We start from the raw sequence: 288,358 nt of genomic DNA, 5'->3' as shown, positions 1-288,358 counted from the left end.
AAAAACAGGCTGCCTGGCTGAGAAAGACCGCCTTCTACCTTCCGCTACTGTGACGAACGTAGCGTTGGTATGCACGTCCGCTGCCATCGTTAGTCGAATAAAGAAGCGTTACGTTTTTATGTTCGGATTCGTTCTTCGGCAGACACGACATCCCACACGTCTACCTTGCGACATTTGTTTGCTTGAAATTCATGATATTTCCCGCATTTGAGCACCCATGAAACAACCCCGTGCCTTTCTGGTTTTCGCGCGCACGACTATACTGTTCGTTCCACCATGGTACACGCATTTTATTTACAGCATCTATTATGATAGCTGTAATAGATGCAGCAGCGCGATCATTAAAACCATCTATATTCGCGTGATATTTGAGCAAGTTATCAACAAAGTTTCCCACTTCGCTCATGCCAGCTTTCCTCGTGGGACACTAGTTAAGGTGTGTTGGGTGGCATTGTTTCTTTTAAACAAAACTGATATATATGCACACACACATATATATATATATATATATATATATAACCTTATTGAGGAAAAGCAGGGCTATGGGGGCCGGAGGGTTAGTCGTCAGTCCAAGACTCCAGTGGCCAACACCACGCACCGGGCCTGATGGAGGAGGCTCAACTTAGTCTTTAGGTCCGTCCGGAAATGTGGAACTTGTCACTTTCGTAGTGGTCCTAAATGAACGTGCACTTAAGCAGGAAACAGAGCAGCAAAGCGTATGGCTTAATCAATAGGTGAAGCATTTCTGTGGGCTTGGCAAAAATGTGTTGGCTTTTTTGTTTAAAAGGCAATTTGTAGGAGTAACTAAATATTTCTAAATAGCAGATCCATGCGAATTACGGTGTGATAAAACCCAAAGTTGTTGATGTGCATTTGAATATTCCGCAAAATATTATGGTACAGGTAGCTGCATTATGAGTGCTATAAAATCAGTGCTACTGAAACGGCAGTCAAAGGAATTGTAAATTGATCAAACAATAATCAGCCTCTCTAGCATCATCACTCTAGCCGCTTTGAATTCGACAGCATACATTAGTTGTATTTACTTAAATGCAACATACATTTGTAGAATTATTGCCGCAGGGTGGCAGCCTGAGCGCGTATAGTAATTTGTTGACGTCATCCCGGCTTTTCATTAGTCCTCTGCAACTCCAAAATATAACTGTACCTGGCGCCATAATAAGTGGAAGTGCTGAAAGATAAAACGCTTTTTAGTAGTTGAAATATTAAAGTATGACCGACATGCGGATGTGAAGACTTCTAAGCTAGTGACCTATGTTGTAAAGTCGTTGCTTAGAAACAAAGCAGTTACATTTTTCCTTTTCTGGTATGCTCGCGACAGTCTCGACGCTCTCTACGCGACAAAGTCACCGAAGTGCTAGGTCTTATGTCCGCTGCCACACTTGAGGCGCTGGAAGCCCGCTCAGGGAGCACATTAACTCGTGCATCAGCCAGTGCTTCGGCAGCAGGGGGCTTGAATGCCGCAGGTTTGGCTTGCTGCTCATCCTTCTTTGGATTGGAGGGAGCAGCTCCAGGTCCGGTTGCAGAGAGGACAGATTGCGCTACAACCGACGTGCATCGCGTGTACCCAGGGGTGGCGCGGGAAACTATAGTGGCGCGACATTTCGGTACAGCTGACATTGAGCAGGCACGGCACCCGCCTTCGTGTTTTCTAAAATGATTCATTTTCTTTCACCTTATTAGAGATTCTTTCTTCTTTTAACGCGTTATCATTGGGAGTATCAAAGAGGGAACAAAATCAGTTTCATTCCACTCTTTGAAGGTGGATGCTCAGTGAAGCTCTGTGTGTGAGCCCTTCAATGGCGAACTGCACATTGCCGTGCGTCGAAAGTCGTATGCACATAAATGGAAGGTGAGGCGAGACTAGTCGCTCCTCCATGATGTTGAGCCTCGAAAGATGACGAGGCAGTGAAGAGTATACATGCCCATGTATTGTTGCAAAATGCTGCACGGCACCTTTTACTAATGAATCCGGCACCTAGTACAGACACGCACCTGACCGCACTCCAAGGCCACACATTGCTACACCGTAGCCAACGCGAGCATGCGTTGGTCGACGTCCCACAGTGAATTAATGGTTGTGAGGTCCCTCGAAAACCACAAGCCGTCACATACAACACAGGCCACACAAAACTGGTTCCCCACAAACTACCTCTGAATACTGGCCGTTTCTCAGGGGAAACGTTCCAAGTTTGCGTGATCGGGGCCACATCGACGGTTCGCATTTTAAAGCGAAAGCTTTACTGACCGCGAACTTGCGATTTCGCCGTGGCCGTGCTCCGAAGAGGCACATGACGTCACGCCGCGTTCCTCGTCACACCGCGTTCTCCGTCGTTACGCTCGCCTCCGCTCGCTTCGCCAGCTGCGTCGCATGCCTGATAACATGCCGGAAGATTGAAAAGGAGAGCTCGCGTGCGCCGCAACCACAGTTGAGGCGCCAGTATGGACGGTGGCAATTCTGATAAGCAGGAGGAGGCCTGGAATCGACATCGGAACGAGATGAACAGGAAAGGAATTGCCCAGGAAGTAGGCGAACAGCGCGCCGAATGACTGGCTAAACGTCGCAACATGGCTAGACAACCACACTAACCTGGACTTACAATCAAGATTAACTAAGGCTAACCATGCTATGCCTTAGCTTTCGCTACGTATATCCTGCCATAGCCGAGCTAAGCCACTGCGAATTTTTCTATCCGCTTCGTGGCCTTGGCAGACAGCCCACTTACGGGACCACCCCCACGGGAGAGCGGAAGGAAAGCAGATGCGCAAGCGCTTGGAACGCCGACAAAGAGAGGGCGGTGCGAACGTAGACGTGGCCAACGCGGGTCAAAATGTAGTATCTTTTCTTATCAGCTTAATATCTGATACGGTTTTATTCAGACCTAAGATATTAAATTTATTTTTCAAATTGGTGGAGTGCTTAAAGCCTGTTTCAGCTCCGAAAGTTTGCCCGGTATTGCGCTATCTTCGTGTTGGGCCCACGTTCGGGGTGAAATTCTCGAGCTACATAACTCGATAGATACACGCAATTTTCCCAAGAACCTAGCCATACAGAGCTTCGCTGAAAAGGTATATCTGCTCATACGTGCAAGTGAGCAGAGGAACAATCACCTTGACATGTACATATCAGCACTCCCAAAACATATGTTCAAAGCGTACTCGAAATTCAGAAACTTCGTCAGAACTTATCGATTGCAGAACGAATGGCACTCGAAAATCTTCCCAGCGCCCCCAAAATTAAAAGCAAGGCGGCTGGCAAAGGGGCAGGCACACTTATTTTAAGCTCGTCGGAGTAGTGATGGTAGGGTCGCGGGAACTATCGTACACAAAATTCTACAGTGTGCTTCCCAACTATCCCACTTCTGAGTTTGAACATAATGTAAGAGAAACACTGTAAAATCTCTGTCCGGCTGAGCTAATAAACAGGAGACTGCTAAACGCGTTTTTGGCAGCTAATTATGTTCCCGGTCGCTTTTATCTGCTCCCAAAAATTCGTTAACTCGGCTATACAGGCCGTCTGATATTATCCAGCAACGATACTTCTACAGAAGATATACCAGAATTTGTTAAGCACCTGATAGAAGACATCACCATGACATTCCTCTCTTACCTTCGCATCTGACCTCCGCATCTCTGATCTCCGCATCCAAGCCGATAGTTTGCTGGAGACCATGGACGTCTCCTTTTTTGTTTACATAGACATTCCTGAGCGTGATGGAATAGTAGCGGCGGTATCCGCATATGGAAAACCGGCCAGGCGATGGATATAGGTGGCCATGTTTGGCATGCACTTGTGGTTCTCGTACTGAATCATAGTCATATTGAGTTTACTGACAAACACTATTTCCATGTCAGAGGCCTCGTGATATGCACAAGTATGGTCCCGAATTTTGCGAGCACCTTGATGGCCTGCCTCTAAACTCCATTTACTGAAGATCGCACTCTAACCTCCCTATAGTTTAAAAAGTTCCTTGATGATATACTTCTCGTGTGGAACCGCGCTGAAGAAAGCCTCCTTCATTTCACATCGGACTTCAACGCGCTGCGCCCATTGATCAAATTCCCTTATAGCATTTACAAAACTAGTATCGACTTCTTGGGCGTCACTGTTTCGCGGGAAAGCGGCCGCCTGTCGACAAACCTTTACCGAAAACCTACAGCCCGGTAACAATATCTCCACTCTGAAAGCAGCCACCCACGGCATTGTTATACGGCTGCTCTATACTCTCAAGTTTGCAGGTACCCTAGAATTTTTTCCGGCGTCCAGGAATGTCGACAAACATGCCGAACTAAAGCATGCCTTATCGCACCAAAGTTGTCCAAGATGCATCATTGACTACTTCCATAACCAGATCAGTGGCCGATGCTACTTCCCGAAAAACCTTACACTGACCTATTCATTGTCATTGTTATAAGTGAGCGTACTTTCCAGACATTTTAGCATGATTATTCGAAGTACGGACTGATTTCTACCTTCAAAGAACCATCTTCCACGGTGTACAACAGGGATGTAAAACCTGAAGGACCTGCTTGCCAGGCAAAGCACGAGGTCGCAGCATCGAATGCCGGCCATGGAGGCCGCTTTTCGATTGGGGAAAAATGCGAAAGCAGCCGTGTACTTCGATTAAGGTGCACGTTAGAGAACCCCAGGTGGTTCAAATTATTCCGACGTCGTTCAGTACAGCGCACCTCATAATCAAATCGTGGTTATGGTACTTAGAACACCATAATTTATTGAGCTGGGAGCCAGAGCGAAAACGAAAGCCGCCGAAAGTGGGCCAGGATGTCATCGTCTGGAAAAATCTCGTTCCAATGTGTGCCTAGATGTAGTCATAACGCCTTTGCAAAAGCCAAGCTACTCAGACTTCAGATTTAAAATATGCGTGTGAGAGAGCACTATTTATTTGCTTCGCACACTAAAGCCTTGGCCGTCACAATGAAAGCGGCAATGACTTGTCTTCAAAGGTAGTTCGTCTCTACAGTTAAGAAAAGAAGGCCCTTGAAAAAACACACAAAAATATCGTAAAGCGCATGAAACCAACAAGGTGGACTTTTCACAGCGTAACTTGTGCAATCTGATGTCTCTTGTTTCGCCGGTAATTCTTTCTAGCTATATCCTAATGTCTGAAAAATGAACTCGTTGTCTAGTGCAGTATCAATACTTGAAGTTTACAAAGCAAACATTCATGATCGTCGCTATTTAGTTGCCAGTATTTAGAACAACTTCCTATCGTTACACATCGACCACATCTTACGCAATATGTTTTTTTCTTCATTAACTGGTTTTCTTTCTTCTCTTTTTGTTCGTAGGCATTCTTTCCGAGTTCATTCTTTAGGCTCAAGAGGTATCCAACTTCAGGTTTCATTGAACCTCATTTCCAACATACAGTGAAAAACAAGAATACCCGCATTTTGCCGAGAAACGCACGCGTATACAATAAATACTTTTTTTATCGGACCATAAATGAGCGAGCATGTTTATTATCCTAAAGCTGTCGATTAGTCAAGGTATTCTTCCCCTTCGTCAACACAAGGTGTACTAGCCCTGTAGGTACCCTCGTCGGTGAAAGTTTGGCAATCGGGGTTGCTGCTGTTGTTGCTGCTGTTGTTGCTGCTGCTGTGGCATCATAGGTCCATAGCTGCCACCGTAGCCACTACCGTAGCCGCCTCCGACACTACCGTAGCTGCCTCCCAAGCTGCTACCATATCCACTGCCGTAGCCGCCAGCACCACCGCCACTGCCGAAGCTCCCACCTCCGTAGACGCCTCCACCGTAGTTGCTTCCGTAGCCGCCAGAGGGGCCGCCGTGCCACCCTGTGAGCCACAAACGTCTCATAACGTCTATAATTGATCAAGACATCAACGTCTCGAAGTCTGGAACATCAACGTCGCGAAACCGTCGCCCCGTTTGTACATGAAAAGCGTGGCTGTTTATATTACGTACTATCTGCATGATTTTAAGCTCCCGGTTAACGTATTATGGCCGTACGTGGGATATTGTTCAAGCACCACTTGGTAGGCCGAATTTATTGGTGCATAGCGTTAGAACAATATCTAATAAACGTTAAGGTGTCCATATATATACATATGCATCATCAGAGTTCTTAACAACTCTGACAATATTAGAAGAAATATTGCTCTTCGTAAATGCCGGTCTGCAGCAAAAAGTGTCGAAATTGGTTGCTTCTGATATATATATATATATAAACAGTGAAATAGATGCGCCTATGAAGCAATTTATGGACGATATTGACGTATTTGATTGATTTGATCCAGATATGTATCAACTCTTCGTAAGAACAATTGACACACATTGTGTTCGCGCATTTTCTTCGGATTTTCTGTAAATATAGCTTCATACACGCGTCTACTTCACTGTATATGTTTTCACTTCACTTCACTTCACTGTATATATATATATATATATATATATATATATATATATATACAAAGGAAAACGTGCAAAACTGGAGTGTTGGCACCTATTTGAAAAGGCGCCAGCGCAAAATGCAGCAGCGCTCGTACTTGTCTCATCTCCATGCAGGTGTCTCTTGTGATGGCGCCTTTTTAAATATGCAAAAGTGGTTCATAGCCTTATAAAAAAGAGCTGGCATATCCACAATCATACACTATCACGAAAATTTCGCCATAGACAAATAAGATTGCTTACGTGTGGGAATGCGAAAGTATTATAGTCCTTTCGGCGAAATGTTTCCGATTGAAGTTTTTTTTTACATGCATTAATGTTCTTTCCGCTGATTCGGTGTGTGTCCTTGCGTATTCGCTCGCCACAGACCTCAAAGCTTCGCACCATTTCGCTGAGGAACGAGTAATTTTCTTTCGAGCTGTGCGTCCCAGGTGCCGCTAAAGTAGGCGCTTCGGAGTTCATCGCAGTGCAGACAGCACCGTTCAAACCGTTGGCTGCGCCGTCACGTGCCCAATGACACAGGCACTTGGCCGCACCTCTAGTCAACCAGATGGCTGCGAGGTGACGTGTACAATGGCGCACTCCCTACGCCCACCTTTTGTGAGCCAGAACTGCGTAGCCACCGTGGCATCGGGGAAGCGTGCTCTTCTCGCACCTCCATTCCCACCTAGACAGAAATGTACCAAATCTTCCTGTCAGAGCCATTAGTTTACTTTGTTTACAGGAACGCCCCTGAGAAATTTGACGTTAATCCGAGTGTTTTTGACGGGTTTTGACTATGCGCTTTCGCCCATATTTGGTACCAACATTCGCCGACGACGCCGGATTTTCGCGTAAGGGGCCATGCAGTCTGTCCGCTTTAAAAGTGAGGAAGCGTGCGTTATTCAAGCCGCAATCACGTTGCATGATAAAGAGTATGTCTACATTGATAATTAGGTCTTCTTTTCGCATGTTGTTTAGAAGTCACTTTTTGTAATAAGTGGTTACGTTGATTTACCCTGTATCTATGCTCGGCTGCGCACGCGCATGGAAATTGTGTCACTATGCCTATATCCTCATTGTGTTGAATAAAAGTTTACAGTTGTGGGTGAAGCGCCGTCTTGTCTGCCTTCCTGTAAAATTTGAGTTCCGGTGCGCTTCAATATATGCTAAACATTAAATTTAACCATGTAGTACGACTCGCCACCTTGTTGCGCTCATGAAGCCTTCTTTAAAGGGGAAAAGCTACGGGGAGGAGAATATGGATGAGAGGGAGAGAAGCGCATTTCCTTCACTTGTAAAAGATAAGAAATATGGCACATGGTGAATGTTTAATCTTCGTTTAGATAGATATTTCTATGTCGTTTCAATGTGTAACCATGGCAAATACGAGCTTTTTCGCAATTTTTTCTGTGCAGTATGAGTATATCACTTTGTCAGTGCGAAAAGGTTCTCTTTATGAGGACATTTCTTTTGCATATAGGGTTAGCTCATTCAATACAGTTAGCAATGTAGGCATATTTCACGCACTTACCATGGTGTTTCTACGTTTCTATATTTCAGTGTTTCTAACCGACTTTGGCTGCCTATTGGTTGTTCACGTTGTAAAGGGCAGAGCATCAGGCTGCTATGCTGAGATAACCATGTTGAAAACAGCCGTTGGACCATCTTGGGTCACTGAGTATGTGACAATGGCTATGTGCCGCTCATCAATGAACCTGTTTCACGTCCACTTAGGAAACCGAATATGTGCCACTGGGTATGCCCCGGTATTCAGTGATAAAGAAAGGCTTCTAAAATTTATCTGCTGCCGGGCGAAATCAAACAGGCGCCGTATATATTCAGCCAATCTTGTCCGAATCTATATTCACACGCGTACAACGCGCGGACTTTGCGGTGGCGTCTCCAGATGGCGCAGCGAGTTCAACGGGATACGTGATACAGGAGTCCGGCTGCACATAGGCCTCATTCTTGACGCGTATCGGCGGGGGCGGTACGGTGTGTCGTTGAATTGTTTCAATGCTAATCGGATTAACGTCAGTTGTCGTCGTGAGATGCGTTCTGCCGGAATCATTTTAAACACGCACGCGTTTCTGCAGGGAGCATCGGCGTCGGGTTAACGGAGCGAACGAGCACAACGAAGGACAAAAGAGCCAACGCGGAGCGCGACGGGGGATGAAAGGCGTGAGGAAGAAAGCCGAGGAGGAGGGTGTGGCGGAAGCATGAGAAGAAAAGCGTGTTGCGGCGACGATGGCTGTTAGGTGAGAGATGGCGCCAGAGTAGCGCGCGCCGTGACCCACGCGTGGCCTCTCGCAATTTCCAGATTAGCAAGGCAGTCGCGCCGCGCTTCACTCCCTTTGTAGCTTGCCGCACGAGGCAGATTGTCCGTGCCAGCCAGTATATCGCGAAATGAAAACGCACACACAGCTGCACTCAAATTGCGCTTTAGGGCGCATCGTAATTCTAGGTGAACTTTTGTTTCCTACATTACTTCTGAACAAGGAGTACAAGAAGCTGTTAGGTGATCTCTAGCGTTATGGCTTTCGGTAAAATCTACAAGCCTTCATCGATATTCAACAAAAGAAATGTACGCCTAATACGCGGCTAGAAATGACATCACATAAGCCTTAAACAAATAAATCAAGCGTATAGAAACAGCCAACTTCAGCAAAATGCTAAATTTACGCGCGGCAAACAGTTTCAGTAGTTATTTGAATCCACCAGCTTTGCGGGATTGTAAACTCCTCCATACTAAATTAATACTCACGCCCCGGAAACCGCTGCCGCTGCTGCTGTTGTTGTTGCTGCTGGTTGAACGCGGCGTAAGCCACCGATACGGTCAGCATGAAGACGACGAAGAAGCGAGCCATGTTTCCGACTTCGACCAACTTTGGCTAGGAGAAGTCTAGAAAGCACGGACGCCTCTTATACGCAGAATAGCCTCTCCCACTCGCCTATCAATGGTAAGGGGGTTCGCCTTGTGAGTGCTTGTGTAAAGATCTAGCTATTGTAAAGCTCGCACGTCTTGTACAGGTGTTTTGAAGGTGTGCCGCCAAAACTACTGTGACCACGACAGACGGACTTTACTTTTTTATGTTAAACTACTACACCTGTATGAGACAAGAGACACTGAATAGCAAGGAGAGCAAATGTCGCTGTTAGAGGAGAAAATATTCCACATCGCACTGTACGTTATTTCTGCAGCTTAAAAGCAGGAGAGGAATCAGCTGGCAAGAACAATGAACAGTGAAGAGTAATCGGTGAGGGAGATAGCAAGGCTAAAGGAAAGCCTACAAGACATGGTGTAGGATTACGTAAAGGTTATAATTACCTAGAAATAGAATAGTTAATTGTCCGTAAACAAAAGAAAAAGCAGTTCGAGAGTCACCCAAGTAGCTTCAAGAGCCATAATAATATGCTAGCCCGCTGTTGAAGACGAGAACAAAAGCGGCGCAACAACAACAATAGCAGAAGCAACGATGAGTGCAAGATCAATACAGAAGGACAGCATCGAAGATGACGGCCTGCCGAAGGCGACGACAAAAAGAGCGGACATGTTGGAAATATGGTACTGATTTTTGGGTTGGGGCATAGTTTTCTTGTCCAGAGAATTCTACAGCAAAAGAACCATAATATGATAAAGACAGAACAATTGCATCTGCTCAATGACCAAACCTCAAAGATGTGCTCCTGAATATCTAACGCTACATAGTTGGGGTTTTCAAAAAAACGCAACATTTAATTCGCAATGAGTAACAGCTATTGAGGCTTTTGGAAGAAGCACTATTACCACACAACACCTGCAGTTATATGTGCAGTCCGAACGTTCTATTGTGATAATAAGTTCCCTTCCTACAGAAGTAAAACCACAGACATCATCTGCTGTACCTCCGCCTTTAATAACGTTGGAGGATATGGCACTGTATTATATTTGAGCGATGCAACAGCAATGACATCAAATCGCCATGTATGTTTGTTTTTCTTTATGTCTTAAATTAATTTTGACGTTCCGGTCTTTGTTCAGATATTGTCACGTTAAACGAAGTCTCCCTCCCCCCTTTATTTAATCCCTCGGGGCCTTTATGAAAGATACAAATAAGGTAAAATACTTTTAAATAAATTACGTGCAGACTTGTGTAATCTACGAGTCGTCGGCATGTTAGAAAGCTTTGAAGTAACTACGTGTTTCCTTCGCTACCCCAGTTTCATTCACATGATTACCACAGCCATGACGTCAAGTCCAATATCTACTCGGCAGCAAACATTTGCGTGCTCGTTTCATAGACATTTTGTCATCTTCCCAATTCGTATACAGGAAAGAGCTATCTTGAAAAATGAAATTTTTTTTGTTTTTTTTTTTTTTTACACGACGGCATTGTATTTTCTGTGCCAATTCCTGGCAAGACATTTCTTGTCATTTGACTGCCGAAATGACGTCCGGTTTCCTTTCTCTGAGCTCCAAAGTATGGTATTTCAACATACTGCATAAGATCATTGGAACTTACCCTATATGTGATGTACATTTACGCGCGCTCTCTTATCGCGTGCGCGGCACGGACGTGAGGCGAGTGAGAGGGGGCGTTCATCTCTGGCGGCTGCTGCTTATGGCGCGGTCGTGTAGGCGCCGTTTCTTGACAGCGATCTGCGACGTAGCCAAAGTGCGCGTCCGCGCGGGCCTCACCTTCAAAGCGATCTGCGACGTTTGCAAAGTCCGCGTAGTGCCGGTACCTTCGTATGCGCTGTGCTTTCGACGTTTCGTGCAGGTTCAGGCGGGAAATGCACGAAGGTCTATTCGACTGCTGCTGCTGCCACGATTCCTCACCCGTACATTTTGACAGCGAGTTTCCGCGCTCATCGAGCGAGATGCCTTCATCTTTACCTGTGCGCTCGAGAGAACTTGTTTGTTAATTTGATTAAAGCACGTTGGCCGGCTAACTGGTCTCAATCCATGATAGAATATGTAAGAGCGACTGAACGAGGACTTAGAAAGAAACAGGCGCACAGAGACAGCGCTGTCTCTGGGTGTCTGTTTTTCTGCGTTCGAGTTCAATCGCGCTTACTGATCATATCATTGTTAATTTAGTGAGTAAGAGAATCTTTACAGGTTTATACGGCCAATAAAACTACTATCCTTACTTCGTGTAGCTATCTGCTATCGCAATCGGTACTTCGCTTTTGGGGCGAAACTGTGACTTTTCTTGTGCAGAAATTATCGATAAAGCCAAGGAACTCGATATCATGCCACTCATCATTTACGGAGAGGCTCTGTCTATGGGAGACACTAACCCTCATACTCATTCTCTCAACCCTATTCCTGAATATATAGTGGAGTAAGATTGCTCTCTGGACCTGTTTATATGTGATGTTACTACAAATTACGTAGTACTATGCGAAAAAGAAACAACGGAAATAAATAATACTCACATGGCGCTAACTCGCATTTTCTTCGTCAAACACAAGGCCGTTTTACATATTGCAGAGCATGTAGAGCGCACATAAAAAGGTCGAAAACCATACAATTTCCACTTGTGTCTAATCTACTCCACATGTATGTTGTCTCCCAGGAATGTATTGTCCTTTTTGCTGACACAGAAACTTATGCAACAGTAAATTAATTATATGTCGGTAATGTAAGAAATATTTGGATCCTGAATAATTACTCGCGTCGAATTAGTACTTACGTTTGCGCTTAATCTGCAGTGATGGAGCATGGCTGCCTATCCACACTCCTCCCATTTTCTTTTTTACATCCTTAGGACGCTGGCTCAGCGTATCACTTAAGCACGTCCTTGTCTGTCCCACCTAAAGCTATCCACATCTCTAGGGTATAGGCAAATAGTGCCGTCAATATGCTTAACAAACTTAGTACGGTTCCTTTTGTTGAACGATATTTTACCACGCGGGTAGGGTTTCTCATTTCTCGCTACCGCGCAAGTTGGTCAGATGCATAGAATAACAACCTTACCTTTGCACATCCACCCAATTTCTCGAAGTTATTCGATTTAGTGTGAATATATGGGGCGAATATCTTTTTTATTTGTTGGGTATGTGCGTTTCAGGCATTCGCTGCCCGTGATTTCGTTAAGCAGCATTTCGATTAAAGATAGTGAAGGGACACAGATAAAACTGCTAAATCAGTTTACACTGATGAAGTATTTTTCAAAACCACGCTTTCGTTAGTTTCGCTTTAAGAGCTGCATCATCAGAAGGTAAAATCAAGGCCAGACTATCATTTTCCTATTTGCTGCCGAAAGCTTTACGCCTGTACTTAAATGCAACATCACTGATTGCTGAGTATTGTTTTATACCCACGGGGCTGTGGCGCAGTGAAGATCCGTGAAAACTGGTTTCTTCAGTCACGGTTTTTCATAATGCAATGTCGTTCCTCTTTACTAATGAAAATTCAACTGGCCCCGAGAAGAAGAGGTCAAAATTACTGGTGTCATATGGAGCTTCAAGGCAGCGTTGCCACACATATTGCATTTTTGTACCTTCTCTGGCTGACAAAGCCTCTTGTAAAGATAAGAGTAGCTTTTTGCTGAAGGAGGTCTTTTTACTAATATAGACTTAACTAGTTTTCTGCTTAGTGTCCTCTTAATAATTGCTCCGGATTACCAGCCTCGGAAAAAGGAGCATGCCGTTGGCTGATGCAAGTGCCCATCCAGTGAGGACTAGCCCTATCCAATGCGATAGTAAACAAAGCTTCGTTTATATTTCAATTTTTTTCTCTCCCTGTGTCCGTAACGAGCTACATAATATGCACTAGCCCCACATATGTGCCAGCCTGCTTCCTCTAAACAAGCGATGTAATGAATATTCATGCTTCTTGCTATGGTTGCTGTTTCTTAAGCGAGTAGTAAGCCTCATTGCCTGTATGTGTAGGTTCACCTCCTACAAAGGAGGTGCCGATACACAATAGTTAGGCATCTGCTGATCTTGCGAGCTCGTACACGTCTCATACCCATTCTTCTTCAGCCAGCTTCACTGCCCTCCTCGCAAACAACCTCAAAGAGCTCGGAAAAAGACAGGACGGCAGCGAAGAATGAATCGTAAGAATACCTACAAAGTGCTAAAGCGTCTGACAAAACAAAAAGAGCAATGGTCGCCAAACAGTCTTACGTCGTGTATTCCCGTGCTGTGAACCGATAGGTAACAAACTTGGTATACGGTTGTGATTCGATGGGTCTGTTAAAAGATGCATTGAATCACAGCCATATGATAAGTTTCGCGTAATCAATGTGCTTCGATTGGCAGTGGTGATGACATTTATTTTAATCGCCTTGCGCCCTCAAAAATCGCGTGCTTCTCAGTTCACAATAAAAGGCACAGCAGACAGTATAGTACGTGCACACTGCCAGGGCAGACGCTGCTGCATACTCTATTTCACCGCCACAGTTGCATCATAGTGGTGGTTAACCTCTCTGTCGTTTTTGGGCTTAACAAAGGTCATATATACGTACAGAAACAGCAGCCTAGACTTGCTTTCACTGCACTGCTATGATCAAATGCGTGTGTATAATATAAGCTGTCTATAATATAGAGTTATACCTGCCGTGGTGTCCGAGTGGTTAATCGCGTTCTAATGCAGAGCACGAGGTCTCCGGCTCAAGTTTACCCCATGGTAGACGCGTATATATGCGGGCAAGATGGGAGAACGCTTGCGTACTTCGATTTAGGCACGTGTTAAAAGAACTTGGTGGTGATAATTTATCCGCAGTACCCAATACGACCCGCTATCCCGCTATATCCCCGTTATATCCCACTATATATATCCACTATATCCCACCGTACAGTTCCACAACGTTGGAAGCACTTCCTTTTTTAACATATACCTGTATTGAAAATTACCACAATGAAACAAGAAAAGTTATTGTCATCGACACGAGCGTATATCGCACGAATATATATATGCAACGGAAACCACAAAGTAGGCACGGTGGAGTGGCAGACATGCAGTCGCTCAAAAAACCGATCCTGTTTTTTTGTGCAGGTTAGTTAACCTCCCTCTCTCTGCTGTAAGCGGACTAGCAACGTCTGCCTGCTGCTCCTACCGTACCCAAGTGTGTTCTTTGGGTGCTTCGGCGAATGCGTATTTGTTACAAAGCTCTTACTATGTTGCGGAGACATTGAACAAAAGCCTGGTCCTCCTAGCCAAGAAATACTTGTTGCTATCGCTAAAATTTATGAATAGATTGACCACCGTCACCTTGAAGTCATAGAAGTTCTAGGCCACCTAAAGACAAAACAGAGGGCCTCAGAACAAACCGTCGCTGCCTTTAACAGTAGGCTTATCCGCGGTTGAATATTTCGTCGGATCATTCGATGGTTTGGAAGTTCTCAGTGATGCACCGCTTCTAATCACTCAAAACTGTAAGAATGGAAGGCCAGGCACCCAGTTCCCGACTGTACAATCTCGAAGGCAGATCCACACGAGATAACATATTGCTCCTAGGAATACCCGACTGCCCTACTGAGATGGGGGTTCAGTCGGAGGGCCTTGTTCAAGATGTTTTATCCCGTCCCCTTAAACTACAAATTTCTGACTCAGAAATTTCTCGAGCACACAGGTTAGGATCCTAAAAAGATAAAAACACTCGACTAATTATCATCAATTTTTCGTCGTCTAAAGTTAGGAATGCAATCTGGACGCAGAAACATGTGCTCAGGGGGGCTGGTTTATCAGCTAGCGAAGATTTTTGCAGAGCCACGCGAGACTCAAGAGGGAAACTAACGTAATTCGCAAAGGTAGCTGGGAAGCCTTATTCGGTTCGCATGAATAAACTATTCGTGAATAAAAAAACCTATGTTTACTGCGCAGTTACAGACAATGTACGCTAAACTGTTCTACCACAATTGGCAGATACGCTAGACAACGCAACCACTGTATCCGCACGTGCTGTAACTTCTAGTGCATGATATCAGTGTCTGTCTAGATCCTGCGCAAAAAAACTCCTATATTTTCCTTTCAAATCTACGGAGTATCCTGAATAAGCTCGCTGAATTGACTTCCGCTATTGATTTCTCCTCTGCTCATGTTGTTGGCCTGATGGAGACGTGATTTGCTGCAAAAGTTGAACAAATATTGAATTGCGAAAAGTTCTACAAATATTACAGGTGGGATAGTAATTGCTGGTCTGGTGGTGGTGTTCTGTTGGCGGTTGTCAGTACTCTTGCTTCTCATGTCATTCCAATTGCATTCTCACTTAAACTTGTGTGTGCGCGTGCTCATTGATTCTCGCGAAATGATTTTCTGTGTCTGTTATCGGCCACCGACAGCATCCCCGCCCTTCTGTAATGAACTGCCCGATGTGGTCAATCAGCTGTTCGTCACATTGCCAAAATTGCCCCTATTCGTACCTGGGGATTTCAATTTTCCAGACGTCAGGTGGGAACGAGACTCGGTTGCCTTAAAATACAAGTCATCTGAAAGCAAAGAATTTTCACCTTTCTTCCTGACGTCAACTTAACTCAGCTTGTTCACTTTTCCACTCGCATAATTCACACTTTCGCTACTATTCTAGAACTAATAAATGCCACTACACCGCACCTAGCTTCCTGCTTAACTCATGCATCGGGAATGAGTGACCACCCTATAATTCACTTCACTCTACATGGGCATGGGCTTCCAAGAAGAAAAAAAACCAGAGTCATCGAAGACTACAGTAAAGCTGACATTGCTGCAATGAACAGGGAATTGCGGGCCTTTGTTGATCGGTGTATTGCCGGCTTTGCGCAATGATCGGTTGAAGACAACTGGTTGCTTTATAAAAACAAACTCTTGTTTCTAATCGATCGTCTTGCACCTAAAAGAAAAGTTTGATCAAGTCCTCGCTCTCAATTGTTTACCATGTTAAAGCGCATGCGCACCAAAAAGAAGCGGATATGTCGATGCGAAATATTAACGACTATAACAGATCACTGGTCTTGCTATGAAAAATTTAACCGAGAATTCTGTACTGCGCTTTCAAAAGCCGAGAAGGAATTTTTTTCATGAAACTCTTCCTTTTCTACTGCATTCTATGCCCCGTAGATCTTGGAGAGCTCCCCCACGGTATTTTCACATATGCCAAAAACCAACTTCTTACCAAAGGATTCCAGCGCTATTGACGCAGTTAGTGTCAAAAGGCTGACTGTCAATTTAAATGTGTCCTCGTCGGCCGGCCCAGTTGGTCCCTCATCAAAAATACTAAAGTGTACACAAGTTCAATCTTCATGGATATTGTCAAATCTTTTCTGAACCGTCATTACAGATGTCTACACGTCCCTCTGAGTGGAAGAGAGAGAAGGTGGTCGCTGTGCATAAGTCTGGTGATGTACATTCCCCCAATAATTACCGTACGATATCATTAACATCCACTCCAGTAAAAAATTTAAAAAATATAATAGACTAATACCTCACTGAATTCAATGAGTCCAATTCCTTCTTCAAGCATTTATAAAACACTTTCGTGCAAAATGCAATTGCTATGTTTTACTAGCGAATTTTTAATTAACGCGGACCATGACATTGATACTGTTTGCATATGTTCGGATTTTGCTAAAACATAGGGCTCCATCTCACACTATCTGCTTATCTTCAAGCTTAATCAACTCAACATAGACCCCAGTGTACTTGCATGGATCAAAGAATTTCTCTCTAACCGTAGTCTGTATGTGACAGCTAATGACTTTTGTTCACCTAATTCTGCCATAACATCTGGTGTCCCGCAAAGGTCTGTTTTGGGGCCTCTGCTTTTCTTGATTTACATTATTGATATTCTTACTTCCCTTTCTTTGTGAACCGTCCGACTGTTGGCAGATGACTGTGTAGTTCAACAGAAAATTACTAGCCATGCCGGTTATCTCAAACTGCAAGGCCATCTGTATAGGGTATTTGAATGGTGCAGTAAGTCGTTCATGACATTTAATACAACTAAATGTAAAAGCATGCACATTTCTCGCCGCACCACTACTCATTGTCCGCGTAGTTACTCCCTCTGTGTTCCATTACCATCTGTTGATACTTATAAATGCCTTGGTGTTCACATTTATCTGTCCTTTCGGGGAATACGCATATCAAATATGTAATTAAGAACGCGAATCGCATGCAAGGCCATCTGCATCGAAATGTTTTGATGCCTTATCGCCCATAAACTTAACACTTTACAAAACCTTGGTGCGTTCTAAATTAGAGTACGCATGCGCCATATGGGATGCTCACCCTCATTCAAACTCCTGAAGCTATTCATACTCGCGCAGTACCTTTCAGCTTATGGAATTATTCACGCCCATTCCAGTGCTACGTCTCTGAAAAAAAAAATCCTAAAGTTGTATGACCTTTGGTTGCCTCGAAAGTTGCCTCGCCTTAATTTTTTTCACCAAATCTATTCTGATAACAACGACTTGAAGGACGTCCTGTTTCATCCACCTCATTATATATCTTCAGGGTCCGATCATCGCTTCAAGGTGGGTCTACCGTCTTGTCGCTCAAAATTGTGTAATAACTTTCTACGTTCTCTGAACAAGCGTTGCATAGAACCACTTTCCCTTCTTGATCGCAAGCATAACTGATGACGAGTTAAAGATCGCTTAGCAACATGCCTTGTAATATTATGCTGTTAGCTGCACGTCTTGCCATGTTCCTCCACTTCTTTGTTATAAATATCTTGGTGTTCACATTTGTTCTGATCTTTCGTTTAATACCCATATCAAACATGTAACTTTGGACCCTGAAAGTGTTTTCTCCGAACAAAAGATTTGCAACTCAATACTCAGGACAAACACCACTCCGTTCAGTCGCTCTACCGTCTTTATATACCTACCAGGAAACTAGGAGAGCGCTGGATGAGTACGAATTTATCAATACTATAAAGCGAGAGTCCCTGAATATGGCAAATCAGGTATTCAGAAATCTGCAGTTTTATGACCAGTAAGTTTTGTGTTCCAACCAAGAGTAGCATGAAGCCACAAATTTTCAGCCTTCCTGGAAACCTCTTCCGCCTCTCTGCATGATTAATGTCAGAAGAAAAACAAATGACTGTTTCTTGCGTTGGTCGTTTTTCATCAAGTACTTCAACGGAAGCTATATCTGGGTGGTCAAAATATGCGCCGACTTCCATCGCACCCTGCCACCTTACTTATTGTGGGAGAAGCGATTTAGAGTTGTGATAAGTGCCACACTACTAGTGTGACGTGAGACTTGAAGGCGCCACGTGCCGTATACAGCATTCCTCTTACACCACCGCGAACGCCATAATGCCGGCGCAAGCACGCTACAAGACCACAAAAATCAGTTTGCTAGGCTATATTATATTGTGTCAGTTTAGTCTTCCCAACGCATAGCACTCAAGATTTCATTTATCAAACACTCAAAACACTAACCAGCTCTCCCACCGTGCTACAACGCAGCGTCAAAAAAAAGTACTCTTTTTCCGCACACTGTGCTATGTTTCTAAGGCCTTTGGTAGAAGAGTCAAGTTTTCATGGGCCATAGAAGGTGACCAATAGATTCTGAGTCTGCGTAAGACAAAGCAAGCTCTGCACAATGCAGTAGCCTGAAATATCTCGTACGTTAGAAAAACTGTGCAAACACGTTTCTAAAAAGTCTGGTAGAGCAAAAAATATTTAAATTTCAGCCATGCGGCACTTCTCATAGTCATTGAAGTGCTTGAAAACCTGCGGTATATGAGTAATCGTTATGCTTTGTTAACTCCGTTGTACATACGTAATGCCTATTTTCGAGCACTGTGGGATCCAGCTTCTTTCAAATATTATAGTACTCATAGCACTCCTAACCACAGTATTGCTGCCCAAGTTCTCGATTGCAGCTGGTCGCAACAATTGAAAAAGAAATCTAAAGAAATCTGTTCAAAATTCACTTTCTTGTGCAGCTCCTACCTTTTCCTCGGGGTTCTGCGATAACGCTCTCTGGAATTTACAAAGCGCACTCCCCTCAAGTAGAAAGCTGGCTGTGAAATATTTTTATTTCTCCCTCCCCCCTCCATTCCGGGAACACGCAAATACACAATGCATTCGTTATTGCTCAGTAAAACTAACCATTACCCAAACTTCCTTAGTAGTAAAGTCTAATCGATTTGATGTATTGATGGTTATAAAATGACAATTTCCTACAGAAGTCATAGAGGTTGGTATTAACAAGCTGGAGATGTTTGTTTGGCCGAAAATAGACGGAATCAAGCGTAAACAAAACTTTAGAAACAGCACCTACAAAAAGAAAAAGAGAGGCTATTAGTAAAATACTTCAGGTTCAGCTGTGAGTAAGCATGACGATTTCTTAACTATGTGGCCGCTGGGCTCGTATATTAAACATAAAAAAATATATGTATTCATGGGAGCTGTTATCGCGAACAACCAGCCGATGAATTGCAGTGTTAGCAATAAACTGAAGCTGCAGAGTGATAGAAACAAGGCTTCCATTTTCCCCTTTGAACAAAAAAATTGTACGAGCAGTGAGTAACAACATGTGTTGTGAAATTCATTGAGCTGGGTTTTTCGTACGCGGTTCTTTAGCCATTGCACCAAGAGCGCAACAGCAATGGCGGTGTCCGCCATGGTGGCGTAGTAGCTATGGAGTTGCGCCTAAGCGCGAGGACGCAGCACCAAATTCCGGCCGCGGCGGCCCCATTTTAATGAAGGCGAAATTCAAGAACGCTCGTGCACCGGGCATTTGGTGCATGTTAAGGAAGCGCAGTCTCGCACTGCAATTAATTGATTCGGATTCCGAGCACTATGGCCTGCCTCATAATCATATTGGGGTTTTAGTACGTGACACCTCAGAACCTCATTTAGCAGTGGCTGTTAATTCCGCTCACAGCGCTGTCTGGGTACCAGGAGGAAGCAAAGGCTCTTACTGTACTATACTATACGACGAAAAAAAAAATCAAGCGCCATTGCGCTGTCACCAAATATTAATATAGCGCACCAGTCGCCTCTGTCTTAGGCTATGCTCTCACCGTCAAACTTCTTTTGGCGGGGGGAAGCGGGGTTGCTGGCGACTTCCGTTTCCGGGTGTTTGCCGACAAGTCAGACGACATCCACGCGTTCGCTACACCAGCAAAGAAATGGCAGGAGGGAGGACAATAGCGACAGCTGGGAAGATATTCTGTAAGAATATGAAATGTATATGTCCATTTCATCCGTTGCTCAAGTTCCGATTGGCTGTGCTAGGCTGCGCGTCCACAGCAGCCAGGCGTCACAGCGAATGGGAACTTCAACAGCAGGCGAAATAGACCTGTCCACAAGGTGGACTATTGGTTGGATGTCTTGTTTTTCCCTTTATTAATTTCTTCTCTCCACCTTGCGGGTTCCCGCTGAACTATTACGTCAAACTGTTGCCTTTGCTTCGGATGGTTGACAGGTTCGACTTCGCCCTGCCATCTGGTAGCCGTCTTGTTAGCTCAAATAGTAGAGTGGCTGCCCCGGAAAGTCAGTGGTTCCGGGTTCCAGTCCCGGGGAAACCGTATGGGTTTCCTTTGTCGCAGTTGCTACGGTTGAGTGGATGTCTCATTTTTCCCTTTATTCAACGTGGAGTCTTACAGAACACCTCCTCTGCTCAGATGGTATGCTAAGAATACGTGGAGGCGACCTGTTATCGCATTGCAGCATTTTGGGCAATGGCTGCTGCAATGCATAAACAGCATCCTGGCAGCTATTAGGCTTCTCACAACCTTGGCGAAATGAGAAGCACCGTTACCGCGGTTGCAGGTGTCACAAGACAGGGGTGCACATGATGCAACCGATGGAAAATCATCCGTCGTTGCGGCTTTGTTGTCGTGCCTTTTCAACTCGGACCACTGCGCGTACCACTGTGTGGCGTGCGCACAACTGGTCAGCAGGAATTGGACTAACAGCGCCAAAGTAAAGCTTGGAGACCTGAGGATTGAGAAGGAACAAACACGGCGCTGACTTTCAATGGGTTTATTCGTTTAGAAGCGGCTGCTTTTTATGCAAATCGCGGTAATAAACTACACAGGTACGTGTGGCAGTTGAAAATTGTAGCGTGATGACTTTCCGTGCCTTTAGTCTAGATATTCGTTCATATCGTTCTCATTTCTTTTTTTCATGTTCTTGCTACGCGCACATTTTCTTTCCCGTTGTTACACGCATATATTTATTTGTTTCTGTGAATCGAAAGAAAGCGTCCGCTATGAAGAAAAAAATTAGGCCAGTATAAAGGTAGCACCACGTTTGTCCCTATACTCTTCTCTGGTGCCCAAGTTTTACGTTCCCGCAGTTTGTCTAATGAAGCCAAACCAAGTAACCCAAACTTGCACCTTGCTCGATAGGAACGCTAGTGTTTGCGTTCACAGCGCTCACGCCAGAAGTGGGAGGCGTAACGCTGCGCTTGCGCTGTTGCGGAGTCGACTGAGCGGAGCTTGACGGTGAGTTCACTTCGCGTCCTCGTTTTTTTTTCTTTTTTGCAGCCTAACGCACTGCACCTCTTGCGCAGTGCATAAGCACCATGAAGGAAGGAAAAAGTCAGTTGGCGGCATCGTGCTCATGGTGCTCATGGCCATAAGTCCGTATAATTGCTATCGCAATAAATATTTTTCTTCCTCGATACAATAAACCTTGAGCTCTACTGAGTATACAGTTTACGACCTCTTTCTGCAAATAATAAATTATCGCATGACATTCCATAATTATTTTTTTCTATTTTTTTTATATTGGGGCTTCCGCATCGTAGGCCCACTGTGTATATGCCAGTGTGGCCCGAGAGCTATACGGAGCTCCATGTGCCACCAGAGGCCCACCGGTTCTTTGCAGGGGCAGAGATGTACCCCGGCATCGTGCCCTGCGACTCGTCGTGGTTCCCCGTCTCGAAAGGGCGCCCAATAAAAAGGTAATGGGCGTGGTCTCTGGGCTCCACTTTTCCAGCCACAGACGGCCTTGTTGAAAAGTAAAACTGGTACAGCGCAACATATAAAGCAAGGCACTATCCGAGCCGGCCAACTGAAAGCACAGAGCGCTCTGCCCTTTCATCTGGCCGGAAGAAGAAACAGAAAGAACAGGATGAAACAGGAAGAAAAATAAAGGAAGAAACTAGCCGAGCCGGCCAGATGAAACTACGGAGCGCTCTGTGCTTTCATGGGGCCGGCTCGTCTTGTTTCTTCCTTTATATATTGCGCTTTGCCAGTTTTAGAATGCAATACCAACTCGCCCAATCCTCAGCGCTTGTTGAAAAGCGTCCGTCGTGGTTATAGGAGGCAGGATAGAGCTTCCGCCGGATACCTGCTGCTAAAATAGGGGCAATCGCGCTCCTGGTCATTTCCCCGGTCATTGTGGGGCCCCAACGACTGGAAAGATGAGTATGTTACCAGCCAAGAGGAAGTCCCTACCTAATGCAAACACTGGGACCGCACATGAAAAAAGTGACCACCACAGGAGCAAATCAAACTTTCTTCGTATATCTCTACGGCCTCCCTCTTCATATCAGAAACCATAGAAACAACCGAGGAACATCTCTCTGCCCAGTAAAAAAACTGGGGGAAGGGGCAGCTACCGGCAGCACCACACACACACACACACACACACACACACACACACACACACACACATACACACACATACACATATATGTATATATATATATATATATATATATATATATATATATATATGTACATTTCATTCACCTCTCCTCATCATTTTTCTCTTGACGAATATCAAACATTGCTTTTGCCTTGCGACATCGCAGCCAAGATGTCTGACTGTGTGCACCAGCATAAACGGTGGTTTGCATTTAGGGAAATCTTGTGGACCGTATAATGCATCATAAGAAATATTGCTTGAGTATTATAGTTTTTATTATCAAAGGTATTATAGTTTTCATAGTTTAATCTGAGCTGTGCATAAAAAATATTGCATAATATTCCACGTTGCATGCTATGAATATGCTATGCATGCTATAAATGTATGCGTCAGTGCTAGGTGCACCGTATTTATACTCTCTTCACATACGCTTTCCTAAACTTGGATTTCCACATGTGTGTATTTTTCTCTTTTTTTCTTCTTTCTTCATAGTCTGTCCTTCTATCACCGTTTATTCGCTTTACCCCATTACCTGGTGAATACACTGGCAATCTCCCTGTCTCTACCCCTATTCTTTCCACTCTTCCCTCTATAAGGTTGTTCCTTAAGCTCCCTAATTATTCTTTAAATTAAATGTCACTATTTTTTCTCTATTCAGTATAACTGCGCGTAGCTGCTAGAAAACAGAGTACTTGATTTTTTAAGCTTCATATATCTGCTGTTTGGCTTATCAGGCTTATCAGGCACTATAGCAGTTCAAAAAAGGCCTTCATTTTGTGAAGAGACTCAAATTTTTCCATATCAGCCCTCTGATCCTTAGAGAGCCTAGCGGCAGCTAACTCTTCCTGCTGAATTCTCAGTTCCCATCGTCGCCATGTTTCGATTAGAGGTCGATCATCAGGGCTTCAGGATAAAACCACGCAAATAGTTAAAAACGGACTAGTTTCTTTCCGCCTTTAGCGAATGGCTGGACGTGTTTATTGTACAAAAGCATTCTTCTCCGCAGCGGTGTATTCTAGTTCGCCTCTCTTTTTACCAACCAAACGGCTGTTGTTGTAGCTGCAGATTTTGGTGGCCAAGCAATCCATTACCGAAGCTACTGCCGATACCGCCGCCGTATCCATCTTGAAAATGGCGGCAGCCTCGGTGGTGAGTATGGGGGAAGGGGCTGAATTCGAGATTTCCACCGTTGCCACCATCTCCGCTTCCATACACGCTCAGTCCGCCCAGGCCTCCGGTAAAGCCATAGCCACTTTCGTAGCCACTGTTTCCGTAGCCTACGGGTTGACCACTGCCTGTAAACGTAAGGGTGCAGACGTTATTACCAACTTTACTGGACATGCTAAATGCACTGTTAGCTTCCTATCATGGAACTCTTGTTAGCATTGATATTTTTTTACATTGTGTACAACAGCATTCACTGTAGCGATCATAGGAAACATAGCCCAGAAAAGGCTGTGTTCAGAACTTCCTGCACAAGGAATGAAACAAGGACACTTCTCCAAACGTGTGAACCTAGCGAAGTTCGCAGCCTGGGCAAAGTCTGTACGCGACAGCGCATGCTCAGCTGCCGCTGAATTGATTAGCCACCTCCTCAGTGCAGACTAAGAGACGCTTTATTTTAACGTGCTATCGTAGATGGTTGAATTGACTTTCTCTGTAAATATTGTGAACTGTTCGTTTGCTGGCGGGAAACTAACTAATTTGCGGGACCGATCACAGTCACCCACACATCTTTTTGCTTAATTTAAGGCGCCCAAATGTCTTCGCGCGCTTTGTATTGCAGGACATGAACCTTTCTTTTTTTATACCGCCGAGCAGTACCATTTACAAAGCAGTGCGTAGGTATCACACTTCAATGCATCTGACTATCAACGATCTGAAAATATTTATAAACACGCTTTCCGACCTTCTGTCCTAGAATTTCTTGATGCTTCTCTATTAATTTGTAATTGTTGCCATCATGAAGTTCAGTTGTGAGGCTAGTGACCGTGCCGCGATTCCTACGATTTTGCGTGAAGCTTCTAATACACTTGATCCCGATGGGTAGTCGTAAATGTTTGCCCGGAGGAAACTGTTTACTACGTTACTTCCCGCCTTGCAGACAGTTTGTATATTGGGTAAAAGCTGTAGTCTGTTAGTTAGATGATGTAGAAAGCCGTTTTTATGCGGTTTACGACTCTCGCATTATTTGGGTAGTTGCTAGTAGTCTATTAGTAGTATTACTATTAGTAATACTACTATGCTATTAGTAGTATTAGTATATACATATCTTAACTAAACATACCCCCGCCACACGCACACACACACACACACACACACACATATATATATGCAATGTGCTTTTTTCTTCTGAACCTATATATCGAAAATTTCTATTGTGCGGCAATAAATTGCAGACCTCTTAACGGTTCCTCGACATTGATTTCGTATTGATTCACAGCTTTCGCGTACCAATTGGTCATTCCGAACGAAAGAACACAATAGTCTCTTTTTTTAATGGATATCTAAAATTACATCAAACGTAGGCGTGCACAACGTAGTGACTCTTCTCGCCTGATTCAATACCGCTCTTTGTCATCCGCCGTTCATGACCGCTTGGTCGTGTCGATAGTGGGCACGCGGTGCGGCTCAGATTACTGAAAAAAAAAGCGAGAAGGAAAATTTTTTCCGCTATTAACTTATTAACTTATTAACCTATTAATTTATTCCGCTATATTCCGCCACTCTGTTGCTGTGCCAGCTTATATAGGGCAAGCAATGAAGAAGCTCGTCATGATATCTCGATGCATAGGGCATCCACAAAGAATTCTGCGCCCTCGGAATGACTTTTCTGAGGTACTTCAAAGCCAATAAATTGACAATTGTGGCAGTAGCGTAGCTAGGTCGTCTGGAACCCTGGGCCCATAGATCTTTTGTAACACCTCCCCCACCCCCAGGTGTGATCAGGAAGGCAAGCATATTAAAAATTTCCGCGAAGGGGGGTGATGTTTCAGCACCAGCACAGCCGCGTTGGGTACCGCGCATCCTTTTTAATGCATTTTCGAAATTACGTCAGGTATAACTGAGCCCGCAAAATGCAGTCCATCTTCTTGCTCAGTTTAGTTACATTTTGACATCCAGCGTTCAGGACCGGCCTATTTTGGTGCCCACGTGGACGGAGCGCAGCTCGGACCACAGAAGCGCAAAGAAAAACACACAAGCAAAAAATCTTTGCCCAGTTCTTTTTTTTTTCATCGACAACTCAGCAGCACTTGCATGGCGCTCTTTGGTCATATCTGGCCCTTGCGTCGATAACTCTCTGATCATCATCATAATAATCATTAAAATTGTTCCATCATTCAGATCCAGATTTGAAGGAATCATTTATATACCGTAAATCTTCTCAGAAATTTTCGAAGTGCAACCAGTCCGCAAAATTATCCTCCCCAGGGATGTTTTTTTTTTTTTTGAAATCCAAGGAACTCGCGATTCCGAGGCTGGTTACACGTGTTCATATTTGCGGAACACTTAACGGCAGCAAAACAAGCTACGTCCGTAAAGGCATGAAAATATTGTCTTTGATATTTCGTTTAAACACATTAAAAAAACAGGACCTGAAAGCTATACTCACCAAAACCTGAGAGACCGCTACCACTGAGGCCACCACCCCACAGTACGTTCTGCTGGTAGGATACCACGCAGGCCGCTGAAATCGCGAACACAAAGGCTAACAGAAGACCGGCCATGGTTCCTGCTTCGGACTGCTCAATGACTGCATGCAGACTTATTACGCTTTTTATACACAAGAGATGTGAGTGCTGGTTGCCTGTCATCGGCAAGGATGATACAAAATGCCGAAGCTGCAGTTTAAAAAAGCTGCTTGACCGATTGTTTCAATTGTACGTCACCAAAGTCGTTCGGAACACGCTTTGTTGTTTTACTAAAGGTGGCCACGGACAAAAGCATTTTATTTTGCAGAGGCTGTAGGCATTTTGCAACGGCGACAGAACACAAACTCGTTTCATTGACAAACCCTGAGCTAGAAGCTCGCCCTGCGTGATTGATTGATGGACAAGAAATAATAATGCAGCGAAGTCTCTTCTTCGTCTTCCGCACGCGATGCTACACCGGGCCTCTGACGCGAGTCGCTTTATGTTTTTTAGCCTGTAGGACAATAATTTCCAATGTATGTGTCCCCAATACGACGTCGAGCGCGGAGTTCTCCGGACAGCACTGAAATGGCTGGGCTTAACTAGAGCCTAACTCTAGAACCCAATGACTCCCAACAACACACCAATAAACACACACTCATCACATTCCATGAAATTTGCACACATTACAGAAACCAACGCCTAATGTGTCCACCTCTCTCTGTGTCTAGAACACGCCAGAGAGAAATACTGTGGCGACAACTGACTTTTCTTACCCCGCGCACTTTGCACTTATTCTTTCCCGCCACATACCCGACACCCAAGTGTCGTTTTTGCCCTGTCCCAATAGCAGATCTCTCCCATATCATGTGGCAATGCCCCATCAAAACTGCCCCCCGCACGCTCAAACCATTAATTAGTAGCGAGGAGCTGTGGGAGACTGCCCTGCGTAGCTCCAATCCCACCCTACAGGACGGAGTCCTGAGGTGGGCTGAGGAAGTAGCGGAGGCCTACCACGACTGCTAGACGGACTTCTAGCCACATAATGTGGTGATGGACGCCTGCTGGGACTGGAGTACTTAGACCTCCCTCTCTGTTCCCCCCCCGGCCCCTCCCCTTCCTTAAAAGGGGAATAAAGTTCATTCGTTCATTCATTGTAAACTTAGCCCTGAGAAAGAACATTCAATGATGGGGTTTTACGCGCCAAAACCACTTTCTGATTATGAGGCATGCCGTAGTGGAGGACTCCGGAAATTTCGACCACCTGGGATTCTTTAACGTCACCTAAATCTAAGCACACGGGGATTTTCGCCTTTCGCCCCCATCGAAATGTGGCCGCTGCGGCCGGGATGCGATCCCGCGACCTCGTGTTCAGCAGCCCAACACCATAGCCACTGAGCAACCACGGCGGATTTAGCGCTAAGACGTTTACTATAGAGTGGAAAAGACAGGCTAAAGTACAATTCTTGTTAAAGTTTTCCACCGAGAACAAGAACCGGTACATTATTGAGACATCATCGATTTCAATGTATTTTCTCGTATTTGATTGTTGTAGTTCAGTCTTTCGTTTGCACAGCCGTACGCCTGGCAAGTCCCTAAACGTCACCATACTGGACGCCTTCTAACGCTTCACGGGTTGGTGGCGCATGCGCCATGGATACTTTGTGACTGCGATTGTCAGGACAACTAGGACAGCTGTTGCTATCTCAATAAAAATTGGCAAGACCCCAACCAGATGCCGCTAAAATTCGTGAAATCACAACGAGCTGGTTCGGAGACTTCGAGGTGGCGTCGCCACCTAGCTTTCTCGATGTAGCGAAAGTGTTATTTACTAATGCAGGTAAACCTATTTTTCTGTCTTGCGTACCCTGAAGAGCTAGTCGTGATGGGTTAGTACGATGATAGTAGAGGTATGCAAAGGCAGCCTGGAGGATCGCTCTAGAAAGAGGATAGCCTGGAAGATTTAAGAAGACAGCGCCTCATACTTTTTTTCCAGTGGAGTCTCAACAACTTACACACGTAACAAATAAACAGAACCAACTACTGATAAACAAGGCTTATTCTTGCATACCTGCACGTCATTTCAAAAGGTGCTGTAAACAAATATCCCCTCATACTGTCACATATTTCGCGCAAGAAAAATCAACTTTTTAACCTAGACTAAACGTATGAAAACATTTTTGACGGTGGCCAGTGGCGACGGCGTAGAGCTGTTGAGGACGAGGTTACGGGTTAGCTCCCAGCAAGGACGGCCGCATTTCAATGGGGCCTGAGTTCAAAAACGCTAGTGTTCCGTGCCTTGGGTGCAGAATGAAAAGAAAGCACTGGTGGTCAAACTAAATCCGCAGTCCCTCATTGTAGCGTGCCTCGTAACCTCAAGGTTGTTCTGGCGCAGAAACCCCCAGAGTTCAATTTAATTTGATCTCGAGTGGCTCAGTACTTGTTTCTAAATCAGATCTTTTGTTCCTCCCCAAATTCAGAGCTTTCACACCGCCTGCAATGCCTCTCTGTTAATGGAAAATGATAGCTGCCACTGTTATGACACAACTGGATAGTGTGTGTCTGTCAGCCTCTCTGTGCGCGTTTATTCCCAACCAGTCCAGTCGACGTTCCGAAATTTCACGAAAAATCTGTATATCCACCAAAATTATTAGTAATGCAAAATAATTACAATCCGTATTATAAATTTCTTGGAATTTATCATATAATGAGAGGGGGGGGGGCACGACGGGGACGAAATACGAGAAATCCTGCCGCTTTCGCCGATGTTTCTTTACTCTTGGAAACTTAAAATCCACAATGGGGCTGACATTTGGAGTATCACAATTTGGTATAAAGGTTATAAGCAGGAATAAGGTGCCTCAGAAAGGCTGACCAACATTTAGATAGAAGGACCTATCTTCATCAAATGCGGCCTCGTCATCCTAGGCATGTTAGTTTTAACGGGTAAGTAGAGTGACTCCACGTGTAGTTGCTGTCGGTGGTGGCTGGTTGTAAAGGGAGAGCCTTCAAAGAAAACGAGCGCTCTCACCTGATATCTGCAAGAATAGTTTCTAAGACGAGGGGACAAAGGCTGGAGAGTGGGAAGGCGCTGAGAAAAAAAAACCGAGAGAGAAGACTGCTGCAAATGCGCAGTCAGAGTATGCGCAGTCAGTAGTGGACGTCTCCCACACCGACCCGATTTTATCTGCGCTGCTGTCAGTTGCTGAAGATGGCGGTTGTGCTTCACACGTCCCCGGCGATCGAGCAACGAAGTATGGTTCGTTTTCTTTGGAGCAAGGTACGAACGCACATCGAAATTCATTGGAAAATGCAGCCCACGTATGGGGAAGGTATCTCGCTTTGAGAAGTGCGAGGAGGTGGGCAGCGATTCAGGTGCAACGATAAAGCCAAGACTTCAGTCCGGCGGTTGTTCCCCAGTCAGTCGGACGAATTCTACCACGAGGGCATCTCAAATTTAGTGCTGCGATGGCACAAATGTCGGAACCGGTGTGGAAATTGTGTGGGAAAATAGTGCAAGGTACGTAGAATAGTAAGTATATATGTAAGTACTTTTATGTACCTTACTTTGGCTAATAAAAAGAGGGGCAATGACTTTCTGATTTGCCGTCGTAGATAAGGGTGAAATTAAGCAGCTGCCCTTACAAAAGCAAGGCACTCACGTTCTGTAATTGAGTAATTGCGCTCCCATGCGGACAGTAGCCTGCTGGCATAAGCGATGACGCATTTCGTTCCCCGTTCAAGTTTGGCCAAGACAGCGTTTATGCCGTATCACTCGCGTCAGTCTGGACATTGGTTTTAGCTGATGGGTTGAAGCGGGCCAAAAAGGGGGACGTTGTGAGTAGTGTGGTTACTTCGGAGAAATCCGCGGCTTGCGCAGGACCCCAGGTAAAAGAGGCGTCTACATCAAATAGATCTGGGAGCGGTTTCACAATGTCTGCGAAATTCTTCACGAAGTGGCGAAATAGGAGCCGACACCCACAAAATCGCGACGATCTTTGGCAGACTTGGGCACAGGGAAGTCTTTGACGGCTCCATTTTTTTCTGAGTCCGGTTGTACGCCGGCCTCGTTCGCGTTATGGCCAAGGATCACAATGAGGCGACGGCCAGAATGAAACTTCGATAAATTCAGCTGAAGTCCGGCACGGCGGAATACTTCACGAATCGCTGAGAGACGTTCTAGCTGTGTATCAAATGTAGGCGAAATCAGAATCACGTCGTCTAAATAAGACAAGCATGCATACCATTTGAACCCCTAAAACTGAGAGTTCATCATTCGCTCGAATGTGGTTGGGGCATTACACAGACCGAAAGGTATGACCTTTAATTGGTAAAGCATATCAGTAGTTACAAAAGCCGTTTTCACTCGGTCAATTGGGTCCACAGCAGCCTGCCAATATCCAGATCGAAGGACTGTAGAAGAGAAGTAAGTGGCACCATTCCGACAATCAAGAGCGCCATTCATTCGCGGGAATGAGCTAGCGTGTTTCTGCGTAATGCTGTTGAGGTGACAATAGTCCACACAAAAGTGCCACGAACCATCTTCCTTAACCAAAACAACAGGCAAAGTCCGGAGACTAGATGATGGCTCGATAATGTCCTTCACAAGCATCTTGTTGACTTGCTGCGGATGACGCTTCGCTCAGACGCAGACCCGCGATAGGGGCGCCGGTGCACATGGCTGGCATTGCCTGTGTGTATGCGATGCGCGACAACGCACGTCTCGCCCAAAGGCCTATTGCCAAAGTCGTAAATATCTCCATACCACTCACAAACACGTTTGAAGGCGTCATTGTGCTCAGGTGGAAGGTCATAGGCGATCATGCTTCGAAATTCGTGGCTGCCACAATTTGCCAGCATCTGAGTGCTTCGCTGAGGACATGTAGCATCCATTGCAAAAGCTTCTAGCGGAGTCTTGCAGGGGGCAGAGGTGTGCTATCGAAGGCCCCCTGGAAGGACTTACTTGATTAAGCCAAAATTGACAAGTGGAAAGCACATTCTGTTGGCCATAATGCTCAGGACAGTACAGGGGGCAGCGACACCTTGCGTAAGCAGGGCGTCAGTAGAGGCGTCGCGTAGTAGTCGTCATCTGTAACCGCTCTTCAACACGACAATTCCACATAGGTCACGGTTTTAGAGGGTAAATTAACAAAATCGCTGCAATGTAGGCGATACTTTCAAAGTTGTTCACTGGGTTCACAGAGGTGGGGCAGTTCAAAGCCGAGGATACCGGTGGAGCAATCAACCACAGCCGAATTCACAGAAAGAAAATCAAGCCCAAGCATGAGTTCGTGCGGTCGCTCCGCAAGTACCGTAAAAATAACGACCACCTGGTGACCAGCAAAGGTAACCCCAGCTGTGCTCATGCTAACAACAGCGATTGTCGAGTCGTCAGCGACATGTGGGACTCAGATCGTGAGAGGTGTAAGGATCTTCTTCATGCGAAAAAGAAAAGTAGCACTCACGATGCATACGTGCGCCCCGTATCAACCAATGCTCTGAGCTCTCACAGGGACGCCATCGACGTAGGCGCGCAAGTACAGTTGATGATTTGGATCAAGGTCAACCGTGCAGCTTTACCTCCAGAAGCTACGCAGTCTAGTTTCCTGGCGAAAAGCGATGGCTAAAGGACGGCGAAGGAGAGCGGCGGCGAGTTGGAGAACGAGATGTACGACGATGCGGCGGGGGCGACTGGGCGTCGCAGGTAGCTTCCTCGGGGAACAGTGGGTGCAGAGGATTCGGTGTGGGGCGGATAACGACTTGCATTAGGGTAGGGGCCAGAGTAAGTGGACGATGCGCTATGAGACTGAGAGGGCCATTAGCTGCGGCAACAGCGAGTAATGTGTCCAGTGTGGCTGCAGCGGAAGCAGTTTAGGCTTTTCGTTGGCTGTTTTTCGTTCCAACGGGTTTCTCGTACGATGAAAGGCGCACGGTCCGCGACGAGGCCTGTCCGCTGAGACTAGGCCGGCTTCAGGAGTGTTCGTGACGTAGACCGTAGGGAAGAGGCCAAGGTTCACAAATTCCTGGTGAACCTGGAACCTGGGAGCCTGGATCAAGGAAATAACCGGCATCGAGGTTACGGATACCGTAGGTTTATACGAATCTGGATAGGCGGCCTCGACTTCTCGGCGAACGCTGTGCGTCACATCGTCTGACGCGGATGGTTGAGAAGTAGTTGCCTCACAGGATGACGTTGCAGCGGTATTCGGTAGACGCTCGAAATGAGCAATGGGGTTCATAACGCTTGAAAGTACGGACAAGGGCGAGACCACAAAAACGAGTGCTCGTCCTTGTTGTCTCGCTGTTGTCCGCGTCTTCCAGCGCCATGACCCCCAATGCTCTATCTAACCAACTAGCCCGAACAACCATACTTCTAAGCTCGAAACGTCACGAGATGCGCCGGCATTTCACTTGGTCTAGACGGCGGCCCTCTCATTACACTGTCAGACATGGTCATGTTGGTGAAGACGAGCAGATAGAACGCGTCGTCTGCGATACCCTTCAAAATGTGTGCGATCTTGTCAGCCTCGAACATCTTCTGGTCAGCTTGTATAAACAAGGCCAGCACTACCTGTATGTGCGACAAGGCTCAGTGGATGTCTAGGTACGTACCGCCAGTTGTTTCTTGGTGGCAAGCTGTCGACGAAACGCGTTGACAAAACGGTCGCGGAGCTGCTGCTTCAACGTGTCCTAGCTGGGGATATCATTCACGTGGGCTCGAAACCAGACGCGAGGATTTCTGTCGAGGTAAAATACGGCGTTGTCTAGCATTATAGATTTATGCAAGCCATTCTAATTTATGACTCGCTGGCGCATTCTGAGGCACTCATTCACGTCGACGCTGTTTGCCCCAGGAAAGGTCCCGGGATCGCGAGGCTGTGAGAGGGAGATAAACTTGGTAGAGATCGCAGGCGTAGCTGGCACCGACGTGTCATTGCCAGACGGCATGCTGGTAGATTCGAGGTGGCATCCACTGCGAAATAAGTACCCAGCACCTCCACATAGAATCCGTCATTAGATGGGGATGATGATGATGGCCTCATATTATCGCCCATGCCCAAAATGGGGGTTTACGAAACAAATTACGAAAAAACACTCAAAAAGTTATTCGTTTAGCTGATTGTATTTAACCGCAAACGGCATCAAGCACGTCCCTGTGGCTCATCCCTAAAACTGACGCACCGATAGATAGTATTATTTTTGATGATAACATAAACCCTAATTTAGCAAGCGGAATTTCTAGATGTCTTTTTCTTAACAATTTGTATCACCGACATAACAAAACATGGTGATCTAGGGATTGTTTTTCTTGGCAGTAGGGACATAGAGGCGATAGCGTGAGAGCAGTCCTGTGTAAATATAGATTTAATGAAGGGACACGGCAGTGAAATCTCCTGATCACTACTTCTGATTGACTTGATGGACACCACTAGATTTCCCATCAAAATTTTTGGTGCTGAAATTTTGTCCATGTTATTATTGGTTCATTGACATCTCTATGAACTGAATGTTTTCGATACATAATTGCTGTTATGTGCGCCACCACAGGAAGAACCGGCATTATAGGTCGACTCAAGGATGCTCGCGCTAATGAGTCTGCCATTTCATTTGAATGTAATCCACGGTGGCCTGATACCCATAATATTTTTAGAGAATTCAACTGTGGAGGAACTAATGTTGCAAACGTCTTTCAAGTTGGCAAATTGGATGAAGCTGTAAGCGAAGTACCGACCGAAAGGGAATCTGTTATAATAACCGCACAGATTGCGTGTGAAGGGAGTTTTCGAAGTGCTAAAATTATTGCTAAAAGCTTGGCTTCAAAAACGTTAGTGAAATATGGCAGTCTCAAAGAGAATGACCAGCTGAGCGGAAGCGAGAAACTGCCTATGGGCGCCTTTCCATTGTTTACCGAAGCGTCTCTAGTTATTATGTTATTTGTTTGTACGTGTGCAAGGTAATTTCGCAACAGGTTATTTAAAAAGTGGCTGATTTGGGGCAGAAATGTCATCAAATTCTACCTTAATATTCTGATTTCATTTAGTTGATGGAATTATTTCTGGAATGTGCAAATTCAGACTATCTAATTGCTTTTGTATACATACAATCTGTTGAGGGTAAAAATGAGGACAATGAGCAATATAGAAGGAATTTAGGTCATTAATGAAGGCGTATTCAGATCGTCTAAGCGACAAGAGTACAATTTTGGAAATGCTTGAATTTTTGAGATGCGAAATCGGCAGGGCAATGTTGGTAGGCGCGCTTCTTGATGGATTGCAATAATGGCCCTAAACCTGTAGCGTTTCAGACACAGGCGCAGGGCCTCACGCTCCAACATAACTAGAGGCTTTGTTTTATAAGCAGGACCGCCTGAGAACAATAGACACCCAAACTGTCTATGCCGAATCCCAATATGGGACACATATACATTTTATAAATTATTAGAAGTGAATCCCTATGTGTTCCATATTGTCGGTCACTCAGTCTGCGCAGAATACCTAAAGCACGTTGTGCCTTACACGCTACAATTTCTATGTGTGAACTCCAGTTGAGTTTTCTATTATATATGATTTACAAATATTTCAGAGACTCAGCCTGTGGAATGAGTTCTTGCTTATAAGCCATATAAATTGAAATCGAATCCGTGACCAGGAATACTAAGATTGCGTTTTTGCTTACATTTAATGACAAGCAGATTGTCTGAAGCCATATCTCAAGCATACTCATGTATCTTTGTAATTTTTGGTTTAGAGCGTAAATGTCACTATCAGACGCGAAAAATGCTATTCCATCTTCGTACACATAAACTTGCACGTCCTGACAAGTGGGGATGGAGCTCATTACTGCATTAAGTAATATTGGGGACAGGACTGCTCCTTGGGACACACCGCGAGTCTGTCTGTATTTAAACTATGAGCATCCGTCCTTGAAGAAATAAAAGCGACTCTGCACAATATCCAGTAACATTGAATGTTCGACGCTGTCTTAAGCTTTAGCTATATCTAATATCACTAAAGCAGAATATTGTCTCCTTTTATGAACAAGTTGGATTCGGCTCTTTAAATCAGCATGGGCACACCATATTGAGCAACCAGCTCTGAAGCGTATTTGATTTGGACTTAATATTAAATTATGCGTCACCTAGATAGTGATTCTGCAATGTAATACTCTCTCTATGAGCTTGACCACATTAGAGGTAAGAGAAATAGGTCTGATATATTCTATGTTGTAACCTACTCCTTGTTTTTTAGGTATCGGGGCTACTTTGTCCAGGCTTTGTTTAATGAACATCTTGAAAGCGCAGCGCAATAAGACGATCACAAAAGGCTGGAACACACAGGACAGCGCTGTCGTGTGTTTTCCTGCCTTCGGTCACCGTATTATTGCGCTGCCCCTTCAAGATGTTCAACCAGTACCAACTCGCCCAAATGTCGATCCTTCTTTGTTTAATGAACAGTCATAACATTCAGAAGGTCGCTAAGAGATAGATCAAAAGTAAAGTTTTTAACATGTGAACGGTAATTCCATCAGGACCAGCGGCTGACAAGGGTAACTTTTGGATCACTTGAGCTAATTCAGGCACTGTAACTTTAGTAAACACGGATGTTGGGGCTGATTTCCGCAAATTATTGGACATTGATGACATGAATCTACTCTCCAGGCCTTTAGCAATGAGCTCAAGAGATTTTTTCATTTCATCAGGCGATAGATTTACATATTCGATATTAATTGGCGATGGCAGAATTTTGCGATATCTCCTATATCTAAACAACTATTTCTTGTTTTTAGGTTTGGAAAGGACATCGTACTGTTTCCTATCATAATCTTCTTTAGCTTGAGCAACTGTGCGTTTAAATACGGTATTGCGAAATTTGTAGTCAGAGCAATTTTGGGGTGACTGGTTGAAAAGTAGCTGCTTCCAAGCAGTCTGTCGGCGTCGGTGGTCTCGCATGCAGTCTGTAGCTGCTTTCTTTGCAGATGTAACACTAAATTCAGCTCTCTTGTGTGTTCTCTTGATTACAGCGCAAAGTTTCATAGCCTTGGTGTCTTCACGCTCTTCAGAATAGGAAGCAAAATGTACCTTAATGTCGGATTTATATTTATTTTGATTTACAGATATGCCTACTTGAGAGCATGATGGCATTATCAGGCAAGCAATTTCAAACATTATTGGAAAGTGGTCACTGTTGCTGAGAGTCCAATGCATTCCAGGATGAGCTGGTGACGGACTAACTTAGGAAACTTAAATTCAATGCGGAGCAGGACTGTTTACAAATATATGTAGGAACTCTAGAGTTCAGACAAGACAGATTATTATGTATTGTCCAATCCCACAAGCGTTTGCCACATTGGTCAGTTCGAAAGCCCGAGCACCTGTGATGGAAGTTGAAATCTCCAACAAGAATTGTATTTTTGTACCATGAAGTCACTGTTGAATCCAAATATCGAGTGTTCTGTACGCCCGCAGGAATGTATAAATTTACTAACGAGAAAGGTAGGCACCCTGGTATAGTCATATATAATCCAAAAATTTCACTTTGGGGAAACATATGTTTATATGAAATCTTTGCCTTAAGGCTATTTCTGTAAGTTACAAAGAAAGCTAAACCTCCGCCCTTCGATGGGCGGTCCACTCGGAAAGATGGGTAGTTACTTAATTGAAAAGGTTGATGTCCTGAAAGCCATGTTTCTTGCTAAGCAGTAATATGCGGGGAGAATTTTGATGATAGATACAATAAATATGTTGCTGCAGCGTGAATTGATGTGCTATTCTAATGAAGAATTTTGAGGAGTGCTATTGTTGCGAAAGAATAGACTCAGTAACTGCCTTACTGAATATTCTTTCCTTTAAGAAATCTTCCTTGGTAAGGCTGTCTTTCAGATATTTTTTGGCGTTTGAGTAAGTAAGTGTCATGGCTTTTCTGACAAAGGGGATCTACATCGTTTTAACGATCAAGGATCCACGTCCATTTCATATGAGCGCTGTGTGTTATCATTGATGCCTTCGCATTGACTCTGGTTGACATCGACGGATGTGCCTACATTTTGGGCATCTTGGGACGTGGAAGTAGGAGTTACTTTTTCATTTGAATATCATAAGAAGCCAGCAAACACAGACACCAAGGACAACATAGGGGAAATCACTTGTGCCTAATAAGTGAAATAAGGTAACGATAAATTAAGGGAAATCAAAGCGGATGAAGAAACAACTTGCCCCAAATGAAAAACGATCCCACAGCCTTCGTATGCGAAGGTTGTGGGATCTGTACCCATGTGGGCTCTGTACCTATCCCCCCATCGTACATTGTTTTCAAAATAAAGCCAGCGCGGCCGTGCTGCGGAGTCATACGCAGCTGCCGCGGGAGCAGAAAACGTCCCCTCCTTTTTTGGTGGCTATAAATAAAACACAATAAAATCTCTTTCACAGTGAAACTTATTTCTTTTTTCCGCGAGCAATAACGACGGGACACTAATGCACGCAACTGATTGTGCGCATATCTGGCCATCCTCAATAATGTTCCTGACCAGTCGGTCATAAGATTTGATCACAATCGTGGCATTGTCAAAGTAAGGGTGCAACAGAAATCTTTATTGTGCGCAGGTATGAGAATACCACACGCTACAGCCTTCAAAAACGATTAGGACTTCCTGAGTCTGTCGCTCAAACATCGAGCTGTTTGGCAAATGTAAACTTTTCCGCAGCTTTGCAGAATCAAGTAAACCACCTCAGTTGCGCAAGTCACAATAGGCTTTACACATCTGTTAGCACATACATCTTTGTGGCTTTTCTATTTGCTCTGATCACGTGCTAGGGAGCACAACCTATATAGCTTACACAGGGTTTTGAAAATAACGTCCACCTTATGCTTACGTCCGACTTTATGCAGGTCGTGCGAAACTGCGTGTACATATGGCATCACCACAGCCTTTCTGGTCGCTGCTTTTACTGCATGGTTGCTGCGGGTGTCATTTTGTGCTTATTTAAACGTGAACCTTCATCGGCTACCATTAGACTAGGAAGGAAACCCAAGCTTTGCTAACGTGACACGCGCAGTCTAAATATGTGCTGAACCTAGCGCGAACAAGACTTTCTAAATGCCGAATTCCCGCCATACATACATAGACGCAGTTTCGCACAATGTAATGTATATATATATATATATATATATATATATACATACATACATATATATATATATATATATATATATATATATATATATATATATATATATATATATATATATATATATATATATGGCGGCCGTAGTCGTTTGTACTTACGGCCAGTGCATTTTTCATCACGCAGTATCGCTTAATTATTTACTTTTAATTACTTAACTTAGACATTGTTGCTTGAATCGCAAGCATATCACCTACAAAGCTTTAGTGCTCCTCACATAACCTCCGAATCAAGCATTTGTTTAGTGTTTAGCTTTGGATTGCTTGTTTTTCCGAGAAGAAAGAAAAGCGCGCGAAACATCCAAAACACGAAACAGATACGCGCTAGCGCGCCACTACTCAAGCGCTCCCAAGCGAATAGCCACGGATACACGCCTTTACTAGCAGCGGCAGCTCGATACAGGGCTTCACGCCATGTGATGGTCGCGGCATCAAGAAAACACGCCGCTGACGCATTGATAAGCGTAGCGGATCATTGTACGATGCGGCGATAAGAAAATGCAGTCGTATATCTTTCAATGGTCGCTTGTAGCCGCTTGAGTAGCGGCATGTGAGTACGCATCTATTTCGTATTTCGGGTATTTCGCGGGGCTTAGTATTTTTTGGAAAAATACTCTTCAGCACGGTATAAATGCTTGATTCTGAGGTATTTAAGGGGCCCTACAACTATGTAATTAAAATGTTTGCGATTCAAGGAATAATTTAAAAGTGGACTAATTAAAAGCAATTATCGAATTAGTACTGGGGGATGAAAAAAATACTGGCTGTAAGTACATACGACTGTCACTACTATGCAGTCGGTACGATTTCTCTAGCGCTCTTGGTTTTTTTTTTAATGTTGGTCCAAGCTAACTGGGACTCGCTATATATATATATATATATATATATATATATATATATATATATATATATATATTAGACAGGATGGCCCCTAGCCATCCTGTATATACTTCCTTTCTGTGTCCACGCCTTATGTACGCTTCCATCGAATTTCAGATATGAAACATCCACGAAAGTGATTGGGACAGCGGCAGTGCAGTAGTTCTATTCGTAAGAGCATCGCACGCGTAATGCCAAGACGTGGGTTCGCATAACCTGCACGCAGCTGCTTTTTTTCTTGCCCAAATTCATTTTAATTAATGTGTGATTTTAGTTCTTCTACTAGAACTACAAATAATGTGCCTGAAGCTGTCCTTCGTGCCATTGTTGGCTTCTTATGATTTCACTTATAAAGCCGGACCCATTGGTTCCCCTTCGTCACGTTCATTGATGTATATATATATATATATATATATATATATATATATATATATATATATATATATATATATATATTTATATATATATATATCACATCGTAAATTAATTATGCTTTTACTGCTCTTCGTTGCGTGTTTTGTACGGGTACGTTCCTTTCCTTCGATCATGGGCATTACGTTCCACCACAGCTCCTTTCTGGGCACGGAAGCAAGGCGTACATAAGTTATTCCTTCAATTTTCGCGTTCAGCTTTACGCACAAGTAAACTAAGGCACGTGTGTTCTGGTTGGGAGAAGTAGAGCGAAAAACGCCTCCATTGCACTTCTCTCGGCCTGATACCGAAGTTGTTTTATTTTACTGCAGCCAACATCTCGACAGGGTTTCTCTTTTTCTTGCTCTTCACGGTGTTCACATGACAGTACGCTGTTGCATCATTTGTTGGTTCTGGCCACCAAAGCCGCCGAAACTGCCAGAACCTCCTCCAAATCCACTGTAAGAAGGTCCTCCAGTGGACCCAAAGAATCCACTGCTTCCGAAACCCTGTGCGCCGAGGCCGGAACCGGAACCGTAGCCAGAGCCGGAACCGTAGCTGCCACTGCCATAGCTGGAACCACCGAGTCCACCGCCGAGTCCACCGCCGAGTCCACCGCCGAGTCCACTACCGAGTCCACCGCCGAGTCCACCGCCGAGTCCACTACCGAGTCCACCGCCGAGTCCACCGCCGAGTCCACTACCGAGTCCACCGCCCAGTCCACTGCCGAGTCCACCGCCGAGTCCACTGCCAAGTCCACTGCCGAGTCTACCGCCGACTCCACCGCCGAGTCCGCCGAGACCGCTTCCGCTGCCTGAGCCCCCTCCTAATCCACTGTAAGAAGGTCCTCCCTGGGACCCCATGTATCCACCGCTTCCGTAACCCGATGAGCTGAGGCCGCCTCCGGCACCTCCAAAGCTGGAACCGAAGCCACCACTGCCAGAGCCGGAACTGCCCATTCCGCCGGAACCGCCGAGGCCGCCGCCGAAGCCGCCGCCGAGGCCACCGCCGCTGCCTGTAAGTATGTTCATGGGGAGCTCATCAAGCCTTTTGTACATTTCATAATTGTGGTAGCACCAGGATTTTCAGAGGAAAGGAGTTCGTGTGGATCTGTGTGCAGTCTGGGAAGCTAGTCACGCGTTCGTACATATATATATATATATATATATATATATATATATATATATATATATATATATATATATATATATATATATATATATATATATATATATATATATATATATATATATATTGTGTGTGTGTGTGTGTGTGTGTGTGTGTGTGTGTGTCATGAGAAGCCAAGCAACGACGCCAAGGAAGCACAGGGGAATAAAAAAAAAAGTTACTTGTAGCTATTCATTAAATTACAGAAATGTGAGTGGTCACCACCAATCAGACGGGCTTTTGAGTAGTGGCGCTGGCTAACACTCCCAGGGTTAGCTCTAGTAGTGAAACGTAAGTGCCCCAGAAAGGGGACGCGAAAACAGCGCCGCGGTAGCTCAATACGTAAGAGCATTGCACGCGTAGAGCGAAGTCGTGGGCTCGTATCCCACCTGCATCCAATTGTTTTTTCAATCACTTTCATTTCCATCAATTTATCATTTCCTTAATACAATTATTAAGTGCAAGTAATTTCCCCTATGCTGTCATTGGTGTCTATTTGTTGGCTTCTCATAATATGACTGACAAAAGTAGCTCTCCTTAACAACACTTTCTAATGTGGTGAACGCGGTTGTAATCATGTATGCTAACGCAATAAGTAAATACCAGTAAGTGCTTCGGTATTTGCTGCTAAATCGTCGCTAAATTTGTTCTTGCAGTACCACGTTTTCGCTTAGCCAAAAAGCACAAGCGCTATACAGCATGTTTTGCCTTGGCTTTGGTATTATGCACTATTGCTCTAGCAACTAAAGTGCGCAACAGTAACAAGTGTGAGAGTGCTCACTATATATACTGGTCATGGTGAATTAGTGACTAAGGCGTTGCTCTGCTAAGCACGAAGTTCTGGGTTCAACGGGCTGAAATAGTTCTAAAATTGAAAAAACGCTCGCGTACCTCAGAATTATTTTGACCACTCCAGGAGATAAAACTAATCCGGAGTCCACCACGGCGGCGTTTCTCAAAATCAAATCTAGATTCCGACACCAAAAACTCTATTTTTTTGTTAATTTTAATGTGGACAATAAATGGGTGCCTGCGTCACAATTTTCTAGCACAATCAGCACTAAAGTGCACCGCCACCTGCGCTCTATTAGGGCCACATTGCGACAATTAAAGACGTTTTGTCCACTATGCGTGCATACAGTGAACGTGTCCGCGTTGAGTTAGGAATATAAATTTATACGACTACTTGCGTTGCTCGGATTTCAACCAGGGTTTTAGACTGAATTCACTAACGCCCATTACACCTTTATTGAGCCCTCTTCCAACAAGACCTCGGGGAGCACAATGCACGAGACTGACGTAGTGGCCGTGTCGCGGTAAAAGCTTGTCCTCCCTGCGTGGAGGGAGCCTAACCGACTTTGCAGTCATTTTCACTAAATTTGTTCTCTCTCTCTCTCTCTCTCTCCATCTCTCAAGAACTTCGCTAATTTGTTTCGGGTGACTGGTAATTCGCTTCGGGTAATTTTTTTCGGTAATCGGGATTGGAACTGCTGAGGGGTTCTCTTCCTGATAAGTAACTCATTTTGCTCCGGGGCTGCCAATTCAAAATATAATCTAGGAACTTATTCGGAGGGAGAGGTGGGAGGGAGCGGATATTCCTATAGGGCCTTCTTAGGCAGAAATATATCCCCAGATAATTAAACTCTGAACTGTCAAACATTCTTTGATGATACGGAGCTCCTAAGAAGAAACTCTCTACAATGTATACAGCGTAAAGCTGCGCATGGCAGGAAGCGCAGATGAATTTAAAGCAAAGTTCGGCTCACTACGGTTCTTTGTTTTTTTTTCATATGAAATTGAATAAGGTTATTCAAGTATATCGATAACACGGGCATAGCAGGAATAGAAGAGCAACCACTCAACTATATGCTATACTATATGCATATACTATAACTATATATGCACTATAACTATATAACTTATATATAACTTTATATAATACTATATGCAAACGCTGGGATAATTTAAATAAACTTTATAATTTAGGAAAGCGTGGTAATTCTACCTGGAAGTTGGAAGCGGGACATTGCTTTATGATATCAATGATTATAAAACTTGAAAAATAATGTCGTGATAAACGAAACTTCATGTAGTAAATTCAAAACATAGTTATTTTCCAGGATACAGCTATTCCGCTTTTGTTAAATGCACATATTGTATGTACGTAAAAGCAAACTATCCTGATGTGTCAGTTTACAATACGAATATACGTATGCTTATTACATTGCGTGCGTCATAGCATGGTCCTATGCAAACATTACTAGGCATTGATGACTGCCCAGATAATTGCGATCCTGATCAATTTTGCTGTCTACAAGGTATTTCTACTGTAAAGAAGGTCATCCTGAAATATTAGCAGATATGTTTACCAATTCTCATCTCGTATAACTATTCTGGCTGAGATGCGGGCAAACTACATCAATCTTTTCCGCTTTTTACATCTCAATACATTCAATTCACACTATTCAGCGATCGGCGTTCACTTCCAATTACGAAGCCTATGTCGGACTGCACATTTTCCAAGCTTCTAAATTTTGGCAAATTTTTGTTAATAAATGTCCCTCGCTACATAACAGCTTACTCTCTCTCTCTCTCTCTCTCTTTAGCGCCAATGCTCATCAAATTTAGTTGCGCGCTGTTAGCTGTTAAGGCACGTATGACGGGAATCAGACGCATAAAATGCTTCAAGTCTTGGATCACGCATTCTCATTATATAGAAATTGCACAACAAACTCACTTGAACCGAAGCCTCCACCCATCGGTCCGTTCCACTGCACGCTCTGCTGGTAGGAAGCCCCGCAGGCCACGGACGCGGCGAGCACGCAGGCAACAAAGAGACGGGCCATGGTCACGGTCTTGGACTGTAGGAGCCTTGTGAAGACGTAGAAGACAAGTACTCCTTATATACCAAGTTCGCACTGCTGATCGCCTGTCTTCGGGAGGGTTAGGCTACGTGGCATGCTTGAAAAAAAAATAGCTCTTATGAAAGCTCCACGAATTGATGTCAGAGACTTCTATTGTCTTGCAGAGTAAAACCCTTTTTTTCTTTATGTGTTTATAGACATAGCCATGGACAAGTCGGAACGTCGTCTGAAAGTGTGCTCATACTGTTTTTGCAGGCGAGCGACCTTGCTTGCTTGCCGCTGACAGTAGTGACAGGAATTGTCGAAGAGGCTTTTCCCTAGTCAGTGATTGATATAGAATGATACGAATGCCATAAACGTTAGCTTTCTTTACTGACGCTTGCACTTGCCTCACAGCATTCGCCCCAAAGCAGTGACGTCAGCGGCGTAACTTCCAAGAAACTGTCGCAACGCGTTTGCTCTTGTTCCTTCAATTTCAGCCTTAAGTTCAATCCCAATATTACTAGACAGAACTTCTTCTGTATTGATCAAGCACCGAGAGTATTATTAATAAATACATGCCTTTTATTTTCACCTCCACACGGGTGCTTTGAGGAACCATATAGAGAGAGGGAGAGATAGCGATCACATTGAATTCGCTGAATTATCAAAGCTGATGAAAAAAAAGAAAGTAAGTGATATTCGAAATTATAACCTTGGAAAAATTGAGAAAGCTGTAGAAAATGGCCACATCATAATATCAGCAAGATGAAAACTATGCATGGGACAGAGCAATATATATGGAATGAAAGATAAACAGTGTGACGTCTTCGGAAATTTTTATTATATACACAGTAAAAGCGGCAGAAGCGTACCAGGCTAAGCTGCACAGCACCCTGAGCAGGCACGCAAGCTTCATTGAAGTAGTGGCGAAGAGGATGAAGTTATACGGGCATTTCAAGATATGTTCGTGGGAAAAGCAGCAGGTGAAAATGGAATAACAATTGGTTTAATCGAAGATGGAGCGAATATTATATCCCAAAAACTTGAGACCATGTGTACGCAGTGCCTCAGGACCTGAAGTGCACCAGAGAGCTGAAAGAATGTCAACCATATGCAAATCCTTAAGAAGGGAGACATTAAAGTAATGAAGAGTTATCGGTCTATTTGCTTGCTTTCAGTATTGTGTAACATATTCAGAAATTTTCAATCCTATCAGGGCAACACTTTATTCAGCTAAGAATAGTGGCTGGCTTCGGGACGGAATGTTCTACAGTGAATCACGTCTTTGCCATCTATCAGGTAATTCTAATGAGTACACTCAACCTCTCTAAATGGATTTCATAGATTATTAAAAGGCATTCTATTGAGCAGAGATACCAGCACTCATGCAGTTATCCCATAATGAAAGTGTACAGAAGGCATACGTGAATATTTTGTGAGATATATGCAAAGATTCCACAGCTGCCGTGTTTCTCGGCAAGAAAAGTAGAAAATTACCCATTAAGAAAGGGGTCAGGCTAAGAGACGCAGTCTTTCCAATACTGTTCACTGCATGTTTAGAAGTATTCAAACTGTTTGACCAGGAAGGCTTAGGACTAAGGATAGATGGTGAATATCTGAACAGCCTTCGGTTTGGAGGTGACATTGCGCTGTTCAGCAACACTAGGTACGAATTGCAGCATATGATAGATGACCTTAATCAAAAAGGTGTAAGAGTAGAATGGAGTTTATTATGCAGAAGATAAAGGTAATGCACAATAGCCTGGCAAGGAAACAACAATTCATGACCGACAGTCAGTCCCTAGAGTCTGTGGGAAACGAGGTTTATCTAGGTCAATTACTGGCACAAGACCTTAATCATGAGAGAGAAACCTACAGAAGAATAAAAATGGGTTGGAGTGATTACTGCAGGCATTCGCAAATCCTGAGTGGGAGCTTACCACTCCGTTGAAAAGGAAAGTGCGCAGCCATTGCATTGTGCGAGTGAAAACATGTGGCAGGTTATTGGAGGCTAACAAAAAAGCTAGAGAGCAAGTTAAGGACCACGCAAACAGGAATGGGACGACAAAAGTTAGGCGAAGCTTTAAGACACAGGAAGAGAATGGTGATAATCAAAAAGCAAACAGGGATAGCTGGTTAATTACTTCAGATTTAAATTAAATTTTATTTTCTTGAGAGGATGAGCTGGGACAAGAAGCTCCGATGAGCTTCACAAGAGCTGACCGCTCAACAACACTCTGCCGACTGCCTCTCCTGCCCCCTTAATACTGGCCTGCCGTGAAACACTTCGACGGATTTCGTTTTGTTTGGCACCATTCACGCCTTCATCTGCTTTATGCATTTTATGCTTAAAGCATGGAATGCTTTTAGCTCCCGTTGTCGGCGACCTTCGAGAGACATTGAGCCAAAATCCAGAGCCGTAATTCGGACACTCAAGACGAGAATGGGACGAGAATAGGGCGAGAATGAAACGACAACATCCGGGCATCGTTGCAAGAGAAAACGAGATCATCCGGGCGACCATTCAAAACTTAAGTAAGTGCGATCTCTGACCCCGAGCTCTTTGTACATGACCGCATGACATGCACTAGTTACTGCCCAAACAAGTTACAAAAAATATTGCTTCCGATTTCTTTCTAATATTTGTTCACAATATCACTCAAGCTGTAACTTATTGTGCGCATATGTTTATATTGTCATTTCTAATAGCTATGCTCAAAAGGCGGATGCAGTGCACCGTACACATAATTGTCATCTTTTTGCGCTGAGAAATAGTTACTTGTGCTCTTTTCAACGCCAGCGGTCCGTGAGTATCGCGGTGTGGGTTTTGCACCGGCTCCTTCGAGAGACTGCGCCACGCTGCGTTACCAAGCCGGCAGCCTCCGGCGCACCGCGAGTGATAGTGAAATGGGTGTTATTAATCTTCGTAGTTACTCCAACCAGTGTGCTTTGTCGGTAGCCATTTCACGCTTACATCTACTCTATATTACGGGAGAGGATGCATTCTTTTGCCCACCCTCAAACCTCTACTACTTCCACTCGCCGTTCTCGGCGTAGCCGCTGGTAAAACGCTTATGCTAATCTACAACCTGCTCGCACACCCGCTCACTCTTCTTTGCGACGAGACCCTCGGCTTTGTCAATTCCGTAGACATATCTGAGTGTTTGGAAGTTCCTCGTTCCTGTTTTCGTCTTTCGCTCGACACCTTAACATCATTTTTGAAATGTTCACGATTGGCTGCCGAAGTCTTTCATTTGTGTGTTCACGCCAACCTTCCCCTGGAACACCGCAAGCAATCGCTGACCTTCCTAGATACTTTCCGCGCTTCCTTCAACTGCACTGAACACGGCTTGGGACGTGCGGACAGTGTTACTACCACATCGATACCGGATCCGAGCAATATCCCTATCGCGTTTTAGTGGCGGAGCGTAGTGTAATCAATGACAAAGTGGATGACATGCTCGCGCGTAGCGCCATCCAACCACACCAGAGTCCGTGATCCATCTCCAGTTGTAGTACTTCAGAAATAAGATGGTTCTATTCAATTCTGTGTCAGTTACCTACGTCTCAACACGGTGTGACACGGAGGGACGTCTGCCCCTAACCCTGCATGTGCGATGCACACCATTGTCAACAAGGAGCTGAGTACTTCTCGTCATTGGACCTGCGATCTGGCTCCTGGTAGGCCCCCGTGGCCCCGGGAGATCGTCCTAAGACAGCGTTTGGCACCCCTCATGGACTATATGGAATAACGTCATTACATTCGGACTCCACGATGCACCCGCAACTTTCGCGTGCATGATGCGTAACATGCTTCGCGGTCTCACATGCAAAATCTGCTTATCCTACCTTGATGACGTTGTTGTGTTTTCTTCCTATTTTTCGACGGACCTCACTCGTCTTCACGGAGTTTTGAAATGTTTCCAGAACGCTGGTCTTCAGATGAACATAAAAAAATTACTCTAATGGTAGCGAATCCACAGGGAGCGTAGAGAAAACAGTTTATTTAAAGGAGCCCTGTACCACCCCTCGGGCTTGGTGAAACAACATTGTCCGCGGCTAGCATACGCTGCTGTGGACATCTCAGCCATCGTTTTGCCGTCGTACGCGGCGCGTTGGAGCTCGCAAGCGGATCGCGAAGTGCACCTTTCTCTCAAGAGCTCTCTTTCATGAACAGAAGCCAGCCTCCTTACATTCTAAAGGAGGCAGGCTTAAGCTTTATTTCGTATTAAAGCGGATTCACATACGTGGCAGCTATTGGTAGTTGCGGTCGGCTACATAGCCTAGATACTGCGGCTGCCGCGGTGTGCCTCCACGAGTCCACTGGCTAAGCGCACTGGGACTTGCTGAGGAAGAAAGCGTTCGGCTTGTCGTTAGCTCGTCGTAGGTACCAAAATCGGAAGCCGTGGCGTCTACGTTCCCATCACAAATTAAATTTGAACTGGGCACCACGGGGACAATTAGAAGGCGGAGCGTTGTGGCCACTCCCCCACTGCGCCGTAGCCTTCGCAGTGCAAGGCACTGGAGAAAGAACGGGAGCACGGCGGAACCCGTGTCTGATTGTCGATAACCCTGCTTCTGCTGAATGCATTAAAGTACTCACTCTTTGTGGCGAAGTATTTCTGAAAAAGCCTATTTTCATTTCAAATGCATTCTACGCTTCGATGAAAAGTGGTTCAGGGACCCTTGAAATCAAAAGAACGTTTTACGAGGAGCCATGCAAAACGAGACTTCGCTGTCCTTTAAAAAACGGGAGAAATGGGTCATCCCTTCGTAAACAATCCAGGCTGAAATTCGGCGCACTTCCTCCTGAATACCGACAAAGGAGAACGCTAGGAGCAACATAGCCTCTAGCGGCAACGTTTTCATTGCAGAGCCGATAACAGAGATGAAGTGGAAGAAGGTAAACGATACAAGCGGCAAAAAAAAGAAGCAAAAGCACGCACATATAAATGACTAGTAACCAGCATCCTTCCTTTTCTTGAGATTTCACGCACAGCTCCTAATGTTCGCAGTCGTTGTTACGGTTAGACACACTGAATAAACACATGTAATATTGCGCTATAGCTATTGTTGCTTTAAAGCAATACAGAAATTTTTAATGTTAAGCATTCTTTGCCTCAAGCCAGGCACCCTGTGGGAGGTAGACCACTATTACACTTCGCTTCGTGTCTCTTCAGTGAAAACGTATTATGCGTGACAGACGGTGGAATAAAACTTCTGTCTCCCAGCAAGGCAGTCTGATGCTCGCACACTTCTCCAGTGCGAAAGGGACACTAACTCGTTGAGACATACGTCATTTGAGGCATACGTCAGCTCCTCGCATTCTTCCCTTGTGACAGCCAGCTCTTCGAGACGCTGTTAGACGCTGTGTTATCGGTCGACATTCCCCCAGTCATTTACAGGTAACAGCTAACGCTACCCAGAAGCTCTGTGAGCTTTGTGGCATGGGCCTTCTCGATCGTTCAGATAGGTTTTACGCTTGTTCACCGCAGTACGAATGCCATCGCTGTTTAGCTTTACATAGACCAAATGGCATAGAGATAGATATGTAGGACTGTACAACATTTACTCTCTGATGGCGTCAAACTCCGCGCTGCTCTCACTTACGCTCGTCCAATGATCATCCGGAGTCCAACAATCGGCATGTCGTCAATTCATGTCACTTGCTAGTAAACTCGCGTAAACATTATAGCATCCCAAACGATGCTAATAGCCTGCTACCTGCAAAACAATTCGCATATACCTTCAGCTCCCCACATTGCGTGCGATTTTCGTAACTTTCATGCATTGTGTCTTTCGCCTTTTGTTGAGACTCGCTATGGGGGGAGCAATCTTCTTGAAGTATAACAGCAAACTACGCGTCCTAGTATGTTGCATCCACAAGCACGAACAACACTTCTATCTGGGAGTAACGATCCACGAGAGTGTTTTATGGTCTGTGTTCTGTATTCAGGCACTGAAAAGCTGCCAAAATAAAAATGATACCATTCTGACAAAATAATAATCCACAATGAAATGAAACGGTGGAGAAGCGAGCTTTTTATTGAACTAGTAAACCCTTCCCGCCGGCGCATCTCGTTTTGCTCAGCGTGCTGTTTACATCACTGACTTCTGCATTGATCCACTGCTATAGTCGTCACTCCCGAAGCCACTGCCGCCATAGCCGCCGTAGCTGCCACTGCCGTAGCCGCTGCTGCCATGGCCGCCATAGCTGCCACTGCCATATCCGCTGCTGCCAAAGCCAAGACCACCGAGACCACTGCTGCCATAGCCGCCATAGCTGCCACTACCGTAGCCGCTGCTGCCGAAGCCAAGACCGCCGAGGCCGCTGCTGCCATAGCCGCCGTAGCTGCCACTGCCGTATCCGCTGCTGCCGAAGCCAAGGCCACCGAGACCACTGCTGCCATAGCCGCCGTAGCTGCCGCTTCCGTATCCGCTGCCATATCCGCTGCTGCCGAAGCCAAGACGACCGAGACCACTGCTGCCATAGCCGCCGTAGCTTCCACTTCCGTAACCGCTGCTGCCGAAGCCAAGACCGCCGAGACCACTGCTGCCATAGCCGCCGTAGCTGCCGCTTCCGTATCCGCTGCTGCCGAAGCCAAGACCACTGCTGCCATAACCGCCGTAACTGCCGCTGCCGTATCCGCTGCTGCCAAAGCCAAGACCACCGAGGCCACTGCTGCCATAGCCGCCGTAGCTGCCACCGCCGTATCCGCTGCTGCCTAAGCCAAGACCACTGAGACCACTGCTGCCATAGCCACCGTAGCTGCCACTGCCGTATCCGCTGCTACCTAAGCCAAGACCACCGAGACCACTGCTGCCATAGCCGCCGTAGCTGCCACTGCCATATCCACTGCTGCCGAAGCCAAGACCACCGAGACCACTGCTGCCATAGCCGCCGTAGCCGCCACTGCCGTATCCGCTGCTGCCGAAGCCAAGACCACCGAGACCACTGCTGCCATAGCCGCCGTAGCCGCCACTGCCGTATCCGCTGCTGCCGAAGCCAAGACCACCGAGACCACTGCTGCCATAGCCGCCATAGCCGCCATAGCCGCCACTACCGTAGCCACTGCTTCCATAGCCACCGCTGCCGAAGCCTAAACCGCCGAGGCCGCTACCGCCGTAGCTTCCGTAGCCGCCGTAGCTGCCGCTTCCGAGGCCACTGCTGCCAAAGCCAAGACTGCCGAGGCCGCCACCATAGCTGCTGCCGCCGAAGCCACCACTACCAAATCCTAGACCGCTACTACCACCTGCGAATAAACAGGCGAATATTTTAGGTTTTACTACTGTGGCATGATGTGGCGGTCACCTCAGTATATATAGGGCCAGCACGCATATATTGCTGTCTATATCCGCATCTTTCCGTATAAGTTAGGCCGCATCAGATATCTTGAGCATAAGTTCTACACAATGTTTTCTTTTAGTGGAGTAGCGTTTAATTAAATTAGGTGCATCGTGTTGCCGAAGAACCTACGCGAGAAACCTTGTCTTTATTTATGCCATAACGCATGAATACGCGCCTGAAATTTTGAATTCTAGCCAGCAAGAGCATAAGTAGTACTCCGTTTTTATGCAACGTACAAAGCGGAGCGTTTTCCAACGCCTTTTCAATATGACATTTGGACCGCGTATTGAAAACAATCCACCTTTGGCCATCTGCAACTAATCTGTACTTAATGTAATGCATGATAGTCTGTACCTCAATTCCTGTGTCAAACAAAGTCACTTTATTTTATCGCGAGTCCTCTAACATTCAGTGTACTAAAGTTGCTCCTCCTTCTAACGATTACTACTGCTGAGAACGTAGCTGCATATTGCGCTTTCAATCGCCAATATTTTTCACAGTAGCAGCAAATAAAATTGTTCGTAGGTGTAACGGAACCATGCGTAAATGTGCATTGCCTCATTATTTGATAGTCAAAAGCGTGCGTGTTTTCAACCTTGCCTTCTATGACGCGGTCACTCTTTTACTTGTGCCTGTCAACTTGCCTGTGCACGCACATCGCGCTGTTACGAGCGAAATAACCGTTGATGGCAGAGCCATCATCATCATCGTCATCAACATCATGATCAGCCTGGCTACGCCCACTGCAAGGCAAAGGCCTCTCCCATACTTCTCCATCTACACCGGTCATGTGCTAATTGTGGCCATCTTGTCCCTGCAAACTTCTTAATCTCATCCGCTCACCTAACTTTCTGCCGCCTGCTACGCTTCTTTTCTCTTGGAATCCAGTCCGTAACCCTTATTGACCGTCGCTTTGCTTCCCTCCTCATTACATGCCTTGTCCATGCCCATTTCTTTTTCTCGATTTCAGCTAAGATGTCATTAACTCGTGTGTGTTCCTTCACCCAATCCGCTCTTTTCTCATCCCCTTAACGTTACACCCATCATACTTCTGTCCATAACTCGTTGCGTCGTCCTCAATTTAACTAGAACCATTTTCGTAAGCCTCCAGGGTTCTGCCCCGCAGTTGAGTACTGGTAAGACACAGCTGTTATACACTTTGCTTTTGAGCGATAATGGCAACCTGCTGTTCATGATCTGCTGTTCATGATCTGAGCATGGCTGCCAAACGCACCCCAGCCCATTCTTATTCTTCTGATTATTTCAGTCTCATGATCCGGATCCGCGGTCACTACGTGCTTTAGTAGATGTATTCCCTGATCACTTCCATTGCCTCGCTACCTATCATAAACTGCTGTTCTCTTCCAAGACCTGTTAAACATTACTCTAGTTTTCTTCAGATTAATTTTTAGACCCACCCTTCTGCTTTGCCTCTCCAGGTCAGTGAGCATGCATTCCAATTGGTCCCCTGAGTTACTAAGCAAGGAAATTTCATCAGCGAATCGCAACTTACTAAGGTATTCTCCATTAAATGTTATCCACGATTCTTCCCAATCTAGGTCTCTGAGCCACTAGCGATGAAATTGGCATGGTGCGCCGCATGTCGGGGTCGACAAGGCGCTCGCGGTGAAAGTAAGCGGAATGTGTTACTCCTCTGGGGTGGGGTGAGATTGGGGGGGGGGGGGGGGGGAACGTGTCCAATGCATCTCGGAGCTATCCTAGTTGCGCGACCATTCCCCTCCCGGACGTCGCATTGGCTTCCCCGTTAGTGTGTATTTTCTATATACGTACAACACCCCCCCCCCCTTCCGCACCCATGAAAAAGAAAGCCTAAATACAGATATCTGGCTTTAACATCTTCGTTAATGAAAGATTTTGTACAAGCATGGCAAAACATATATGGAAACATCAACATGATTAGCATTTTTATTATGCGTTTGTAGCATTTTCGAGCTTTCAACTTCAATAAAGCGCACTCGAAGTCATTGTATCCAACCAAACTGCACAGCCTACAGTTTAGCCTAAAGGCTTAGTAGACTGAGCAATCGCGTCCTACTGTGTTTGCTCATCATACCTCTCATATCCCTCTTTTTCTTCGCTTTTCTTTCACCCTGAGCAGTTGGCAGGCTAGAAGACTGTTACCTCAGGCCGACGCCTCTTCATTCCCTCAGTAACGTCTCCTCTCGTTCTCTCTGTCCTTCGCTATACGTACACACACAGGCACATATATTGGAGGAAATGCACACACACGTATAACGGCAAAAACTCTAGATGAAGGCCGGACCCTGGCTGAAACGTCGAAAGTAAATGTTTGGTTTGGCTTCTCTATGAGCGGCTGCACTTTGAAAGATATTATTCAACACCGGATCCGATGAACTACTACTGTCACATATATATATATATATATATATATATATATATATATATATATATATATATATATATATATATATATATATATATATATATATATATATAGCTGAGCACCCAAGTACGCCTAAAATTAGCAGCGGTCGCACGATGTTTCCCTCCACTGTGTATAGAGAGCGCAGACGGTCACAACATCATCACTTTTTTAGCAAAGGGAGCTAAAGAATCCTGTCCTCACGCTGCTAACGGCTAGCCTCATGCGTAGCTTCTATGCAACAGCGGCTGCCCATTCAAGGTAGCACTTCTGTGCCGAACGCATTTTCACTAGGGATACGCTGTTTTTCATCTCCAGTCTGCGTTCTGAGGACTGGCGAAGTGATCCCTCTCTAGCCTTCTGCTACTGTCGCGTCGACTGCCTTTCATCTCCTACCACCTTGCAAATTTCTACAGAACTTGAGTGTAAGACTGATTAAGTGTGCGAAGTTTTGCCTCCGATATGTGGGACTCGGGATTCAGACTCACCAAAGCTAGAGCTGTCGTCGCCGTAGAGGCCGCTGCTCCCGATCGAATACTGGTACGAGGCGGCATAGGCCACAGACACGGCGAGTATGCAGACTACCAAGAGGCGGGCCATGGTTCTGGAGTTTTTTCGAGATGCTCGTGAACTCACCGAAGACGCTTCGGCCTTTATATACGCAAATAATTCCACTACCGCCCGCCTGGTATCGGGAAAAAAAGGTCAACCTACACACGTATACAGGACAGAAAATAGCTCAAGTACAGGCTTCCTCAAGGCGGGTCGCCACATCTATTGTTTCTCTAAGAAAACATTTTTTTGTCATTTTATTTGTTCAGTGTGCAAATAACACAAGACATGAAGAGCTTAGGAGAGGTCCTGGAAAATTGCAACGGTGAGTGACCTCGCTTTCTTCTTATTGGCAAGGAGGAAGAAAAGGTTCACGGACGCGCCTGTCCTTGGGAAGTGATTGATCTGCGAGTGTAAGCAAACTTTCAAGGATTCATTTTCTTCCTGCCTCGTGCCCAAGTTTTGGCGCTTCCTAATAAAAAAGAAAGCTGCCGCATCTGCTGTTTACTTACTACACTGCGAATGCGATACGCTTAAGAGCGAAGGCGGGCCTCTGGATCGCGTTAGATATGCAAATAAATGCCACGTAAGCATTTCCCCTTTCCCGCCTCTCTCTCACTGCTTTGCGCTGGCTGAGAATGACACCACTTGAACATATCTCCGCATTGTCGATATTAAAATTAGTGACCTTGTTTATTGAATGCAGCTTCCTATAGTTATATAATTGTGGCAGAGAGCCGTTTTCATATACAGTGGTCTAATCTGCCAACGATTCATTCGAGCCTGATATTTCCCAGAGAACACTAATGTTTCTACAGCAGATAAGCTTTTCTCACAAGCAACAGTACACTGGAAACCTTACGCCGCGAATAAATCTTAAACGTAAAGTAATGCAACTAATTATGGGAGTACCGTCAACCTTTTATTTTGCCGTGACAGCCGTTAAGTGCTCAAAATCGTGTATGCCCTGTCCGCTCATTCATCGTTACGCTGACGACGATCGTTGTCGTCATCGAGGACACAGAAATACATATTTTTCTTCGTCAAGCCCCATCATCTTGCCCATCTTCGCCATTACCACAGCGTGAAAAAAGAATATGCGACTTCTCTACAACCACCTCTACTGGGATTCTGACGTACTGTTGTGACACTACGCGCATTTGCTAGTCGAGCCAGGCCCCGCACACTTCCAAGTTCCAGGAATCGCCACAGAGGGCGAAAAATGAACCGCGGCGCGTTCCAGCATGAAGCGCGCAAGTGGAGCTACTGTAATTTGGTAGTTCACTTTAGTTCGTAATTTTTCTGCTAGGGGCGCCCAATGTGGCACAATATTTCCACCTCAATATTTCAGGTGGAAGAAAAGTGGAGAAACGACAAAAGACGGAGACGCACACAAGCACAGTTCGCGCTAGGGGATCAGAAAATTTGGGTGTGGTAGTTCATAGTGTTTCTTTTTCTTTTTTTTATTGTTTAACCTAGGTAGGACATTAGACAGTATAATAGCAAGAGCTTGGTGCCGTAACTCACCACCCCGTACCAAAGGGGACCCTCATAACATCCATCCATCCATCCATCCATTCATCCACCCATCCTATTTGGTTTATAAAGGTACATATAGTAACCCAGAAGCATACTTTACGTGTCATTGTTTTACGAATAAGCAGACCATTGTTTTATTGGACTTACGTTATTAACGTCTGTGCTTTATTACTTGAATAAAGGATTTGAGACCTCACCCAAGTGTGATAAGCAGCAGCTCACTGGTGTGGATTGCAGTCCGTGCAGTTTATCGATTCGAACTGTACGGTGGCAATATTTGCGAACGGTGTGGTCGTTTCCTTTGAGCAGCATCACGCAGGTTCGTTCTAAGTAGATAGTAATAATATCTCAGCCTGTTTATGCGTCCAACATTCTATAGCTGCCACCAAGCGAAAGTGTTTAAAGACGGTGAATTTTATCAGCGGCGTCGTTTCAGGGGCATAACTGCTCGAGGGCTTCCATCGTTAGTGATCTGCCACATCTGGCCGCATGACGACGTGTTGCTTGAAAAAAAAGATGTGCTGGCTGACGTGAAAATTCATCGCTGGATTTGAGCGCAGTCTCTTCGAAGGCTACCAAAGAAAGCGGATTAACCTTGCAACCTCTGGGCGGGTGCACCTCTGAGTAAAGAGACAGTGCTTCACATCCTCAACTTTGAGCTCCTTTGCGTGCGAGGTGGATAAAACAGATTCATGTAGTGATTTCTTGTAAGTGGAAAATATTATTTATTATAGAGTAATTGCTTTTTAAAGGCATTTCAAACGAGGCTCTTGCTATTTTGACACTTTGCTAAAATTGCTAATACAGAGTACGGCGTCAATAATAAATACTTTTGCCTGTTTCTGCACAAAGGATACATGGCGATAAATTCACTGCAAATTAGTGGCAAAGGTACTTCCGGTAATACAGTTAAATTATATTGCGCTGGAGACATAATAAAATGACTCTGTTTACTAACTAGTATTTGGCAAACGCACAAGCGAAATACACACGCAAAACACAGTGTTGTGTGTGCGTGTGTGTGTGTGTGTGCGTGTGCGTGCGTGCGTGTGTGTGTGTGTGCGCGTGCGTGCGTGCGTGCGTGCGTGCGTGCGTGTGTGTGTGTGTGTGTGTGTGTGTGTGTGTGTGTGTGTGTGTGTGTGTGTGTGTGTGTGTGTGTGTGTGTGTGTGTGTGTGTGTGTGTGTGTGTGTGTGTGTGTGTGTGTGTGTGTGTGTGTGTGTGTGTGTGTGTGTGTGTGTGTGTGTGTGTGTGTGCGTGCGTGCGTGCGTGCGTGCGTGCGTGCGTGCGTGCGTGTGTGTGTGTGTGTCATGAAGCGTTTTGCACACGTTCCTTGGTCATGCTTGTATCATAAACTCACTCACACTTACACCATAGTAATTGAGGATTTTTTTTTCTTTCGACTCCAGCCTCCAAAATGCTGCTGATATTTGCTGATCCCTTTGGATTCTATTGTCTCTGGGCATAATAGACAGCAGTGGATGTGTCACCTTAGGAAGTACCATCAAGGAGCCAAAAGCTTTACAAGGTATGTTTCTGAACACTTCAACTACAACCATGATTTGTTGATTTATTTGAATTACTTTTGCTTCACAATTTTTTGCTTGCATGTTTATTATGGCTTCATGATTCCTCTTTTCAGGAAGACGGACGAGAGAGATTATTGGTCTGCAAGCTGCCCACGCCAAGCCATAAGAAGCTCAATGGTCACGATAATGACAACAGGTCCTCTTGAACATGTGCCTCACCATGAAATGTTTGCAAGTTTACCAGATAGAGGTGTGTGAGCCCAATCAAGAAAGCAGAAGCCTACAGTTTTGTATCATACCGAGCGGGAATCCTAAAATTTTACATACATGCTTATTTGCTTTTAAGGGCATTTTATGACAACTGGAGAAGTAACTTGCTTAGGGCCAACTTGTTTCTTTTCAATTCGTTATAGCCATGACAACCAGAACCGAAACAATTAGCAAACTTGCCAATGCACAAACTCTGTCATCTGCTCTTTGCAAATAAGCTTGACAGGCATTGCCACCAAGTATCACATGCTCACTCACAACAATTTGTTACATGTAAATGCATATAATCTTAAATCGGTCAAATGCACCCAGTGCAATTTTGCGAAAATGCTACTTCATGCTGACTGAAACTCTAGCAGTCACTGCTCATTTTATTTTTCGATTTAAGATACCTTCATGGCCATATTGCACAAAAGAGGGGAGTTGTTTCAAAGTAGTAGAATAAAGCAAACAAATAAACAAGTGCAGTCAGTTCTGTTAATATGACAATTATCCTGATTATGGAATGTTAGCTACAGCTTCGCAAGAAGTTTGTTATCGGGGATGGCTGCGATACTTGAGAAGTGTAGTTACATACCTGGGGGGGGGGGGGGGGAGAGATGTACAGGAAATGAAAAGTTGAAAGGAAGACTTCGTGTAACATGAATCAATTCGTTTTTACTGTGATGGTCGACACGGATTGAAATGTACTGAGATTGCAGTATGAAGCCGACGTGAAGTGTCATGTGGTGGAAAATTTTTGCGAAATATCGAAAGACAGGCGACATTACGGCGGTTAGCTACTGGTATAAGCGCTAGGTTAGTTTGCAATTAGGTTATACTCTCAGTACGATTTTAATTAGAATGAAACCTGAAGAGTTACTTTTACTACTTCAAGTAACGCAACTGGGATCCCGTATTGCAGATGCATATTCAAGTTTGGAACGTATTAGAGTGTTCTAAAATTTTTGTTTTAACGTAGACTGTGCTTTGAAAAAGTTCCACTGTAAGTACCCGATCATATGATTAGCATTGTTAAAGACATAATTTATATTAATGTACCACTTTAAGCTATTTTTAATGTGTAGAGCAACGTATTTAAATGGCATGCCGAAATCTAAGTGAATGTTAGGATGCCAAGTGCTAGGATTAGAATTAGATAGGAATACGTACATTATTTTACGCTTGCTAATTACGAATGGTTCATCTACAGTTTGCATGAAATCAATAACTAGGCTATCCTTGCGCCGTAAGATATAGCTAGAAAAGGTATGTTCACACAATCGGCCTGCTCTACACTTCTCAAACAGACAATTCACTGAAACAATTTTACTTTGTCTTCAAACAACAGATGACAAACCTGAGTACAGTGTGTCCCCAAAAAGTTTTTTTTAAATATGCTCATACGAGTTCTGCTTAGCTTTCAGTCAATTAGCAGTGGACAAGCAAGGGAAGCCTCTACGTGGGAGCTTGTCTTCATCACGGCCCTCACAAACATGTTTGCTTGCTGAGACGTTAGCTCCAGGCTGAGGCTTCCCTTGCTCACCTCTGTTTCTAAGTTGAAGTGTTCATTTTCTTACAACCTCTTTGCCTTGTTTGTATAGACAAACCGAGATATTTCTTCTGCATGAAACAGTAAATTGCATTTTCCAAGGACCCATGAGCATTATTTGGGTTTACTTAATTGTTTATTTAGTGTCCTTGTTTATTCACACAATATTAGCAGAAGTCCTTCCTAGCACTGTTGTCTCAATACCGTTCCTTTCCAGCACTCGACTTGTGTCAAAGCCTCTACTGGCGCACCCGAACACCAAATGTGCAGCAGAAGTGTCGAGAGCAGGCAGTATGTGGAGTAGAATAGAGCGTAACGTTTATTTTTTTTTTACTACATTACATGCCTCTCGCCAATATGTTATGAAAACAATAGGATACTGCAGCTCGAGCTTAATTTGCTGACAGTACATCTCTGCCGAGCACTTTTATGTTTCTTTTTTAATGTAGCTGAACTCGTAGAACGCAGACGAATCATGTGAGTATGAAACGCGTCAAGTAGCGCTGTACCTAACTACAAGTACGAAGGTAGCCCGGCATAAATATTGTTTTCTGAAGCGTCGCTCTCCCTACTTTAGCGGCAAGCCGAACATGATGCGAAAACTTCGTTCGCTTTCAGCTTTCAATTCCATTGAATAGATGTCTATCTGTGTTTCTGTATATTGTAAGCTTAGTGTCTGAGAGCAATAACTCCACCTGACCTGTACGAAAATTGTGAGCGTGTACTACTTCATTCCCCATTGACAATAAACAATGTTAGCTGACTTGTTTCAAGTGTTTTTTCTTTTTTTACCAGTTGAGGCCTCTCGATCTCCTGGCGACATATTAAAGACACCTGTAGTCATGTTATAGTACCGCAGACAGGATGACTGCCCGTAAAGCGGTAACAAAATGCCCGAAACCAACAAGCGAGCACCGCGACAAGCCCCACCAGCCGCTACCGCAGAGGCCACATTGCTCACTACGTAATGATGATGATGATATTAGTTATGATTTTGTCAGTGCCATCTCTCGGTCGTATAGTTTAGTTCACAACGCCACCGTTACTCTTATTTCCGTTGCACTATGAACGGTACAGTTTCTCTTCTATAAGGTTTAAAAGTGACCTGGGGCGCTATAACGTAAAACTATCCCAAACTTTTCTATTCCAATTCTGCAACCAGCCCTGTGCGATTGGTCAAAAACTTTTTGGACTACTCCCACTTCGCCTGTCTGTTTTACGACGTCACGAAAACCGCAATAGCTCCCCATCTGATATGACGTGTACACACTGACTACGAATTATCTGACCGAACAAAAGAAAAATAGTTATTTCTGATTTATGCGTTTTCGCCGTCAGCCCTCGGCGATCGGTCAAAAGTTTTCGGGCTGCACCCACTTCACCTTCCTCTCACGCGACGTCATAAACCGCAAGAACTCACCGCGTTAAAGTGACGTGTATGCGTTAAAGATGCAGTGATATGCCGAACAAAACTGAATTTTCTTCTGAATAGCCGCAGGCTGCCCCGTTCCGAAAGGAATAAAAGATGGCTGCCGCCGATCGCTCAGGCCCTGGCTACTCGCACCTGCCAGAGAGCATGGGTTTATTTGCGTGTAATAAAACTTTTCGCGTGGCCGTGTAACGTTTTCGAGCACTTTTTGTCCCTTTACGACCTCGTTTTGCCAGCTCTTCTTTGCTGAGGATCCGTTTTAGCCTCATTCTTAAGGTTCCGTTACATGCCGCCGCGACTGTGGACGAGCCACCGCAAACTAAGTAAGGGAAAGCGGACCAATCGCAGACTCCGGCACCACCCTCTTCATCGGGCTATGGACTTTCAGTGCAGTGGCTGGGCACCATCGAATCCCTCTCCACTTGAACGTGCTCCTCGCCTCTTGTGAGCCAATTAGATAAGACAAGCCACTCAGTGTAGGCAATGTTATTCGTTCTTCAAGCAAACAAAAGTGACCTCTTATGAACAAGGAGAGCGTATGATTGGTCTGCTCAGACAAGCCTGCGGGTGACCGCCCGAAGCTTGCGTCGGCGGTTACGCAAATTTGACGTCAGAAAGAAGTTTGAAGTTTGAAGTTTATTGAATACTTAATGTAGATAACAAAAATATTGATATTTAGTACAGAAAAAGGTCCCATACTATAAACACTGTAGGGGGACCTTTTATAAATTTAAAAATACACTAATACTACTTGACAGCAAAAAGGCAGCGAATTATAATAATACGGTAATGCAAATACAAATGAAAATACATAATGAGGCAAAAGAATAATACAATGGTAAATATAAAACGATAAAGATAAGGCTTAAGCTTAAGTAAGAAACGAAGCAAACAGCATTAAAAACGACAGAATTGAAGTTGTGTTTGGAACATTGGAATAAAAACATATTGGAATAGTTTTACGTTATAAGGCCCCTGTGGTCGAGCGGCCTGAGCTTCCGCTCAACAGCGCAGGAATGTTACTGGAAAGTTTCGTGCTGCACGCAGTCTCCGAGAGCAGGAGGCATCTGAGCATGTATTTGAGAGGCCAGAACGAGCAATACTGTGGTGGACGAAGATTACGGTGCGTCTATCTCGTAGAAGTTGCTCTTCACTAGAATGCGTTGTGCTTTCATGCAATTCTTCCTTGTCATGCTCGTGAGAACACGGCCCGCAATAAAAGTGAGCCGCGCACGAAAATTATGCTGATTCGCCTCAAGCATGGCACATGCCTAGAATGAAGCAGGCGTCCAGAACACAGCCTCTTAGATAACTATGCCCACAATAAGGTTGTTGATAGAAAACAACTTGCAAAGCATTAGCAACGTCAATGCCAACAGCCACGTCGCGGTGACATTACCATGTAGTTCAAGTTGTAGTTGGCAGTATTCACAGGCACCAAGTGCCCGATAAAGTAGTACAGAGATTCTACAGAGAGAATGAATTCTTTCACATCTCGTCGGTGCCACTACTTGATTTCACTTGGGTCATAAGTTGCAGTAGAAGTTCTGGACGTAAATTTTATTTCAAGGAGACAAAACGGGGCTTTCAGAACAGGTCATCGGGTTTTAAAATCAAGAAGCCATAAACACAGCGATTGCCTCCTTACCGGAAGCCTCATCATCAGTTGTAGCAGAAGTTCTGGCCGTAAATTTTATTTCAAGGAGACAAAACGGGGCTTTTAGAACAAGTCATCGGGCATTAAAATCAAGAAGCCATAAACACAGCGACTGCATCCATACCGGAAGCATCATCATCAATTGTAGTAGAAGTTCGGGCCGTAAATTTTATTTCAAGGAGACAAGACGGGACTTCCAGAACAAGTCACCAGGCTTTAAAATCAAGAAGCCACAATCACAGCGACTGCCTCCTTACCGGAAGCCTAAATATTGATTTACATGAAAACTACAATACAGAAATGGTTCAAGGAGAATTCAGATTTGATGGTCATTTCAAACGCAAAGCTGCAGTTACGTTATCGCACAGAGCGGTGGAACCAAAGACATGTGAGTGTTACCACAAAACAAACAAAAATATATGTAATGAACGAATATTATCGGAAAGAAATACATTGAATAATAAAATGCTGCACCGCCGAGAAAAAAATAGCATTGCCATAAGCTTTTGGCCAAACAATAGCGAATACTCCATAAAAGTATGCATTTTAACTGAACAGGTGCAGCCTGCGACAGCCAATATCTGAAAGTTCTAAAGCCTGCCCATGTGCTTATTTCGAATTCTGTAGCATGCAGTACTATTTCACGTAGAAAAGGGATTACGTACTCTAAGGCAGAGAAGGTCATAAATTATCTAATCCATGCTATTACTCCCGTGCTATTACATAAATACATCTACCTTTGAAAAGTTGTAAATATTTTATTCATATGTATATCATTTCATACTTAAAATTATAGGTTTATACAATGACACGCTTCCATTCTAAAAAACAACCCTATAACCGCTTGGTTATAGTCCCGTTACCCGCACTCAAAGAAACAAACATATAAAACGCTGATCTTCACTACGGCAAAGTGCAGCTGCCGCAGTGATTGGGTGCAGAACAACAGGAATCGCTGAAGTAGTTTGCTGTCATTTCACCTCCCGGCTAGTCAGCGCTTGTCATGATACAGTAATGAAACGGACCGAATTATTTTGCACTATTTCGAACTAATGTAGCAAATTCTTATGATGTGGATCCCAAACCGACACGGTATATTCCAGCTTAGGGCGAATGAGTGTTTTATATACCATTAGCTTCAGAGACAAAAGTAATTTTGTGAATTTACAATGAAACTATCCGAGCATGCAGTTGGCGTTACAGACAACTTGACAGATATGAGTATCACATGTTAGATTACTACTAATGTGAACTCCAATGTACTTGTCTAAAGAGGCGCTGTCGAAACGTGCGTTATTTAAATTATAAATGGGTAAACTGGTAATCTTTCGTGACACTCACATGGATTTGCATTTTTATTGTTTACTTCCAGAAGCCATGTATTACACCTGTTAAATACGGCGTTAATTTCAGATTGATGAAAAGCGGCATCGTTTGGTCGTGTTCTTTCTGGAAAAATTACGGAATTATTGAGAAACAAATGAACGCAAGAGGCAACACTAGATGGTAAACAGTTAATATAAAAAAGCAACAGAAGAGGACCGAGGACCGAGCCTTTGTTACTCTAGAGTGGACTGTGCATTCTTCAGAATTAGACCCATTAGCTAAAAGAAAATGATGGCGGTTAGCATGAAAACTTTCAATCCAGGTATAAATGCAAGCATCAATATTAAAAAGTTGTTATATTTAAATGAGCAGTTTGTGACAGTGTTTGTTGAAGTCTTTAGAAAGTGAAGTAAAATGCAGTTAGCCGAAGACTTATGGTCAAGAATGGTGTTTAGTTTGTGTACAACTGGCGTTAAATGAGTTTCACACCAATATGAGTTGCGAACAGAAGTAAAAATGAATGTGACTGCACAGAATTAGCTACATGAGAAGCCAAGGTATGCTGTAGTGTATTAAATTGCAGTATTTGCAATGAGCGAAATTGCTATGTCATTTAGAGGGGAATGCTTATTGCCTGATTTATGAATTGCAATTACCTTCCCGACTTTCCACTTGGAGGGAAAAAACACCATCGCTGAGGGACTGCTGACAAATTTTAGTTAGAATGATTGACATGTAGACAACTGTGCTTAGGAGGAACTTGGCATTAATATGATCACTACCCGGTGCAGAGGATGGTTTTAGCGACCTAATGATGCCTGAGAAACTATGGCCCCTGATAATCAGAGGAAACATTTCGTCATGGCCATGCGGTTGTAGGAGGGCGGAGTGGCATGAATGGGCAAGGAAAATTTTTCTGAAAGCTTAGTTTAGTATTCTGGGACACTTGGTGGCAAGTATAGCATAACCACTAAGGTCATTGATCTTTATTATATTATTGTCCTTAAAGTTAATGATGCACAAAAAAATTTGGTTAGCTTAAAGCATGGAAGGTAAGGCGCTGCCAGGAAGCTATATTTGGTGGCCTTTAGTGCCTGCACGTATTCATCAGTGCCCTGTTTGTACGCTGACCAACCATAGCTAATTTTAGCTAATTTAAACAAGCGCTTTCTTTATTAGACAAGCGTTTTAGCTGGCGATAATACCTTGTTCTTTTTTATGCTAGAGGTGATCGTTTAAACAGAGATACACTTATCTGGTGTTTCAGCAACATTAATTACAGAGATACTTCAGTTTGACTGGACAATAAAATTCGCGTATGTATTCATCGAGAAATACCTTGAGTGCATTGTTAGTAGAAGGTCGGCCTTGTTATAACTTCTTAATATCTTCATATATTTAATGAATTTCGGTCGTTCGAGGCAGCCTCTAAACGTAAAGATCATGGTCGCTGATACATGGCAGGCACCTTATTTCGGAAATGGGATCAGGTCGTGTAGTAAAATGAAGGTCAAGTGTACTGCAAACAGGCGGCGTTTGTGTCCACGTAAATGCCCAAATAGCATTTGCGCCCAAGTGACAATGGCAGTGTCCATAGTATGTGTCCACTGGCGTTGACAGCGGTCTCTCACCCTTATAGTGTTCGGCAGGTAGCATATCACCGGCGCTTCTGTGAGGGAGATGTATGAGAGTTGACCGTCATAGAAGATATTGCCGAGTTAGCCCGTTATTAATCGCCAGTGTAGGGCTTGTTTCCCGTAAGCCGAACAGCCAGTTGTGTCCGCTGCAATATGTGCATAGCTCTATGTACACAAATTTCAGCAGCCAGCATAATACGCGAAGAGATTATGACGTAAAGGATTCCATATGCGCGAGTTCCGATGATGCCAAATCAAACGCGAGTAAATTATAAATTTTGTTTTGTTTTTTTAAATGTCCCTATCATAAAACATACTCATATTACAGCGTAAGCTGCTGTGGGCTCATTCAAACAGCCGTTTAGGTTGGCGATGGTGTCCACCGCCACCTCCTCCGCCGGTGCCTGGTTTCCATAGCAGCCATCTTACTTTCACTTTATTACCTTAAAGGGCCCACTGTGGAGGCATTACCTAAGGCGCGGGTGTACAAAAAAGAAAACACGTTGACCATTCTGGATGAGTTGTGAGCTTTTACAGCATCAATGAAGGTGTGGGTTGGTGGTGGCCATGAGGCTAACGCCATGAAGTAGAGCTACCGAGCTATCGCCGGGAATGAAAGAAAAAATACCAATTTCTCGCCGGCATCAAACCCGAGCCCTCTGCTCGGGTGTCAGCTACCCTGCCACCAAGCCACGCCAGCGCTTGCTAGCACGCAGCGGGAAAAAAATACCCTACAAACGCGCGCTAGCGCGCGAGGAGACGCGCGATGTGATAACCGCGTCGCGTAGCGTCGACACGTGCACGTGTTGCATTGTTGTCGCATGGCGTTATACTAGGTACATGTAGAAGATGCAGAAGTAGCAGTACCAAGCTGTTAAAAAAGTTTCAGGAACAAAAAACGTTTAGGCAGATGTATGCAAGATGGCTTGAATATATATATATATATATATATATATATATATATATATATATATATATATTGCGTAGGTGATTAAAGCAACCTGGCTAGGTGATACGGCAACGTTTTAAAGGGGATGCCAATAAAGCTTCACCATCATCAACATTAGCATCCTATCGTGGCATTTGCTCAGTGACTCGGGATGCACGCCGCTTAGCGTCCATACGTGCGCCCTTTGCATTGCAGTTGCATCTTATTACACCAGGTGGCACGTCATGTAGCAGTTGTATGGGTAGCGGTACAAGGTAAAGTCTTGCAGAATAAATAGAAGATTCTGGGGATGTATAAATCTTGATGTAGTGGAAAACAGCTATGGCATGCCTGATTAATTCAAGCTGGCTAAGCAACTGTTTCTCATCGTCCTCTTTCGACGGAAATGCCATTAAGTCATCAACATCATCAGTAGCATCGTACCGTGCCGTTCGTCACGCGATGTGCCATTCGCGCCGCGTGACGTCAATACATACAAACTTTCCGTTGCAGTTCTATTATATTCCACGAGGTGTCCCGTAATGTAGCAGTTGCATACAGCAGTTGAATGCTGTATGTAGCTGGACCTGGCCAATTAAAGAAAGGCTAGGTGACTATTTGTCACCACCTTATTTCGAAGGGGATGCCGATATACCTTCATTATCAACATCGTCAACAACAGCAACGTACAATACCACGGGCCAAGAGATGGGACATCTCCGCCATGTGGTTTGGATACCTGTGATTACTCTTCTGCACATGGTATGGCGCTTGCTCGCAGAGTTCTAACCACTGCTGAAAAAAACAAATCGTGCAGTTACGCGTGCGACTTCAACCAGGGAACATTGGGTTCAGCAGGCAGCTGTGCAGAGAACAGGACAAGCCGCAGCACAAGCCGCAGCTCACGGTCGACGCCGTGCGAACAGTTCAGATTGTTCTCGTGAAAATGACGCGACGGCTCTGTAGTGCGCCGCTTCTCCAGTTTACGCAGTGACTGTGCTCCGTGTGCCGCCCAGGCCTGGGACTCTTGTCACACTGTGATCGTTGAGATACGAAAAGCACGCTAAGATGGAGGGTTGAATGGCGAATGCGCGTTGTCTCGTTTCAACTTTGAAGCAGGCTTTCTTTTTCTGTGTCAGTAACCTGGTTGCGACTGCGTAGGTTTCTTTTTGCAAATATCCCTTAGTTTGCGCGCCTGATGCTGGGCATTTTCTCCCGAGCTCGCTTGCGGACGTCAAACTTTCGTTGTACGGCGCTGCTGCACGATTGAGCATGCACCCGCCGTGGTTGCTCAGTGGCTATGGTGTTGGGCTGCTGAGCACGAGGTCGCGGGATCGAATCCCGGCCACGGCGGCCGCATTTCGATGGGGGCGAAATGCGAAAACACCCGTGTGCTTAGATTTAGGTGCACGTTAAAGAACCCCAGGTGGTCAAAATTTCCGGAGTCCTCCACTACGGCGTGCCTCATAATCAGAAAGTGGTTTTGGCACGTAAAACCCCAAATATTATTATTATTATTGAGCATGCAACATAATTCTGTATTTTCCTTAAGAGGGACTCTCATCGCAAGCCCGAAGCATGCATTGACACCTGACCCTCGGCACAGAGTTTCTAGCGCGACGACAAAAATAGATGAACTTATAGGCTTCTGTGAACTTTAGTGTGTTATGCGCAATCTGTTTCCCAAAACGGAAGCAGCCGTTTCCGAGAAGTTTGTTTTACTGCTTCACTGATCAAAAGCAATGACGAATGTTTCTAGTGTACCCGAATGACATTTCTTATGTAACAAACAACTCCAATGTTCTTTTGCAGCAGCGACCTGTCCGTCAATCACTTCTAAAATCTGTCAAATGAAAATAGACAACGGCCGCTCTTCTGTTGTATTCGTGGCCAGCGCAACCTTCAATATCCCTGACTTCGAATAAAGGTTCTATATTCATCCTCTGCATGTATCGTCAAGCGCTTACTGCATGCGTGTGGTGCAGTTCGTGCGACGCGGCTTTCTTGGTTTTGTTCGACCTAAGGCAACTTAACTGAACATTGAAAATTAACACGCAGAGACAATGATTAAAAACGCTCTTGGTGCATCCACGTATTTCTGGTGCAGTGTAGGTGGCTGCTTTAACTTTTGTCGGGAGTCTTGTTTGTATTTCTGCGTGCTAATCTAAGATTGTGCATTTGCGCACCTTGTTTCTGTCTTCCTCTTAACGTGTTCCATCAAATTCTAGACAGGCTCCAAGCTAACAAACTCAAATCTTATACTCAGCGAAGCTTTATATAACTTAACTACTACCATCGCTTGCCGTCATCGCGGCCTGGGATGGGCACAAGGTAGATAAAGAAGTTTTGAGGACGAGAAATAAGGTTAAGGTGATGTATACGAGAATGCTAGAATGAAAAGCATATGGTGCATACCTGATTAAATCAAGCAGGCCAGGTGACTAATTGTAACCGCCCCGTTTCAAAGGCGATGGAAATAAATCACCATGATCATCAGATGCCATTTAAGGCCTTCTGGAGTGTTTACGCACATTTGATATAGTTGCTTGCTTAAAAGTGTGTGATTAAATATGCGCTGATAAAATTCCTCAGGATGTTATATCTGCTTATCACAGATTCTACGTCATTTGCACAATTCGAGTTATTACGTAGTATATTGACAGCAAGCAGTAATGTGTGTAGAACATATTGCAGCGTTTTAAATAAGGTCGCGTAGGTATAGTAGATATTTTTTATTTGCAAATTTTCTTCGATTGTCACCTCCGCACTGAAAAAAACGCACATTGGGAAATACTAGAAATGAATCATACATGAAACTTGTAATGGCGAGGTAGAAATAATGCAAAGCTTCGCTATATAGATCAGTTTCCCACACTAAATCCTGACAAGCATAAGATATTAGCAAAATAATAGACTAAACATTGCACTAGTCATAGAACGACAAGAAATAGTGCAACTCACCAAAGCCAGCGACGTTGTATAAATTAAGGTAAAGAAAGATGCTGACATTACTTAGAAGCTGGAGGTGTTAGCCTGGCTGGATGCCTGACAGGTTATTCCACGGGCAGCTTGGTAGTTACGGTATACGCAGTGGTCACCAATATATAGAAATAGCGCACACACTCAAAGACACACACAAACACTATAGGGCTGATCAAAACGTTTTAATGCCTACATTCTTTAAAACAAGAAGCGACCTTGGCGGTCTCACCACGCCGATGGTGCTTCGTTAGAGACCGAGACTATGCCCTATCGCTAAGCTCGAGTAGCACGTTTATTTTGTATGTGTAATGACTAAAAGAACCAAGGCGTTGCTGCTACTGCTTGGCCCATAAAATGAATAATGCTATAACCCAGTGTTGGTTTCGCTGCCTGCCTTGAGTTTCCGCTTGGTGAACTGCTTCTGGCACGTTTAAGTGCCAATAAACACCGTTATACTTCACGGTCCAAGCAGCAGCACCGATTCTTCGACTGTCTTCGTCATTACAGCCATTATTTAATAGGCATAGTTCTCCGAAACATTACAGCCGAGTTTGGCCACGCGTGCGTCTTGTGCTTAATTTTCTGAGTACCCGCGCACAACCACAGAAAGTGATAATTCTCCACCGTAGACACAGGAGCCTGGCTCTTATGGCAAGTGCCAGGGTTATCAGTTGCAGATCCCGACGCCCAGGTAAAATGTGCTGATGGACTGGTGCACTACCTGTATTTCTGTGGCTGCAACAGTGTTTTTGGAATTCCTTAGTGTCTCTTTTTTCTCAACATGAAATCCGCCAAACAAAAGAAGGCATAGGTTGCGCAGGAAGTGCTACAAGGTCATCAGATATTATTTCACAACTAGCGACCTTGTTAGGCAAGTTATATTGAACTACTCGCCGTTATATTAAAGAAACAGCACAAACCCTAACTACTCAAACGAAACGTAGTGAACATGCATTTTTTTATGTAAATCTGTATAAGAAGACGTAGCATCATGCATGACGCCGGCCACTCACTTCCCGTAGCCACACAGCAAATATAACACGTAGTTCCAAGTCTGAAAATTAAAAAAATAATAAGAAGAAAATGTTCATGGGAGTCCGAACATGCACTGAGGTATAAATAACACAACTTTCACATACGCACTTTTTATAATGCTGCACTTCTTGAAACGGCGTCTCGATCCTCTTTTGCCATTTTGTTAACACTTGGGCGCTATAACGTAAAACTATTCCAAACTTTTCTATTCCAGTTCTGCAATCAGCCCTCCGCGGTGGGTGAAAAAACTTTTTGGACCACCCCTATTTCGCCTGTCTGTCACGCGGCGTCACAAAAACTGCATCTCGTCTGATACGACGTCTACACACTGATTATGCATGATTTGACCGAACAAAAGAAAAATAGTTATTTCTGATTCGACGCCTTTTCGCCATTAACCCTCGGCTATTGCTCAAAATTATTAATCAAAAGACTAGCGCATATAACAGGGACACAGACGGAGAAGACGACAGGACGAGCGCTCATCATGTCGTCTTCTCTGTCTATGTCCCTGTTATATGCGCTAGTCTTTTGATTAATGATGGCACACCAACTATCCCAGCTTTCTGCCTTGATTGCTCAAAAGTTTGCGGGCTCCACCCATATCAGCTGCCTATCCCGCGACGTGACAAAACCGCAAAAACTCGCCCCGTCAATGTGACGTGTACGCGTTAAAGATGCATTATTATGCCGAACAAAACTGAATTTTCTTCTGAATAGCCGCAGGCAGCCCCATTCCGAAAGGAATAAAAGATGGCTGCCGCCGATCGCTCAAGCACTGGCTACTCGCACCTGCCAGAGAGCATGGGTTTATTTGCGTGTAATAAAACTTTTCGCGTGGCCGTGTAACGTTTTCGAGCAGTTTCGGCACGTTTACGACCTTACTCTTCCAACTCTTCTTTGCTGAGGATCCGTTTTAGCGTTATTCTTAAGCTTTAGTTGCATGCCGCCGCAATCGTCGACGAGCCGCCGTAAGCTAAGGGAAAGCGGACGCTTCCCTTACTAACGCACAGACGCCGGCACCACGCTCTTCGTCCGGTTATTTTCAGTGCAGTGGCTCAGCTCCATCGAATCCCTCTCCACTCGAGCGTGCTCCTCGCCCCTTGTGAGCCAATTAGATAAGACAAGCCGCTCGGTGTGGGCAATGTTATTCGTTTTTCAAGCAAACAAAAGTGACCTCCTATGAACGAGGAGAGCGTTTGATTGGTCTGTTCAGACAACGCTGCGGCAGACCGCCCGATGCTTGCGTCGGTGTTACGCATATTTGACGTCAGGAGATTGGAATAAAACATATTGGAATAGTTTTAAGTTATAGGGCCCCTGTTCTCTAGATGTTTGCTGCTGCTCAAACGTATTTGGCCCCCTGAAAAATCCGGTTGTCATTCCCGCTCAGCGCTCATTCGGCCTTTACGCTCTTTTGTCTGCGCTGAGCGTAGGCACTCTTACTTTCGCGTGGCAGCGGTGCTGGCTTGCGTTCAGCGCAACTAGCGACTCACATCATTGCTGTTTCCAGGACTCTTAGACACTGTTTTGTGAGCAACTGAGGTCATGTTTCAATCGCAAAGACGAACGAAGCCGTTATTTAAACAAAACATGTTATAGTCTACAAGCAAACGTAGACTGTGTAAAACAGTACAAACGCGAACAAACTCACGTTCACAGAAATTTAAAACGCACGCCTATACAACACATAATATTTGGGGTTTTACGTGCCAAAACCACTTTCTGATTATGAGGCACGCCGTAGTGGAGGACTCCGGAAATTTCGACCACCTGGGGTTCTTTAACGTGCACCTAAATCTAAGCACACGGGTGTTTTCGCATTTCGCCCCATCGAAATGCGGCCACCGTGGCCGGGATTCGATCCCGCGGCCTCGTGCTCAGCAGCCCAACACCATAGCCACTGAGCAACCACGGCGGGTGCCTATACAACACATAACGTTATAATCAGCAAGATAAAGTTAACTGACTCGCCTGCGGGTAGTACAGGTGGCTCCAAGGTGGACGATGGATGTGTTATGGTGGCCGGGGTCAGGAAGACAAAGACGAAGTGTCGTCGATGTGTGGCACGTTCTAAGTGCTCCAACGTCTCAGAACAGGTCGAGTCTTCTAGTGAGGCGTTCGATTTTCGCCTGCTGGAAGGCCCACTAGCTATGCGTATTCGGACCTCGTTAAGAGGAAGCTTTAGCTTGGGTGCTCCTATCTAAATACATGTAAAAGGAGAACTCGTTTTTCTCGGCAACAATTGCACCAAATTTGACAAGCTTTGTTGCATATAAAAGAGAAACTTAAAATGTAGTGATTGTTTGTTTTGGATTTTTGGTTTAGGTCGTAAATCCTTTATTAAATATTGCCAAAAATCCGAAATTTTCATGAAAAATGAAACAGTAAAATTTGCAACTCTCTAACTCGGCAAGAAAAATGGCCTCACAATTCTGTGAATTGCATTTTATAGTACATATAAAGCGGAGAAACTTGATATGTTACACATGAATCTAAAAAAATTCAGCAATATGCATGTATAGCTCGTGCACAACTCTTGCACACAATGTAACAAATTCACGTAAGATATAAATCTACATATCAAATTTGTCCGCTTTGTATGATCTAATGAATGGCGTTGACAGAACCGCGATTTCTATTCTTGATGCAGAGCTATTAATTTATAAATTTCGTGCGTCTATGCTTTCTAAAACAGTAGAATTTTTGAAACCTTTTTTCGCACAAATAAGGCCCTAAATTGAAACTCCGCTTCAAGCAGTCACTAGAATTTTAATTTTTCTCTTGAATGCAATAAATTTAATTAAAAACAGTCCAGGGGTTATCTCAGAAAAGCGTTCTTGCGTTTAACATGTATTTGAACAGGCCGCGTCGGAGTTGGGGCCGAGCTAAAGCTTCCTGAGTAATACTTGTTGGGTGGATAGTTGGTGCATGTTTCCAGAAGAGGGCTGTAGCGCCGAAAAAGACAACACGTAGCAAGCGAGACGGGACAGGCGCCTGTCCCATCTTAAGGCCTCCCAGGAAGGGAGGCCTTAAGCTTCTTCTTAAGGCCTCCCAGGAAGGCCCCACGTGAGGCCCGCAAATCAAGCCTGTGGGCGAACGCCAGACAAACTAGAAGATAAAAACCCCGGAAATGAAAATACACAATCAGCCGCTGCAGCGAGTACAGGCCCACGTCGTCCTTGTTGAAGTCCTTGAGCTCGGGTCCCCAGCCCGACAGCATCAAACCTTGGCAGCTGCCACCGGGACCTTTGCTCGCCGTGCTGTGCATCGACTCATACGACAATTTCTATAACAAATGGCACTTCTGCCTTCTGAGGAGCGACCGGACCTTCCCAATGCCCACTGTGCAGCGTGACCTTTGAGAACAACTAGATTAGCCGACCTTTCAGTAGTAGAACGGTGAATCGTAGTTCACTGAATGCGGCAACGTATCTGTCGTGCAGACACTTTGGTGGCCATGGAGGAACCAAAAGAAAAAACAATTACTCTTATCCCACGCACTTTGGGAATTTACGTTATGCGAAGCACTATAATAGTAACTAGCTATCTACCATTCTTCGGGGTTCAACAAAATGATACCAGGTAGACCGACCTGTCCCTCTAAAATGAGTAGTTGTGCTTTTCGGTCCCGTGTGCGTGACTACAGCATCACGGCGACAACCACGTTGTAGATGATCGTATGACGGTTACGGCATGATTTCTGCAACGGCCGTTTGGCCCGAGCCTACGACATGGCGATTCGTGGGTTCTACGCAGTTACCGGACGAGCGTAATCGAGAGGAAGTCGGATCATGTTGTCCTCTGCCACTAGGTGTTACACATATATGCATATGACTATTTCATGTGGTGTATGCTACAACAACGATGAAATTTGCACTTCTGCGAAGAAATGGAAAATGGAAACTCACCTGTTTATCTTTTCTACTGTTCAGCTAGGTCCAACCATTGCCTCTTGGCACCATGCTCCCTTCTCATGGAGAATTATCCGAGGCCAACACTCGGGATGATCTTGCCCGTGATTACACCACCTGGCAGATTGCCTATAATCGTTTATGGGCCTCCAACGTTAGTCAGAAAAAGTCTTTTATGATCGCCGACAGCTGGAGGTGCACTTCCCTCCGGGATCCCCCGTGCTGCTGTGTTTACTGTGACGTCGACGTATGCGCAAAACTATCGCAGTTAGGTGACCCCTACCACGTCATGCGTAAAGTCATTACCCTGGCTTAAGTCGGTCCGCTAACTCCTAGATCTCCATTGGCCACAATCACGAGTGACAAAGCCCATGCCTGGTGCCTTCAACCACGTCACTCTGTGCTCAAGCCCTATTTGCACCGGGAAAATGATACGGCCCACGGCGGGTAATATCATGAGCAGTTGGAGGTTGTGAAACTTCACACGCTGATTATTCGGTCGTCGATGCTTGGACTGCAACTACAACGACAGTGCGACTAACACGTGCGTTCGCTCGCGCTAGCCTTACCATTGCTCTAGCGTTTTACGACAAATTGCTACGACTCTTCTTTGTACACTGACACCCCGCTCCATCCTTATGAGGTCTGATCCTCCACCTGCGCTGTTTTTACAACTTCTGCCCCTCTGTATAAGTGAATAACTTCTAGCCTATGTAAAATCTATGTATAACTTTTTCTTTTCGCCGCTTTTCTGCACTTACCATGCCAAAACAAAACTTTACTTTACAAGCAGTGTTCGCCTTCTAACTCTTGTTCCTATTCTTGCGCTGTCTTTCACATAATCGAATCACATCAATTAGCCCATCTCTGTCCTCACGCTTGTGCAACTTTTCTTGTAAAACCATATGCTTGGTATATAGTTTCTTTTCCGAATGATTTAGCCCTAGAGTTTCTGTCAGAGACTCCCAGAAGATAGCAGGAGGTGCGTGACTTCTTTAGCTCGAAAAAGTTTCTCGAAAGTTGCCAACTGAAGTTAGGTACGCTCCTCAAACAGATGTGATCGCGTATGAGTGACATTGGAAATTCCACTGCTACATGCCTTGATGGCCAAAAGGTCATTGGCCTTTTGAACTGATTTGTACGACCTTTTTTTTTGGGGGGGGGGGGGGGGCACTTCATTTGTATCCACGCCCTGCTGTAGACCAGCGTTAGCCTAAGTACGTTCGCATTATATTTTTGAATTAACATGCGTGGCTCAAAAGAAGCACTTTTTTCCTTGTGAAGCGAAAAAGAATGTCAGGCACACATGTTCTGCACGAAAACACAGTGGGATGATGCGAAGACAAATAAAGGAAGTGTTCTGCTAGGTACGCTAAAGTGACAAAGTAAAAGAAAGATTACAGGGTCTGTTAAGGTCTCTCTTAAGAGGTGAACGGCGAAAGCCTACCCTTCCTCGTCTTATCATTCGCCTCTTTCTTTTTGCCTCTTCTCTTTCTCTTCTTTCTTTTAGTCATTACTGCTCACTACTAAGCATATGCAGTCATTTTTAATCAATTGTGGTCTTTACAAGCCGTTATTAAACAGGTTGGTCATATCCTAGTCATTAGTAGTAGTTATTATTAGTCATTACTGGTAATTACTAAGGAATATTAGTCATTTCTAATCAATTGTAGTACTTACAATTCGTCGGTAGACATACTGGTCATTTCATTGACATTAGTAGTCATTACAAGTGATTTCAGCCATTATTAGTCATTACTGGTCAATGCTAAGCATTTTTAGTCATTTCTAACCAGTTGTAGTCGTTAGACGTTGTCCTTAGACATATTGGTCATTTCATAATCTTTACTAGTCATTACAAGTCATTTCAGTCATTATTAGTCATTACTTCTCACTAGTAAACCCGCCGTGGTTGCTCAGTGGCTATGGTGTTGGGCTGCTGAGCACGAGGTCGCGGGATCGAATCCCGGCCACGGCGGCCGCATTTCGATGGGGGCGAAATGCGAAAACACCCGTGTGCTTAGATTTAGGTGCACGTTAAAGAACCCCAGGTGGTCAAAATTTCCGGAGTCCTCCAGTACGGCGTGCCTCATAATCAGAAAGTGGTTTTGGCACGTAAAACCCCAAATATTATTATTATTATCATCACTAGTAAGCATGTTTAGTCATTGGTAATCAATGATGCTCATTACAAGCTGTCGTCACACATATTGGCCATTTTGTAGTCATTAGTAGTCTGTACAAGTCATTGGTAGTCATTACTAGTCATTATTAGCCTATACTAATCTCTATTTTAACAGTGTCCCTCACTAACTCTCACTGTCAATCATTTCTCATTCTTTAATCTGTCTTTAATGTGTCATCATATGGCGTGATGCTTTGGCGGACACTCCGGCGATCAGGTCGGTTGACACAAACTTCACCATGAACCTAGAAAGGCTTTCGCATTAAAAGATTCTTCGACTTTCCATCGCTACTGACCAGGCGGCTCGTAGCACCCAGCCACGTTCTCGTTGCCTGTTCCAGTCCTGTCCTGTGCCACGGAGACCTGCGCAAGCTTCGAACCATCGCCACTCACCAGGCCCCGTCCTCAGGCCCAGCCGCCAACCTGGCACTACCATGTCCGACGGCGAGACAATTTGTCAGGCCCCGGCACATGCTACGGAAACCATCTGACGGCCAGAGCCGTTATTTGCCATGGTGGCGGTCCCAATACAGTCAGCAACAAGTAAACCACAATGACTGAACGATCAGGATTAAGCTGGGGTCAATGTAGTGTATAGACGTCTGTGATAGTTTCCTGCTGCTAACGCACGCGCAGTTTTGATTGGTTAGTTTTATTTTGTGTTGCGTTCCACTCGTGGCATTTTGGTGTCCCTTTCGGTCTCCCACTGACCGGAATCACTGACAGGCACCCAGAAGGGAAAACGGTGTTGTTTTGTTTATTCTGAGTACATCGTGCCGGTTTTTATTATGAAATAATGGTCTTCCTGCCAGCATGTCTCTTCTTTTTCAGCATGGTATTTGCGACTAAAAGAACTGCTGCTGCTGTTGCCACTGCTGAGGGTATCCTCCCCAGCTGCCATAGCCACCATAACCGTCATAGCCACCATACCCGCCATAGCCGCCATAGCCTCCGTAACCAGGGTAGCCGTAACCACCATAGCCGTAACTACCGTAGCCGGGACTTCCCCAACCGAGGCCATATCCAGAGCCGCCAACACCCCCTGTAAATATTCGCATCAAAAGTTTGGTCCAGTTAGTCAAGGTCCTATTGAAAGCGGCAACCCAATGCATGCGTTTGTAGGCAATACTACTTCATGCGATCATTATCTTGGATATATTTTTACATTGAGGCGTGTGAAACAGAATAGAAGGAAAAAAATTGAAGACCAGCGTATGTCTCCCGGAAAGGCTCATAGCCGGGCCGATTAAGCAACTTCCTGTCCTGTTATGTATCAGGATCGTAGGCACAACACGAGGGCAAATATCGTTCTTGTGATTTGTCCAGCGGTCACGAAACACAAAACTAAAATAACGAATCGCACAGGACGCGCGCGAACGCGCACGCCGACATGCGCATTCACGTTTTACAAAGCTAGTCCAGCTGTCACACTACCTACTTTCTAGAACGTACCCGACGGACACGCTGTGAAGCATTTATTGGTATGAGTGGAATCAAAGATCGTTGTTGCAAGGAAGCATTTCGTACGAATCTTTTCCTCCTGATTTCGTTGTTTTCTTCATCATCAATTCCACCAAGTGGCCAATTGCAAGCAGACCAGGGCGCGACCTAATTGGAGCTAACATATACCAGCGTAAAAAGGGCAAAAAGGAAAAGAACCAATACAAAGCACCACCTGGGGTTTAGGTTATATCAGTTCTCTAAATTGTGCGATGTCATATGCAAACGTTTAACTGTATACTAAATAGGGAACCTCATGGCGACGGCGATGGCAGAAATGCGCCTAGAGTGTCCATATAATTGCTATCGCAATAACATTAATTGTAATAAAGACAGTTGCGCTATAGCTTCCCAGTGCTGTCGCGCACGTTACTAAACGAACGAGTGCAAGGGATACATTTTATGTGTCCACGTGACGTTCAAGACACCTATGCTGTTCTGTAGGTGCTTTCAGCATAAATTGAGATGTAAATTTAAACTTAACAGACCGAAATGCCTGATACGTATAATTAGATTAAAGTTCAACATGCAAGCTCTCACTAAGAGGTATCTCAGCTTGCTGCAGTGCCCAGTGTACGCTTTGAACGCCTCCATTAGCTAAATATAGCAAATGCAAGTGAAATTTGAAACACAATAGTTGACGCATTCAAAGCACATTCGACTTCATGTTTGAACTCTTGAAGTGCAATAAAGGGACACATGTTTCATAAACAATTTGCTCTACGCATGTTTAAGCGCAGTGCCGATAAAGCTTAGCATAAGAAATCATTTTCTTAATGTTAGATGTAAAAATCATGATGTGCTTTTCGATCTAATAAATGGAAAGACTATCAAAATAGTTTGGAATTATGGCAGATCACCTCATATGTATGCGAATATTTCTCTTTCTTTACATTTCTAGGTCGTTTGTCAAACACTAGCAGCCTCAAGATGACGAGAACATTCGCACTGCGAAAGATAATAACTACTGCTAAAATCGGCGCACATGCAATGAAAATGCGTGCAACACGAGGTAGCTAGTTATCGGGAGCGATCAGAAATCTCAGTTAGGCGCTTGAGCAAACAAAAAGAACAGCTTGCTCACAATATTGGTTGCAAGGGGAGCTAAGAAGTGCAAGAACTGGCTGCGAAGGGACACTATGGTCAAAACAGCCAAGCATGAACACCTGGCAGAGTTTACATTGGAAGGAGTCCGAAATAACGCGTTAAGGAGGGGCCGCCATGGGTGCCGCCTTCAAACTCAAGTAGGCTTCAAACTCTCACCCGGAGAGTTACTTGCACGTATGTCTTACCAAAGCTCGAACTTGATCCTAGGCCTCCGCCGAAGGCGTCCCGTGTTACGCTGCGCTGGACTGCGTCCACGCAGCAGGCCGCCAACACGGCGAGAACGCAGACTAGGAAGAGGCGGGCCATGGTTCCTGATTCCGGCTAGGAGCAGGGGGTGCAGAACCCGAAGGAACCGAGGCCTTTTTATATGCCGAAATTTTACCCCCGCCAATCGATCATTTTAAAGCCTAAAGCTACACAAAATTTCTCAACAGGAAGCAGCTCATATGCACATTGTTCGATTCCTTGTCTCCATGCGCTATTGTGTGAATGGATAGGGTTTTCTTTTTTTTTCACTTGTTTTTAAGGGCTCGCGCATAAGCGAGACAGCACGTAATTGAAAGCCTGTTTACGCTCCGCGATAGAAAATGCCTCGCTTTTGTGCTATGAACTTGACAAAAAATCTTGCCGAAGGGGTTGTTAAAAATGGTTTATCTATGATAAACGTGTACAACCTCACCGTTTAAACGTTTGCCCTCTGAGTGAGGAAAACGTCACCAAATATTATTGCTAATGCTCACCAATGGCAACGTCAAAATACTACGCATACCACGGAATTGGAATACGGACGGAGGTCGCAGAAATACGAAGTAGGGCCAAGCGTGGCAGACATCTTGAAATATTACCGGATGTAGTCCACAATGCTCTGTAATGCCTTGTTTTCCCTGAGGTTGCAATAAATAGGTAAATAAATAAATAAATTAATTAATTAATTATAGTTTGCAAGCGGCATTGAATGGGCCAGAGGTGGTCAATATACGAGACATTTCCAGGTATTTTCCGCACATTTAGGCTAAGCACATAACGGACGTTGTTTGTCTTGCCAGCAAAGGAAATCAGTTTCCTGGTTTTCCTAAATACGACAGCGTTTCCCTTTTCCTCCTGCGGCTATCTTCTACCGGCCTCAAACTTTTATGATGCAGGTGCAATGTTTTTTTTTTTAATGCGCCCTGTCGTATGACCACGAAATCTCTTGCCTTACCCGGGTGCTGAATGTGCAACCTTTCAGAAATGTTGACGTGGTGGACAACTTCGTTCACAAGTGGTTCAGTATTCAGCCACAGATTTATTGCACAGTAGAACCAATCAGCGCCTCCTGAAATCGATGCTACCAGTGTTATTTGTTTATTTGTTGAAAAATATGTCACAGACCACTCCAAAACCCCGTAAGCTGGCGGATGGGGGGAGCACGTACAGGAAGTGTCTGTGCAGTAATATACAGAAATAAATAAATACCAACAATAAGAATAATAATAACGATAATGATAAAAAGAACACCGGTAATTGCATCGGATACATAAAAACAACAATAAAAGGTGAGTGATGCCCAATAAACGTGAGCGGTAAACATAAACCTATGTTAAAATGCACACGATGAGCAACAGCTAAAATGAGCAATACGCGAGCGTCACACACATATTTGTGAAACAATGAAGCTTTCGGCTGTGAAAACAACGCAGGGAAATTCGGTATTGGAAAAGGTATATAAATAAAATTTAAATAAAGGAGGCAGCATAACATAACATTTTTATTTGAAAAATAAATTCCGACAGAACTCATGAATGATGACTGTCCATGCTAACGTGATTAACAATCGAGCAATGTAGTGAGACATCGTAGTTCATAAGTCATGTTTATTTAGCATCTGTATTGCTAATTCAGAGATGTCCGTTGCTTCGGTCATATGGCACATACTTTTGTATCGTTTACTTTAGAAGAGGTAACTGCTGGGCTAGTTGGTGATCTTGCATACTGAAAAGATTTTGCGCCAAAAAAAACAACACACACACACATGAAAGACGACGACCACCACGGGCACCTGCCATGGTTGCTCAGTGGCTATGGTGTTGGGCTGCTGAGCACGAGGTTGCGGGATCGAATCCCAGCCACGGCGGCCACATTTTTCCATGGGGGCGAAATGCGAAAACACCCGTGTTCTTAGATTTAGGTGCACGTTAAAGAACCCCAGGTGGTTAAAGTTTCCGCAGTCCTCCACTACGGCGTGCCTCATAATCAGAAAGTGGTTTTGGTACGTAAAACCCCATAATTTAATTTTAATTTAAGACCACGGGCGCTACTTGATGAGGGTTTAATGAGGGTGAAAGCACTCGACATATATAGCCCTCCAAAACACCGCGCATGCGTACAAGGCAGCACGGAGTAGAAAGTTTTATCAGAGTAGGCGCGATATAAACTTTAGCTAAGAAAAACTTCAGAAAAACCGATGTATCACTAACACAGTTCGAACCCACTTTCTTGATGTAGAAGCCTTCCAATGTTTCACGCGATGTCTGATGCCTGCCTCTACCCAAAATACTCGCATGGCGGAACCGTGGAGAACAATCGGTGCAAGCCCTGCAGTGATCCACAAGTGGATCACCTTCATTATTTTTTATACCTTTTGCATGTTCCCTAAGCCGGTCGTTCACACAACGCCCCGTCTGTCCAGTGCAGGATTTCCCGCAGGAAAGAGGAATTTCATATACGACGTTTGGGGCACACTTTACGAAACGCTGGCCATGCTTCTTCTGACAGCCAGGTATTTGGCTTTCGGAAGCTATGCGACGGCTTAGCTGGGCAAGCTTTTGGGGAGCGGAGAACACCACCGGTACATTATACCGGTTAGCTAATTTTTTCAGGCTGTGCGTGACTTTATGGATGTACGGGACCACTATAGGCCGCTCTTTTTTCTTCGGCTCTACCCTGCTTACCCTAGCCTTCAACTTCTTCAAAAGCGCTTCTGCCACAGGGACCAAGACCGACTCAGGGAAGCCAGCTGCAACGAATCTGCCCAATTGGTTGTCAAAACTTGCTTGCATCTCATGCACACACGACTTCCGGAGCGATGACTCCAGGCCGAGGTTAGCGATGCCTCTTTTCACTACCTTTGATTGGGCCGAATTGTACAGCAGGAGCCCTTTTTGCGTGAGGGGAGTAAACCCAGCAAATGTGCCCATCTTAAAACTTTAACTGTAAATCTAAAAAGTGATGCAAACCATTATCCGGTAGCTCACAAGTAAAACATAGCCCTTTCCTCAGGTTTCTAAAGTCATCTGAAACACTGCTTACTATAGCTTCATTCGAAACGGAGCACTGCTTGTTTAAAACCACTAAAAAGGCGTCCATGTAACGGAACACTTTAAGGACTTTGTCATTAATAAAATGGTTAAAACTATCGTGTAGAGAGCGATCGATAGATTATAAAAAGATATTGCAAAGTATAGGGGCTATGCAGGAACCTATGCATATGCCTTTCTTCTGCAGGTGAGGTTGTTCGTCAAACAAGATAAAAGTACTTCGAAGATAAAATCTCAAAGCACTTAAATTTTATCAACAGGGATACCAGCGGCGTTTTGGAAAGCCACCGGGCCGCTCTCGTCTATGCAATCTTTAACAGAGGCAAACAGGTCCCGATAGGGCACTGAATAGGGCACTTTGCTATGGCACTCACTTGCCAAGGTAGCTCAGGAGCATGGCAGTATGACGAAGATTGCATGTTATTTATTTATTTATTTATTTATTTATTTATTTATTTATTTATTTATTTATTTATTTATTTTCACATACTGCAGCCCCTGGTGGGGCTATAGCAGGAGTGGATAACACGATATAATATAAAAAGAAATACAATAGGCAAGAAAGAAAGAAAGTTAAGCGCAATGTTGAGGGAGCACACAAGAATTCGTTTAATGGAAGAGAGCGGTTGGTTCCTGGTAGCGAATTCCAAGTTTCACTTGTTTTTGGGAAACAGCTATACTTAAATGTATTAGTTCACGCAAAAAAGGGTGTAATGTTAAGCGCGTGATGTCTGCTACTAGAGGAGATTCTTGCAAAGGTGATACATTCATTATGTAGAGGCTACAAAACGAATAACTAATGCCGGGAAGAAATTTTAAAGAGTTAACATGTCGCTGTTCGGCGAGAGATGTTAGGTTGAGTGAGGACAGGACTGACGATGGCGAGAACTGGTGGTCATAACTTCGAGAGATAAATCTAATGGCTTTCCTTTGGATGGCCTCAACTTTGTCTATTTCGTACTGCTTGTAGGGATTCCAAACGATACTACCATCCTCAAGTATAGGACGAATAATAGTTTTATATAACAATAATTTAGTGTAGCGCGGAGAATTAGACAGCATACGACGTAAATAACCGAGCTTTTTGTAGAGCTTTAGTTGTAATAGAATTAATGTGCTTCTATGACGTGGGCGCAGAGACAACGTTCGAATGACGAAGAAGAAATGATGTCTGACGAACGACAAAGGCGGTATGATGACAACAACATGACGGCAGCGATACGACAATCCTTAAACGATGACGATAGCATAACACCGGCAGCGTGACGACGACAGCGCGAAGACAGTGGGATGGCAACTAGTGTAAGGCGACGACGGCGCGACGAGAGCAGGATGACGAAGGTGGAATGACGGTGACGGCACAACCGTAATATTGTGACAACGGACGCATGCCAGCGATTGTCTGACTACGACGCAAGGACGATGATGGCATGACACTGCGCCCTAATCACGACTGAATGACGACAGCTTCATTACGACACAATCACGCACGAAGAGCGTGTACGTGTCGACGAAGGTGGTACGACGACGACTTAATGACTATAATACGACGACGTTAATGAAGTGACGACGATGATAACACGGCCGCGTGACGACAATGGTATGGCGACTACTGTGTTGTGACGACGGCGTAATGATGACGGCATGATAACTAAGTTAGAACGATGACCAAACAACCGCAACAGCATCGCGAGGAAGTTATATCAAATGCATGACGAAGACGCATTGACAACGATGATTTAATGGTACGAGGACAATGACATGACAACAGATGTATGACGACAATGGCGTGATGACGACTGTATCGCGAAGCACGTAGGACGAAGGGGGCGTAACAAGAGTCGCATGACGAAGCTGGAATGCCGACAATGGCACGACTGCGGTGGCATCACGACAACGGTATGAACGCAGATGCACGAAATCGACTCTCTGAAGACGATGGTGCAACAACGGCAGCACAACACAATTGACGATGGCAGGATGCTAGTGATAGAATGAAGAAAAGTTATTCCCACCGATAGAACGATCAAGGTCATACGAAGACGACGGCACGATGACGATGGCATGGCGTTGCTTAAGTGATGACGATAGTGAAACAACAGAGTGACAACGCCGACATGACAAGGCTGGTATGACGGCGGCAGTGTGATGACGACGGCATCACGAGAGCACGATGACGAAGTTAGAATGACGATGACGAAACGAAGATGACGGAATTATGGTCACGAGCACATATCTAGTGGCCCAAGCAATTAGGACCACTGGGCCGGCGTAGAAGACATCACGACGACGCCATAACGAGAGTCCTATCACGAAACTAGAATGACGACGATGCAGCGCCCACGATGACATCCCGAACACGAACCTAGTCGCCCAAGCATCAATGTCACTTGGTAAACATTCATCTACATTGCAATGAGCGCACAATTAAGGGATTCAGAAACGAACATTAAAAGATGAGCCCCAAAAATGAAGGAAGTGGAAATACGTATAATATAGTCGAGTAATTGCAAAAAAAATGAATTCTAACAGATTACTCTACGAATACGCTACGTGTCACAATGTTAGCAAGCTGGGACGGACTAATTGCCTCCGAGTTGTACCTCATCTCCTTCTCAAGCGGACTATGAAACGGGTTATACAAAATGCGTACGAACGTCAAGTGCGTTTTCTTTAATGTCCCGGCTGGGCTATTGGTGCTAACGTCGCTCTTTCGCCGCTACAAAACATCCTTGCAACGTGACCGCGTATCTTGCTTTACTGTCCAATTAAACGAAAGACAGTTATTAAAGACAGTTATTAAAGACAGTTATTAAAGAAAGTATTATCCGATCGCCGTTTATGTTCCAAAACGGCGATCTGATATGTTCTGTAGCGCCAAACTCCGGATAATACTTGACCACCTGGCGACCACGCGGCTAAATCCAAATATGGGGGTGTTTTTGCATTGCGCCCCCAACGACGAGTGGTCACCGCGACCAGAATCCAGCTTGAGACCTTTTATTTTTACACTTCCAAGTGCATAGCAGCACCATAGGGTTCGAAGCGTTCAAGAATCAAGAGGCAGAAATCGGTAACTGCGAAAAATTGAGCTGTTGAAAAGAAGGTGCAATTACCATATAGTCGCTTTTATTTCTACTAAAAGCGACACTTGTGGCTCCCCAACCCAGAAGATTATACTAAGTATTCTGGTACACAATATTTCTTTATCTACGCGTCTTTACAGCCCTTAAGTGTACTAAAAGTGTTAACACATCCGCAATTCATCTTTTCTGGCAAGTGTCCATTTCTGCAGAATATAGATTGGCGTTGCACTCAATAGAGTCTCCTTCTTGCTCCGCGTTGAGGCACGTAATTCAATTATCATTCTGTGCAAGAATCGCAAGTTAAATCATTTTTGCCATGGTACCGGCACAACCATGCTTGGATCTCATGAAAGGCATGCAGTAAAGCAACTTCAGCCCTTGTATTTTTTGCAGCGCATTATCGCAGGACAAAACCTGTCATGCCAAAATTTGCGCGGCCAACCTGCGATCTCTGTAACAGGAAACGTGCGTATTGCAACCCCTGCTAAACCAGCTATAAATATAGCAGATATGTAATAGTAGAGACAATATGCAGGGTACCAAGCGACACTACTAAACGTAAGAATTGTGTTGCTGAAAAAAATAACCAAGATGGGTTTTTCTGAGGAAACAATGGTAATAAAAGAGACGGAGATGCACGTATAAGAACAGGTGGTTAGGAAAAGAATAGTGTAATGCAAGTAAGCCTACAAGAAACAGCCTGGTATAGCATCACAATAGTGAATGGCTCATGCATAGAAATAACACGTTTTCTTAGGTTTCTCTAACTTGATTTCCCTGGTTGGCTTTTTTTGTTTCCTTTTAACTATTAGATGGCAAGAGCTGCTGGTAGTCCGTCGTTTGGTTTTGCCAGCTGGCCTGTCAGGGGGAATATACTTGAACGAAGCTATTCACTTGGCAAGCCAGCGTATTTTCTAGTTTCAATGCGAGGGATACGACGGCTTGTGTGGTAAGAACGCCTCAACAAGGCGTTCAACGACCCAGCATATCCTTGGCACTGGTGTAGCGACCAACAATCTAGAACAAATAGCCGCTGGTTGGTATCTGCTCAACTTCCTTTTCTACCGGCGAATCACTGCACTGTTTTCGTTGTATGTTGTTTTCGCTCCTCTATCGTCTTTCATTTTCATCAACTTTCGCTCCATTTTTATGAGGCCAGTGCTTTATCTTTGAGTTTTTAGCCGGAAGCTGCAGTCATTCCGCAGCTTCAGCGCCGCCGGAGCCACTCACTTGCTACGCCAGGTCTCCAAAAGAATCATTTAACTGTTCCTGTATGTCAGACACCACTCACAGGCCAGCACCTTCATCCGGTGTTTCAGAAACCAGAAATATTCACAAAGATAGGACCTCACTGCTCCTCCTATTTTTCTGGACTATCAATGAAGCAAGGATGTCACTGTATTCAATGTTATTTCAAAGACACCTTAAGGAGTTAGTGGTCGAGAAAATTTTCACTGCCAAGGATTCGCCACACAGAATCCCTCAATACCTAAACTGCTGACAACTAGCTGCCCACGAGCATTAATCACGTTGAAAGTTACCTGTTGAAGTCCCCACATAGGTCTGCAATCCTTCGAGCAGGGCAGCGGCTTCAAAGGTATTTTAATATCGCTCCTATTAAAACTTTCCGGTGAGAGCCCACCTATGCAGGGGTCACGCTGAGACTGAGATTTCGCACCCGCATTTGTACAGTAGTGACCTCCAAAGCAATGCTGCAAATACCTTCAATAAACAGAACGATGAGAGCAATTTCCCCGTGAATGCACAGCATGTCACTTCCAAACAAAAAATGCCTAAATTCTTCTGTTTCCATTGACGACACTACCAGCCATACATGGGTACCTAGCTGGCCAGCCTGGGACAGGGCCTTTGTTAATATTGGCACACTGCCTAAAACAAGCTGCAGTTCAGGTAAATCACAAGACCCAAACAGTTCCACTGAATCAGAAGTGACGCCTCTGGTTGAGACAGCACCGCAGTGGCTCCTGAACTGGAAGCTAACGGAAACGGTATATGTTGTCGACAAACCCGAAGCCAAGTCAGCTTGGTCTCAGTGAAGTACCTCAGAGCTATTCGAAAACAGCCGCGCATCGGTGTTGAGCGCATCCTTTGTGCAGCAGCCTTCGAAAGTTAGAAAGGCCCCGCAACAAGACGACAGAACAAATTGTAAGGGCACATGGGTACTTATGCTTAATATTAACAGGGACATGTGACTTTGCGAATGGCGTGTAGTGCGTAAATAATGTAACTGGTTGAGTGTTAGAGTAACAGGATAAGTGTAGTAAGAGATGAAACTTACATTGTGTTTATGCAAGTTTGTACGCCTAATTTATGCATTAGAGATGTGCAGTTCCTTATGCAAGAAATCTACAGTCGGTGTGATACAATGAGAATGATTAAACCGACCCAAACAAGGAAGACTAGAAATATCTGGAAGAGGCTCTCTTCCTGCAGTGGACATAAATAGGCTGTTGATCTCGACATGATCTTGAGATTGGGCTCTTTCGGATTCGTCTGGCATGTCCTTTTTCTGGTTAGCTGCACTCACTGCATTACAAGATGAGCGCTTATGACCACAGTGATTATGGAACATATTATAATTTATAACACTCTATAACCAAATATAGCATGTGCAGTCATGCGATAGAATTGGTTGATGGACTATCGCTGTCAAGGACCGCCGTCCTGCAGGGTAAAATATACAGCCTAACAGTCCTGGTAATTATTATTATAATAGTGATGGCGATCATTATCATGACATGTGCAATGATTAGGAAAGCTGTATTTTTTTAAGTGAGGAACAGCGTGCAAGTAGCGCAGAGGATTGTACGTTAAAATATTTGATATTCTCTTGGACACGTAATTATAGGACTAAAAGTTTATTTCAGGGCTCGGTACCTAAGCCCGAACAATCTGAACGATATTTGGTTAAGCAGTACCATAAAGTAGCACAGTCACATTTTATCGGAAAGTGTAGGGATTTCCGTAGTTGCTGTATTTTCTGGTCGTTAACGTATATGTCTTTGGAAGTTCGAGCACTCTAACATTCCCAAGCCTGCAATATTGCAAGTGTGCTAACAATACAGCGGAAATACAGCCCTCCCTTTTATCCGAAGCACTGCAGATATTGTTTACACTGACAAGGTATATCAGGCGAGCAAGGAACAATCGTATGCTTGGGGATATGCCATTTAGCAGAACAATACGTTTGCGCTCCAAAGGCACCCTTGAAACCAAGGACTTTAGGCAGACTCACAGTTGTTCCGCGTACTGTAAACATATGCATCACGAACACTTGCGCGAGTGCTCACGTGGGCAGAGTGCTGATCAAATTTCTGCAGATGATCACAAGCCGAGCTAGTAACAACACAGTATCGAGATGCGACAATACGACCAGCAAAAACCGATCTGAATGTTTTCCTGGATCAAATAAATCAACATAAGGTACACTTATTCTACGACAGCGGCTCATCTCTCTAGTTGTCAGAACGTTTCGCATATCAGCTCTTTTCTCTCTTTTTTTATAGCAAGAAATCTATTTACAGTCACCCGTCCTTCCGTCTTGAATTCGTCACATCTAGCCCAGTGGTTGAAGAGACGAACGCTACTTCTGACACCACATGCCAATTACCCATTTACTTACAAACACAGTACACAAGTTAAATTCTTATTTTATGAATTGACAGCACAAGTTTTTCTCTGTAGAATTGAAGACGGTAAGTTTTCCAACGTTGTTATTCTAGTATGACTACTTAGACGTTTACACACAATAACTTTAAAGCTGCCACAAAGTGCGCTGAAGCTTTGTTTAATTACGCGGTGTCTTAAGAACGTTTTCTTTGGAAAGCCTAAAGCACTGTGTTATAGTTCATTTTTCTGTTCATAAATCACAGCAAAACACTCTACGCAAATCCGTTTGAGGTCAAAAGAGCAAAGAACGTATTTGCATGGGTTAATAGCTCATTATGATCACGCATTGCGCTTTAAAGCAACAGACAGTGATGCTCGGTTAAATCATTACGAGTCACAAAAGTATTTCTTCTGTCAATAGGCACGGGTCATCCGACCTGCTGAGGAGGAGACTAATTGAGGGTTGTTCAGGTTTCTGTTCACGGATGGACTGAGTGCCAGCCCAAGCCCAGGTAAGCTTAAATGGATTCGGTTTAAGATAAAAAAGTCCTATGTGGTATGGTTACTTAGAGCATCAGATGTGACATCTGGCATACGTAGCTTTCCGATGGAATCACGTGCATGGACTAAACAAGAAAAAAAATCGTACAGAGATGCTGCTTAGCTCTCCAGGCCTTACGTCTACCTACGTTGCAGAAGGAATATTTCGTGGAAACGTATTATTTCGCAACTTGAGCAAAAAAGGTGGTTGTGCAAGCTGAGAAGTCGAAATAAGGTACTTCTGGTGTCCACATCTGTATCAGGGGTTTTGCGTGCACGCCACGCATTATGAAAATTTCCCAAAATAACTTTGCCTTTAGGGAAACACGCTTTTAGTGTATTACGCAACGTTCGTAGTCCCAGCTTAAAGAACAGCTGCCTAGCCACGTTTCACTATAGCATTGGCATGTGTGATGGTAGTTTATGTGGGCTGATTTGCGTACTGTGCCGATGCAATGCGGAAAGCCAGAGTTTAGTGTCCGCCTTGCCTCCGTGGCCTTGTCAATTCGCCTTTGCTGCCTATTCACGCTAGAAATGAACGCCATAAAGCACGCACTGGATATATATCAGAAATATCGTTCCTTGAGAGACGACACCTGCTTCGTGCATAGACTAGCACTGCCTATTAATCCCGATCAACAAAATCACTTTTACCATTTCTGGAAAGCACTGTTCTCAGAGATATATTTTCGACGCTGTGTTGCGTCATATGCATGTTGTTTGTCTGGTATGTGCACTGCGCATATCAGTTCATATCCAATCGGTTACCATCTGGAGTATCATGCTGGGAGTGCCTGAAAGCAAATTTCTGCAAGATTAATTAAGGGGTCCTTCTAGTTCTGTCTTTTCTTGCGTGTTGGTTAGCATGATAGTGCAAGCAATGACGCGCGTTCTCTTAACAGACCAAGTGTCATCACAGCAGATACCCGTGGGAATATTGCACGTTACTTTCCCTGTCTGATCCTCGCATAACCCTGAGCGAAATATTTTGAACAGTTTGACGCAACCTATAGGCCTACACGAAGGCTTTACATCGGCAATTTAAAAAGACAGCCTTTTTCAGTGACCAGTAGGATTAGAAAACTAGACCTCCATCACGTCCGCTTCCGGTTTCTTCCAGGCGACTCTTCTCACATGGTGTGTCTCTGCTCTTCAATTAAGGGAATTTCGTCTCGCTTACTCTACGTAATGAACAGAATGACTGCAGTAAAACACGTGCCCTACTCGACATGCTGACAAATGCAATAATAAATTGGCATTTAGGTTAAAGTAAATTACGTACGCATGTACCTCCCAAAATGATCTCGCTTTTGCTTCTCATTCTTTTTTTCGAGCTTTCTTATATCTCATTTATATTGAATGTCCCTAAAATTTGTTGCTCACGTAGCACGATTTCCTGACGGATCCTCCACAGTCGATATGAGTCGCAGTTGCAGATGGCAGCATGGGGATCAGCGTATCACTAATGTCTACGTGTTGATTGTAGCGCCGGTCTTTCCAGCTTTCTTGAGGTCCAGGAAGTTCCGGGTGTGCTTGATTGATCGTAACTTCCGGTCAATTTCACTCTGCGCTGACAGTATTTTTGAAAACTCCCAAAGCCGCTCGAAGAGTTTGTGGTTGGCCCTTCAACCTTTATTCCAGAAAACCATTACCCACGCTGGCGCCCTGAACTATAGTGGGGTATCTAAACAAAGTGCAGCTGGTGACAATGATGATTATTTCCAATTGCATGCCTTTAAAAATGCGCGTACACCAACCCTGCTCGAGCAAATCAGGTATTATGTACGTAAATTGCAGGCTAGCATTTCGGTTATGGCGCTTTGATCTTTCTTTTCCTCATTAAAACATCTCTGTGTCTATGTTTACTGGAACCTGTGATGACCCAAGCTCTATCAATGTCTTCCCTGCTTCTAATATGATAAGCATTGTTTGGAAGCTTCACCCACCCGCCGTGGTTGCTCAGTAGCTATGGTGTTGGGCTGCTGAGCACGAGGTCGCGGGATCGAATCCCGGCCACGGCGGCCGCATTTCGATGGGGGCGAAATGCGAAAACACCCGTGTGCTTAGATTTAGGCGCACGTTAAAGAACCCCAGGTGGTCAAAATTTCCGGAGTCCTACACTACGGCGTGCCTCATAATCAGAAAGTGGTTTTGGCACGTAAAACCCCAAATATAAAAAAAAATTAAATTAAGCTTCACCCAGTTTTCGGTATCACCATCAGAACCATCACCATTTCTAATCAGCCTTTTTGTAAGTCCACTGCATAACGAAGGCCACTCTCAGCGATCTCCAATTACCCCTGCCTTACGTTAGCTGATTACAACTCGCACCTGAATATTTCCTAATTTTATCACCTCACTTTATTTTCTGCCGTCCCTTACTACAATTCCCTTCCCTAGGCACCCCTTCTGTAACAATAATGTTGCAGTAGTTATCTGCCATAGGCATTTCATGGCCGGCCCAGCTCCAGTTTTTTCCTCTTAAAGGCCATGTGCAATGAAATTTTCTACCGCGTAAAAAGCCCAGTTTCAGATAATTTAGACATGCAGTAGCCTCTGTGCAAAATCTTACGCTTGAAATACAGGTAAATGCGTCATAACGATATGGCAGAAATCTATGTTTTTCATACCGAAACTGAAAAAGAACGCCGCCATTATCGCCCGGTGGAAGTAACGTACAGTGAAGAATGTGGAGAACAATCGCTCGTGCTGTCCGCTTTCCTTGCTTGTATCCCGTTCCGGAGTATCAGCGAACAGGTCCCGCACGTCTGCTACCCACAGAGTTAGTATACTTTGTTAGCAGCTTCGTGCGCTGTGACAACGCCGTAGCGCACCCGCCATGTTCTTTTAATGCGAAGTATTGTGCGAGTCCAGCCGGTGTTCTCTATCGGTTTACGTTCAAAAGCAGGGCGAAGGGCACACTGGGGTGGCCAAGCAAAAGGTGGGGTATAGTCCGGCTTAACCAGGACGCGATCCACGCGTAGCACAGTTATACTACATCTGCGAAAATTGGACGTTTTACAATTTAGTATGACGGGCTCGGTAATAGAACATGTCCTGTCGCGCGCCGGATCAGCTAGCTTGTCTGACCAGCAGCATGCTGTTCGGGTTCACTGAAGTGAGCGTGTTCCGTTTGCGCCTTCGACAAAGAAGCGCTCGCTCGCCGCGCACTTATCCGCTAGTGCTGCGGCAACTGATGCCGCGCTGCTGCGGATCACGTTTAAAGAGCAGGGCAATATTTTTGCAATCCTAAAGTCTCCGACATAGCGCATACGACTTCATCGGCCGCTGCCTGGGACGTTGGAAGCGCCGGACTCGTCGACCAATGACATAACTGCCGCCATCTGTAGTAAAGGTTGATAAGTAGCTGGTGCTTGGCACGGCCAGGATAGAGGGGTTCGGTGCTAAGTGTGCGGCCGTGGCAAAGCCTCGCCCATATCGCTCTGGCGGCATTCGATTCCTAGGTGGCTTGCCGCCGCATCTACACCATTGCCACCGCGTCGCCTGCTCTTCGTGACAAATGCAGGATGCGGTTGCTTTTCGCTTCTGGCACTGTGTCAGAAAGGATTTGGTTCGTCGACTTCGACGTGCCCCATGTAGAGACGCACGAAACAGCTTCAGGATGATGCGCTACCGGGAATGATCGCTCGAGAATATCGCCCTTGAATAAAAGTTACCTTTAAACGTGCGCCATCGCGGCATGTAGTACTTATAGTCACCCCAAGAAAGCGTTTGCCAAGCAGACCTTGATGGGTAAGTCAATGTGCTGCTGAAATGTAGCTTGTGCAGCTTCGTCAACTGCAGTTCGCATGCTTTGTGCGCGGTGGCTTGTCCGCGTCGCACTCGCCTGCGGGGCCGCAGTGTACGCTTTCGCTCTGAAAGCTCGGACAGGAAAATGCGTTCAACCACCCTGCGCTCAGCGTTGTGTACTGCACAGCCATTGCTCGTGTTCGAGTACGTATTCGACCACCCGACGGCCACGCAACGCATCGGCATTCTTGCAGCAGCTCAAATCACGAGAGCAACAGGGACAACGCGCGCCGAGAGAGGTGCCCGTCAACGCGCAAATGATGAGTGATTAAGGCACCAGGCTGCCTAGGCGCAACCTAGCGCAACTGAGTGCTCAACAGTTGCGTGCGATTCTACAGTATATTCGCCATATCCACATCATTATCGCTTTGCCGCCAGGTGTACGTGTCGTCTGCATAGGCGCTGCCTAATAACTGTTAATAACAAAACTAGGCAAATCCGCATCGCTACCGCTTTGCCGCCAGGTGCACGTGCGGTCTGCATTGGCGCTACCTAACAGCTGCTAATAACAAAACTAGGCGATTACCAGCGCTGCGACTTTGCGGAGATCACTTTGATAGTATACGCTTAGCATTTATAGTTAAATTAGCCAAAGCGAAATTTTGTTGCAGTTCGCCTTTAATGAGAACCCGAATATCGGCTATCCCCATCTACTGTAGTATCCCCAGCGCTCTCTTCTGGCATTTTAACGATACGTCTAACGTGTTTCGTTCCATCACTCTTTCCACTTTCCTTAACTTGTTCTCGAGCTTCTCTGTTTGCGTGTAAGTTTCTGCCCAGTATGTTGGCGTCGATAGAATGGAATTATTGTACGCTTTTCAACGACAGGGATCAGCTCCCATGGAGTCAGGGATTGGTAATCTCTGTTGTATGCATGCACCTTAACCTATTTTCTATTATTCTGTAAGTTTCCGTAGCATGATTAGGATCCGTAAGTCACCTAGATGAACGTACTCCTGCACACTCTAGAGACTGACTGGCAATCATGCGTTCTGGTTTTCTTGCAAGGCTTTTCGTTAAATCCGTCTGCGTGTGACCTCTTTCACTCCAACGTCACTCACGTTAGTTAGTAGGATTCTTCAAAAAATTTTGGAAGCCGTTTTTCAAGATTGCGGCCCTACCTTTATCTCTCACTCCAGGGATCCATTGTCCCCACCGGCTCTATTTGAAGCATTACCGGGTGTCTCCATGTCAGAGAGTGCTCTACACCAACCACTGAAGATGCCACGTGCCGCCTCTGCTTGTCAACCGCGAGCAAGACACCTGTGTATGGAATTGAGGGCTGAGAGGTATGCATGAAATTCGTTGTTGATTAGCGTATTAATGAGCAGGTGGCCTAAGTCCCTGCCCCCCCTGATGGTGTACTAGCTAGATGGCCAATTGCCGCATATGCCTAAACCACCTGTGCGAATTTATGTGTTACGTTTTGATACGCTGAGCGGATCTGCTTTGTCCCAATCGCATTTCCCGTTGCGAACCCTTTCTTTTTTTCGATCCTGAAGGAGATGCGTGGTGTTCCTCCTCGTTCTGCGGAGATTCAGATTGCTGCCGTATAACGTTGATATTTCGAGGCCGTGCGCAAAAACCGACAACCGCTAAAAACTCTAAAAGGTGATGGATTAGCGCAGCAGAGAAGCAAATCCTCAAGAATGTTTCGCCGCCGACAAAAAGTTCGCACCTTCGTCTCGGTAAATTAGGCTGGTAAATTTTCTTCTTATTCTATATTACCAGCCTTGGTTGAGATATGAGTTCATAACGTGACGTGCTTAATCGATTGATTCACATTGATTCACTAATGAATTGAATAAAACATATTTATATGTATATATTACATATCCTAACGAATAGTTCCTTAGTAGACTAGTCTTGGGCCTGATGGGTAAGGCTTATCCCAATGTCAAGTGCGGTTCAGATTAGCGTGATTAGATTACGAAGTTAGCTACATTGCTACAATTTAATGAGAAATAGATCACCGACCAAGAAAACGGATTTAGTATAGATTTAAATGACGTTTCGGCCCCAACACGGCGGGCGAAACGTATTTTATGTTTCGCTAGCTATCTTTCTCTCGGATTGCGTTCTTCTTTTCATCGTGCCTCTTCCGCACTGAACGGGATTCGATAAAACGCGTGGTTTCATCGGCGTCAGGCTTTCTTACATACTTCAAAGAATATATTCTTATTACAACCACATATTTTAATCCTGGACCCTTCTGTACAGTATTCCTGTATTCTTACGCATTGCAATTTATTTCATCTGGACCTCGGAAGACTCAGGAAGAAACCTTGGAAACGGTATGCACCGTTGCCTATGAAAGTTCGTAACAGCAAACAGATGTGGAAGCAAACAAGGTCAAAGCACTGAGTCATTGCAAAAAAAAAAAGAAAAGTTGAACAGAAATGATCACAAAGGCGCGATGTGCTAGCCCAAAGGCGCCATAGCGCAATACAAGGTCAAGAACACCGAAACAAAATTTTTAAAAAAGCAGCACAGTAAGCTCCGAAAATAGAGGCGGTGGCATTGTCGAAATGCGGCTCCAACGTTCGCAGTAGCGTAAAAGAGTCAACAAAGGAACTAGGCGAATGCTTCTACCTACGCGTGATCGCGCATCGAAGAATCACACTGTGTTGCTGAGCAAATCGCCGGACAGCAGGGAAGGGCAATGTATGCACAAGTGAGTCATACACAGTCCAAGACAGTAGCAACAGTGCTGCACAGCACAGGCCGAGAAACTAAACCTTCGAGACAGCATGTCGTGCGTCATACGCACTGACCTTGCAGCCGGTTTCTCAGGGACATGCGTCTTAAGAAAACGTTCAGTTCACGGTCACCTTCCATTTAAACATTGAAGTATGCGGTAAATACAATATTGTCCTCCCTACGTTACTCCGCAGCAGACTTTAGTGAGGTATATAAAATTTATTTGAAGTTGAGTTTTCTCGATCATTAGAAATAAAGCTCTATACCTTACCCATTTATGCGTAATACAATATTCGGTTCAGTTCAGGGTCAAAATTACGACATTTAGAAATCGCATAGGAAACAAACTTGCATCCCAAGATGAGAGCTGGATAATTCTACACCACGAAGTTATATCGCGGTTCACAAGAACCAATCAAAACTGCATTTTCTGGACTGTTTGTGATCTTGCGTGTTCAATACTTGTATAAATGATGCAGCTCAACATAATATTGAAATGTATAGTTTATTCGCAGCACCTTAGAAATGTGTCCTTTGGTTCAATGCGACTATATATATATATATATATATATATATATACTATGTATGTCGTAATTCTGGCTGTGTTCTGTGGTTCAAGGGTGCTAGGAGCCATGTCGGGCATATTTGCGTTTTTATTTATTTATTTATTTATTTATTTATTTATTTATTTATTTATTTATTTATTCATATACATATATATACATACCTCACAGGCTCCAACTGGAGTATTGCGTGACGGGGGTAAGAGAAACAACATGTAGTGAAAACAGGAGAGCATAGCTAACAAATCAAGCAATTGGATAACGGACGTCGTTTAACATCAAGCAAATGAAGAACAAAAACAACACTCTGGACGATCAGAAACGCGCAGGGCTCATCGAATTCCCGGCAAAGAGCTGAAAACGCATGTACAGCTATAAACTGCTTGCAAGAAGCGAGAATGACGACAGTTGTCACATGGTACAAATGAAACAACGTGTGCGCCTGATTACGGAATCATTTTTTAATGTTTCTCTAAATAATTGCAGATTAATAATTTCTGCAATGTGGCTTGGAAGATCGTTCCAAGTTGCTATCGCCAGAGGTGATGCAGATTTGTTAGATTCATTTGTGTGGCCAAACACACGCGTGAAACTGTGTGCGTTATATAAGCGGCGAAATGTGCGAAATGGGCGGGAAAGAGATAATGTAGTTGCGTGTTGACTGCGAGTAATTTTGTGCAGTAAGCAAAGCAGAGCTATCATCCTTCTAGATTCAAGAGATGGGAGTGATAGTGATTTCATTTCATTTCATTTTATTACCTTAAAGACCCCGTTCGGGGTATTACATAAGGGGTGGTTAACATGTGAACATAGGAAAAGGCAGGTGTTACATTGAAATACAAGTTTCAACAGTTTCTAGAAATTGTGAATGACATGTGATGGCAGCGACATTAATGGGTAATTTCTTTATAGCAGTAACGCTAGAATGCCTACTGTAATCTTTCGTAATGAAACGGGCGACACGGTTTTGAACAGATTCAAGATAATTTATTAAATATTCCTGATGTGGCGACCAGATGGCGGAAGCGAATTCGAGCTGAGGACGAACAAAGGTTCTGTGAACTATTTCACTAGAGGCTGAAGTGGTTTGACGTAAGTTTCGTTTTTGGTAACCAAGTGCGCTAGATGCTTTTGCTGGAACATGTTTTATAATTCCTTTAGCTCCAGCGCCTTAACAGTCACGAAGTATCGCGTATTGTCAGAATCGAAATAAATAAATGAAAATAAAAAAATCCGCATTTCAAATATCCCGTAAAACGGAGACTTACGATGTATAAATTTAGGGCTTGCGTAATTTAGTTGCATTGCGCTTCTCTCGATTCCTGCAAATGTGCTACTTGCAAAGTTAACGCATATTTCGGAGTTTGCTTTCCACACGAGGCCTTATTACCGCTTCTTCTGCCTGTCAGAACATGGATACGGTAGCATGAATTGCCCAAACGGGTTTGGTTGATCTTTCAGAGGAACAGCGGGAGTGGCGCATTTCATATAATGCCTACTACACACGGCAGGTGGCCTATTAAATTAATACATACTAGGTGTTCCTGGAAGAACGCGATATTCGGAAGCACAGGGTTATGCAACCGTTTCGCGCAGCACAGCACTGCCCCCGCTGTGGATGCTTTGCGACTATGGTGTTGCGCTGCTAAAGACGGAGGTCGCGAGAACTAATCGCGGCTGAAGCGGGCGCATTTCTACGGGGGAGAATGCAAAAGCGCCCGTGCCCGGTGCATAGGGGGCCCTTCAAGATTCCCAGGTGGTCCAAATAATTCCGGAGTCTCCCACAATGACGTTTCGCGCAGCACAACACTGCCCCCGCTGTGGTTGCTTTGCGACTATGGTGTTGCGCTGCTAAAGACGGAGGTCGCGAGAACAAATCGCAGCTGAGGCGGGCGCATTTCTACGGGGGAGAATGCAAAAGCGCCCGTGCCCCGTGCATAGGGGGCCCTTCAAGATTCCCAGGTGGTCCAAATAATTCCGGAGTCTCCCACAATGGCGTGCATCATAATGAGATCGTTGTTTTGAATCATACGACACCAGAATTTAACTATTCGGCACGACGCGCAACGTGCTACCCCGATGCGTGCCGGGAAGGCTTTCTATGCGCATGCGCAGCTCCTCGTCACATGCTGACGTGGTCACTCGGAGCCACACATCGCACCAGGCTGAGACATCCGGTGTTCACAAGCTCCATGTCATGCTTCTATTACAATACTGCCTATCGCGAGTTAACGGTGACCGTTATCACCGTTAACGGTGACCAGTATGACCAGATTCGACGGACGACAAATCGTGTGGGACAGCGGGGTGGTGGAGGGAGGTATCAAACGTAACAACGAGATTCAACGTTTGCTGAAAGTGTTGTTTATTTCGTACACAGCTCTCTGATGCAAAGTGTGTCAAGTTCAATCTGACGCCTAATATTTGCCAGAAGACCTAATACCTCATACAAGTTGCAGCAAATTTCTGATAATACTTTTTAGAGTGTATCTTTGTTGACACGTCTTCTCGTTTTTTCTAATGTGTCCGAAGTACTACTCGCACGTAGTGCGCAGATTCATTTTTAGCCTGAGCATCGCTTTCAGAGTAGTTAGGCCAAGTTGTGTCCTTTTCGTAGTCCATATTTTGTTCGTCAGGGAAAAGACCCTCTCCGCAACTAAATTTGTACCTGACAATCATATGAAGTTGTATTCAACGGATGCTTTCATCTTTTCACAAACAACATTATTTCTCTTCCAGTGTTGAAGCAGTTCCATCCCGCGTCCACCAACACATTTCTTCTTAGATTTTCATGCCTCCATCTTTTCGCCGGTAACGTAACGCGAGATGTGACAAAACCTCGTCAAACAAGTCATTCTTGTCAATAGGTACATGAGTGAGCTCGTAAGTTATGCAAAGTGCACTCCTCTGAACGTCAGCCATAACAGACGCAATCAGGAGAGAAGCCAATGCGAAGTTGCTTGTCTCGTCAAACTGGTTGCGCCATCTATCGAGGTACGACGTCCAAGTTTCGCGAAATTCCCTCGCGACATCTACCACAGCTCCTCCTTTCATTTTACGCTGTTCTTCTAATCTTACAGCCCTTGAACGCACACGTGATGGCAGACATGCCTGCTGAAGTGAATAATCCTCTTCGCTTCGCCGCTCATTGAGAGCACTGTGGACTTCCGTGCCCATCCTTGCATCTGGTTCAACTTTTAGCACGGTCGCTTGAATTAGGGAGGCTTGACTGTGAAGAAAATGGACCCATAGCTGTACACCTAAATCTTGAAAAAAATGACTGTCCGAGAGGGGCACATCTATGCTCACAAAAAATAAGAAAAGCAACCTGTCAACGGTTGGAATAATTCTAGCTACCTGATTTTACTGTAGCCCAGAAGTCGCTGGTATTTCACTGCATCCTGACTGCACTCTCAATGATGTTGTAGGCTATACTCGCAACCTATCCGATTTTGAGGATATTGTGATTCACAGGATCTTCCTACCTCGAAAACAAGTTCTTTTTTTCCTGTTCCAAGTGGGCGCCACCAATTTCAACACTGGTATTGTCAGCGCTTAGAGCAACCACATTTGACACCATGTTGTTCCCTGTGAGTGTTTTCTTGATGTAGTTGTTCACCATTGTTAAAGTATCACCTGACAAGCTGTCTGCCTCCCGGAGGCAGACAGCTTGTCAGGTGCGTCTGTCAGACCTGTCTGTCAGACCTGCGTCTCGAGTCATTCAGAAGGTGTCATCACAACACCTGAGAAACAGGGCAGTCATTTCGGGACCGCTAGGGGTCTGGAAAGGCTAAAGTAGAGCAAAACGCCGTCCTACACATAAGTCTTGAAACAGCGACATCTCAGTGGTGAAAGCGGGACGCGTCCTGCCTAAGTACAGAAGTCTAGTCACTTTAGAATTAACATCGACATTTTGACTTTAGCGTGACATTGACAAAGAAAAGTAAGAGAGTCGACAACACAATGCGCTAATTCAGCCCATGCTTCGATATATTGTGGCAATACTAAATTTCTTCGATGCTATCGTGTCGTACGACTTCCAGAAACTTGCGAAGCAGCGTATACCTCTTCCTGTGTAAGCAAAGAAGTCAGGTGAAATACACTTTTCGGGGTTACCTGCTGGCGTGCTTATGCTCACTTTGCACAAAGTTTAGGTTTCGCTGTATTGATTGCCTAGTGCCATGCTTGGTTTCAGTACTTTGCTGTCACGCACAGAATACGCCAGAAGTACAAGTGTACCCGCCGTGGTTACTCACTGGCTATGGTGTTGGGCTGCTGAGCACGAGGTCGCGGGATCGAATCCCGGCCACGGCGGCCGCATTTCGATGGGGGCGGAATGCGAAAACACCCGTGTGCTTAGATTTAGGTGCACGTTAAAGAACCCCAGGTGGTCGAAATTTCCGGAGTCCTCCACTACGGCGTGCCTCATAATCAGAAAGTGGTTTTCGCACGTAAAACCCCAAATATTATTATTATTATTAAGTACAAGTGTTATGCGGCACACACCATATGCACAAAATAAATAAATAAGAATTTTTCATTAAAAAGAAATAGTAACGCCCTCTCTCCCTGTTATGGCCAAACATGATGTCGGGTTTCGCCATAAACGCTTCAGACGCCGTCGTCCTTCCTCTGGTGATGGGAACTGATATGTGTTCATGCGTCACGGCCAACGATAACATCTAGTTTCAATTTCTTCCGGTCAAAGCGAAAAAAATGCTGCACAAAGACACAGCCTTAACTGAAATCTGCCGCGAAAACTCAGCTCTCTTCTAAGTTTTCGCGCGCACAAAGCAGGGCTGTAACTACGAGAGCTATTTGCACATGCCTCTGTAATTTACACAACGTATCGTATATTCCAGGCATATTTGGACAATCCTGTATCGTATTCTGTGAAAACATGAGTGAAAAAATATTTCTATATGCGCAGTAACTCTTCACAGCCCTGTTGCGTAAAGCCTATTGATGTTTTGTGAACTTGTGTTCCCTTATTCTCCAGGGCTAAATATGTATTTATTATGCTACACTAATTATGCATTTATTTAGGTTAGACTAATTATGTATTTAGGCGGAATTTAAAAAAATCTGTCTCTCAAAGCGACGGCCGGCAAACAACGTTCCCTTGATTCCGTCCAGCTACGTGGCATTTCCATATTTTTAAGGTTTGGCTGAAGTGTCGTGGGACACCCTGTATGTATATATATATATATATATATATATATATATATATATAGAGAGAGAGAGAGAGAGAGAGAGAGAGGAGGGAGGTAGGGAGAGATAAGCAAACTACGTCCTCGAGGCATCTTCTAAGGCGAAGTGAACATGCCGCAGCTTGTCGTCGTAGTGCCAGTTGTTGAAAGCAGCTAGCCGCTCGTATGTTTCCAGCCAATTTTCCTGGTCTTCAAACGATGATCCATAAAAGGTCGGTGTCTCCCTGAGCTGTTGTAGAACGACGGGGAACACTGGGGTTGCCATCGGGTTTGCTGCCTTGGCGATCTTCTTGACCGTCTCGGGTAGAAGTCCGTGCTACGGGGGCAGGTATTGTAGCCTGCGGCTTGCTCGATAGCCCAGGATGACGCTGGTGTTGTCTTCACTATCCGAGCTTGGATCACTGCTTGTCGGGGGCGTCCGGCGCATGAACGCAAGGCACCTCCACCAGATGTCACGTGGTAGTGACGGTCAAGAACACAGTAGCCAAACTAATTCTTTATTGGGCGAAACTGTGCGCAGAAAAACAAGCCACACTCAAAGCACAACGACGGCGGCGAACTCAGTCGGAGGTCGGTGAAAATCTGATCTGCGGGGCAAGCGCGTCGGCTTTTATACTCGAGTCGTCGAAGGTTCCAGAATAGTCACTGGGGTCCATGTGTCTTCCAGAAAGTACTACGCAATTCACGTAGCGCACACAATCATATCACACAAGTTTCGGTGAGAGCAGACAACGGATAAAACCGTCGATAACATTGGAGAAACTTCCGATATCTGCAAGCGCATTCTGCTCTGAGCGATAACGATTAACCTTTGTAAACCGGTGAAAAGGAAGCAGTCACCCGAGAACGAATAACACGTACACGTGTCAAGATATATATATATATATATATGCGAATTAGGCGGGGTAGCCAACAGACAATTGGGCCAAATAAAGCAAAGATACATTACTTATTTTAACAGGAAAGCTGTAATAGCCCTAAAAAGAGTCATCAAATGGGATGGAAAGACAATGTACCACCTTTGGGAGATGAGCGTACAGAGTACGCAGTATCAATGCGGTACTTCACTGCTTAAGGTACCACGGCGGCCATCCTGCCGTCGACTTTCTCGGCCTTTTGCGTACCTGTACAACATTGGTCTCGCAAGGCTTAGCCAGTGCCACTCACGGGCATGGAGTTGGATGTGGAACCCTCTTTAAACCACCAGCACCTATTCACTTACATGGGACCACTGGCCATAAAACCCTCGTATGCTACCTCATTGTGTCACGGCTGCCAATCTCGAGGTCCTCGCTGCGTTACGAGAGAGAGGAATACGAGAAACCGAGGGGTTTAAATTTTTTTTTTTGGTTGCAACACTTCCTTGCGCGGAACGTTCGTGCTCAAGCGTCATACCCTACGCCATTTTCTCTATTTCTTCCTCTACTTTCAGCCAGACGGTCAGCATTGCTCGAGCACATTCATTTTATTCTGTCAAGAATGCTCCTTTTGCGTGCGATTTTACTGCAAGTCGAAAGATCTCTTTGTTCCCGCAAAATTGTTTTCGTGCTGCACCTTTGTGCACCTGCCCCACCGGTCCACATGTGCTTCTATTCTTCCTGTCTGTCCTTCCCCCCTTTGCAGCACCTGACACCTGTACGCCCAGGCTTGCTCCTACGTCCTTGCTACTGTTCCGCACTCCTTTGTGCTCCAAGCTATATTTGTTTAGTTTTTTCGAGAACAAGAAGTTTTCCTTAAATGGTCAGTCACGCACTTGGCGGATTTGACTTTCACGCACTGCTTTACCAATCACCCTCATTCCCCCTCCATGTGTTACCGCAAGCTCGGACACGTAACTGGCAACACCAGCGTGCGTATAAATCGTGTGCTAAGCGTCATCAAAATATCTATTCCTGTCTGCAAAAGCTTTCCCGCAACAAAATTGGCTGCATATACCAAAGTCTTATTGCAGTGAATCAATTCATTATCCAACCTACTGGCCCGGTGCATTTGTCGAATGCGACCTCTACTGTGTTCTGCACCCTGGAATATCAATTCTTAGTACTGAATGCGCCATGATACTAAGCTTTGCTGCTATTTCTGTGCTCCTGGACCCTTTTGCTCTCGTCTTACCTTAATACTTCAAAGCGTCATAATTGTTGCGGTGACAATAGACCCACTTCCTTCCTTTCACTTTCTGTAGAAGGCACTTTCGTGCCCCCTTCATTTATTATAGTCGATTCTCATGCCGCTCACGTGTATTGCCTCAAAATTCACCGAAGGCTCACGCCCACACTTCGTCGCCAGCATTCAGACACAATTGTTCCTCAGCGACTGATCCGTGGTTGGTAAGCAGTAGCGGGTTGTCAGAACACATTGTGAACATATTAGGCCTCTTATTCTTCATTATTAGACCTGAGGACCCATCAGGCTAAGCGCTATTCTAGGGGACACTGTGAAAGCGAGTGATGAACTTCTCGTATTTCTTACTCACTCGCGTGATTCTATGATGGATCCTCTATAGTGATAACTGCTACTGACTTTGAGCCAGTTGAAATGTGCTTTAAGCCACTTGCCGTAGTACCTTTCACAAGTTTTCTACAAAGGAAACGGCCTGCTTGTGAAACCGAACTAAGCTGCACTACATAATCATGCAAGTTCACAGAGGCGCCTATATATTGCGTAGGTGAGCGCCAAACCGTTTCTGGGCAGTGTGTCTTACGTACGCCGCACGCGTCATTAATGTTCAATTGCTCCCTTTCTTTAAGGCATGACACAAAGCCAACCTATGTTATCGATGACGCCTACACAGGGCTAGCGCTAAGCCCTCGCGAGGACAGCAATGCCGCCTACAGGAACGGACACGGCACTGATCGCACAGCATATTTTCTGCGCACTTCCCCAGATGGCGCTCATTCTGCACTGCACGAGCAGTTCGGCGTCTGCTGCATACGGAGCCAGAGAGCACTCAACACCAACACCTAAGGAAAGGGTGTTTTCACCGGCTAGTTCGCTCACAATAAATGAGATGGCGCTTTCACAGCACTTAGACTAAAGCCCCTCAATTTTTCAAAAGTAGCGCCATTCTTAGATCTTTCCGACACCCCGCTCACCCTGGTGCCTCCTCCTCCACGCCTCCTGTTTCCCCAGCCTCCTCCGCTCCCCCATTGGCCAATCTGTGTCACGTGGAAGCAGGCGCCGCGCTTTTGTATATTTTTTTCTTTCCAGCGCGGAGCAGGCGCCGCGCTTTTGTATATTTTTTCTTTCCAGCGCGCGCCGACCTCCATTGTTGGGCCTGCGCGACGAAAGTACGGCAGGCGGACTGACGGAGTGCGTTAGCGTAATACAATGTGCAGGGCCGAGAACATAATTGCGATGCCATGCTGCTGCGCCTTCGGTTGCCGCAACAGACACAGCGAGGGCAAAAAGTTTTTTGCTTTGCTGTCCGGCGAACGCAACGCAAAAAGAAGTGTGGAGTCGCAGGATCGGGCGGGCTGACTTCGAGGAAGTGGCAAAGAACGCACGGCTTAATGAAGTAAGGGCCACGGCTATTCACAACCTCTGATTTTGAGCCTAGTTCACGCCTTCCGCTTCGAAAAAGTGTGTTCATGCTCTGCGTGGTTTTTAGCGCGTTGTCTGACTTTCTTTTTTTCGAATGTGCTCTCTTTGTTTCATGTAGTTTCGTCTTGCGGTGAAATGCATGCATCTGCAGCTGGCCTGTGACATAAAAGCGACTTTATTCAGGGTGTGTTTTGAGCTCCACCAGAAGTTCGCACATTCTCGACGCTTTTGCAAGGCTCAGTATGACTTATGATGCAGTCTTAGCTTCGAATGTACGCCCGGATGTATTGATTTGGTTTGTGGTGATCAACTTTTTTAACGTTCCGAAGCGACTAAAGCTAAAAGGTTGTAGTGGATGGCTCCGGATAACTTTATCTAGCTCGCCTGGGGATGTTTAACGTGCACTTTGATCGTAGAGTCGTACGTGGGCCGGTAAATTCCCCGTTGGCGTTTCACAATACTCGCGCGCTAGCGCTGCTTTAGAAGTTGGCGCCTCGGCGCGATTGTATTTCTTCAATAAATTTTATTTACTAGTTGTTACAACTTGTCATTATTTCGTTTTATTGACGGCGCCTCCAGGGCACCAAAGCGGCAACGGGAACACCAAAGCTAGAACCAGGGCTGGATGGGGCTCGCCGAAGCCTGTGCATGCCAAGGGGGTATAAGATCGCAGACAGCCAATTTTGTATGCGAACACTCCCTGCGACGCCTGCATTAGTGTAATGTTACGTGCTCTTCAGAGGCCTCCGTTAGCCATTACATGTGCCTTCCTGGAGCAGTACTTGTAAAAAAAGAAACACTATATCGTCACGATTACCAAAGCAACCCGCAATGAAAAAAACGGCCCTGTTGCCAGGCATTGCTGACCGCACACAGCCGGAATCTCTCATGCGCCGACCGAACAAAAGTGTCCTGCAGGTACATGAATGAACCTACGAAACCACGTACACATACTTTAACGCTGTCAACACCTGAAACTTTGGTAATTACGCGCGTGTTTGAGTACACCACGTGCTTGCGTCGTGTTTCAGCAACACGAACTCTCAACGTCGCGCGCTTTACGCCTTAAATACGCCTTGAATAATGGTAATTTTCTCTATTTCTTCCGCAATTCCAAGACGAAATTCTAAAGGCCAGTTACCGACTGACGAACAAAGATCTCGATTGAAAAAACTGCTCCGCAGGGCTCGAGCGAACTTTTCTGTGGATTTCCTCCCGTAGCGTGTTAGCCGTCGTCTGCTACGGCAGGCCCACCACCGGCGGCGCCACCGTCGAGGCCGCGCCGAGCGGAGGAGGAGGGAAGCGAATGGCGCTACTTTGGAAGATTGAGGGGCTTTAACTTAGACATTTCTTGCCTAGACCCGCCACGTTGCCTCCGCAGCATTTGGATTCGCGGTAGCGTTGGCCGCGTTCCCATAGACCTCGAATGCGACTACGCGTCGGTGCTTGGATTTCAGAGAACGTAAAGAACACTAGATGGTGTTAGCTACCTTGTGGCCCTCACTATCTCTTCGTACAACCCACTGGGCACTTTACGGTCCTAAACTCTACATCTTGCTTTTTTTCTATTGAGTGGGTACCCGTAGGCGCTTGAGTATGGCTGCTTCCTAGTTAGTGAATTCACAATGTGTGCCATTCTTCCATGAATGTTTGTTCTAAAAGCCGATCAGCTGACAGTGTCCTGGGCTTTCTTCGCCTTTACTTTTTTCCATCCCAGCCCAGGAATAAAATGACGCACCGTCATGTCACTCAAAGCAAGATTTCGCTGTATGAAAACAATTTCACACTTTTCCTTTTTTTTATGGCGCTCGTAGTTTTAGGGCATGACTGATGGCCCAATAGCACCGAAAATTTAGTAGACCGTCGCTCGTGCTTGTAGTTATTATTTTTCATGTCTCCACTAACGTCGAGCCCTATTCAATGAAACTAAATGAAATGCACAGCCGCATACTAGAAATGAGTGATGCACTGATGCACCGCCGACGAGAACAACCCCCGGCGCCGGAAATCATTCTGGATTTTGTCTAGAATGCGTTTTGCACCCTCGAAAAGCCGTTTCGGTGCGAAGATTGTGAACTTAGGCTGGATTTCACGGCAACGTCCATGCACCGGCAGTCACATAACGCAAGGAGCCCCATCCAAGCACAAATTTTCATGGGCGTTTTGATGGCGAACGGACTCGTCGCGGCATCTCGCGGCGACCGCGGAATCTAGGGAGCCCACGAATTTCAACTCCGGAACTTTATGGGTGTAAAGTTCGCGTAAAATTTCGATACGAAAGTGGTACTGACATTTAAAATGTCGTGCTTCAGATTTTCAATTCCAGAACTTTGTGGTTTCAATGTTCTTACAAACATTTAACGCCATAAGTGCATTAACTTTTCTAAAGTCGTACATCAGAACATACAACGAGACACGACAAATCAACATACTATCAGACAAGTAGACAAAGCACGCAGCGAGGTCCAATGAGACAAAGTGTTGTGGTGGTACATTTGTGCCGTCGTCACAAAAAAGAACATCAAATTTTTTTTTTCACCTGCTCCAAAGCATCCGTGTCAAGACACCAAAGCCAGCAAAGGTAACTACGTTCTTATCAATTTTTCTACTTTGAATTTTATTCGCGAGGACCCCACACTGAGCCTCTTCAATTTTCTTGTTCCCGGTACCCGCGGGCTGCCAGAGCGCTTGCGTTTTACTCGTGTTGCCCCGACCACTGCGCGGCGCCCTTCGGTGCGCGTTATTTTTTTCTGGCCGAGTGGATTTTCTATTGGCAGAGTTTTGGACGCCTTCTGGCTAGCAGACCACAAAAAGAATCAATGGCCGCTCGCCGCTATCACTGTGGGGACTCGACTGATTGCAGTGCGTTCGCTTGAGAGTGCAACCTCTCCAGAAAGTCTCGTTTCGCAGATGTGCGATATCGTGCAGTATGCGTATGGTTCTCTTTGGACCAAGCGTCTCATGTTTTCTTCGATATTCCTTCGGTAGCCACATTGGGTGCCTAAAATAGGCATTCGATTGTGGCCAACAAGCTTTCCTTCGCGCTTTTTTTTTTCATGTCGGTTCCCCGGCCTCCAAAAGTAAAAAGAACACATAGTTGCGGCGCAGCGTTTTGTCGCATGGTGAAAGTTCGTTTTTGTAGCTTGTTCTTCTGTCTGCGGAAAATAATGGGCCACGAGACGCTTCAGTTGTTAGATACACTAATTATATTATTGTGATACCAATTATGTGGACACTCCAGGCGCATTCCTGCGGTCGCCGTCTCCCTCATGCTCCGTATAAAGTCCTAGAGCGACAGCATCGTCACCGCAAGCCGCATGCTACATGTGCCAGTGAAAGCGTAGGGGGAAGGGGGGAGGGTAGGCATGGCTGAGCCGTCAATAGTGTCTCAGTCTTGTGTTCGCAAGGGACAAAAGCGCGGAGGAAGTGCGCCACCTTCAGTCGCGCGCGATAGAACGGGGGGAATGGAGGGAGGGGTGCGGACCTTCAAATTCAGTGGCCTGTGAATCTGTAATTGCGCCACATGTTCATTAGCGTTGTTTGACGCGTTATATACAGTGACGCTTACTTAGATATGTCCATTTTCTCGAGAATTATACGTACATTTAGATATCTTGTTCCGAGGATTTGTGTATACGTGCGTCGACCTTTGTTTTCCAGTGACACTTTCTTGCCCTTTATCAAGCTGTATCTTCGCAGTTGTATATTCCATTGTGTCTTCACATTTCTAATGTATGAGGGTGAGTCAAATGAAAGCAAGCCAACCTACATATTGAAATAAAGGTTCGGTTGATTATCTGCGAGGCATGCGCGTGGCACAGAGGCATGTCTCATTTACAAAAGTGACACGCAGGTGTGAGGACAAATGTTCTTTAATACTTTCATACACTGGGTTGAACGTGGTTTCGTGACATAATGGATGCTCGAGAAGCTGTAAAGCGTGGCGTCGCGAGGTTTTTGACAGATGAAAGTGTTTCTCAAAAAGAAATTAGTCGCCGTATGGCTGCCGTGTACCATTGAAGATCGCATTTCATTGGCCACTGTGAAGCGTTGGAACAAGCGGTTCAAAGAAGGACGCGAAAGTTGGAAAGACGATCTAAGACCGTGCCAAAGCCACCGTGCAATCACCCCCAACACGTTTGCAAAGATTGATGAGCTGATTAGACAAGTAGGGAGGATAAACATGGATGAACTGGCGGAGCGTGTGAACATCAGTCACGGTTTGGTTCACACCATATTTCATGAACATCTCGCTTATGTGCTCTTGTATGCGCAATGGATGCCCAAGATTTTGAACCACCACCAGAAGACGGAGAGGTTCGGCGCTGCCTAGACTCATCTGATCCGGTATCACAATGAGGGTGACGATTTCTTGTCTGCAGTTGTGACCGGAGACGAATCATGGCACCATGGCTATGAACTTGAAACAAAACGGCAAAGCGTACAGTGGAAACATTCCGACTCACCGCCCCCAAAGGGAGCAAAGGCCGTCATTTCCGCCGAAAAGGTGTTGTCGACTTTTTTTTTTTCGATCGTCAGTAGCCAGAAATTTCGTTCGGTGGGAAGGCTCAAGTTCCAGCTCAGCCTGCTCCTAATAGAATTTGTTGAGGGATCAAATACATTAATAATAACTGCATCACCATTGCTAAACTAATTAGATGCGGCAAACTAATTCTGTAACGCTATGCATTATCAACACATGTAAACACATGTAAAATATGTATTTTTACTTGTATGTTCCAAAAAATTGTGCAGGAAAGAACTGATATCAATGCTTCCAGCTTTTTTGTCTATTTAATAAGTAAAGAAAATATCACACGAACTTTACAACTAGATCAGTTCGAAATCAGCAAAGCAGTGCATGAAGCTCATATGAAAAACGGGGATGCCATAAAACGAACATATTGAGGACACATACTTAATGCAACTTTGTAATTGAAAAACCTTGTCTATATGAGGGGAAGGCACAAAGTAAAGGGACTTTTGAGAAAAAGTGCATATATTTTAATGATAGAAAACTGAAACATACATAATTTTTTATACGCAACCTCCCTGCACTTCAAGGCACTTTGCCCAACACAAGTTGATTTTTTTTTATTCCGTTGGAGAAAAAAAGTTTTTCAGATTCACCTGTAACCAATTTCGCGCCGCATCAATGACTTCTGCGTCGGCTGCAAATACTCTTCCCCTGAGCTCTTCCTTCAATGGTGCAAACATATGAAAATCACTTGCAGCCAGGTCTGGAATGTATGGCGGGTGTTCCAGCAATTCGATTCCCAACTTGATCCTGTATTGTTTCGGCCCTCCGTTTGGCAGAATGTGGCCGAGCGTTATCTTGCTGTATGATGACACGTTTTCGCAGTTTTCCACAACGTTTGGATCTGATTTCAGGCTTCAGTTTAGTTCGCAACACATCACAATAGTTCTCGCTGTTCACAGTTTAGCCTGTTGGAGTGAAATGAATAGCTACCACACCTTCCATGTCAAGAATAGTGTTAGCATAACCTTCCCAGCTGTAGGTCAATGTTTAAATTTCTAGCAGTGTTACCAAACCCTAGTGCGAGAAATTGCAAAAGTCCATTTACTTTACGACTTCCCCTCGTATTTTTGTACACATGCAACGGACATGTAAATATCTCCCTGACGCTGACGCTGTTCCAATGGATTGCGCAGGAGTAGCTGTCACCGGTAGTGTATTGCGAGTAATTGCACCACAAATATAGTCACCACAGAGAGAACATCAGTTCTGGGAAATATACATTAGAAATGCAAAGATCCAATGGAATAAACAAATGTGAAGATACAGGTTGATAAAGGGCAAAAAATTCTCGCTCGAAACAAAGTTCTGTGGATGTATACACAGAACCTCGCAACAAGATGTATCAATATACGTATAAGTCTTTATTAAACCTAGGTATCTAAGCAAAAGCCACTGTATGTAATGCGTCAGCCAAGGCAAATAAATAGGTTGCGCAATCGCAGATTCAAAGATCACAGAATAATTGTGCCCGCTCCCCCCTCCTTCCGCTCTCCCTGATGCATCGTTAAGCAGCCTGCGCCGTAGAAAATCCGGCGACGGCGTCCGGCGTCATTTCCGTAAAAAGATTTTCGCACCACCGGTACCCAGGCCATCCACGTGATGCAAAGAATTTCCTGAACTAATTTAATTTCTCAAGCTAAAATAACTGGAAAATTCTAAACTATGACATACACACAACCTACAGACATGATAGCTCTCCGATTATAATTTGCCTACACAAGAGAACATAATTATGTTACGCGAAAACTCACGGCGGTAAAACTGCGCAAAACTACGAATGCATTACGACGACTGTGTACGACGATGACGCAATGACGACGATGGCGTCACAACTGTTTCACATTTACGATTGCAAGCGACAGCGGGATTGCGATGGAACGACGAAGGAGGGATGTCAATGGAGATAAGGCGGTATGATGACTTCAGCATGACGACAACGGAATAACGTCTTTGGAAAGATCACTCAATCACGACAACGTGACATCCACGCCATCCGATAATGAGACCACGACAACTGTATTCTGATGGTGGCGTGATGGCTACGGCACGGCGGGAGTCGGATGACAAAGCTGCAATGATGACGACGGAGCAGTCACCACGGCAGCATCACGACCACGAGCACATACCTAAAGGCCGAAGCTAGCAGCCAACTTAAGTCGCTAGGTTCGCATAAAAGGATAGATAGATAGATAGATAGATAGATAGATAGATAGATAGATAGATAGATAGATAGATAGATAGATAGATAGATAGATAGATAGATAGATAGATAGATAGATAGATAGATAGATAGATAGATAGATAGATAGATAGATAGATAGATAGATAGATAGATAGATAGATAGATAGATAGATAGATTCAAGTAGGCGTAGAATGGCAATCACTGAAAACCTCCGCGAAGATTAAAATGGAGTCGTCTGTCTCTTCGATCACAACGATGAGCAAAACTTGAACAAGGTGAATGCAGGAGCCAACGTTTCGACAAGTGGACTTGTCTTCTTCAAGGCGACCTACGTTTTCCTCGCCACAGTATATATAGGTGGGGTTCTTCTAAAGGGGAGAGGGTGGGAGGTGGGAGGGGGCGGAAACGAGGGAAGGTGTGTTAGCGTGTCGAATTGAGAGTAAAAGAACGTGGTGCACAAGGCCAAAGCCAGGGCCACCCCTGACCCTGCCCCCCCCCCCTCGGTCTTTTAACCCACGCATGTTAACCGGCGTGTCAAGGGCCTCTGACACGCCGGCTGAAAAAAAAGAGGGGGGGGGAGGAATGGAAAGGAAAAAAAGAAAAAGGAAAAAAAAAGAAAAAAAGGCGGGGGGATACGCCACGAAATCCAACTAGGTGTTGTTGCGTATAACTTGAAGCTTAGCATAGCCAATAGGTTCTAAAGCTCTCTTTGAAACGTTTATGCCTATTGGTTGCAATGTCTTGAACTTATGGATAAGGTATCATTCTCTGCATTTTCTTTCTCGTAACGGAAATTTGGCTGTAAGATGTAGAGTTTAAGTTCATCAAAGTTATGACCTGGTTGGCTTAAATGCTCGGCGACGGCTTTGGGAAGCTTTTTGGCTGTGTCCGCGCGGTGTCCGTTTAATCTGACGTTCATTGATTATCCTGTTTCACCGATATATTGTTTCTTACAGAAGGAAGATTCAGGCATATAAATCACATCCGAACTTGTACAAGTGAAGCTTGATTTGACTTCATGTGTACAACTATTTGCGTTGCTTTCTTATTTTAATGTCACTTTGAAGATGCCTGCAGGTTTTTCACCTAGGGCGATAACATGCTTTTATTACGGGGGAATGCTGTTGGCTGACTTTTGCGTGCACTAACATGTCTTTAAAGTTCCTGTTTCGGCGATAGGTAACCCTAGGTACATCCGGGAACGCTTTTCGAAGACGCTCGTTACTTTATAATATTGGGTGGTATTTTCTTAGGATGTTGTTTATGTTTGGGAGTGCATTAGAATATGTTGTTATAAAGGCCGGTGGTCTGTCAGATTCTAGTGTGGGCTGTCTCTTCGCCAATTCGACTGTCTCTCCAATCTCGACGCGCCATCATAAGCTCTATCGAGAGCAACTTGGGGATAGTTCCTTTCTGCCAGCGTTATTTTAAGGTCATTTAGGTGGTGGATATAATCGTGGTCTTCGCTGCAGATTCTTCTTATACGTTTCGCTTTTCCGACAAAAATTCCTTGCTTGCAATGTCGCGGGTGATGACTGTTGTAGTCTAAATATTGCTGGCTATTTGTAGGCTTCCGGTAAAGTGTCGTCCTCAGTTTTCCGTTTTCTGTGTAGACCATCGTGTCCAGGAAGTTGATCTGACTAGGAGAGTGGTGAGCAGTAAATTTAACACTCAGGTGAAAGCGATTGAAATGGCTAATTAAGTCGGTTAAGGCGCTTGTGCCGTGTTCCCATATTATAAATATGTCGTCAATGTAACGAAGGTAGGTGTGGGGTTTTAAAGGGTAGGATTTCAGCAGGTCTGCTTCAAGCTGTCCCATGAAAATTTTCGCATACGTGGGAGCGAATGGCGTACCCATGCTAGTTCCGAAAATTTTCAGGTAGTGTGTAGAATCGAATTCGAAATAGTTGAGCGTGAGAACTAACCTAAGGAGCAATAAGTAAACTTCACGAGCGTGCGCTTGGGGATTGATTGCGAGGGATCTAGAAACGGCTTCAATTCCTTCACTCATGGGAATGTTGGTGTAAAGGGCAGAAATATACAAAGTGACTAGAATAGCGCGGTCGGAAAGGATTTGGTTGGCGTTCATGCCGTCGATAATTCGAAGGAAGTGCGGCGTGTCTTGAACGAAAGATGGGAGGGTGGTGGGTATGTTTGACAGGTCGTGATTTAAGAATTTAGATAATGACTCAGTAGGTGCGTTGTTATTAGACACAATAGGCCGACCTGTGATTTCTGCTGTAAATATTTCTTCCGCCGAAACTTTATGTATTTTAGGAAGAAGATAAAAGCAGCCGGCTCTTTTGTCTTTGGCATCATGAAGCGATATTCAGATTGCGTGATCAGTTCTCTGGACAGGACCTCCGCTATTGTGTTTATCACAATATTGCTGTAATCTGAAGTTGGGCTAGAGTCGAGTTTTCTGTAATGGGTGTGGTTGCTCAGTTGTTTAGAGGCCTCATTCTTGTACTTTTCTATAGGCCAGATTACGATACTGCCGCCTTTGTCTGCTGGTTTTATTACAACATCATTCCTTTTCGCAAGTTCTTTAAGGATTTGGTGTTGAGCAGGGGTCAAATTTTTGCGTTTCCGGCAATGCCGCGTTGACTCTAGAATTTCTTTTGATATCAGTTTTATGTATGAATCGAGGTCTGGGCACTGTTCTGTTTCCGGTGTTCACGTGCTAGGTTGTCTAAGAGAGTCTCTATCTTCTTTTCCTACATCTGGTCTATCTAAAAAGAACTCCTTGATGCGCATGCGTCGTGAAAACTCTGTTATATCTTTGTGGAGTTCGTATTCGTTTACTGCGTTGTTCGTCGTACAAAACGTTAGACGACGTTTCAGGAGATCAACTTCTTCGGGGCTTAGACTCTGGGATGTATCTACTACATTTGTGAAGTGCTCTGGATGCTCGCCTGTAGGACTGTCGGTGGAGCTACGTGGTGCAGGGGTTACATTAGTTTCTTTGGGTGGATATGCAGCTCTAATATCTTTGCGCTGGTATTTATCTAGTAATTTTTCCTCCTTAGTTCGGACGAATTGTTTAAGTTCTCTTCTTCCGGTTCAGATAACTTTATGCTGTCGAGTTGATCATAAATTACCATAAGTTGTTCCTTGCAGTGTTCTTCGAGAATGTCAATAAGGGAGAGCGATGTATTTTCTAGGACAGCATTCCACTTTAATAATAGCCTGGAGGGTAAAAAACCGAGGGCGCATCTAACCTTAATTCTGAGACCTTTTGGGATTTTCCTCTGTTTAATGCTGCTAGTGTCAGTTTTTAGGTGAGCTCTGTAATATGTTTGTTTGGTGACGAGTTTGCGGGATTGGAGGAAAGGGCGAGAGTTGTTGTTGCGTGTGCTATCCCTAATGCGTGGTAGTCATTTCTGCTTGCTTCGGGCAGACCTCCGGGGCGAAAAATCTTCAGGTGGTGTCTTTTTACGCTTACTTTTCTTGTCGAGGCCTGCACCGATGTCTGTATGTTTATTTGTCTGCGTATCGGTTTGCTTATTAGTGTATGTAGCTGTTTGCGTGAAGGCTTCGCGGGTGGTTTGGGCCTCCGTATGCGCGGATGTTGTAAAGGTGGTTTTGGTTCCGCGTCCACCGTCTGTGTAGATGCTACTTGGGTTCTAGCTTCGGTGGAACGTTCGTGCGAGCTGGTGTTGAAAATTTCAGGTGTGTGTTTCTGTGATGAAGCTAACTGGGACGCAGGATTTATTGGTGTTGTAGGTTGCGTCGATTTAAAAGAGCCCCTGAGCCTGTACTTGATGTTGTTAGCCATTACCTTGACGCCAAAAAAATTGGGGTGCAGTCCGTCCCGGGCGAGCAGAATGTCGGCGTCCTGGTGTATTTCGGCGTGGTGGATGACATCGACGTTTTCGTGTTGCATTCCAATGTCAAGAAGAAAATAATTGAGCTTACTTGTCCCTAGTGCGTGAGCATTTATGCCCGAGTGCGAGAGCATTTATGTCATCCGTGTCTGTGTAAACCCCAATGTCCCATATCACAAAATAGTACCAGAACCGACAACATGGGCTAGGAGATGTTTTATTCAAGTATAAGAACACTCCCAGCGAAGTTTAGCCGTCATCGGCGCCGGCGTCGCCATGAGGCGACGTACATATTCAGCAATATGTTTCCATATAAGATGCCATGCTGTATGAGATGCGGTATATACGCGTTATATTGCCACACCCTTCTGTCACTAAAGTTGCTCCTGCAAGGTTGTACATACTTGACAAATTTACTCCTCAGAATTTTGGGAATGACAGCCGACAAACAAATGTCATAAAGCAAGACACCAACAGCTCACGCCTTTTATCTTCACTCTTCTCAGACCTCAATGTTAAAAGTGCGAAACAATAACAGAGATCAAACCTGAAAAAGATGTAATTTTATTGGCTCTGCTGTGCACTATATCACAGATCGGCTCAGGAAAGAGGTTTGAAACATACCCGATACGAAAACGGTGCGTAAGGTCGCTAAGAAAGACGTTGACTTTACTTAATAAATATAAATGAAACTGTCTGATTGCACGATCCAAGCAGGGGAACTCTAGCACAACACCTCGTTTTTACTTAGCTTACATTTACTTCAATTCATACTGCCACTACCGCTACGAGCCTTACACTTGGTGTAACTTTCTAGCGTGTTGCTATCGCATTCATTGCTTTACCCCTATGTTCAAACTGTTATATCTTTCATCGAATCGATCTATGCCACTCATCGCCTGCCCCAGCCTCCATCTTCACTGTGCTAAACACGGCGCCCAGTCATGCGATCATCAAACACAACACTCGATTGGAACCTACACTTCGCACTCGCACCCAGAGCCACCAGTAAGAGAAGCTCAGGCAAGATCCTGAAAGCCGGATGAAATTTCTAGTGCCTGGGTACTGTCGGACTTGGCAGGAAGGCATTTCCCCCTGAACGCGGCGATACCCGAAGCTTGTAATAGACCACAATAGACAAGCTATTACGACGAAAGTTAACGGACAACAGGGTCTTACGCATCGCTCCACCGCACATTCGAAGCGCTGGACGTAATGCAACGACATTGTATATAGGCGCTTTTCCGAAGATGAGAGACTAGACAACTCTATGAGCCCTTTTAAAGCGTATCTTCCGTAAAATACGTGAGGGAGAAAAGGCCATGTGCGTGGATTTTCATGTCCTGATTCCCTTTTTTTTTAATGTTATTCAGAGCAATTCGTTGTTCTTAAGACTAGCTCATCTGTATACCAAACTATGGTCTTAGGCTACACGTCTCTTCAACGCACCGCTTCGTCGGAAATAGATATGGCTGAGGAGCCCTACGACCCAACACAACTTAAGACAGGCGCCAAGATCATATATGCCTGCAAGCTCCTTACTGATGAGTGCAACCACCCGCTACAGTTGGTGCCTATACACCTAGAACAATCCACCGCAGAAAATACTTGACAGGCCATGATTTACAGGACTTTTCTTATGTTGGAGTATACCTTGCCTCATCCGTCAAGTAGAAAGGTCATCGAAATAGTTCTCCCTTTGTACAGGAAAAAAAAATATTTTTTGTATCTTTTGTTTTCTTTTTGGGGGGGGGTGGAGGGGGGCCAGGTGAAAACACGCTGGTTGTTGAAAAAGACAACCTCTATAAACGGCTTTACAATTTTTGTTCGTTTTCTTTTCGACTCGGCCTGACTCAGACATCGAGGGCAAGCATCTGTCAGTACTGTCAGTGAGACAAAAGCAGGGCCACTCGCAATGGAAACATGTGGACAGATATTTTTGGGCATTGTGACTTGCATGTAGGCTTCCTTTCTGTGGAACAAGAATAAATCACTGCATATTTCGTCAACATTTCGGACCATGTGCATACGATCAAGCGCTTGCAGATTTTTTGCTTGTTGAACGCTTGAGTCGGCCAGCCTTTTTCCATGACAAAATAAATTCGGCCGAATGTTTGTATATAAGAGGCACCCGTGTTTTCCTCCAGATTTTCAGGGATATAGTTATGGCTCAGCTCTTGGTACTTTATGTGCTTGCTGCTTTATTAGCATGTGCAACATCCAGCCAGCAAAAGCTGGTGACGAGTGGACTATTTGACGATGATAACCTTTCCGAAGGTCAGTACGATTTGAAGGTCATTTAGGGAAAGAATGCTTACTCTACAATTGAATCATTTTCACAATTACGCTGAGAACACTGAGAAATCATGTGTGTGGCCAAATGCGCCCCTTCTTGCCTATCTGCGTTGAACGCAATGTATTTTCTTCTTCATAATAAATGTGTATAGGATACGTTGTCATCGTGAGAGCTGCAGCTTTGCGTCTTGGTCAGAACCGTTGTCCATCTTTATCGAATACAGCATTCGTTAATTTCGAAAGCAAAGCCTTAGCGATAATCGAAAATATCTGCTCTGATACAAAGCCAGATGCGTGATGTAGTATATGTGAATGGCTTAGCAATGTTATAATCCCTGTTTTTGGTTGAGTGATACCAACATTAGCGAGAACGCGCTGTACCTTCAGGTATGAGGAAAACCTATGTGTTGTGCGCGTCACATGCGAAGAGAGAATGTCGCGATCCCCAATGTGGGATTAACATAACCGTCCCATGATGATGCACCTTGTTAAGAGCTTCAGTATAAAGAAAGTGATTGACTTGGTTGTAATAATAAGCAAGACCGTCCTCAATGGTCGTTATACCTCCATTACATTTCTTCCCACAGGGAACTTAAGGAAGACCTAAAGCCACACATTTATAACTTAATTAAATTTGACAATGCAGGCGCGATATTTCATGATGGCACAAATGCAACTAATTTGAACTTCTCGTAAATAATCTATTACTTGATGTTTATGATACGCAGTAATAACAAAAGGTAAACTGACGTATCGATCCATCATTTTACTGAAGTCATCTATGTCAGAACACAAGGTCAGTAGCGATGGCGGGCATAAATAGAACAATCTGTCGACGTCCGTTGATATATGTCAACATATGTCATATGTCAGATTAAATAACCGAGCTACACCTCGCCTCGAGGATGGCTTAAGTATATAACAAAGCTTAAAGAACATGTTCTAAAACAAGTAGAGCGACGTTAGCACATTTGAAGCATTATTACGATAAAAAAAATAAATACTACCTAATTAATATGCTACTTGCGCTGCAAGAGCACACATTTTTAGACGTCTTCGCGAAGTGCGTTGTATTTTTCTCGTACGTTTTCTCTGGTTGGTGTAAAATTGACGCTCACAATGCTCGGAGCAAAGCTAAACGCTGATTTTAATGAAGCGATGGGTGCTTTTTGCTTGGCTCACAACCTGGCCATGCTAGTTCAGGTATTGGGTGAGAAATATAATACGCCAAATACAAAAATGCACCCGGAGGGCACATGCTCCCGTGAACTCGCAAGCACGCACCAAAGCCGTCCCCACGCGTGCGGCTCGCAGCGTCATTCAGCGGCTAGCCCGACTGCAAGACCCGCCTGCTCGTCGGTGAGCCCACCGCGAACTAGCATTTCGCGCGTAACGTTACTCTTGTTGCCTTTCATGCGCGTGTCATTCACGAACGGGCGAATCTCACCGATGGCATGCGCAGTGTAACGTCAACGCCTACGAAACGCGCACTACAACACACAACGCTCATCGATGCAAACGCGATAATCGGCCCACCCAGGCAGCCGGCGCTTTTTTCACCCCACCGTGATCACCCAGTGATCCCCCCTCCGGTTAGCGCGGGTGTTCACTGGGGCGGCCAAACCGGTCACGATTCGTCTCAAGGAACCTCGCTTTCATTGTACACCGCATTGAATCACCCAGGAATCCGCAGCACCTCCCCCCCCCCCCATCTATGGCGCAAGAAGGCACCAGACATCATGCAGGCCGATTGTCGCGTCTGAATCGTCGAGCACTGTAGAGGTACTAGCATGTGTAGGCATGGCGCCTCAATGAATACCTTGTGGCAGCCGACGGGGGCCCTAAGAATGACTGTCGTGAACGCTTGTGAGCGCCCACCTGTCCGCTTGTGCTCAGAAGGGGTGCCACAGTGGTTAATAAGTCATATTCATTGAGCTGTAAGATTGTTTCTACGATTGCGAGTATAACCGCGCGGTTATCTTTACCGGGGTTACACTTTTCCCTGGTCTAACAAAAGCGTGATAAAGGACCAAGCACCATCGGTACCCATTTCCTAGGTTATAACGGCTCCTCGCGGTGTCGCTCCTGTGCAGCGAAACCTTCTGTTTTTCTTTTGTTTTGTTTTTCGTCAGTGTGTAGGCGTTCTTGAGCTTGTGGTAAAAATGTTTATCACAGCTGGCTACAAAAACGCAAAATAGAGGAAGAAACCAACACAAGTAAGCTCTCGCGTATGGTGATCTTACATGCTGTATGCTGCGCACACTACCGCAAAGAATGAAAAATATCGACGACGTACGTTTACCTCTTTCCATACATGTGAACCGTTTTCATTAGAGCCTGCTTTTTCATAGAGATGAGTGATTGAATACTCAGTATGTGTCTATCTCTTGGTTCCTAATAAACCTTACTCATTTTAGCATGTACCATCCCGGCCCGTCAAGCTCTACTTTACTCAAGCTTTAACTGATGCATTTAACAGGTGGCGATGGCGGAAATGGAGGCAGCAGCAGCAGATTTGGCGGTAGTGACTTCGCCGGTGGAAACCGTGGCGGGAGCTTCAGCCAGCAGGGTCGTATGGGGAGATATGGTGGAAACTCGGAACTGACCAGGATCCTTACGATCTTTAGAACAAGAGGAAACAGCCTGAGGAGACTCGGAAGCACCGGTGGACAATTTGGAGGCCGAGGTGGCCTTAGAGGTGGCATGGAAGGCGAAATTGGTGGCTTTGGCGGTGGATATGGAGGAAGAAGCAGTGGCTTCAGAGAAAGCAGCGGTGTCATTGGACGAAGCAGCAGTGGTCTTAGTGGCAGCTCCGGCGCTGGAAGTGATGGTTTCGAGGGCGGGTTTGAAAGAATCAACAGTAGATTTACAGGAAGCAGAAGTGGCTTTGGAGGAAACAGAGGTGGCTTTGAAAGGCGTGGCGGTTGCGCTCGACGGAGAAGCAGTGGTCTCAGTGGAAGCTCTGGCGCTGGAAGTGATGGTTTTGCGGGCGGGTTTGAAAGAAGCAGCAGTAGTTTTAGAGGAAGCTTTGGAGGAGGCGGAGGTGGCTTTGAAGGGCGTGGCGGTGGCTTCGGAGAAAGCAATGGTGATCTGAGTGGTAGCTTCGGTGGTAGACTTAGTGGTCGAAGAATGGAAGGCCTAATGGGCCTCAGCGGTGGCATGGAAGGTGAGAGTGGCCGATTTACCAGTGGCTTTGCGGGGGGCCAAGGTGGTCGCAGCGGTAGTTTTGGTAGCGATGGTCTCGGCTCCAGTATGCGTGGAGACGATGGTGGGCAGCAGAAATTGGACACACAACAACGCTTTGTCTCATGGTAGATGCCCAGGCCGCTCAAGAGGAGTACTCTCAGTGAAGACAACTGTCATAAAATTATACACTTTTCCTCACTTGGGAAGTGAAACAAAGCAGTGCGGCTTATTTTCATCTGTGCGCATCATCATTAAAGAAAGGCCATCAACTATTGTCGGTGACGTTTCAACAATATGTTAGCACTGATTCACTTGCAAATAAAGAAGAGAGGGTTCAAAGGTACAGCAATAGCCGTGTGACTGCTTCAGTCACAACATCCCAACACAAAGACAGCAGAAAAGGTGACCAACACTAGGTGGGTGGTAGCTGTCATGGTAAACTGTGTGAAAAGAGTGATAGAGCAACAGCAAGACAATCATAGACGTGACAGAGAGAGAATATTCGAAAATTGTAGACACTGTATTCGTCATCTCACCGTCTGTCAGGCCTCACCATCTTAGAGCTTATGTTTTAGCTATCGTAAAGCCCTTGCTTTCTGATATGCCCGCATTCTGTGAAATTATTTATATATATTCGCTGTGCTATTTCCGAATAAATGTTTGTAGAAAGGTAGTGATTGTGTTTATCGCCTTTTGTGTCTTTATTCTGCTGCAGCACTGCTTCTTCTTTTCTTCGTGCACCAACGCGCGCAAGCTGCTCTTCTAAAGTGTGTCAGTACTTTCACCGCTGGCAGTTAAAGGGCGCACAAAGAATCGGTTCCGGGAAAATTTCCACCGTACTATGAAGATTATTTGGGTGTCCATTGGTAACCTCATTGAACATAGTTATATGTAGCACAATTGTATAGCAATTGTGGCATCTCTAAGGCTTATGTTGATTTTTGTGTCGTATTGCTAATGGGGTACATAGCACAAATTATTTACCACTATTTGCTGAATAAAGCGAAGATTGTTTCTACCAAAAGAAGTAAACAAAAACATTAAAGAAATAGGTAGTGCTCCTAGCCAGCGTTCTGTCACACTATCATAAAATGTGCAGAACTCATAGACGTTCATGTCACTTTACAAGGATGTTTGTTAATGAAACAAAAAAGTGTCGTGTGAAATCACTCCGTCGTTTAAATAAAACTGCCACTTCTATGTTTTGTCCATGTTGCATTTTTTTTTCTTGAGTGCATATTCAGAAGTGGAGAATAAGAAGTAAGGACATTGCATTGATTACTCTAGCCTACAGTTTAGTTAAATTGATAGCAGTAGGCGCCCTACGCAGCAGCTTACTAACTAAACATTAGCTTACTAACGAAATTAAATAGCATGGTGCCAGTGCGTACAGGCAAGCATGAGTACTTCACACTTGGGGACAGCGTACACTCGCTGTCAAAACGCTGGCGTGAGGAATCGCGGCAGGAGCAGCGAGCGAAATGACGCGTCAACGCAATCTGATGGTTGAGACCCCAGCGCACGAGCCGTCTTCCCGCCTAGACTGTGCCCCCAAAGCAGATCGCTTTTAATATAACGCCCGTGCGACCGCGCGCGACCGAAGTACAACGCCCCCGCCTCCTTACCCTCACCCGGTGCCATGGGCGCGACAGAATACGGCGCGCTTCCTCCCTTGTGCACGCGAGATTGAGCCGCCATCGTCGGCTCACCGTCGAGCGCTTTCATTCGCACACCCAGCGTGCAGCGCGCGGGGATGGTGTTAATCACAGTACGCGTGTATCGCGAACAATACCTGTAACAACTGGAGGAGGAGGTCAATGCGGCGTGCTTCTACCTAACTTCGTCCTCCTCGACGCTTTGCCTTGTTTTTACTTCTCCCCTTCGCTCAACGCTACCTACACATTCCTCTTGGTGGCGTTACTTTGCCGCGCGCGCTAAAGCCTCTTGATAATTTGAAAGTAGCGGCACTCTCCTCCTCGCGGCGCTTCCCTCCTCGATTCTCCGCGCACGCACTGCGCACGGCAGGGTCTTTCTCCTTGGCTACTTTTGACGGGCCGCAGTATTCGATGCAGGCGCATGCTTTTTGGGCCGCTTGCGCGTCTCAGGGGTGTAGAAATTTAAAAAAAATTATGATAACAGCATCGAGAATGCTGATGGTAACGTTTATGAGGAGGTTGGTCTCTTCTTGAAGCCGTATGAATGGAGTGCACTGAAATAAAAGGAGCTTTAAGGCGAGTTCTATACTGGAGACATTTTTTTCTGCCACGTGATAAGATGATTTACTTCGTGAATTTGATCTCGTATTGCCTGTAGCACATCCCTCTGTGTTTGGCTTCTCTTGCCTGTGCGCGCATGTGCACTGTAGGTATTACATTCAGCATGCCTTCCTATAATGAATTAGTCGCGAGTGCGTCGTCCGTCCATATGTTTGTCTTCTCAATGCGAAAGTAGCTTTTCCACTGTGCTCTATAAACTCAATAGGACAGCTGTGTAATTTCAGTGCGAACAAGCGTGCGCGATCCTGCGAACACCCCCTGCACATTGCCTGTATCCGTCAGAAAACCAAATAATTATCTTCAACCCCTCATGCGTGCGTTCGAGCCCAATTCAAAGCAAATTCAATAATTGAAAATAAGGCAGAAACTCTACTGGGGTTGTCTAAGTGTGCGCAAGCATAACCCCAAATTTCTGGTTGGCCCGTCCTCAAACTTCAATTGGCCCACCCACAAACTTCAGTTGGCCCACCCCAAATTTTAAGTTCACCTACGCCCAAATTTAAATTGGACCGCGTTCAAATTTAAAGTTGGCCACCCCCAGATTTCTACTTGGTTATCATTAAACGTAAGTAGGCCTACCTCCAAAGTTCAAGTTGGCCCACCCCTACTATAAGCTTCCCTGTGCATTTTTTAAAGAAAGCTATACTCGCGGACAACTTTCTGTAGCATTGAAGGCAAAGCTACGGGCGCGTGGCTGCTGCACAAGTGTTGCGGCGCCAAGTAGTCCGCCAGCGTTTGACAGTGCTTTGGTTGCTCGGAACAGACTCTGAATCGGCCCAGTTAACTGTTGCTAATAAGGTGTTTATGTTTTCTCTTCCCCAACTTAAGGTAACTTGAATGAACACGCGGGACTCTTTTAAGAAGCGCTTTCGCTTGTGCGGGCTTTGCCTCCGTAGCTTTCCCTTCATTGCCACAGAAAGTTGTCCGCGAGTATATGTATCTCTGTGGTTATTCTCCTCTCATGTACTGTCTTTCTTTAAGTTTTACTGTCTTCCTTTTACTTTCTTTAAGTGTTTCTTATCGCTTACAAAGCAACCAATCATCTTCGTTTACCCTATTATGAGGTTATACAAATTACAAATTTTGTGCAGATACGAGGGATTACATTTTTCGCATGACGGGGCCGTGGTACTCGCCAAGGAATGCTTACGCATTAAAAACGCAATGCAGACTAGCTAGCGCTCATCACCCGCAATGACATGGATATACTTGGCATTAATCATTCCAGGGCCTGCATTCATTGTAACGAAGTCACTGACACACACATCGAAAAAGCTCCTCTGCAAGCCGTTATTTCGATTTTCAGAAAAACAGGCAACTGATCCTAAGAACCACGAAAAGTGCTATCGAGAGGCCGTATCTTCTCATATAACTGTTTGCAGCGGAAAGCAGAACCTATAGGGCTTCATTTTCTACTGCATAACAGTTGACGACGTGCGGGGTGATGAGTCATAGCAGAATATTCAGCACACTAATGACACCCCCATTTTTATTCTACATACAAATTGTCGGAGCAAAAACGCTTATAAGTAGGCCGGAATAATTTCAAAAGATGAAGAATAAGGAGATGCTTTTGCACGAGCAATGAGAAAGGCGCGGTTCGAACAACGCTGTTCTTTGTCGGAAGAAAGTTCTTTTGGCCAATGCTACATGGCGGCTACTTTCTGCGCAAGGCATCACGCTTTCCTTGTGTATCATGAAAACTGCATAACCACCTTCAGGCTTCTTGCTGCAGTTATATGTGCTACAGCACGGCATAGCGCTAGCACAACACCGCGGGAAACATGGCGTGCAGCGTTCGCTGCGCCTAGCCAGCCGAGCTAAGGAGAAAAATGGCGCGGACGAAAAAGAAAAACACACGCAAAACGCAAGAACCGCGCGTTCCCAGGGGCAACGGCAATGGGACCAATCGCCGGGGACCAAACTGGTTCCCGCGGGGCGGACGCGCAAGGGGCAGCGAGGAGGCGAGGAGGTCACGTGGTGGGGTCAGAGTTCAAAGAGTGGCGGTACTTTCAAATTATCAAGGGACTTTAGCGCGCACGCTCCTTGGTACTTTCCCCAGCGGGTGATTCCCTTCGCCTCCAGGCGCCTCCTACGTTCGCTTGCTTCGCGGCTTCAGACAGACACTGCCGATTTGAACACCTGTGCAGTTACGCTTGAGAGTAAAAATAATCTGACCCACACGTTCGCTTAGAAAGTGATGATCTGTCCTACAACCGAAGTTCTCCTACAGCAGTATAATCCGGATGAGTTTCCACGAGCATCGATATCTCTTCCTCGGGATTCTGCATAGGTGTACTTAATCCTTTTATTCGAAAAGCAACCAACATTCGAAAACTTAAAATAGTGAATTCTTGGAACGAGTGATAATCAAATAGCAATGATTATTGGATTCACATTCGAAGTTTTCGTATTACGCACAGGCCTGCTTATTTTTATGGAGTTGCTGGGCGGACTGCGAACAAAGCGGCCAAAATAACAAAGGCTGTCCGGTGCCCTCGAAAGATATTCCTCGTTCGCCCGAAATAATACACGCACTTTCCTAAAAATATCTACTGCTATCTTTCTGAACACAATGGCATGGCTGACACACTCATGTTTTTCTAGTCAAGACAATACTGAAGGCCTTCAGTGTACTTCGGGCTTTCTATCTTTGGATTATTTTTCAAGCCTCGCTTTTCTCGATACTGGGTATAAGTTCACGTGTGTTTCATGTAACGAGGGACTAGATCTTAGGAGGCCTGTGTCTCTTCGCATGCCCAAGTTTACGCATCGTATGCCTTCCGAAATGGTTGAGATGAAAGTTTGACTTTGGAATTTTATGTGGTTTATTAGTTGGAGATACTGACCTCATAAACTTCAGTCGTTGCTTTTCTGAAGGCTCTAGTCTACACGCTCCCATTTAATAAATATATTACCATAAATTTGGTGGGCTGTGGCTCCTCAAGCAATATTTAGTATTTAGAGTGGACATAAGTGAGTGAGTGAAACAACTTTATTTCGTCCACTATAGACGTTAGCAAACTCAACGTCACCTGGCTAGGCCCACTCGGGGATCATCAGGTGAAGCCTGACGGCCCTCTCGCGTGCTTTCTGGACTGCCAGGATTTGAGAGGTGTGATCCTGGGCCCTATTTAGCCTCAACATTTCCTCTTGGGTGAAAGGGGGACCGGCAGAGTCGCAGACGTCTCAAGAAATTCGTGGTCTTTATTTTTAGGGAGTCACCTTTTGCGCAACTACGTCGGCAATCGCTATATAAAATATGCTGCTTTAGCTCGTATCTATCAGCAATTAATATTATATAGGATCCCGCATGAAAAAGTACTGTTAGGTTATAAACCAATCGGGTTATTGTTACGTCTTGGTTTGAACGTCCTAAACATCCCTCCTCAAACGTATTTATTGAATTAATAAATAATTAAATATTTAATGTGTGGTTTCTATTAGCGCCAGGGCCAGGTAGGGCCAAAGAGTTCCACGCCAGTTTTAGTGAGTTCGCAGTGTAGTGATGAATTTTATGAAGTCGAAGTGACGTGGTTGTAAAGGGACCTAAAGATAGTCACTCTAAGGTGAGTAAAATTTGTATAAAGTTTTGGCGATGACATATGACGTGTGTTATGAACATTAAGATGCGTTTCAAAAAATGATACGATGTATAAAATATATCAGATTCTAATACTGGCTAGAGCACTACTGCCTCCTTAAGCCCTTGAAACACAAAGGCATGGAGGCATGTGCTATGCAAAACAATTATCGCAGCGGCATTCTCTCGAACGAGGATGCTCTACGAATTTATTGGACATATAACATGTAAGATAACACCATTTAAGAAACCGAGGACTGTCTTGGTGTTAAAAAGCGGTTCCTTACCAAGAAACATAGCCGGGTGAAGAGGGATGTAATAACGGTATGCAAGAGGAAAACGTTTCTTTCTGTCAGCTCCGCCTTCCCGACACTCCAGTAGGGCGTGGAGCGCGGTCAGCCTCTCCCCGCATCTACCACAGGTTGGAGGTTCATTTCCAGAAAGTAGAAAATTATGGGTCCCAAATCTGTGCCCTATTCTGAGTCGACAGAATAGGACATCTGTTTGCCGTGATTTTCTTACGGTGGGCCAAAAACCTAACTGTGGCTCTATCACGTGCAGCTTATTATTTGTTTCCGCATCCCACAAGCGTTGCCAGTGGTTCTGCAGTTTCCTTCGTAAGAGAGGCTTCACATCAGTAGCAGGGACCGCAACGGTAAGAGTAGCTTGCGATGTAGTTGATCTGGCCATTTGGTATACTTGAACATTTCCCTGAATGCCTCTATGGCCAGGTACCCAGCATATAATGATATGTTGGTTAGATATGTATGCTCTACACAAAAGGGAGTAGAGCTCAATAAGTACAGGGTTTTTCTGTCTACAGAGTGACTTCACGGCTTTTACGACGCTTAGAAAGTCTGTAAATATGACTGTTTTTCGAAGTTTTGGTTTTATTATATCGTCGTGACTGTCACCAATAGTGCATGGGCTTCTGCCGTAAGTATACTAGAATCCTGCTGCAGTGCACCGGATTCTGAAAAAGATGGGCCGATGGCTGCGTAAGAAACCCTTGCATCTGACTTGGAAGCGTCCGTGTAAACTCAGTGCAAGAGTACTTATACTGGAGTTCTAAAAAATGCATTTTAATATGTGCCTCCGGCGCATGCTTCGTGACATCTACAAACGGCATATCACAGTGTATGAGCTGCCACTGCCATGGCGTTAACAGTTTCCCTTGAGTCATAGGACAATATTCAAGAAGTGGAACGCCCATTTCCTCACTGAGGTTCCTTACACGCAAAGCAAACGGCTTCCTCACTGCAGGTCGGTTATGGAAGAGCGTAGCAGTGGCGATATCGTTTATGGTTGAATAAAAAGGATGTTAAATGTTCGCTTGTACTGGCCGAAAATATGTGAAACTGCTGTATGACCGGCTGCAGATGAAGTGACCCCCGATTTGACTCTACGTAGAGGCTCTGGACTGGACTTGTCCTGAAAGAACCGGTCGCGAGACGGATACCCAGATGGTGGACGGGGTCTAGGATTTTTAATGCACTTGGTGTTGCAGAATTATAAATTATTGCTCCGTAATGAAGGTGGGAGCGGACAAGACTGTTATATAAGTTCAGAAGGCACTTTCGATCACTACCCCATGTAGTGTGTGGCAGAAGCTTGAGAAGGCTGATTCTTTTCAGACCTTTCATTTTCAGATTTTGAATATGGGGAATGAACTTGAGTTCCGAGTCTAAAGTGATTCCCAGGAATTTATGTTGACTGCTCACCAAGAGATGGCCTCCCTCGATCGTAGTACTAGGCAGTGGTGCTACCCCTATCTTGTTTGAGAAGAGTACGCAGGTAATTTTGGGGTGTTTATATTGAAGCCGTTCTCATCCGCCCATTTAGACAATTTGTTTATCCCAAGCTGCTCTTATTCGCAGATAGCAGTATTGCATGATTTGAAACTTACTTGTACATCATCAAAATAAACGGAATAAAACATTGCGCGTGGAATGACTATGCAGACTGTTTACTTTTACAATAAACAGTGTACAACTAAGTACGCCCCTTGCGGAACACCGGTTTCTTGAGTGAATGATTTAGATAAAACCTTACCAACTTTTACGAGACAAGTGCGCTTAGACAGATAGCTTTCAATTGTGTTTAACATGTTCCCACGGACGCCCATCGCAGAAAGATGGAGGAGGATTCCGAATCGCCATGTCGTGTCGTACGCTTTCTCTAGGTCCAGAAATACTGAAAGTAAAAACTGCTTATGAATGAACGCATCTCTAATGTTTGCCTCAATGCGGACAAGGTGGTCTGTTGTCGACCCTTCCTCTCGGAAACCGCATTGAAGGGGGTCTAGCTTGTTGCTACTTTCTAGGAAGCTGATTAAGCGCCGGTTTACCTTTTTTTTCAAAAACTTTGTGCAGACAGCTTGTTAGCACTATTGGCCTATAGCTGCTGGCTAAGGCCGCGTCTTTCCCTTGTTTACGTACCGGGATGACCACAGCTTCTTACCAGAACGATGGAATATAGCCCGCCGCCCACATGGTATTGAAAAGAGGTGTGAGTGTTTCCAGTACTTCAGGGTTGGCTAACCATTTCCTACATGATACGATCGCCACCTGGCCCCGAGTTGTTGCAAGAAGAGAGAGACGCCTTAAGTTCCGCCAAAGTAAATGGGCAATTGTAAGCATCACTCGATGACCCTTTGCGGTTTAGGGGATGCCGCTTCTCGCGTTTTTTGAGTCTTAGAAATGTTTCTGTATAGTCCGACGCACTCGAGAAATATTCAACGTGTTCGCTTAGAGAATCCGCCTGATTTTGCAGGCTATCACCTTGGCTACTTACTAACGGTTGGGGAAGTGACTCCCGACCTATTAACTTATTTACCCTATTCCACACTCTTCTTTCATCAGTGCACGAATTTATACTAGAGATGTAGCTATCCCAACTTTCTCACTTTGCACGTCGACGCGTTCTCCGGCCTTGTGACTTGACTTGTTTGAAATTAATAAGGTTTTCGGTGGTTGGACGATTTCGAAGAAATCTCCAGGCTTTATTTTGATTTTGTCGTGCTTTGCGACATTTGTCGTTCCACCATGGGACGCGACGTTCACTTGCCAGTACGTTAGTTTGCTTGATACATTTAGTTGCAGCGTCAATAATAAAAGCTGTTAGATATGCCACAGCATCGTCTACGTTAAAACGAGCAATGTTATCGCCGCCTAAATATGTCAGCTCTTGAAACAGTTCCCAGTTGGCTGAATTCATGTTCCATAGCGGGAAATGTGGCGAGCATCAATCCTGTTTCGTTAGGTGTAAAATAATTGGAAAATGGTCGCTCCCAAAGGAGTTCTTCAGAACACTCCGCTCAAGATACGAATTTGGTGTACTCGATAGTATACTTAAGTCGCTGGATGAGTACGTGTTATGTGCCACACTAGTACGTTGGCTCTTTCTTATTAATTATACATGCTCCTGAAGAGGAGAGGAAGTTTTAAATTAGGCGACCTCTCGCATCGCAACGAGAGTCTCCCCACGAAGTGTTATGTGCGTTTAAGTCGCGCACAATTTTGTAGGGAGCCGGAATATTATGTATATAGTTTTGAAATTCTGTTTTGTGAAGTTGGTGATACGGAGGAATGTGTATAGCGCTAATAGTGACTAGCTTCTTAAACAATACTCGCCGGACAGCAACTGCATCTAGGGTCGTACGGATTTTCAATTCCCGGCAGGCAACACCTTTGTCAAATATAATGGCCACAGCCCCGGATGACACGACAGTGTCATCACGGTCTTTACGAAAAATAGCGTACTGGCGTAGAAAATTAGCTTGCGTATGTTTGAGGTGTGTTTCTTGAACACACAGCACCTTTGGACTATATTCATGTAGGAGTTCTTTAATGTCGTCGAGGTTATGTAGAAGTCCTCATGCATTCCATTGTAGCATTTGTGTTTCCATTATAAAAAATGTGTTCTGTGCTGAGTGTTTAAGACACGACGATTAGCTCACGGGCCCTCTTGAGGCGCCGTGAGGCGAGTTTTGTCTTTTTTGGAGCGGTCGAGAGAGGCTGACCGCTCCTTAGGCGCTGGTGGCACCGTCTGGCTGATCGTTGTGTCCATCGCCTCTTGCGAGGCGCGGACACAACGAGGCCAGACGTCACGTCAAACAAAGCACTCAGAAGAGCGCGCTCTTCTGAGTGCTTTGTTTGGCGTGAAGGCCTCGACACGTTAGACGAGGCCTTTGAGGCCACCTGGCCGGAGGTAGATGGCCCTCTCTACTAGGGTGACGGAGCCGCGCTAGCTGCAGCCGCCGCGGGGGCAGATGGTGTAACTGGCGATTCACTGTTTGTGGGTCGGACAGCCACCGGAAGCCGTTGCGTCACTGCCCATGACGCGTAACATCGGCAAAGGTGTTCTGGGGCAGGTATGAAACCCGCCTGCGTGCCTCTTTGAAACTTATGTTTTCTTTTACTTTAATTGTAACAATTTTCTTTTTTCCAGGATAGCACGACCGCGAGTACACGGCATGCTCCCAATCACAGTCTACACAGGGGAGCGTGTTCTCGCAAGATTCAGAGGTGTGTTCGTGGGCATTGCATATCGCACAAGTTTGGCGGCCGCGGCATATCTGTGAACTGTGGCGGAAACGCTGGAATTTGAAACATCGGAGCGGATTTGGCACGTATGGCCGAACACGAAGTTTGATATAACCAGCCTCGTTGGACTCGGGAAGGACACTTCAGCCGAAGGTGAGTATAAGGTGCTTGGTGTGGATCTCTCTGATGCCCGCCTCATCTTAATTCGTTTACCGTTGATGGCATTCTCTTCACTGAAACCCTCCAAGAGTTCAGCCTCAGTCAGCTCCAGCAAGTCATCTTCCGACACAACGCCGCGGGTGGTGCTCATAGTACAGTTCGGGGTTGCTGTTAGTTGGGTCTCCCCAAATGACGCTGGTGTCGGCAGTTTCTCGTATTGCTTCTTATCGCGGAGCTCCAGAAAGAGGTCACCGCTTGCCATTCTCGTCGCCTTATAACCGGGACCAAAAACATCAGTCAACGACTTTGATACAAGGAACGGTGAAATGTTACGCACTGGTTTGTCGGGGTTTTCCGAGTGACCTACGTGGAAACGTGGGAAGTTGTGGACGTGTCGTCCGGAAAAATGGAATACATCTTCGGTGCACTCTCTTTGCTGAGGGCGATCAGGGAGGGGAGGCAAGGAGCTTGCCATAGAGGAATGTAATTTTCGGCAATAATGCCAGCCACCCAACGTGGAGCTCTACAAGGGGACGCTACATGCACTGTAATAAAGACAGGTCCTTCAAAGGGCAGCTGCACGTTATCACTATAATTAAATATGAAATAACCTACGTTGGCTATTCACACAAGGTTAACCCTTGCTGCCTGGAAAAATTGGAAGTAAAGGGAAGCCAGGAGAAGACAGGAAAGATGGAAAGAGAGAAAGACGAATGCTGGAGAGAGAGAGAGAGAGAGAGAAAAGGCAGCTACCGATTTCCCCCGGGTAGGTCATTCCGGGGGTGCTGTCTACGTGAAGCCGAGGCCAAAAGGGTGTGTTGCCTCCGCCAAGGGGCCTTAAAGGTCCTGACACTAAGCATCGGCTCAACCCCAGGATCCCCATTTGCCCGGACATGGCTAAACTACGCACGGTTAAATGTGGGAGGGTCCAAACCTCGTGTGCTCGGGTACGTGGTGTCGCAACACACCAAACGCCTGCTGACGCAGGCGCCCCTGCGGTCACATTTAAAGAAGGAAAGTCCTTCTCGTTGGCATTTAATGTGAAACTGCTTATTTTTAACACTCGTTGTTAAGACATAAAAGGAATTTAACATTCAGTAAGCTTGACCAAAGTGCCGAACAGGTCCGGCTCAGAGTTTTATACATCGGCATTCCATGATGCTATTGTGCGTTACGCTGAAAAAAATATCAACTGGTTAGGCTGCACGTGTGCGAGCTAATCCAGCACGAGGAAAATATTTGACAATCTCACAAACTGTAGGAATGGATGTTATGCGGTGTATTCTGCAGTTAGATAGCTATCCAGCATCATTCGGTGTACTGCAGAGCATTACTGCCAGATGGACCAGCACGTTCGCGTAAGGCGTGCTATTTTTGGGCTTACCGTGAGCGTGCATTTACCTGAATTTACTAACTACAGACTATGTACATCAGACAGAACTGAAAAAAAAAATTCTTCGCTCCTACCATGTTCAAAGAAGAAAATCCCTTGATTAGAAGCTTTCTTGCGCTGAAAATATACTTCAACTAATTTACTCCGTAGGCAGACAAATTATAACGTTCATTTCAGTATAGAAGCAGTACAGCTGCAACGGAGGCTGGATAATTCTGTCAATCTAGACACAACACATCGCGCCGAAAGCATCGCTGAGTGGGATTTTATTTTATGTGATTAGCGTTCTCACTCACGAACGTCAAAGCGGTGGCTGCGTATTCAGCCTGCTAGGTTTTTAAAGCCTATAGAGAGGAGAGGTCCAATTCACAAGTGCACGTTCAAGTCATATTGCACTTTGAGAGACTCGTGTTTCTCCGCCTGTTGACTGCGTTTGTCCGAGGCATCCACTTGTAGAACACTTGGTAAAACACATGTGCTATTACTGTACGAAATACTCGGGTACTATATTGGTGGCAAAGCACGCCTCTCCGATGCCACCGGCTGCAACACCACCACTTCTTGGCCTATCATAATAACCTTGCCACTTTCTTTCTTGAGCTATTATACTCGTCCCCGTCTTCTTAGGAAGAACCGGGACTAGGCACAACGCCTTCCTGCGACGAGAAGCACAACGAAAGGTATTGTTCTCTATGCCACCGTGTCTGAAAGACGTAAGACTCGTAGCAACCGTATTTGCCATCTCTGTCAGAATATGGTAGCTCCACGTGATGGGAACCCTGCTTTGACCACGCTGTGTGCCACGACTGGGCGACTTCACGAACAGATTCAAACACCATGCTGTTTTTGCCTCTGTGTGGACGTTCAACTGCGCTGCTCCGTCAAGCACAGCTGCTTTGAAGATATGACCATTTACATAATTTAACACGAGGTCCATGTTTGCCGTTCTACAATTACACGTATCTCACGTTTTACTCTTAGTATGGCTTAAAATAGACATGCGTGATTGATCAATTATTTCTTGAAATTATTGATTACCTTTTCTTCGAATCTTCTTCCAGAATTGTGGTAATTGAATTAGGAAGGAACAGCGCCAACTAAGACGATTACAAGAGGGGAGAACGACACAGGATGGCGCTTGTCCTGCGTCGTTCTGCCCACTTGTGATCGTCTTAGTTGGCGCTGTTCCTTCCTAGTTCAAGTATGCACCATCTAGCCCAAATGAATGTTGTCCTGAACTGTGGTAATTGGTTTAACAATTTTCTCACATTTAGAAATTGTGCGCAATTGTTCGTAAAAGGTTACCATCTCCAAGTAACTCACGTGATTGTGATGCTTTAAAGTCAAGTAGGGTCAAAGGTATTTGCTCTCCAGATACAGTACAACGTTTCCTAAGATAAAAGGTGCTCTGGACCTGTAAATTTCGTCTCTCCAAGAAAAATGTCAACAATTCCACCACTTTATTTGACTTGCCCGCGTATTGCACGTAGCATTCTCCTTTATAAAGAGTATCAACTGCAGGATCTAACAACAGAATCGATACAAAAACTATTGAATAACAAAACTTGTGAGCATGTCGTGATAGCCTATGGTCCATGGCGTTCTGCTGCTGAGAATACTGTCGTGGGTCTGCCTTCCGACAAGGGCAATCACATTTCTCTGAGGGCGAAAAGGAACAACGCTTGTGTACTTTCATTTAGGTCCCCGTTAAGGATCCCCTGGTGGCCAAAATTAATCGAGCGCACTCAATTAGCCTCTCGTTGCTTCGGGACGTTAAACCCCATGAATATTTCAGTCAGTCAGCAACAAACCTTGCTTTCTCAATGACAGTTTTGCTGAACATGCTTGAAAGTCTTTAATATTATGCGCTCAACACATGACGGCAAGAAACTGTTAACTGTGAGTTGTGCATTGCAGCCAAGATTGACTACAGTTTATAGCAACGATAACTGCGGCTTGGACGAGTGCGACTCATCCTTGGCGATATTGTTAAAATTGGTAGGAAGAGCACAGCTTTCGCTTGGGGATTGAAGAACTACGCAGTTTGACCTCTGCTTCATGCTTTTGTTTATTCATTCTGAGTAAAGCCCTTGCATTAAAAGGTAACGGCTTTCTGTTCGTTCTCACCCCTTATATTTGCAATTACAAGTTCTAACTGGGTCACGCAGTCTAAGAATTTACGAACCTTAAACTGGTTGGTCGTTTCGTGGACAGGAAGCGCCTGTTCGGCGTGTAAAGCTTATTATGAAATCGTTCTATATTCATGAGTTGATGCCCCGAATATATTATTTGGAAGCGCCGCCATTCTTACCGTCTGTACATTTTTCCTTCCAGTTCCTTTGTTCCCGTGCACAACCACATAGAGGCAAGTGCGTCGTGCAGCAAGCCCCGAGAACACCAGCATGTTTTATACCATGGCAAGTGAAAGAAGCAAAACTCCAGATGCAGAGTTAAAAACGGGAAAAAGTTGAGAACAATGGGCAGAGGAGAGCAGACTACGTAACAGATTCATTCCTTCATATTATTTTAGAATCTGTATGGGGCAAAATTTTCTTACCTAGCAGAATGTGCGAATATATTACGCGCAAGCGGCAGAGCATCGCCAGCAGATTGTTTCGCAAAAACCTCACTTTCTTCCTTTTTGCTTGAGCACTTCTAGCGAAAAAAATTTTGACTGCATTCGTGGCGCCATCGAACGCCCTAGCTTACTGCCTGCATCGTGCCGGTAATTATCTTCATCAACGTCGCCGTAATCATGAAACGAGTGATAAATAAAAACATGCGGATTCGGATATATTTTGACTCCTTAAACTATTTGCTACCCAAAGCACTTAATTCGGTGTACGCATTATTGCTTCATGCATTTCGTCCAAACTCAAGCGAAGGAATGAGTGTTTGGTGTTTAATGGCGCAAGGGCCATGTATGGCCAAAGAGCGCCATGCCGTTGGTAATGAGTTCGCTGTGTAGTTATGAGTTCTATGAAATTGGTGTGACATGGCTGTAAAGCGGCCTTAAAAATAGTTGCTCTAAATTGCGTAAAATCTGCATAATAAGATTATGGCCATGACATGTGACGTGTACTATGAAGATGCATTTGAAAAAAATTATGCCATGTATATAATATATTTGGTTCTAAATTTTGCTAGAGCACTACTGCCTAAAAAAATTATGCCATGTATATAATATATCTCGTTCTAAATTTTGCTAGAGCACTACTGCCTCCTTAGGGCCCTTGAACCGCAAGGGCCTGGAAGCATGTGCTATGCAAAACCGTTATCGCAGCGGCACCCTCTGGAACGAGCATGCTCTACGAATTTAATGGACGTGTAACATGTAAGATAACTTTATTTAGGAACCGAGGACTGCTTTCGTGTTAAATAGCGGTTCCTGTCCAAAAAACATTGCAGGGTGAAGAGGGCAAGCGAAGGAACCGATACTGTCCCGTTCATGTTACAATGCATCGAAATTAAAGCAGGACGACGACAACGAAGAGAGTTGAGCTGGTATGACGACAAATACGACATGTTTATGCCTACGGCACAAAATTGAGAAAGAAGACAACAAAAAGAGACAAAAGTGAAGGAAACACAGGGAGGTCAGACAGTGTAAGTAAATAAAAGACAGCAGCGCTCAGAGCAGCAATGAGCTTTGGATTCGGCTATCTTTGTAACTCTGTGCCCTCGCGCAACACGAAGCCGGATTGCTTTGGCTGCGTATATAAAGCAAGTTCTCATTATCACATACATTCAAACAAGGAGCTCGACTAGTGCTAAATGGGCATTCTATACCTCTATTTCACGATCGCATAACACTGCAGGAAAAAAAGAACAAAAAAGAAAGTTACCTTAACTCCTTGTTCTCACAATTCTATGCTCCATAATGGTGACGTGCCATAAATGCGGAGAAATATAGTACTCCTCATGACCTGCCATGCATCACCGAGCGCTCACCCAAGACAGAAACAACACGGTGCCCTTCATAGATGGCGCCACTACCTGAACATGGCGGCATCTGTGAATATATATATATATATATATATATATATATATATATATATATATATATATATATATATATATATATATATATATATATATATAAAGAAGCCAACAAACAAAAATGCCAAGAACAACACAAGGGAAATTACTCGTACTTACTAACTGAATTAAAGTAAAGGCAATCAATGGAAAAGCAACTTGCCATAGGTGGGGAACGTTCCTGCGTCTTGGCAGTACGAGTGCGACGCTCTTATCAATTGAGTTGGTTTGAATTGAATTGAATTGAATTGGGTTGGTACAAATGCTGAACGCACACTTGAAAGTGCTCAGGCTCGCGCACTGGGAATTTGCCTAGGACTACCACGATGTGAATCTACTTCGGGCACTATTGCAGAGGCACGTGCGTGCCCAGCTCGAATTTATCTGCAACATGAGCCATTGCGAGTGCATCTAAGGCTACTGACTAGACACAGGAATCATCCACTCACGAACATCACAAGCATACGGCCTGTCGCCGCCTAATCAGAAGCCGTGTTGTCGCAGCAAGACTTATTGCCGTCGGACTTCGAACCGTATGACATACCCGAAGTTCCACTCTGGACGATGACAAAGCCAACGGTAAGACTATCAATCCCTTGAATAACGAATAAGTCGAAAATACCGCTTGCTGGGCTCAAGCATTTCGCGTTATCATATATTGCTTACATGTATGGATATTCCGAACATGTTTTTATAGATTGTTCTGTGAGACAGACCTCTTCCGCGGCGGCCTACATGGTACCAGGAATGGGGATCGCACAACGGTTCAAGATAGGACACAGGACGTCATCTACAGCAGCTGAGTAGACCGGAGTTCGAGAAGCAATTCGCTGCATACTGCAACAAAGCCTCGAGAAGTGGACAGTGTTCTGTGACTCAAAACCAGCACTGCAACTCGTCAGCAATTATATGAATGACAGAACCGCATATAGTCCTCTGGTATATGACATCATGTCTCTGCTTGCTGAGGCGTCTCACTCCGGGCATACCATCGTGCTGCAATGGATTCCTGGCCATTGTGGAATAGCTGGAAACGAATAGGCTGACGCGGAAGCAAAAAAGGTGCACACTGACGGAATCATTATAAAAATTCTTTTTTTCCGGTATGACATGAATGCGTTCCATAACTCCATCAAAACTTCTATGGCGCGACATTGGGACAACCCCGAACATCGGCAAGAGCACCTCCGTAGACTTGACGCTGGTTTACAATTCTGGCTTCTACTTCGCTTGCGGAGAGGCCAGGAAACACTCATTCATCGATTGCGGCTTGGTGTGGCATACAACCACCGATACCTTCACAAGATTGGACAAGCACGGGACCCTGACTGTAGCGTCTGTCACACTTCTGAGACAATAGCTCACGTACTTTGCGCGTACCCTCAATATGCGGCCGAACGAAAAACACTCAAATCTACTGTTGACTTCTTGGATTCCCGCCCCTTTTCGGAAGAGAACCTTTTGGGCGTGTGGAGGAGTGTTGACTGTGCCCAACGTGCCATAAGATCACTTTTGAACTTTCTAAGTGGGAATGGTTTAGGCGATCGCCTCTAGAACCTGTGAGATGTTCAATCAGCGGGAAATGAGTTTGTGCAATAACGTTTTGTGACAAGGTTACTTTTTGCGTGGACAAGATTAGTCTTGTGTGTATTGCGTCTACAGTGCACATCCGCATAATAGACAACGTTTATATAGTATCTCATTGTACCATAACATAATCTACCTACTTTTCCCTATATTTCCCACTTCCCTTTTCTCCAGTGAGGAGAAGCAGGCTGGAGACATGCTCTCCAGGCCGACCTCTCTTCATTAAAATCTACTCCTCCTCATCTCCATCGGCCACGCTGGCTAGTTTTCCGGCGGGGATGACGTGAAGCGGGGCCGTGGAGATGATGACGTGATGCGCCACCGGGGAGATGGTGATCGGTATGTTCAGAAAGCTGGTGGTGGAAGCAGGCGAACGGTTGTGAATTCTTCCTTCTCCCAAGTAGCTTAACGTTGAATTACGTGGCCTGTCTTCTCGGAAGTGGCCTCCTAGAGTTGAGTTCCCTGGCCGCTGCGTCCAAGCCGCGACCACTTTACCATGTAGACAGCATCGATTTCCGCGGCCGTGCGTGGAGGGTGACGAATATTCTCACCTTGTAAGTCATAGGCAGGGGCTGGTCATCCAGAACGAACGTAGCGTGGGCGCTGATCAAGGCTGCGATCAAAAGAATCGTCATAAGATGGTTCGCTCCGGTCATAATGCATAGCGTTAATCCGTAAATCCGCAGCGTTTATCGACTGCTAGGCCGCCATTGGAATCTGAACCTGGCAACGTTTAACGTTAGAACGCTATCTAGCGAGGCGAGTCTAGCAGTGTTATTGGAGGAATTAGAGGGTAGTAAATGGTATATAATAGGGCTCAGTGAGGTTAGGAGGACAAAAGAAGCATATACAGTGCTAAAAAGCGGGCATGTACTGTGTTACCGGGGCTTAGCAGAGAGACGAGAACTAGGAGTCGGATTCCTGATTAATAAGGAAATAGCTGGTAACATACAGGAATTCTATAGCATTAACGAGAGGGTGGCAGGTCTTGTTGTGAAGCTTAATAAGAGGTACAAATTGAAGGTGGTACAAGTCTATGCCCCTACATGCAGTCATGATGACCAGGAAGTCGAAAGCTTTTATGAAGACGTGGAATCGGCGATGGGTAAAGTCAAAACAAAATACACTATACTGATGGGCGACTTCAATGCCAGGGTAGGCAAGAAGCAGGCTGGAGACAAGTCAGTGGGGGAATATGGCATAGGCTCTAGGAATAGCAGAGGAGAATTATTAGTAGAGTTTGTAGAACAGAATAATATGCGGATAATGAACACCTTTTTCCGCAAGCGGGTTAGTCGAAAGTGGACGTGGGGGAGCCCGAATGGTGAGACTAGAAATAAAATCGACTTCATACTCTGCGCGAACCCTGGCATCATACAAGATGTAGACGTGCTCGGCAAGGTACGCTGCAGTGACCATAGAATGGCAAGAACTCGAATTCGCCTAGACTTGAGGAGGGAACGGAAGAAACTGGTACACAAGAAGCCAATCAATGAGTTAGCGGTAAGAGGGAAACTAGAGGAATTCCGGATCAAGCTACACAACAGGTACTCGGCTTTAACTCAGGAAGAGGACCTTAGTGTTGCAGCAATGAACGACAATCTCATGGGCATCATTAAGGAGTGCGCAATAGAAGTCGGTGGTAACGCCGTTATACAGGAAACCAGTAAGCTATCGCAGGAGACGAAAGATCTGGTCAAGAAACGCCAATGTATGAAAGCCTCTAACCCTACAGCTAGAATAGAACTGGCAGAACTTTCTAAGTTAATCAGCAAGCGTAAGACAGCGGACATCAGACACTATAATATGGATAGAATTGAACAGGCTCTCAGGAACGGAGGAAGCCTAAAAACAGTGAAGAAGAAACTAGGAATAGGCAAGAATCAGACGTGTGCGTTAAGAGGCAAAGCCGGCAATATCGTTACTAATATGGATGAGATAGTTCAAGTGGCTGAGGAGTTCGATAGAGATTTATACAGTACCAGTGGTACGCACGACGATAGTGGAAGAGAGAATAGCCTAGAGGAATTCGAAATCCCACAGGTAACGCCAGAAGAAGTAAAGAAAGCCTTAGGAGCTATGCAAAGGGGGAAGGCAGCTGGGGAGGATCAGGTAACAGCAGATTTGTTGAAGGATGCTGGTCAGATTGTTCTAGAGAAACTGGCCACCCCGTATACGCAATGCCTCATAACCTCGAGCGTACCGGAATCTTGGAAGAACGCTAACATAATCCTAATCCATAAGAAAGGGGACGCCAAAGACTTGAAAAATTATAGACCGATCAGCTTACTGTCCGTTGCCTACAAAGTATTTACTAAGGCAATCGCAAATAGAATCAGGAACACCTTAGACTTCTGTCAACCAAAGGACCAGGCAGGATTCCGTAAAGGCTACTCAACAATAGACCATATTTACACTGTCAATCAAGTGATAGAGAAATGTGCAGAATATAACCAACCCTTATATATAGCTTTCATTGATTACGAGAAAGCGTTTGATTCAGTCGAAACCACAGGAGTCATGGAGGCATTACGGAATCAGGGTGTAGATGAGCCATATTTAAAAATACTGGAAGATATCTATAGCTGCTCCACAGCCACCGTAGTCCTCCACAAAGAAAGTAACAAAATCCCTATAAAGAAAGGCGTCAGACAGGGAGATACGATATCTCCAATGCTATTCACAGCATGTTTACAGGAGGTATTCAGAGGCCTGGAGTGGGAAGAATTGGGGATAAAAGTTGCTGGAGAATACCTTAGAAACTTGCGATTCGCTGATGATATTGCCTTGCTTAGTAACTCAGGAGACCAATTGCAATGCATGCTCACTGACCTGGAGAGGCAAAGCAGAAGGGTGGGTCTGAAAATTAATTTGCAGAAAACTAAAGTATTGTTTAACAGTCTCGGAAGAGAACAGCAGTTTACGATAGGTAGCGAAGCACTGGTAGTGGTAAGGGAATACATCTACTTAGGGCAGGTAGTGACCACGGATCCGGATCAAGAGACTGAAATAACCAGAAGAGAAAGAATGGGCTGGGGTGCGTTTGGCAGGCATTCTCAAATCATGAACAGCAGGTTGCCACTACCCTCAAAAGGAAAGTGTATAACAGCTGTGTGTTACCAGTACTCACATATGGGGCAGAAAAACTGGAGGCTTACGAAAAGGGTTCTGCTGAAATTGAGGACGACGCAACGAGCTATGGAAAGAAGAATGATGGGTGTAACGTTAAGGGATAAGAAAAGAGCGGATTGGGTGAGGCAAGAAACGCGGGTAAACGACATCTTAGTTGAAATCAAGAAAAAGAAATGGGCATGGGCAGGACATGTAATGAGGAGGGAAGATAACCGATGGTCATTAAGGGTTACGGACTGGATTCCAAGGGAAGGGAAGCGTAGCAGGGGGCGGCAGAAAGTTAGGTGGGCGGATGAAATTAAGACGTTTGCAGGGACAACATGGCCACAATTAGTACATGACCGGGGTAGTTGGAGAAGTATGGGAGAGGCCTTTGCCCTGCAGTGGGCGTAACTAGGCTGATGATGATGATGATGATGATGATGATGATGATGATGATGATGATGATGATGATGATGATGATGATGATGATGATGATGACCAAGCAGTCCAGGGGGTTGCACAAATGGCGTCTCAGAAAGCGCAGGAGCTCTAATGTGGCGCCACACGACGTGCTTGTTCTTCGTGTCGAAGGAGCTCCTCGCGGAGAATCTGACGAATGGTGGGCAATAAGATTTTTGGAGAACTCGTGTCCACACTCGCCACTGTCGTCACGTTAACTAGCCGTCCAAATTTCGGTGTAATTCAACGAGGCTTGAGTGTTTCGAAGGTACGGCGGTGCCGTGTCACGTCTGATACGGTTTCCGAGTTGTCTTTTCCAATGAGGAAGTTATATACGCCTTCCGTGATTCCATTTAAAAGGTGTACCACCTTATCTTCATCTGGCATTCGAGGGTTTAGGGTCTTGCACAGTTTCAGAACTTCCTCGATGAACGGAGTGCATGCCTCTCCGGGGACTTGAGCCCTCTGAGCTAAGGTTCATTCCACTGGTTTCTTCTTAGCATCCGAATCGCCAAAACACTTCTTGATCTCCTCAACGAAACAGGCCCAAGTAGTTAGTGCGTCCGCATGGTTGTCATAGCAAACCATCGCCCTGTCCGTCAAAAAGAAAACAACGTTCCTCACTTGGGAGGCAGCGTCCCAGTGATTGTACTGGCTTACCCGCTCATAATGCGTGAGCCACTCCTCGACATCTTCCCCTGCCTTTGCGGAGAACGTACGTGGCTCTCGGTAGTGCTGAATCGGGGCTGGTCCTGCCGATGCAGTACTGGGAGCGTCTTCGTCTCGAGGCATGATGGTCGCCGAGGGCAAACGTCCGGCAAGGCGGTGGCTTCTGCGAAGGTCTTGTACTGACGGCTCCGTTGTCGGTGGTGGGAGTTACCCTGCACCGTTCCACCAAATGTTACGCGCGAACCGTTTACATAAAAATGCAAGGCGGATCAAGGCAAGGCAAACGGTTGGCGCTTATTCCTGGGGCGGTCCAAACGCAGCCCGCCGAACTTCGTCACCCTCTTTCTCCACCCTCCGTCCTTCTTTGTCATTCGTGCTCGTGGGAATATATATATATATATATATATATATATATATATATATATATATATCTGCGGGCCGGACACCCCTTCAAATTTTACCGTGGGGGAGGCAGAGCCCATCCGATGCCAAAGCCTACCCCCTTCCGAAAATGTCAATACTAGAGTTCAGTCACCCACATAATTTTCGTTTCTCTTGAGTTGCCTCTACTTTTTCCCTTAACGTTTTATTGCGACAAAGCGCTTACGGCATCATTGTTGGCGTGGACGTGCACGGCTATTCATTCATTATTTCGCATTATTTCTGCAAATCATAACAACAGGAGGACAAGCATACTAGAAGTGCCAGCGATGGCTAGCTCATCCTTATTTTTTCACTTCAAATGTTTCTTTATTTCCAGTGTAAACTTCATGGTGGTGATGGTGGTGCTGTTGCAGCAGGGGAGGTTATACTGGCAAACTCCTCGCAAGTTTCATGGCCCTTTAATTTTATTTTAGATATGCATTTATCTCTATCGGTTTCGGTCGACATGATGTCAAAATATGTGCACCCGCATTTCTACTTGTCATGCGTCCCTACTTTTTACTTCTTTATTTTTATTCTGCGATCGAAGCGTCACTTTGATGCACCACTGAATAATTTTCTTGTTTGCCTTATTAAATTCTTGACAGTTATAGATTATACATATCGTAGGGCCCGTTTATGAAATGACATCTGTATATCCACATTGTTTCTCAGAAATTCTTCTCCCCCTCTTGTTATGTTCATACTTATCAGTTCACCTTTCAAATTATTTTTCATTTGAATTTTATTTTTTTCTTCTCACGCGCATAGACTTTCTATAAAAGCACCTAACCGCACACACATATGACAGCCCTTGTACAAAGAGGGCAGTGGAACGTATCTTTGTTCAATTCAGGCGTCAGTCGATGTCACACTACAGGTGCCTTCTAAACAAGTGGGAGTATTGACCATCTTCAAGGTCGCAGCAGCTGCTGCAAACCATGTCAAACCTGTCACCCCTCCCTAGATTACACTGGCTACCTCTGTCATCTCTCCTAGTGGACACAACTGAATGTGCACCTGTTGGCGTGTGAGTCACTTAGAAGCTGCGTACCCGTTTTGCGTACGTTTTCTTTTTCATGCAAGTTTTCATTCACGGTTGTTTTCGTTTACTTTGACATGGGCCAGCGTACGGGCTGGCATTCGTGACACCGCTACTTTCTTTTTCTCACACGCACAAGTTCGCGAAATTTTACATTCCCGTTTTTGTTTCCTCTCGCTCGCTGCTTTCTCTTTCAGACATGATAGCTTTGGATTGTAATTTGAATATAGGAAGAAACATAATTCTGTTACGTGGAAACTCAAACACAAACCTCTTTACCAGCTGCCGTTTGAGGTCTGTTATAGTAAAAGCGATGCGGCCCTCTCGCTTCCTTGCAGCACCATCCAGATGGCGCTCGCCTCCGAGCATCCGTGGCAGCGGCGGCGCCTGCCGTGGGGGAACAAAAGGAACCAGAGAGCTTGCCTTCATGGATAACGTTTACCGCCAGCATTTCTAGGAAACAGTTCGGTAAGCTATTGTTGCCGGAAGCCGTGAGAAGCAGTCAGGGATCTTCGAATGCTAACGTGTTCTACTGTCAAAGGCGAAGCTCAAGTGTCCTCCAAATGTTTACGTTAACTGCACATACCTTTGCGGAGGCGTTGTTCCCGGTTACCCATATAGATTGCTGTCTTCAACGACATTACGAATATTTCTTGTCATCCACTGCATTCGCCACGTATTTGAAACTGAGCTTACAACAAAAGATCTTAATTTCTATGTCAGTCATAAGAACGCTACTTGCGCAAGAGTGCGTTAATTTCGGCCAATTACTTACAGGAGGTCAGGCTGATCGCAGCGAATGCTACAGAAGAATAAAATGGGTCAGAATGCATATGGTAGGCATTATCAATGTCATGACCAGCAACTTAACACTTTCTTTGAATGTTCTGCAACTGGACTGCAAAAAAATGTTCTGCAAACTGGACTAGCGTCTGGTCGACCTACCTAAACTTCCCTGCGTTCTTTTCCTTCTCCTGCATAAATACGGCATTCGACCAGTGCTGATATACGCTGCCGAAACTTGGAGTTGAACAAAATGGTTGAGAAGTAACTGACCATTCAACAAGAAATGGACCCAAACAAAATGGTGGGCGTAATGTTAAGAGACTTGGAGGCAGCGATATGCAGTAGAGAGATAGCGCGTGTAATCGATATTCTAATTACATTAAAGAGCAGGAAGTGGAATTGTAGAGGCCATGCAATGGTGTAGGATAGATATTCAGAGGTCTACAAGGTTTATTCAGTGGTGCCAAGGAGAGGTGAACGTAGTCCAGGACGGCACAACTCTATACGTGGAATGATACAAAAAGGAAATCTGCAAGGATACGATAAGATCGCACAATTAAGACAGAGGCAATCGGAGAGGGCTCGCGAGCTCTTGGTCAAGCAGTGAACCCAAACTAGACTAATGAAGAAGAATAATATCTCCTGTGTCTTTGGAACAAGTTTTTATCAGGGACTTCCCACGCAGCAGTATTTGCTTTCCCGACAGTTTTAAAGAAATACCTGTCATCAACCTCCTAGTTTCCTAGTACAAGATAGACTTCAGTCTTGCCGAAATGGTGGTCATTGGTGCTGCATCCCGACAAATCTAAGGAGCATAACGACCACAAAGCGTAGTTTCACTGTGCATGGCCGCATGTAAATCCGAAAAAACTTCCTGCTCTGCCTGCTATGCTTCAAGGCTACTCAGTGTAAATTTTTTAGCTGTTCCTTTGTGTTTAGCCACCGCCAAATTTCGGTGTAAATTAAGGTAAAACGCAAACTCATCAAACAGGAACGCGAACCAAAATAGTGCCATTGACAGCAATACATAGAAGAGGACCACTATCACTCTTTGAAGCTGCAACCAGATTGCGCAAACGCATAATACGCCCATCTGATATTCATTTTTTTAAACCCTCTGAGGTCGTTAAGATGAATGACCAAGACTACGTAGATCAGCGACCAAGATGTCCAGGGTTCAATCACAAATATTTTATCAAAAGGTCCTGTAGGATTTGCCCAATGAACGATACTGAGTTAGAAAAAGATAATCCTCGCACAAGGGCATGTGAGTGCGAAGCGATAGATAACTATTCTGCCTATGAGTTGATAGAAAGCGAGCACGCACAAGATTGTGTAAGGCTCGCTCACAAAATTTTAGAATGGTGCACAACAGGATCGGCAGGAAATCGCGTGACCAAAGTTGGCCCTTTAGCAAGCCATTTCTGGACAAATTTCAATCTGTCATTCAACTATGTGCAAGATATGACGTGACATTCTACATTGTTCACTAGGAAACTGTATCCGGACCTAGTATTGCGGCTCTATCGAGGTGGGTGGAGCATCCTCACGCGCTCCGCGAGGCGCCTAACGATGACCCCCAAGATGGCCACATACAGAATTCTACAAACGAATTCCACGAGGTGATTCTTTGGGGAAATTGACCGCAAAGCAGAATGCATAAAAATATTCGGCATTCTTCGCCACATTTGCCCGAAGCATTGTGTACTCTGTTGCACAATATGCTGTAAGCTTGCGTTCCCCTCTTAACATCTGCATATTCCTGCTAGCACGTCAGCAAGCGTTCTTGACATTCCACACGCTTCCTCACAATCGCTTGTTGTTTTCAAACCATTCCGCACTTGTTCCATTATTGCTAAGTGTATGAAATTCCGAACCTCGATTTCAGATACAGCTAAAAACGGCGAACTTATGCCACAACTTAGCTTATTTGAATTTAGTGTTCTACAGGCGCTCTTTCTTTTTCTCTCTCTTGAACGTGACCAGGTGCGGCACATATGCCAGTGGTTCCGGCCGAAAATTTTCATATACAAAATTTGAGCTGGCTAGATATTGGTTGATTTCTTCTAAGCTCAAGAATGAAGCTCTCTCCTTAATATGAAGATTGTTTGAACTACTCTATGTGTATGCTACTCAGTCAAGCACTGGCGAGTTGATCGCAACTATAGAAAGTTTTAAGTAACGATTCCATTGTTTAAGATATTTTGTTACCGTAACTCTTAGTAGCACATGCGCCCCGAAAGATGCGCTCAATTTCACGTCTAAGTTTCAGTGAAGGCAATATTCATGCACCAGCTGTAAGGCACAAATATTGAGAACACACTCACTTGTCACGTATATGGTTCTTCGGTGCTTAATTCAAAGAATCAGGGAGGAAGCCCAGCTTATCAGGTTCACCGTTTCGGAAGCATATACTAGGCTGCCCAGGAAGTCAAAATATATTCCGGCGTGTTCGAAGTAGACAGGGAAACCTACCTTTCGCTCCCCCTTTCTACATCTCAAAGACGTCATCACCAATTGAAAATAGGAAAATAAGGAAAAATTACTCTAGAACAAATCTTTTTCATGGCTCATATATTCCAGTACACCATCAGGCAATGGAATGAAATCTCACAGCACATTACTGAATGCCAAACTGAAGCGTCGTTTAGAACTCTGTTGTTGGATGTCTAATGACGTGAGTGGTAATTTTTTGCTGGTGCATAGCGGCGTGCGTGGTAGTTCGTTGCTCCGCGCCAACCTTACGGAAAAGACTATGTATTCTTCCCCGCCTGTAGTAGTGCCTTCAGGCGTTGCAGGTATTTCAAATACAACAAACACCAAACGATATGTTGAAGGTTTCTTTGCCAATGTAAATCCTTAATCGAGGACCGACGCAGACAATGGAGGCGAAATAAAGGACAACCCAAAAGGACCGACCATAGAGAATGAAGACAGGTTTCTGGCGCCACAGGGCAGTCTTTATCCAAAAGTACTGTCTATTGACGTCATATCGAAGGAAGAAAAGAAGCCCTTGGCAAATTTCGTGGTCCTGCTGCCGTCTGTATAACGCCCATGATGCTCCTCCTGCTTTTTTAAACGCTTTAAATGTAAAATAAAGAAACCATTTTCGTTTCCGCATAATAGGTAGGGCGACAAATAATAATATCCCAGCGAAATATTTTTCGCACTGTTCTTTCCAAGCTTCTCTACCACACCTCTCCTCCCCTTCCAGGTCGCAATGAAGTTGGAGCGAGATTTTTGCATATAAAAGGCGCTTCCATCTTCCAAGGGCCCATAAGCCTGCTGCATTCTGCATCCAGAGCCATGGCCCGCCTCTTAATAGTCTGCGCACTTGCGGCGTCCCTCTCCTGCATGGCCTACGGACTCTCCAGCTCCTCTATTGGTGAGATTCACTACAAGTCGTAGCGCGAAATATGTGAGGACGATTCCTCGCACATATATCCCAGATATTTTCTCACATGTAGCACCTAGCTGTTTTGCGTTCGGTATTGTAGAAATTCTGCGCGCAGTGCTTGTGGGTTTCCCAACTACGCTTTCTAGCTGGGCCGAGAAATCTTGTTCGAAACGTTGTTTCTTAGAACGTTATTTAGAACGTGAATAATAGCGATCCGCGGGGGCTGCGAAACCTCCAAACACTTTTTACATCGTCCTTCACCGTTTATTTCGTGGTACATTTTCAAGTTTCTTTGACGCCACAGTGCAAGATCACTACCCAAATCCGGTCTCCTTGGCCCAAAATGCTTAAAATTCAAGGAAAGAGTTGGACACGTGTTGCTGTTGTGCTCACTGTTGCCATGTTGTCGATACCCAGAAAAATAGTTCATGCCTCATACTCCGGTATTCCTTATATCTAAGTCAATACGTCTCGATTTGCAAGGGATATAAACACGATCAAACTTTTGTGAGTTAACCAAGAAAACCTCACAGTTTCAGCTGTTTCGCACAATAGCGTTACGTGTACTGTGTACGGGGCTTACGTCTCGTCGAAATTACTCCGAATTGAAGGAGTTCTCACCCGGTATCTGCATTTTCAACGTATCTGCTTTCTACAGTGTAAAAGCGCCTGTTGGTGGATTTCAAGAATCCCGTCCTCATGTCTACCTCCCGACCTTCATCCCGTCGGGACCTTCCCGATCTTCATGTCTATCTACTAAAGCTGAGGATACAAAGTATTAATCATATGAGCCTCAGTTTCCAACAGTACTTTTGTGACGAGGGTGTTGTAGTAATTTATTTGTGCAAAATATTGTGAATAGCTTGATTCATTCATGATTATTTTCTCCTTGAACGTGTCGCAGAAAGGTTTCATTGTCTTTGGGTCAAAATGATTTCGATAAGACAGGCAAAGCAGTTAAACTTACCATAATCTAGTGAATAAAGCTTCGGAATTGATATGTTCGCATCATCTTGAATATGCCATAGTTTTATTAAAGTCGTTTTGTCCCCATCTTTATTTATTGCATATACTTTGAATCTACCAGCACCATTTGGACATAAGTAAATAAACTCACATACGTCACTATACTCATCTTTTTATGGGCCAGAATATTCACGGTAACGGTTACAAACGATTATATCGTGAGGCTCTATTTAGCGGTGGCTAAGTGCGAACTCCACGGCCTTCTCCAAAATTGAGAACTGACTTCTGGCCCGTTCTTAAGAGAGTCAACTGTTTCTTTTAGAAAAAATAACCATTCAAAATGTGAAATCAATTATGCTCACTCCATCGCCTGATGACACAATACGTATTGTAATAAATTCTACATACCACGCATTATACCACAGTTACAATTGAAGGACAACTGACTATCGGATTTTAAACTGAACAAACCCGTTGGGCGCGCTTCAAGTTAATTTGTGTTAGAAACTTCACTAGGCACCTACAACCACCCTCCACCGACTCATAAAATAAATTTACAGACACATTCATACTTGTCGAACGGCTTTTGTATATATTACAGCGCAGAATCCAGAGGGAAATTTATGTTCCGAAATGCAGAACTTTAAACAAATTGGGCCATTTGCAAACCCCAGTCCCAAACACGAGCCTAAGAGTATTAAACAAATGCGCGTAATGACGAAATAAATGTTAAATGCATTTAAAGGCTAACAGTATATGTTTGTAATTTTCTGAAGTTCCTCAAAACAATTTTCGTTTTACTTGGCAAGTGCTTAGGAAAGGCATTTGTATTGGGCCCTTACGAATTTTGACTAAAAATTCTAAGAGGTGTTGTAATTCTTAGCCTTCATCAATGCATTTTATTACTTTCATCAAAGAGCAATAAACCATTACTTATTATATGTAATGCATAGAAACTGCTGTAAAATATTGTTCATAAGGTGGGCTTGGGGGGGGGAGGGAAATGAAACAATAACATTCACATTGTAATTACGTCCAAATAACTTCTTCATATCCGAAGCCATACAAGCGGGACATGACAGGGAAGATTTTTTTTAATTTATACATCTACTTAAGGTACTACAATTATTTTAGTCCTGTAGCTGCATTAGACAAATTACAACAAATTGGCAATATGTTTTAAGTTGCGCAGATAACGTTCGCTTTGTCAGCAAAAAGAGCATTTTCCTGAAACCAGATATAAGTGTTCAAATGCGAAATGTGAAGCCCAAAATCTCATAAGCCAAACATAAAGCCCAAAGGTAGCACGAAATTTTAAGCAATAAATGTCTTGCAAAGAGGCATGCGTAAAGAAAGAGAGTGCGCATATAAAAAACCGAAAAAATTGGTATTTACTGCTGCAAGCGCATTTGCCGCTTCGCATTCCTCAATGTTTTCTGTTTCCCGAATGTGTACTGCTCTCCTTCGGTCACTTCACCCGAAGCCCGGAGAGAAACAGTGCTCAGAAATGCAGACTGAAAACCTCCTCCTAAAAGTCACACTGCGCACGTCCCCCCTCCCCACTCCCAACACAAAAGAGACTAATAGAATGAACTCATAATACTCTCCTTTTGCATATTTCCCATACAATACTGCAGGTTCTTCAAGTTCCAGCCTTGGCGCACGAGGTGGTAGAGGGCGGCTTGGTCAGCAGCAGATGCAGCAGCAGTGGGGACAGCATATGTGGGGAGAGCCTTGGGGACAACAGATGTGGGGGCAGTGGCCATGGGGCCAGCAGTCCTGGGGACAGGAGTCCTGGGGACAGCAGCCGTGGGGACAGCAGCCGTGGGGACAGGAGTGGTGGGGACCGCAGCAATGGGTCTCAGTGCCATGGGGACCGTCGCAGTGGTCATGGATGGGGCACCGACCACACCAGCAGCAGCGGCAGCAGGAACAACAACCGCACTAATATTGTCACTAGCAGTGGATTCTCTACTAAACACGGCGGCAATCAACAGCTCATTCATCTAAGAGGACTCGGCAATAATATAATAAAGCAAGGCTCATCACTCTGCAGGTGAAATAGGCAACCTGTCTTTCTTGCGTACATCTGTGCGTCTTCGTAGAGGCCGTAAAAGGAAAGCCCAGGAGCTGCTGATAGCTATGCCGCTGTAGTGCGTTAGCTTCAAATAAATTACAAGAAATAATAGCGGGACAAAATATCAAAAGATTTCCGACTTTGCGTCTGTATGGCAAGATCAAACAACTGTGGACATGTGTGATTCAATAAAGAAATGTGTTCTGCCGATTACGTTTTTTTATACGAACAACAATAGTTATGCCCGTGCTAAGGTGAGTTTAAATTTTAGGAATTAGTATTTCTGATACTCTGGAGCTTACTCTGTGAATGAAAAAGAGGCGGTATGCCAAAGCTTTACATCACCGCCGTAGCTCAGTTTAAGCATGATGTGTAAATCAATGAGGCGATGCCTGAAAAATTGCTGTCTTACTAAACGTTCCGTAAACTTTACACACCTTTATGAGGGTCTAGAATATTCATGTACTTATTTCTCTTGGAGCTCGAAAACACATCATCCACGAGCTGTTGCTCGTGAATATCAAGCCCACGCGCTGCCTCGGCACCTGTCTTTTTGAGTAAGGGCCGGCGTATCAAACAATAGTACAAAGGTAATTGACACGAACGCAGCTCTTGATGTTATTAAGAAATATATTATTTTGACATAGCTTGAAAATTTCTCGCTAACGTAGTCATTGTTTTACTAAAGCCCTATTTATATTTCTTTCCAATAGTTTCCAAATTAGGCGTGCACCTTATTTACTCGGGTAAGGCCAGCCCTCGTTGCTTGGTCCGCACCCTCCTTTTGGAGTGCAAAAATTCGGGAACAAATTCCGCCAGAGCGCATCTCACGATGACTGTCGAAGTTAATCCGTTAGCGTTAAACCAATAACGGGACACAGCACCTTTAAACCGTCGAAACGAGTTACGTATGAGGCGTGTACGGAAGCGAGACTCCTCTTTCGCGCTTCGGATGGATGAATGGATGGGTGGATGTTATGAGCATCCCCTTTGGAACGGGGCGGTGGGTTGCGCCACCAAGCTGCCTATGCTGTCTGATGTCCTACCTAGGTTAAAAAAGAAAGAAAAACACTATGAATTCCCACAACCCAATTTTCTGATCCCCTATTGCGAACTTTGCTTTTGTACGTCCCCGTTTTTTTTTGTCGTTTCCCTACTTTTCTTCCACAAATCTTCGAATCATCTCTTACTAATCTCTATTGCGGACATGTTTACTCGTCCCCCGCTCTCGCGTAACCCAAGGGCTTCGAGGAGGCCAGTGGTGCCTAAATCGACTGCTGGACAAACGTCTTCACATTCTAATAACACATGCTCCTTCGTTTGCCTAGCTTTACCGCAGCAAGCACATGCTTCTTCTTCCTGCTTATATCTCGCTTTATAGGTGCGTGTTCTAAGGCATCCCGATCACGCTTCGAAAAGTAATGAGTTTCCCTTTAAGTTATCATAAATTGTTTCTTTTCTGATTTCGTGTTTTTCCCCTTAAGCAGTTACTCATGGCAGGTCTCTTTTCCATTGCCGACACCGCCGCTTCACTAAGAACACTCGGCGCCATCTAGCGCCACCGCCGCGAAGCCTGCGCGTGGCCTCTGAAATGCATTGCACGCCGGCACAACGTTTAGGAGGCGCGTCATGCAGCATCAAGGCTGCTTTCTCGCGCTTTTTTTTTCTGGACACACTGCGCCATCTAATAGCACGGCCGAGAAGTTCACACACGGCCTTTGAGACGAGAAGCGCGGCGTGCGGATGCCTGCAAACACTGCTTGCACACTTCGGTCTGTAAACTAGTTTAATTTTCTTCGAAGCTATCGTGTGATAAGCACATCTTAATCTGTAATCAGAGCTCCATGTGCTGATCGCGAGACATTATGCTATTATGTTTGTTAGTTTTTCCTATTAGTCTCTTTGAGTGGTGGGGCTTTTGTATGTGAATAGAGCAACGTAACTTATAAAAACTCAATGTCCGAAGCACAAATGAAGAATGAAAACAGAAAGCACACAACGTTAAAGTGCTAATGTATGTAGCAAAAGCAAAAATGCTGAAGAATGCATAGCTAAAGAAACGGTGTGTGCGCAGGTACAGACTGTTTTCCTTTAGCCATGCGCAGTTCAACATTTTGTACGCACCTACAAAATTGGGAAGCATGCTGTTACAAGCGCAGGTGGCAATTAACATTCGTAACTCCTTGCTGTGTCTTACGTAGTTGCTGTTTCCTTCATCAACCTCAGTCAGTGTGTATGAACACAATAATAACCAAGGCAGATTTACACGTATCGTGCAGAGGTCAATTGATAAGCACCTACAACGCACACGCACAAAAGGGCAGACCCGATACATGAGTGCCTTTGCATAAGCACAGCCGAAATTCCTTTTTGCGACACAAAGTTAGAAATGAAGAAAACCATGTGCCGGCGCCCTCCTTGTTATAGCGTCCCAGTGCTTCCAGAAAAATATTATATTTCATTGAAATTGCATTCAATTTTTCATGCGCACATGTTCCATCAGCACTAGCACACTCACCACTACTGCAATGAACGCCCTCAGGACAATGCTTCTGCATTCATTAAGAAAGGTAACTTCAACACTCAAGTGTCTTCCTTCAGTGAATGCGATCTTTGAGTACATCTTTAAATCTCCAACGATTTCTTTCAATTTCTTTGACTGCTATAACTAAAATATATCAAAAGCCCCGTGGCATGATGCGAAGCTTCTATGACGAATCCAATAGATTTCAAAATATGAAGTTTGTTTTTCTGAACGTACGTTTTGTTAATTTGGCATGTTTAATTTCGATATCGTAGAGTACACCTGCACTGCAGGTTCCATCCATGGGTATGACCGATGGATAGGTCATACCCCATCCTGTCCCCTTTTCTCTTTTTTCTGTTTTCTTTCTTTTGCACGCTTTTCCTTTCGTCTTTACTTCCCCTTTGCCTTCCCCTAGGGAAGGGTAGCAAACCGGAGGCTTTAACTCTAGTCAATCTCCCTGCGTTTCTCTCCTTTACATCTGTCCCTCTTTTTCTCTCTCTCTTAATTCCTATCTATCTCCCTTTCATTTCGATGCGCGTTGGGTTTGAACAACGGCAGATATATCAGATACCCTGAACAAGTAGCGATAACTACTTCCAAAAAAATTATGGGGTTTTACGTGCCGAAACCACTTTCTGATTATGAGGCATGCCGTAGTGGAGGACTCCGGAAATTTCGACCACTTGGGGTTCTTTAACGTGCACCTAAATTTCGCCCCTATCGATATGCGGCCGCCGATAACTACTTCCACTAGCACAGATTACATAAATTTTGACGGCGGAACCATGCAGCGCATCAAGTTCGATACCGACCGCGGTGGCCATATCTTGATGAGGTGACGTGAAAAAACCGTCGTGTAACTGCGATTTAGGGGTGCGTTAAGGAACCCCAAGCAGGTTAAAATAATCCAGAATCTTCCATTACCGCATGCCTCTGTCTAATCATGGTTTTCGCACGTAAATCTACAAAATTGATTTTTTTCAGCGAATCAACAATATTGCAAGTTTTCTACTACTTTTCTCATAATACGTTCGATATCATCACCAAGTTTTATCTCAAAATGCTTAAGCTATTCCTAAAGGACATAATTTGAGCTGCTTGACTTGATCTTTGAAGTTGGCCAAACTATGGTAAGTTATCCGAAATGCTTGATTAGCTCACATCTTTTGTAAGGTCTACCCTATATTACACTGTGTCAGCTTGATTGGTCTCTTAAATTTTCTCCAAAATATTTTAGGCGAACTTTAGAGCAAATCATTTGGAGACAATATTCTTCTCGGCTGCTAGTCGCAATGATAATTTCTTTAAGGCCCCCATCCTCTTAACACATAAAGTAGCAAACTGGACAAAGTCTAGTTAAGTTCCCTGCTCTCCTCCCTGCTTCCCTCCCTTCCTTCTCTCTTCTTTCTCTCTGAAGTAAACCTGATGACGAATAACCTCTCCTCGGGCCTACTTACCAAGCAATTCTGGAAGCTCTGCAAGCCCTCAGGTTTCTGAAAGCGGAGCTAGCACTCTCGGTGGTGCTTTCGGCCACGGGCTTTGCCAAGAGCAGTAAAAGTTGCAGCAACGACCTCAGCAGCCGTTATTGCGGCCCCCATTGAGGCAACATGGGCCGTTTCCTTGATGGTAGTTTCAGGCGTGACCGCATGTGGTTGCAGCCACCGTAGTAGCAGTACCCGAACTCCCGACAGCAGCAATGGGTTCCGTGCATCTATTAAACACCATGAGACGAGCAATAGCTACCATGCGTGAGGGAAGACGTCTCTAATGCAATAAAGCAAGCCTTTCACCATACGGACAAGGGGAAATAAGTTCTGTGAGTTTGACCGCAAAAGGCATATCAGCGAATAATTCATAGTTATACGGCATCGAACCCTACATCATTGAGGACACGACGCAAAAGTAAATGGCACAGCGAAAATTTTGCCCCACACCACCACAGAGAGAGAGAGAGAAAGAAAGATGAACGAGATGGGCAAGGAAGAAAGGGTACTTGCACAAGATTCTGTTTGCTACCCTGTACTGGAGGAAGGGTAAGGGTAAACGTAAGGCGGAAAGTACAGTGGAGACAAAAAGCAAACAAACGAAAAAGAGAGATATGGAAAGTCGTGAACGTACATGAGAATTACAGTCTGTCCAATAGGCCACTCGAACATCAAGAAATACGAGAGTGCGTTGACTGTCTTGCGGCACGATGACTGCATAGCTCGGCGTTCCAGGACTGATTGTTCCGAAAGTGGCCGGTCGTCAAGACGCACCAGCGCAGTCGCGAGGGAGTGCCTATGTAAGCTGTGTGAGGGACAATGACAAAGAACGTGTTTGATAGATTCGTCGTCACCGCAGTGGTCACACGCAGCACTATCCTCGCGTCCGATGCGAATGCAAATGATTTCGCAAATGCGTTGCCAAGCCACAGTCGGCAAAGTACCGTTGTCTCGGGTCGGGATAGTCCTGGTGGAGAATGAAGTAGCAGACAGGTGTCCAGTCGATGCAGACGTGTGCGCTGGAAACAAGGTGTGTTCCCCAACCATTGTAAGGCATCATATGCAAGCACTCGAAGCTTCGCTGCACCATCTCTTCTCGACAGCGGAATTGGTTGTTGCTCGACAGCGGAATTGTCAAACAGAACAAAGAGATAATGGAGCAATATTTACAGACGATTGCGTTCTGTGCATGAAGATAACCTTTACTTACTGTTAAAGAAATTATCGATGAACGGCCCGGTTGTTTCGAAGAAAGAATGACGGTTCGTAAACGACACACGGATGAATATATGGAAATAATCACGTTTCCACGAATCCGCATGCCAGGTGTAGAACCTGGCGAAGGACTCGCAAAGTACTACGTAATCGCTTGGAAAGCAAAATCTCCCGGTACATGACGTAGTGATGTGCGCAAAAAAACTCTACTATATTGACTTTGCTATATTGGAGGTCAGTTCATTAATGAATATCAGGAATAACAAGGGTTTGAGAGCAGTACTGTCGAAACGCCTCGTTACCTCTGCAGCAGATAACTTATGATAAAAAAAATATCAACGAACTGAGTATACGAAAATTAGCGCAATTGGTTATACAATGTATCGATAGTTATATATACAAAAAATTTACGTTACTAGTAATTTTCTGTGAATAAACATGTCTGAGAAGCTTAAAATTATTAGGCGAGTCGATTAGTTTGCTGTTATCAAGAATAATAAGTATATCATCGGAACGCGGCAGGCAATCAAACTCAAGATCTCGTGTCCTCAGCAGCAAAGCGTGAGGTCCTGCAGCCCCCACGATGTGTTCTGCACTCACCGTGGTAGGCAATTTGAGGCATAAGTGGCAAGAAGAGTGACCATGAGTGAGTTTAGAAGAATTTTAGAAGTTTTGAAGAGAACGAGAGGAACTAGCAAGCTTTTCCGAGTAATATAATTGGGCATATACTTAGCATTTTCATTCCCTTACGGCTTTTCTTTTGCATGCTCCACATTTTTTAGGTGGCGCTGTGTTTGGACACACTCTGCCATCTGGTGGAAAATGTAAACAGAGGAAAATGAACAACACCGTCTTTTGCCTCCAGACGGCGCCACTGGTTGCAAAAAATCTCTTCGACCGAGTGAACCAGCAATAATTTGTTTTGGTTTCAATGATTACTTAATGTCCACTTTCCAGGCGCAACTTCGAATTAGCTGACGCGAGACAGGAGTAATTGTGGATCGCTGGTAGACGCCTTCGTTGTGCAGTGGACATAGAGATAGTCTAATCATGACGATGATGATGATTACCAATACTCGCAGCACTGGCGCTTTCATTCAGGCATGTATTAGGAGCTGTTTACAATGAGTGCCATGTTTCACAAAGATTACACAAAAGCAAAATTGCTAGTGCGGCCGTACTTCAGAAATAATATCCCTAATACGACAACACTCTGCAGCAGGAACGAATCTATCTGCAAAAAATATGATTGTAATTAACCCATTGGATATCAGCGGTGCCAGTTCCAAAAAGCGATGACAAGAGTGTCTAAAATTTTTGTAGCGTCATCTTTTTTAGACATAGAAATTATGTTTTAAATGCACCTCAGTCACAAAACAATACATAGAGGGCTCTCAAGCCAAAGCCTGAAATACTACATAAAATATTTTTGGCCTCCCGAAAGACAGGGGCGATGACAACGGTAGGACGAATGCAATGTGAATATAGAATTTACTTAAGCACACTTCACCCCAACCAAGTAGGTTCAAGTAAACATTACTTTTGTTGCATGAGGACATATTGCAAGGACAACTACGTTCATTGCGTTTTATAAGCAGATGACACAGCCATATCTTCATCTGATAACTCTACTGCGGCTCTTACTTCAAAATTAAATATGGCATTGAGTAACATTATGAAATGGTGTAGCAACAATTACTTAGTTCTTAACCCTCCTAAAACTAAATTTATGTTGTTTGATAGTGCTCAGAGGCCCTTAATTTCTATTTCTGAACTAAAGCTTGGAATTCATTCAATTCCCGTTTACAACGATGTTACTTTTCTTGGCATACATCTTGACCCTAACCTTACATTTCGCTGTCACTTCCAACATCTCAAGCAGAAAACTGCGTTTGGTATCCGCGCATTAACGAAATCTCACCCTTTTCTTTCTCGTGAGGCTCTGCTAGCGTTGCATTATGCTTTAATTATTAGTCACATTAATTACGGCATTGTTTCATGGGGCAACACGTACACTTGTCACTTATCATCAATTCAACTTATTGAAAATCAGTCAATAGGCATTATCACATTATCACTTCTAGCTCCATGCAATCCAGTGCCTCTGGGTTACTTCGCGCGTACAATATCTTGCCTGTTGAGATAATTTATTCCAACTTAAAATACTCGTTTTATTCCACAAGTTGCTCCATATAACGTTACTTTCAGTTCATTGCAGTTTATCTTTTGCAGAATAAAAATATAACCATATTTGCGGCAACAACATTTTCTTGTTACCCGTGGCTCATACCAATTACGGCGAAAAAAACATACAAGTTCGCTGCAATTTCTCTTCGGAAGGAATTACCATCAACTATAAAACCCTGTACTTCTCTTGAAATCTTTAAAAATTACCTTAAGCATGAATTCTTGCGACAACTGTACTACGATATGGCTGTGTATCTGTGTATCCGTCTCACATGTCATTTCTTGTGTTTCATCCCTCCCTTTTCCCGCCTTTCTTTTATAACGTAATTTTTCATGTTTGATATTAAATTGATTGTATGATAATGTATTTGATTCGTCAATGTTATTTGATAATAACGCTCATTTACTGTCTATAGCTATCACCACCAATGTTGTTATAATTAACCGAGGGTCCCAGTACAGTTTTTTCACTTTGGTAGCCTCGTCTGAATATTTATGTTGTAACTACTTCTATTTTTGGAACAAATATAACTGAACCTGAAACTGAATCTTAACGTCCTCTCAGCGCGGAAAATTTGCTTCCGCCATGGGATAATGCTTTATTACAGCAATCAGCTTTGGAGGCTCCAAAAACCTTCTTCACTGAAAGGAACATTGTCTCTATGTGCAGACAATTTCTGTATCTTTGTGTGTTATTGTCATGTCGCAGCATTCTGTGGGGGTATAGATTGATGTGTGTGCTGTTTTCCATTTTCTAAGCACTTTTACAAAAAGGGCTTTCTTGCCGAATTGTTTGTTTCCTTGTTTGTTTTTATATCACCTCATGTTATCATTGTTTGCTCAGTGGACAATCCATTTTCTGTGAAGAAGCTGGTGGCGCAACAATCGCCAACATTTTAAATGTCATCAGAATAAATAACTCACTCGCGCTACAAATCGCAATGATCAGGCACATGCCCGGACTCTTATCGCCGTCTACGTGTAGGTGAATGGGATTTACTTAGAAATTCAGGCCAATAAAGGCCGGTAGAAAGTAGTGAATAAAGACACAAAAACTTCTGCAGCCACAAGCACGAAGGTCGGACAAGTTGACGTACTAGCCATCAACGCCATGGCAACCGAATGATCGCAGTGCCAGAACTTTCCTAACGATTTCAGGAGGAAGAGCCCCATGTCGCAAAAAAATCCGATGTCGGCGTCAGACGTCGCTAGGCACAAAATCATTCCGAACCACAACCACGCAGGCTCTCCGCGTGGAGGACAGGTGTTACTGAACTAATTGAATTCCTCAAATAAAAATGAGTAATACAAGTAAGTCAGAATGGGTGCTACCTGTGTCAAACCAACAATTGGTGAATGGCCTAACTCATTTCTGTGTAGCTAAATTTGATGCGTAACGTCACCTTTATTCAATTCAATTGAACGTACGATGTCTTCGAAGAGTATATGTGTACCGCACGGGTCCCAACTTTCATCTCATTTAATCTGTATGCTTATGCACTATGCAGTTAACAAGCTATGCCGAAATAAAAACAGCAGTTCACGCCGATGCGCAATGTGACACTGATATGTCACGCGAAAGAAGGCGATATTTCACGTTTTTGAAGATTAAAATGGAGAGAGAGAGGTGAGCAAAGAGTAATGGGGCACACACACACATACATTTATGGCTTACACACTCCCAGTGTCACAGTGATGCATGCCTAGTGGCCCTTACCCAGGGGATCAGGAATAGGGCAGGCTAAATTTGATAGAGGTAATAAAATTGAATGAGCTGTTAGAGATACCTTAGACGATGCATTTTACCTAATGGTTTTATTTAGGGATGCATTCTTAGATTACGCAGGGCACAGGTAGCCTCACTGCCGGCGCTTTGCCGCTCAACATGCAGTGGTAATAAAAGCCGTTGCTAATACGCACATCAATGGACATGTCCTCTGAAATACTGAGCGAATGATATACGTGAAACCGGAGTGACTATACTGGCGGGCAACTTTTCTTGGCCATGAAGCGAATGCTACGGAAACTAAGCGCGCCTCTTTCACCGCTGCTGGAAGTAGCCCCGCAGTTTTGCTCTCGTTTTCTTACGTGGGAAATAGAAAACAGTACTTTTTTTTGTTTTCGGCAGCACCTAATTTCAAACGATACCTAACATTCACCAGTCAGCTATTGGTATTTTATTGTATTTTTAGTTTGCTCTTTCGAGTTTTCGCACACCCGAGACCATCGCACGTTTTGCACATTCATCAAATGCAAAATAACGCCCGTGCCTTCTGGTGAGTGTTCGCCGCTTGCTGTCCCGCCATTCAACTCCCCTGAGAGGCTGTTGACCAACTGTTGAGCAACAGAATACTGTTGAAGCACACAAAAAGAGTCTTTCCAGAGTCCGCGCGGAAACCAAGCGAACCCATCTGGAAATCGCAACCGTCGGCATGTACAAACGAGTGAGCGAGCTGACTTTTGCGCCGGCTCTACCGACGCCAGCGTCGCTTGCGCGTCAAATTTCTCACCGAGGCTATACGGCTGCTTCGGAGCTCCGACGCAGGCTGCAATGCTCGCTGTTAAGAACCTAATGTCTGTCGGATGTGAATAAACATTGATTGACGCCGAGTTAATTGTATCTCCCTTCACAAAAGAGGTTGCGCGAAACCGAAACCGGTGCCGAGCGCGCCCGGACTACACTGCTTACGAATACAATCATGTGAAGAAGCTCCGCCCCCGTAGCTTTCGCTTCATAGCCAAAAAAAAAAAAGTTGTCTGCGAGTATAGGCAAGAAAAGCTTCGCTCTTCAAGAAAGAGAAAGAACTTCATTAGATTTTGTGAAGGTGGGTCTTCCTCAGTCTGAATATTAATGCTAGGATACAACTGATCCGTCACTATATCGAACGACCTTCATTAACATATTCTTCTCGCGGCCAACCATCACAGCTTTGAATTTCTCAGGAGAGCCAACGTGCCCAAATTTCGCCGTCTACTGCTGTACGCTGTTGCCACTCAGGTTGCATGAAGTCGGAACCCGTGGGGCCTTTATTTCGCCGCACCGATACTGTTATTCGAGGAGCGCATTTCGGTAGCATCCTTGCGTCAGAGAATGAAAGGAGCCTCTTTCGACGAGCAAGAGCCCAGGCTTTGCGCATGAACGTACGTGGGCAGAGGAACAAAGCCATGAAGCATGTCTGCAGATCAATCACTAACCAAGTGAACACTTGTTCGTCAACCAGTGCCAGCGCTGTCAGCCAGAAGGGACCAAGGTCTCCCGCTGTCTCAAGACGCAGACAGGCTTTCGAGTGCATCCTTCATATGGGAGCGTATTTCATGCGAGAGAAAAAAAAAGCTGCATATTCTGCGCACGAAACAATACTCGTGCTGGCAAACTGCATCTCCGAGGGCTATTTTTTCTCGCGTGCGCGCATAACCTGACCTTCCCCATGACAAAAGAGGGGGAACGAGAATATTGTATATAAGACGTGTCGGTGTCCCGGAGACTCCGAGACCGTGCCGTTTTCCGGGACAGGAACCAACCATGGCTCGGCTGTTGCTGGTCTGCGCGCTTTCCGTGTCGCTCGCCTGCCTCGCCTCTGGCTACCAGACCCGATACTACATCTTCCGCAATGGCTTAGGTGAGTGCGGTTTGCCAATTCTGTGTCATCTACGTATCTCCGCCAAGCCATAACAAGTTCCACGGCGACAATGTTGAGCCAACCTCGCGGAATTCTGCGTAGTCGGCCCAAACACTACGTTCACCACTGACTTGTGTTTTGCTAAGCAACGTTCTGTTTTTACAATTTGCTTTAGTTGTATTACAGTTAAAGGCGGGGTAATTAACGGTAAGCGCACACTACTAAAATTTGCCGAAGGAAATTTCTCGCTAAAATCTTTAAGTGGCGTCTTGAAGTCCAATTCAGTATTGTCCCTAATCCTCAGACTCTGCCAGAACCAAGCCTTTCTCGATAGCTCGCTTACCACAGGTGTGAGTGGCGGCGAGGCCGAAGTTTGATCAACACTGATTATTCTTGCCTCGGCCAAGCGCAGAGTCTCATTCCGTGCGTTTAGAATCGTCACAGCTTGTAAGTGGGTGTAACAGCGATGGACATCAAGCATGTGTCCTGTATACGCGACAAACCTTATGCCAAAGTGCCTGTAAGGCTATTCCCCCGCAATCAAAAGGTGCCAACGTCAGTTGAGGCAGCCCTGCCGGCATGCAAGCGCAAAGAGAAAGCGCAACTTGCGCAAACGACAGGCTGCCTGCAGTTGTATGGTACATTGAGTGCGCCAGCAGACAACTGTAGATAAGACAGCAATGTTTCTCTATTCATGCGCCGCCTATCAAAAGACGTTTTTTCAACTGTTTTATTCCTATATGATGCGATATGCATAACTTGTGACATAAACCAGCTCGACCACAAATGCCAACTGCGAGAGAAAGCCAAAGAAGGAGCTGGAAACTTAGTCGATTTTGAATCAAATTTCATGAGGCCCAGATTTAAACGAATAGGCTTAATATTCTTCAACTACTTCTATGGAAACACACATTCCTCTAAAGTGTTCTTATGTACTTTATATTCTTAAAGTTGTCTCATAGCACAAGTCTTACAAACCTTAAACAAAGGTACAATGATCGCTACATTCGTCCGTACACAATAATATAAACTACAAGGTCCCCACATTTCTTTTGAGAAGCTATGATGCCCAGCATGCCTCTAAGAAGCTTATCTGCTCACAACAATAAGGAACACGAGAATAAGGTGAAAGCGGAAGCCAACTTTTATCTGCTCGTAGTAATTCAAAAAGCACAGAAGAAGTTAACTACCCTACTTTTCACTAAGAGTAAGAGGTAAACTGTTCAGTCTGATTTATGCAGCTGTGAGTTTGGCTCGGCGATACTGCAGGTGCGTTAAAGCACTTGCAATTATCTAAACGGTGTTTACAGGTTCGAAATTCTGTTTGCGTTGACTACATAGAAACTATCATATCTTGTAATCAATCTGTCAAATTACCACCTGCTGCAACCTCTTCGCTTACCGGAGTGAAAGATGTTGAAAGAGCAGTGCATAGAAAGGTAGCGCTGTCTGTGCAGCATGCACCTCCTGTCAGAAATGTGGTGTATACAATTCTCAATGTATCTGTCCGCGGAATTGTGTACACTGTCTTGGTATATCAGAAAACTAAAATGCCGAGTAGCTTCCTTCACATAAAAGAAATACCGCGCCATTTTGTCACTAGAGATGTGTAACAATTAACCTTCTTGTGAACCTATTGACAGGTGGTGGCAGTGGCCTCGGCGGCCTAAGCAGCCTCTTCGGTGGAGGATATGGAAGTAGCGGCCTCGGCGGAGGCATGTTTGGCAGCGGCGGCAGTGGCGGCCTAAGCAGCCTCTTCGGTGGAGGATATGGAAGTAGCGGCCTCGGCGGCGGCTACGGTGGCAGCGGCCTCGGCGGCGGCCTGTACAGCAGCGGTGGCAGTGGCGGCCTAGGTAGCCTCTTCGGTGGAGGTTATGGAAGTAGCGGCCTCGGCGGCGGCTACGGTGGCAGCGGCCTTGGCGGAGGCATGTTTGGCAGCGGCGGCAGTGGCGGCCTAAGCAGCCTCTTCGGGGGAGGATATGGAAGTAGCGGCCTCGGCGGCGGCTACGGTGGAAGCGGCCTCGGCAGCGGCATGTTCGGCAGCGGCGGCAGTGGAGGCCTAAGTAGCATCTTCAGTGGAGGATCCGGAGGTAGTGGCCTCGGTGGTGGCCTCGGCAGCGGCCTCTTTAGCAGTGGCAGCCTTGGAAGTGGCGGCTACGGTGGAAGCAGTGGTTTCGGCAGTGGCGGCTACGGCGGAAGCAGCGGTTTCGGCAGTGGCGGCTCCGGCAGTGGCTTCGGAGGAGGCTACGGTAGTAGCGGCGGGTACAGCGGGAGCGGCTATGGCGGAAGCAGTGGTGGCAGTAGCGGTAGCGGCTTGAGCAGCGGCTTCGGCAGCCTTTCAGGAGGTAGCGGCTTGGGTAGCCTCTTTGGCAGCCTTGGAGGAAGTAGCGGCTTCGGTAGTGGCCTCAGCAGCGGTGGCTTCGGTGGGCTCTTCGGCAGTGGAGGCTTACGTCGCCGACGCCGTGGACGTAGACATGGAAGGCGCTATGGTGGAAGAGGTGGCTTCGGCGGCAGCAGCATGGGTGGTGGCTTCGGTGGATACGGCGGCAGCAGCGGCATGGGTGGAGGCCTTGGTGGATATGGCAGCAGCAGCGGCATGAGTGGAGGCCTTGGTGGATATGGCAGCAGCAGCGGCATGGGTGGAGGTCTTGGTGGATATGGCAGCAGCAGCGGCATGAGTGGAGGCCTTGGTGGATATGGCAGCAGCAGCGGCATGGGTGGAGGCCTTGGTGGATATGGCAGCAGCAGCGGCATGAGTGGAGGCCTTGGTGGATATGGCAGCAGCAGCGGCATGGGTGGAGGCCTTGGTGGATATGGCAGCAGCAGCGGCATGAGTGGAGGCCTTGGTGGATATGGCAGCAGCAGCGGCATGGGTGGCGGTCTTGGTGGATATGGCAGCAGCAGCGGCATGAGTGGTGGCCTCGGTGGATACGGCGGCAGCAGCATGGGTGGAGGCTTCGACGGATTTGGTGGCAGCGGCATGGGTGGAGGAAGCGGCGGATTTGGCGGCAGCAGCAGCAGCATGGGTGGTGGCCTTGGTGGATACGGCAGCGGTAGCAGCATGAGTGGAGGCCTCGGTGGATACGGCGGCAGCAGCATGGGTGGAAGCTATGGTGGATTCGGCGGCAGCGGCATGGGTGGTGGCTACGGAGGATTTGGCAGTGGCAGCGGTATGAGTGGAGGTTTCGGTGGATCCAGCAGCAGCGGCGGCCTGGGTGGTGGCTTCAGTGGTCTTAGCAGTCTCGGTGGTTTTGGAGGGGGCTCCAGCGGAAGTCAAAGCGATAGTTCGCAGCAGAAGATAATCTCATTCTAATTGCGGCAGTAAATTAGAGACTCTCTTGGGAGAAGATATTTGTGTGAAAATAAACAACTCCTCCTGTCCTTCCAAAGAAACAGACTCTGTGCTTTTTAAATTCCAATTACACTTCACTTCTGCCTCCATTACATGCGCTGATGCATTTTATTATGAAATGGCGAATATGTGCCACTCATGCAGCATAAATTACAACAACAAATCAAATAAAATCAAGAAATTAATGCAAAGACCTCAGATTCCGCGGTCAAAATTCAAAGCAATGTCTGGAAAAACTGATTTGGTGTAAACGAACAATTGTAACTATGATGAAAAACGTTTAAGCATATTGACTCATACGAGCGCAACAGCGAAAATTGTATGTTTCTGTAATGATTCTATCCATGAATTCTCAACAGTTGACATAAAATAGGATATATAGAAAGAGCCACGCGAAGAGATTTCTTATGTCGTTACTGGTGCGTTTTAAACCATGGGGTTATTTGCTTTTCATGCCAGCATTTCCTATGATTACCTACGCAGTGGCTGCCCAAATATTCATGCAGTGTCCTACTTTTTTTCTGTGTGTGTGTAACAGGCATTTCTGCAATTCCATTGAATTTGCAATGGGCTAACTTTAAGAAAATAATACGTTGCCCTTTTCTGGCAGCTAAATGCATTAGGCCTCGACCATTCCCTCTTCATCATCATCAGCCTGGTTACGCCCACTGCAATGCAAAGGCGTCGCCCATACTTCTCCGACTACCCCGGTCATGTACTAATTGTGGCCATGTTGTCCCTGCAAACTTCTTAATCTCATCTGCCCACCTAACTTTCTGCCGCCCCCTGTTACGCTTCCCTTCCCTTGGAATCCAGTCCGTAACCCTTAATGACCATCGGTTATCTTCCCTCCTCATCACTTGTCCTGCCCATGCCCAGTTCTTTTTCTTGATTTCAACTAAGATGTCATTAACTCGCGTTTGTTCCCTCACCCGATCTGCTCTTTTCTTATCCCTTAATGTTACACCTATCATTCTTCTTTCCATAGCTCGTTGCGCCGTCCTCAACTTAAGTAGAACCTTATACGTAAGCATCCAGGTTTCTGCCCCGTAAGTGAGTACAGGTAAGACACAGCTGTTCTATACTTTTGTCTTGAGAGATAATGGCAACCTGCTGTTCATTATCTGAGAATGCCGGCCAAACGCACCCCAGCTCATTCTTATTCTTCTGATTATTTCCGTCTCATGATCCGGATCCGCGGTCACTACCTGCCCTAAATAGATGTAATCCCTTACCACTTCCAGAGCCTCGCTACCTATCGTAAACTTCTGTTCTCTTCCGAGACTGTTAAAAATTAGTTTTCTGCAGATTAATTTTTAGACCCACCCTTCTGATTTGCTTCTCCAGGTCAGTGAGCATGCATTGCAATTGGTCCCCTGAGTTACTAAGCAAGGCAATATCATCAGCGAATATCAAGTTATTAAGGTATTCTCCATTAACTCTTATCCCAAATTCTTCCCAATCCAGGTCTCTGAATACCTCCTGTAAACACGCTGTGAATAGCATTGGAGAGATCGTATCTCCCTGTCTGACGCCTGTCTTTATTGGGATTTTGTTGCTTTCTTTATGGAGGACTACGGTGGCTGTGGAGCCGCTATAGATTTCTTTCAGTATTTTTACATACGGCTCGTCTACACCCTGATTCCGTAATGCCTCCATGACTGCTGAGGTTTCGACTGAATCCAATGCTTTCTCGTAATCAATTAAAGCTATATATAAAGGTTGGTTACATTTCCTCATGCTTAGGATAATATGTCCTGCACCTTGATTGCTTCTCACAGCAGACTCGAATTAGCCACCTGGATTCAATCCATACGCGTTTGTGCGCCGAATCTTTTAATTTTTAGCATTGGCTCATAAGCACTTGAATGGCCTGCGCACCTTTCCGAAAGTGAAGGACTTCTGTTTGCGGGCCCTTCAAAACCACTTGGTACAGGATACTGACAGGATGCTTGCAAGAAGCCACCCCCCACCCCAATATGAGAACAATACTACCTATATTATAACCTATGCGGGATCTTGGGGGCTTGGGGCCGTTGCTGCATGAAAGCATGAGTAACTGTAACTGGTCAAATGGTTCATTTTAATGCGATTGGCATATATTGAAACCTCTACGCACTTTTCGGTACCTCCGTCGGTATATACTCTCTACAATGGTGAGTCTTGACGTCCCGGGGCATCCCACCGCATCCCAGGGCCCGCCACAGGCACGCCGCCATTGAGAACTTTCTCTATAGGCAGGAAGTAGGCGTCAACCACCGCCGAACGCTCCATCAAGGTTCCACACATCAAGGACCACTTAGTATTATTATTGCCATAACTTCCATCACATTCCGGAGTGTGTGTGTGTGTGTTCGTGTGCGTGTGCGTGTGTGTGTGTGTGTGTGTGTGTGTGTGTGTGTGTGTGTGTGTGTGTGTGTGTGTGTGTGTGTGTGTGTGTGTGTGTGTGTGTGTGTGTGTGTGTGTGTGCGTGTGCGTGTGTGTGTGGGTGTGTGTGTGTGTGTGTGTGTGTGCGCGCGCACTGAGTATGCCGCAATGTGTGTATACAACAACAAACGTCTTTCCCGTTTGTTGAGGCTCACTGCAGACGCGAGAATGGGTAAGTGCCGCTGTTCGAAAGAACCCTGACACCGACTTCGAGTATTGGGTCTGTGTCGTTCAGTCTTTGCTAGTTTCCAATGAGCCTCTTTGATGCCAACATGAGCTGCTGGGTATCTGTCAGTAGACATGTGGCGCTCTTCAATGACCATCTTTGAAGCCAACTTGGCTAAGTAGGTATGTGCCACTGGGAATGGGCCGGTCTACAATCACGAAAAACATCCCGTAAATTTCACCGATGCTGAGTGGTATCTAAACAACGTCACAAGGATTCCTCAAGGAGAGCAACCAGATGAATCAGAAAGCTGCGCCAGGAATGCACTGGACAGCTGGCACTCTTCAATGAAAATCTCGCCAACTTGGGCTATTCAGTGTGCGGCGTGAGGGCGCTGTAAGCCAGGGAACAATTGTCAGCATTCGCATAACAGCCCTAAATAAAACTAAAAGTGACTTCATGTTATAAAGATTGCAGCCGTCCTCCTTCCCGGCGCTTTTCCTCCATGCTGGGCCCGCCCAATGGCCGAACACTGTCACGTGCTCTCGCGGGCTTTTTTTTTGCTTGTTTTTTTGCTTTCGCTTACATCGCGGTGCCAAACATTGCGAGCGGCGTCTGCAGACACCACGTTTTTGCGCCTCCTTCGTGCTTTTGCAACGTAGTTCCGTGTTCGCCACGCCCTGTTGCTGCGCCTTCGGGTGCAGCACACCTCAAACTAACGGTAAGCGACTCTTCCGGATTCCATCTGCGAAGCAAGACCTGGCCTTGTGGAAAGTATGGCCTCAAAGAATCAGCCGGGCTGATTTCACTGCAACGCGATGGGCCTGCCCCTGTGAGGTAAGCGAGTGATTCTTTTCTCGTCATTATTGTTATAGGCTGCCACTTGGTGTATACGGCTTGCTTAGTGTTTCGTATCTCCTACGTGCCGCGTGTCCGCGCTGCATTTATTTGCAACTTTCGTACCCGACTTCAATCAGGTCGTCTTCTAACGCACGTGCTTCTTTATCCATTCGGTCATACATTCCGTGACATTGCGTTTGGCCTGAATGAATGCGAGCAGCACCTTTTGGGTGTTTCGCCGCACGTTACGAAGCGGAGACGATACGTGGGGAACATGGGGCGCTTGCATGCGGGAAGACAAACTCGTTGGGGCGACTCTACTCCTTCAAAAGAAACTGAACTCGGTGGCTGGCGAAGACCAACGTTCCTGTTGTGGTCGTGCGAGCTGAAACACGTCCGGAGGACCGATAACTATCTAGGAAATGGTAGAAAGCGCTTCGCGCGATAACTGCGCAGAGGATTCTTGTCGCGTATTCGCGCAGTCGCGGTGTCGGGTGCAACTGAAGAGTGCAGTGCCAAATGCTCCTCGGAGGAAGCCCTTCGACTAATGATGTCGACCAATTGCCATGACGTCGCGGGTAATCCGGTTAGCTTGTGGTTAATCCCTTTGCCACTATGATACCGCGCCAGCAGGTGCTAGGGGATTAACCGCGATGTCATGACATGGCGACAAACGAAGCCATTGGCCTTCTTTGCAGGTGCATTTTTTTGCTGCCTTTGTTGTGTTGTACGTGGCTGTAAATGTGGACACAGCGTAGAGGGATTTAGCATGACGTAACGGCATCTCAGTTATGTCACGTCTTCGACCAAACTCTCATACGCATGGATGAAAGAAGCCGGCCGTGTCCAAGGATTTGTGGCCGTCACCTAGGCTGGGGTGCTTATGGCCCTACCCCGCCCAAATCGGCGGACATCTCGAATAAAGTTTACTCTCACAGCACATTTGATATAACCGGGGATAATTATTGCGGCAGCTTGCTCCTTCACCTCCACTTTACATAAATCACAGATCGCGTGTGGCGGGAGCATTCATTCAGTTATCCAATATTAGAAAATGAACCATTCCTCGGAATATCTACAGGTAACGCTATCCACTTTGCAACGCCCTCGATTCCAAACTAATTTCTGCGTGGCTTTCTCAGTGACCAGCACAAAGTTGGCGGTTAACTAACTGTTCTTATTTTGCGCTCATTCTTACGACATAGTGGATAAAATATGCAGCGCAGAATTTCTCGCGCCCGCGCGCAACACATGCAAGAGGCGACGAGATCCACACTAGCAGCTTTGCATACACATGCGAGACGACAGCTGTCGCGCTTTTCAAATACTAAAAAAAACATATGTGGAAGTGTGTAAGGTACCCTGCAAGCGAGCGTAGCCACTGGTGCCTCTTTATCGGCAGACCGCTTCCGCCGACTGATCGGTAGCTCACTAGTCAGTGAAAACTGCAAGACAACTGCACATGCACTGCTGGTCTATCATTCGCTCTCTCAGCCTCATTGTGCGGTTCAAGGCACGCTGTGCACGTTTGTCCTTGCCCGACGAGGGAATGAAGCTGCTGAAGCGCGGAGGTGACGGCGGTAAATCAACCAACGCCGAGATCGCGCATGGTTTGCCTCGGTGTCTCACCGCAAATAGTAGAGTCACCCAAGCGCAACGACATTTACATGTCCTCTTTTGATGTTTCGGCAGCCAATCATAACAGAGAGTTTTAGCAGTGCCGTATTGCGGTACTCTAAGGGAGTTGTACGTAAGGTATTACCGTTCCGTACCAACCTACCGCGATGACCGAAGACGTTTTAGCTGCGTGTGCCACTCGATGCGTGCGGTAATGTGATAATGATGATGGCGGCTAAAATTGGGGCTTTGCAGAATACAATAGCTCGGTGCTGAGCACGAAATATTCATTTTTGGCGAATACTAGAAAGCTTAGCTTGTCCATACACACATTGTTTTCTACGGATGTGCCCGGCTACGGCACACGTAGACGCCAGTCACAAGGCCGGTAGCGACATATTGTGACACTTTGTGCTACAACGCGTGAAACCCTTCTTTAGTTACATATATGTTCTTGTCTAAGCACTATATAACAAATGGACTGTTTGTTGTAAATTGCACCGCCGTCGACACTTCACATCAGTAGGTAAGTAGAATATAGTTACTTACTGCAACAAAAACTCTGCGTCCCCACTAAGTAAACTCTGCGTCACTAGATAGCGCAACGAACCTAAAGTGTCTTTATGCCACTTTTTTATTTTCTGTTTCTCTTTTAGGCGATTTTCGTTTTTTTAATATTCTTCTTTTCTTATTCGGTCAGAGCATATTAATCGCCTGTTACGAAGGGTACAGCCACAAGTTCTGTTCAGCACAAGTTTACCTTCCGGTTAAAAGGGCTGTCATACTTGCTGCCACTTCGTCGCGCCGCAGTAGCTGAATTAAAGTTAACTTGTGTCTTCTTCCTACCATGGTGAAAAACGCACGCGAGACGTGGACATGCATGGCGCAGACTCTGTGTCCGACGCCAGTTTCTCACTGTTTTCGCTTGGTGCGACTCGGCTCGCAAAACTCAGTACGAGCCGAACCTTACCGACTCCATACCGTCTAGTACGCCGTACGGAAAGTCTTTGCGTACGGTAAAGCACGCGCATGCGCAGTCCTCGACTGGTACGGTATTACCGCACTTACCATACGGCAACTTGGCACTGCTCAAAACTCTCTAATATGACGCAAGAAAATCCAATCAAAATACTACCTTAAAAGCGCGAGCGACACGCAGCGTCAACGTTTGATTCGGAGAGCCTCTGCTAGTTCAGCACCGCGTAGGGGGAGCAACAGTCGACAGAAGAGAGAGTGAATGCAGGCGCAGGTAAAGCCCCCTTAAAGGGACACTAAAGTGAAACAATAAATCAGTTTAGACTAATGAAGCATTGTTTCAGAACCCTGCAGGCAGTCATTTCAAAAAAATAGTTTGATTATTAGATAAGAAAATGATGGTCCAAGTATCAGTATTTGAATTTCACGCCGAACCCCAGCGCCGGTACGTCAGCGTGACGTCAGGGATTCCAAAGTGTGTTTTCGCATTTTGGCCGCGTTGGCTGAGTAAATTTTCCTGAAACTTGCCATGTTGCATATTTGGTTCCTTTAGAATACCATGCAGTCAATCTGTACCGCTATATATAATTACTAGGCTCTAGAAGATGCCATAAAGATCCATGACGTCATAGCCACCAGGTGCGGGAACTGAGGTAGGCGTCGCCACCCGTATTTCGTTCTTGCGCTTTTTCTGGCTTACCAAACGTCTTATCGTTGTAAGAGTGGTGTTTTTGGTGTTGTAGAAAGGTAATTTACTGATGCAGAAGAAATCATTTTTCACTTTAGTGACCCCTTCAACTTCGTAAAGTAGCGACACTCTCCTCCTCCGCCTTCACTCCTCCTCGTTTCTCCTGCCTTTCACGCTCCCTCCTCGACCGTGGCGCCGCCTACACTGCTCGAGCGTGCAACGGCGCCAACATACGCTCCTCGCCACTACGTAGACGCTTATCGAGCAAAAATGGCGCTGATGACTGCGCGAGGGCCCACGTGATGCTATTAGGCCAATAGCGACGCGGCGTCGGCCTCGCCCAGAGCGCGCGAGGAGGAGGCGGCATTCTTGAAAGCGTGGCACTACTTTACGAAGTTTAAGGGGTTTTAGGCGCAGGAGGACGAGAGAGGAGTCGCACTGCATTTCTTTATGAGTGCTATCACTAGGTGTGCACCAGGTTTCTCGTGTCCCTTGCCACGCGCGGATTTCGCGGCAATTGCCACTAGTTGGCGCAGCGTGTCCAGAAAGAAGCGCGTGGGAAGAACCCGGTTGCAGCATGGCGCGCCTTCCAGCATTCCCATGCTGCGCACTTCAGAGGTCACGCGCAGGTTTCGCGGTGGGGCCGATATATGGCGCCGGTTGTTCTTAGGGCAGCGTGAAAAAGGAGTGCCGCTGAAGTACGTGCCTGTGCATACGTGATGCACATGCGCGTACTTGTGACATGATGGTAAGCTTATGCACATTATTCATATGGAAGACCCGTCTGGACAAAATTCAATTTGTTCGTGCAGATCCCATGTACGACACAAGATGACTACAGCCTCTTGAGTGCAAAATGTATCATGCGAGATCTCTCTTGCAAGATGTAGGCTTTGAGACGCTTGGCGCTTTGGTGGCGTCGCATAACAACAAGTGTGAAAGTAAGAGCATTCGCGCTCCCGATTTTCTTCCCTGGTGGCATCTAGCGCTGTTCGACGCTAGCTGGCAATGCGCCGCCTATTCACTGAGTGAACTAAGTACCTCCGAAATCAGCCAAGGTAGGCAGCAGAAAGGAAGGGTGCGCGAAAGTTCGAACTTTTGTATAACATATAGATCACTACCTTATTCAATTCGGTTTTCTAATAGAATGCTCTTGCCTAATAAATAGGAATATTTTTCTAACAGTTTTGGAAGAATAAAAATCACGAATATGCGCCAAATGAAGTCCCGGTGGACATAGTTGACTTAATACACGAGAGGTTATGCAGCGGAGCGACTTGTCACTCTGGGACGCTGACTTTTCGGCTAACCTGCCATCGTGTGCGCTCTCAAATGAGTCCCGAGTTTAGAAATGAACCTATTGTTTGCTCCTAATGCTACTTTTTTGTAGTCTACAGCACTACATAACGTGCAATACAAGGACAAAACTTGCTAGCGTTGTCAATACACTAGAAGTTGAAGATAATTTTGTATTCATGGCGAAAACGGCTCCTGAATATTCCGAAACCAATTCCAGAAATATTCCATATTCAAATTTCTTAGATTCCCTCCTGGCTCTTAACGTTTCGCACTCGATTCCCTTTCGCACTCTACTAGGGCTGTGCAAATTATCATTCGCACAGCCCTAGTAGAGAGAATGCGTCCGACGTTACCAAACACGTCACGAAACGGCCGCTGGGCTCGTTAGTAAAAAGAGGGTGCAGCCACGTAGATCGCGGAATGTTACCGAGCAGTAACGCCGCCACATGGAGGGTTCATTCATGCCTGTTCATACTCTTATTGCGACAGCAATTATATGGACACCCTCGGAGCGTTTTTGAGTCGCCGTAGCCGTGATCTCCCGTGCAGAGTCCAATGACGACAGCACCGTCGCCGGGCGCCGTATGCTGTAAGTGCGAGTGAAGGTGCGCGAGGAGAGCCGACGATGGCGGCTCAATATGGCGCGCGTAAGTGCGGAAAGCCGAGTGGAAACGCGTAGTCTTCCGAAAGGCCTTGGGGGGATGGCAGCGACGGAAGGGGGTATGCGTTGTTTTCCGGCAGCAGCCACGCATTTCGCGACCTCGCCCAAGGGGAACCGACTGTCGTGGCTCAACCTCGCGCCCAAGGGAGGAAAGCGGGGAGGCAGCACGGGAATGCGGTGGGACGGCGTTCCACTGCGGCAGCAACTATTGCGCGGTCGCGCGCGCCTTATATCGAAAGCGATCAACAGATGGCTCGTACCTTTGCGTGCTGTGTTCTCGCCGCTCAATTTGGGTTAAAGCGATAGACAGCGCGAAGGTCACTTTGCTCGCTGCTGCTGCCGCGCTTCCACATGCGAGCCTTTCTATACGGCGAGTGTCCGCTGTAATCGTGTATGATGTCATCATCGTCATCACCATTTATTATTCCCTAAGTGTTCTTTCAGGGACGCTACATAAGGGGGGGGGGGGGGGAGACAGCGATGGGAAAGTGCCATACGTCAGCTCAAAAAAAAAACAAACAAAGGTAACAGAAAAAGAAATAATAAACTGTGTAGAAAACATCAGGTATAAACATAACAATGAAAAAACTTAAACTGAGTAGCATAAATTAAAAGAAAACTGTACAAGTAGATGTGAAAAACGCTAAACAAAAGTGGCAAGAAGAAGAGAAGGAAAAATAGGCGATGACACAAGCAAGTCCGATTGCTGGGAGAGTAAACGTGAGGAAAAGTGGCTAATTTGGGTTCAAATGGTCTGATAGTAACTGCCTAAATTTAGAGGAATTTGACTCTGAAACCACGGCTTCGGCAAACAGGCAAGCATTTGTTCGTATTTGCCTGCGCGCTGGCGTCATGCTTGTTAATATAGTTAGTAAGCGAATGTTTCCAGGCTTATAAGGCCGTTAGAACTACTTTTCTCATTTCGTGCAGATGTCCGTTAATTTGCTATCGAGATAGATGCTTCGCCTTTTGAGTGAAGTTGCGACTCTCTTTTTTTTCTTTGCAGTGGTAACCTCTGTGACGTAACGCTGCATTTCCTTTGTATGAATAGTTTCATAAGGTTTGAGTTTCCATGAAGCAAGGCTTTTGGTGCAATCAGAACGTTTGTCACAAGAAATCAATATGGTCCTATACGCTCACGTTCCTTGTGTTCTTGCTTATCAATTGCACTAATAGATCCCGGTTGCACAGTTTTCAGTATGCTCACTGGATGTTCCTTTATTTTCTCTCTCTTATTTGTATGGTACACATTGCGTGGTGTAAGTGCACAATGGGTGGTGCGCATTCACTTTTAATTCGCAATTTCCCTTACTGTAAAACCGGCTTTCGTTATATGTAGGTAGGTGAACTAATAAATGAAAAATAAGGCATGGGAGCATTGAAAGTAGTCGCAAATACATTTGCGAGTATATGGCACTGAAATGCTATATAGCCTTTGCTTCCTACCATTATATATATATATATATATATATATATATATATATATATATATATACATATATATATATATATATATATGTATATATATATATGTATATATATATATATATATATGTATATATATATATATATATATATATATATATATATATATATATATATATATATACATATATATATATATATATATATATATATATATATATGTATATGTATATATATATATATATATATATATATATATATATATATATATATATATATATATATATATATATATATATATATATATATATATATATGTGTGGCTTTGTATGAAGCTTTCTGACCTGATCCTTTTTTTCTTTCTGAGAAATAGAAATTTTAACTTGACAACAAAAAACAAACTGTACCTAATCTGTCAGAGAAACGTACATTTCGGTTCAGCTCGACAATAGACTCGCAACAGATTTCGGAGACAAACGTGGTCTGGCACCGTCAGCTCTGGCGGTGGACAAACGCGACACGGTGATATAATACCGAACTCAGCCTCTAAACCTCCAGGCGCCATAGAGGTCTCGCTCCGCAACACGTCCAAGGAGCTAGTGGGCGATCGGTGATTAATGACACAAGCGTTCTTTTGTGCGGCATCAAGAAGTTCCCATAGCGGAGAAAGTCCGAGTACGAAATCATGGAAAGAGCCAAAGAAAGCTGATCGTTTTAAATCAGGGGAAAGAGTCAGAGGCTTCGACTCAGTTTAATCAAACGAATGAAGCGCTTGATGCTGTATGGAGGACTCGGTGAGGATATTAAGTACCGTTTGTTGTTTCGGTGCGTCATTTCGTAGTGAACAGAGCCGGACACCGGCACCTCGGCAGTACAGATCGCTATAGTAATACACCGGCTTCATATATGTGTGCTGTCCTCCATTGCACCGTGTCGAGCGATGACGTAGTTTCCTTGAAACGTAAGCCTGCGAGATAGCTCGAGGAAAGCTACTTCTGCGGTAGAAGCGATGATCAGATTCTCAATGCTTGGGGTAGTGACGTTGCTACATACGTGGTCTTAGCCTGGCAGATTTGGCCGGCACTTGCCTCAGTCTGAGCGTCTCTTTCCGTGTCGCCACTGTCAAGGACAAAACTCTGTGAACAAGGCGTACCGCAGCGATAAAAGAATGAAGCACTGCTCCAGAAGCTTGCGACAGTACGAACACGAAGCCAGCGAGCATTGTTATGTCGCTAGTTCAACCATCTATCTCGAATGAAACTATTGCGTGAGCCATAGTGTTATGGATATGCGATACAGGGTGGAGCACCTATTTGTCACTTGCTTGTCTGCCTTTGTGAGACCTGCGAGGGAGAATAATACACGACAGGTCACTACCGAAATGTAAGGAACTTTCAAGAACGCCCTTGTCGACAAGCAGTGTCTTTCTATGACAAAAGCTATATTGTATGCTCGCACAATAGCTACGCCTACGTGCATTCAAACAAAGAGTACGCGAACGTTTTTATCTGAAGTCGTTGCGTGGCACCACCTTACACAAGACAGATGAGGGGACATGAAGTGAGTGCTCATACATCTGTATATAAAGGAACACAATTTTTTTAAATGTCTCTATGCTACTGTCGCGAGGCGAGTATGAAATTATGATTCGCCTATGGGTAGTGTGCGTTCTCGCCGTGTCATTGGCCAGCGTTGCTTCTGGCCGCCGGAGGCGACAAAGTAGTGACAGCTCTGATAACAGTGGCTATTACACAGGCAAGTGCCAGTCTTTTATAGCCATCTCTTTAACCCAAAGATTCGTAATTCTGACTTCCACCACCGTTCCCGAGGACTATCCTACACAGGAATTCTGTCAAAAAATCCATTGTCCTCTCCTGTAATGGACTGTCCCATGACTGTCCTTTCCTATAGAGGACAATCCTGGGAATAGCGGCCTAACCCCATCAACTAGAATGGGCGGGTAATGGTCACTAAGAATTCTCGAATTCCTGCACACCACGAAAGGGCGTTCTTTTCTTTTCTTTTGGGGGGGGGGGGGGGGGGCTCTGCCTAAGATTTGCGTTGCAGTCGTCGTTATCTGCTATACAGAGAAAATGGCTATGGTTCGTGCTGTTTCTGGTTTGTCAGGTTTCGAAGCGCGGTAAAAACGCGCTTAGCTTTAGGCATTGTGTCAATGTTGTTGCAAGACAACGCTGGTGCTGCACTGTTTCCAGGGTCCTTGTTCGTGTACACGTTGATCCTGCATAGGCATAGCTACTAACTAACGCGAGTGATATACCAGAGACAAAAAAAAAGAAACATGTTGGTTAGGTTTGTTGTCGGTTAAGTAGCATACTGTCAATTTATCTCTGACGTAAGCAATTCCTGCAATTCGGAACGGATGACCGACGTCTTACTGCATAAAATATTTTGCTATTTTTATAGGTATTTCTTCAGAATAAATGGCTTCGTGGAGGCTATGCATATGTGTGGGTATCGCTTGTTTTTGATTGTTTCAGTGTTAGCATGTCCACAGAGAAAGCCTTATTTATTTATTTATTTATTTATTTATTTATTTATTTATTTATTTATTTATTTATTTATTTGTTTGTTTGTTTGTTTGTTTTATTTATTTATTTACCTTTTTATTTATAACATTATACCTTTTTTTCATTCATAAGAAGGTATTGGAGAAGTTGAATGACACCAGAGCAGCCGGTATTCAAATATTTTACTGCAAATAAATGCTACAGTAGTGTCCAGTAGTCAGACTTCGCCTATTGCCAATGTTAAATATTACTGCTATAATTTATAGTTTAGGCTTTCTACAATTTTTTTTCAGGCTTTATTGGTCGGTTAAGGAAGCGGCAGAGGAAACTCAAGTATCCTTGTCGCAATAATAAATATTTGGCTATGCAACTGCAAAGTCCCACGACGGCATTGCCAGTTCCACGTAGGGCTTAAGATGTTCATGGCACATAAAAAAAGATCTGTGTTAGTGATTAGAGCTGTTCAGCTCGAGAACACCTTGCAATCGAGAAGAAAATTTGAAAACAATCGCAAAAATGACAGTCTATTTTAGCACCTTCGAGCCCATACACGATATTGTGGATCTATGTACATGGTCCCTTTGGGCAAACTCGTGTAGGTAAACTTAAACTTCAATTAGGCGCACCTGTTATGATAAATACATTACAGACGCTTTTCTTCCACGTCGCTTAGCGAATACGGAACCGTACTGATGGCTTATCGTAGGCAGCTGTTATTTGTATTCTAGAACATAATTTGCCATTCTGTGCTCAGATGCACAAAAATAAAGTTTTCTACAGAAGGAATGCATACCGAAATCATTTAGTTCTCTGCTGCGCACGAACATGAACTTTGCATTTTTATGCCACCGACTCGAACGCTGCACTCGATCGGTACCAAAAGCTGTTATATTCGTTGCACTTGCTAGGGAAACTAGAGAACCGTCGAGCGAACCATTGCTATGAATCCACAGTGGGACAAACGGGGAAGAACCGTAACATGGTTACTTAAGACAGTAATAAATGTTACTGCAAAGACCAGTACAGAGCGATGACCTTCTGAATCCATGTATTTTTCAGGAAGCTTCCACGGACCTGAAGTCTATAGCAGTGGCAGTTATGCTGACTTGAGCAGTAGCTTCCCAGGAAGTGGCGCCTACGGTGGTGACATCAACAGTGGCGCTGTGTTCAACAATGCCGTTTACGGCAACCACGGCTATGGTAGTGGTTATGGAAATGGGGCCTACGGGAATCGGTACCCTGGCTTTTTCTATGGAGGCTATGGTCTTGGTGGTGTCGGAGGCGGCTACGGTGAGGCTGTAGCAAGTGGACGCCTCGAGGGTGGTGGATTCGGCGGTAGCTACGGCGGCATCAGAGGTGGCCGAGGCCTCAGTAGTCAGGGATTCCGCAGAGGCTACGGTAGTGGGGGACTCGAAGGAGGCTACGACAGCGGTGGAGCCGTTGGAGTGCACACTGGGGGCGGAGCCGGTACACACTTCGTCGGTCCCTTAGTAGGCGGAGGCCTTGGTGGTGGAGGATTCGTTGGAGGCCGCGCTGGGGCCAGAACCGGTAGAGGCCACACTGCTGGTAGAGGCCGCGCTGGGGGCAGAGCCAGTGCAGGCTACAGTGGCAGCGGAGTCAGTGGAAGCCATGATAGTCGGGGTTTCGGCGGAGACCATGTTGGTGGTGGAGCTGGTGTGGGCTATGGTTTAGACGGAGTCAGTGGAAGCCTCGGTAATGGTGCACTCACTGGAGGTCCCGCTGGTAGAGGAAATGGTGCGGGCTATGGTTTAGGCGGAGTCAGTGGAAGCTTCGGTAATGATGTACTCACTGGAGGTGAGGCTGGTAGAGGAAACGGTGCGGGCTATGGTTTAGGCGGAGTCAGTGGAAGCTTCGGTAATGGCGTACTCACTAGAGGTTACGCTGGTAGAGGAAACGGTGCGAGGTATGGTTTAGGCGGAGTCGGTGGAAGCATCTTTAATGGTGTACTCACTGGAGGTGACGCTGGTAGAGGAAACGGTGCGGGCTATAGTTTAGGCAGAGTCAGTGGAAGCCTCGCTAATGAGGGATTCAATGAAGGCCACACTGGTGGTAGAGCCGGCATGGGCTACGGAGGTCGCGCAGTCGGTAGGGTTTATGCTGGTGGCCGAGGCAGTGGACGCGGAAGAGCAGTGAGCAGTGGCTCCAGCAATGTTGGAGTCAGCGGAGGCTTTGGAGGTGGCGAAGTCGACGGAAGCTATGATGGTGGCTCTGATTACGGGGCTGGTCAGAGAGGCGGCAACGGCCGCCAGAGTAGGAGACTAATTTGGCGCCAGCAGCAACAGCAACGACGACAACAGCGGCAACAGCGACAACAACAGCGACAACAACGCCGACGACTACGTCTGCAGCAACGACAACAACAACGAGAGCGCCAGCAGCAGCTGCGATTGCAACGACGACAGCAGAAGCAGCAGCAGCAGCGGCAAAACCCACGACCGCAGCAGCAGGCGGAGTAGTACTGATGTAGTACTTCGTGATTAACTCCCATTCTAAGCAACTGTAGACGTGCTGATGGGAAGGCGCCAGTGGTACGAATAAAGAAGTCTTCCCGAATTTTCTAGAAAACAAAACACTTGTGTTTTTCATACCTGCCTTTCTTATCACATGAACACAACATATGCTTGCGCTTTAATATTACCAGGCGTCTTCGCAAATTGTGGAGGACGAGTGGAGGCAATGTCCGCCTGTATAAAAACATGGTATGGATATCGGCATAGACTAATATAGCTGCGGTCACAAATGCCCTGGCGATTGGCTCTGGAAATAAGCGAGATAGACACAATAAAAGGATTGATTACAGACCAGAAAGTTTGGTAACAAAGGGCGATGTGCAAGCGCTGCCTGTTCCTGTTTTCTACCTCTCTCCCAGCGGTTACACGTGAATGAATAAAAAAATGCCTTACAGCAAAGCGAAAAAACGCCGCTAGGGGGCCGTGGAGAACAGACGCGCTTCACATGGGCTCCCGCTTCTCGTGCCTGTCAACCAGGATCACGGCCAGCGACCAATTTAATTTTGCCAACTGCATAACCGGCAAGACGAGATAAATCGGCGGACACTAGCCACCATCAAGTGAGTGTCATATTTACTGATTTCTGCAACGGCCGCACAGTCGCCTAGCTAAGCCCAACGCCGAACGAGCGGCTGCAACCCCGTGGCGCGTGCTCGCGCCGCTCGAGCGTATCTGCGAGCATAGCACGGGTGCCTGCCCACGCAGCGACGAGCTCTCGAGATGAGTGAAGCAGCAGTAGAAGCAATCAACACACTAAGAGAACAGCTGGAAGATACAAACACAATGCAGATGGACCCGACTGAATAAACAACACAGAAACTGCCTGGAATTATAACGCAAGCAGCGGAAGAACTATTGAACGCGAGAGCATTACGAGAGGCAGAAAAAGCAAGAAGGACGCAGAGCTTCAAACGACACAAGAAAGCAACGCAGGATCCTCTGCAACCTCGAAGACCTGGGCTGCGATTCTCGGACATACGACTCTGTCAGGAATTTCCTCACCTGCCGCACGTCCACCGTTGGAATAAACAACCTGCGCAGCGAGAGCTTCCGACTACCAAGCAAAGGCAACCCGCAGGGTAAGGTCATATCGCCGTTACTCTTCAACGTCGCAATGATCAAACTACCCAGCCTCCTTGACGCGATACCAGACGTAAGACACGCTTTCTATGCAGATGATATCACGTTATGGACAAGGGCCTCAAACAGTGGAACACAAGAAACACGCCTACAGGAAGCAGTAGATACCATCGAGAGCTTCTTGCACAAATGCGGCCTCCGCTGTGCTCCCGAGAAATCCGAACACCTCGTCCTCAAGTCAAGAACGAGAGGCAGACCACCCGGCTACGATGTACCCGATCCTAACGTCACCCTCAATGGAACGCCCATTCCGAAAGTGGAAACCCTACGACTTCTAGGGCTACACATACACAAAGACGGGTCCGGGGCGGCCACCCTCCCGCGACTACAACGAACGCTATCACAGCTCACGCATCTCGTCAGGAGAGTTGCAAGCCATAGAAGCGGACTTAAAGAACAAGACATGCTACTCGTGATGCAAGCACTCCTCACCAGTCGAATAACATACGGCACGTCCTACCTCGCGCTGAAGAATGTAGAGGTAGAAAAAATTAACATTAAAATACGGAAAGCCACCAAAATCGCCCTGGGCCTACCATCTACGGCTTAGACTACGAGACATCTCAAGATGGGCGTACACAACACCTGGCAAGAGCTAGCTGAAGCTCACAAAGTCAGTCAATTAGAACGACTGAAGCTCACGCCCACCCGAAGATCAGTGCTGCAACGGTTGAGCTACGGTGAAACCTTTATAGCCACCACGGACCGAAAAGAAAGAATTCCTACCGTCAGGAACTACGCTAAGGGTCGCGTGTCGACAGAAGCACTGAAGCTATTGAAGCACCGTAGTACTCCGATCCCCTACACCTGCGTGACATGGGTTCCTGGGCACGAGGGGCTGGAGGGAAACGAAGCGGCACACCGCGGCCCGAGGCCACACCTGCCGGGCCAACCCTTCCTACTCTCGAGACGCCCGGTCTGCGCCAGCGGACGCAGAGACCGTACCCATCACGTACTCAGCGATCCTTCAACATCACAGGCTCGAACACAGGGTGTACCCACCACCTAACCCAATGCTCAAGAAAGAAGAAAGCACTATACTCAGAAGACTGCAAAGTAATACTTATATCCACGGAATCATCATGCATAGACTGTACCCAACACTACAAGGATACCACTGCCCAAGGTGCAGCGTACCGGACACCTTAGCGCACCTGATCCTCGAATGTCCATGTCATCTAGACAAAGACTCATTGCCTTCACCGAGAGACTGTTGCAACGCCAGACAAAGCGAGGACCTCATAGAAACGTAGGAGGCCAAGCTCGTCGCCGAGGACCTGGAACAACAACGACGTCTCGTCGCCAAGGCCAAGGAAGCAGCGAAGGCCAGAGGGTTCCTGGAATGGGGAGACCTCCCACCGAGAGTAGAACCGGGGCTTAACCCGGTATACTGTTTCCAAAATAAAAGTTTATTCCTCCTTACAGCAAAGCGTCCGGATGAGATTGAGCCCGAAAGTTCATTGGGCGCGCATCACTGCCAAATATGAGCAGAGACTTAAAGGTACGAGTCTGAAGGGTTTTGCTTTTATAGCAGCTTTCACTTCTACTGATGTCTTGTGCAATGCACAAATAACTGCCACAGTGAAATAACAAAATCTTCACAGTTGCACAATGCATCCGGCTCTGAGCTCAATTATTTCGACGGCACCAGTCTTCCGCAGAGAACACCGCATTATTCACAAGAACAGATTCGTCATGATTCGCAGCGCGAAAAGGCAGAGAAAAGTAAAAAAATACCGACGACAAGAATGCTTTCTGTCAAGCGAAGCTCTATGGTAAGACATGTGCCAACTAAATATTCAAGGTCGCAAGGAAGACATGAAGCTTCTAAAGCTAGTGCAACAAAACCAGTGGCCGCGTGGGCGAGAGTAACAGTTATGCGTCATCTTAAGACAGCCGCTTCTCTGCAATGCATGCTACAGCATCGTCACTGTATCCTACAACATTGCCCTCTGTTACGTCTGAAGTGCATTTGGAGGAGCCACCGCTCTCGGAGTCCACGTCTGTCAGAAAGCCCAACTCAATTCACCCAGCGCCAAAGCCGCACGGAAGCACGCTACTTAGCGCGTCCGGCTTTCAACTAGTGTGCAGTGTATACGTCGCCTCAGTGACAGGAGTTTAATTCCAAGTGGTGGTCATGGGCAAAGTTTTGTCTTTCTTTACCATACGGCGAGGATGAAGCTCAGCCTGAGGAGGAGGCGAATGACAACGACACGACAACGACGGGTTGACTCACGGACAGACACCAAGCGAACCCAGTTGCGCGCTCTCTAGCTGCTGTTGTAGTAAATGTTTGCGGAGTCGTTGCACGTGTTCTGGCAAAAGTACGTCACCAGATTGTGATTAGGAATGCTGGCAGGACAGAGAGAGAGATCGTGTGCGCCATTTAAGTTATGGTGTTTCCTTCGTGCTTTTCTATTCATATATATGGCATTCCGTAAGAAGGATGAGGAAAGAAAATCGAAGACATATTCATCGACACGGTACCCCGCGGGTGTTTTCTACTGACGATGGTCATGTGCAAGACAGTTAAGAGGAAGCCTTAGCTCGGGGGCTCATATCTAAATACATGGGAAAGGAGACCTCGTTTTTCTCGGTAACCACTGCCCCAAATTTGATGACGTTTGTTGCACTTCAAAGAAAAACTTATAACATAGTGACTGTTGGCAGCAAATCTTTTATTTAGACCCTCAATTTTTCGTAACGTCTTTCGGAATACGAAACTATCAAGTTTTGAACTCTTCAACTCAGCAGGAATAAACGATATCACGATTATGTAAATGGTGTAACCGTAGATCCAAAGCGGACAAAATTCGTGTATTGTACAAGACTCCAAATTAGGCTGTGAGTGGCTCTAGGGTAGACTGTGAGTACATGACTTTAAAATATACTGTGAGAATGTGAGTACGACTTCTGCAAAACCCTTTTAAAGAATTGAACAAATTCACGTAAGGTACAAATTGATATGACAAATTTGTCCCCTTTGCATTTTCTAACGGATGCAGTTGACAGAACTGCGATATCCGTTCTTAGTGCAGACCTACAAATTTATAAACGACGTGCTTCTATTTATTTTCAGATCTACCAATTTTTGAACGTTTCTTTTAATAAATTGCGCACTAAAGCAAAATTTAGGTTCCAATGGTCGCTATAGCTTAATTTTATCTCTCAAATGCAACACATTTCCTTAAAATCGATCGAGCGGTTATCGCAGAAGAGAGCTTCTGCGTTTTATATGTATTTCAATAGGCGGCATGGACTTGGGCCGAGGTAAAGTTTCCTCTGAACATTCCACATTGTATTCGTGAATATAAACAGTTCAATAGGCCGACACCAAGCATGTATACAGGGTGCCCCGGCGAACGTTGGCCAAGCTCTTGAAAAATGAACAGGATATACGAGTACGCAACCAATGGTATTCTGGCAGCAGCGACGTACCCCACGAGGAGGATATCTTTTCATGCTCTGGTTATCCATCATTAGATAAGATTAATTAAAGAACGGGGCATCAATCGATGTCGTGTCTCTGAGACCACGCGGATACAAGCTTGCCATAAAGGAAACAGGGCAGTTGAATTAGTTAAAGTGATGGTATCGCTCATTCATTTAAACACCATCTATCTAAATTTATGTATGTATGTATGTATGTATGTATGTATGTATGTATGTATGTATGTATGTATGTATGTATGTATGTATGTATGTATGTATGTATGTATGTATGTATGTATGTATGTATGTATGTATGTATGTATGTATGCGAACCATAAAGTAGGATACCGAGGGGCCCGTCTTTTATCGGTCATATCATAAGAAGTCAACACACAGTGGCACCAAAGGACATTATTTACACAGAAGCGCAGAAGCACATGGACACCGAAAGAAAGAGACTGGCCACAGCTCTGTGTCCCGTCTGTTTCTTTCGTCGCCCATGTGCCTCTGTGCAGCTGTGTAAACGATGTCATATCAACTAGCCCACCGGTGTGTCCTGCTGAACCAATAGACACCATAGGGGAAATGCCTTGCAGTTAATAATTGAATTAAACAAATGGTAAATAAATGAAAATGAAAGTGGATGACAAACCATTTTTCATGCAGTTTCATTTCCAAATATTTATCATTTCTTTAATTTAATTTATAACTACATGATAACCCCTATGCTGTCCTTTGGTATAATTTTGTGTTGAGTTCATATATATATATATATATATATATATATATATATATATATATATATATATATATATCCTAAGGGCCGGCCAATTTAATATAGTGATTGAAAAAACTCTGAAGTTCCAAGATGCTGCGGGTTTCAGCAAAGACTACCGTTTTGTATCAAACACATCGGATTGCACAACAAAAGCTAACTTTTGCTCAATAAGCTTCTGAACAGTGGCACACGTGAGAACTTGCGCAGTAATCGCTAATAGCATTATTACAAAACGTTTACCAAATATTGTCGTAATTGTTGATTTTGGGTAGCACTTTCCATTTCAGAATCGATGCCAGCCATTGCCGCAACCATAACATAAACATTTTGTTAAAAACTTCACGTTGAGCACGAGATTCGAAATAGAGAATCTCGGAATGTGCAAATAAAGCTTATAGCTGCTCCAGTTAACGGCTTTCTGTAGTGCATTCTTTCTCAGTGTGGTAACATAATACCTCTTATGCTGCTCCGGCAGCAGCCCAGCACAGCACAGCCGCTGCGGTGTTCACGTTGTATCTGTTCCTATAACTGTGCTTTCAAACTGCTTGTTCACTTTTTTGTGTGTGTGCGTGTGTGTGTGCGTGTGTGCTTCACGGCGCATAAATGGAGCGTTGTATTTCCAAGACCACGTGATGCCGTCGATGCGGAAGAGAAAGAAGAAGATTGGCCTGCGGTGCTTGCACCAGTCAAGGTAAGCTTTGTTTCTTCGAGGCGCATGGCTCAATGAAAAAAGGAAAACTGCGCACGTTGAAGTGAATTAAAACATGGATTCTTGAGTTTTGTATAGGAAGTCAAGGGCCGTCTTACACGCCGCGTTATCTATCTGCGCAGAAAGTGTGAGTCTAAGACGTATTGTCTCGCTTTTGCCCTCTTTAGCGATCTAGATGCTGCACCACGCCCAGGGAATTCGCGAAATAAAGTATGTTGGCCAATTTCTCAGTGGAAGCGCATCTATGAAGTCCAACAAAACAGACTGGTGGGCAAGTTGGTATTGCACGTTAATATTTCTAGCGCGAAGAAACGCACGACACGAGAGAAGGCACGAAGGACATAGCGCTTGTCCTGCGGTGTGTCCTGTGTGCCTTCTCTCGTGTCGTGCGTTTCTTCGCGCTAACCATATTAACGGGTCTATGAGGATGGTTAGCCCATGAAAATTTATGTCTCTCTCAGGAGCCAGAAACCTAGCACTCGCAGCTTCCTCACTCTTTGCGTATTTTTTAACAAGAGCTCTATGGAGAGTCTAAGCGAGAAACATTGCATGTTTTGTGCAAATGCGAACGCCAAAGAAGCAGTTCGCTTGTAGATAAAACGAAATATTTCAATGTGATACTCTCCGCGTCCAATTTCAATAATTGTGTGGTCTTACAAAGAAAGAAAGAAAGAAAGAAAGAAAGAAAGAAAGAAAGAAAGAAAGAAAGAAAGAAAGAAAGAAAGAAAGAAAGAAAGAAAGAAAGAAAGAAAGAAAGAAAGAAAGGAACGTCACATTACTGCAACGCCCGAAAAAATTACGATGTTCATCAGGTATTCTATCAATGGGTTTTTCGGATCCCTGTCAGAGTGGTTGCATCGTGTGTTAGAGACTTTCTCGTGTCAAAATTTTTTGGATAGCATGAATCAATAGTTAATATGGACAGGAGCATTGCCTTGGTCGGATATCCAATGGTATCGAGCGAAATTATTCGGAAAACAGGAATCTCAATTGTTAGAAAAATCTCGTGTATTCGATTATTTTGTGTTGCTTTCCTCCATTCCCTTTTCGATCTTTCTTTTTTTGGAACAGTAGAACTATTAAACCATGTTGAAGTTCTTTTTCGCACATCTTTTGTTGGGTTTTCAGCCGCTGTAGTTGTGTTCATTAGATGGCACTAAATGTAAAAAAAAAACTCCTGTTCACTGACACTTCGGCAGCTCGTTAAGAACCAGGGTGAGGAGTCAATTAATCAGAAAAAACTCAATGCAGTATCTCTAGTTGCGCTGAAGTAGCTTCGAGACAGGACCTGCTATCAGTCAATGTGCCATCGGGTATGATGGCGAAATAAACAAACAAGTTCCTTGTTAATGCCCGCCGCAATCGAAAACCAGAACAGTGCTGTTCAGAACAGTGGTGGCTTCCGACAATCTCCATAAATCCAAACATGAAACATAATAGAGAGGCTCCGATTCTTAGGCATTTCTATTTTGTAATCCTTGCCTCTTCGAAAGGGTTTTCCCAGGAGCTTTTGTAATAGGGCCTGTCGTGAAGACAGCCGACCGTCAGTTATTGAGGCCAAAAAGAAGAAAGATCATTAATGATTTACTTAGAACGAACAAAGCGTACACCTTGCCCCCAATTACATTCAGTTTGTTGGATTTCAAATCAAACTTCTGTGCCAGGAATTTGCCATGTGCGAACTCATGCTGCAAATAAAAATAAACGTTTAGAGGTATTTCATTTGCGAACAAAACTATGCGACTGCGGAAGCTCAGCTTGACGAGTCTTGCAGGAACTACGAAAACAGTTACGAACAGGTGTGGTTGGCGATACTCCCAGGATGCAGGACTAGCACAGTAACAGCGTTTTTGGCTCCTTTCGTTTTGGCTTCATCGGGCTATGTTGCCTAAGTCAATCTACTGAACTATTTGCCGTTAGGGCCGCGCTTTTTCACGGCGGATTCTTAGCGTGTTCTGAAACAGCGCTAAACAATGTGCCTCTCAGCTGCATAGAAATGAGAAATCAAAACTTAGACTGTAATGGTTCTCTGTCCTCGACGGGATCAGGACCTATCGCCAAGAATGCGGCTGGAAGTCGAGAAAGACCTTCATATAAGTGTTTGGAGGCGTTGTTTGTTACGTAACAACTTCTTTTTAGAACCTTGAGGGCAGGTGTTTATTGAGAAATTTAGTCGCAGTCACTATTTTAATGTACAGCCACATCTTAAAAAATATTCGTCGAAATTCAGTAATGAATCTTGTGAATTACGCGCCACCTTAAAGGTTTTTAAAAAATGGTCCAATCTTCCCCATATAGAAGTCCCCTCAAGTTTCTAATAAGAAAGTAAAATCTTTTGTAAATATTTTTCTCGTGCTCACGTTATTAGAGGAAAAGAAGTTCCCACTTCGCTAGGCTCACAGCCTTCTTATAAAAAAGCTGTATATGGTCGAAGAAACATCCTGCGTGTGTGTACGTTCGCTCTGCAAAGCCATTATATCATTCTGCGGCCCCGCCTATGCTTTTCAGCCGTAGCGGCTCTTCCGTACCTCTCGTTACATCATAACATGGTCGGGTTTGCAGTTATCGTGCTTCAGACATCCTAGATTGGCTGACGCACGTGTAGAGCCCATGGACGAGACCAGCAAGTGTAGCAGCAAGTCCAAGTTGAAGAAAAAGAAACGTCACGGGTCAACCTGTTCGGCTGGATCGTCCAGCTCGAGCGGGAAGCGACAAGCAGCTCCTGCTTCCGGCACTGCCTCCGCGGTACGTCCCCGACATTTGTATTCGAAAAAGTGCGAGACATTTGCATATTCGGAAACACAGGAACCTAGTTAATGCAACAAAGCAGATAACTACTTCAGCATGTTTATGGTTCGACGTTTTCCTTTTGAACGCTAATATTGCCAAGCAAGTATTGAAAATCTCGCCATGTGTAATTAACTTGGCCTTCCGGAAAATTCGAAACTGGTACAGCTTCTCAACTTTCTCCTTTATCGTCTGGTTACCCGGAATTCGACAGCAGTGCCTCCGCAGTTTCTTAGCGTCACACTTTTCAGTAAGTGCGTAGGTTATTCAAGATGTGATGCGCCGCAGTCCATAGAACCGCCTCAATGCAATATAGATTGCAAAAGTATAATTACGCGAAAACTCATTTTACAATGGCAGTCGACGATCATTTGTTGGCGCTGAATAAATGTAGCTACACAACCTGTTGCCACCGTGGAAACGAGTTTTGTTCCAGGCACGTACTGGGCAGCGGGACTCTGCGTTTCTATAAGAACACATTGCGCCATCTAGCGCAGCCGCTGCGAAGCCTGCGCGTGGTCTGCGAAATTCGCGTGGCGCCGGTGCATGGCGAACGCTGAGAAACGCTTCGTGGGGCAACCAGGCTCATCTCTCGCGCGTATTTGTGGACATGCTGAGCCATCTAGTGGCGCTTCCGAGAATTGACACCAAGCGGGGCGCGCCGGCGCCTACGAGTGCTGAGAATTGTTCCCTCCCTTGCCTCACACCCAGTGGCGCACACCCGGTGCCCCAAGTTGCCGAGAGGTTCGTTGAAGAACGGCACGTACCCATTGCGCTTGTGGCGCAGCCTTCTAAGGGCGTCGGTATGCTCTCCTTGAGGAACCCTTGTGACGTGGGTTGGAGTCCGCTCAGCATCAGATAAATTTACGGGATCCTTTATTCTTTATCGTAGACCGACACATTCCCAGTGGCCCATATCTAGCTAGGCAAGTTCGCGTCAAAGACGTTCATTGGAAAACGGCACACAGCTAATGGCAAATGCTCAGTAACGCAAGTTCGCATCAAAGAAGTTCATCGGAGACCAGCAGAGATCGAGTGGCATGTACACAGTGCTCCAAGTCGGCGTCAAAAAGTTTTTTCGAACAGCGGTATACATACACGCTCCAGCATCAACACTGTCCACGTCAGCGAGTAAGAGGTCCGATGACAAGCGTGGCATATGTACACACGTTGCCGCACGATCAGTGACTCCAGTCAGTCCGATGATCCATCTCGGACCCTGCGTTACCGCAGCACAGCCTCCGGGATGCGCGGCCCATACGACCACCTACTACCCAGTGACGCAGGTAGAGGGTAAAACGATTAGGTGACAACATACACCGATACATAGACATACATAAATGGATAGATTAGATGCATAGCCCCCGGAAATTGCGTGAAGTATCCTAAAAATGCTAAAGCATTATTACACGAACAGATGAGTGAATTTGATCATAAGTCATCTAGAACAGCTCGATTTTTCTTATAATGTATTAAATGCACATTTCATCAGGCTCTGGGAAGGCCGGATCAAATGCTCCAGAATTTATTTTCTTAACTGAGGGTCGGGTGTGGCATCACATTATTCCTTTGTTTCGACATAGTACAATCCACCACTGGTCAATCGCGGCAACTACTGTTGTAGTAAATGCAAATAGCGTTTACGTTTTAAGTTTTGGTTTGCACTGGCATTCTATTTTCCGGTTCCTTCATAGCTCATCTTTGAGTAAGTGCTGTATATAGAACGCAAACGGTCTTTTTATAGCAAATAACTGTTCATACACTATTCGTACTTTCTTGAAACTGCTAATTTCACCACAGCGAAAATACAAGTGCAAACCTCGATTCAGCTGGCCCGCACGTCACAGCAACTTCATCTTGGACATCGTATATCTCTTGTCCTGCTATATTTTCTTCTGTTCTATACTGCATTCAGTAACGTAATGCTACAAGCCCTGCTTTTTTTATCAAATGAACTACGTTTCTTCATACTGCCACAACCAGAGAGAGGCCAAACAGTCCGAACGAAAAAACAATGTGTAAATACGGTACAGGATATTCCGCGGTTCTGCCTTTCCGCTAAATAACTCCCTGAATCACCAAGAGGAAACAAATCATGGGGCCAAGGGGCTCAGTTCTTGTCAGTAACAATAATATGAAACCGACCATCAAGCCTTAGGAAGCATTTATGAAGTAAATTGTAAAATTATGCAAGAGCGCCTTGGGGTTGTTGGTAGACAACGTAAGAGCAATACCGCAAACTTGAGACAGTCTTGCCTGCTCGGTCTCTGTCTCAACCTTGCGCTATTGCTCCGAAGTAAAATTATTTTCCAAAGGGGAATCGAAAGTAGAAGACAATTTGCCACCAGTGAAATCTGAGCCCACATTTTGTGCGCTCGCCGTGCGACGCATTGCCAATTGAGCTACAATGGCATCAATCCGCTCATCCCCATTCACAGGCGCATATGACGTAAACCTTCGCCTCGGAATGTTAACCAGCGCCACTAGGGCCACGGCGGAAGATGTAGAACATCCCTCTAAGCCGTAGGCGTCACGCAGTATGTGAACTTACGAGACACTGAACATTCCGGCACAACTGCAGGCGTCGCTGCCAAGACCCTCGCCATTCATTGAGCGAGAACGATCTACGCGCGCTTTGTGCATATGCAAGTTCCGTCTGTTACCAACGCTGCAGGTCATGTCGGGCTCCGAGTCGGCGGCGGGACCGGGTTCCCCTCCACCGGTTCCCGCCCTTCTCATCCGGAAAGGGTCCAAGTCCTCGACATCCTCGAAGTCTTCCAAGGACCGCTCCAGCCGCGACACGCGCTACGTGCACGGCCAGCCCAAGGTGAGCCACGTGACTCTGAACGCCTTGTTTACTGAGTCATCCGACCGCATCTTCCACAGCAAAGTTTGGGCACGGGCTAGTTCGTATTCTACGGTATCAATCGTCACTTACAGCGCATACATAGACGAGGGACCCAAAAGGACGATGAAGACAAGCGCTGACTTCCAACTGATTTTTATTTTGAGAAACAAGCATATATATATACTGAGACACCAAGACAAAAGCGCCCCCTACAATGCATCAACCCTACATGAGTATGCATTCAAAATTCATGATCTAAAATGAACGAGAGCGCATGTGCGACTTCAGAAGAACCAGTTCTTTGTTTGTTAATGCAATTGATGGCTTGCTAACAGAGTCACAATGGGCAATCGCTGCTGCTTCGATGATAAGTCGGGTGCATTCATTAGAATGCCTAGCTAAGATAGTTGTTTCTTCAAAAAGCGGGATACAGCCGCATTGTGCGCAATGAAAACCGTGAAACCCTTCCCGCCCTTTGGGCACTTTATTGCTGTGTCCTTCTAACGTTAAGACATCTAGCTGTCTGCCCTACATAAGACCTACCGCATTTCAGAGGTATATTATACACAAAAGCTTTCGAACAAACTGTATACTTTTTTCTATGATTAATACTGCAGCAGTATTAGTTTTTCGTGCTTGTTGGTTAGACACTGCGTCATCAGATCTCGGTAGCCATGTTGTCGCTGCCGTAGGCCTTTCCGGTAACCCTGCATGCCACTAACGCTAATAAGTTTGCGGAAAAACTTAAAGCTCTCAAATATACAGACAAAAAGACAAGGTTTGTATGGGAGGGCGTAGTGGCCTTCAGGAACTCTGGTCTACAGGATAAGTCTAATCAATTGTCCTGATGAGCGTAGTTGTAACACGATATCTCCCACAGGTCGAAATAAGAGATCGCTTCTATAATTTGCATACTGTATGCAATGTCACGCTGCCGCGCCGCCTGAGAGTGCGCTTATTGTATAACCCTGTTCTTAACTACGTGATTTGTGCAGTCCTACATTTGCATAAGCGCAGCGCAGTCACGCTGACCTGTACGTGAGCGTCATGTGTTTACTTCGCTATCTTGTTCACACAAAGGACAAAATAAATAAAACGGACGCGGACGTGTCCGCACACATGTGTCCGTTTTATTTGTTCTGCCCTTTGCGTGAACAGCACTGCGCAGTAAACGCGGAACGATGTCACGCGCCAACTAGGCCCGGTCGAAACGTTATTGAACGTAAGCGCGAGGACGCCTGTATTGTGTCGCTGTTCTTAACGCAATGCGGCGACATGCATTCTGGCTGCAGGTCCCACCAGCGCTGGACATCTTCTCCAGAGAACATTCCTCTATGGCGTCCCCAATAACGTCGCCTACAACGGCGCTCAACGCGGCGCAAAGCACGGCGCAGGGCCAGGCGCAGGCAGAAGCGGCCCAGCGAGGCCCAGCGCAGGATCCGGCCCAAGCTTCAGCACAGCAGGGCGGCACGGGCAATCCTCGACAATAGCCGCCACCTCCTGCAGCGCGTGGACACTAGCTCGATGTTGTCTGCATAGATGACTGCCCCTAACGCATTACCCCGTGTCCTTTCTTTTTTTTCTTTCGTTTGGAACCCTAGCCATCTTACACACGTGCCTCGGGTCTTGGGCGTGTCTCGGGTTTTACTATCTGTCATCTTTCTACGGATTTTGAGACATAAACAAATTGCTGGCAGACCTGACTCAGCTTTGTGGCACGTGAGAGCTCCGCCGTTTGTTTAAGTGTTCGTTCCTCCTGGCGACAAGCTACGGCTGTAGAGAGTAAGCACGTTGTGTTTCCGGTGGGATGGACAACATAGGGAATTATCCCTGTTGACACCTTCAAATTTTACTAAACTCTCTTGGGATTTTTTTTCACAATCCGATTCACTTTATTCAAGTCAGCAACTGAGACGCAGCTACCGGAAATGTATATACAGATGCGAGGCCCCGTAGTTAGAATCAGAATTGGACTTCCTTCCAAAACATTTCAGTCGGCTGCTCGAATGCCAATCTTCTCAGCGATGGCTGAACTGCTGAAACTGGCAACATGTGTACTTTCTTTACGTCTTGGAAGGTTCCATATTACTCTCCCCTGCCTCGCGCGTTTCGAAAACTTATTTACGATCAATTATCTTTCAAAGATAAGGCTGTTTGAGCGAATCAGTCATAATTGTAAAACCTCTATATCTCGAAACGTGAATCCTTCTACCCGCTCAGTCCGAGTGCAGCCAGTGCTTGCTTCAGATATGCACAATCATCGAGATTTCCTGATGGTTGCAAAACTTCAATCTGGAAGTTCATTCACTTTAATACAACCTCACTTACTCCTCTGAGTGCGAAATAGCAATAAATGTTGACAAACAAACACCTAGGCATTTGTATTTTTTCTTCAAGACTTAAAGATTTGTCTTGTTTTATCTTACGTACACCTTACTACGTTTTTTTACGAGGCTCTTGCGGATAAAGGACCAGCGTTTTTTTTTAATACCACTACACAAGAATGCCGTCAAAATATCGAAGCACTCTCCAGGGTTTTAGAAAGACAAACTTGGCTATATCATAGGCATGGGCACAAGGGACTAATTTTAACCAATTCGCTCGTTTCACTGTGTCTTACCGGATTAAGATATTGTCACAAATTGCTCCTAGGTAGACATCACTTTGCAGTAAATATAACTGCCGCTGAAACAAAAAACGCATCTGCGCACAAAAGCATTTCAAGGTCATTAGAAGAGAAGTTCATTAGAACAATTCACCTGCTGTCAATACCCAAAAGACCTTGCCTTTCTTTTACTTACTCTAGCTTTTCGACGTGAGATGCTCCAGGCAGTGTAGCCGGCAGTTCCCGCATGCGAGTGTTTCTAAATTATCGTTTGTTTTCCGAACAACATGATAACTTCTCGTAAAGTTCAATAACTTTCCTAATTTCTATCCAGTACCTGCTAACATACAGTCGAACACAGTTCCAATAGGCTTACGCTCAATAAGGTCGGTATGTCACAAAAATCAATATATCCAAACTCGCCTATACCAAACTTAGACAACCTTTTATGATGTCTCCGTTATGTACTGATTGCTTATCTCCCGTGGAGAAAAGAAACAAGGGAGGCGTCGATTAATTTCAAACATAACTGCGCGTCGTAGGCAGTAACTTTTTGCCTGCGCGTTATGGTATTTCTCGGCATCACTAATAATGGCATTCTCAATACGCAGTATTGCGTGGGCCTGCTGCAGTTTGCTTTCCTGTAAAACTCGGGCTGGCAATGGACACCGCGATTTCGATATATCCAATGTAGGTTTTGTTACGAAGCAGTTATTTTAACGTTTCGGTCACTAAGTGCCCAGGTTTTCTATAAAGAGTTTTTGTTGCCAGAGTTTCTTGCGTTTGGGTTCGACTGTATCAAATAAAGTCAACGTGAACATGGCTTTCGCTACATGATCGAGCCTTCCCATGTGTGTCGGGAAAAAATAGGATCGTCAACTTTTTTTTCTAAAGTACACAATAACAAAATACGAACGTCTTAACGCCGGTGAGAACGGTACTGATTACATTTCGTTATTGCATGTAGTCGCAATTTGATTCGACATGGGGCCCCTTTCTCATCTCATCTGCGAGATTTTCCTCAAGGTTATGCATGGGACGCAAAAGTAACGCATCAACATAGAGAGTTATGTTGTAGATATTGAAGTGTAACGACTTGAGATGCTTGTAATGGCACACGCCAAGATAACGCTCCGAAATCATACTTTTCGACGACATATGCCGTTTAGAGCGCGTTGTTTGCATCTGAAAGCACTCCAGGTAAGATTTGTGCTGCAAAATCGATAAACATCTGCTCAGGGTATTTCAAAAACCGTCCTGCCATAGCGATCGCTGCATGTGACAAGTTCACCTCTTCCATGCTTTTCAGCAGTGGCGATTTTTTCAATTGCATCGGCGTCTGCAAGTACACTTCACGTAAAATTGTCGATTGCGTTTTCTTACACAGAGTATTCGCAGAAGTTCTGCCATGAAATCCACATTTGTGGCCTTTGAGAATGCCGATAAACTCACTTGTTCCTCCCCCTGCTTACTTCTTAATGTTACTTAAGGTGCGAGAAATGTGTTCAAACTAATCTTTTGGCAGATAAAATTGGCACCTGTATGAATGAGTCTTATTCCATCAGTAGCTCCCTTCTCTGCAGTCGCAGTTCGCTCGAACCGAATCTTCAGCACAAACCTCAAATCGACGTCCTACATTTTTTTTCTAATTATGTCTACATGAAATGTCCGCATAGTTTCTTTTTTTTTTATCTATAACCAACGCCTGCATTCCAGTTTCGCATATACTCCACAGCCGCATATCGGAACCACAGCCCTGTGCCTCCTGGCTGCTAGCTCTACAGGTCGTTCCCATCTCCGGTGCTGCGACTTTCTTTTTTTTTTTTTTGGCAAGTGCAAGTGCTACATGGAGTGCGTTGAAGAAACGCACCTCCTGGCTTTAATAAGTGTGTTCAGGATAGCGAGACCTGCACAAACGAAGTTTTGCACTGCATCCCAAAACGCCGAAAGAGCCATAATCATGGGCTTCCTCGTGTTTACAAAAAACTGATAAAAACTGTCTGTTTATTATGACCTTACTCTGACCGTCGACTTGCACAAATGAACCACCCATCTGTGATGCTGGGATGGAACAGGCGCCACTCGTGTTTCGAACACAACCAAATGCGCATGCCGGCAAGAAACACCGAACTTTCTTGGCAGAGGCTTTAATTTCTTAAAAACGTGGAAAAGAGGGTTTAAACATGAGCGGAACTAACGAACATGTTCAAATCTATGTGAAGCAATGTTTTTGTAAAGCGGTTAATTTAATGTTTCCCAGCTAACGACGTTGCCTACAATAATTATTTACTTTCATTTTGTACAAGGTCTAATCTTATCTAATGTTCAGGCTTACCCACCACAAGGGTCCCAATGTTATTATCATGCAATTTTTATGTTTGTGCACTGCATCGTGCACAAACTATAACAAAATGCAAACTGTAGCTGCAAAATTTAAGTCTCTTTTGTGCTGCATTCACAGTTTGTCGGATGCATGACCAAATTGTTGTGAATAACCTCTGTATGCAGCACGCATGCAAAAAATGTGAGTTCCCAAATCAGTGCCGCCTTTTTGTAAATAAATATGTATTAAGTGTAAGTGTGCCTCCGTGACGAACATCAGCAATAGCAAAAGCGTATGTCAGGCTGCAGGACCTTTATTTATTGCTGTTCTTCAGTATAAGAAGTACACTGAACAACAAAAAACTGCCAATTACGGGAATAATGTCTCCTCAGATCCGCCAGACACTTGGCCAATACCCCCTGAGTCCGCACGTGCCACGGCCTTCAATGTTATCATCGTCATCATTTATCCCGAGACTATGTTTACAAAACATGAGTACAGCCCCTATACTATTGGCCAAAACAGGTGTCTGCCCGTTTAATATAACTATTATTTCGATTTCGGTTCAAAATTACTTCTTCGAAAATTTGATCATAGTCGAAAAAACACAACGTGTTATTACCGGAGCTGAAAAAAAGAAAAGAAGACGAGCTAGGGCCGCGTGACCTCGGCGCGAGCGCATCGCGTGATCGCTGCGTTTGATTCTGAGGGTCCAGCAGCTTCGAAGGAACGCTCCCTCGACGCTTCGCTCCTACACTCGGTCCGAATTCCAAGGAGACCAGTGTCGAAGAGTGTCGTGGAGAGACCGCGATTGCACTAGAGGTTTGGACAATCGGAAGACCCTGCATCCCTCGTCTCGCGGTGTTAGCCCTCACTCGGCGTTCGAGCATCGCGTCTCCCAGTGCTCGAACGCGCCTGCGTCATGACGGGGGTGTTCGGCGACGCGCTAGCCATGGCGCTGGTGGCCATCGGCGCCGTGCTCATCGCGCTCCTCATCTGGCTGCTGATGCGCAAGTACAACCGCGAGTACCCCAGGGAAGCCGAGCCGTCGAGGATAGCCACGCCGGCCAGTGCGAGTGCAGAGACGACGGTAACTGTGTTGGGCCCGTGTAAGAAACTGAACGAATACCCCAGCGTCAGCGGCCAGGAAATCAGCAAGCGAGCATCCGAGGAACTGGACGTGAGGCCGAAGGAAACCCCCGTGGTGAGTACGCAGCGCCCTCTAATAGAGGCGCATTACAGACTCGTACAACGTTCGCGCCCGTGAAAGGAATGCTGAGCCTTCACGCTAATATAGCATAACGCGCAGTCAACCGTAAAATTTTTGGGATCTCGGTATCTGAGAAATCAACGGATTCCCGAGCACTTTGTGATGCTATATACAGTGAAACTGCACAACACTACGTTGTTCGCTTTCTTGTACAGGCTGTGAATTCGAATATCGAAGTACGTTCCGACGCTTATGAGATATTTAGATTTCATGGTTGGAGGGCATTCGCGGTTGATCGCACAGTCGACGGTAACAGTTTTTCGGAGCCCAACTTTCATTAAAGTGCTTACTTTCCTCACTACCTGGCCCCAATTCCTGGAATTTATATGAGCAGTGCGATAATTCCGTTTACAGGTATCGACTGCACCATTCCATTTGAAGGAGAGGGCACACGCTTCAGCTTAACTTTATTTTTTATCAGGTGCCGTGCTCATAACTTTTGCGGTTGAGGGTCGCGTCTATGAAGAGTGGTAGTGCAACTTTGTTTGGAACCATAGGGATCTGTCAGGGCTAAAATGCATGATATTGACAGAATGGGAACAGCTCATTCCTTGGCTAGGTGCTGACGTGCGGTATAGTAAAGTGCCGCACTGCAAACTTAGCAGCCTAACGTGTGCGATCGTTCGCACTTTTTCTTCTGGTTAGCTTCAATTCGCTAGCACGTCATGTAGCATGTTTGTGGTTTAGGTATACTTGCCGTCATGTCTTCTATTGCGCAGCTTATTCACTGGAGATAGTTATTATGGACCATGTGCTGCGATTGTGGCCATAGATCGCGGTTTGTATTGTGTCTAGCAAGGACACGCGCATTCAACTACAAGATGTATGTAGAGAGCCTTGATGGTCTTGCTGGTTTCGTACTCCCAGGTTTCTCCCGGCGAAAAACTGGCGTCAGCAGAGAAACCAACGGGAAAGCCAATGGGGAAGACGACTGACAAGAAGGACAAGGCAGCGGACAAGCTCGCAGACAATCAAGTGGCAGACAAGGAAGGAGTCGAGGCGAAGGGACAAGGTCTTAGTGGCAAAAAGCGTGAGGGCCCACCTGCTAGCGTTGGATCTTTGGAGCAAAACAAAGAGCATCAGCACAAAGGCGAGCAGCACAAGAAGAAGTCCAAGAAGTCGGACCTGCGTTCGCCCACGATTGTAGACTCCGGTAGGCTTCTTTCAAATCAAAAAGTTTGAGAATTGTGTATCTGGGTTTTTTTTTTCATTTTGGCTTTCCCGTTAGCTTGAGCAGCTTGACTAATGCGGTCTTTGAGAGTACCACAGTATTTATCATGATTTATTTATTTATTTATTTATTTCAAGCCTAGCTTGTGTAATAGATTCTTCGTTCTACATTACAAATGCTGCGAAACGTTACTGAACGCCTTGTAGACATTACCGTTACGCTATCCTTCTCGATGACACATAAATTGAAGAAGATAGGTGTTAGCCAAGGATCGACCACGTTGGGCCAAATTGACAACGTTTGAGGATAAATTGAAGAAGATAGGTGTTGGCCAAGGATCGATCACGTTGGGCCAAATTGACAACGTTTGAGGGATATTAGAGCGTGAGAAAAGACAGGCGCTCATATACACCACATGCTTAATTGAAGTCAATGGGCAAACTGGAGAGAAAATCGTGTGCGATGCTACGACCCATTGCAACATCTGTTGTAATTGTCTTTACATTATTTTTTTCAATTTCTTGTTTAAGTGATCATTTAAATGCCAGCTTGCAAGGCAATATTCCATGTTAAAAATTCACTGCAGGCTGCCGTCGCCCTTTCCACGAGCATTATCGATGTCTTAAAGGCAAAAGTTTTTTTTTTTTCTTTACACATAGGCCAGCAAATGTTCGCACTCCCAGGCCTACATGGGCGAAATCCATATCAACATTCCTGTGCAGTACAGCGAATGTTAGAGTTAGTGCCCAGCCAATCAGTAATGATTTCCGGCTGCGCGTTTCAGCTCCAAGAATGGCCCCCCCAACCTAAGCTACTAATCCTTCGTTGACGCTACCCTGGAATGCTATTCATCTGTTCGTTTCTGGGTGGCTGTTGTGACCCACAGCTTACGCGGCGCTGGAGAAAATCAATACTGTGCAGTAAAATCTATTGAAGGACTAATATTCGACAAGGATGCATAAGTTCATGTAATCATCACTGCATGGATTTCAGGCGCTCACAATGCGAGTGAACACGGACCCGAATGCGCAAAACGACCTGCCGTCGCAACGGGTCCCTAAATAGTTCAGTTAAATGCGCCGCGGAAATTTATTTCCTCAGTGCAAAAGATACAGTGGCGGTTAAGCGGTAAATGTGAGAGAAACGCGTTAGCGTTACGTCGCAACACTTTGAACTGCCGCATGCATGATTTCGTTCGCCACACTGCAAAGTAGTTGTTCAGGTGCTCACTAAACACACATTCCCGCCTCTTCGACGAGCGAAGTGCAATTGACGGTGACCCGGAGTCAACTAACGTTAGTTGCAATATATATATATATATATATATATATATATATATATATGTATATATATATATATATATATGTATGTGTGTGTGTGTGTGTGTGTGTGTGTGTGTGTGTGTGTGTGTGTGTGTGTGTGTGTGTGTGTGTGTGTGTACATTCATGCATATGCGCACATACACATACATGCTCTTCTAAGCTCTCCCATCCCTTCTCTAACCCTACCCCGCGACCGGCGTCCTTTACTTCACACACCCACTTTTTCCCACTTTGATAACGCTAAGGCAATAATAAGACACATGCGCGGTTAGCAGAGACAATGACAATTTTGTGCCTGGTGCGTGCCTGGCGCAGGTTTCTCGAAGCACAAGAGCAAGCAGCCTAAGCGATCCAAACCACCTGCGACGCAGCCGGATGCTGCGAACGCGACCACGGACGCGGGAGCAGTTTCGCCGACATCGCCATCTGAAGGTGTCACACAAGAGCCTACCAGCGATACGACGTCGCCAGCATTACCGGTAAGGAGTCGCAAACGTGACGACGCAAATTAGGAGGCCTTGACTTTGGCCGTGTTTTTAGCCATTGCTAACGCAGTGCGGCGGAGGGAAGGGATGATCCCGTGTTCTCCAGGCCACCCCTACTTCAGCCGCACAGCAAGCAGACTTTAGCCACAGGTTTATGATCGGTGGCAACAGAAAGAAGCAGTGGCAAATACAGTGATGTAAATCTCAAAAAATATGCGTAACTTCGGTTGTCGAAACCTGCCATTATTATCGTGACATCAAAGCTAACAACATTCAGTATAGCCGGCTCTCGGTAATATGTTGTGTGGACAGTACGCGTTTATTGATTGACTGATTTGTTCATTCATTCATTGATACATTCTATATTTGCTCATACAACATAAAATCAATCTACGTAGTACTAGTAGGATGGTAGAAGTGATGTGGCCGCTGTCACTGCAACTGTCTGTCTGCCTTCCGTGTAGTTGGACTAGCCGCGGTCTAATGTGGGTAAAAAGAGCATTACGCGAATAATGGGCCGGGAAAGGGGATGCGGAAGAAGTAACTACGAAAAAGAGGAACATGGAATAAACACAAGGAGCCAGAGCTTCTACAGAATTTTCAGGTTGTCACCGAGTCAAGTGATTTTTCATGCCCATCTTGTGGCGCTTAGAGCAAACACAACATACTCACTGATGGATTACTCTGTCAGGATATATATACATATATATATATATATATATATATATATATATATATATATATATATATATATATATATATATATATATATATATATAGGTACTATATATATATATAGGTACTAGGGACGATAAAGCCCGGCGAAAGCAGGGCTTGTTCCATAGCATTTTGCTGCATGACAGCCGCGAATGCCGCAGTACGGCAACAATTTAACGACGATCGCATTGGCCAGTCAACCTTTGTACAATAAGTTTCAATCATTGAGTAGGATTACATTGCGTATAGACGGCTTAATGAATGCCTTACCTCTGTATCTCATCCTGGGCACGCAATATTCTAAGTGCATGTGGTGGCATGCTTTTCTTTTTCTTGTTTCAGCAATGTCACTGTCATGGTACATCAAATAACTAAAGGAAACTCTGAATGTGCATTTTTCTCTTTTTTTACTGAGCAGCTGTTATCTTTGCTACCGCTACTAACTGCAAGCGCATTAGAAACAAGTCAAGCAGCTGAAAACGATTGGTAAATGTTTTTGTAAATCAGTGCCTATAGCATTTTATTGCCCAGCACCTAGGTCGTGGGCTCAATTCCCCATCCGAGGCAATCCCCTTTTGAGGGGTCGGAATGCGAAAACGCTCACGTTGAGGCGTATTTTAGGGACCACCCGTGGGCTGAAAATAATCCAGGATCGCCGACTACGGCATCCTCGAATATGCCGTATGTTACCTTGGCACATTAAACCGGACACTTTGATTTTGAACATAATTTTTTTCAACGAGTCTAACTCAGACATACCAGCACAAACACTTCACTTCACATGATTTCCATGCACTGAACACTGCGGCGCCGCTTTACCTTCTCAGTGACTTGTAGTATAATCTCTACTTTCCTTTATTCCGATGCTCGATCTGCATATTTAAGACGATTTACCTGTTAAGTCAAGCGCTGCTATGGAAGGACGAACATATAATAGATAAATAGTTCAATATTGATTAATGGGGTTCAACGCCCCGAAGCAACTCTAGGGCTTTTAGGCGGCGCAGACATGAGCTCCGAAAAAATTTTTAACCTCCTGGCTATCGTTCAGCGGCATCTCAATCTAAGCGCATACATTTATAAAATATTATTTAGAGCCAATCGAAGTGCCGTCGCCGTCACCGGGATTGAACCCGCGATCTCAATCCCAACAACAGAACGCCATAGCCACTAAGTTACCGCGACCAATCGTACATAATACACTAGCATCACATTTACAAGTAGGCGACATGGCATGAAGCGCTGTCCTCTCAAGGACACTCAGTCGGGAGGGATTGAAGGCTAACGCACTTCCCCGCCGTTCGCAACAGCAGCAGCCGAGCCAGGCGGAAGCGCAAGCATCCCAGCCGGGCGCCAAGAGCCCGACTGTGGCCATAGTAGACCCCGGCGCGGCCTCGGACACCCACGACCTGGACGATTCGACCCTCCGGAAGCTGCGCAAGGAAGTGATAATGCGTCGCGCCTCGCACGTGTCTACACGCTCAGCGCGATCGCGTACTCTGGCTGAATCGCCCAAGGTGAGTGACTGACCTATTAGTTTGGCCACAACCATGAGCGGAGCGTTTCTTTTTTAACGTATACCTTCGCCGTCGTTCCGCCTCGTCTCGGCATGTTCGTTTCACATAAGTTGCATGCTAACCGCACTACAATTCTGACCGAAACGTGTGAAATACGTTCCGCGTGGTTGTTGACAATAAAAGCATACACGCTTACGTCACGTGCTCCATCCGCAAATAAGAGTACGACTTCAGCATGTCGGGTGAAAATCGTCGACCAAGCGATGCCGAAAAGGCGTTGAAAATACGTTCCACTGCGACTTAAACGTCATGAGAGTTGTCATGCCGAGCGTTGCATATCCTCCTCTGATCCTTGTACCTCGCTCGAGAACGCCAGATTTTCTTATTCTGAATGGAACCAGAAACCATATAGATACCCGTCCCTGTTAACCAAAATTATGGGGTTTTACGTGCCAAAACCGCTTTCCGATTATGAGGCACGCCGTAGCGGAGGACTCCGGAAATTTTGACCACCTGGGGTTCTTTAACATGCAGCTAAATCTAAGTACACGGTTGTTTTCGCATTTCGCCCCCATCGAAATGCGGCCGCCGTGGTTGGGGTCACCGCTCCTGTTTGAAGCCTCATAAGCAGTTTTGGGAAATCTTACACACTTAACGGTTTATCTTGTCCTCCAATGATGTTTGCCGTCGATCTTGTACGCATTTTCTTAGGCTATCACTCTGCAGCGAAATTTCGATCAGGCGCATCTATTATGCGTCGAGTTGCGTGTGGCGTTCTTCAGAGGAAAAGTATACTTGGCTAGCAGCGCTGCATATGAACAACGCAAGCTAGATTGATTGGAACTTGTTATTTGACGAAATAAATCCTAAATGGTTCGTCATAATGCAGACTACATTCTTCGTCACTACAAGTCGATTTCATAGTCACCGCTTTTGCAGAGAATCGCCATTATTTTGCGCCAAACCGCGAAATTCTCCTCGGCGATGATACACGTCTTTGAAGTACGGTGCGAATTCCCCCCCCCCCCCCCGCAGACTGCGTCGCAACCTAGGATACAGTGTGCACATAATGAATGGCTACACAATGTTATGCCTACATTTATACGCCTGGGTGCTGAAAAGCGGAGTCCACCAGAAGCCCGATTCTTTACCCGCGTGCCTGTTCCTGGTTCTCTGCTCAGGTGATCGTGTCGTTTCAGTAAGCAATGTGTTGTGTTTTCATTGTTCGCGAAAGTAGCAGTTCTAGACGCTGGATTTTTCTTGAGCTCGAGGAGAATATAAGGGCTTCCTGAATCAAACTGAGACGCCGGTTGTTTCCGGTGTCATGCAGGTCCTATTTGTCCAAGGCGCTGCGCTCTCAATTTGAGTTTCAGGAAAAGAAAAAGAATTGTGCCGAACGGGAAGCGGGGCGAAGTACCTATATATTCATAGATTCAAGAATCGGATTGACGAGCGAGATAGGCGCATCCCAAACGTTTCGGGCGAGAGACCACAGAAGGACGGTACCTCGGCCTATTAGATAATTATCGGGGCCGTCACGCCAAACTTCGCTCCGTTCGCAACGTCGTGCCGCACGAGAAAGATTGGCCGCGCCAGCCAACATATCGCGCAAAATGAAAACCCGCATAAATCTGCGCACAAACTTTGCATTAGGGAGCATCGTAACCACCGGTGAATTTTTCATCTTCATGTCGACTAGAACATCAGCTACCCTCATTTACTCTCATCCACACCCCTCTCTTGCTATCTCTTAGCATTATGCCTAACATTTTTCGTTCTATCGCGCTTTGAGAGACCCTTAACTTGTTTTCTATCTTCTTTACCTCCGAGTTTCGACCCCATATGTTAAGCACCGGTAGAATGCAATGCGCACTTTCTTTTAACGACCATGATAACCCCACAACCAGGATTCGGTAAAGCCTGCTGTATGCAGTCCAACCCACTTTAATATGCAAATTTTCTTCTGTTAAACAGGGTCCCCTGTAAGTAATTAACCTAGAGAAGCGTACGCCTGCACATACTCTAGAGGCTGGCTGGCAATCATGAATTCTTGTTCCCTCGCCAGGCTATGGAACACTTGTGTCTGTTTCTTCTGCATAATAATATTCTTAGAAAGAGAGAGAGAGAGAGAGCAAATAATTTGTCGGCGCAGGTGCCGGCCGAACTCGACATCTTTTCGGAAGAACGCTCGACCGCGAGCATAGCCGAGGCAGCGGCGGTGAGAGAGAAGCAATCGCACTCCGGGCACAAGCACGAGCGCAAACGCAAGTCGTCGCCTCCGCGGCAAGCCTCGGGCGTCCCCGCCGACGTGGTGCTCTCGGGGCCCACGTCCGAGTGCACGTCGCCCCCACCGGGACCCGAATCGCCGCCTGGGACGAGCGCCGGCGCGGCCCCCGCTTCGCAGGCCCGTGACTTGGACGAATCGACCCTCGTGGAGCTGCGCCGGGACATCTCCGTGCGCCGTGCATCCCACGTGTCTCAGCACTCCCTGAGACCCGCACCGCGGGTGGCCAAGGTACGCAACGCAAGACAAGGGAGGCGGCACCTATTGACCCCTTAAAGAAGTTATATCGGTGGTTGTATAGGGTAACAAACCGGACGTGCGTCAGGTTGGCCTCCCATACCTTTCCTTCCTTCCTTTTCGTCCTGCTCCTCCTAGATAGGGGGCGTCCAAACGGCACCGAGGGATCTTTTCACGCGCTAGGTGGCGTCTGTCGACTGCGCCACATTTGTCGGCCACCGTTGGATTGCAGGTCGGCGGCACTCTCTGATTGGCTCAAACCGCCAAGATGGCGGAAGTTGAGAACGTGGCGGAATTAAGCAATGTGGAGAACAGTACCACGGGCTCCCACGCAAAGTTCGAACTGAAAGCACCTATAGCACATGTACCGATTCTGGCCAGCATTGATCGAAGCTACTCGAAGGCTTCATATGACACCTTGCAGTTGAATAATCGAAGCACATTTAGGAACGTGGTTAGGCTATGACCATGCATTTTTGATGCAAGGTGGAGACACATATCTCCAAACTCATCTTTTTAAGCATTCCGCGGTATAGAAATCTTCAAGTGCTGGTATTCATAGAGCTGAATATTATTTAAAGTAGTAGGTTCGCTACAGTGAGCGTTTTTTTTCATTTTTTGCGCCAACATTAATTGTTCAAGTAGTCCCTTGCGAGTTAACACCGCAGATCCACTTACTATTCATGCACTGTCCATAAAACGCAAGGCTTCGGACAGGGTTAATGTGTCCCCAGCTATCGCTGAATTAATATTGCGACAGTATACCGGAACATTCTCGATGGGTTCCTACGCCGTTTGCACACGCTATCCTCGAATATGCAAATGAGCGTGCATGTGCGACTGGAGTCGACTTCACGCCAACAGCAAAAACAAAATCAGGAAATCAAATGTATTTTTAACACGTTGTGTGTGCGAAGCTAAGAAAAAACACACAACGTGGATTACTTTATGCAAATAAAAACCTCATTACGATCTTTTGCATGCAAGTGCACTTCCCACCCAACTTTCAAAATGCTACACCTTGTTTGGCCGCCAAAGTAGTCTGGATAGCCTTGGGTTATGCTGTCTTAGCGAAGTTCTTTTCTGTGCTGACTTCGTCAGAATTGGAACCGTATTATATTTAGGATAGTCGGTGTCCGTTACGCTGTCGATTTGGTCATCTTTGGCAAGTATTTAAACTCATTTTTGGAATAGACAAACAGTATAAAACAAAAGCTCCTGTGCGAGGTGTTGCTCAGAGCGGTGTTGTACAGAATTTAATGAAGCAGTGCAAAGGCTTTCCGTATTTACCAAGTGTTTTCCGTCTCTGTAACGCACTGACGCAGTACGACAACGTGGCTTTCCGTGGCAACCAAAATCCATCAACGCCTTGTTGTATGCAGAACATCAAACGCAACAACTCTTGGAGGCTACGATTATGTTGCATTGTGCTTGCCAGGGCTTGCCGATCGAGCTGTGATATTCTTTTGTTCTTTTCTTTTTTTTTTGCGCGACCGGTTGCAGATTGTAAAGGAAGTTTGGTCAATGCATCAGATTTTTTGTCGCCTGAATTATGCTCAGGCACGAGCGAGAAATCAGGTGGCTTGTAGCGTGCCAAATTTTCAGCATCTGAGTAATAGAGCATCTAGAATATGCAAAAAGGGCATTCATTCCATTTCTTAACGAAGACCATTCTGGTTGTTAAGACACTAGGACACAGTGAGGATACCTTGCAGTATTTCTTGGTGCAGCTATAGGCCTCAGGACGTAGGTCTCTCTAGGCTCTCGCCTGCACGTGTTAGAACATTTCGTAATGATGCGACAGCTCTACCGCTTAACTGCTCATTGAAGAACTGTAGCCGAGCGTGGAACTATACTGGTTGTTCCACGTTATAGTTACACAGAGAAAAGGCTAACTCAAGGCGCAAGCAGACAAACAGTGCTCTTTCTGGGCCGTTAGTCTGTTGTTCCATCCATGCGCTGTTTATTCGTCCAAGTCCCCTGAAGCGTCTGATTATTGCCTCGCCGCCGCACTTTAATTCGCACAGGTGCCGAGCGATCTCGACATCTTCTCGGAGGAACACATTTCGGCGAGTGTCCTCGAGACCAGTTCGCCACCGGAGAAGTCGAAGACGGGCGGCGAGCACAAGCACAAGCATAAGCACAAGCACAAGCCGGCCACTTCGACGTCGCGCCCGCAAGAGACTTCCGGTCCTCGGGGGGCCGAAACAGGGACCACCGCCGCGAGTGCTGCTTCACCGACTGGTGACTTGGACGAGTCGACTGTGGACCAGCTACGGCGGGACATCTTCAAGCGCCGCGCCTCACACGTGTCTGTGCGCTCCCTACGTCACGTGGCCGATGCGGCCAAGGTGCGTCCGTGCGCTCGTGTTCATTCCTGTGAAACCTCTTGTAACACTCGACTGAGTTTCTGTGTATCCTACGTATAAACTATGCGTTAGCTACGCACCCGTTGCAGTGAGCGACGCAGACTGACAGGTGCCACGTTATACGCCAAAGGAAAGAAGTCAAGATAAAGTAAGGAGTTGCACTGCGAAGACTCCAGATCGTCATTTTTACCCCAAAAATAATTGTTTCGGAAGTGAGATCACAATGTCAATGACGAAGGCCACTGCTGTGAAAAACGCAGTAGCAATTCTGATGTGACAACTACGCTTAATTTAGTGAATTGTAATCGACCGACGATAATAGAAACCTTAATTCCACTGCGCTTTGGCACTACAAAAGAAAAGATACATTGGCCAGTTTTAAAGGATTTTTTCTTCCGAAAAAAATATTGATGTCTAACTATACATATTGCTTTGGCGATTCATTGGCCATGAGGCACCATCTTTCCGCGAGTGTCGGACTAAATCAGCGCACGGGGAGCGTCGCCTCAAATTTCCGGCACATGTTACTACCTGCATACCCGACCCCATTCAGGAAGACGAAGCACTTCATCCTGTCCGCTCTCTTCGTTCTCGTCTTTGTGCGCTTTTACAGTTTCAAGATGCAAGTAAACCAACTGGCCCAGTTATCCATTCTGTTACAACAAGGACAATTTCAGTACACCTCTGCTGTGGCGTTATCTGCAATGGTCGCTTCAAATAGGTTATTTCTAGGACAAAAAACAAGGGTATGTTCGTGGAAACGTTGACATACGTACAATATTAAAACTTCCAGTGTTCATTCAAACATGGAAAGACCGGATAAACATAGAAGCACGACTATAATGTGGTTTAGTTGGGATCAAGAAAAGAAAGTTTTATTGGTCCTGAAGTATAGCACGTTGAAGAAACGGCGGTTCACGTGTTAGCATAACATGATTGGCACTAAGAGAAAACAACGGAGTCAACGTTAGCTGGCTGAGATAAGGGTAATCGAAAGTTTCAGGGAGATTCGTTTGTATAGTCTTTTTGGTCGATTAGTTGTTGACGTACTGGAATAACATCCGTGCTCAGTGGCTCCTGTCAGAAGGACGGTGTCCGTGGTCATACCTGATAACCTTCAGATTGTTATCAGTTCTCACAGTTGGACGTGGTTCTCCAGGCGCGGTAGCTCTGCAACTTACGGCCTCGTACAGCAGAGCACGCGAAGGGCAGGTTCATGAAGGCGGGTGCGCCTCACTTTCGTGGGGACGGAATGCGAAAGCGTTCGTGTACCACGCACTGGTAGCGTGTCAAAACAGCCTCAGGTGGCCTAGATTATTCCAGCGCTATACACTTTTGCGTCACTCACAAGCTTCTGGGGAGTTTTGGAACGTTGAAACTCACAATTTAAATTATTCTAAAGGTGGCCCTCCAGCTACCAAGTGAAGCTTCCTTCCATTTTCCCACTATGCAAGTTCATGAGATCATGCCCACTTCTGTGCACATATCTTCCAGCTTTCTTATACGAAATTTAAGTGTTTGCAGACAAAAAATATATTTTTACTACCGAAGCAGCTCATGACTAGGGCTCCCGCTGATTCAGCCTTACAGTAAAAAACAGAATACTTTATGCTTCCCAACCTCCACATCCGAATTTCGCGTATGATAAATAAGAACACATGATTTTTTTATGAGATTCTCTTAATATTCGAATGCGACTATTGGATATGAGGGTTACGCTGGATGTTATTTGTATATAGCTTGTTTTTCGTTCTTGTTTTCGATAGGGTAGGGTCGAAAGGACACACCATGGCTCCACATGGCATCAGCCTGGCTGCCTTCTTCAGGGGAAATACTTAGCATTTTCTTCACCATCCGCCAAGTTTACAGGCACGGGATGGTGTTGTAGGCTTCAGCTTCCCGTCACCTCACGTTACGTTGGCATCAACGTCTCCATGTTATCGGGGAGGGGGGGGGTGCTCTTAATACTGCTTGTCGATATCGATAGATGAATGACTAGCCAACAACGCAAAGCCTGGGCTATGATCAGTGGCTTTGGACTTTCCTGGCTCCAGGCAGTGTACGATGTTCTTCGTTCATGGCAGCACACCGTTCGAAATTATTTAAACATACATTGACGCGTGCAAACGACCGACTTGTCATGAGGCTAAAATAAGGAGGTGTCGAACTCAACAACAATAGATGGCGCCAAGATCGTACGCCTAGTCGATGACTAGAGCTCTCTCGCCTTAACGGAACGCAATGATCTAGTTGTTTTTCCGCTGTGTAGGCTTCGGAAGTGACTACAGGCGCCGAAGTCGTGTATTGACTGTGTTGTTTTGAACAGCGCCTGTGGACGCTCATAAACGTACGAATCCGTCGAAGCATTTCTGCTAGTCTTTCTCGATTCCTGACCAGTCACTCGGTGATCATCCATGATCTCAGTGCCACCTGATAAAACTCAAAAGTGTCGCTTCCTTTTTTCCCATTCTGAGGGCAGCATTCCTCTCGCCGTGTTTCAGGCAACCCCTCATGTATCGGTCGTGATAAAGCGAGACATGCACGCCTAAGATCCCAACGGACAGAGTTGGTACGTTGGGCTCTTAGAGGAAGCATCAGGCAGACTGTTTATAGAACCTATTGCATAAATGTTTTCAGAGGCCAGGAAACGAGCAGGAAATGTTGCGACCATGCCAGTCGCCCTGACCCGCACCGTTACCGACCCGGCCCTGATTACTTACGCACCCCTCTCTTTGTGACTAGATGCACGGTGTTTTTGTAGCACTCACCAGCCTCAGCTTCAGCGGTCACCTGCCGTTTGGCTGATAAATGAAAAAAAAACTTGATTTTTTTTTTCTCTCTGTGGCCAGGTTCCGGCCAAGCTCGACATCTTTTCGGAGCAGCACTCGTCGGAAAGCAACGCCGCAGCCGGTTCGCCAGGCAATGCGGACGCCAACCCTAAGTCCGACGGCATCAGGGTCAAGCTGTTGCCAGTTTGTACCATCGTCGACGCCTCCGGCGCCGGTCCCGCGTCAGAGACCGGCGATCTGGACGAACAGACTGTGCAGCAGCTCCGGCAGGACCTGATGAAGCGCCGTGCCTCGCACGTGTCCACGCACTCGGTGCGTTCACTCCGTGCGCCGCCGAAGGGATCTGCCTCGCCGAATGTAAGAAATTTCTTCGAAACTGCAATTAAGCGCGAGACTCCCTTCCTTGAATTTGCCCGACCGAAAAGGTGCCTAGAGAGAAATGACGATTTTTTTTCTTCTTTGTTTTTTTTTTCTGGTGACATTTTGCTCTTAATGGCCTGGGTATTACAGAGGACAGCGCGCTCTGCTGCGTTTAGGAAACCGCTTCAACTTCTCTCCAAACGGGATCATAGCGGCCGCGACAGATTTGGTAATGGCGAAGCGTCAGCTTTTTTGCCGTTGGTGGTTGGCCCGTCAGGGGTGGTTAGATCACAGAGCTGCTGTGGATTTGACCTTGACTTCGATCCCACCATCTCGCACCTAATTCACTTTTCTGCCTTTTTTTGTTATTTGGCCTTTTCGGCATGACAGCAGTTAACAGCTATGGTCAGAAAACTCCGGGACGGTTCGAAAAGAAAGCTTCGCTTGAAGACTGTTCTCGTGAGGGTGATTACAGGGAATATTGCGCTACAGAAATAATAAAACACTAACTTGTTCCGTGTGCCAAAAAAGGAATCGCGCGTAACGTTATTTGTAAAGTATTTAAGACTTCCAAAACACGCTTGTAGTTCAATGGCATGCAACGCACAAGTACTCAACGATTGTAGACTAAGAGTTTTGATTTTCCAGAGTTGGAGGAATAGAATTGTTCAGTTTAGCCACTGCGGGAGTGGGAATGGTCGAACTCTCTCACCATTCCTAGGAGTTCAAAGAGGAGAGTGAAATTAACGGGGAATTTCCACTCTCTCCTTAAAAGACTGGGAATGGAGTGGAGGGTCCCCCATTCCGCCACTCTGCTCGCGATGACGTCATCGAGATAAGGCGAGGAGCGATGAAAGCAAAGCGTGCGCCTGACGCACGTGCGCTGCATGACGTCATCGCGATCACGTGTACAATGTGTGTATATAGTTACTGTCAAGTATATATATATATATATATATATATATATATATATATATATATATATATATATATATATATATATATATATATATATATGATCAGCCCACCCATATCTTAACGTAACCAGATATGTGCGCAGTTAGTCGGTTGGTTCGGCGATAACTTAAGTTTGCCGTGTATCACGAGATAGCATAGAGGCAGGCAGCGGGGCCACGCATGAAAGCTGTCGCTAGCTTTGGCAATTATCTACGATGTCTTATGGCCCAATATCTTCTCTTTTTTTTGCTTTTTGCTTTGCTAGGTGCCAACTGACCTTGACATCTTCTCGGAGCAACACTCGTCGATCGGCCCCAGTGACGATCCAAAGCTGAAGAAAAAAAATGAGGCGATTTTTTCCGAGCAGCCGTCGCCGGAGTGACCACCACGGCCTCATTTCGTCCGCCCCTGCAGCGTTGTGCTCGCGTTTCGATCGGTGCATTTTCCGGGACGCCTGAGGAGCAAGCACGCGGCGTCCAAAGCGTTTTTCTTTTTTCCTTCTACGCTTTCGCAATGCGATTTTATGTAGTCTTCACGTCTTCACTGCAGCCGATGGAAGCCGAGTTGATCGTCGCTACTATCGGAATTTGCTATTTGCGGCGATCTCGACCGTATGCTTTACTATGGCACCAGACAGGCAGACTGAGCTGTCGTTCAATTTGCGATTCCCCTGGAATCGTTACTTCCGCAGCCGTTCAATGACCACCGCCGGCTTACTTTACCCAAATACAATAAAACGTACTTGAAATGTGAAAATTGTGGTTACGCGCTTGATTACGGCCACCGTAACGGGCTCAGTAAAAGCGCTTGTCATTGTGCAGGTTAATTGTATGGCCTGCGTAGTCTACATCACGTCTACTGTGTTCTTGCGCTATATTCAGTAACTTGATTCCGGCACCTGTTTTTGATGCAACAATAAACGGCATGCCTGCCTCATTCCCCGTGTGTGGCTGTGGACAAAACGATTCAACGATTCTTATTGTGCCTAGTGCGTGAAAAAATAGCTTGACGTACATTCTTCTCGGAGTTAAAAAGCATAACTGCTCGTCTTTTCCTTCAAGTATATTTGCTTATTCTTGGCATGGTGTTCCTTTGTTTTTGTTTTATTTTCTGGTTGCACTGTTCAGTATACTTAGGTGCAGCAGGAGAACAAACATCATTTGGTAAAAAAAATGAAAACGCAATCGGGATTCTTTCTCGCGCCTTCGAGAGGAGTGGGGACTCCCTGCTACCTGAGCAACCTCCCGGGCCCACCACCTGGTATATTCATGCCCGTGAGCAATAGCTTTCCGCATGCCTTCAGACAACTCTGGTCGTCCAGTATACAGAGAGCAGTAAGTAAGCCGTAGTCGCCATCGCATCGCGAGAAACTTAATGGGTTGGTTCCATGCAGCGTCAAGCTCGTGTTCTACTACTACACGGAATTTTATGAGTTCCTCTCGTCGGAAGCCTACGAAAGCTCATGAACAAATCTAATTTATAGGCTAGTATACCTTGAAGCTGTGCTGGCAATTGCGTTTAATGTTTTATCTTGTGCCTTAACGGCATAGGCGGCGCATGAGCCAGCAATTGAACTTTTTAGTTGTCTTGATATGGGGTTCGAAATGTTTCTACTTAGCAATAAATGCTCCATTTGCACATGCGGTCCACAGACGCAGCAAGCCGAAAAGCAGTGTCAATTTCCTTGTTAGGCGGAGAAGAATGGTTGCATATGCTAAAGACCACCTGCTAAGCAGTATGTATGTACGTATGAAGAACTTTGTTTAGGTCCTGAGGGATCAGTCTGGGACTGATGCGGGCCGCTCCCACGTCGGTACAGAGAGGCCGAACCCCTCTGCCGTCACACGGGCCCTCTGGACAGCCCTGAGTTGGTCCGCCAGCACTTCAGCACGGGCTCTGTTGGAGTCGGGCTAGATACGAAGAGTGCTAGATACTGAATTTATTTTATTTCACGCAGGTGAACAATAACCGAAAATCCTGTTCTCTGCCCCAGAAAACGAAACATTCTGAAAATGCTAAGCAGTAGAATGCGCGCGATAACCTATTCTATTTTTCTTTTCGTGGATGCGCACTCGCCATGAGACATTATTTCGAGTCATCTATTTTAGTAACATTAGCGAGAACAGGGTGAGGTGGCGATCTTGGCACGAATGCAGTGATGGCTTTGTCGATCAATAACTTTCGATTTTATACGTTTGATTTTCTCGCAATTTTCCTATTCAAACGTGCTGCCCACCTCCGAGGTTGCATAAGCAATAGTAACAAATATTTTCGCTCTGCGTGATGGTTTATTATTCAAAATATGGTATGTAATGTAGTGTAGTAGCAGAAAGACTGTTATATACCGAAACCGGACGGGCTCCTACCCCAGTTCACGGGATGCAATACGGGGGTGGAAAACGAAGTTTGTCCGGCAGGATGGTGCCCCTATTCCGAGGCCCCCCTGGCACAAGCCATCCGCTCAGCTCGTCTAATCAGCCGTAGCTGATCTTCCAGGGTCGGGCCTCCCATTCGTTCCCCGTGCCATTTGTTTCGTATTCTTCTCCCTGTTCTGCACATGCCCACGTGATGTGAAAGAGTGTTGGTGTTGATCCACTCCACAGGCACATGTCTCTATATGCCGTGGAGTGGAATGGAAGGGAAGGGAAATTTTATTTTTTGCTTGCACTATACAGAATCTGGTGCACAGTCTAAGTCTGTCGGTTATGCAACGCATGAAACACCGATATTATAACACAAATCTCTGCTCTTCCATTTCAACAAATACCTCTTTTCAAAGGAGAGCTTGTGTGCCAGAGCCTACTTTCTGTTGCCTTGGGAAAGGTACGCAGTACCGCACCAGTGATCTAGTGGGCAGCAATACACTTCGTACTGGCCTGAACATAAAGGCGTTTAGTGTTCCTCATGTGGGCGCCAGCCACCGAGAACGTCCCCTCTGCAGTAAACTCAGTATTCAAAGCGTCCGGCAAGTTGTTGCATTTAATTGACTGATGCCGGGCTCTGTTGGAGTCGGGCAGTACGAAGAGTGTTAGATACTGAATTTATTTTATTTCACGCAGGTGAACAATAACCGTAAATCCTGTTCTCTGCTCCAGAAAACGAAACATTCTGAAAATGCAAACCTCGAAAAAAAATAAAGACAATGAAGAGATATGTTAATTTAGCATGTTTTTGGCTGGAATCTCAATGACTGGCAAGAAATATAGGGAATTCTAATCTAAAGAAAGTGGCATACACAACCACAGTCGAGGACGGCAGAAGACTAGGTGGGGCGATGAAATCGAGGAATTCGCAGGCGCAACTTGGAATTGGTTGGCGCGGGACAGAGGTAATTGATGATGATCATGATGATGATGATGATGATGATCAGGAGGAGGAGGAGGAGGAGGAGGAAATCGCAGGACGATTCCTTCGCCCTTCAGTGGACATAAAATAGGCGGATGATGATGAAGATTACAACGACAAATTGGTGGCTGCCTAAAATATGTGGAATATTGCGCAGGTTGGACCCGTCTGTGGACTGCGTTCGTTTAAAAGGTATTATCTTTTTGGCAACACATTGAAATAATTGGCTAATGAACATGTTCACTGAATTCCGCTCTACTCTGTGACTCATGGGAGAAGGGGCTTGGCACAGGGTCTCTGACAGCTCCTTAAACCATCATTCTGTCGATTTTCCAGTCAGCGACGAGGCACCCTTTCTGAAATAAAATAAACTTGTAAGATATGTTATAATCCCCTTCGTGAGCCTGTTCAGTGCGGCTTAACCAGTCGAAGAAGAAGCTGAACCCTGTGGAGGCTGTTTTTCGAGCTGCACGGAATCCAAGCGCCAGCTTTCAAGTTAGAACGACCCTAACATTGTGCTTCAACAACGTTCCATTGCCCAACAGCTTCATCGCAGCCGCCAACGTTGTGCGTATGCAGGCCCTGACGGACACGGTAACGTCATTTTTTCTGCATCATACGACGATCAGGGTTTCTCACCAGGGCTACGCACCTGGCGTGTAAAGAAGAACGCACGTGCCTGGAAAAAACGTCCCAAACGCTTGCTTTTGTCCTTCTAAAGTTGAGAACAATATCACATAGCGTGCACAAACCGTTTATGTCTTATACATCGCACTCGCGCCAAGCCCTGAAGCTCTAAAATATCGCATTAATAATATCAAGATAGGAATTTGGCATAGCCCTCCTAAATCAAAACGAACAAAAGAACTTAAACTTCGATACATTCAAACCGAGAATGCGCAGTTAAGCCCGTTGATGCTTCAAGGCTCGTAACGAAGTTGTGCATCAAAGGATTCCTGTTAGTCGGAGCACATTACTAACGTAATGCTTTGTTATTGCGACAGCAATTATATGGGCACTCTAGGCTCATTTCTGCCGTCGCTGTCGCCATGAGGTTCCGTATAAAGTTCAAAGGTGATAAAACTGACGCCACCCACCGTGTGTTGTATGTGCGAGGGAAGGTGTGCGAGGGTGAGCCGGCGATCGCGGCTCAATCTCGCGCACGCAACGGAAGAAAGCGGGGACGAAGTGCGCCGCCTTCCGTCGCGCGTAAAGCTTCGGAGAGAGGGTGGCGAGGGGGTTGGGAGGTGTTATACTCCGGGCGGCCCGGACGGTCGCGCGTGCCAGGCCGAGCCGCTCTACCTTGGAAGCCATCTGCAACGAGTACAGAGTCCGCACGGCACTGCTTTCGCGACTTAGTTCGCATTGATGCGAGCGGCAGCACAAAGGTCAACCCGCTCGCTGCTGCTGCCGGGTTTCCTTACTGCGGCGTTTATGAATACTGCGTTATGAACAACGTTTTACATCAACTAAGATAGCGACTTTTCCTTATTCGAAGATTATTCGAAAAGCTTTCGATATTCGATTCCATTCGCTTCTGGCACTATTATATTCATATTTGATTCGGTATCAAAAAACACTATTCGCACGCTCCTACTTTTTATCGTCAACTTGCACCCTATCTTGCCTTGTTGCACCAGGGGGACCGTGACTTGTCCTCGGGACCTTGGCCGCAGCTAACAATGTAGATAACCATAAAAGCCGCATCGTCGTATCAGTCCTCGTTTTATAATTGTATCTAACATCCTCGTGATAATGTTTACTATTCACTATATTTCTTTTGGTTCTGCTAGTACATCACTGGCAGGCAACGATGATATAGTCACTTGGCTCACCAATGTGACCTGCCTTGTGATGTACTGAATTATCTAATTAGACCTTGCTTTTAAATTTCATCAGGCGTGGGCGAAGCTCCCCCAATACAAATCATTAGTGTATCTTAGTATTAGCCGTAATTTTTATATTGAAATACTCTGTGAGCACCAAACTGACAGTTCTCTCTGCTCTTCGACCGCAGGCACCACATAATCTCATCACGGCGACCCTGCAAGCCACCAGCGAATCGGTGCCCAAAAAGCCCTAGGTAGAACTCACTACTTCTTAATCTATATGCGGTGATCGAAGCAACCACCAGCTAATAGGCTACTGCAACTTTTTTTTCGAATACGGCGACGTGTGGTAATCTATCCATGAACAAGTCAACAGGGAAATCTTGAGGACGTTCTCTATTGAAACAAGCTCTGTTTAGAGAAGACGTTGAGTTTGTCGGTAATATGCGCATGCCTACGCGGTAACACGAGCGCAGCACTAAGAAGGACGCAATGGCGATGGAGAACTCACTACCGTCTGCCAAATCAATACGCTGCGTCCAAGCCTCACAGACATTTGGTACTTTCCTGTGAATTCCACCGACTCCTTATGGGTTGTGTATGACGCAGGAGGCTTTATTTATAGCCTCATATTGATTTTGTTGATATGTCGTGGGTAATGGGTTACTGGTTAATAAATCAAAGAATGGGCAGATTACATTCTACACCATTGCCAAAGCTGCATGCGTCTGAAGATTCTAATGTCTATGCTGATTTGCTTGACTGTGCAGTTTGACTGCATGAGAAAGTCGCGACACTGATCGAAAAACTCCGAAAATAGACAACGGTAATACGTGATTTACCGTTTTCCTGGTGTTTGCTTAGCAGGAGCAACGGCTTGTTTGTAGTGTGTCCGAAAATAAAAAGGCGTTTATTCCACCAACCGGCAAGCTCTACTTTCAGTTCCGCGAAGCTAGCAGTATAACGTGTATGTGTAACGTCATTTTTCTTTTTTGTCTTCCATCCTGATCAGTGCGTTTTCGCACTGTTGTCAACTTGTGCATTTCCTCATACTTTAGTTGAAGAGGGAAAGCGGGGGGAGGGGGGCAGAAAAATCGCAAGAACGCCCGCGTACCGAGCGTTGAGTGCACGCTAAAGAACCCCGGGTGGTCGAAATTAATTACGGAGTTCCCCACTACGCGGCGTGCCTCACCATTATACTCTGGTTTGGGCTCATAATGTCACGGAATTTGATTTATTTACACGTCGTAAGTGAACTGCTCAACTTCCTCCATATAAAGCCGGCACATAATGAAGCCAAGGAAAGCACAGGAAAAGTTACTTCTAGTTCTTATTAGAAGTGTAGAAATGATACAAGTCAAAATTAAAGGAAAATGGACGGGAAGAAGAACTTCTTGCTGGTGGGACCAGCGCCCACCACCGCCATTAGGCGTGCGTTGCGTTACGAATTGTGCTGTGGATGTGCCTTTCCCCAAATCCACATTCTTCGGTATTGCTATGTACGAAGTAGAAACCTGAGAGTGTTAGCCAGTGCCACTCGGGGCCATGGCGGCGAATGTGGAACATCGTTTCGACTCATGGCGTCAGGTAGCAGGTGAACATTTTTCAGAGCATGCAGCTGACCAATAAACCCTCGTATGCAACTTGACGGCATCAAACTTGCCGCAGTCGAGACCCTGACTAAGCAATGAACGGGAAGAAGGGAAAATGACGGCCCCTCGGTTCCCCGTCTACGCGTTTATTGCTCAACTAGCGCGTCCTTATTCTTCTTCCACTACAACTTATGTGCGATGCAGACTTGCTTAATACGTAATATTTGGCGTGAATTTTACGGATGCTGTAAGGCCTGATTTTTTTTCCTTGAAGTGATGTATTACCTATTGATGCTACTTCGAAGTTCTATCTCTGTTATCGTTTCCCCCTTCATTTCTCTTTTACCTCGACCACCCACTTCTTTTGTATGCGTCCGTGCTTCTGATGATCACCATCGTCATCATAAACATCACGAGCTAGAAGAAGAAAGACCCTTCGAGCGGCCGGACGCAGCATTCTCACACTCGAGCTGTCGGTAAGCTTCCAATTCTTGCGGCGCGCCAACGGTGGGTGTTTTTTTTTTTTTTTTGTGGCCGCCCAATCACACCACCTGCGAGTAGTAATAATTTTATAGTGTCAGTTGTCCGCCTTTCCCGCATGCTAGAAGCGGTTCTACTGGCTGTCGCCATCTATGTGGATTGATGTGAATAATTGTGGATCAGTACGCCAAATCCAAGTCAGTTAACAGGGTAAATACAGCGATAGTAGCGCGAGCTATATAATATTTAAACTATAATGAGTTGGGATCAATATATGAAAAGGCAGGGAATGGCGCCGCACCTGCAGATCGATCTGGTCGGTGCGCATCCACAGAACGAGGCCAGGGCACCTTATTAACGCTTTTTATGTCGCCATGCATTTTCGTAGTAAACCTGCCATGATTTCAAAAATCAACGACGTTCGCTGACGCCCTTTCACCTGCGAAAGAACATGAAAATTGATAGGCGTGGTGTTAAGTATGTTGCGCACTGTGCAAGTGTCAAATCACTGTGTCGCACTTTTATACTAACAAAGCTAATTTTTGTAGAGGCCTGACGTCTTATCGCGGCAAGCCTTAGCGTTTCCTTACTGAACTCAGTTGAAGTGAGCTCAATTTTTCGACAGGGCCTTCTTCATATGATCCCGTTTGTACTCTTCTTCCGAAAATAATTTTAATGCAATTGATCGGCCTCTTCTGTTCTTCCGGCTAAAATGGTTTAATATGCAATCTAAACTATTCAACCCGCTTTGTACATGATTCTCGCGGAACCAGTCTTGATTTCATATTATTGCTGCATATAATGTACTTAAAACACACAATACTTATTGGGCTGACCAAGCATACAGTTTCAGAGCACCTACCTATACAAGTTCTTGCATATCTTCCACAACTGAATAGTTATTCAATACCCGCCGTGGTTGCCCAGTGTCTATGGTGTTGTGCTGCTGAGCATGAGGTCGCCAGATTGAATCCCGGCCATGGCGGCCGCATTTCGATGCGGACGAAATGCGAAAACACCCGTGGTACTTTGATTTGCGTGTACGTTAAGGAACCCCTGGTGGTCGAAATTTCCGGAGCCCTCCACTACGGCGTGCCTCACAATCACAAAGTGGTCTTGGCACGCAAAAGCCCATAATTTAATTTCAGCCGTTCAATCACGTGGAGATTCACGTCTACTGTTGAGCACTCAATGCGCGTTCTTTTCGCCATTGCTCTACCCTTACCCTCCAGCACGATGACCGTGTTCGGTGACACGCTGGCCATGGCCCTGGTCGTCGTCGGAGCACTGCTGACGGCCCTGCTCATCTGGCTGCTGATGCGCAAGTACGACCGCGACCACGGTATCGGCGGCGCGTCGCGTCGCAAGGCCGACACGGGCCGGTCACCGCCTTCACGTGAGAACGCGACACCCGTGAGCCCGGTGCAAGGCCGCGAGCCTGCCGCCGAGGTAGGACCCCTCGAAGCGGCGCAACCCGCGGGCGACCTCCGGACGTGTCCCATCACACCGCTCTCGGACAAAGAACCAACGCCGGTGAGTCCTAGCTGGTCGCGCGCCCTTGTAAAGACTTATCTCGCTCGATGGACGGGTTGCCGAAACACTAAAGAGAAACAATTAATTAATTTGGCTTGATTATTCGCCTTTTTTAAAAACCCCATGTCTTTTCCGTAGATTTCGCGGTAAAAGAGTCAGATCTAGAACACAAAATGAAGGTTAAGAGCCCTTATATTTGTCTAGCTGGAACTTTGAATTCCGCAACGACACACTGACGCACAGACATCAAAGTATAGGGGCTGCTGTTGCATAGTAGATCTCACTGAAACTTGCTAAGTTCTTAGATTTTTTTGGAATACAATGTAGCCCGTCAGAACAGATAAAATGTTAGATATGCGCAGACACATGATTAAATCAATGACGTCACGGTGGACTGGTGCGGGAACTTCAAGACGACGTCCCGGCCTGTCTGTTCTTCTTGTGCCTTTTATGGCTTAATAAAGCTCCTCTTACGGTAAAAGTGACTTTTTTGGTGTTCTAGATGGGTACTTTCCTATTAAGGCTCAAACTAACGGTCTTTAGGAGTACCTTTAAGCGACATCTTTATTGTAGTGACTTGTCCGTTCACATATACTGTAAACTCTCGTCATACCACAGTCGCCTTATCCCTTATATCTCTTCTAGTAGACTTCTTTGCTCGACTATACACACTAAACCCTTCTTTTGGCAAAGCCGTTTGATCCGAAAAATCTGATTAGTCGAAATCATCTGGAGCCCACAGCAGTGCATGCATTTTATTCAGATCATTTGAGCAGTGGGTGCCGGACGTCGCTTAGTTAGTACGAAGTGCCAATCGGGAAATCCGCGTGGGACCACCCGATGCAAACATATGCGGTGGCTCTTCGTGTTTGTTTGCATGGACTCGGAGAGGCCAAGAGCGACGCGAAGGTCAGTCCACAACATCATGCAAATCCATATGTGTAACTCTATCGCACGATGATAGCCGAAACGTGCCACATCTGTTCACTAATGTCTTCGTAATTACTCTACTGCCGTGCCCAAAAGGGACATCATATGACAATAAGAGCCGGACGACTGCAGCAATAACATCATCGTCAGCTCTAGCTTCCACACAACACGTGTTTGACACGCAGGATAAGTTTGATTTCATGTGGAGGTTTACTCTTCCCAACAAGTGACATAGTTCGAGGGGAGGAAAGAATATCACATGTGTAGCCTGATGCAGCTCCCATCTCCGACTCAACGATAAAGCAATGTTCGTATCGAAACATCACATTCGGTCAAAGAAAGTGCCTGTTCATTGAACACTTTCTCTCTAAAATACACACCGGGGGTAAACATAAACAGCAGAAAATATTCCTCTAATAAGTATTGATAATATTAACAGATAGCCGTGCATAGCACATGGCTGGATTACTTTCATTTCGAATGGCCTCGGTTGCTTGGTCGCGCAAACCCAGCCCGACGAACTATGAAGGAATGGAAGCTGGTATGTAAGACATGGATGCTACCTGCATTGCACGCTTAGTGTACAGGCACGCATTCAGGTGTTTACAAAAAAAATTACTTCAATGGCGTCACTTCGGCTTACCGGGAAGACTGAGTAGCCAGCAGGCTGGTGTGGCGTTGACGTCGTTCAGTGCCATTCCCTAATATGAGCCTCCACCCCCCCCCCCCTATAAAACTGCTTGAGCTGGCAGAGGTGCCTTCGTGGAGGCCTTCGTGCTGTATATCGTTGTGACCTCGCACTGATAGCATGAGGCCATGCCCTGAATGCTACCGTGGCGAGTGGTAGGTAGACAAAAGCTGCTCTTCGGCGCGGTCATATAATGACACGAACGTTATGATTTACTAGGGTGTCATTGACAAGGAGCGTCATCTCAAAGCCAAAGAAAAGGAACGCGGTCACGTCAGTATTACAGCTGCGACAATCAAGACCACCGAACGAAGTGTACACTCTATGTCATCACGAGCGATAGGATACTTTATTAGTTCATGACTTGTTGCAACGAAAGACGCGGTTATCTTATAATTCATAATAAATGCAGAAGAAAAGCAGCAATACGTGTAATGAGATCACTGACGTCATCCACACCAATGTATCAAAGGGTACGCTCATGACATCGATGCAGCGTTCATTTTTGTCGGACACGTTCCCTACATAATTCTAAGGCGATTTCGATATGGTATCACATAGGTGCCACTGGAAAGCTACGCCCCCGGGTTCATTGCTTCTTTAGTCACGACTACCGAGAACCATAACTTGAGCCTAAAGTGGTTCAGTCTAAGGGGTCTGTCACACTGAGCCACAAGTAGACGAACTCAGTCCTCCGCCACCGTACTGTTGGCGCTTCTCCTACTCCCAGGCGGCAATGATACAATTTCTGATGCTTCGATCTGACATGACGTTGAAATGCATTTTTTGTCGACAGGGTTCACTGGCACGTTGCCTAGTGTGACAGCGGCCGAAAGCAGCGAGACAGAGTGCTATGAGCATTGATCGAAAACAACGTAATATTGTCATTCATGTTACATATAAGCTGCAAGAATCATAAGATATGTTGGCAGATTTGGCAGGACCACTGAGAAGGCTTTATTGGTGAAGAACTGACTATCATGCTGCCCTCAGTGACAGCGACCTAAGAGGCCGAGACACGGCGTATTTATCGATAAGGCTTCTTTGTTTTCCGGTGTCGACGAAACCAGGGCGACGCCACTGCCCATGGCGCAGAACCCGTGCCCACGTCGCCCAAGGAGCCCCCGGTGACGTCTCCCGTCACCGTGTCGTCTGGCGAAGAAGCACTATCGGTGAGGAGCCGGATGTTATCATGCCGTGGAACGACGGCTTCTATAGAACGTTGTATTCATAGAGGAAGGAAAAAGCTAGGAGGGAGCATCGGGCAACGCGATTGAAGCCAAACCTTTCGGCCCAACACGTGATCGCACGTCAAAACGCGCGGTTGGTTTTAGTCTTCCCGCTCTACAGGCAGAGCAGCGGCAGGGCAGCCGAACAAGCGTGCACCGAATAAAAAGTACTGGCGGAGCTACTGGGAACCTAACCTCACAGCAAATCTCGATTCTTGCTCCGTGATCTCAACTCCAGAGGTCACGTGCTGGGCCACCACTGAGCAAAGGGCTGGTGTTCACTAAACGGCTTCTCCGCACGTTCGCTTGCCAAGGCTGGTTGCGTGGCGTAATGGTCTCTCCTTTTTTTTTCCTTCCTCCATGGTTTTATTGAGGGAAGCGCCATTTTGCGACCACAGCGCCGTCTATCGTCAAGTGCCACGCTGGTATGTGAGATCATGCTGGAATTTGCACAGAGAGTGTGCTGTTGACGACGAGTGGTACGTTTTCGTGTTTTTCTGAAAGGTCGTAAGTTTTTGCGGTTGAGGGACTTCTTAGCATGTCGTAGACTGAGCGTTGAGCTTCAATATAGCCGCAATATCGAAAAGCAATGAACCTAGAGGCGCTGCCATAGTGCTGCCCATGATTTAAATACGAGGCAAGTCGAGTCATTGTCGACATGCAACATACGTGCAATGAGTTATCATTATACGTGCAGCCTCGAACTCTGTATTAGGCTTCCACTCAGGTGACACCAGTCATAGGTGTCTCCGTGCGCCATGCGCCGTGCCGCACACTCCAATAAATATAACTAGCGATGCTCGGAGGCCAACACGTTTTGCTAGTTTTCGTGCTCTAAAATTTTCGCAGTACTATTTTCTCAGCATTGTTTACCCAGCTACCGTGCATCAAGCTTTAAAGAGCAGTGGACTGTAAGGTTACTCGACCGCAAGGGCCGGTAAAATGGAGTACTCGATAAAATGACCTTGTAACAGTGGCCGCGGATATACCCCTATCAACCGGCCGCACGCAACCCGTTGAAATAATATGCCCACTTTTCGGTCTGGAATGGTTACTGTGCAAGTGCACCCCGCCAACTCGAGAGTGCGGGAGAACGAACGACTCTCTGCCACAGCAACTTTATTTCCTGAAGTTATACAGCGCGCGAAATGCGGCGTCGGCCGGACAACTTGCCTCGGAGATTCGTAATCACGGGAGAATTCATGTCGACTAGGGGCGGCCGGCACACGGTAGGCATTACGTTAGTTACACAACGAAAACGAATGAACCGTCATTTTCTTCGTCGGCACGTACTCTTTGCATAATTTCCCCCCAGTCAACTTCTACCAAAATGTTCGTTGCCGAGCGTGATGTCCTTCGAACATATCTGAATAACTTCAATCTGCGCGCATGAAGACATTGTTGACTTCGTCTGTTCTTGTCGCTAGTTCAGTGACTCGAATACGCACCTTTCGTTCCCATCCCAGTTTGATTACGGGCGCCGAGTTTGTCGCCATGCGCTCACCGGGAACGATACCCTTCTGAACACAAACGCGACGAAGCTGGTGGCTTCAAGTCCTTTCTATTTATGCTGGCAATACAAAGCTGGCGTTTGTCTTCAACTGCAGCGGCGGAGTTCACGGAGTCGCCACCGCTGAAGATGAGCTTCACATTCGCTTGCTCAAGTTATTTTTTGCAGCCGAATAGAGTACAGTGGCAGCCCGTTTACCTTGAGTCATGTGACACTGTAGCAATCGCGGACGGAACACGTCAGAATCACGCTCGTTCGCAATGACACCGCTACGGTTCCAAGCTGTCGCTGAGAGAAACGGCGCAGGGCACATACCAGTACGGGGACGAGAGCGGCTTGCTGGCTCGAGGATGCGTTCCTCTTTCCCTTAACCGACAAGACGGTCTATACGTAATTTCGTGGTCGAGCTTTTGCTAAACTGCGAAGTTTAACGAAGACATGCCCGATTCGCCGGCGTCGCCCGCCGTGGCTGCTTAGTGGCTATGACGTTGGGCTCCTAAGCACGAGGTCGCTGGATCGAATCCGGGCCACGGCGGCCGCATTTCGATGGGGGTGAAACGTGAAAACACCCGCGTACTTGGATTTGGGTGCACGTTAAAGAAGCCCAGGTGGACCAAATTTCCGGAGTCCCCCACTAAGCCGTGCCTCATAATCAGATCGTAGTTTTAACACGTAAAACCTTATAATTTAATTTTAATTCGCCAGCGTCAGAGTTGTGCTACAGTGGCCTAGCTGTTACTTAGTCATCGATCTCTAGTAATAACATCTTGGCGAAGACTGGTTGGTACATCTTCAATGTGGGCTGAATCAGCTCGACTGAAGCGAGGACACAAAGATAAATGAACTCCACGCTACAAATGCTGACATATACCGTCTGAATTTTCATTATAAGAACGCCGTCCTTATATAGTTTGCCCAGGACAAACAAATGTAGTTCCCTAGCACAACACAAAATTTAAAGTTCACATGCACGAATGATATGCGCGCCTGGCTGTCAATACAAGTGGGCAAGTAATGCGAGGTAGTACGCCTTTCCCTGCAGTGCCAGAAAAATACATAGCCTTTTTCCATGAGATTTTCTAATCGTGTCTTGTACTAGTGTGCGGGTGTTTGTTCTTGGCCGACCATAAAAGATTGGCGTTCTTTAAATAAAATTTGAGATGACCGTCGCAGCTTGTCAGGTGGTGCCTAATTTTCATTGTCTCCTCATTTCAGTCCAGTTGTTTCAGCTTCTACTGAGTCATCGCATCATAACTTCCATTCATCAGATAGCAGTGTACACAGTGTAACGAATGATTTCCCTCAAGCATATGAAAAATAACGGTAGCGCCGCTGTAGCACGCTTCAGATGCTCCAAATGGCTGAACGGCCTCCAACGTTCATCATCAACTCAATTGCGAAGCAAAGCAAGGGCACGTGTCATGTAGGCATTCTTGTGAAACGCTGCGTATATTCATTTGCACGGAGAAGCAGAGGCAATTGTGCATATCAAAGTTCAATCGATCAATTTTAGTGCTATTGCTTAAGCATGCTACCCCCGTCGTCAATGGTCGCAATGTCAATCAGAGTAAGTGTCAATCGTCGCCTTGTACGCTTTTCTTGTTTTGCGACATGTTTTGGTGTCTGCTTTTGCAACATAATCTAAATCGTCCTACCTAAGCATTGCATGGCTCCTAAAATGGCACTAGAACAAGTGCAAAAAAATTGGTTCAGCGCGCACACTGAAAGCGTTCTTCCTAGGTAGGCTGTGGGGAACCATCGGTCAGCCCTCGACCTGTCATCAGTGCCATGACCATTGGAGGTCTGCGCGTAAAAAAAAATACGTTGGCAGACGTAGGAATGTAATAAAACAAAACAAATGGTGATAAAACACGAGCCTCACAACAGACGCAACAAGCACTGAACGCTAACAATTTACTTTCTGAAGCGTCGGGAATGTAAATATCCAGTAAATCACGTGAACAGTAAGCAGAATGCAGTATCCCTCCCAACCAATGAAATATGAAACTAAGAATAGAATACTTCACTCTTCAACGCATTCCGGCACAAAGGTGATGCAAAGGTGAAATCGATGAAGGCTGGCGCAATGCTCCCACACTATTTGAGCTCAAGAAGAAGCTGGCCATGTTATACACGAGATACGCTATTTGTACGTTTTACAGTTTTACATCAATTTTTGTTTTCTTTCATTTCCCAACTTGTTTGATTGATAGTGTACGTGCGTGCGTGGGTGCGTGTACCCTCATTGAGGGTACACACACACACATGAGGCACGTACCCTCATTACGCTTTATTCTGAGCACCCTAGCCATTACGTCTTCTTTCTTTCGGTCTCTGAACTCTTTCTGCTGGACAACATTTATTTGTTAGACAACATAAGCTTGTGTGTCGGCGCCCTGCTGGAGCTGCTACTCTGCAACAAGTGTTCGCGATCGGCACTCCTCGTTGTTCAATTCCGTTGTTCGGTGCCGTCAAAGCCTTCGTCACCAGAGGACGCCTTCAAGGTCTCTCCTAGCGAGGCAGCCCACCAGTCCGGGAAGCCTCAAGCGGAGGGCAAGCAAGTGCAGGGAAGCACCAAGCGTAGTGGCACCGCTGGAAGGAACCAGATGCGGGAAACCGGCGAGTCGCCGCCGCTGACAAGGCAAAGCAAGCGCAAGACAAAGAAGTCTGCCGCGGCACCGCTCAACGCCACCGAGAGCAGTAAGTTGTTGAACTAGCGGATGCTTTTATTGCTCAATACGTTGTAATGTGCAGATTCCTATCCAACTGTTGGGTTGAAAAGCAGTAGTGGAAACACATTATGCCTTAAAAGTTGACCGATCGCACCAAGGAAACTTCGAATGAACGTGTGAGCGAAAATCAGCCGACCTAAAAACAGTTAAGGCGTGGCTTAATAAGTTCTTAGCCGATGGTCCGGCTCGGGCACGAAACGTACGTCTGAGGAAACAAAGCACGAGATAAAGGAGGCGTTCGCTAGAAGCAGGACAATGTATATCGTTAGTTTGTCGCGACTGCCAGCACTGAAGGCCACTTATGCTGAAAGAAAAAAAATTTTAGTTTCTACGCGTGGCATATCGCAGTACCCGAATCTCTAGGACTAATCATTTCCTTTAGTTAAAATTCGAATTTAAAGGGAGTTTCACGGGGACACTGTACGTAAGGAAGTAAGGATAGCAGTTTTATCGGCCGCCTGAACTTGTTCATATTCGCTTACTAACTAAATTAACAAGCACGGTGCCACACGCGCATAGGCACACATGAACACTTCTCACTGGATCACCGCGGAAGCTCGCTGTCAAAGCGCTGGAGCGAGGGAGCGCGGCAGCAGAAGTGAGCGAATTAACCTTCGTGCTGCCTCTCACTTCAACGCAAACTAAGCGAAGAAAACACTGCGCAAATGAAGCTATAAGCACTCGGCGCCCACTCTGTCCCATCGCAGATCGCTTTCGTAATAGGGCCCGCAAGCCGCGGGCCGCTCCATACGCTGCAGCCGCCGGAGTAGAACGATCCCCCCCCCCCGCCCACCTCGAATTGAATTCTGGGTTTGTACGTGCCAAAACCACAATTTGGTTATGAGGCACGCCGTAGTGAGGGACTGCGGATTAATTTTCACCATAAGGGGATCTTTAACATGGCTCTAATACTGGTAAAGCTAGGGAAACTACGGAGCATGTTTTATTAGAATGTGAAGAGGTCTACCCAGCGGTCGATTCAGGCAACACTGGTCTCCTTGAAGCCCTTGAATTTAGCGAGAGCAGTGGAAAAGTAAACATGTCCGCAGAAGGGATTAGTAAGAGGCGATTGGAGGATTGGTGGAAGGAAAGTAGGGAAACGACAAAAAACGGAGACGTACAAAAGCACAGTTCGCAATAGAGGATCAGAAAATTTGGTTGTGGGAGTTCATAGTGTTTTTTTTTTATTGTTTAACCTAGGTAGGACATTAGGCAGCATAATAACAAGAGCTTGGTGGCGCAACCCACCGCCCCGTTCCAAAGGAGACGCTCATAACATCCATCCAATTCACCGGACACAAGCGTTTTTGCATTTCGTACCCATCGAAATGCGGCCGCCGCGGCCCAAATTTCATCCCGCAAACTCGTGCATAGCAGCGCAACACCAAAGCCGCTAAGCCACCGCGGCAGGTCATCCCCTCCACACCTTCGTCCCATCCCCCCGGTGCCTTGCGTCCAGCGGAAGACGCGCGCTTCCTGCCCACTTTCCTCCCTTGCGCGCGCAAATTGAGTCGCCATCGTCGGCTCACACTCGCACATAAAGTCTACCATGCGCGGCGACGACGTCATCGCCCTTGGAATTTGTGCAGAACATCACGGCGACGGCAACGGCGTCGTGTCCATATAATATCAGTTTCCATGTAAGCAGTGTCCATATAATTGTCATCGAAATAATAATGATCCGAGGAGGATATGGCAACTTCTGGCACAAGTTCGCACGCGATGCGCGTAGTATAGCGAACAAGCTTTGCTCTGACGCAGGCGCCGTGAAGCGGAAGCCAAAGCGCAAGCCTACCGGCATGGTCCCAACGGCGGCGTTGCCAGCAACTCACGCAACGAGTGCGGCAACCACGGAACCACCAGCACAAACGGCGCTGCCCGAAAGTGACCGGACTTCGCGCTCAGTTGCGAATCCATCGCAAGGGGTCGGGCCTCCCGACGACGCGAACGAACCGGCGATCCGGGAGCTCCGCGAGGCTTCCGCCCCACGAGCGGCTGACAACACTCAGTGCGCCTTCCCACTACCGCGTCACCAGGGCGACACGAACCCGGTATGCTCTCTCCTCACAATTTCCTCGCGATTATCCGCCACATTGGATGAACAGTGTATGCGTTGAAGAGTTCATGCGTCCTGTGGCATCTAGCCCGATGGTTCAGCCGGTCCTGCTGCGCTTTTTGCACAGGCGCCAACAGTGCTCTAGCGGACCGCGTCTTTGTGACGTTGAAGTAGGTTACCCACCATAGGGAATGTGATACACTGACGTCATCTTAGCCGCCATGTTGGAGGACCAGAGTACGGTGAAAATCTGCGCCAGTGACGCCATGTCCAAGCTATCTATGAATGGTAGCGTTAAAGGAGTACTGAGATTGCATTCTCAATTTTTCTTTATTTTGACACTAAAAAAGTTCCTCAACTCCGATTCGTTTACAAAAATACTGACCATGCTCAGGACGACCTAAATAATTTATTAAAATAGCTGTCGTGAAAACCCGTTTTGGTTTAGGCACACAGGGTACAAGGACATCGTGTTGTTTGGCGCTGGCGCGGACTCGCTCGGTCATCTGCTAAGAAGCTTGATTGGGTCATACAACCAGTATCAGTGCAATGGGATACCGATTGGGCCGAATCCAGTGCCAAAACTTCTAGATGTTCGGCTCCCACGTTACGCCTTTTTGGGTCACCATGCCATGACAAGTACACTTCCTGGAAAGCAGACACAAACTCTGGGCCTGTATTCCCAAAACGTTCTTGCGCTAGAATATTTCATAGCAGCAGATGACACCAAGCTCTGGTGTTGGACATATCGTTAGCTGAAGCAACCGGTGCAGGTCAAGCAGCACTTACGAACGAAAAGCTTTTCGAATGCGGCCCCGGTTTGTAGAAGAGATATCACAGTAAACAGTTCAGGGCGTTCACGGGCTTGTCTGTGTTCTAGAATTGAGGTTGAGCATCTTCAGTCCAATAAAAAAATTAAGACAGAATTAAACAACTTTTTCTTGAATCACCTTATTCTAACGAAAGGTCGGAAGTACAATAAGCTTATAGCGTTAGAACATTTTCGAATTGTCAATTTATTGCGTTAAATAAACTTCAAAGTTTTTTTAAGTCTTGAGCTTCGCAAGCATCGGAAATAACTAAATAAATGCTAGAATTCTTGATTCCACGAACCGGGGCCGAATTCACAAAGGTATTCGTTGGTAAGTGTCTCTTGCGATTGATCGGCCACCTTTACTTGTAGTATGTTCAGCAAAAGACCTGAATGTTGTGGGGAGTAGGTGATAATTCCCTATTAAACTGCAGCGAACAAAAAATATAGGACACAAGCAAGGCACGACAGTCGGTTGTTAACTTGCATGTGTCATTCGTTTTTTGTGCACGCAGCAATATACAAATCACTATGTCCATTGTCCAGCATCAGGATTGCCTGAAATGTTCTCTTAAGAATATTTCTATCGTTGGACTTTTTCTGTGAATGCGGGGTCAAATTATGGTTGCCGTCTGTCAAATGGACGAAATCGGGACGGGGGGTGACAGGGGAGCAGGAGGGGTGAGGAGGCAGGTGGTGACCGACCCTGTCAGTGCCACGAGTCACTGTTCTGTACGTGCAACAAAATGTGAACAATTTTCTTGTTCTTCCAATCGTGTCGCGATTTCCACTAATGGAGGTACAGTATAGTTGCCTTACTAATTCGGCATCCTATACAGGCAATGTGAGTTAGGTTAATGCGAAGGATAAGGCCTACAAGAGGACTAGAACCAGGGCTAAACCACCTTTATGGTTTCAAGCATTTCAAGGCATTTCAAGAAAGGAATGGGACCTATTTATTGTTATTCAGTAAAAATAAAAGTGGAGCTCAGAATATTTGGCGTTATATGTTCAAAATTAGCTTTTCAATTTCTTTCGCATATTGGTTTATAGCCGAATATAAGGGTCACTACCGTTGTGCGCGTCTGCCTAACATACAAAGCGCTTAAATCGAACAAGTACCAGTGGTAATTTCATGCCGCCATTGTGAGGCATCCGGGAGCAGACGTTAACCCTCGTTTCATGCTCGTTTGCAAACTGCATGGTAGAACACGATTTCACATACAACGTTATAGAGCGAACCCGTACAAGTGGCGAGCTGCCATCACAACACATGCGCAGGTACCAACAAAGCTCGACACCATCTCGGTCGAAGGTTCGACCTCGGTCGCGGCTGCCAGCGGAGCGCCCAGGCAACAAAGCGCCCTACACGAAGGCAGCGAACCCGCTGAAGTGTCGTCGTTGCCGTCAGATGGCGCAGCCGCAGGAACCGCAGCGACGACCCGCGGAGGTAATGTTGCGCCGCCGGCAGCTGCTGCAACGTCCGATGCAGCCATCGGCCGAGGGTCTTCGGCTGAGGTTCTCCCGCCGCAAGGCGAGTCCGACGACGCCCACGACCCGGACGCGCGCCGGACGTCCCACCGCACTTCTCTGCCGAAGCACGACAGCCCCGACGGAGCCCAGGTGCGTCCTCGCTTTTTCATACCGATTTTTTATATTTCTCAGTGCATTAGCATTTACCACGGCCACTCGACGAAAACACCCAAGGTCCTGCTAGTCCAGGGCGGGGAGGCGGAGTTTACAGCTTTCATCGCATTCCTCGCCAAGGGCGCTATAGTGGTGCGGAAGACTCACGCCGTCAGTGGCGGCAGCTGGCGTGACGGGCATTGAGAGTATATGGTATAATGAGGTTTCCAACCGAAAGCACTGACAAGAACAAGAAGGGATGACGGCATTCACTGGACTAGCAACAGAATGCTTAGTATTCGTTTTCGACGCTCTTTATAGCACGAGACAACCAATGGCGTGCCTTTCTTGAGAACAGACTGGTAGGCTAGTTGGTACTGCATAACTTCAGGAAAAGCACAAAATAGCAAGTAGGACAACTTTTGTTGCGCGTAGGTTCCCTTCTGTTGTACTACGTGCTATTTCGCTCCTTGCCTCAAGTTGTGCCTTTCTTGCTTCTTTCCCCTGTTATGACGAGGCAGCGTCCCAAATTGTTACTTTCAAATGTAATCATAAATGATTTTAAAATTAGGGTTACGTGGGTATGCCTATCAGGAATAAAAAACTTCTTCGCGCGTTTTCTTTTCTTCTTATTATTGCTTTTTCTTTCGGTAAGTAATCTTTAATTGTTGTTTCTTACGTCACATTTCACCTGCTCTACGTTGGAGGTCAGCCAGGCGTTTCTACAGTCGTGGTGGTCGCAGCTGACGCTGTCGTCTGGTAACGCAGCCTTCGTGGGGGAGTCCTGAGGCGGCCGTTTGACCAGCGCGTCGGTGATGATTCACTAAGGACTGCAAGCAAACAGACGAATATAGATATAGTGCTTCTGAAGGTTGTGAGAAGTCGCTTATACAGCCTAGCTGTCTTTGATGCATCAGTTGGTCATGTAGACATATATCTGCGAAAGGATCTTTTTGTTTGTTTTACGAGATCTCAAAAGAGGCGAGACTGTAGCCTACATATACCGTAAAGTGCATAGACAGAGGCAAATAATACTTCGAATAGAAGCACATGATTGCACGATGCATTCATTACTCCTTGCTACCAGGACGTCAACCCTTGACAACGAGAGGGTAGCTCAAGCGACCCCTCGAGGCGAACCAGAAGCCCGAACCCGGAATTGGCTGTCATTGTCATCTTTGTGGTTGCCAATATCATACCGACGTCGTCGTTTGTCATAATAGCACCGTCATCATTGTTGCAAACAGTTGGGGGACACATAACATGATTACAGCAGCTTTAGGCCGACTCCCGGGCATTTGTGGTAGTCTAAGAAGCAATTCGCATCGTAATGAATGTATTCAGAGACTAAGGTATCGCAGATCTTTATTTCTGTCTTCAAGTCATCAAAAAGTGCTTTCGCTACTCTATTGCAGGTTCCAGCCGAGTTAGACACTTTTTCAATGGAACATTCGGCACTGGACAAGCCTGAGGCAACGGCACAAGGAACGAAGTCCAAGGTCAAGCCAAAGCAAGACCTCTGAGGGCCCGCTTGCCGGCGGTATCGCGGTGACATGGCTCCGAGTTATACGCGTCATCAGCGAGTGGCTTTCAACAAAGCATTATCACGCGAACGTTATAGATTTGAGACTTTTGAAATACAACCATCTTCTCGCGAAGTTCGCGTTTCCATGTGATTTGTTTACGCTTGATTTCCCCGTCTGAGCTCCAGCAAACGTTCAGGAGTAGTGCTTTTTATTTTTCTTTAACGGCCTATATGTGTGAGTGCTGCCGTGGGCTACATGAACCGTCGGTGCTCTGGCAAAAGGCACACTGCCGACGACCACAGAACCTACCTTGTGGTAGCATCGAGCGCTGGCAATAGTTCCATTGGACGAACGCCTTGGCTGCATAAAGATTCTTCACACGCGGGACATAGACTTGTCAATGTACTTATGGCACTTCGAAAGCTTCTTGAAGGGCATGCGTCCCTTCCTTTGACGACGTCTTAGTGACGCCTGCTGCAATTCGTCTGTTGCGTGCGACTCTCACAGAGGTACGGAATAACTAAATCATCCACTGATTGAGCACACAGTTGAGATTTGGTGCATTGGCATACTCCCTTCAATTCACGTTTGTTCTTCCAGGAAACATAGGAATATGGCCTAAGAGCTTAACACCCTTCACTGGGTATTTGCTTATCATCAGACATCAGCGCACGCATTTGAAAGACGTTGAACTTTTTACAATCGAAAGGTTGATTCGTACTTAAGAAATTACAATATTTGTACAAGGTAATGCTTGACGCTCGCACAGAATATCGAGCAGAAAGGATTATTATTAGGAAAGTTATGAACAGAAGAGCCATTGTTCAAACGTTGACTCTACCATAAGCGCTGAGTAATAATTTGCTACTGATGACAGTTTTCTTTTTCGGTTTCCCTCCCTTTTATTGCGCTGATGTGTCTCCTCTCTTCCGCCCCTCATATTTATTAGGTACAGCTTGAATATTGTTCCAATAAATACCAGACCGTTCAGCGCTTCTGTAAGACGTAATGGTTTCGCTCTCGTGTACGGTGCATGTATATATATTAAGCGAACAAAAGTCTTAAGTGCAATACGCTTGCGTAATCTCATTGTCACGTTTCCCCCTCTTTTCTTTCTATCTTCCATTTTTATGTTCCTGCCCTTCCTTGTAGGCAGGGGCTGTGCCCCTTCGGGCAGCCGTTGTCAGCCGGCTTCTTGCTTTCCTATTTCTCTCTTTCAAGTATATATGGTAATCTTTAGACAAAAAAAATTCGATATTCCCTAAAGCGCAATTTGAGCACAGCACTGTAAGTGCTTCTCTTTCGCGATATATTGGCTGGCGCGGACAATCCATCTCGTGCAGTAAGTTGCAAACGAAGCGAAGTGTGGTGCGACTGCCTCGCTAATCTAGAGATCGCGAGAGGCAACGCGTGGGTGACACGTGGGCGCGATTCACAACAGCCGCCGCCGACAGACCTCCCAGACAGCGCGCGGTACTCTGGCCATCGTCGCCGCACTACGCTCCTCACGCTTTCACCTTACACTCCTCCGATTTCCGCCTCATGGCTCCGCTATACCCTCCTCTCCGTCTTCCTCCTCTCGTCTTTCATCTCCCAGGGCGCCCCGCGTTCAATCTTTCATTCTTCGCTCGTTCGCTCGGTTACGCCGTGGGACAACGCCGACGCTCACCACAGGAACGGCCGCGTAAGCGCTGCGCTCTAATAAATAATTTTGTGCAGTGACGCTCTGGTTCACGAGCCGTTAAAGCTTCGTAACACGTAAAAACCCATAATTTTATTTTTTAGCTTATTTTTCCAACAAGCTTTAGGAATCACAATGTGAAATACCTAGTGGTTATTACTGGCTTCCTTCGTACTCAGATCAGCTGCGTGACTTAACACTAATAAAAACGCAAGCAACTTCCCCGTGTTTTTAAAAAAGACCACTTGACGTAAATAGCACTTTTCTGCATAAAATGAAATGTCAACATACGACTTGAATTGCTCGGTCGTTCTGCCCTTATATTTATGTGTGCAGCCCTGCGACTGCCGTCCAAGTAGTTGCGTTTCGCCAACCAGCCAAACAAGAGAAAGCCTAGGCGTATGTCAGGCAATGTAAGAATTTGTCGAAGCATTTTACAGGCGCTTTAGGAGTTCCAAGAAGTTTTACCAGATGGCGCAAAATGCCAGTCTAAGGCCGGCAATTCCGTGTGTAGCGTCGAAGAGATAAGCGGAGGGGGGAGGGGGTGCTGAATAACAACGGAAAAGCGATGGCATGACAATTTTATGCATTGTGCTCAGACGAAGAAGCGTTACAACCTCTTTTGTGTTACAGGCCGAACGCAAAGTTATTGCTCCTGAGTAAACTGGACTATTGGCGAAGGCGGCGTAATGACTAGTAGTATCTCAAAGAGATGGCTGTCACGAAGTAAGTATAGGGGGAATTTCACTTTACTCAATTTCTTTGTATTGCAAGTTGGCCTCGTGACTCTGACTGGCTTACTTGAGCTCTTTGAAGGCGGATGAACGGCATGAACCGTTATGAGAGCTGTTGCGCAATGTCTTGTGACAATCGTGCATATTTTTTCCCATTAATATACTTCTGTCATTCAAAGACTTATTCTATAATTCACGTAATTCTATAATTCGCCGCTGGACTATTTTTGGACCGTACAGTAGCAGAACCGAAAAAATTTCAGGTCGGAAACATATGTTGCTACAGTCCCAGGCTGGTATTCCTTCGTGTTCGTTTAAACTGCATGAAAATTCTTGTTCGCCTCCTTAATGTCTCTTGCGGTAGTATTTACACACTCCAACAGCATTTCTGCCGTCACCTTCAACGCCATCGCCCTAGCCCTGATGTTCCGTATAAATTCCAAATACGATAACATCGTCGCCTCGCGCCGTACGCTGTGTGTGTGAGTGAAAGCTTGCGAGGGTGAGCCGATGATCACGGCTCAATCTCTCTCTCTCTCTCTCTCACGCGCGCGCGGTAGAAAGGCCAGGCGGAAGCGCGCCGTCTTCTCTCACGCGCGAGGCACGGAGCGGAGACAAGGGAGTGGGGGCGTTACACTTTAGCGGCTACTGCTATCGGCACGGCCGCGCGGCCGCCTTATCTTGCAAGCGATCTGCGATGTGGGCAAAGTAGTCGGAATGCCGGTAGCTTCGTATACGCTGAGCTTCGACGTGTTGTTCCTGTTGCAGTGAGAGACAGCACGAAGGTTAATTCGCTCGCCGCTGCTGCCGCACTTCTTCAGTACAACGTTTTCGCGGTTTCCGAAAGTTTCCGCGGTCATCGAGCGAGATGTGCTCATGCTCACCTGTGCGTGCGTGACACCGTCCTTGTTAATTTAATTAGTAAGCGAAAGTGTGCAAGTTTATACGGCCGATGTAACTAATTTCCTTACTTCGCAAGCTGTCTACTGATTTGCTATCGCAATCGATGCTTCGCCTTTCGAGCGAAACTGCGACTTTTTGTTTGTTTCATTTTTAGCCCGTAAATTCCATATTAGGCATCTTGAGTTTGTGGGACAGTGCGGCGTTCGCAGGAGCTTGGCATCACCTTATTTGCAAAGCAGCTTGTTTGGCGCAGCTCAACGGCAAAAAAGGTTTTTTTTTTCTTTTTGCTTTTCCTTTCTCGTTTGCTTAGACGAAATAGCGAATCCGAAAATCGATGCGCTAGCTCACAGACAATTTTTACTCGCTTCACAGTTTCATGAATGTCGAATTTCTCTCCCAAGCGCTCAGTTCGCGTCAGCCAGCCAATTGTGCGCGGTTGCGGAATGACTCACAAATGGCGCTTCCATCATTCTGTCTTTCGCTCCATAGACGGCAGACAACTTTCCAAGCAGCTGCCGCTGATAGACAGAATGACAGGTTGCTTATTTAATTTCGCAACGTTGCCGTCAAGACTGCTTAAGGCCACTCGCTGCCACATTTCGCAATCACCGGTTTGGGACGTCCAAATCTGCTGTTACGTCGTAAACCTCGAATCACTCCAAAGGCAGCTTGGCATGGAGATGGCCTTGTTGAGCTGGTGCTGGACATCGGCACACCGTCGGCGGCTGTGTGCGGCGCGGCCATGCGGGTCTTATCTTAAAAGCGATCTACAATGGGGACAGAGTGCGCCGAGTGCTGATAGCTTCGTCTGCGCTGTGCTCTCGCCGCTTAGATCGCGTTGACGCCACAGGCAGCATTAAAGTCAATTCACTCGCTGCTGCTTCCACACTTCTTCACCCCAGCGTTTTGACAGCGGGTTTCCGTTGACAGCAAGGTGCGTTCATGTTTACCTGTTCGCGCGTGACACCGTGCTTGTTAATTAGTAAGTGGTTGTTTACAAGTCTATACGACCGATAAATCTACTGTCCTTGCACCGTATAGCTGTCTAATAATTTACTAACCCAGTCGATTCTCTGCCTTTCAGGCGAAACTGCAATTTTTTGTCTGTATCACTATCTCTAGATCTCTTGGTGTAATTGCGAAATTGAAGCTAATGAGTAGCAACGTCTTGTCTGCATATCAGAAATCCTCAGACTAGCACCAGCTTTAAAATATCGATCCCCAGAACCTGCTGTAAACTGCAGAGGTGTTACAGTTAAGATCCCCTTCTACTGTTAGACGCACGCTTTTGAAAGACTGTTAACTGGTACGCCAATGCATTTTGTAGCATGTTTGACTGTGGCATATGGTATCTACCTTGTAAGTGGTGCTAGTCTTAGAACTCATGCTCAGCAGACATGACTTTGCTACTCATCGACTCCAATTTCGCTATCACAACGTGCCCTGAAATTGCGATACAAAAGTCACTTCGGATATTTTAGGTGGCGACTGAAGTTATCGTTGAAAATTTGCTTGCTCGAAATGTCCGCCTACCCACGTAGCACATGAGCAAGAGCAACAGGGGCATTTTCTAAGGAGTTACTCATAAAAGAAAACACTTGTACATATGCTGTGTATGTGTTTGTGCGCGGGTGTGCGTGTGTGCGCGTGCGCGTGCGCGTGCGTGTGTGAGTGTGTGTACGTACGTACGTACGTACGTACGTATGTATGTATTATCACACACGTATATGATAGTGTATTTTGCATACTTGTTTTTGTACTAATGCTTTGTTTGACTTTGTATTTGCTGTCGTGACAGAAGTGCCGTCGCATGCCACTGCTCACCTGCTCTACGGGGGGTGGGAACTATATCAAGCGTCAATTGCTTTTATTCCCATCCCCTCCATCAACGTAATGGCGATGGAAATCAATCATTATATTATATTATGTATGTATGTATGTATGTATGTATGTATGTATGTATGTATGTATGTATGTATGTATGTATGTATGTATGTATGTATGTATGTATGTATGCATGCATATATGTATGTATGTATGTGTCACAGTCTCCCAGCTAAAGTTAGGCAAGGTTCCGCCACCAGGATAACATGTGTGTACTTTATTACCTGGTTAATTGGAGATTAATACAACAAGCTTGTAATTTATTCATAAAAGGTGTGTATTTTGGTGGGAACGCCATTAAAATACGTCCTTGAACATCCTACCGAGTCGTTTTGATCACGCTTGGTTCTGCGCAATTATCTTTTCTTTTTCACGCTTTCCTGGTAGGGCGCGAAACACGAAACACGTCACGTGATGCCGCTCCAGCTGCCACGAAAGCGATATCAAGAGTAAAAAGCTGCGCTCAATTGAGTCGGCAACCGCCCGGAAGTGGCCGTTTGTCGGCGTTGGCATTGGCTAGCACCGATCGCGAGCCTCTTCTTCTGCCTGGCGGTCGCGTCTCATCGCAATGACCAGGCAGTTCGCGAGTTGCACAATGAGCAGAGTTGGTTTCTCCAAATCACTTTTGGGGTCATTCGTGTCCTGATTCGTTGTTGCGGAATCACGTGTCAAGTTTCGTATTATGCGTGCTACAGTTAAAGCTCGGAAAATGTCATTATTGAATTGAATTGAATTTTGTTTTGCAACAAAAAATGTTACGGGGATGACAGGTAAAAGCTGTAAGAACAGCTTGAGGAGCCCTGACCCCCTAGCCCACGGGGAAGCATTATTGTGATGGAAGCATGCTCAATGAGACCTTTCGGGATGCATTCACAGCTTTCTCATTAGAAAACGTGCATTTAACCTAAAAACTGAAAACTTAGTTTTAATGATGTTCTCAGTTAACCTGGCATCTATTAGCACACAAAAATCGCCCAGAGGTTGAAATACGCCAATCGTGGGACAATGTAGGTCTCGTAATAGCATATTCAAGAATTTTATTTAAGAGAAAGTCTTCAATTAAGGGAAAATGAGACATCCACCCTATCGTAGCGATTGCTGCAAAGGAAACTCGTACGGGTTCCTCAAATGAAAAGCCTCCCAGTTGAAGAAACTTCTCTCCACCTTGCGGCTGTCGGCAGAACTATTACGTCAATAGAAAGTTTTCTTTCCTGACTTAATACGGGTTTGGCGAATCTGGGATCTGGTTATCTATGTTTGGAACTTCTCAAAGAAAAGGATTGTTTTCTCAATTTGGAATGTCGTAGTGAGCCCGCCATAGGTTTCAGAATTTAGGTCTCAGCCGCGCAAGAAACGAAGGTTAGTCGCAGAGTAGCTACAATTAACAGCACGAACGCAATTAGCGCTAACATAGTGGAAAATGAACCACATTGCACCATAGAATACCCTACCTCCGGTATTGGCCCAGCTGACCTCTTGGTCAAGAAACAAATAAAGCTATAGCTTTCAATGTCGATGCCAAAGAAGGCAAAGTCGACTTACATGCGCGTAAAAAAGCGATTGAGGAAACTTCGACGTGAACAACGAAAATAGAGTCCGGAAAAGAATGGAAGGTCCGATAAGGCAACGAAAAAAATAGTGTATATAATCCAAAAATATCATACGATCTGGGGAATCGGCCATTAATCGGGCGTTGAAGAAACTGTCATCAATTTTTTTTTTTTTTTACACTCACCCATGTATGTCAACTTCGTCTTCTTTTGCATCGGCTTTGGCGGACACAGATTTCTCTTTATTTAAAATGTTTCCTAACTGACACCCGTATATGTTTCTCCCTGTGCCTTGTTGCTTGGTATTCACTTATTTAATGAATTTGCTGCAATAATGTTGTCTCGACGTGCCAATAGTTTGAAACAGATTGAACGAAATGTACTTGTTGCTCTGTCTCTCTCTCTCTCTCTCTCTCTCTCTCTCTCTGTCTCTCTCTCTCTCTCTCTCTCTCTCTCTCTCTCTTCCATACTGCTTGTACTACTCTGACTGCTCTGAGATTGATTTCGCTCTCATTCTCTAAAAATTTCGCAGACTTAATTTGAGTATACTTTCCTCACGGCCGCCTAATTATTCGCCAATTAACCACAGCGGCCACACGTCACAGTGTCTGCAATCACCATCATATCATCTTTGCAGTTGTGGTAGTATTACTGCCTTATTTACGCAGACGCTTCCATCTGTCCTGTCAGTTGCATTCATTATTACAGGCATGGCAGTTGCGACCAAACTGTCTGTGCATGCATTCTCTGAATACATTTTGAAGTCGTCGCACAGTTCGCTCGAGCTGTGCAACACGAGCTATCGCACTGCAATGTCGTTTATAATATGGAACCTCGCAAGCGCCTCGCGATAAACCACCTGCGGAAAGAGAGACGCCGTGTCACAGGTGGTGAGTGATAACTCGTGATGAAGGGCTGACCCACCACCGTCTACATGGTGGTGCCTGCTCAATCTTATTTTCATGCCTTCAGCAAACGAGACACACAATGTCTCATTCGTCTTCTGCGAGACTGCGCATCCATCGCTCGCAACAGACAACAGCTACGCGTAAAAAAAAGCGCAGTAATACGTCTTTCTTTGGGAATGTCTACAAGGTCTTTAGACGCAAGCAAAAAACGACCCCACGCCAAGGTCATTGAAAGCTTTTGCTATTGCTGGAAGCTCAGCTACTCGGTAGCAGCTATTATGAAACGCCGTAACATCAGCACACACTAACAAGAGCGGGCCAGTCTTGTGACATTTCGCGGTTATGTGTTTCTCTTCACTAACACATTAACCATCTTTTCCATTGGAAACTTGGTGTGCATATGATCGCATCCTACTGTCAGTCCTCGTCATTGCAACTCGGACCCCTCTTTTTCTCTTCTTCCCCATCCCATATGAGTAGAGCAGCAGGCTAGAGGACTATTGCCTGGCTAATCAGTTCAACGGAAGCCAGCAAGGCGAGGGATGATTCACAAAATGCAATATATGTTCTGTGGGTTTTCGCAGAACTGATCAGACATACTCGATGTGCCTGTACTTCGAGCTGTCGATTAATTCGCCTTCGCATTACAATCCCCCTGGTTAGCTGAGCAATTGCCCCGGAAAGGCATTAATGCCGGTTTCAATCCCCGGCGGATGATCTTCCAGCCCGAAACTTTCTTTCAAAGACACTCGTATGGGTTTTCATGGTTATTTCTTTCTGCAATTGGGTGGATGGGAATTTCCCTATTTGTGCTAAGACCTCAAGTCGACCACTGTGCTTTCTCTCAAAAAAATGTTCATCTCTCTCTCTCTCTTTCTCGCTTCCGAGCTATCTTTAGTGTAAAACTCTTCTTCTGCATATCAAGGTCACGGTAATGCTTCGATTGCACAGACGCATCCGACGACATGCTTTCGCAAACAATGGCACCTCATAATCAGCCTCCTGTTCTAGCTCGCTGCAAGGCAACCTTACGGCATGTCTTTGTCCGAATAATGCGGAACGAGTGAGAAGATAGGCTCAGCTAGACCACATGACTCTAGTGAGTTGAGCTACGCCAAGTCAGTCGGCAAACTGTAGGTACAGAGCTATACTAAATAATCAATCCTACTTTAGTGTAGTGTATCTACGAAAATATTGCACACAGGAGTCTACAGTGTATCACACAGGGAAAACAAGAAATGAGCGAGCTAGGTAGTTTGCATCTGGAAAACAACGCTTCAGACAGGGAAAAAAAACACAAAGCCTAACAGCAAATGGACCAAATCTCGGACCTGTGACTAACTTATTTTATCCATGTGTTCGCCTTCATGTAGCGTCTTCATACATTTGCCACTGACAGTACACAATTACGCCATCTAATTATTAATTATAATAGCCCGAATCCCTTGGCTACACACACGGTGTGCCTCAAAACAATAAGTTTTGAAACCGGCCGTCGGTGCGTCAATTCTCTGTCACTTCATCAAATGAAAAAGAAGTATGCTTTGTCAGTTACTCCTGGGCAACTGTGATGGGTTTAAGCGTAGTCTCGGCATTCAGGATACTCAAATTATTTGGAAAATATTAAGTTACAGAGGGTCGAGACAGGGGTCGCCTTCATAAAAGGCCAAAGTCCCCCCCCCCCCGTTCGCAACGCCATATTCGGCATTAAAGCACAGCATCAGGGCCGCAGTGCAAACTTTCACTAATAAAAGTAATTTAAATAACCTAACTCCACAGCACCTGACGATGCACAAGTATGAAATACTTGGTAAGTCTGTTGATTTGGTAATTTGGTCACCAGATACCATTTTTGTTATGCCATGTGGAATACTACGGGCATTCACATAAACTTTGTCAATGTTGAGAACTCCTTATGTTTCATCGATTGCCTGTCTATTTCCTGAAGCGTGTCGCCCTCCCGAAGAGTCCATTACCGCGCCGCCACTTCACCATTGAAATACCCGATATGCAACTTAATGGCTGTGTATCTCGACAATGCACTAATGATGTAACGCGTGATATTCGAGCGTGTTCTTACTCCTTTATGATAAATCGTTGTCTGTGACACGTGCAATTCTCTGAACGTTCCTTTAACTTCCAGTTATTATATTCAAGAACTTTCTGTGTTTCATTATTTCATGTCCCTTCTTGCAGTCTGTCGCTATATAAGTCGGTCGTATGTATGAACAGATGCAAGACGATGAAGAAATCTCACAAGACCAGCTGAAAGGAACACATGCAGCATGCGTAAAGGGAGACACGTAATATTACTTCGGTGAAAACAACGTCGCTATTTCATATAATGCGCACCTTTACGGCGCCCTATCTGTCTTCGCAAATGGTTCTTGTTCTTCGCTTTCAAGTTTCCACTGCTGCTCGTCGATTGTATCTTTGCTGCGATTGTACCGCCAGATGTTCCAACAACTCACTGGCGCAAGCTTTGCAAGTTGTACTAATGCATTCACGTCGCTCAAAATCCTTTCGCGCACTTGAACAGCTTTGTGTTCAGAGCGAGCGCTTCCGGTGTAGTCACCAGTGTGAACTTGACAGTGCTGATGTTAGTTTGTTCAAATGGTTATGCGTACTTTTCGTGAGATCGCCTATTGGCTTTGGCTGTGTAAGTGGTACAACAGATAAGATGTAGGAGGCATGAGTATTACTAAGTTGCACAATTGTCGCATAATCACCCGTTGCGTTGCTACGTACGAATTTTCTGTGCGCTATGTCGCACTCATATCGGTGCTTATGAAGCCGCCTCCGTGGTCGGTTCAGGACGTTTCCTCAAGCTTCCGGTGAAGTAATGAACACTTTCAGCATTGGCAAAGCTCTTCCTTATATATGGAGAAACACGGGGAAAGCGAGAGACGGAAATTCAAGACGATGAGCCAGACGAGAACAAGGTGAAATCAGGAGCCAACGTTTCGACGAGTGGACTTGTCGAAACGCTGAAGAAGGCAAGTCCACTTGTCGAAATATTGGCTCCTGCTTTCACCTTGTTCTCGTTTTGCTCACCTTCCTCATGTATGTACGTTTGTTAATCTACTTTCCCGTAAGGTAAAAAAAAGAATGTCTTGAAGCACCGAAATGTTTTGTTCCTAACATGTAAATAACAGCAAGATGACGCTGATCCCCGAGGATGTAATCACGGGATCCATGATCCGAATGTGCTTGGGTCATAGAACACTCTAGGAAAGGATGCGAGAACTACCCAGCTATTCCCGTCAGCATACTAAGTGAAATATTTCGCAGCTGTTTTGCTGCTCCGCTTCACGAGCTCCTGTTTTACTACGACGCGGCTCCAGATTCCGTAACACTGCGTAGTTTTGCAAGACTACTGAAGTGAAACCAAACTGCGATGTAACACAGGTGCCGTCGAAGTAAAAAAAAAAAGTCCGAGAAACGGCTCGTTGATTTTTCACCAAGTCCATTGCGCAGCACAAGATTATGCGTTGCCAGCTTTACTCTCCCTAACATCTATTGTTATCGTAACTTTCGTCGCAACAGTTATCCTTGTCATTTATTCACACTCCGGACAGAAGTTACAATATTCTTATTTTTTTGCCATTGTCTTTAGTAACGGTCATGACTATGTTTCAGGGTAGACCTATTGTTTCGAGAAGGGAACTTGACTTTCACAAGTGCACTCCCAAACGAACGCCCCCTTGCTGAAACGCCGATGTGCGGATGAGACTTTCCCTACTCGACCACTCTACATCACCGCTAGCTTTCACCTGCCTGTGAACCTTCGGCTTGCTTATATTTCTCAGCGAAGATACCTGCCCAGAAGTACAACATCCCCTCCAGTGAAAGTGTACACATTTAGGCACGCTAATTTAGTTTTCCGCTTATACTAAATAGTGGCTAGGAAAAAAACGTTTTCACGCTACGCTGCATGCAACATGAACCACTGAATCCTCCACACTCAATATGGCTTCGTTTCAGTTCAGCGCATAGCGGGGTTTTACACATGACCACGTTATTAATGGCCACTACCATGTCATACACTGTGTTTCATGTGCTGCGTTCCGTTATCGATCGCGAAACAATCGCGTTTCATTCCACGTAACGCCTCCACTCACTGAATAACATGTTCCTGTGCTTTGAGCACAGGAATGTGTTTACCCGCCGTGGTTTCTCAGTCGCTATGGTGTTGGGCTGCTGAGCACGAGGCTGCGGGATCGAATCCCGGCCATGGTGGCCGCATTTCGATGGGGGCGAAATGAGAAAACACCCGTGTAGTTAGACTTAGGTGCACGTTAAACACCCCAGGTGGTCGAAATTTTCGGAGTCCTCCACTACGGCGTGCCTCATAATCAGGAAGTGGTTTTGGCACGTAAACCCCCATATTTTATTTAGGAATGTGTTTTTTGTATGTCAAAAGGAGGAATGTCCTTTTCGTCAAAAAGCGAGACATTAATGATAGTGCACCAAGTAAATATTTTGTTACTCTGAAAATATAAGTGATGACTAGAAAACGTATAAAGCGTCTTTGTCATTGGAGCATATAACGTCATGCGATGTAACTTTGTTTGATGCACTTCCCGGTAGTCTGTGATAATTTCTCTCTGAGACGGATCTGTCCAAGCACTAGTTCTTTTATAGGCACATTAACTATGTCCTTTTGTTTTGTTTGTTCATTTTGTTTTGCTCTCTTGGTCATGAATCAGACGGAAACGCCAGGAAGGAATCAAACGACAAGAACAGCCCTGGCCAGGTGGATCGCAACAATGTTCCTCGATACGGTGATTCCAACCCCCTCAGTCGGTGCGAGGCGCATTACAGCAGTCGAAGAGTGGGTCCGAAAAGGACGAAGTACACCGGTAGTCCACCTACGTTCAGCATGCCAGAATTCTAGCTCCAGTCGTAGATCCCGGATGGATTCAGAGGGTGCCAAATGCGTAATAACAGCTTTACCAACTTGTGGTAACCTTGCACGTGACAAGATAACCCGGCGGGATGTCGGTCAAAGCACCGCTACAGCATCCGTAGAATGGCAGAGGAGAAAAGTCAGAGCCCTTCTTTTCATTTCTTCATGTTCAATACGAGAAAACGCTGGTGCCCTCGGAATGGCACCCGCTCCATTCTTTCACTGCACTATAAAGCGGAAAACGTTTGGAAAAGATGCTACGAGCACTGATCCCAATTAATTTTATTGGCGAAAAAATTGACAGTTTCGCCTGAAAGGCGAAGCACCGATTACGATAGCACATATGAAGATATCTGTACGAAGTAAGGATAGCAGTTTTATCGGCCATATAAACTTGTAAACATTCGCTTACTAACTAAATTAACAACCATAGAATGTGTAAGCGTGATTGAACGAGGGCGTAGAAAACAGACGCATAGAGGCAGCGCTGTCTGTGTGTATTCTTCTTTCTAGGTCCTTGTTCAGTGGCGTTTACACCTTATTTCGTGAATTCAAACCGACTAGCCGGTCGACATGTTTTAATTAAATTAACCAGAACGGTGTCACGCACGCACAGGTAACCAGGAACACATCTCGCTTAATGAGCGTGGAAACTCGCTCTCAGAATTCTGGAGTGAGGAATCGCGGCAGCAGCAAGCGAATCGACCTTCATGCATCTGTCGCTTCAACGTGAACTGAGCGTCGAAACGATAGCGCATACAAAGCTACTGGCACTACGCGCACTCTGCAAACATCGCAGGTCGCTTTGAAGATGAGTCCCGCGCGGCCGCACATTTTGGCCACGTCGCAGATCCCTTTCAAGACACACGAGCGCCGGAAACGCTTCCCTACTCCATCCGCGATTCGCGTGGTCAACGCGGTAGAGACGCCGCGGTTGTCTCCACTCTGTATGGAGCGGCGGGCGAGGAGGACATCGAGACACCCTAGCAGCCGCCGGAGAAGAACGCCCCGCCTCCCTTGCCTGACCGCCCTGCCTCGCACGCGACAGGAGAGGGCACGCCTCCTGGGCGCGTTCCTCGCTCGCGCACTCGAGATAGAACCGCGTTTGCCGGCTCTCCCTCACACGCTTTCACTCATATGGAACCTCACGGCGACGCCGACGGCATAAATGCGCCTGGAGTGACCATATAATTGCTATCGCAATAAAGCTTGTATGTAAACTATGCAAGACAATATACCATGAGCACAACCAATAAAAAGGAAATGTCAACTGCCAGTGCGCACAGCAACATCGTGCAGTACACTTGAACTCTCGATTCACCTACAAGTTGATTCACCCAGGCACACGTGAACTTGACTACTTCTGCGCCAGCAAGAACGTTTGCGCCCTAACACATAATGGAAAGCGAAGCTGCTTTGATTGAACCCAATGAAAATGCATCACAAAAGCCGGCCAAAGCGTCGGCAGATGGGACTATCGCTTGAGAGGCTCCTACTCAACTAATGGTTCGTACTTAGTGATTCAACTTGCTTAGTGCGGCGAAATTCTCTAATGTAACCGGGATGCACCCTGAAGCATGCTCAACGGCCTGCAGGATAGGCGCTTTTCTTCCTCCTATGTCGTGAAGTCCATAGTTCCACCCAGCGCACATGAATCATAGCCATGTCACTTCTCGTGGAACGTAACGTCCTCGTCGAAAACCCGGCACTCATTGTCCATCACAAAACCCGCTTTTCCGTGCACGTGTTTCGAGCTTAACAATGTTCTTCAACTCATTTCTTCCGCTGTCCGCAAGCTAAGGGCTTTCAACGCAACTGAAGCGAGCGGTAAGCGGTGTCATAGAGAAACCTGACCTTGAAGAATATGTTGTCATTGTCCTTACGGCGCAGACAACTTGAACTATTGTGTATGCTCGCGCGACCACCTCGACAATCGGAGCAGCTGCTGGACTACAGAGAGAGAGGTAGGTAGGTTAATACGTGATACACATTATCGAGACGCTGAGAATTCTCGCTACTCGCTTAAGCTCCGGGTACGTTTATGTAGGGTACGCGTTCGACAAGCTCCTGATCCTTAAAGCAGTCGACGTCGGCATTAACGACGGGCGGTCATGGGAGCGTCACACTTTTTGTTGCTGCTGTTGGCCACAGGACTGGCGCAAGCCGCATGGAACTCCCACAGCTCGCTTCCTTCCGTCAACCCATGGGCCACGCACAGCTTCCGCGATTGGTTGCGGTCTGCGTTACTCAACCGTCTCTGGAGTTTTTGGCCCCAGAAAAGCACGGGCGACGATCAGGAGAGCCTCTATCAAGATGACGGTAAGAAAGTTGTCCCGGGGAATATTTTTGATGCTGCCTTTTGTATATGTGTTGGTTGGAATGAGGCTGTTTTAATTTCCGGTAACGACAGTTCTCTGCTGGGGCAACTTCATGGCTCATTGTGTTGCCTCGTTACGTGTACTTCTGTATCAACCTCCACTGTATGACGAACCAGGACAGAGACATACTGCAATGAATTACGCATGTGTTCTTCTCTTTCCGTTATACTTTTTATTGTTTGTTTGTTTGTTTGTATGTTTATTTGCTTGCTTTCTTCTGCACCTCAAACATGGCATGAAGACGCAAGGCAACGGCCGAGAATCGGGCGATTAGACAAGGTGCAATAAAAATAAAATATTTAAACAAGAAGCGTAAAAATATGTAGGGAAAAAAATAATAGTGCGTAAATAACTTTATTATCGATAAGCTTCTCTCTTTCTCTCCAACTTCTCTCTCTCTCTCTGAAATGAGTTTCCATTTAAGTGTTCCTTGTGGGTGTGCTTGCACCGTCATATTATTACCCAGAAATTGGCCACTTTCTCTTGAGCAACCAGCGTACTCTTTTATAAATTTTAACTATTCTCAGGCTGTACTCTAATTCCTCGATCAATAAATAAGCAATAAAGCCAAGGGTCAAGCTTAGCTCCCATATTGTTTTCTCTTTATCAGCAGTTCAAGGTTTACAACGTCGATGTCAATCCTTTCAATACTGCCTTCAAGGTGCGCCTTCTCCGCAACTTTTCACAGTCCCAACGCTGTCTAAAACCACGAGTAAATTTAACCTCGCCTACGAATCAGACAATCAACTTATTTGGTCTATTTCACGAACAGGCAGAGCAGCGGCAAACAAAAGCTGTCGTTTGGCAGCTTGACGAGCCCGCTGTCCCATTTACAATAGTTCGCAGCAGCACAGACATTATTAGCAATCCCACTGAAATAAAAGCAAAATTAGAGATCTCGCAAAAATAATCATATTTAGAGATCACATCGGTTAAGCGAGAAGGTAGCAAATATAATTACTCAATGCAGAGAATAGTTTTACATCAAATTATGTTCTCATGTTTTAAAGTGTCAAGTGCTACTTGCTTCAAGCACAAGAAAACAAATGAGAATTAATAGAGTCATACTGATTCAGCAGACATGTGAACATGGCAGCACAAGTGCCAGATTCCCGGTTTTAAATGCTAGGTTGGTAACATCCATATTTCGCCTCTCCTTGTCTCATGTGTATTTTCTTTTCTTTTGTAAACACGAAATTGACGTCAAATACTTTACTTTTTAATTCGAATTGCACGCTTAATCTATAGTGGTATGGCTGTTCAATTCTAATGACAAGTGAGCTGATAAATAAATCAGCAGTTGCTGTCCCAAAATGGATATTATCAGCATGTCTAATGAGCCGTTTTTGCACTATATATATTCTTTGCTGGTTAGATAACGTCGTGGTATCCTAGACTAGTACATAGTAAGTTAAGTGAGTAAAACAAGGAATTATAGTCGAGTAATTTCCCCTGTGTGGAGAGAAGGTGTTTGAGGGGAACTGCCGTGCGAGCAGTCATTTCGATAGGAAGACTTACATGGCTATCCTAGTAAATATTTGCGGAAAAAGTCACGCCTGCGCAGTTCAAATGATCAACAAGTTCAGTGCTACTAAAGTTTAAGGCAATGCCTACGTGTGGACAGATTACTTTGTTCATCGGTCTAAAAATAGGCGCATTTGTTTTGCTCTCATTAGTTTCCATGCTGTTAGATAACGACCATACCGCTAATGTTTGTACTTTGGGATTACAGATGTCTATAAGGTTATGTATATTATTTCCAGAAAAAAAGTGCTGGTGTCATCGGCACATATTATAAACTGCGCACCACAATAAATGCGTGCCACATCATTAATATATCATAGACAAAAACAAATAAGCCGCCGACTTTACCACAATAATTTAATCTTTGTAAAATTTTATTTAATTAGGACTTCACACACCATGCATGTAGGAACATTAAGGAAAAGTGTTCCAAATTCCTTAAATTTAGGAACCATATTGCAAGCAGCCAACAAACAAAGACACCAAGGACAACATAGGGGAAATCACTTGTACTTTCTAATTAAAGAAATTAGAGCACCGCACGCGTAATGCGATGACGTGGGATCGTTCCCCACCTGCGGTAAGTTATTTTTCCATCCACGTCAATTCCCATTAATTTACCATTTCTTTAATTCAGTTAGTAAGTCCACGTAATTTTCCCTATGTTGTCCTTGGTGTCTTTGTTTTGTTGGCTCCTTATGATGTGATTAATCAAAATCGGGCCTCTCGGTTAACCCCCTTTCTTCTCATTCATTAAAGTTAGGAAGGGTGCCACAATTAACTACTTTTACCAAATTCGCTCTTACAACAAAGGCGAACATATTTTTTTAAGTGACTTGGGATAGCAGTTGGATGAGTAATTATGACACTGATACAGTTAATTTTTAACTGCAAGAGGGTATTGCGCTCTTGCAAGATTTGAAGCACGCCGTCGTATAACTCTATAAGGGGTTGCGGACATGTGGAAATCAGGCGCTCTTAAAGCCCAGCGTACTTAATTTCGGCCAGTTTCGGCCAGAGAACTGATACTAAACTGCCGGAGGGCTTCACTGCCAATCCCTCAGCAGACACCCATCAATCACGTCACCTGCTTACGCCTCAAAGCCGGGCGAGCATGAGGCGTGTCAGATCTAGACTCGGTTGGGACCCTCAGTTCCGGCTAGGCCAACAGACGAATACTGTGGAAAAGAGTCGTCGCATGACTAACCCGTCAACTCTGCGCAAATCTAGCACTCTTCTTGCAAATAAATCATAAATTCCTGCAAGGCTTACACGTATGGAATTTGACTCGGGATATGGAATGTTTCAGCAGCCTGCAATCTATACTGCCTACTAATTCAAATAAGTATAATGTCACCCACAATATATAAATTTAGCCTCTAATTATCTCATGCTATATTTTAATAAAAGTACGTATTAACATTGTTTGTCGAATGTTGGAAATGTCTGAATTTTTCTCGTTGTTTCCTATTGTTTTTAACGTCCTACTGGTATTCTTCCCGTCATGTGTGCGTATTACGTACCTTTCATGTTCCAATGTTCCTTACGCTACCGTGGGTCGTCAACGGCTGCACTGCAGTGGTTTTGCATTATTATCATTAACATCATCATGAGCCTATCTGTATGTCCACTGCAGGGCGAAGGTCTCTCACTGCAATCTCCAATTACTCCCCTCTTGCGCCAGCTGATTCAAACTTGCTCCATGAAAGTTTCCTAATTATATCACTCCACCTAGTTTTATGTCGTCCACGACTGCGCTTCCCTTCTCTTGGCCCCCATTCTGTCGCTCGAATAGTCCACCGGCTATGTATATATGGAATTTGACTCGGGATATATCAGGAATGTTTCAGCAGCCTACAATCTATATTGCCCACTAAATCAAATGAGTATAAGCGACCAGTAAAATATAAATTTAGCCTTTAGTTTTCCTCAAGCTATATTTTAATCAAAGTATGTATTTGTGACTATATGCCGATGTACACCGTGCATGTGCGCTGTCACTGTTTGGTATCAGTTTGCGTCTGCTTTATGGACCGCTACTGGCTGCTAATTTTTGCTCTGAGGCTCCTTTCCCAACTGACTGAGACGAATAAAAGCAGTGATCATACATACGAACGTTTGTTGGTTCAAATGAGGCTGTGCTGACCTGAAGCTCTGCGCGAAGGAATCCTCTGCAGCAGATGTCACCGTTGGACAAGACGGTCGGGAAGCTGAGCGCAGCTTTTCTGCAATAATGATAATGGCTAAGCATGACGTCTTACAGGGTCAAACGCTTCTAAACACTGCTCCGACAGTAACTAATAATTTCAGCTGTCCTTTATCTTGAAGGCAACAAAAATCCTGTTCTAAAACTACAAAAACCATCTTCTACGTAAAACGAACAGCCCCCCCTCCCCCCGCCTGTCACTTGCTGTCAGGTACTCTTAATTCATTCCTCATTGCTGAACAATTGTCGTCTTGTTCGTTGCGACCCAAATAGGTTGATGCGTGGCCAGCGTGAACACAGAATAAGGCCTACAGGCAGACAGTGGTTGCAGACAGTGGCAGACAGCTGCCGGGGAACTGCTTCTGCTGCACAGCAGCAGTCGCTTTACGTGCTGCCTCGCGCTAACATGTAACGTGATGCATTGTTGGAACACCCTCTGAGAAGCTTAAGCGAGACGCTTAAGTTTCCATCGCTTTCAATGCATCTCCCTATATGGGCGAAACTGCCTTTTTTTTTTCTTAAAAACGTAACAGAGACTTTCCCAACAAGTACACTTTACTTATGTTTGACAATAACTATCTGATCAATATAACTGTGTAGACACACCTTTTATAACTTTCCTTTGAAGTGAAATCATTCGAAGACCAGCGTTCCCCCCGCCCTGTTACCACTCTGTAGTCCTTTCCTTAAAAAGCGCTTAATAGTATTTAAAAAATGCCGCATTTGCAACTTCCTTAACATTTTTTTTCCCATAACTGCTCACCACGCGTTGTTTTCACAAACTTCTGCAGGAATGGACCACGTCCAATCAGGCGCGCCTACAACCACGGACAGCGTTCTGGATGGTGCCCACTTCGGCGGCGACTACGGGTTCCCACGCTACGGCGGTCAGTCCCGCATGAGCCGATACGGAATCGACTACGGAGACTATCACGAACGTCTGCATGGCTTTAGGGGACGCGACTATCGTAGGCCTTTCGCTCACTCTTTTGGCGTCCCAGGCTACGCGGAGTTCCCCGATGGCCTGACCTATCCAAGATGGACGCACCAGTTTTCCGGCCAGGAGCATCCGACCACCTTTGACCCCTACCGCGCGAACCCGTACTACCGGAATCCGTTCCACGCACAGCGTTTTGCTGCGCAGAACCCGTACTTTCGCATTTAAAGCTACCCCGCAGCCTCCTGGAGACGCGCTAAAATATATGATGCTATAGATTAGAGCAAACTTTGTACTTTGATATCCATCATTAAATGAAACGCTGGGCTGTTGTGCGCGTGTGAATTTCGCCCATCTTCGAATCCTGTCAAGGTGAAAAGAACGAAAGACAAAGACTGGGAGAATTCGGATACTCTCGCCCCGCTACACATTATATTACACCGACGACAAAGTATACACGCCCACAAGGGCACACGGAGGATCCAAGATCAAATCATGCCACTCATGCATTATACTTGTGGGTTGTGCAAGGTGACAGACGTTTGTCTTACACACAAAGCGGGGTCTTTATGCATGTTGTATGCTTCAACTAGTTCGCGAGTTATTTGGTTCTTACACGGAAACAGAACCTTGCTTTCCTGGAATTTCTCGCTCGAGTCAGTGCACAATCATCCAGCTTAGCAACAGATGAATCGCTGGCTGGTAGCACCAGCGTTTTTTTTTTCTACACATCTGTGCAGTGTGTTGGCAACGCTTCCGTCGCCCCTCGAAGCTAGAGAACCCACACAGTGAGAGCATGCATAAGAGCGTTCCCTTTAAAAGTGGACGGCAATAACGAGTCAGTGTTGAAAAACAATTGAAAAAAAGGAACTTCATTTTCCAGCCCCTGACGTTCCCACCTAAATGTTCAAATAACTTTATTCATAAATAAAGCATCGCCTTTTTTTTTGCTGCCTTTCTAGCGCGAAACTGAATAGGGAGGTGTTTGCATATATGTATTACAGAAAAATAGATGTTTCATTTTCAAATATGTAAATAAATGTTGATTCATTTGAGACTGATTGTAGCCCGTCTGCCGTAGTTAGATTTTACAGCTGGGAAAACTGGGTCCAGAGGAGCATATGCTCCCGGTGCATATTTTAGAGGAACCTTCTTCTATAGTCAAACAGCATAGTGCCAACAAAATGGAGATTGGCCGCATTTAAGCATATGACTGTCAGATACAGGCAGGAATAGTATTGGCGAAAATGTACAAATTCATGGAATTTCAGTTTGAATGTTAGTGAAAGACGAAGACTGTAATTGCAACACGCCTAGGAACAAATGCAGCAATATTATGGTTAGTAAGTTCACCTGCATTGTGAACAATTTGCAAGTATAAATGTAAAATTTTGGCTGTTTCTTTAACGAAACTTTAACAGATATGATCGCTTCAATTTCAGACATTATCTTGTGAGTAAATATCAGACACTCATTTAATAGAGATTGACATTTAGTTTTACGTTCTCTGTGCATATATTGAAAAAAATGCTAGCTTTCTTCCTATTCACTTTCAACCTACACTTATTTTCAAGATTCATTCAGGGATCCCTGAAAAGAAACTGAATTTCCGTGAAATATGGACACACAGTTTAGAATTTATTTTTGTAATTGTACTAGTGCGTACCATCAACACAACAATAAGCATATGTGCTATATCTATACGTTTGAGCTGCAAGGAAGTTTAGATTATCTTTCTGTAAAATCCGCATACTGTAGGCTGCCAGAGCCGACTGTACTCTTGTGCTTTTACTTGTATCTATATGGCTTTTTCTCACACTCCCGTTATTACGTACTATTACGTATTGATGCTCTTACTTTAATCATGTATGCACCAATTTCCCGTTTGCTGTAATTACATATCTTATTTTCCTCTTATAAGTGTTAACAGGAGGTCTCGCCCTTACAGTCATTGACCATGAGGCTTTTTCTGTATATATTTCATGCCTAAATGTACTTATATTGTGTACGCAGTAAATTTCAATTTCAGTATACCTTACCATTCGTGGCGTTATACACCCCACAGTTTCTTGTTATTCGGGGCATCTCGCATAAGATTTCTGATATGATTTCTACAATTGTTCCTAGTTTCTCAACACGTACATTCGTTGCTTCGCGAATAAAATGAAAAGAGAAACGTCCTACCACACCTATATCGCGAGAAAATAGAATCCACGGTCAATTCAAACCAGAGAACAGGGGACTCAGAAGCTAGGCTGATAATATGCAGTATCATTTAAGCTATCACAATGCGGGCCCGATTTTAAATATATTGAGAAAACGATAGTTTCTAAACCTGTCCCTGAGCAGTAGCCTGCTGAATTCAAGGTATGCGTTTTTTTTCGTTATTATTACGTTGTCATTTTTAAAAACTGGCGAGACACCGTTCCTTGCGCATTGTTGCAGGCGCTCTTGCAACCGAAGTAGAACGAATCTTTGTTTCTTCGACGGCTGGTGACCGATCGGCCAGAAACTGAAGCCCACTGTATGAACGCTACTGCACAATCGCGCGAAAATGCTGGAGCTTTTTCGCCAGCTTTATTTGTTTTTTTGCATAATCTCCTCTCGCATTACCGCACATAAATGTAGCGCGACTGAGCAATACTTCTACCTCGTGGGCTTACCGGGTCCCTCCATACTTCAATTTATATTCGTCGCAGTCACCAGACCACTTTTTTTTATCATCAGCTTCACCATAACAAACCGACGAAGTAAAACAAAACATTGAGCAGCATTGGCCTCGATGCAGTCCCTCGGCATCGAGCTTCTGCCCCCAGCGGCGAATCTTCTTTGTTCAACAGTTTTGTCTCTTGTGATTGTTCGTACCCTTTGTGGGGGATCGGCCGAGATTCGGGTGAAAATAGAAAAAGGCATTTAATACTGACTTTAAAACGACATACATATTGGCAGGAAATAAAGGAATGAAAAATAACGTAAAGTACCGAAAATTTAACAAGTGGCCTCCAAGCATACGTAATTAATTCGATGGCTGAGCAAGCATCTCTGGGGCTGTTTCTAAGAGAAGACACTCCCAAAGAAACACATTTCATCAATTTAGAACTTTACTCTAAGATTCCTAGACGTTACTTGTCAAATATGTTTCCTCCCGTGTGCGCAACGAGGCACGAATAAGCAAGAATGAACAGTAGTAGAGGGGATGTAACGGTCATTTTTGTTGTTCTGGTCGACATCGTCTATTAACAAATGCATGCACCCACGGGCCAAGGCTCACGGTGGAAACTGCACAAAATTACTTTTATGAGTCTGCTAACTTGATGAAGGGCCGGTGGGTGCGCGAACCACTCCGGTACCTCGTAGCCTTTCTTTATTTTCTTCAAAACGAACTTGGGAATAAAAACACAGTCTAGCAGAAAACCCAAAGCCCTACAACAAGTGAAGCTAACTTCGACACATGCATTTGAATTTCAGGCAAGTAAATGCAATAATCTAGTAAGGATATACGGTATAGTTGTGTTTCTCGAGCTCAATTCGCATTGATGGGGTGAGAACATTTTTTAGGTTACATTCCACGCCTGCTTTTGCCAAAACTATGTTTGAGGAAATATGCTTTCTTCGGTCGTAGTTGACAAATTGCCGCTTCGGTCTGGTAGCTGAAACAGTTGATCACTGTTTCATGTATTGATGCCATGTTTTTCTATGACATTCTCTCAAGAATTATCAATAAATAGTTATACCACCACAAACGTTTCATTTTTTGTCGTTTAGAAATCTAGGTGACCACTCCTCCCCTGCCCCCGTCCTCTGAACACGTTTATTTTACTCGGCCTGTATAGCCTTTGGCGCAGTAAAACGTGTGCCAGGGATGCTGAAACACTAGGAAGCTCTCAGTGGTTCTTTGCAAAATCTCGTGCTTATGTTTTGAGCTACGTAGGAGCATTTGCGCTTGGTAATTTATGCAAGGTTTTGTGAAGCAAGCCGACTCTGAAAGACATGGTGTCTACGCATGTATTTCGGAGGATCCTAGAGGCAATACTCTAGTAGACGAGGACGACATTGTGCCGATTCCATAGCAGAGGCTGTTCTTGAGAGAGCGGCTATACAAGCTGTGACCACGTGCTATGGTTGCAATAAATAAATTCAGAGGCGGAGAAATCAGTGAACTCTGATTTGTTTTAAGTATCGCCTGTGGTCTGCTTCACAACCTAGCGGCACCTAAGCGGAACCTGCGGGGTTGCTCTTCCGACTGGCCTCTGTTCATCCACTCGACACTCAACTCTTAAAGTTCGACGTCAACTTGAACGTTTCTTCACTTGACACTGATTCTCATAACTCGCTGGTAGGCGTGGCGTGGACACCACAGGAGGCACAAGGGAACGAAGACAGTTTTTTATTTTTTCCTTGCCGAACCATGCAAATAGCAGTGTGAATTTCTTGCATTGAATGATCAGTGCCATAAAATGTGATCTTGCTGTGAGATCTCAGCAAAATCGAAGCATCTGTACATGTAAAATTTAAAATATTTGAAATCTCGTATTAGGTTTTCACCAAGGCTTTGCATTGCGGCATGAATCCGGAAGACCTTCGTTGTTCCTTCAAAGCAACCTGTTGTGCGGTTAAGCTAGGCAGTGAGCAAACGACGCTCTGGCGCATCAGTTTATGTTCCATCTGCTAAACTTTGCTTGAGATTGAGCAGACAATGCTCGGACGCATCAATATTATACGTCATCTGCCGTAGTCTGCTCGAGATTGAGCAAGCACTGACGCATCAGTTTTATATGCTGTCTGCTAGGCCCCGCTTGAGATGAAGCCGACAACACTATGACCCATCAATCTCCTGTGTCATCAGCTACACTCTGCTCTAGATTGAACAGACAATGCTCTGGCGGATAAATTTTATATGCCATCTACCATAATCTGCGTTAGATTGAGCAGAGAATGCTATGATGCATCAACTGTACATTTTATTCAATAGGGTCTTCTCGGTACCGACCAGACAACTGTATGAGTCACTCTGAAGCATCAGTCTATTTTGCTGTTTGCGAAACACTCAGAAGATGGCGCTGTGACGCTGCTATGTACATAGGAATGCCGGGAAGTGGAGGCTTTCGGTTGGGACCTTATTCGGAGAACCAATGCACACAGAAGACGCGTTTGTAAAAATTGTTCAGCCTGTCACATTTACCTATTCCGTATAATGCAACAGCTTGTAGGGCATTGCTATTGCAAGACATTCAAAGGGTTTGTTATTGAAGCATAATTAGTCTCAACGTAGTTTTGAGTTAGTACCTAAAGATTTTAAAAGCGTCACTAGTTAGCAAATAAATTTGGAGAAATTACTAGTGTGTGTGCACTACTTCTTCGTGAGACTCACACGTTCGTTATGTTCGTTTACTTCTGATATACAGAAGCAAACCATTATTCAAGATGTATTCAAGTCACAGCGTCCGCCGGAAAACTTCCATGAATGGTGGCGTCAGGTTTCCTTATAGGTAGTACTGTAGCAATTCCCTCCCGTCTTGATCCGGTAGCTCCTCGACGTGGAACTTTAACTTTCTTGGACAACAGCCCGCTTTTCAACATCTGTAAGCTCGTGTCTCTCCCAGTCTTAATACAGCGGATACTCAACAGTCACCAATCTCATACCACCTTTAAATTGCCGGTTATAGGTAATATTGTTGCACGAATACAGCTAACATTGCAGTAACGAACGAATAAAAATAAAATTTTATTTTGATTTAAATAAATTCTTATTTTGGCCTAATTTTGATTTTGACCTAAGTTGGCGCATCTCGCCAACTTCGGTCGCTTACGATTTGCAGCTGTGTTTATGGGCAAAATGGGAGCAATTGTCAGCATTCGTACGCACCGACGCGCCGCGAATATCGTTTGCGGAGGCCACGCGCGGATTTTCCGGCAGCGCACTAGGTAGCGCAGCGTTCACAGAAGCCGCTAGGGAGGATCCCAACTGCCGCACGACGCGTTTCTCAGCGCATGCGCCGAGGCGCCATGCATTTCGGAGTCCCCGCGCAGGCTTTGCGGCGCTGCTGCTAGATGGCGCTAGAGTGTTCGCAGGGAAGCCGGAAGGATGACGCCTCTACGCCAGGCGTTTCGACTGGGTCAATACATTGTGTCTCTATACAGCTTCAGTGCTAATCGCATCCCCGTGGACAGTCATCGTGAACTGGCCTTCTGCCTAATACTTTAAATTTCATTTTAAAGGTAAAGTTCGGTCGTTGTTAAATCGCCCGTTGCTGGTATGTGCCGCAGTCTAGGAATCGTCGTCGTTGTTATCAGCCGCATTCGAATGGCGCCGCATAGGAGGGGCGCGGGTGCGTATCTTTAGGCCTACGAAAGAAGAAGTGCCCGAGCCGTGCGCGTGGCACTGCGAAGCCTGCTCTTCCGCGTAGCGTTGAAGACTACAGTTAGTCGGGTCATCTGCGCATCGTGGGCCCTCCGCGAGACGGTCGTTTGAAACGCGCACTGAGCCAGGTTGCCACCATGACGGTCTGGGACGATGACGCGTTCCACAACGTCCTCTCCTTCGCGCTGTTCACCATCTGCGTCGCACTGGTCGCCGTGCTCGTGTGGGTGCTGCTGCGCCGGTTGCGTCGGGACCGACAGATGCGTGACCAGGAGACCATGACGGTCGAGCCGAGCGCCAAGCCGGGCAGCATGGCCGACTCGGTGTCGGGCACGGGCGCCAGCCACAAGGGAAGCGTGCTGCAGGTACCCGGCGCGGACGCGCATGACGCCATCAAGGGCCACAAGGGGTCGAGCGTCGGGGAAGGGCCGCGGCTGGCCGATTCCCAAGCGCCGACCACGACTGTAAGTCAGACTGCGCGAACGCGTTTGCGAAGCCCTTAATGACAAATACAGTGCCACCTAGTTCTCTTGTGACAAAGAAATGGAAAGTAAAGCTTTTTTAAATATTTAACGTTATCTTAGAGTTCGCGTGCTGCGCATTCCGATGCATTCACTCTGCATGCCCACAAGAAACACTATAATTTTCAATACCGTTCCCTTCGCACGCTTTTGTTCAGAGCTATTGTGCTGACACACGAGCTACATTAGTGCCATTGCAGTCAGCGCTGCCATGTTGTCCCGGGTGCGACGGCGCTTGCGCGCCTTGCCCGCCGTGCCTTTCAGATCACGTGGCCTGGAGCCGGTAACGTGGGGTACCGGGGCGTAGTGGGGACATGCAAGAGCGGGCCGAGAAGGCTGGTGGCTTCGTGCGGGCTGCGTTGCCGCGCGCCCAGTGTTGCAGGTCGGGGTCTTACAAAGTTTTGGAGGCGCGACATAGTTGAGGATGGGAAGGGAGCCGCAATACGTAACGTCCGCGTTGCGACATGAACGCATGCCTCCCCGGTGCCGAAACCTTTGATCTCTCCAGCGTTATGAGCGCAAGTGTTCGCAGTCCTTGAGTGAACTCTGTTCACGTGTTGTTTAGAACGTGTCACACCACGCTTATTTAGTTAGCAAGCGAACAAACGTTTTCTGTAATCTATACGGCTCATAAAATTCCGAGACTCACTTCCTGTATATCCCAACTCTCAGAAAAGTCGTTATAGAAGTTTTCTTGAATCCACTGAGTTTTATAGACTTCAATCGACTTTCTGTTGAAGTGCGATAGTGCAATACATGATATTTTGTCAGAAAATACTTTGCTATTGATGTCACTTCTTCGCCGTTTTGGTGAAACAACGCCAATTTCATGTGTTATATACAATCTTTGCAATAAATAATAATTTCCTCTAAATAATGCCAATATGAGCCTTCAAGTTACGTAGTCTTTGTTGTTTTTTACGCTGAATCGCACCGCTTGCACATGTTCATGCAGGTGTCAAAATGTGCACTTTACTAAATGCTACTGTTTTTAGAGTTCGGATACACGAAATCACGAAAGGTACCTAAATGCGGCGCGAGCAGGTGCACATCCACGAACAAACTGCCAATGCTGTCTCTGCTCTTAGACTGTAGTACAAGGTTGAAAACCCGAAAACGTCAGTCGATAAGTCATATAAGTATTTCAAAAGTTGCCCGATCTTCTTGCCTTTGCTCGATCGCGTTTTGGCTTGTTGCGAGTTCTTTAATGTGACTGCGACTACGGCAGGCTGTGGAATGAACACCTTCCTACTCGACTAACTAGCATGCAACGTTGCAATGGCACCCAGTGAGAGCAGTACGACTCAATACGCATAATGGATGTCCGAGATCTTCAATCTGAAGCAGCACGCCACACCGACGATTTCAGAGGTGATTTCGCCACCAGGTTTACCAATATGTGCAGGTCCTTGCAAGCTATGGAATGAGCTTTGTGGTAAAATGTCCACTTCAGCGTATTCAAGCTAGCGTTGCAATGCTGGTAAACGCGAGCTTTTTTTTTCTTTTTTTTTCCTTTGAGTATGATTTAATACACGCAGCCATACTCCTCAAAACGTGAGTAATCATGAAATAGATAGGCATTCGTTGTAAAAACGTTTCAGCAGAGCCTTTTAAGCTAAAGCAACGCTTACGTTCAATACGGAAAATTAAACCAATCAGGCGATGCAATTTCAGTGCACTGTTAAGCGAAAACCTTTAGCTTCAGCGCATCCGAGTGTCACTGCCCTTTCGATCATTTTAGTTCCCAATGAACATGCGAGACGTAAAACCCATCTGCGCCTTGATAAACAGTTGACGAACAAGGAAGCCACAGCCTGCAGGTACAATTGCCACAAGAAGACTTCAGTACCTCATGGCTTGGCGAATGCAAGTCCCCTTGTCAAGCCATTGGCTGCAAGCTGTATCTTCGCTAGTTCGCTCACTCCTGATCACTTCAACCAGCAATGTTCCCGTGACGCATTGTATGTGTTCCAATACTTGCCGCAGATGGCTAAACAGACAGCTCAGCGAATATCAGCTATGCTGAGTTTGGTTGCAGTTATGACGAAGCCAGCAAAAGAGCCGGCTTCATGAGAACAGCAGTGAAGTACAATGTGATGTAGCTTACCTTAGCTGTCACAAAAGATGGCGACTGAGCATAATGCTTGGACACTCGTAAAGAAAGTCGTCTGCGCACAGGAAAACGTAGCCAGGATTAAGTGTTTAATGCCAGGTACACTGCTTGTTTTCATAATTTTTTTCGCAGGAGAAGGACTAAGACACAATGATATGTGCTTTTCTTAGCTTTTTTTTCTTCTCGAAGCGAGGAAGCATCAAGTGGCAGAGACGTTTTCCCAATGTTCTCCATTACATGGGCACGAAGTTGTCTTCTTATAGCCGTCAAATAATATTTTATTCTGTGCTGGCCAAAATTGGAGCACATGCTTTGTCTTGAAGATCTGCATCGCGTATTGCATGCCGCACTCTAAAGGAATCGGTGTAAAGCCAAGCTGACCCGGTCTTGCAATTTCTTCCACAACATGTCGATACACTTTACTCAAGCACATATACTGCCTTAGTTAATGCTACCATGTGCAATTAAATGCAACAATGATGCGTTAATTTGACGCGCGCGACTAACGTAACACGGCATAAGATTCGGTAACATCTTGAACTCGCAAAGAAACTGACATGAGTGCCACTTGTGAATCAGCAGTCGCGACTAGTTGTCTGTTGTGGCAATCCCGTAGATCGAAAGCGTTTCCTGCCACCCAAATATGCACGAATCTTTGCCGAAAATATTTCAATATGTTTCTATAGCACCCTGCTCTCAAATAAACACAGGCATATTCCTTTCTTCAAGATACTCACCGGACAACTGCCACCAACGTCAGCGCATATGCATAGTTTGAAGAATACCACGTAGTTCACAGTTGCTGAACTTTACGGCTTGTCCTTGTTACTGATTGTGCACTTTGTTGAGTTTGCCTTTCTTTTCGTAATGTTAAGGCTTAATGTCCTGTATACGACACGTCTTCGCAGGTATTGTTAAATCACTCTTGAAAACAAAACGTTTAGGTTAGAAATTGTCACGCCATTCACTTATAATCAGCCTTTTCAAGACAAGGGTGTGGGTGTCAGATCAACAAGCGCAGCCTACTTTATGCAGTTTTGACCCGTCGAATTTGGGCGCATCTCGTTTTGACAGTGTATATATACCTCAGAAAATCATTGTTCATTCTAAACCCGCTTTCGTGCAAAGGAGCCTGCACAGTTAGAAGGCCCACAAGTGGACAAAAGCTGAAGTCGAATTCCCGTGCCCTGTGTGCCGAGCGCTTCAAGAGCGGCGCGAGAGAAATCGTAAGCAATGTTAAAATTCCATTCAACGGTATTCTAACCGTTATCGTGCTACCGAATTTGTGTTTCTCGAAGGCTGCCACAGAAACCGACCTGTCCTCACCACCAGGCGGGGCGGAACGAAACCACAAAGCCAAATCCGAATCCAAGGAGCAGTCGGCCGCGCCTTGTGCATCTTCACCCGGCGATTCCAGGTAACTTCTTGTATGACCCTGCACATTTCGCGTTGTAGCACACGATGCCGTATCTTTGCACGGCACTATAATCTCAGACTACTTTCTGTTCTATTTTGAACTTCTTGCAGCGCCAAACAATCACGGACAAGGCAAGAAGGCGGCACAACCTCGCACTGAACTTTCAACTAGGTTTTAGTGCGACAGTGTTAAGGGCCCCGTGTCGCCGAAAATCCGCTGTCGCGTCGGCGGCGTTGTCTGTTACAGAAAATTTACGTATATATTTAGGTATATGTATATGCCAAGCCTTGCTATAGAACACGCGATATATTCGGGTTATATTTCGACATTTCCATCCCTAAAGTTGCTCTTACATTCCTCCACCGATGTTGAGTAGCACACCTTTCTTTCCAATTCTACGCCCTCTCTGCTAACGCACACTCGGTCGTTGCCTCATCCACGCGACTTTACCGTGTCTCCTTTAGATAGAACCGCAACTGCATATAGTGTGCCGAGGAGAGCATACGTGGCCTTGAAAAAGACGAGTTCACTTGTCGAAATGTTGGCTCCAGCTTTTACCTAGTTCTCGTTTCGCTCATTCTCATCAAGGTTATTCCTCGAAATTTTGAAAGTGACAGCTCACAAACAAATGTCGTAAAAGAAAACATCGACAGCGCATGCTTTTATGTAAATCTTTTCAGACTTAAAAGTGCGAAACTAACAAAAACCAGAAAACAATGTTGTGTTTTTGGCACGCCTGTGTACAACCTCCGGGATCGGCCCACGCAAGAGGCCGTGTTTCTGCCAGAAAGCACGCCTTCATGCATAGCTTTCACCGCGAGCGTTTCCCAGTAAACCTTAGGGTTACATAAGCTGCAGTTGGCCGAAAGCGTGAGGAGCAGCCAGGGGTCTCTGAATGTTATCGCGTTCCACACTCAAAGGCAACGCTTAAGCGCCCTCCAATCTTTTTTTTTTTTGCAAGTACATGATATACTAGATTCTTTTTTGAAAAATTGACATAATTATAGGAAGCTGCCTTTGGCAGACAGTACAATAATTATCCTTGAACAGGATTGCTACAAAAGGCAGGCATTACTTGCACAATAAATGGAAATGCATAAATAAATTAAGAAAAATCCCTAATCAAAGTTTTCAGCCCTTCTTTAAGGCACACATTAAAATTTACGAACTGCAGCCGTTGTGTTTCCAAGGCATATTCACTTGCAACTAATTTTGAGATTGGCACCGCTTTCAAGATGTACATCCTAAAACTATCTGTAAAAATGCAATGTTGTCCCGCTTACTTTTTAAACAAAACACCGTTTATGCCCTGAAGCTCAAATGTAACTGGACTGCCAATGCATCTCATCGCAGACTATGGGGAATGAATATCTCGCAACGTGTTTCATGCCGAAAATTCGTTTCAAGTGGATACACCTTCCGAACTCGCCGGCTACAATTCGTAAATTGCCCTATATGCCGTAATTTAATTAGTTAAAAAGGCTCATGCATTTCAATTTCTGGTGCAGGTAATTTCGGCCTCTTTGTTTAATCCAGCTCAGGGACCAGCATTGCGCATCTGCCACAGGCGATTTTTGTAAAGATTCTGTATAGTCCCAAAAAAAACACCCAGTATATATCGGATATAGATGAGCAACCTCAGTTCAGCAGCCGTGCGCGCCACCTTCTTGGTTCGTCTGCCCTTTCTTTGCGCTGCAAAACGTTCAAAATTATCAAAGTCAACTAACCCACAGTCCCGTCTTCCCGACGGTTTCTGTGTCAGCCAAGGTGACTCTGCAGGAGAAGATTCTCTGCATGCCGTACTGTACCATGTAGCCCGGCACTGTTTGACAGCCGTTTATTGCCTCGTAGATTCCTACAAAACAAATGGGGCAATTTCACGCGAACTGCCAGGCATTGAAAGCAATAGCAAGGTCGGGCGCTGCCTTGAACCTCTTCAGACGGTGTTGACTACGTCGCCGCGAAATGTTGGCATGACGCAGCTTGCGGACCAACTATTGTTACGCCGCGGAAACAAGCGCCTTGGAAGCTATTATGGTCTTAACTACACGTACGCCTGCCGGCGCGCGAAAGCCCGCGCCAGTGCCCCTTGCGTCAGCCGCGCCTCGCGAGGAATGGCGGTTTGAACGTACAAGAGACGCGCGCCAGCAGCGCCCGCTCATATGGCTCATCCTAGTTGTTTTGACAGGCATCGTTTTCATTTCATTTATTATACCCCGAAGGCCTGTCAAGGCTCTACAGAGGGGAGTGGATTACAGCTAATATCAGAAGTATTACATGAGAAGAAAACACGACATAAAACGTACAATTTGACAAATAATTCGGTACGAATGCAACGAGTAGGGGAAAGAAGAAGCTATTACAAAAAAGTACAAGATATACAAGCACATGAAACCACATTCTAGAAAGCAATGTTGTCTAAGGCATCACGAAGCAAGGAACTATCGCGGAGGGATACAATGTTTGCGCGAAGGTGGTTCCACTCTAGCGACGTCCGAGGTACGAATGAATGGGAAAATCCATTTGTGCTGCAAGAAGGGACTTGAACCTTGTAAGGATGTTCGATGCGACGGGATGCATAGCGTGAAGAATGAATGAATGCTTCACGCAACGTTGTTTGGTGAAAAATATTGCGAAATAATAATGAACAGGAAATTTTATGCCGAACTGGGAGAGATGGAAGAGAAAGCCTAGTTTTCCTGGCTGTTAGCTGGCAGTTCTGTTTTAAACTGAAGAAAAAAATGAGAAGTGTTATTCTGAACTAATTCTAATGTGTTAATTAACTTCATCTGCCATGGAGCAACAAATGGCAGATGAGGTTAAATTTTAGCAAAACTGTCTCGATGTAATTCACTAACAAGAAAAATCCTTTTCGTTTTTCGTACACTAACAACACACATCAACTAACGCGCATAAACGAGTTTAAGTACCTAGGTGTAACATTCTGTTCAAACTTGAATTGGTCTAGGCATATAGATTTAACTTGCTCCAAGGCACTCAGGAAACTCGGGTTCTTAAAACGTACATTAAAAGATGCAACCAAAAACTGTAAGCTGACGGCGTACAAATCTTTAGTAAGGCCTGTACTTGAATATGCCTCGGCGGTCTGGTCGCCTCACTCCGCCAAAGATATTATTAAACTTGAAAATGTGCAGAAAAAAGCAATAAGATTTATATATAAGCGTCACGACCGTCACTTCTCTCCCACAGTTCACGCCCGCACGTTATCACTTGACACACTTGAACACAGACGAACATGTGATCGCATTATCCTACTTCACAGGATTATCAACAAGCGTATTTATGTTGACGCCCCCTTCTCTTTCGCCAGTTCTTCAGCACGTGTCACGCGCTCTTCCAACCCGCTTAACATCGTGCCGTTTATGCCGCTTTTAGATAGCTACAAATTTTCATTTTTTTTCCTTTCACAGTTGAATTGTGGAACGACTTAGATGGCACGTTACGTGAAATGTCTGTTGATAATTTTGTGCGAGAATTGCCAAATCATGTATCTTTTTCATGACACTGTACTGTTTCCTCGTAAAGCATTACACTCGCATTTGTAATCATGCACTTTCCTAATATTGTTTATGTATAATCTTCTGTACCACTCCTGCAATGTCCGAATTCATGGGATAGCAGTATTTGTAAATAAAATAAATAAATGTTATTAGGGTCCAAGACTGATGTAGCATATTCTAATTTCGGGCGCATTAATGTTTTATAAAGCAACCATTCCAAAGACCATGGAGCCATAAAAGAAGTTTCACCTTAATTAATGAAGAGCGCGATTAGCATTGTTCACTATATTACTAATCTATGTTGCCCAAATAAGGTTGAATGTGACATGAATTCCTAATTACTTGTAAGCGTTTAGCTGTTCTGAAGGAAGGTTATTTAAATAGCATACCTGAGAGGAATTAGGTGTCCTAGATACATGCATAGCTTTACACTTGTTAACATTTAATTCTATTAGCCATATATTGCGCCAGGTAGATATTATAGCTAGGTCACATTGAAGACGGTTAGTATTACAATCTGTAGTATTACCTATAAAGATAAGACAATCATCAGCAAAGAGATGAATGTTAGAAGTTACTTGAAAAGTAAGGTCGGTAATATATATTAAGAACAACAAAGGGCCGAGAACTGATCGTTAGGGCACTCCGCAGGCAACAAAGCACATCGGTGAATTGTAGCCGTTAGTAGTAACGTCTTGTGACCGATTAAAAATAAAACATTTGATCCATTCGAAAAGATTAGCATCATGCAATATTTATATGGGTTTTTTTGTGGATGACATTTTGTGACAGACTTAATCGAATGCTTTAGAGAAGTCTCAAAAATTTCAGTCAGCGCATGATGAAGATTCAAGAATTCGATGCAATTGATCACTGAAAGATACGAGTTGAGTCTCACATGAGTATGATTTCTTAAAGCTATCTTGTGTAGTTAAAAAAAAATACGTTATCTTCAAGAAAATCAAAAAGGTTTTGAATACGATGTGTTGTAGCAGTTTGCAGCAAGTACTGGTAAGTGAGATGTAGTGATAGTTGAGAAGTTGTTGTTACCAGATTTGTGGAGCGGAACCACCTTCCTAGCCTTCCAATGAAGAGGTACAGAATCGGTGTTGAGTGACTGTTGAAGAATTTTGGTTAGTATAATGAAGCTGTTAGCAGAAGTGTTTTTTTAAGAACTTAGTGTTAATTGAGTTGAAGCCAGGTGAAGAATTCTAGTCGAGTTTATCAATAATTTTACCAACACCGGATGTATCGTGTATCAGTAGGAACATGGCTGAATAATCATAGTTACGTAACTCAGGAAGTTGAGTTATTTTGTACTCTGTTATTGACAGTGCTTTGAAATGCTGAATTATTGATAAACAAGACTGTTTTATTTCATGAGTCGTTATATCAGCTCAAAACGTAAAGACTCACATTTTCGCATGACATAAATCTGCCGGACTGGGTGTTGATTGTGCCTCGCCGTACATCCGTAGCCACACGAATGACAATGTCAGGAAGCCAAGCACCGATATCTATCTGGAGCTGCCGGGCTGGCGCCGCGCTAGGACGCGTATCATCTGTCCCGCATCTTAAAAATTATGGGGTTTTACGTGCCAAAACCACTTTCTGATTATGAGGCACGCCTTAGTGGAGGACTCCGGAAATTTTGACCACTGGGGGTTCTTTAACGTGCACCTAAATCTAAGTACACGGGTGTTTTCGCATTTCGCCCCCATCGAAATGTGGCCGCCGTGGCCGGGATTCGATCCCGCGACCTCGTGCTCAGCATGTCCCGCATCTTCTGCGCATGCGTAGATGCGCCGGCGCGAGCTTCCCGCGCGCCGGCAGGCGTGGCTGCAGTTTGGTCTTTTCAGTTTGTACGTGGGCCTTCTCAAGCATACGTGTGCTTTGGCAGAGCTTTGCTTGCATCGCCAATACCGGGACGGCGCTGCCGCTCCAGCGGTGCTTCGAATGCATGTTCATAGAATTGCTAACTCTAGTCTCTACGCGAGCAACAAGTATGCCGTCTCAATCACCATGGGAATGATTTGCACTGCATGGCCTTACCTGAAATCCGCCTTTTGGTCTTCAGACAACTTTATGGCTTTGATAATTAGTCATTTCCAAAACCAAATATGGCTCAATAAGTGCCCCAACGCGCAATGACTATGCATGTGGCCGGAGGGGGCTAGTTGACCTTCTGTACTTGTAAAACTACGAGCGCTTGAAAATTCACAACGATAGAGCCCAATACTTAACGTCAAAAGAACGTTTAAAGCCACAAGCGCGAAGATCATGCACAAACCATCATTTGTTTGGCACCGGAACGATGGCGAGAGCTGGTATTCGCTGTAGTAAATTTTTTGTAGGAAACAGTTTTGAGTCGCATTCGTGTAGCAGGGTAGGTTGCCACGCGCGAGTGTTTCACTTTTGCCAGAAAGCCGGAGAACAAACCACCAGTCATATATAAATTGAATACCTAGCTAAGAGAGGGAGGGAGAGGGGGTTGCGCCTGTAACTAATGTAGCAAGTAAGGTGTTAGCTTCATATTGCCCAGGTGACACTGATGCGAATTAGAGACTATATTCCGTAGCGCTGCAAACCTTGCTCTTCGCCTCCGTAGCTTTCCCTTCGCTGCCACGGAAAATTTTTCTTCGAGTACATAGTAAATATCTGCCTCATCGAGTCCGCGCCACCACGACAATTCGAACGCTTGACAATCTTTCATGCGGTGCCGCAAAACAAAAGCAGAACTTTTCATGAATATAGCAGTTCTTGTTAGTCTTGGTAATGGTACACAACACGATGACGCGTAAAAGTGGGCCACGACACCGGCGTCTGCGTCGTCGTCGATTCTTACGTGTCCTGTCTTGTGCCATTTCTGCCAAGAACTTCTCCCTCTCAACGAAGTTAGAACAGAAGTGGCTCGTTTGCATGCAGGCAGACGAGCGTTCTCACGGGCAAGTCCAAGAAGCAACGCCACTCCGAGACGAAAAAGTCGCCGGAGAACGACAAGGCTGAGAAAGAGGACGGCAAGGGAGGGAGGAGCAGCGCCGCCTCAAAGACCGGCTCGAAAGCTGGCTCGAAAGCCGGCTCGAAGCCGTCGTCGAGGCGTGGCTCGGTGCAGCACTCGCAAGCGTCGGCCAGCGGCAAAGCGGTGGACAAGAGCGCGTCGGTGCCCGCGGTTGCTGCGCTCTTGATCCGGCGGCCGTCCAGCAGCTCCAAAAGCTCGCAGCGCTCGAACCGCTCGACGCGCTACGTGCACGAAACGCCCAAGGTGATTGATCAATTGCGTTTGATTGATTGATTGATTGATTGATTGATTGATTGATTGATTGATTGATTGATTGATTGATTGATTGATTGATTGATTGATTGATTCGTTGATTCATTCATTCATTGATTCATTCATTCATTCTTTCATTCACTTCGTTCATCGAAATATTGACTATGCTCAAAATGTGCTATTTCGGCTTTGACAAAAGTCCATGTTTTATTAGGAAAAACAACAGACTGGTAGATGAATTGATTCATCCATTCATTGATCATTGATTGGCTGAGCCTTATGGTATATCTCTCTTGGCGATGAAAAAAGTCGCTTCTCTACGAGAAAATGGAAAGAGTAATTGATTATCATAACGGGTGATTGATTCATCGGTCTCTTTTCATTTATTGCTTAATTGGATTGTTATTTGATTGACTGGGATTCTAATGTGCTGACTTGGCCGTGAGAAAAATTAGCTCTGTATGAGAAAGGAGGGCAGCGCCTGTCTGTTCCCGTCCTTTTTTTATCTGTTCTTGCTCTAGCGTCGTCTGTTGCCAATTAATGATGAATACTCGCAAGTAGCCTAAGCGTCTGCTTGACTGGACAATGTTTCAGTGCATCGCTTGCACATAACACTCACGAAAGACTCTTTAGACAGTAGCATCGATAGTCTAGTCATTCGTCTAAAATTTTAAGAGATTGTTTATAGGCATACACATGTACTGGCTTATGGAATCCATTGACCGAAGACTTTGCAACCTTGGCCGACTTCGGTCTGCAAACAGCCTATAGATTACGAGTCGACGACAAGAAATATATTTATATATACCACATGTCTCACATATACTGCAGAAACATACTAAACACCCTATCGATTACAGGCTGCTGTCACAGGGCAACAATTCTGGCACTGTGTGCTATTCGTGATGTTCGTCAAACTCTGCCATGTTAATCAAATTCTGTTACGCGGCAATTTATTCCAATCACAGAAGCCGTAGCAGTCTTCTGGCCCAACCAGGACCGACCGGGTTTTACATTCGACTATATTGGGCAAGGCTGGAACTCACTGACTCAGGAAATTTTCGCAGCTGAGAATTTTCCTACGACACTGGAAAATTACCTGTTTGGTGTTTAGTGTTCAAACGTATTGTACTCTTATTGTTGTTGTTTCACAGACAGGCTGTTCCTTTTAGCGCATTGATTAATGTTTAAAGCAACGAATGCAAGTTTTCTTGTTCTTGCTGCTACGGTTTACTTTATGTTTCTTTTGCCCCTCCAGCTTGGACCAAAATGTTGGTCCGCGGTATTGTTAAATAAATAAATAAATATGGCTGAATTCAACAATGTGCGGAATGGCATCCACGGCTTCGTAAAGATAAGCTCACTGTTCCCCCCCTTCTCTTTCTGGACAGGTTCCGCCGCCCCTGGACATCTTCTCCAGGGAGCACTCGTCGATGGCCGAGTCACCGCCATCCAACCCAATCCAAAGCCCGCCGAAGGCTGCCGCGGCAGCGGCCGAGCCCGCCAAGTCTCCCGAGGCGCCTCAAGGCTCTTCCAAGGCGGAAGCGCCCGAGAAACCTCCCACGGAGGCCGCGACTGAGGGCCACTGAACGCCGCCGTCAATCTCGTTCTCGCTCATTCGAGCGGCTATTTCATAACACGCGTTTTGTGCAATTAAAGCGCGTGATTTTTACCTTACCTTATCTTTGTAACACTGCAAATAATAGCGGGACATTAGCATCTTTGGTAATGCGCGCTATTATATATATATATATATATATATATATATATATATATATATATATATATATATATATATTCTAAAGGTGTTTATTTGGCAGAGCTCGGGAGCAGCGCAACGTCGACGGGCAGGGCAGTCACAGCTTCCAAGCACGAGAGCCGTTGCTGAGCAGGAGCGCTCGACCCACTAGCGTTTAGAGCCAGTAGCGCTGAACCCACTAGCGTCTCTTCTACAATCTCTTCGCTACAACCACCCCCCGGGAGCGAGAAGGGAGCCGTCCGGCGACCTAAGAGCTCGTCACTATGAGCGGGTCGTAGTAAGGCTTTAAACGGTCGACATGGACAATGTCTCGTCCACGGCGGCGCATGTCTTCAGATGGCTCAACTGGTTCGATGACATAGTTTACAGGAGATGCGCGTTCGAGAACACGATAAGGGCCTTCATACTTAGGGACCAGTTTTGATGAGAGGCCATGAGCAGTTAAAGGGACTGAGAGCCACACGAGCGCTCCCGGATCGAAGGTGACCGTGGCAGTGGCGTCACCGCGAGTGCTCCTCCGGCGCTCTTGATCATCGGAAGTAAAGGCCCGTGCGAGGTCGCGGCACTCTTCTGCATGTCGGACCGTGTCAGAAATAGGGACGTACTCGGATGCATCGGGCCGGTACGGAAGAATGGTGTCGATGGTGTGCGAAGGGTGTCGACCATACAGCAAGAAATAGGGGGAAAATCCAGTGGTGCTCTGCGTAGCGGTATTATACGCGTAGGTGACGAATGGCAGAATGGCGTCCCAGTTCGTGTGGTCGGAGGCAACGTACATTGAAAGCATGTCGCCGAGCGTACGGTTGAAGCGTTCTGTGAGGCCATTCGTTTGAGGGTGGTACGCCGTAGTCGTACGATGAACAACGTGGCACTCTGAGAATCGCTTCAACTACCTCCGACAGGAAGACGCGTCCGCGATCGCTGAGCAATTCTTGGGGTGGACCATGCCGCAGGATGAATCGGCGAAGCAGGAATGATGCAACATCGCGCGCTGTAGCTGCTGGGAGAGCGGCGGTTTCAGCGTATCGGGTAAGGTGATCTACTGCCACAATGGCCCAGCGGTTACCAGCCGACGTCAGGGGAAGTGGTCCATACAAATCGATGCCAACGCGCCCGAACGGTTGGGTAGGGCAGGGTAGAGGCTGCAGGCCAGCTGGCGAGAGGTGGGGTGGAGATTTTCGGCGCTGGCAGTCGGGGCATGAACGAACAAACTTTTGAATGTAGTTGTACATTCCTCGCCAGTAGTAGCGTCGTCGGAGGCGCTGGTAGGTTTTGAAAAGTCCCGAATGCGCACACTGTGGATCAGAGTGGAACGATGCGCAGATTTCAGAACGCAGGGTTCGAGGTACAACTAATAACCACTGGCGGCCGTCAGAGGTGTAATTGCGTCGATGAAGCAGGTCGTCGCGAATGGCGAAATGGCGAGCTTGACGGCGCAGTGCACGAGTGGTTGGCTGCGATGACGGATCAGCAAGGCAGTCTATGATGGAGGCAATCCAGGGGTCCTTGCGCTGCTCAGAAGCGATGGTCCCAATGTCGACGGAAGAGACGTCAAGCTGGGATATTGCGCAGCAGGCATTGTCGTCTGGCAAGGGAGAACGTGAGAGGGCGTCAGCATCAGCATGCTGGCGTCCGTTGCGGTACAGTACGCGGATATCGTAATCCTGTAAGCGAAGCGCCCAGCGGGCGAGACGGCCTGAGGGATCCTTCAATGACGACAGCCAGCATAGTGCATGGTGGTCCGTGACGACATCAAATTGGCGACCATACAAATAGGGCCGGAACTTGGTAAGCGCCCAGATGATCGCCAGACATTCTTTTTCCGTGACGGTGTAATTGGTCTCGGCTTTAGTAAGCATACGGCTGGCATATGCCACAACATATTCAGGAAACCCTTCTTTGCGCTGTGCTAAGACAGCGCCGAGGCCAACACCGCTGGCATCGGTGTGTACCTCAATAGGTGCCGTTGGATCGTAGTGGCGCAAAATGGGAGGAGACGTCAGCAAACGACGGAGCTTAGTGAACGCCTCGTCGCACTCGGACGACCACGAATGGAGAGGTCCGTTGCTGCCAAGGAGCTTCGTCAGGGGTGATATGACGGCGGCGAAATTGCGAATGAAGCGCCTGAAGTAGGAACACAAACCTACAAAACTGCGCAGTTCTTTGACGGACGTCGGTTTAGGAAATTCAGCTACGGCACGAAGTTTGGCTGGATCGGGAAGGATTCCATCCTTCGAGACGACATAACCTAGTATCATGAGCTGCCGCGCTGCAAATCGGCACTTCTTTAGGTTCAGTTGAAGGCCAGCGTTCGCTAAGCAAGTCAAAACATGCCGTAGGCGTTGAAGGTGCGTGGTGAAGTCAGAGGCAAAAACAACAACGTCGTCGAGATAACATAAGCACGTGTGCCACTTCAAACCGCGGAGGACTGTGTCCATCATGCGTTCAAAAGTTGCTGGCGCATTACAAAGTCCAAACGGCATGACGTTAAATTCGTATAAGCCGTCGGGTGTGACAAAGGCTGTCTTCGGCCTATCGACGTCAGCCATGGGTACTTGCCAATAGCCGGAGCGTAAATCTAGAGATGAAAAGAATTCTGCTCCTTGTAGGCTATCGATGGCGTCATCAATTCGAGGCAGCGGGTATACATCTTTGCGAGTGATCTTGTTCAGGCGGCGATAGTCTACACAGAACCGTACCGAGCCGTCTTTTTTCGTAACAAGGACGACAGGGGATGCCCATGGACTGTTCGAGGATCGGATCACTTCGCGGCGAAGCATATCGTCCACTTGCTCATTAATCACACGACGTTCCGTGGCCGAGACGCGATATGGTCGTTGCCGCAATGGCGGTTGGGAGCCAGTGTCAATATGGTGCGTGACAGCAGACGCCCGGCCCAAGGAAGGTTGCTCGACATCAAAAGAAGAACGAAATTCTTCTAAGATGCGCAGAAGCTGCGAACGCTGAGGTGGGGTGAGGCCATCGGCAATAGATGAATCGAACACACCTGTGGGCAAAGGGTCGGACGTCGCGAGAGAACCGAGCGTGTTGTAACAGGCGCAGGACGTGTCTTCGGGAACATCCGTAATTTGTACGGCGTCGATCACTTCCACGTGGCCAAGACATTCGCCTTGAAGCAGCACCACAGGGTATGAGAAGGGGTTATAGACAAAAATAGCTGTGGAGCCCTGTTTGACGTTCACAGTCGCAAAAGGCAGCAGCAGACGTTTTCGAGTGTAAAAGCGGCCTGATGGAGAAAGTAGTGCGATGGCGTCAGAGAGGCTGCTGCAATGCATTGATACAATCACTGACGAGTTGGGAGGAACGTTGGTGTCGTGTCTGACGACTAGTTTGTTTGCAAAAGAAGCATTATCGGCAAGCGTCATATCTGAGATCGGCGACAGTTCTAGTTCGGCCCGTGCGCAATGAATGACGGCATCGTGGCGGGCGAGAAAGTCCCACCCCAGGATAACTTCGTGGGAGCACGAGGAAATCACAATAAATTCGACGGCGTATACAACGTCCTCGATGAGAACACGAGCGGTGCACGCCGCAATAGGGTGAATACGCTGTGCGCCTGCTGTGCGGAGGGCGAATCCAGCAATGGGCGTCGTAACCTTTCGAAGGAAGCGACAAAGCTTTGCGTCCATAACTGATACAGCGGCTCCGGTATCCACGAGGGCATATGTGCGCACACCGTCAACTAACACGTCTATCACATTGGTCGGGCTACGTTGAGGACTTCCGCGTTTCGACGGCGTCGCAGCCCTTGCCTCATGGACTGCGACAATTAGTTTTCCTCATCCCGAGCTTCGGGACGAGGCCGCATCGGTGATGGGGAGCGTCGGCGTGGAGAAGTTGAGCGGCGGATGTTGGCGGACCGGCGGAATGGTGGTGACGCAGCCCGAGGTTCGTCGTCGTAATAAGGGCGCGGAGAACCCGCCATAGAACTTGGCCCATAAGGTGTAGCGCTAGGTGACTGCACGCGACTACAGTAGCGTGCGACGTGGCCTGCATAGCCGCACGCAAAACATATTGGTCGATTGTCCGCTGTACGCCACCGAGTCGTTGCGGCAGGTCCCATCCATGTGGAAGGACGCGTTGGACGTGGCGCCTGGTGAAGTGATTGCATAGCAGGCTGTTGTCGGGGCATAGCGAGGACTTCGGCGTACGTGAGAGGTCCCCGTTGAGGGAGTTGTTGAGGCTGGGTGACGACTTCCGCGTAGCTGAGTGGCACAGCCGTCGGGATCTGTTGGGGCCTGGCCATGACTTCGGCGTAGCTGTGAGGCGCAGCCGCAGGAACACGCTGGTGGTGCTCAGGCAAAACCTCGTGCAGCTCTTGCGCTATGACGCGGCGAAGCGGAGGCGCAAAACTTGGCGTAGGCGCGTGTACCGACTGCGGCTGTGCAAAATCCATCAACGAGAGTTGCCGGGCAACTTCCTCGCGGACGAACGCCTTCATTTCTGCGAGCAACGCTGCCTGGGTGGACATGGCAGCCAAACCAGCGAGGTGTTCGTCACGCGGTAGAGATCGACGGGTCAGTGACCGCTGCCTGCGGAGTTCTTCATAGCTCTGGCACAGTGTGACAATTTCAGCCACAGAGCGTGGACTTTTGGCCAGCAACATGTTAAAGGCGTCGTCTTCTATGCCCTTCAGTATGTTTCGGATTCGATCAGACTCCGCCATGGTCGAATCGACTTTCCTGCATAGATCCAGGACATCTTCGATATAACTGGTGAATGTTTCGCCTGGCTGTTGAGCTCGTTCTCGCAAACGTTGCTCGGCCCGCAGCTTGCGAACAGCAGGGCGACCAAATACATCGGCGAGGGAAGTCTTGAATTCCGACCATGTCTGGAACTCTGCTTGATGGTTGTTATACCACAAGCTGGCCACTCCAGCGAGGTAGAACAGAACATGGCTCAATTTGGCTGCTTCATCCCACTTGTTATGGTCGCCTACCCTGTCGTACGCCGTGAGCCATTCGTCCACGTCAGTGTCGTCCGCTCCAGTGTAGATAGGAGGGTCGCGATGACGAGGCACCCCGGGACACGCAGTGGGTGCAGGAGGAGGCGTTTGCTGGGAGGCGTCTTGGGGCATGGTAGATGGTAGGGTACGGGACCGGAGTTCCAGGATGATCGTCTGAGGTTACCCCGCACACTCCACCAATTCTAAAGGTGTTTATTTGGCAGAGCTCGGGAGCAGCGCAACGTCGACGGGCAGGGCAGTCACAGCTTCCAAGCACGAGAGCCGTTGCTGAGCAGGAGCGCTCGACCCACTAGCGTTTAGAGCCAGTAGCGCTGAACCCACTAGCGTCTCTTCTACAATCTCTTCGCTACAATATATATATATATATATATATATATATATATATATATATATATATATATATATATATATATATATATATATATATTGTGACGCAGCAGTTATCACGCCGTTTATTCCGAGTCGAAGATGCGGCGAACCCCCCATATGATGATGATCATGTACAAATGACAAAGAATAGCTTATAAATGGCCACAATATATATATATTTAGTCGCCAAATTTATCTTTCTTTGCCTTTTCGGTACCGCTACCTATACCTATTGTACTTTCTTAACTGGACCCAAATCTAACCTATGATTATGCGTTCATATTTATGCATACCTTGTAAATAATTTATCTAGAATAACATAAAATTCAGTTAATATATAGCACGAAGAAAGCTAAACATGCTTCGCCTACCTTTTTTTTTTCAGCTTCCACATTAGGCTGTAATTGTCGAAATGTCTTTAATGCGATGAAGGATATTAGTGTAAATCTAGTCGCATCGTCGACATTCCTAAAAAAAAAGGTGTTGAAACAAATAGCTTTCTGGGGCTCTTTCGGCTGTTCTCGTGGTTGGCCAGAGATCTGTGACGGTTGATGGTCGAACTTGGCAAGTAAAGCATTCGTTCATTCGTTCGTTCACTCGTTTGTTTTATTCGATGGCATCGACAATCATCGTCGATGGTTTCAGCACTTTTTGCTACTTGCATTATGACCGGCTCACTATGAATACCGGACAATTACACGTCCTTTCCCCGTTAGACAGATTTTATATATTGATGTTTTCTTTATTTAGTGCGAGCCGAGTGATTCTTGGCTGACCTCCCGCTGTGGATATAGTCACAGCCTTTAATACCTTCAACGGCCTCTTTTGTATGAGCCACTTGTCCAGAGGGAAGAATAGATGAGCGCTGATTCGGGACTCCAAATTTCTTTCATAAATCCCACATTCATTGTGTGCCTGTGTTCTTGTACGCGTCTTCGAGTGATTTTCCATTTTCTACTGTTTCCTAGATAAGCGCTGTTGTGTGCGCCCTCCTCCTCGCATCACTCTTCATCCTCATCATCATCATCAACATTTATTTGCCCTTACGATTCATTTGCCTCTACGATTCATTCATTACATTAGGGGAGGGGGGTCAAAGTTGAACTTACATTTTATGGAACGAATGCTTTTTCCTCAAAAAACCAACTAAGTTACAACAAGTACAGAGCGCACAAGAGAAAACAAGGTTTCTGTAGCCAATAATGTAGTACGGTAATGAATGTAGAGGAAAACGCAAAAAAGGGGTAAAACACAGGGATGGGAAAGAGCAAATAATTGGGCATAAGACAACAATCGAAGAGAAGAGGTTGACCCTTAATCGAACATCGAAACACAGGGCCAAGTAGTGTACAGAGCATAATTTAAAACAATATTTTCTAATATACAACGCCAAAATCATCAAAAAGGTGCAAGAAAACAAAAAAAATGCGTCGTTCAATTTATTTAACGAAAAGCTTAGTTAAAGACTGCCTGAATTTTTTTGATCTATCTCAAGAACAATTGCTTCGGGAAGGCAATACCAACCTTGAATGGCAGCGGGAAGAAATGATTTATGAAATACAAGAGTCGAACCATGAAGGCATTGAACATTTGGTGTTTAACAGGCGGCGAGAAATTCGAGCGGGTGGCAGTAACAGTGTTCCATGCAGGTGAAAAAAGTTGTTATATAACTTACGGAATAGACTGAGCCGTAAGATTCTGCGTCTAACTTCTGAAGGGGGTAGTTCAAGAGATGATATATTGTGTGTTACGCTGGCGTGTGTGTTGTATGATATAAATCGGACAGTGCGATTTCGGACCGACTTGAGAGAATTAATTAATTAATCTTGGTAGCGGCTCCAAATGGGGCAAGGATATTCAAGCTTGCTTCTAACGAAGGTTTCGTATGCTATTTTCCTAATTTCCGGAGGGGACAGACGTAGTGACCTTATTAAGTATCCAGTGTCCTTGAGGTATACGTTACAATATTCGAGATATGCTCCAGCCATGTCAATGCTAATGAGGACGCCTAGGGATCATTAAGAGCTAGCATGTGATAAAGCTGTAGAATTGAGTGAATACTGAAAGCTCAGATTAGTTCTTTTGGGTGAAACAATCATACTTTTGCACTTTGATCATTAGGCTCCATCAACCAGCTTGTGCACCATGCATGCTTCTATTAGGTTTAAGTCACGTTGTAGTAATGATTGATCACTGCTGTTAGAGATTCGATGGTAGACAACGCAATCGGCCGCAAAGAGGCAAATAGATGATGTTATTCCAGATGGTAAGTCGTTTATGAAGAAAAAAAAAGAGGACCAAGAACTGATTCCAGAGGGTCACCGGATATTACTTGTGTTGCTGTTGAGAGCTTACCGTCGATGAATGAACTGAGATTGTGCTATTAAAGGAGCTTTTTATCCATGATAAGTTAAGCGGGTCAAGATTAAGACAACTGAGTTTAGCCATAAGACGACGACGAGCTACGTGATCGAATGCCTTTGAAAATCGACGTGAATGACATCAGTCTGAAAAGAATAATCCAAGTTAAAGTTATGGTCAGTAGCGAATTCGAAGAATTGCGTTTGTGTTTCACATGGTGACCTGGGGCGAAAGCCGTGCTGCTTGCAGAAAAAGAAATAATTATAATCGAGATGACTGGCGATGTGGAAATATATGATGCGTTCCCTTAGTTTGCATGCAACGCATGTCAGTGAAATAGGCCGATAATTTCCCGGGTCAGAACGGTTATAATTTTTTTAAGCAGGGATTAATTTCACAGCCTTCCAGTCATGCGGAATTGGCCCTTCTGAAAGAGACTGCGCAAACATTATCTGCAAAATGCGACTGGACACGTCCATAGCACTTTTAAGGAACTTTGCAGGAATATTGTAAGGTCCTGGAGCACACGAAATGTTTAATTTGTTAATGAGGCACAAAATACCTTCAGCTGGGATGACATTACACTAAAATTCCGTCTAAGCAGCACCGATACAATATGAACAGGTTCCTTGCCCTTTTTCGTTTTCCGCGCGCTTCCCCCTCCGCCAGTGCAAAGTAACAAACCAGCTGCAACCGGGTTAAACCAACGCTATCTAGATATCAAAAGACCTGCGCCCTCTGCTTTATGTCGTAATGCTACTGCGGCCGAAATTCCTATTACCAAGCACGGCGGCACGAAAGCAAGGACGTCAAAATCGCCGCAGCTCACTGGGTAGCCTTCCCGCTATATTCTATGGCAGTCTGCCTTAGCAGCGCGACGTCATAAAGCGGAGTATACGGGCCTTGCGCTGTCTGAGTGGATTTGGTTAACCTCTCTGCCTTTCCTTTCTTTTCCCTCTCTCTCTCTCTCTCTCGTCCACTCAAGGTCCACTAACCCACACAGCTCGCATTATGTTGTTAAGGGTAATTTAGTCCATTTCAGTGCGCCTCCTTGGCGGAAATACATAGCTGCGCTTGCGTGAACTCGATAAAGTCGGCTAGAGTCAGCCTGCGGGATCGAAGTCGCGTACAGTCAACAGCAAAATATTGCGGGATGCGCGTGCGCGTGGCAAAGTGACCCTCCTCCCCTTCTATCGGAGACCCCTGGTGTCGAGACCGACGCCTGCACGCATGCGCGTCCCTCCGAGACTGCAAGCGTGCATGTTTCCGCGCTTCTGCTTTGCGCGCCGGTGATATCCGAATGTAGCCGCGAGGTAGCCCTCTTGCGATATGTGCCGTGGCGGCTTCGACGGACACAACTCGGGCGGCACTCGGTCTCCTCGGAAAGACGAGCACCGGAAAATTCCTGGCGCTGGGAGTCCACAACACGCTGGACGATATAGCCGAAGCACAGAGAACGGCGCAACTCGAGCGTCTCTCTGAAACGAGGACCGGAAGAGAAATACTGCGGGACCTTGGAATCGAGCCGAGGGAAGGCAAGCAGCAGAAAGACGTAACTATAACGGATGGCATCAACAGAAAGCTCAGTGTCTGCCCGATCCCGAGGAACTTGAACCCCGAGCACAACAAGGAGCGCAGGTTGGCGAGGGCCAGGGCTCTCGTGTACCTCCACGCCAGATAAGAAGGCGCCGTCAACGTGGACGCGGCGGAGTATCGAGAGAGCAGCGACGCATACGCGGCGGTGGCTGTCGGGGCATCGATGGGTGCAACCAAGACCGCGGCGAGCGTCCGGACTTGAGAGGCGCACCGGGCGGAGGAGGTGGCCATCGCCTTGGCCGTCTCCGACCCCGGATGCACTACAGCGTTGTGTGACTCTAGAACGGCAGTGAAGAACTACGCCAAGGGTAGGGTATGTAGTGAGGCCGCGCGCATACTGCGCAAGGCCGAAGACATCGGACGCAGAAGTGCTGTGGTGATCAAGTGGTTTCCGGCCCACATGGACAGTGACGTGTCGCAACGCGGGAACCACAACGAGACGGCCAACTCGGCCACGCGAGGACTAACCAACCGCGCAGCTGCAAGCGCGGCCGACTCGGAGTGTTGGTCGTGGTGCAGTGCCAAGGACAAGACGACTACCTTCAAAGAAATAACCCGCCGTGGTTGCTCAGTGGCTATGGTGTTGGGCTGCTGAGCACGAGGTCGCGGGATCGCATCCCGGCCACGGCGGCCGCATTTCGATGGGGGCGAAATGCGAAAACACCCGTGTGCTTAGATTTAGGTGCACGTTAAAGAACCCCAGGTGGTCAAAATTTCCGGAGTCCTCCACTACGGCGTGCCTCATAATCAGAAAGTGGTTTTGGCACGTAAAACCCTAAATATTATTATTATTATTATTATTATTATTATTATTATTATTATTATTATTATTATTATTATTCAAAGAAATAGTGAAGTGGTACAGACTGAGCAGACAGACTATGCCGCCACCTCACCCGGGGCTTATCCGGAAGGAGGCAGTGTTATACAGACAGTTACAGACTAGCACCGGGGTGAGCAGTCCCTGCTCACGCCGGTGCTAGCTAAGCACGTGTGTCCGAGTGTGTGCGCGAGTGACGTGTGTGGACTGTGCGCGAAGGAGAGAGCCACCGCGGCTCACATCCTTTGGGACTGTAGCGTAAATTCGCGAGAAGCCAGCGAGAAGACGACGATCCCGCCGCAGCTAGAGGCTGCACCGAGGAGCTATGATCAAGAGACACAACTCAAGACCGTCCAGCATGTCTAGGCAGCTCTAGAGAGGCAGCGTCCGCGCGAAACTGAGGAGAAGGGGGGCAGCACCCCCAGGAAGGGGGCGGCGGCCCTCTCGGACCCGCGAAAGTAGCGAGGGACCAAGACCTCGAGGAGCACAACGCACGAGACTGACGTAGTGGTCGCGTCGCGGTAAAAGCTTCTCCTCCCTGTGTGAAGGGAGCCTAACCGATTCTGCAGGCATTTCGAATAATGTTGTTCTCTCTGTCTCTCTCTCTCTCGTTTATACAACGGAAATCAATTGTCCATTTTCGTCTTGCCGGTCTCCTTCCATAGAGCGCGTATTCTGCCACGCTCTTCTGCTATAGAACGCACCGTTCGTAAAAAGAAAGAAACAACTAAGATTGGCTACGAAAAGCTGCAGCCCAGAAAGAAAAATGACTTGTTGCGTTCGCCACCGGGCCAGTCCTATGCGTCAGCGTTCGTGACTCGACAAAAAGCGACCGCAGTGGCGCGCGCAAGCTCACGCTTCTAAACACGTTTCACACAGTTTCACCCGTCGAAGGCGCCACAGCGCATATCGCAAGAGGGCTACCTCTCGGCAACATTCGGACATCGCCGGCGCGCAAGGAGGAAGCGCGGAAACATGCGCGCTTGCAGTCTCGGAGGGACGCGCATGCGTGCAGGCGTCGGTCTCGGCACCAGGGGTGACGGCTAGAAGGGGAGGAGGCTCGCTTTGCCACGCGCTCGCGCGTCCCACAATCTTTTGCTGTTGACTGTACGTAAGGTTCGCTTAGACGAGCCCGCCTGCAAGGAGATTGAGTCGCCCGACCGCCTTGGCGTCATGCGTATAAACAATGCCACATCGGGCAGGGTCAGCTCGACTTTCTCAATCGACCCACTTGCGCCGAGTCCTCGCGGTAAGGCTGCAACGCTGGCTAGTTGGTGGAACAAGGCACAGGATAGCAAAGAACGCACACGACGTGCTTATGCCGAAAAACGTGATGCCACTGTGTTATGAAGACGAACGCAACTTCTGTTTCATCGTTGGCCGTAGTCACCCGAAAGAGACCAACCAAGACTCATCCCCTGTAGTGCGACGATAAAAGGCTGTCGGCATTGCCATCGTGCCGTCGTCGTACCATCATCGTCGTCGTTCTGCTTGTCCTTCTCGTGGCACCGTCAAGCGTTAGTAGTCGTCGGTCCCAGCGCCACCGTTCTCGCCTAGCCGTCCTCGTAACACCGGCTGCCAACGCCCCCATGCCTGGCACCTATACCTTTCGCACACTCCTCTACCCTTTCTGGTATGCGTGTGACGCTGCGCTAACATCAAACGTCGTCTAATGGGCCACGAATCCAGCCACCCGCGTCATTTGCTTTAGTGAACAGCTCAAGTCGCATGGTCTCTGCGACACCTATGCTGCCTACTGTTAGCACGTGTGCCTGGCAATAGTGGTCGATTACCGGGCTCTTTCACATGAGTGAAAGGAAGTGAAGAAAAAAACACTTCTGCACTTACGTTTAGGTCCGCGTCACAGTATCTCAGGTGGATCAAAGCAGGAGGGTCACTACGGCGTGTCTCATAACCTGATCGATGTTGTCGAACGTAAAAAAATGTAGGTTTAGTCTTTTATACATGTGACCGGTCAAGGTAACTCGGAATCATAGGGTGGAAGCGCGCCACAAGACACAACAGTAGACGGTACGAAAACTGCTGACTACTTCTGGCTTCGTTTCGATGTTTTGCTTCCATCTGATATTCGCGAGACTAAAACTATCAGCCATATGTAATGTTGAATACTGTCGCGGAGCTGCGAAGGAACTATAAACAGTTGATTAGCCAAACATACGCCCTATTTGTTAAGATACAGCTCGGCGGTGGCAATAGTAATAAGTGCGATCGGCTTATTTCCAATTGAATAACGCCCACTTGCACTTCGGTGCTATTATACGAGTCACTGAATGTTCCGGATGAGTTCGGGCCACTAGGGGAATTCTAAAACGTACAATTGTCACTGGAAGCGCGGCTACATACGCATCCACGACGGGCCCATCCTGCCAGAAAGTACTGCGACGTTGAACAATTGCCCATTATCTCATATCGCGATTGCGTTCGCCCGCGAAAGTAGAAATGCGATAAGAAAGACGCGAAGCGGAAGGGACTGATTACTCGCGGGAACATATCACTCCCACTCTTCTGATTGTCTAAGCATAAAAGCATCGTGCTCGGTCGGTGCTTGAGAGACAACTCATTGATCGCTTTTGTTTAAACAAGGCAGGATTCCGCAGCTTTTCGTGTCAGAAGCACAATCTCATGATGAGGTACTCCGAAGTGGCCATTAAGGTTGACCGGCTAACGTTCTTTAACGTTTGCCTTTCAATCCCATCGAAATGCGGTTGGAGTGAGGAAGCACGAAAGCAGCAGCGAGCGAATTCACCTACGTGCTGCCTCTCGTTTCAGCGCGAATGAGGCGGCGTGAACACAGCGCGCAGGGGACTCTGTCCCCCGTCGCAAATCGCTTTCAATATCAGGCCCGCGTTCCCGCTCCATACGTAGCAGCCGCGGAAATAGCACGCATTCCCCTCCCTCCCCTCGCCCCGGTGCCTCATGCGCGACGGATATAGGCGCGCTTCCTCACCGGTTTCCTCCCCTGCGCGCACGAGGTCGAGCCGCCACCGCCGGCTCGCCCTCGCAAGCATTCACCCGCACATGCAGCATACTGCGCGCTGCGACGATGTTATTGCCATTGGAATTTATACCGAACATCACGGCGACGCACTTTAAAGATATTCTGGATGACATTCTTGTCATTCCTGGAATATTCTGGATTATAATTACGGCCATTTAGAGTTCCTTAACATGCACCTAAATCTAAGTATACGGCCGGCTTAGCATTTCGCCCTCATCAAAATGAGTCGAGATCGAGCCCACGACCTCGAGCTCAGCAGCGCATCGCCATCGTCACTGAGCTACCGTGATGGGTAGCGTGTTGTCAAGGGAACAAGCACACGAGCTTGTCGAGCCTAATAGGATCCGCTTAATAGTGTGTCTTCACAGTTGAGTTCAATTGAACAATGAGGCCTTTAGAAAAAACAAGTTTTCAAATTGAGAACGTCATGTAGTATCACAGTTATCGGTTATGTGCATATTTACTGTTACGCCAAATGTCTCACAAAAGCGACGCAGTGTGCCGACTACTATTTCGAGCGTTTCGAGCGTTGCATCCAGTAATGTATACAATTGTCATGCATAGACACATCAGATTACATTTGACGCAACAGTTTCCATCAAAGATAACTAACGGCGTTAGTACAGCAGGTGAAATGAAACGGTAATTACATATTAAGTATTTTGTTTTGCAGGCTAGCCCATTCAATCATTCCTTTCTAACAGTCTTAGCGCTTAATTATTGCTAGTGATATACATTAGTAAAGGAGTGTGCAGTGCTTTAACTGCACGACGCTGGAAATTTGCGTACCGCAGATAGCATAGCTAACAACACTGTCACTTATCTAACCCCTGCTAATTGTGAGGTCACTTCAGTTCTTAATATAAAGGAACTCACTTGGATGCCTCGCTTCTCGACGGCTCAGCTTCAAAAAATCTCCAACCGTGAGTGCCTTCTCTAAAGATCTGCACCATCAAGGGCACAATCAGGGTGTCAAACAGAAGCTCTCTCTAATTGCAGGGCGCCGAAGCGCCTAGATATCATGATAACATGATAGCCCGAGCAGTGGAAGGCCGTGCCGACTAGCTCGGACCTTCGTGACCAGCAGCAACTGGAGCTGCGGGCCCGGGAGACAGCAAGGGACGCAGGAGTTCTGGACTGAGGGCGCTTCCCCTCACAAGCGCTAAGAGACCTGGCCGTCAGGCACGCCCGCGATCGGGTCGGCAGGCTGAGACTTGTAGTCCCGTCGTGGTATTAGC

At 45.8% G+C, this 288,358-nt stretch overlaps 13 protein-coding genes and 1 pseudogene across 22 annotated transcripts; 9 read left to right on the top strand and 5 right to left on the bottom strand.

Annotated features, from left to right (window-relative positions):
- Positions 1 to 2,839: 2,839 nt before the first annotated feature.
- LOC142591775 (U2 spliceosomal RNA) lies at positions 2,840 to 3,008 on the top strand (annotated as a pseudogene).
- Positions 3,009 to 5,463: 2,455 nt separating this feature from the next.
- LOC142589777 (uncharacterized) lies at positions 5,464 to 9,351 on the bottom strand. Its single transcript, XM_075701368.1, has 2 exons — positions 9,195 to 9,351; positions 5,464 to 5,835 (listed from the first exon to the last, which is right to left on the bottom strand). The coding sequence occupies exons 1-2, from the start codon at positions 9,295 to 9,297 to the stop codon at positions 5,561 to 5,563; spliced, it is 378 nt and encodes a 125-aa protein (XP_075557483.1). The 5' UTR covers positions 9,298 to 9,351; the 3' UTR covers positions 5,464 to 5,560.
- Positions 9,352 to 23,880: 14,529 nt separating this feature from the next.
- Positions 23,881 to 26,734, bottom strand: LOC142590923 (uncharacterized). The gene is made up of 2 exons (XM_075703319.1): positions 26,571 to 26,734; positions 23,881 to 24,252 (listed from the first exon to the last, which is right to left on the bottom strand). Exons 1-2 carry the CDS (start codon positions 26,683 to 26,685, stop codon positions 23,990 to 23,992), a joined length of 378 nt encoding a protein of 125 aa, XP_075559434.1. The 5' UTR covers positions 26,686 to 26,734; the 3' UTR covers positions 23,881 to 23,989.
- Positions 26,735 to 40,344: 13,610 nt separating this feature from the next.
- LOC142589775 (uncharacterized) lies at positions 40,345 to 44,120 on the bottom strand. The gene is made up of 2 exons (XM_075701366.1): positions 43,964 to 44,120; positions 40,345 to 41,074 (listed from the first exon to the last, which is right to left on the bottom strand). Exons 1-2 carry the CDS (start codon positions 44,070 to 44,072, stop codon positions 40,437 to 40,439), a joined length of 747 nt encoding a protein of 248 aa, XP_075557481.1. The 5' UTR covers positions 44,073 to 44,120; the 3' UTR covers positions 40,345 to 40,436.
- Positions 44,121 to 50,080: 5,960 nt separating this feature from the next.
- LOC142589774 (uncharacterized) lies at positions 50,081 to 54,462 on the bottom strand. The gene is made up of 2 exons (XM_075701364.1): positions 54,313 to 54,462; positions 50,081 to 51,325 (listed from the first exon to the last, which is right to left on the bottom strand). Exons 1-2 carry the CDS (start codon positions 54,422 to 54,424, stop codon positions 50,172 to 50,174), a joined length of 1,266 nt encoding a protein of 421 aa, XP_075557479.1. The 5' UTR covers positions 54,425 to 54,462; the 3' UTR covers positions 50,081 to 50,171.
- A 22,607-nt stretch (positions 54,463 to 77,069) lies between these two features.
- On the bottom strand, positions 77,070 to 79,314 carry LOC142589773 (uncharacterized). Its single transcript, XM_075701363.1, has 2 exons — positions 79,129 to 79,314; positions 77,070 to 77,378 (listed from the first exon to the last, which is right to left on the bottom strand). The coding sequence occupies exons 1-2, from the start codon at positions 79,247 to 79,249 to the stop codon at positions 77,182 to 77,184; spliced, it is 318 nt and encodes a 105-aa protein (XP_075557478.1). The 5' UTR covers positions 79,250 to 79,314; the 3' UTR covers positions 77,070 to 77,181.
- Positions 79,315 to 86,158: 6,844 nt separating this feature from the next.
- Positions 86,159 to 152,141, top strand: LOC142589772 (uncharacterized). Of its 4 annotated transcripts, XM_075701361.1 has the most exons (7): positions 86,159 to 86,416; positions 89,377 to 89,467; positions 131,658 to 131,905; positions 135,639 to 135,721; positions 144,975 to 145,104; positions 148,637 to 148,807; positions 151,423 to 152,140. In XM_075701361.1, exons 4-7 carry the CDS (start codon positions 135,707 to 135,709, stop codon positions 151,731 to 151,733), a joined length of 627 nt encoding a protein of 208 aa, XP_075557476.1. In that variant the 5' UTR covers positions 86,159 to 86,416; positions 89,377 to 89,467; positions 131,658 to 131,905; positions 135,639 to 135,706; the 3' UTR covers positions 151,734 to 152,140. The 4 variants fall into 4 exon arrangements, with proteins under 4 accessions (XP_075557476.1, XP_075557477.1, XP_075557474.1 ...); XM_075701362.1 differs by lacking the exons at positions 86,159 to 86,416; positions 89,377 to 89,467 and adding an exon at positions 103,582 to 104,105; XM_075701359.1 differs by lacking the exons at positions 86,159 to 86,416; positions 89,377 to 89,467; positions 131,658 to 131,905; positions 135,639 to 135,721 and adding an exon at positions 144,349 to 144,657 and having other exon boundaries at positions 151,423 to 152,141.
- Positions 117,993 to 122,022, top strand: LOC142589771 (uncharacterized). Its single transcript, XM_075701358.1, has 2 exons — positions 117,993 to 118,145; positions 120,643 to 122,022. The coding sequence occupies exons 1-2, from the start codon at positions 118,034 to 118,036 to the stop codon at positions 121,476 to 121,478; spliced, it is 948 nt and encodes a 315-aa protein (XP_075557473.1). The 5' UTR covers positions 117,993 to 118,033; the 3' UTR covers positions 121,479 to 122,022.
- A 10,596-nt stretch (positions 152,142 to 162,737) lies between the features above and the next one.
- LOC142589769 (uncharacterized) lies at positions 162,738 to 166,288 on the top strand. Its single transcript, XM_075701355.1, has 2 exons — positions 162,738 to 162,895; positions 164,539 to 166,288. Exons 1-2 carry the CDS (start codon positions 162,799 to 162,801, stop codon positions 166,206 to 166,208), a joined length of 1,767 nt encoding a protein of 588 aa, XP_075557470.1. The 5' UTR covers positions 162,738 to 162,798; the 3' UTR covers positions 166,209 to 166,288.
- Positions 166,289 to 168,314: 2,026 nt separating this feature from the next.
- LOC142589770 (uncharacterized) lies at positions 168,315 to 195,433 on the top strand. The gene is made up of 5 exons (XM_075701357.1): positions 168,315 to 169,677; positions 187,379 to 187,445; positions 190,026 to 190,208; positions 192,925 to 193,077; positions 194,391 to 195,433. The coding sequence occupies exons 1-5, from the start codon at positions 169,346 to 169,348 to the stop codon at positions 194,586 to 194,588; spliced, it is 933 nt and encodes a 310-aa protein (XP_075557472.1). The 5' UTR covers positions 168,315 to 169,345; the 3' UTR covers positions 194,589 to 195,433.
- On the top strand, positions 177,940 to 181,479 carry LOC142589768 (uncharacterized). 2 transcript variants are annotated; one of them, XM_075701354.1, is made up of 2 exons: positions 177,940 to 178,104; positions 179,937 to 181,479. In XM_075701354.1, exons 1-2 carry the CDS (start codon positions 177,959 to 177,961, stop codon positions 181,348 to 181,350), a joined length of 1,560 nt encoding a protein of 519 aa, XP_075557469.1. In that variant the 5' UTR covers positions 177,940 to 177,958; the 3' UTR covers positions 181,351 to 181,479. The 2 variants fall into 2 exon arrangements, with proteins under 2 accessions (XP_075557469.1, XP_075557468.1); XM_075701353.1 differs by having other exon boundaries at positions 177,941 to 178,100; positions 179,933 to 181,479.
- Positions 195,434 to 198,732: 3,299 nt separating the features above from the next.
- Positions 198,733 to 214,960, top strand: LOC142589766 (uncharacterized). 3 transcript variants are annotated; one of them, XM_075701349.1, is made up of 8 exons: positions 198,733 to 199,230; positions 200,164 to 200,449; positions 202,105 to 202,268; positions 204,305 to 204,508; positions 206,661 to 207,023; positions 209,057 to 209,380; positions 212,248 to 212,544; positions 213,770 to 214,959. In XM_075701349.1, exons 1-8 carry the CDS (start codon positions 198,949 to 198,951, stop codon positions 213,884 to 213,886), a joined length of 2,037 nt encoding a protein of 678 aa, XP_075557464.1. In that variant the 5' UTR covers positions 198,733 to 198,948; the 3' UTR covers positions 213,887 to 214,959. The 3 variants fall into 3 exon arrangements, with proteins under 3 accessions (XP_075557464.1, XP_075557463.1, XP_075557465.1); XM_075701348.1 differs by having other exon boundaries at positions 204,302 to 204,508; XM_075701350.1 differs by lacking the exon at positions 209,057 to 209,380 and having other exon boundaries at positions 204,302 to 204,508; positions 213,770 to 214,960.
- Positions 214,961 to 218,579: 3,619 nt separating this feature from the next.
- LOC142589767 (uncharacterized) lies at positions 218,580 to 235,776 on the top strand. Of its 2 annotated transcripts, none has more exons than XM_075701352.1 (7): positions 218,580 to 218,932; positions 221,983 to 222,283; positions 224,972 to 225,073; positions 229,118 to 229,340; positions 231,134 to 231,423; positions 233,521 to 233,862; positions 235,281 to 235,776. In XM_075701352.1, the coding sequence occupies exons 2-7, from the start codon at positions 221,987 to 221,989 to the stop codon at positions 235,386 to 235,388; spliced, it is 1,362 nt and encodes a 453-aa protein (XP_075557467.1). In that variant the 5' UTR covers positions 218,580 to 218,932; positions 221,983 to 221,986; the 3' UTR covers positions 235,389 to 235,776. The 2 variants fall into 2 exon arrangements, with proteins under 2 accessions (XP_075557467.1, XP_075557466.1); XM_075701351.1 differs by lacking the exon at positions 218,580 to 218,932 and adding an exon at positions 220,537 to 220,746.
- Positions 235,777 to 239,388: 3,612 nt separating this feature from the next.
- Positions 239,389 to 273,886, top strand: LOC142589765 (uncharacterized). 3 transcript variants are annotated; one of them, XM_075701346.1, is made up of 6 exons: positions 239,389 to 239,643; positions 250,112 to 250,279; positions 254,860 to 261,830; positions 265,299 to 265,417; positions 271,864 to 272,200; positions 273,601 to 273,886. In XM_075701346.1, the coding sequence occupies exons 3-6, from the start codon at positions 261,504 to 261,506 to the stop codon at positions 273,796 to 273,798; spliced, it is 981 nt and encodes a 326-aa protein (XP_075557461.1). In that variant the 5' UTR covers positions 239,389 to 239,643; positions 250,112 to 250,279; positions 254,860 to 261,503; the 3' UTR covers positions 273,799 to 273,886. The 3 variants fall into 3 exon arrangements, with proteins under 3 accessions (XP_075557461.1, XP_075557460.1, XP_075557459.1); XM_075701345.1 differs by lacking the exon at positions 239,389 to 239,643 and adding an exon at positions 249,801 to 249,924; XM_075701344.1 differs by lacking the exon at positions 239,389 to 239,643 and having other exon boundaries at positions 249,935 to 250,279.
- Positions 273,887 to 288,358: the final 14,472 nt, after the last annotated feature.

The sequence above is a fragment of the Dermacentor variabilis genome, chromosome 8 (genome assembly GCF_050947875.1).
Source record: "Dermacentor variabilis isolate Ectoservices chromosome 8, ASM5094787v1, whole genome shotgun sequence".
In the NCBI taxonomy this organism is placed as follows: domain Eukaryota; kingdom Metazoa; phylum Arthropoda; class Arachnida; order Ixodida; family Ixodidae; genus Dermacentor; species Dermacentor variabilis.
Note: the sequence above shows the minus strand (reverse complement) of the source record. Positions and strands in the feature narration are given on the sequence as shown.

Coding starts and splice junctions, on each gene's coding strand:
- LOC142589773 (XM_075701363.1), bottom strand. CDS start 79,249: ATGGCCCGCCTCTTCCTAGTCTGCGTTCTCGCCGTGTTGGCGGCCTGC. Junction 77,379..79,128: donor AGGATCAAGTTCGAGCTTTG/GTAAGACATACG, acceptor GAATATTTACAG/GGGGTGTTGGCGGCTCTGGA.
- LOC142589774 (XM_075701364.1), bottom strand. CDS start 54,424: ATGGCCCGCCTCTTGGTAGTCTGCATACTCGCCGTGTCTGTGGCCTAT. Junction 51,326..54,312: donor CGACGACAGCTCTAGCTTTG/GTGAGTCTGAAT, acceptor GTTTATTCGCAG/GTGGTAGTAGCGGTCTAGGA.
- LOC142589772 (XM_075701359.1), top strand. CDS start 144,607: ATGTGCACCTGTTGGCGTGTGAGTCACTTAGAAGCTGCGTACCCGTTT. Junction 144,658..144,974: donor AAGCTGCGTACCCGTTTTGC/GTACGTTTTCTT, acceptor GCTTCCTTGCAG/CACCATCCAGATGGCGCTCG. Junction 148,808..151,422: donor ACTCTCCAGCTCCTCTATTG/GTGAGATTCACT, acceptor ACAATACTGCAG/GTTCTTCAAGTTCCAGCCTT.
- LOC142590923 (XM_075703319.1), bottom strand. CDS start 26,685: ATGGCCGGTCTTCTGTTAGCCTTTGTGTTCGCGATTTCAGCGGCCTGC. Junction 24,253..26,570: donor TAGCGGTCTCTCAGGTTTTG/GTGAGTATAGCT, acceptor TTACGTTTACAG/GCAGTGGTCAACCCGTAGGC.
- LOC142589766 (XM_075701348.1), top strand. CDS start 198,949: ATGACGGGGGTGTTCGGCGACGCGCTAGCCATGGCGCTGGTGGCCATC. Junction 199,231..200,163: donor GGCCGAAGGAAACCCCCGTG/GTGAGTACGCAG, acceptor TCGTACTCCCAG/GTTTCTCCCGGCGAAAAACT. Junction 212,545..213,769: donor AGGGATCTGCCTCGCCGAAT/GTAAGAAATTTC, acceptor TTGCTTTGCTAG/GTGCCAACTGACCTTGACAT.
- LOC142589765 (XM_075701346.1), top strand. CDS start 261,504: ATGACGGTCTGGGACGATGACGCGTTCCACAACGTCCTCTCCTTCGCG. Junction 265,418..271,863: donor TCTTCACCCGGCGATTCCAG/GTAACTTCTTGT, acceptor GTTTGCATGCAG/GCAGACGAGCGTTCTCACGG. Junction 272,201..273,600: donor ACGTGCACGAAACGCCCAAG/GTGATTGATCAA, acceptor CTTTCTGGACAG/GTTCCGCCGCCCCTGGACAT.
- LOC142589770 (XM_075701357.1), top strand. CDS start 169,346: ATGCTGGGCCCGCCCAATGGCCGAACACTGTCACGTGCTCTCGCGGGC. Junction 169,678..187,378: donor GATGGGCCTGCCCCTGTGAG/GTAAGCGAGTGA, acceptor TGTATTTCCAAG/ACCACGTGATGCCGTCGATG. Junction 187,446..190,025: donor CGGTGCTTGCACCAGTCAAG/GTAAGCTTTGTT, acceptor TCGGGTTTGCAG/TTATCGTGCTTCAGACATCC.
- LOC142589771 (XM_075701358.1), top strand. CDS start 118,034: ATGGCTCAGCTCTTGGTACTTTATGTGCTTGCTGCTTTATTAGCATGT. Junction 118,146..120,642: donor CGATGATAACCTTTCCGAAG/GTCAGTACGATT, acceptor TGCATTTAACAG/GTGGCGATGGCGGAAATGGA.
- LOC142589767 (XM_075701351.1), top strand. CDS start 220,547: ATGTATTACCTATTGATGCTACTTCGAAGTTCTATCTCTGTTATCGTT. Junction 225,074..229,117: donor CTGGCGAAGAAGCACTATCG/GTGAGGAGCCGG, acceptor GTGCCGTCAAAG/CCTTCGTCACCAGAGGACGC. Junction 233,863..235,280: donor ACAGCCCCGACGGAGCCCAG/GTGCGTCCTCGC, acceptor ACTCTATTGCAG/GTTCCAGCCGAGTTAGACAC.
- LOC142589769 (XM_075701355.1), top strand. CDS start 162,799: ATGGCTCGGCTGTTGCTGGTCTGCGCGCTTTCCGTGTCGCTCGCCTGC. Junction 162,896..164,538: donor CATCTTCCGCAATGGCTTAG/GTGAGTGCGGTT, acceptor ACCTATTGACAG/GTGGTGGCAGTGGCCTCGGC.
- LOC142589768 (XM_075701354.1), top strand. CDS start 177,959: ATGCTACTGTCGCGAGGCGAGTATGAAATTATGATTCGCCTATGGGTA. Junction 178,105..179,936: donor AGTGGCTATTACACAGGCAA/GTGCCAGTCTTT, acceptor TTTTTCAGGAAG/CTTCCACGGACCTGAAGTCT.
- LOC142589777 (XM_075701368.1), bottom strand. CDS start 9,297: ATGGCTCGCTTCTTCGTCGTCTTCATGCTGACCGTATCGGTGGCTTAC. Junction 5,836..9,194: donor GCGGCAGCGGTTTCCGGGGC/GTGAGTATTAAT, acceptor TGTGGCTCACAG/GGTGGCACGGCGGCCCCTCT.
- LOC142589775 (XM_075701366.1), bottom strand. CDS start 44,072: ATGGCCCGTCTCTTTGTTGCCTGCGTGCTCGCCGCGTCCGTGGCCTGC. Junction 41,075..43,963: donor GGGTGGAGGCTTCGGTTCAA/GTGAGTTTGTTG, acceptor ACATACTTACAG/GCAGCGGCGGTGGCCTCGGC.